This window comes from Ctenopharyngodon idella, chromosome 11 (assembly GCF_019924925.1).
Source record: "Ctenopharyngodon idella isolate HZGC_01 chromosome 11, HZGC01, whole genome shotgun sequence".
NCBI lineage: Eukaryota > Metazoa > Chordata > Actinopteri > Cypriniformes > Xenocyprididae > Ctenopharyngodon > Ctenopharyngodon idella.
The window spans coordinates 2,371,190-2,659,547 of record NC_067230.1 but is presented as its reverse complement, the minus strand read 5'-3'; the positions used below and the strand labels follow the sequence as shown (position 1 = coordinate 2,659,547).

Below are 288,358 nucleotides of genomic sequence, written 5' to 3'. Positions count from 1 at the left end.
GTCACGTGAACCATTGAAATTTAGTTTTACACTCTCTTTATGAACTTTTTGAAGCATCAAAGTGGTAGTTGTGTAGGCTGTCAATGAAGGAACAGAAAGCTCTCAGATTTTGAAGATGAACAAAAGTCTTAAAGGTTTGAAATTACATGAGGGTGAATTGAAATTTTGAAATTTCGAAACGTTTCGAAACAATGATTCAAAACAAAAGATTCGTAAAGCTTCATGATTTTACAATTTGTCAAATACTCTGTGCATCTATTGATATCGATATGAGTACAGGTGCTGGTCATATAATTAGAATATCATCAAAAAGTTGATTTATTTCGCTAATTCCATTCAAAAAGTGAAACTTGTATATTATATTCATTCATTACACACAGACTGATATATTTCAAATGTTTATTTCTTTTAATTTTGATGATTATAACTGACAACTAAGGAAGATCCCAAATTCAGTATCTCAGAAAATTAGAATATTACTTAAGACCAATACAAAGAAAGGATTTTTAGAAATCTTGGCCAACTGAAAACTATGAACATGAAAAGTATGAGCATGTACAGCACTCAATACTTAGTTGGGGCTCCTTTTGCCTGAATTACTGCAGCAATGCGGTGTGGCATGGAGTCGATCAGTCTGTGGCACTGCTCAGGTGTTATAAGAGCCCAGGTTGCTCTGATAGTGGCCTTCAGCTCTTCTGCATTGTTGGGTCTGGCATATCGCATCTTCCTCTTCACAATACCCCATAGATTTTCTATGGGGTTAAGGTCAGGCGAGTTTGCTGGCCAATTAAGAACAGGGATACTATGGTCCTTAAACCAGGTACTGGTAGCTTTGGCACTGTGTGCAGGTGCCAAGTCCTGTTGGAAAATGAAATCTGCATCTCCATAAAGTTGGTCAGCAGCAGGAAGCATGAAGTGCTCTAAAACCTCCTGGTATATGGCTGCGTTGACCTTGGACCTCAGAAAACACAGTGGACCAACACCAGCAGATGACATGGCACCCCAAACCATCACTGACTGTGGAAACTTTACACTGGACCTCAAGCAACGTGGATTGTGTGCCTCTCCTCTCTTTCTCCAGACTCTGGGACCCTGATTTCCAAAGGAAATGCAAAATTTACTTTCATCAGAGAACATAACTTTGGACCACTCAGCAGCAGTCCAGTCCTTTTTGTCTTTAGCCCAGGCGAGACGCTTCTGACGCTGTCTGTTGTTCAAGAGTGGCTTGACACAAGGAATGCGACAGCTGAAACCCATGTCTTGCATACATCTGTGCGTAGTGGCTCTTGAAGCACTGACTCCAGCTGCAGTCCACTCTTTGTGAATCTCACCCACATTTTTGAATGGGTTTTGTTTCACAATCCTCTCCAGGGTGCGGTTATCCCTATTGCTTGTACACTTTTTTTTTTCTACCACATCTTTTCCTTCCCTTCGCCTCTCTATTAATGTGCTTGGACACAGAGCTCTGTGAACAGCCAGCCTCTTTTGGAATGACCTTTTGTGTCTTTCCCTCCTTGTGCAAGGTGTCAATGGTCGTCTTTTGGACAACTGTCAAGTCAGCAGTCTTCCCCATCATTGTGTAGCCTACAGAACTAGACTGACAGACCATTTAAAGGCCTTTGCAGGTGTTTTGAGTTAATTAGCTGATTAGAGTGTGGCACCAGGTGTCTTCAATATTGAACCTTTTCACAATATTCTAATTTTCTGAGATACTGAATTCGGGATTTTCCTTGGTTGTCAGTTATAATCATCAAAATTAAAAGAAATATATCAGTCTGTGTGTAATGAATGAATATAATATACAAGTTTCACTTTTTGAATAGAATTAATGAAATAAATCAACTTTTTGATGATATTCTAATTACATGACCAGCACCTGTAGTTTGCTTACGACGCTGTAAAGATCCAGAGAGTGAAAGTCTCTCAATCTCAGTGTTCAAATTTAGGCGAGTGAAAATATCTGTGCTAAACATATTTGTAGTCTCTAACTCTATCACTGGTTATTGAAATCTAACAATTTTTACTAGCCAGTAGCTAATGATAGAGATTATTGAGACATTTAGTCCAAATGTTGTTACTAGTAAAACTTTTTTGTTTATTTCAGGAAAAAAGAGCGATGATCCACTACACCCTGACTATGTGCCAAGTTTATTCAGTTTCACCTCCACAACTGATCGAAGTCGCGCTGTCAGCAACCTGGAAAGATATCAACGATTTCAAGAAGTTTCTGTGAAAAGATTTGTCAGTGCCAGCACAAGTAAAGAGCTAGCTGCAACAGCTCTCATGAACCTGTATCAAAGTTCCGCATTAAAGAAAGAGGTACAGACGGTTGAAGTCCAAGGCACTGAGGTCCAGACGGATGAGACACACCGTGACATCTCCTCTTTACATGAACAGATTAAATCTTTAAACTCTGAATGTCAATCACTGAGAGAAAAAGTTCACGAATTGGAAAGCGAGTTGAAACTTCATATACTTGATCCCTCACAATTTGATGACAGCAAAATGAAATTTTTCACAGGACTGCCCAGTTTACAGACTTTCATGCTGTTGTTCAGCTCTGTGTCATCAGTTGTTCCTGTTACTGCAAAACAGTCGCTCAAGCCTACTCAGGAACTTCTTCTTACACTGATGAAGCTGCGCCTCAATCTGTCTGAGGAATTCTTAGGTCACCTTTTCAGGATTCATCAGTCAACGGTATCAAGAATTCTTCGACGCTGGATACATGTCCGTGGAGCCTTTAATTCCTTAAAGTAAAAATAAGGCCTTAATTAGCATTAAAATGTTTGGCTTTAAAATTGTTTCTAAGATCTTACAAATGCAACTGAACCAACACTGGTTTTCACTCACTGCTTTTTAAAATCATAAAACCTTGTCACTGTATTGCAACGACTCGCAGTAAATGCCATTTCACACAAACTGTGAGTTTGAGTCACATTTAAAACACATTGTGTGCCAGATTCATTTATTTATTTATATTTACATTAGCTTAATCTTAAACTTTTTTTAGTAGGCGGAAGTTGACCGCATTTCACCTGATTTTTAAAGAGATGTGAATTAAAAACTGTTGCCAACTAAATGGAGATCTTTGATTTTCCATCAAAATAAAAGCCCCCAAATCTAATGCATGAAAGGGAATTATGGCAGAATTATAATATTATTGTTATATTGCTATTTGTATCCCCAGATAAAAATGTATAATCATTTTTTTCAGTGCACTAGTAATATTACAAGATTTTTGTTTGTTTGTTTTTTTGTTTTTGTTTTCTTTAAAAATAAAAACTGTAAAAAAAAAAAAGTGTTATATTACCCTGGCATGAAAAAAAAAAAAAAAACTCCCTTTTAACCTCCCTGTAATGCTCTGACGAAGACTGAGACTAATATTTGTAAAGCAAGCTTGACAAATAAAAATGATACTCTGCATGATGTGGCCTGCTGAGATTCTTCTAGTAGTTTTGACTATTTCAGCAGTTTTTACACCAACAAAATTGGTTTATGTGCTAATAATTCAGAACTACGTTTCATGTAAACCATTTTCCCAGCAATTCTGGAAACACTCCATTCTTGGAAAAACTTCGATTTTGAGCATGCAAAATCTGAACAGACACTGCAACTGTCATGACATGACGTAACGCTCAGTGGCATCTTGTTTAAAAACATAATTCAACATAGAATACATCCAAAATCTAAAAATATCTACTCCACTTTATTGCAATACTGCAGATTTAAAGTTTGCATTCTTGTAATTAAGCTAAGATGTCGCACCAGGACATTGATCTTCTGGGTGGTCACGTCTTGTTTTTCCGGTGTGGTGAGAAATCGAGTCCCCCCAGGAATCTGGTCTCCTTACGACATTTTTACGATCCCATTGGTTCAACAGACTTTAAATGGGTAGTATTTTTAGCGCCTGATTATAATTCCGTTGTGATTTATATTGTTTAAAATGCGTTATTATAACCATGTCTTTTAAATTACATGGTTTATTTAACTTTCCAATATAGTTCCAAATTACATGTTTCAAATGAATGATGTTTGTGTGTACTTTGCATTTATTTATGATAATAATATTATATACCACATTGCTATTGCGTAAAATTAATACTAAATTACTTTTACAGAACAGTTTGTTGCAACAATCCTTATCCTTATAAAAAAAAAAAAAAAACATTTTTAGTCATGGTTTTGTTTCCAGTTTGTTTTATTATGCAATATAGGCATTCATTTTATATTTTAAGCATGTTGTTTGTGCACTTAATGTAATAAGTTATAAGTTATTATATACTGCTTTCACATCTGCATGGAAGTCAATGGAATGCAAAGTGTGACTGACTCTGGGGAATCAAACAATGAATTAATTGACTATCAATAACATTCTGTGTTCATTTTGTTATTGGTGTTTGTTTATTATAAATAAACACTTAATAAATGTGCATATAAAAGTCTGAGTCTCGCTGTATCGCTCAGGCTGCACTGCAGTGTCTATTCACAGGCGCGATCCCACTGCTGATCGGCACAGGGGCTTTGACCTGCTCCGTCTCCGACCTGGGCCGGTTCACCCCTCCTTAGACGACCTGGTGGTCCCGGGCTCCCCCAGGAGCACCATATCGACACCGAACTTAGTGCGGACACCCGATCGACATAGTCCACTGCAGCCCAGAACCCCTGAACTCAAGCGATCCTCCAGCCTCAGCCTCCCAGTAGCTTGGATTACAGGCGCGCGCCACTGCACCCGGCGAGAGCTGCGAGAATCAGCGTGCTACTGAATCTAGTGCGCTCACAGCGACCTCTAGTGTATGAAGACAGATGTTTAGGTTACAATTTAGGCAGGGTGAACGATAGCTTGTGTTGTGGAGGCAAATATTTTCCCAAGCTGTTCATTTTCAACACTGTTAGTATAATCTCCAAACAGGCGAATCAAAAAATCAGTTTTTCGGCAATTTTAAGCATACTGTCAGTTGACTAAGTGCAGTGGGTCTACACAAGCACACTTTTTCACCACACCTAAAAATTTCATTTAGACACTTTTCATTAAACGTATATTAAAAAAAGAGCTATATAGCACTAAAAGTGGTTCTTGGCTCGTAATCATAGGGGAACCACTTTTGGTGCTATGTAGCACCATATCTTTAAAGGCGCTCTACAGTACCTTTGTCAAATGGTGCTATGTAGAACCCATAAGGGCTGTCATATCGCATTTTATTTCTTCAACAAATATGGTGCTAAACAGCACCGACAGTGGTTCTTTGGCTCATAAAGGCTTAACAGGTTCTTTGTACGGTAGTGGTGCTATATAGCACCTTAACCACCCCAAAGAACCACTGAAGAACCATACAGGGGCTAACATCACAATGGTGGTAACATCACAATGAATGTTGCAATCACGCAGAATGGGGTCCTCCACCAGCATTTCAACTTAGGCCCTTACAACACGGCCCACATATTCACATTTTAAAAAGACTACACAAAATCGTCATAGCAGAACACCAAATTGATGCAGAGCAGATGAGATACATTGTCATATGGGACAATGTAAATTTCCACCTATCTGCTCTGGTCCAAAACTGGTTTCATTAGCGTCCACAATTTTCACTCCAATATCCCACCATACTGTCCCTTCCTTAAACCCATTGAGGAGGGTTTTTTTTTTTTTTTTTTTTGGCATGGAAGGTTTACAATCTCCAGGATATGCCTCATTCAAGCCATGGAGAAGGCCTGACCTACAGTAACTGATGCAGGGTCTGTGCAAGGATGGATTCACCATTCAAGAAGATTCTTCACTCGCTGTCTTGCGTGAGAGGACATCGCCTGTGATGTGGATGAAGTGCTATGGCCAGATCCAGCTAGGCCAAGAGATGATGCTTAGGTGTTTTTTCTATTTTTTTTTTTTCATTTAAAATCATGCTTTTGTTTTGTCTCCACAAATGTTTTTGTTTGTGTAATATATTGTATTTAGAATATGTTCTGATTTCCAGCGCAAAATGTAACCTTTGGAAAGCATGGATGTATTGAATGGTTTTACAATGTGGTGAGAAATAAATATTTTCATCAATGTGCAGTACTGATCTTGTGTGTGTGTGTGTGTGTGTGTGTGTGTGTGTGTGTGTTTTGTCAATATATTCATGTACTTTACTCTAACAATATCTCTGAAAAAATCAAACTCAGACTATATCATTAGAAAAGTATAAAAGTTACAAGTGTTTAAGATTGAGCACAGCAGTGTGTAAATGAATCAAACAGAATCAGAATGTATGAACCATGTGTGTTCCATACAGTGTCAAAGTTGGGTTTTGTTAAATGAATGTAAAGTTTTGAATGAAGTGTTTTATTTTGCAAAAGAACTGAGGTGTTCTGCTACTTGTGTGTGTGGATCTGTGAATTATATGTAGTGTTTTGACAAAATGAGCCTTGTTTATAAAATCGTGCTTAAGCAATTGTAAAAAAAACTGTAACACTATTTATGTCGTTTTCATACAAAATGCAGTCAATTAACACGTTTCTAAAATGCTTAAATTTTCTTTTCATACAATCTTACCCAAAACCAAAATCATGGATCTTTCTCATCTTATTTGCAAATGCTTAAACACAGCAAGTCAGAAATGAAGACCCAATGTTCCAAACTTTAAATATAGTATAAAACCTCTACTTTTGCAACAACAGCAGTTCAAACATATTGAAAAATATGTCAAACAAATACTGAAACAAGTCATTTAAATTAAAAATTGATTTCATTTTTAATTAGCAGATCACTGAAATATTGAGAAATAGCAGATTCCAATCTCAGTTGGAGGGCGTCAGGTGTTGAAGTTCTTTTCATTACATGGACACACAGTAAAATAGGACTCTTTGAATTGGTTTTGTTCAGTGTGGATGCAGAACAACACATGGAGAAGAGAGAAGAAAAATAATGTATGAGAAGAGGAGAGGAATAGATGAAGGAGAAGAGGAGTAGTTGGATCAGGACAAGAGAGAAGAAGAGGTATTCGAGAGGAGGAAGAATGTGTGCTGGATTGTGCATCTCTATGTTTTCTCTTACACACGTGGAACCTATGAAAGCTTATTTCTGCCATGAATAAAAATAAAAAATGTAACTGACTTTTTATCTCACAATTATGACTTTTTTCTCTCAATTCCTATAGTTTATATATCACAATTCTGAGAAAAAATTTGAACTGTGAGATAAAAAGTCACAATTACCTTTTATACTTTTTTATTTTGTGACAGAAAAAAAGCTTCCATAATAACCAAAGGCAATTTCATGTTTTCATTTCAGTAAAAGCTTCATGTAAAGCTTTTACTATATACAACAATTCCACTACCACTGTTCCACATATGCAGAATATGTGGTCTGTGTAGGGCACTAACTACCAAGGGGACACCATACCACCCTCTATGGGCACCATCAACACTCCACCCCACTCCACCCCCATAAAGCGATTTCAACCAAGGTGGCAACTGAAGTTCTACATAGGGGACTCATGTGACCAGTGGCTGCCCTGAGCAATTCTGTTACTTTCTTCTTCTTCTTTTCTACTGTACATTCTATAATGTAATGACTCATTTACTTTTAGACATGTTGCCAAGAATGCACACATTCAACACTCAACCAAAATTGTAGAATGGCTTACAGGTAAGCATACTTTTACTGCAGTAAAAGGAAACTGCATTTTCACAAGTTCGCATGCCAGTTCAGTCTGAATGGTTAATGGTAAAACAAACTTGGCTTGCTGTCCTGGAAGGAGGCTTGAACCCAAGGCTCGGCTTGAGCTCCGAGTTCTTGCTGTGGTATGAGTTTAGAAAAAGTACTTTACAGTTTTTTTTACAATCGCTAGGGCACATTTCTCAATACTTAGGTCACTTTTTCAAAACTCTTCACACAGTTCTCCTAACCAACTTTCATCTTGGCACAGAGGTTAACTTCACATTCAAAATAAACTAAATCTACCAAAACACTTCATACATGTCTCAAATCAACTCATTCTTCCAGAACACTAGCAAAGGTTTTCACTGAGCAAACACACTTTGTCACTCATAAAACATTGACCTAAAAACACTAACATCAGTTAGCATTATACAATGTTTTCTTTTTTAAAATTTCTTTACAAAACAAGAATGACACTCTCTACTGCTTATAATTCACTGCAGTTTATGCAGTTACATGGTCCATGTTTACATTACAGAACAAAATTATTCCTAAGTTTCCCCTTTTGAATTGATGGTAATGAAATTGAAAGAATAATGCTTGTGTAGGTGTTCAGTTTCATCTAATTGTTTTGATAGTATTTGATTTTTTAGATTCAGAATATATTTCATAACTATATTACTGTAGAAATGTAGCAAATTTCTGTCTTATTTAGTTTTGTATTATGTTATTGTTTTGAACTTAAGTTTAAAACAATATGTAAGCATGTGCAAATTGGCCTGTATGTACAAAGAGTTTTGGCAGTTGTTGTGTCTGAGTGAGAAAAGAATTCATGAAATTTGAGAGATGTAGTCATTGAATGCATTTTGTGCCAAAGCAATGATAATTGATCCTCAGTTTAGCCCACATAGACTTCTGTTGTGCTCACTGTGTGAAGAGTTTTGCAAAAGTGACCTAAGTATTGAGAAATGTGTCCTAGCGTCTGTAAAAAAAAAACTGTAAGTGTTGGTAAACGCTTGTTAGCAATTGTAAAAAAAAAAAAAAAAAAAAAAAAACTGTAAAAATGCTTATCAATTGTTTCAGTATTTGTTTGATATATATATATATATATATATTTTTTTTTTTTTTTTTTTTTTCCAATACTTTTGAGCTGCTGTTTTTGCAAAAGTAGAGGTTTTATATATTTAAAGATTGGAACTAGGTCTTCATTTCTGACTTGCTGTGTTTAAGCATTTGCAAATAAGACCAGAAAGATCCATGATTTGGCTATGGGGTAAGCGTGTGAAAAGAAAATGTAAGCCTTTTAGAAACGTGTTAATTGACTGCATTTTGTGTGAAATAATGAATTGTGTTAATGGTATGGTCACAACAGACAGATGTTGTGCTAATTGTGTTTAGAGTTTTGAAAATGTGACTACAGATTGGACAAAAGTATGTTAGCAATTGAAAAAAAAAAAAAAATGTAATTCATTGTAATACTCTGCTAAGATTTTATATTTAATATTCCTGCATAAATGCAGAGTTTGCCATCATACTGATTTGAATGTGCTTTTATCAGTTTTGAAAGCAGTTTGAAAAATGTGCTGCAAATATATAGTGTTTTGCAGATGAATAACAAAAGTGTTCATGGATTTTGAAAAAAGGGTCATTGAATGCATTTTGCGTGAAAACAATGAAAAATGATTCACAGTTTGGTCCATATAGACTTCTGTTTCCCTGAGCTTTAAAAATATGGCTTCAGAATTGACTGATGCTTGTTAGCAATTGGGAAAAAAAAAAAAAAAAAAAAACGTTTGTATTACATGTTTGTTTGTAAATTATCAACATGCGAATTACATGTGTGAAACAGGATAACAAAACATAATGAATTCCCCTTGCAACTGACATGATGTAGCCAAAACAACCAGTAAATATATGACCACTTAATTTACTACCAACAATGCTTTGTTTTATGTTTAGCTTATAAAGTTCACAGAACAACTGTGCACACAAAAGTCTGAGTCTCGCCGTATCGCTCAGGCTGCACTGCAGTGTCTATTCACAGGCGCGATCCCACTACTGATCGGCACGGGGGCTTTGACCTGCTCCGTCTCCGACCTGGGCCGGTTCACCCCTCCTTAGACGACCTGGTGGTCCCGGGCTCCCCCAGGAGCACCATATCGACACCGAACTTAGCGCGGACACCCGATCGACATAGTCCACTGCAGCCCAGAACCCCTGAACTCAAGCGATCCTCCAGCCTCAGCCTCCCAGTAGCTTGGATTACAGGCGCGCGCCACTGCACCCGGCGAGAGCTGCGAGAATCAGCGCTGCTACTGAATCTAGTGCTCTCACAGTGACCTCTAGTGTATGAAGACAGATGTTTAGGTTACAATTAGGCAGGGTGAACGATAGCTTGTGTTGTGGAGGCAAATATTTTCCCAAGCTGTTCATTTTCAACACTGTTAGTATAATCTCCAAACAGGCGAATCAAAAAATCAGTTTTTCGGCAATTTTAAGCATACTGTCAGTTGACTAAGTGCAGTGGGTCTACACAAGCACACTTTTTCACCACACCTAAAAATTTCATTTAGACACTTTTCATTAAACGTATATTAAAAAAAGAGCTATATAGCACTAAAAGTGGTTCTTGGCTCGTAATCATAGGGGAACCACTTTTGGTGCTATGTAGCACCATATCTTTAAAGGCGCTCTACAGTACCTTTGTCAAATGGTGCTATGTAGAACCCATAAGGGCTGTCATATCGCATTTTATTTCTTCAACAAATATGGTGCTAAACAGCACCAACAGTGGTTCTTTTGCTCATAAAGGCTTAACAGGTTCTTTGTACGGCAGTGGTGCTATATAGCACCTTAACCACCCCAAAGAACCACTGAAGAACCATACAGGGGCTAACATCACAATGGTGGTAACATCACAATGAATGTTGCAATCACGCAGAATGGGGTCCTCCACCAGCATTTCAACTTAGGCCCTTACAACACGGCCCACATATTCACATTTTAGAAAGACTACACAAAATCGTCATAGCAGAACACCAAATTGATGCAGAGCAGATGAGATACATTGTCATATGGGACAATGTAAATTTCCACCTATCTGCTCTGGTCCAAAACTGGTTTCATTAGCGTCCACAATTTTCACTCCAATATCCCACCATACTGTCCCTTCCTTAAACCCATTGAGGAGGGTTTTTTGTTTTTTTTTGGCATGGAAGGTTTACAATCTCCAGGATATGCCTCATTCAAGCCATGGAGAAGGCCTGACCTACAGTAACTGATGCAGGGTCTGTGCAAGGATGGATTCACCATTCAAGAAGATTCTTCACTCGCTGTCTTGCGTGAGAGGACATCGCCTGTGATGTGGATGAGGTGCTATGGCCAGATCCAGCTAGGCCAAGAGATGATGCTTAGGTGTTTTTTCTATTTATTTTATTTTTTTTCATTTAAAATCATGCTTTTGTTTTGTCTCCACAAATGTTTTTGTTTGTGTAATATATTGTATTTAGAATATGTTCTGATTTCCAGTGCAAAATGTAACCTTTGGAAAGCATGGATGTATTGAATGGTTTTACAATGTGGTGAAAAATAAATATTTCCATTAATGTGCAGTACTGATCTTGTGTGTGTGTGTGTGTGTGTGTGTTTTTTTTTTTTTTTTGTCAATATATTCATGTACTTTACTCTAACAATATCTCTGAAAAAATCAAACTCAGACTATATCATTAGAAAAGTATAAAAGTTACAAGTGTTTAAGATTGAGCACAGCAGTGTGTAAATGAATCAAACAGAATCAGAATGTATGAACCATGTGTGTTCCATACAGTGTCAAAGTTGGGTTTTGTTAAATGAATGTAAAGTTTTGAATGAAGTGTTTCATTTTGCAAAAGAACTGAGGTGTTCTGCTACTTGTGTGTGTGGATCTGTGAATTATATGTAGTGTTTTGACAAAATGAGCCTTGTTTTTAAAATCGTGCTTAAGCAATCGTAAAAAAAAACTGTAACACTATTTATGTCGTTTTCATACAAAATGCAGTCAATTAACACGTTTCTAAAATGCTTAAATTTTCTTTTCATACACTCTTACCCAAAACCAAAATCATGGACCTTTCTCATCTTATTTGCAAATGCTTAAACACAGCGAGTCAGAAATGAAGACCCAATGTTCCAAACTTTAAATATAGTATAAAACCTCTACTTTTGCAACAACAGCAGTTCAAACATATTGAAAAATATGTCAAACAAATACTGAAACAAGTCATTTAAATTAAAAATTGATTTCATTTTTAATTAGCAGATCACTGAAATATTGAGAAATAGCAGATTCCAATCTCAGTTGGAGGCCGTCAGGTGTTGAAGTTCTTTTCATTACATGGACACACAGTAAAATAGGACTCTTTGAATTGGTTTTGTTCAGTGTGGATGCAGAACAACACATGGAGAAGAGAGAAGAAAAATAATGTATGAGAAGAGGAGAGGAATAGATGAAGGAGAAGAGGAGTAGTTGGATCAGGACAAGAGAGAAGAAGAGGTATTCGAGAGGAGGAAGAATGTGTGCTGGATTGTGCATCTCTATGTTTTCTCTTACACACGTAGAACCTATGAAAGCTTATTTCTGCCATGAATAAAAATAAAAAATGTAACTGACTTTTTATCTCACAATTATGACTTTTTTCTCTCAATTCCTATAGTTTATATATCACAATTCTGAGAAAAAATTTGAACTGTGAGATAAAAAGTCACAATTACCTTTTATACTTTTTTTATTTTGTGACAGAAAAAAAGCTTCCATAATAACCAAAGGCAATTTCATGTTTTCATTTCAGTAAAAGCTTCATGTAAAGCTTTTACTATATACAACAATTCCACTACCACTGTTCCATATATGCAGAATATGTGGTCTGCGTAGGGCACTAACTACCAAGGGGACACCATACCACCCTCTATGGGCACCATCAACACTCCACCCCACTCCACCCCCATAAAGCGATTTCAACCAAGGTGGCAACTGAAGTTCTACATAGGGGACTCATGTGACCAGTGGCTGCCCTGAGCAATTCTGTTACTTTCTTCTTCTTTTTCTCTACTGTACATTCTATAATGTAATGACTCATTTACTTTTAGACATGTTGCCAAGAATGCACACATTCAACACTCAACCAAAATTGTAGAATGGCTTACAGGTAAGCATACTTTTACTGCAGTAAAAGGAAACTGCATTTTCACAAGTTCGCATGCCAGTTCAGTCTGAATGGTTAATGGTAAAACAAACTTGGCTTGCTGTCCTGGAAGGAGGCTTGAACCCAAGGCTCGGCTTGAGCTCCGAGTTCTTGCTGTGGTATGAGTTTAGAAAAAGTACTTTACAGTTTTTTACAATCGCTAGGACACATTTCTCAATACTTAGGTCACTTCTTCAAAACTCTTCACACAGTTCTCCTAACCAACTTTCATCTTGGCACAGAGGTTAACTTCACATTCAAAATGCACCAAATCTACCAAAACACTTCATACATGTCTCAAATCAACTCATTCTTCCAGAACACTAGCAAAGGTTTTCACTGAGCAAACACACTTTGTCACTCATAAAACATTGACCTAAAAACACTAACATCAGTTAGCATTATACAATGTTTTCTTTTTTAAATTTCTTTACAAAACAAGAATGACACTCTCTACTGCTTATAATTCACTGCGGTTTATGCAGTTACATGGTCCATGTTTACATTACAGAACAAAATTATTCCTAAGTTTCCCCTTTTGAATTGATGGTAATTAAATTGAAAGACTAATGCTTGTGTAGGTGTTCAGTTTCATCTAATTGTTTTGATAGTATTTGATTTTTTAGATTCAGAATATATTTCATAACTATATTACTGTAGAAATGTAGCAAATTTCTGTCTTATTTAGTTTTGTATTATGTTATTGTTTTGAACTTAAGTTTAAAACAATATGTAAGCATGTGCAAATTGGCCTGTATGTACAAAGAGTTTTGGCAGTTGTTGTGTCTGAGTGAGAAAAGAATTCATGAAATTTGAGAGATGTAGTCATTGAATGCATTTTGTGCCAAAGCAATGATAATTGATCCTCAGTTTAGCCCACATAGACTTCTGTTGTGCTCACTGTGTGAAGAGTTTTGCAAAAGTGACCTAAGTATTGAGAAATGTGTCCTAGCGTCTGTAAAAAAAAAAAACTGTAAGTGTTGGTAAACGCTTGTTAGCAATTGTAAAAAAAAACAAAAAACAAAAAAAAAACTGTAAAAATGCTTATCAATTGTTTCAGTATTTGTTTGATATATATATATATATATATATTTTTTTTTTTTTTTTTTTTTTTTTCAATACTTTTGAGCTGCTGTTTTTGCAAAGGTAGAGGTTTTATATATTTAAAGATTGGAACTAGGTCTTCATTTCTGACTTGCTGTGTTTAAGCATTTGCAAATAAGACCAGAAAGATCCATGATTTGGCTATGGGGTAAGCGTGTGAAAAGAAAATGTAAGCCTTTTAGAAACGTGTTAATTGACTGCATTTTGTGTGAAATAATGAATTGTGTTAATGGTATGGTCACAACAGACAGATGTTGTGCTAATTGTGTTTAGAGTTTTGAAAATGTGACTACAGATTGGACAAAAGTATGTTAGCAACTGAAAAAAAAAAATGTAATTTCATTGTAAATACTCTGCTAAGATTTTATATTTTAATATAATTCCTGCATAAATGCAGAGTTTGCCATCATACTGATTTGAATGTGCTTTTATCAGTTTTGAAAGCAGTTTGAAAAATGTGCTGCAAATATATAGTGTTTTGCAGATGAATAACAAAAGTGTTCATGGATTTTGAAAAAAGGGTCATTGAATGCATTTTGCGTGAAAGCAATGAAAAATGATTCACAGTTTGGTCCACATAGACTTCTGTTTCCCTGAGCTTTAAAAATATGGCTTCAGAATTGACTGATGCTTGTTAGCAATTGGGAAAAAAAAAAAAAACGTTTGTATTACATGTTTGTTTGTAAATTATCAACATGCGAATTACATGTGTGAAACAGGATAACAAAACATAATGAATTCCCCTTGCAACTGACATGATGTAGCCAAAACAACCAGTAAATATATGACCACTTAATTTACTACCAACAATGCTTTGTTTTATGTTTAGCTTATAAAGTTCACAGAACAACTGTGCACACAAAAGTCTGAGTCTCGCTGTATCGCTCAGGCTGCACTGCAGTGTCTATTCACAGGTGCGATCCCACTACTGATCGGCACGGGGGCTTTGACCTGCTCCGTCTCCGACCTGGGCCGGTTCACCCCTCCTTAGACGACCTGGTGGTCCCGGGCTCCCCCAGGAGCACCATATCGCCACCGAACTTAGTGCGGACACCCGATCGACATAGTCCACTGCAGCCCAGAACCCCTGAGCTCAAGTGATCCTCCAGCCTCAGCCTCCCAGTAGCTTGGATTACAGGCGCGCGCCACTGCACCCGGCGAGAGCTGCGAGAATCAGCGCTGCTACTGAATCTAGTGCGCTCACAGTGACCTCTAGTGTATGAAGACAGATGTTTAGGTTACAATTAGGCAGGGTGAACGATATCTTGTGTTGTGGAGGCAAATATTTTCCCAAGCTGTTCATTTTCAACACTGTTAGTATAATCTCCAAACAGGCGAATCAAAAAATCAGTTTTTCGACAATTTTAAGCATACTGTCAGTTGACTAAGTGCAGTGGGTCTACACAAGCACACTTTTTCACCACACCTAAAAATTTCATTTAGACACTTTTCATTAAACGTATACTAAAAAAAGAGCTATATAGCACTAAAAGTGGTTCTTGGCTCGTAATTATAGGGGAACCACTTTTGGTGCTATGTAGCACCATATCTTTAAAGGCGCTCTACAGTACCTTTGTCAAATGGTGCTATGTAGAACCCATAAGGGCTGTCATATCGCATTTTATTTCTTCAACAAATATGGTGCTAAACAGCACCGACAGTGGTTCTTTTGCTCATAAAGGCTTAACAGGTTCTTTGTACGGCAGTGGTGCTATATAGCACCTTAACCACCCCAAAGAACCACTGAAGAACCATACAGGGGCTAACATCACAATGGTGGTAACATCACAATGAATGTTGCAATCACACAGAATGGTGTCCTCCACCAGCATTTCAACTTAGGCCCTTACAACACGGCCCACATATTCACATTTTAGAAAGACTACACAAAATCGTCACAGCAGAAGACCAAATTGATGCAGAGCAGATAAGATACATTGTCATATGGGACAATGTAAATTTCCACCTATCTGCTCTGGTCCAAAACTGGTTTCATTAGCGTCCACAATTTTCACTCCAATATCCCACCATACTGTCCCTTCCTTAAACCCATTGAGGAGGGGTTTTTTTTTTTTTTTTTTTTTTTTGGCATGGAAGGTTTACAATCTCCAGGATATGCCTCATTCAAGCCATGGAGAAGGCCTGACCTACAGTAACTGATGCAGGGTCTGTGCAAGGATGGATTCACCATTCAAGAAGATTCTTCACTCGCTGTCTTGCGTGAGAGGACATCGCCTGTGATGTGGATGAGGTGCTATGGCCAGATCCAGCTAGGCCAAGAGATGATGCTTAGGTGTTTTTTCTATTTATTTTTTTTTTTTTTTCATTTAAAATCATGCTTTTGTTTTGTCTCCACAAATGTTTTTGTTTGTGTAATATATTGTATTTAGAATATGTTCTGATTTCCAGTGCAAAATGTAACCTTTGGAAAGCATGGATGTATTGAATGGTTTTACAATGTGGTGAAAAATAAATATTTCCATTAATGTGCAGTACTGATCTTGTGTGTGTGTGTGTGTGTGTGTGTGTGTGTGTGTGTGTGTTTTTTTTTTTTTTTTGTCAATATATTCATGTACTTTACTCTAACAATATCTCTGAAAAAATCAAACTCAGACTATATCATTAGAAAAGTATAAAAGTTACAAGTGTTTAAGATTGAGCACAGCAGTGTGTAAATGAATCAAACAGAATCAGAATGTATGAACCATGTGTGTTCCATACGGTGTCAAAGTTGGGTTTTGTTAAATGAATGTAAAGTTTTGAATGAAGTGTTTCATTTTGCAAAAGAACTGAGGTGTTCTGCTACGTGTGTGTGGATCTGTGAATTATATTTAGTGTTTTGACAAAATGAGCCTTGTTTTTAAAATCGTGCTTAAGCAATCGTAAAAAAAAAACTGTAACACTATTTATGTCGTTTTCATACAAAATGCAGTCAATTAACACGTTTCTAAAATGCTTAAATTTTCTTTTCATACACTCTTACCCAAAACCAAAATCATGGATCTTTCTCATCTTATTTGCAAATGCTTAAACACAGTCAGAAATGAAGACCCAATGTTCCAAACTTTAAATATAGTATAAAACCTCTACTTTTGCAACAACAGCAGTTCAAACATATTGAAAAATATGTCAAACAAATACTGAAACAAGTCATTTAAATTAAAAATTGATTTCATTTTTAATTAGCAGATCACTGAAATATTGAGAAATAGCAGATTCCAATCTCAGTTGGAGGCCGTCAGGTGTTGAAGTGCTTTTCATTACATGGACACACAGTAAAATAGGACTCTTTGAATTGGTTTTGTTCAGTGTGGATGCAGAACAACACATGGAGCAGAGAGAAGAAAAATAATGTATGAGAAAAGGAGAGGAATAGATGAAGGAGAAGAGGAGTAGTTGGATCAGGACAAGAGAGAAGAAGAGGTATTCGAGAGGAGGAAGAATGTGTGCTGGATTGTGCATCTCTATGTTTTCTCTTACACACGTGGAACCTATGAAAGCTTATTTCTGCCATGAATAAAAATAAAAAATGTAAAAAAAAAAAAAAAAAAAAAAAAAACGTTTGTGTTACATGTTTGTTTGTAAATTATCAACATGCGAATTACATGTGTGAAACAGGATAACAAAACATAATGAATTCCCCTTGCAACTGACATGATGTAGCCAAAACAACCAGTAAATATATGACCACTTAATTTACTACCAACAATGCTTTGTTTTATGTTTAGTTTATAAAGTTCACAGAACAACTGTGCACACAAAAGTCTGAGTCTCGCTGTATCGCTCAGGCTGCACTGCAGTGTCTATTCACAGGTGCGATCCCACTACTGATCGGCACGGGGGCTTTGACCTGCTCCGTCTCCGACCTGGGCCGGTTCACCCCTCCTTAGACGACCTGGTGGTCCCGGGCTCCCCCAGGAGCACCATATCGACACCGAACTTAGTGCGGACACCCGATCGACATAGTCCACTGCAGCCCAGAACCCCTGAGCTCAAGTGATCCTCCAGCCTCAGCCTCCCAGTAGCTTGGATTACAGGCGCGCGCCACTGCACCCGGCGAGAGCTGCGAGAATCAGCGCTGCTACTGAATCTAGTGCGCTCACAGCGACCTCTAGTGTGTGAAAACAGAATGCTACGCAACCTTTAGATGATTGGCAGGTAGTTTTCCTCCCTTCCGTTCCTCCTTATTTAAGTCACTCAAAGTTCACTAAGAAGGCCTATACAACGTATGATGTATCTAATGAATCTATTGTTTTTTCCCTTTCATGTTTGGTATCATTTTGAATGTCTCAGTGCGATGATTGGTAAAACGGTCTCAATTTCACAGCAGTCACTTGTATTATGAGAAAGACTGAAACCTTATGAGAATTCTGTTCTCCTTTTTGGGTGGTGTTTCTTCAAGATATCTGATAGTCCTCTCCTGTCCCCCGAAACCAGGTGTTGGTGTAGTAAATATTTACAACCCTTTTGTTCTGGTCTGGGTATTTAAGGGAAGGTGCAGAGCAGCCATTTGGGAAATTCTGTAGCCAGAAGACCCCCATGCAGTGCTGGGTAAAAAAACACACACACACCATTGTGTGTCCCGCTGTCAGGTATGCATTTCCTATATGAGCAATTGATGTTATGTACTATATTACTATATAATTGGCTTAATTGTGTCATCGGTATAATACATTTTTACCTGACAAATAAATTGTTCTTTTTGATTCATTCTGGACTCTCCTGAAATCATTATTTCTAGTACATTAAAGTGGAGTCTAAACCCTACATTATGAGGTCAAAATGTCCCCACAAAGATAGCAATATCCTAAATCCTTGTCCTTTTTGGAGGAAGACTACTTATAAATCATGAGTGATGTTTTTTTTTTTTTTTTTTTTTGAAAATGTAAAAAGCTTTCTGTGATGGGTAGGTTCAGGGGTAGGTACCTTTCACAACACACCTAATAGGCTAATTGTTTAATACATGTCTTTCATTTAAAATAATTGCCTTCCATAACGCAACCAACATAAAATGTGTTACAGTAATTTTTCGTCCAATACACATTGTTGATGTATTTCTTTTCTTTCATACTGTGCAATACTGTATTCACAACCACAAATGCTTACAGTAAAAAAATAAATGCTTACCGTGAATTTTTCAACATCTCTCTGCCAATTACGTTCAATCTTGTACAGAAATGTACACAGGAACTCATGAAAGAAGAGCTTTAGGTTTTGAATAACTGTATGTATATGATATCCAAAAATAGAATATTATGGTAAAGGTGTTTGCAACGTAAGACAAGTGTTTGCTTTTGAGATGTGTTTGTGATATTTTGAATGCAGTGCTTCATTTTGCAAGAGATGTGAGGCATTTTGCATTTTGTGTGTGCAGTTCTTGGATTTGTGTGTAAAGTTTTGAAAAACAGAGGCAAAGTTTTGAAAATGTGTGTAAGCAGTTGAAAAAAGCTGTATGTAATGCTCCCTGTTGTATAGTGTTTTTTAGGTCAGTGGGTTATGAATGCAATGTATGTTTTATGAATGTGAATTGTTTCCAGTGTTATGGTGGAACGAGATTATTTTGAGACATATATATATATATATATGAAGTGTTTTGTTGGTCTGAGTGAGTTTTGGAGGTGAGATTAACGGTTTGGTTTTGGTCATATTGGTAAATTTGCCTCCACAAGCTATTGTTCACCCTGCCTCACTGTGAACCTAAACATCTATTTTCACACACTAGAGGTCGCTGTGAACCCTCTAGATTCAGTAGCAGCGCTGATTCTCGCAGCTCTCGCCGGGTGCAGTGGCGCGCGCCTGTAATCCAAGCTACTGGGAGGCTGAGGCTGGAGGATCGCTTGAGTTCAGGGGTTCTGGGCTGCAGTGGACTATGTCGATCGGGTGTCCGCACTAAGTTCGGTATCGATATGGTGCTCCTGGGGGAGCCCGGGACCACCAGGTCGTCTAAGGAGGGATGAACCGGCCCAGGTCGGAGACGGAGCAGGTCAAAGCCCCCGTGCCGATCAGTAGTGGGATCGCGCCTGTGAATAGACACTACAGTGCAGCCTGAGCGATACAGCGAGACTCAGACTTTTGTACGCACATTATTCAGTGTGTATCTATTATAAACAAACAGCAACAAAAAATAACCTAAAATAAATTTATTCACAGTTATTCACTGTGGGCTTGTAATAAATGATAGAGAAAATTAATTATTTACGGCAACAAATTCAACTAAAGGATTGATATTAGGCTGTTATTTTGCGTTCCATCTTATATCTCACGTTTCGGTTTTTCACGTGTCAAAATTCAACATTAATACCACATCCTCATGGAAAATATAAGAATATAAATGTATGTCATATAGATCCATATTGCAAATAAATAAATAAATAAATAGCTAAGAATAAAACAAAACTGAAAATGAAGACACATTTTGTACAGGGTAAATAATTGTGGCATCGGGCCAATATAAACTGGAATGAAGTCAGATAAATTCCAACAGGGATTCATTATGTTTAACCATCCTGTTTCACACGTGTAAGACAATAGGGCTACATGTAATATTCAAACCAGTTTAAAACTCATGTAAATGATTCATTGATAAATCATTGAGATCATTGAGCTATTAAAATAAATAAGAATATATACAATTAACACATTTTATGTTGGTTGCGTTATGGAAGGCAATTATTTTAAATGAATGACATGTATAGATTAAACAATTAGCCTTTTAGGCGTGGTGTGAAAGGTACCTACCCCTGAACCTACATCACAGAAAGCTTTTTACATTTTCAAAAAAAAAAAAAAAAAACTAGCACTGGAAATCAGAACATATTCTAAATACAATATAGTACATGAACAAAAACATTTGTGGAGACAAAACAAAGCATGATTTTAAATGAAAAAATTAGAAAAAACACCTAAGCATCATCTCTTGGCCTAGCTGGATCTGGCCATAGCACTTCATCCACATCACAGGCGATGTCCTCTCACGCAAGACAGCGAGGGAAGAATCTTTTCGAATGGCGAATCCATCCTTGCACAGACCCTGCATCAGTTACTGTAGGTCAGGCCTTCTCCATGGTTCGAATGAGGCATATCCTGACATAGACCTTCCATGCCAAAACAACAACAACAAAAAAAACCCCTCCTCAATGGGTTTAAGGAAGGGGACAGTATGGTGGGAGGTATTGGAGTGAAAATTGTGGATGCTAATGAAACCAGTTTTGACCAGAGCAGATGGAAATTTACATTGTCCCAAATGACAGTGCATCTCATCTGCTCTGCATCCATTTGGTCTTCTGCTGTGACGATTTTGTGTAGTCTTTCTAAAATGTGAATATGTGGGCCGTGTTGTAAGGGCCTAAGTTGGCCTGGTGGAGGACCCCATTCTGCATTATTGCAACATACATTGTGATGTTACCACCACATTGGCCCAGGACATTCAAAATAGCAAAGATCAATTGGTTTATAGGGGTGGTATTTTGGAAAGCAGTGTCTTGAAATGGCAAAGAAGTGACATTATGTTAGATTTCTGTGTCTAACGTAGAGAAGTGTGTTTAGTGTTGTGCAAAACAATGTGTGTAGTGTTTTGCAAAAAGTGTGAGGCTGAGAATGTGCTTATAGTTCTGCAGATCTGAGCTAAGGTTTTGCTCCTTGAGTGTAGAGTTTCAGTAACTGTGTGTTATTTTTATTTTAGTGTGTAAGCAATCGTAAAAAACTAAGTCCCCGTAAGGAATCAAGCTTATACGTAAATCATACAGAATGATGTTTTCTGAAAATCTAAAATAGCAGAATGTTTTCTGTCATGGGTATCTAGTGGTAGGGTTAGTGTATGGGGGATAGAATATACGGTTTGTACAGTATAAAAACCATTACGCCTATGGAATGTCCCCATAAAACATGGAAACCCAACATGTGTGTGTTGTGTGTGTTTGTTGGTGGGCGAGATGGTTGGGTGTATCTAGGCTTCATCTCTCCTCCTGGTTGGGTCCGGACACAATACTTCATCCACGTCACATGCTATGTTCTCTCTTGCGTATCCAACCTTGGATGAAGGCAGTGTCAGTGTCTCCACATGCCTCCTCCATTGCCTGGAGAAGTGTTACGTTGACATAGGGACAACGATCATGCACTTTCCAGCACCATGTGGAGAAAAATTCCTCAATAGGGTTTAGAAATGATGAATATGGAAGCAAGTAAACAACAGAAAAGTTGTTCAAAACCTATAACTTGACCTTTGTCCTATTTATAGGCCTATTCTAAAGCCATGATTGGTTGGTGTTAAGTAAAGCAATGAATGTTTGCACATGTGAGGAGTTAGTGTGAGGCACTGATGAATTAGTGTGGCATTTTGATTGGTTGTGTTTGAAAAAGGAAATCAAGATACTTCCTGTTAGATTTTTGTGTGTGTTACATAGAGAATTGTGTTTTGCAAAAAGTGTTTCAGGAAATTGAAAACTGAGTCAAAGGCCGAGAATTAGTGTATGGGTTTGCAGAATTGGTGTGTGGTTCTGCTGTTTGAGTGTCAGGTTTCAGAAATTGTGTGACAAGTAAGGATTTTGTGTGTAAGCAGTTGAAAAAAAACTAAATGATGAACTTTGATCTTTGAAGTTTTTTCACATAAATCAGTATTTCATTTCACTGACTATATTCCAGCATAAAGAATGAATGAGAAATGCAGCAATTTGTTTTTTTTCTGTCTTTACATATAGTAATTTACTTGCAAAAAATAAAAAGTTGAAATAAAAAACAAAGCAAAAATTCCTGAAGCAATAATTACAAAAAACAAACAAAAAGCATTAACAACATGTATAGTAATGACGTAATGTGCCTTCTTCTTCTTCTTCTTCTTCTTCAATGTGCCTTCCTTGATCCATGTTTCCAAACAAAATCATTATGAAGATTTACTAAAAGATGACTGAAAAAAAAATTACTGTAAGAGAGACTAAAAATAAGGACACCTGGGTCAGCTTTCAGCTGAAATTGTAGCTGTGTTTGGAATAATTATTATTTACAATTTTTTACAATTGCTAACAAGCGTTTACCAATACTTAAAGTACTTTTTCTAAACTCTTAACACAGCAACACACCCACATCACACAATTAGCCAAATAGTTAATTTTCTGCACAAAACCATATTTTGTTAAATAAACACAAACTCTACATTTCAAAACGCTAAAAACCTTTTTCTACATAATATACTAATTCTGTCAAAACACAGCAAACCTGATTCACAATCGAGTCGTTCTGTCAAACACTAGCACTAGTTTTCTACCCAACATGAACATATAGTCAATCAAAGAGCAATGACTGTCAAAATACTAACAGTTGATGGCATATGAAAACTATTTGTCATGTTTCATTTCTACCTGTAGAAAATATGAAATCCATTGTTTTTATAATTCAGTTTACTTTTATTGTAGTAAATGCTTACATGTAAATGCTTACATGTAAGTCATTCTACATTTTTGGTTGAGTGTTGAATGTGTGCATTCTTGGCAACATACTATCTAAAAGTACATGAGTCATTACATTATAGAATGTACAGTAGAAAAAAAGAGGAAGAAAGTAACAGAATTGTTCAGGGCAACCACTGGTCACATGAGTCCCCTAGGCAGAACTTAATTTGCCCCCTTGGTTGAAATTGCTTTCGGGGGGTGGAGTGGGGTGGGTATGTGGTGTTGATGGTGCCCCCACAGAGATGGTGTCCCCTTGGTAGTTAGTGCTCTAAAAAAAAAAAAAAGTATAAAAGTTAATTTTGACTTTTTATCTCACAATTCTAATTTTTGTTTTCTTGCAATTGTGACTTTTTTTCTCAGAATTGTGAGATATAAACTAGGAATTGAGAGAAAAAAAGTCACAATTACCTTTTTTATTTTTATTCATGGCAGAAATAAGCTTTCATAGGTTCCACATGTGTTAGAGAAAAAACCAGATGCACAGTCCAGCACACATTCTTCCTCCTCTCCCATACCTCTTCTTCTCCCTTGTCCTGATCCAACTACTCCTCTGCTCCTTCATCTATTCCTCTCCCTCACCCAGACATTATTTTTTTACTCTCTGCTCCTCTGTGTTGTTCTACATCCACACTGAACAAAACCAATTCAAAGGGTCCATATTTTACTGTGTCCATGTAATGAAAAGAACTTCAACACCTGACGGCCTCCAACTGGAATCAGCTATTTCTCAATATATCTGTGATCTGCTAATTAAAAATAATTATCAGTTGTTTCAGTATTTGTTTGATATATATATATATTAATACTTTTGAGCTGCTGTTGTTGCAAAAGTAGAGGTTTTATACTATATTTAAAGTTTGGAACATTGGCTCTTCATTTCTGACTTGCTGTGTTTAAGCACTTGTAAGATGAGAAAGATCTATGATTTGGGTATGGGGTAAGATTGTATGAAAAGAAAATGAAAAGGCCGGAACACACCAAGCCGACGCCAACGAACCAGTGGTGACGAAAGCAGACTGCGGGGTTGGCTCACGTCAGCAGCGTCTGTGTCCAAAGTTGCCCTGACACACCAAACCGACGCTCGACACCCGACGGCCAAGTAGCACGTCCGTCCTGCGCAAGATGAAATGCCTTTCCGTACCAGCAGGTGGCAGTAGCTGAACAGCCAATCAGAATGATCAGATGGCCCGACGGACCAACGAGCGCCGACGCCGATTCAAAATTTCGAATCGGCTGGAAAAAAGCCAAGGAGGACCAACTTCAGCCGACGGTGCAGAACACACTGAGAAAACTTAGTCGGCCGACGAACAAAAACTGCCCGACGGCCAACCGTCGGCTTGGTGTGTTCTGGCCTTTAAGCCTTTTAGAAACGTGTTAATTGACTGCATTTTGTGTGAAAACGACATGAATTGTGTTAATGGTATGGTCACAACAGACGGATGTTGTACTAAATGTGTTTAGAGTTTTGAAAATGTGACTACAGATTGGACAAAAGTATGTTAGCAATTGAAAAAAAAACCCTGTAATTTCATTGTAAATATTCTGCTAAGATTTTATATTTTAATATCTGCATAAGTGCAGAGTTTGCCATCATACTGATTTGAATGTGCTTTTATCAGTTTTGAAAGCAGTTTGAAAAACGTGCTGCAAATATATAGTGTTTTGCAGATGAATAACAAAAGTGTTCATGGATTTTGAAAAAAGTGGTCATTGAATGCATTTTGCGTGAAAGCAATGAAAAGTGATTCACAGTTTGGTCCACGTAGACTTCTGTTTCGCTGAGCTTTAAAAATATGGCTTCAGAATTGACTGATGCTTGTTAGCATTTGAAAAAAAAAAAAAAAAAAACTAAACGTTTGTATTACATGTTTGTTTGTAAAGTATCAACATACGAATTACATGTGTGAAACAGGATAACAAAACATAGGCTAATTAATTCCCCTTGCAACTAACATGGTTTAGCCAAAACAACCAGTAAATATATGACCACTTAATGTACTACCGTACCAACAATGCTTTGTTTTATGTTTTTAGCTTATAAAGTTCACAGAACAGCATACAAAAGTCTGAGTCTCGTTGTATCGCTCAGGCTGCACTGCAGTGTCTATTCACAGGCGCGATCCCACTACTGATCGGCACGGGGGTTTTGACCTGCTCCGTCTCCGACCTGGGCCGGTTCACCCCTCTTTAGACGACCTGGTGGTCCCGGGCTCCCCCAGGAGCACCATATCGATACCGAACTTAGTGCGGACACCCGATCGACATAGTCCACTGCAGCCCAGAACCCCTGAGCTCAAGCGATCCTCCAGCCTCAGCCTCCCAGTAGCTTGGATTACAGGCACGCGCCACTGCACCCGGCGAGAGCTGCGAGAATCAGCGCTGCTACTGAATCTAGTGCGCTCACAGCGACCTCTAGTGTATGAAAATGGAATATTAAGAAATGATTACGTGTAGCAGGGCGAACATTCAATTGGCCTGTCTAAATGCCCACACTTGCTGTCTTTGCACTTGACTACTTGTCTACTTACGTAACATATTTCCTGTATGTCAGTGTCAGTGTGTGTAGAACGTTTAATAACTCATGAAACACACTATAGGGTTGCAAAAAAGCAAGTGTTTACAGAGCTTTTTTAATTTTTATTTTCAGTACTTTTCATTTTAAAATAAACTTCTAAATGTCTGTTCAGTAGTCCCTATAGCAAAGACACAGTTTAAAATTGTGGTGCTTCTAATTAGGCTAAGTGATAAAAAGCAGTTGCAAATGTTGTAGGCCTACAAAAAATACACTTATCTTTGCACCAATAAAATGTGCAACACTTTGTTTTACTACCAAATTATATGCAATATCTAGGCCTAATTAATTTAACTTACGTTGGAATGTTTTCCCCAACATATCGCGCTTTCGGGCCATGTGATTTCTGATCCTAATGCATGATGGGATATATTATACCTCTAAAACTGCTTCAGAGCAGTGGGTTTAGTGTGCATTCAGGGCACTGCACTTTGGTATTTTTAAGACATGGGACAGCCCAAGTATTTGGACAGGCCAAGTATTAATCGCTCCTCATTTAGGGCTCACACTCATACTCCTTCTGCTGAACACCTCAAATTTAACTCTTTTTTTTTAGTCAGTAAAATCATATATATATTTTTGTTCAATAATATTTTTTATTTAGCCTAATATTTTGAATTTTGAGGGTATATATATATATATATATCACATACCATAAAAATAAATAAGACAAAGGCAAATACATTTCTGTTGAGTCAGTCACTGTCTCATTTGGAAGAATATGAGACAGTGACTGACTCAACAAAAATGTATTTGCCTTTGTCTTATTTATTTTTATGGTATGTGATTGCAAGAGACATGCATCACCATTAACAGGTGAGTCAAACTCTTAATTGCATCTTACTCTCATTTAATTAATTCTTTTAATTAATTATTGCACGTAAAATTACACATGATTCTATTGAGATTACTTATAGACACTCCATTGCTTTGCGAGCCCTTTTCTAAAACAGCTAAATGAGTGAATAAGTCATTAAGTAGATAATTACTTGATTGTCAGGTTGGGCACACATTTACACCCATGTTCAAGGTATTTTCCTTGTCTGGTTCTTTCCGGGTATCTGAGTCTTAACACATCTGACTGGAAGAAAACAATGCTGGAAGCAAATAAATCCAAATAAGATGATGAAATAATGCAGCAGGGATTCCTCAATCTGAACATGCAAACAGTTTTGCAGTTTTCTTGTCTAACAGTTCCTTAGAGTACCTTTTTAGAGTACTTAGAAAACCTACAAACCCATGAGTTCATTCAGTATGTTAACATTCAGTAAGCTTCCCAAAATATTTGAAAAAAAAAAAAAAAAGTGTAACACTGAGACTACAAAGTTCTCAGTGGGTTCCTATGATTTCTTAGGGCATGCTTTCTCAGCATACTTCTACAATTAAACACACTGTTGGTGTTGACAGAAAAATGGAAAGAATAAAAAACAGAAAGAAAGAAGAAGAAGAAGGGTGTCTTATAGTAACAAATGTTTAAAACAGAAATAAGTTTCAGGGCGTTTCTGTACGTCATGAGAGAGATTTCGCAAACAGCTTCAGTTTGTTCTTTCATTGGTTGAAATGGGGCTTTTATTCTTTAAATATTTACATCTATGAATAAAGTGTTTACTTATTAGGATCAGGTTCTTTATCAAAAATCTAGGTTCTTATACTCCAAAAATCTAAGTTACCTGAAGAATCAAATGAAGAGAAATCCTTACCTGCTTTCCTGCCAATCCTGTTGTGGCTAAAAATTCCTCATGTTCATTTGCCTTTTTATAATTTTTATTCTGTGGTGTACATGTTTTCAAACATTCTTGTTTAATGCAATGTTTAATACACACACACACACACACACACTAGATGACAGATAGATAGATAGATAGATAGATAGATAGATAGATAGATAGATAGATAGATAGATAGATAGATATAGTGTGTGTGTGTGTGTGTGTGTGTGTGTGTGTGTGTGTGTGTGTGTGTGTGTGTGTGTGTGTGTGTAAAAAAATTAAATGACATGTGATATTACAATAAAATGTTTTTTAACTTGTCAATGACCTGATTTTTTTTTTTTTTTTTTTTTTTTTTTGCTTGATGATTTTAATGAATATCTTTTAATTGAATATCTTTGGTGAAATCACACATTTAAGCCTCATTTTCCATTGAGACTTTTTTGTTTTGGGTCCATAAGACCCCATTGAGGTATGTGTAAAAACAATAACAAGTAATTTCAAAATTAACTTCTCGTTTTATCTTCAAATTATTTTAATTGGTTTCTCTGACCTTACCATGAAGATTAAGCTTTGTTGTACTTAAGTCTGTATTTGTTGTGAATGCATTAGTCTGTTCAGTGACCTTTGAGTCACATGTATAAATGAAACTCCACCCGAACTATCTTCATAGAGTAAAATTTTTAAAATTACTCATAAGTGTCTGCTTTGTCCACTTTGGGCACCATCTTTTATTCAAACATAAATACACACACACACACACACACATGAATTCCTTTGCAGTTTCCTCATTAGGGTGGAAACTCAACTTTGGTCCTTGAGTACCAATACCACTGGTGCTGGCTGCAGGATCTGACACACACACACACACACACACACACACACCCATCGACAAAGCATAGAACCCGCCCTCGAGCTCCAACTATATAACAGGACAGAGCTTGGTTCAAAGGCACTATCTACTGCAGGACAACTCTAAAGACTTTTGCCTTCATCCCATCTCTGCATTTATCCACCATGTCATACTCGAAAACCTGCGCCGAGACTTGTCTGAAGACCTGCCCTGAAACCTGCTCCATCACCTGCCATGACACTTGTCTGAAGACCTGCCCTGAAACCTGCTCAATAAGCTGCCCAGAGACCTGCTCAGACACCTGCTCCAAGCCCTGCTCCTTCACCTTCCCCAAGACCTGCCCCGAGACCTGTCTGAAGACCTGCTCAGACACCTACTCCAAGCCCTGCTCCTTCACTTTCCCCGAGACCTATCTGAAGACCTGCCCCGAGTCCTGTCTGAAGACTTGCTCTGAGACCTGCTCAGACACCTGCTCCAATTCCTGCTCCTTCACCTTCCCCAAGACCTACCCCGAGACCTGTCTGAAAACTTGCTCTGAGACCTGCTCAGACACCTGCTCCCAGCCCTGCTCCTTCACCTTCCCCAAGACCTGCCCCGAGACCTGTCTGAAGACCTGCTCTGAGACCTGCTCAGACACCTACTCCAAGTCCTGCTCCTTCACCTTCCCCAAGACCTGCCCCGAGTCCTGTCTGAAAACTTGCTCTGAGACCTGCTCAGACACCTGCTCCAAGCCCTGCTCCTTCACTTTCCCTAAGACCTGCCCCGAGACCTCTCTGAAGACATGCTCTGAGACCTGCTCCATAGCTTGCCCTGAGACATGCTCTGAAACCTGCCCCAAGTCCTTCTCCAGTACCTTCTCCAAGACGTGTTCCATGACTTCAAAGTCAATAATCATTCCTCGTCATTGTGGTACAGCTGCACCCAAAGCCTACAGCGTGTATGGCTGTGGTTTTGGAGGAAGGACGCGCATCTCTTCCTGCTCTTTTCGTTCGAATACTTGCTCCCCATGTCCATCATACAGAATTGATGGAGCATACAGATGTCATGGTGGACTGCTCAGCGGAGGACATGGTGAAAGATTTGGTGCAAGAATCATGGCTGGAGGTTGCTATGGAAGGGATTATGACTACCTCCAGAAGACTGAGAAGGCCACCATGCAAAATCTGAATGACCGTCTGGCATCCTACCTAGATAAAGTGCACTCTCTGGAGGCTGCCAATGCCACACTGGAGAGGCAAATCCGGGAGTACTATGAGAAGAAGGGGCCAATCTGCCAGAGAGACTACAGTTGCTACTTGAACACCATTGATTGTCTTCAGGAAAAGGTAGATTAGAGACAATTAAGGGTGGAAATCTTCAAAATATATTACAAAAATTGTGTCTGATGTCTGAGATTCTAATAAAAATGGCACTGATTTCTGATCCATATTCAGATTCGTGTGTGCTGAAATATCTTTGCTTTGCATATAAAAACTGTTTGCAGAGAATCCTAGTAACATAATGTAAAGTGATAAGAAAATACTTTGTTTTAAACAAATACATAATGTTTGTTTCAAAGTTATAAATGAGCCAATGCTTTTCATTGCAGATTAAAGATGCTACTATCAACAACGGCAAAATCCTCCTGCGTATTGACAACTCTAAATTGGCTGCTGAAGACTTCAGGATAAAGTGAGTTTTATAAAAGCATTTTCACATCTAGTTCTTTTGGAGCATTTGATTCAAAACATTGTGGAAAACTAATGTTTATAAAAGATCTATTAATAGTAAGTTCTAATTTGTGTTCCTTTTTAGTCCAAACAGTAAGGGATATTACTTTTTTTTGAGGCAAATAAAAACAGAATAAAATGGAAATGCAAGTAAATGTACGTTCATACATACATATACAGCTGTTAATTTGAACAGATGTAATCCAGCTATAAATACAACATATACACAGTGATAGAGGAAACAATGAAAAATAATGGCTCACACTCTAATCTTTTAGATTTAACAAAAGTTATAGATGTGTTGCTATATAGCTTTTTGATTGTATATAGATAATTGTCATGTTTAGACATGATAATTTCACTCCCCTCCGACCTTTCCACCAATCAGGTATGAGAATGAGTTGTCGATACGGCAGTGTGTGAAGGCTGACATTGATAACCTGCGTCGCATACTTGATAAGACATGCCTGGCAAAGGCCGACTTGGAGATGCAGATCTGCGCTCTGCAGGAGGAGCTGGTATATTTGAAGAAAAATCACCAGGAGGTTTGTAGCAGTTTGCCTGTAGCAGAATAATCAAAAAACTACAAAAAGCACAATTTTGTAATTTTGTGTTTTTAATGAAGATAAATGGAAGCAATAACTTGAATTCACATCTTAAAGCCATAATGCTTGAGCCATATGTGGTTACAGGATGTGGCAGCAATAATGTGTCAGCTGACAAATGCAAAAGTGTGTGTGGAAGTGGATGCTGCTCCTCAGCAAGACCTGAAAAAAGTTTTGGATGACATCCGTTGTCATTATGAGACCATCATAAACAAACACTGCAGAGAACAGGAGTGCTGGTTCAAAGAGAAGGTGAGACTTCTAATTCCTCTACATTGTGAACACTAATTAGCCATCATACACTGTGGCAGACTAATGGTTTCAAATTGTAGGTTGGATTTGGTATTAATACAGTGAAACAATATAGTTCAGTGACTCATGAGTTAAATAGCTCACATGATGTGTATGTTTATGACTCTCTTTAAGACGGCAGATCTGTGTAAAGATGCTGCCACCAGCACAGAGTGCCTAGAAACCTCCATGTCACACATCTCAGAATTGCGACGTACTTTGCAGAGCCTGGAGATCGAGCTACAGTCTCAAATCAGCATGGTGAGTTGCAGGAAATACAGAATGTGACAGAGAAAAAGAAAGAAAGAGGAAAGGATTGTGAGAGGCAGTGGTAATAAATCATCTGAGGCATGAAAAAGGCTTAACTAAATGTTAAATGTTAAGTGATAACTAAAAGTATGTTAATCCATGACTCCCAAAACTAAACTGAAGCAAAGTGGACAGTGAAGCGGTATCTGTTCTTTACAATCCTAAAGTATGGCAAAAGTTTTCAGTCTTGTTCTTTAGATATAATCATTTTTTAGCTAATAGTTATCTAAGGTAAACCTGTCTTTGCTTTGTTCTATTCAATAACTGTATAGTTTATTGTCTTGGATTAATGGAAATTTGTCTTTATTCTTTCTGCCTCTTCTCATCACGCACACAGAAAGGAGCACTGGACTGCTCACTGTTAGAAACAGAGGCTAGGTACCGCGCTATGCTAGCAGGCTTCCAGCAACATATCAACACATTGGAGGCAGAGCTTTGTCAGGTGCGCTCTGGCATTGAGCAGCAGGGCAGAGACTATGCTGCACTGCTGGACATCAAGAGCCGTCTGGAGCAGGAGATCGCCACTTACAGGTGCCTCCTGGAAAATCAGGGCATTAGGTAAGTTCATATTTTTATGTCACAGATCATGTGTTTTATATTACATAATTTTTCCTGGCTTGACATGTATCTTTCCATCTTTCTTTTTTAGGTCCAAAAATTAAGGTATTTATAATCTCTCTCTTCCATGTATATACACAGCAAAATCTCCTAAATAGTGTTAAAGTATCACTGAAGCAGAGTTAACTTTGATGAGATAATTAAGTGATTAATTAAGTGATGATTGATCATTAGTGATGAACACCTGCTGTTAACAAAAATCACTGAAGAAAAGAGAAACACAAAAACTACAACTGACTTTAACTCTGTTTCAGTGGTACTTTAACACTATTTAGAGAGGGACCATATGTTCTCTAAGCAGAGTTGATTTAACTCTAGGGATTTTGTTGTGTATATACATGGATAGTAAATAAATGTTATTCTACTCTGCAGGTGGGCTGTAAACAGTGAATGCAGTGGATGGTCCTGGTTGATGTGCAGTTTTAAGTACCACCACTCTGTAATGACTTTCTTACCATTAACTGTATTGACCATTATGGGGTTGCTATACTGGGAAATGTATGGTGTGCATTCTTTATTAAAGTTCAGGCTCAATATTTTGGCTTTTTCATTTTTTTCATGTTTTCTTATTTTTTGTTTATATCACAACTTGAAAGGAAACACACATAGTCTTTGCCATACATTTCCACATTCACTACATTTTTCCATTTAGAGATCATATGTAAACAGTTTCATGTGTTAAATGCTGGCAAATGTACAGTAATATATTTGAATCTGAAACGGATGGAGCTCATGCACAGTAACAACTGAAATTTTACTATGCATCAATAAGTGTGCATTTTAATAATCTAAAAAAAAAAAAAAAAAAAAAACATTTTTTCCACTATAAAGAACAATGGAAAGATAATGGTTATTCGTGTTTGCAGGATATGGATAACTAATAATTTCTTACAGCTTACAGTTTTTCTAAATCGATTTGACACATTTCTCCAAAGTAATGTAATTGAACAGTTAACACAGTGATCTAAACACACTCTCACCTTAGCCAAACAATTCAATTTTACTGCAAAATAAAGCACTGCAATGTCTAAACTCCCTTTCTTTTTAAAATATTAGAGAAAGTTTTTTGTATAGAGCTTTTTTTAGATTCACATGGAGTTTTTGAAGAATGTCAGTTATGTTTTAAAACTCATAGCACACAAAAAAAGTTTTAAAAGTTTTTAATGATCTATTAATGGTCACAGACTCTGCCATTCTTATGCTTTTAGATCTGACAGCTACATTTGACCCCATTGATCATAATATCCTAATCATCGGTTGAAACATGTTTTTGGTATTAAATGTATTGCTTTGGAGTGGTTTAGGTCCTATATATCTGACAGGAATTTTTCTGTCCACTTTGGAGACTTTGTTTTCTTTGTCTGCACCCCTTCCATGTGTAATACCTCAAGGCTCTATTCTTGGCCCAATGCTGTTTTCACTGTACATGCTCCCATTAAGGGTCCATTCTTAGGAAGTATGGCATTTCATTTCATTGTTGTGCAGATGACACACAAATTTATTTGCCGCTGATACGAAAAGATGCCAGCTCTTTAAAACCATTGTTTGACTGCCTTGAGGACATTCAAGCTTGGATGGCTCTAAATTTCTTATATTTTAATGAGAGCAAGACTGAAATCATGATATTTGGTCCAAACAGTACTCATAAGGCCTCCAACAACATCTGCGCTCTCTACTTCCCTATACTAAACCCACTCTAAAAAATCTGGGTGAAATAATGGACATATACTTTAAAATTCTGTGGTAAAAATCAAGTTTTTATTAGTTAAGGCTTTTATCTAAAGTCATCTTTTTTGTCATTTAATGACAGGGTTACATGTCTTTATTTCATATCGTTTAGACTATTGTAATGCCCTCTATGTTGGTGTCAGCCAGGCCTCTTTCTCATGCTTGGAGTTTTAACAGGAACGCGCAAGCTCGAATACATTTCCCCCATATTGGCTTTCCTGCATTGGCTTCCAGTGCATGTTAGGTTTTAGTGTTTGCTTATAAATTCTTATGGTTATCTCCAGCCTACCTTTCTGACCTTATACAACTGCACACCCTAACAAGGTCTCTGAGGTCTGCCGACCACATGATTCTGGCTAGAGCAAGGTTGAAGCATGGGAGATTGTGCATTTGCAGTTGCTGCCCCTAAAATCTAGACTATCTGTCTGTGAGGCTGGCCCAGACACTGTCTGTCTTTAAATGTAGTCTTAAAACATATTTTTATTCTTTGGAATTTAATTCAGTTTGGAAGCTGTGATTTTTCTCTTTGTCTTTGTTGTTGTTTGTTTTATGACCCTATATGTACAGCCCTTTGGTGAACTCCTGTTGTTTTTAAATGTGAAATAAATTCAACTTGAAACTTATTGGGTCTAGGTCTATCCATCTCTAAAACACCATCTTTTACTCTGATTATTGGCAACTGTCCAGTTAGTATTTCCACCTAGGTGAAAAACCTTGGTGTTATATTTGATGATTTGCTGGTTCTTTTGGCTCTCATATTAATAATATTTCACTTAGGCCTATTGAATTTTTTCATTTACGTAATATAGACTCCGTTCCTCACTTTCTCAGCATTGTACTGAAGTCCTTATTAATGCTCTGGTAACATCATGGATTGATTACTGCAATTCTTTTTTATTTGGTATTCCTGAAAATCTACTTCACCGACTGCAGTTAATTCAGAACTCAGCTGCAAGGTTTGTTACCAGTACACATACTCCTGACCATATAACACCTATTCCTTTTTAACTACGCTGGCTTCCAGTTCATTATTGTGTCCATCACAAAATTTTGTTGCTCACTTACAAAGCTCTTCATAATTTGGCTCTCTTTATCTATCAGACCTTCTTCAGTCATACATTCCTTCAAGTTCTTCATCCTCTCCTCGGGTCATTTTGACCAAAAATTTATATTTTTAAAAAATTAAAAAATTGATTGTTCATCAGAGTGGTCCAAAACCTTCTGACTTTTGTCACACTTGAACTTGGAATACACAAAAAAAAATTACTGGATTCGAGGAGTTTATGTGGACCCGCTTAGGAATGAATGTCAAAAACTAAACTTTTAATTTGTCAAAAAATGTCCAGAAATCCAGAACAAACACACACACAAATGAAGGCATGAGACTATAGAACATCCCCAATGCAGACCACACTCACATACATACACACACACGTACACTACACACACGAATTCCCATTGAAATGAATGGGGGTCATATAACAGGGGCAATGTTTTTTTGTTTTTTTAAATAAATATCACAATCACAATGCAGACTGCACACAGATATGAAGTGGTTAGATTTGAACACATTTACAATGCAGAACAAACTTTTTTTTTCCACAAGAGGTCGGCAGAGACACCCAATGTGAGATATTTTGAGCTGAATTAAAAAGGATAAGTTCACTTTAAAATGAAAATTACTCCATGATTTACTCACCCTCAAGCCATCCTAGGTGTATATGACTTTCTTCTTTCTGATGAACACAATCGGAGAAATATTATTTAATCACCCTGATGCTCCTAAGCTTTATAATGGCAGTGAATTGAAACCACCTGTTTGAAATTCAAAAAAGTACAACCATCTATCATAAACGTACTCCACATGGCTCCGGGGGGTTAATAAAGGCCTTCTGAATTGAAGCGATGTGTTTGTGTAAAAAAAATATCCATATATAATACGTTACAAAGTAAAATAACTAGCTTCCGCCAGACTGCCTTTTGTATTCAACTTAAAAAGAAAGAACTGAGAACTGACATAATGTCAGTTACACTTGTTTCATAAGTTGAATATGGAAGGCGTAGAACATAGTGTAAGCGTTTTGAACTGCTAGAGGTGTCACACCTTCTTAGTTGAATAGCAACAACAAAATTAACACAAAATAAAGACCTTACTGGCCAAATTAAGTAATCCAGTCCAGTCTTTGTTTATAATAATAAAGTATATTATTCTTTATGGCTACTCTGTTTCTAAATTTACAACAATCCATTATTTTTTTATTATATGTATCACAAATGTAAGATATAATGTTTTACAAATATAATACACATTTAATGTTCAAACCAGCAGAAAATCTATAGGTATAACAGATGGTTCATTGGTTAAACTGAGATCAGTTTATTTATTTAAAATTAAATTAAATAAATAAATAAATAAATAAATAAATCAATCAATCAATCAATCAGATGTATTAAAATGAATGAGAATAGATTAAAATAAATAGGCTACTCTTATGGTAGATGGACAACTCAGGCTAGGGCCTACACGTGGTTAAACAGCTATTATTTGATTTTGTGTACTGTGCTAAACTAATTTAAAGCAATATAGCTAACAATATAGCTACCAAAGAGACTGTAAAATGAGACTGCAAAATGTAAAACGGTTTTCATACACTAGAGGTCGCTGTGAGCGCACTAGATTCAGTAGCAGCGCTGATTCTCGCAGCTCTCGCCGGGTGCAGTGGCGCGCGCCTGTAATCCAAGCTACTGGGAGGCTGAGGCTAGAGGATCGCTTGAACTCAGGGGTTCTGGGCTGCAGTGGACTATGTCGATCAGGTGTCCGCACTAAGTTCGGTATCGATATGGTGCTCCTGGGGGAGCCCGGGACCACCAGGTCGTCTAAGGAGGGGTGAACCGGCCCAGGTCGGAGACGAAGCAGGTCAAAACCCCCGTGCTGATCAGTAGTGGGATCGCGCCTGTGAATAGACACTGCAGTGCAGCTTGAGCGATACAGCGAGACTCAGACTTTTGCGTTTGTTCTCGTTCATTGGGATAGAAGTGAAAGAAGAAATGTTTATAGATGAATAATGTGACTACAGTAATTTTATGACTGTGCATTTACATTTTACTTGTTAACTCCAGATATTAGCCCCTCTCACTTTCAAATTTATAATCTTTTTTATTTGTTAAATCTTCAGTAATGGCAATTGCTGATTTGCACTACTGTACTGTACTGTATCATATTATTGGCACTATACCGCCTCTCTCTGGAAGAAATGTGATATGTCTATTAGAATTCATTGACTGCATTCTATGGCCGGATGGAGGCGCTGTTTCACACTTTATTACAGTTTTTTTCAATAGAGACAGAGCGACACGCGTCATAATCTGAAAACCACGCCCACCAGGGTGAAAAACAATCCAACCGTCTCCATTGATTTTGTATTGCGTGAGGCTGCCTCCTTGTCATTTCTGACTTACAGGTGCTGGTCATAAAATTATGTTATGTTATGTTATGTTATGTTATGTTATGTTATGATATTATTATATAATATCATCAAAAAGTTGATTCATTTCACTAATTCCATTCAAAAAGTGAAACTTGTATATTATATTCATTCATTACACACAGACTGATATATTTCAAATGTTTATTTCTTTTAATTTTGATGATTACAACTGACAACTAAGGAAAATCCCAAATTCAGTATCTCAGAAAATTAGAATATTGTGAAAAGGTTCAATATTGAAGACACCTGGTGCCACACTCTAATCAGCTAATTAACTCAAAACACCTGCAAAGGCCTTTAAATGGTCTCTCAGTCTAGTTCTGTAGGCTACACAATCATGGGGAAGACTGCTGACTTGACAGTTGTCCAAAAGACGACCATTGACACCTTGCACAAGAAAGGCAAGACACAAAAGGTCATTGCAAAAGAGGCTGGCTGTTCACAGAGCTCTGTGTCCAAGCACATTAATAGAGAGGCGAAGGGAAGGAAAAGATGTGGTAGAAAAAAGTATACAAGCAATAGGGATAACCGCACCCTGGAGAGGATTGTGAAACAAAACCCATTCAAAAATGTGGGGGAGATTCACAAAGAGTGGACTGCAGCTGGAGTCAGTGCTTCAAGAACCACTACGCACAGACGTATGCAAGACATGGGTTTCAGCTGTCGCATTCCTTGTGTCAAGCCACTCTTGAACAACAGACAGCGTCAGAAGCGTCTCGCCTGGGCTAAAGACAAAAAGGACTGGACTGCTGCTGAGTGGTCCAAAGTTATGTTCTCTGATGAAAGTAAATTTTGCATTTCCTTTGGAAATCAGGGTCCCAGAGTCTGGAGGAAGAGAGGAGAGGCACACAATCCACGTTGCTTGAGGTCCAGTGTAAAGTTTCCACAGTCAGTGATGGTTTGGGGTGCCATGTCATCTGCTGGTGTTGGTCCACTGTGTTTTCTGAGGTCCAAGGTCAACGCAGCCGTATACCAGGAAGTTTTAGAGCACTTCATGCTTCCTGCTGCTGACCAACTTTATGGAGATGCAGATTTCATTTTCCAACAGGACTTGGCACCTGCACACAGTGCCAAAGCTACCAGTACCTGGTTTAAGGACCATGGTATCCCTGTTCTTAATTGGCCAGCAAACTCGCCTGACCTTAACCCCATAGAAAATCTATGGGGTATTGTGAAGAGGAAGATGCAATATGCCAGACCCAACAATGCAGAAGAGCTGAAGGCCACTATCAGAGCAACCTGGGCTCTTATAACACCTGAGCAGTGCCACAGACTGATCGACTCCATGCCACGCCGCATTGCTGCAGTAATTCAGGCAAAAGGAGCCCCAACTAAGTATTGAGTGCTGTACATGCTCATACTTTTCATGTTCATACTTTTCAGTTGGCCAAGATTTCTAAAAATCCTTTCTTTGTATTGGTCTTAAGTAATATTCTAATTTTCTGAGATACTGAATTTGGGATTTTCCTTAGTTGTCAGTTATAATCATCAAAATTAAAAGAAATAAACATTTGAAATATATTAGTCTGTGTGTAATGAATGAATATAATATACAAGTTTCACTTTTTGAATGGAATTAGTGAAATAAATCAACTTTTTGATGATATTCTAATTATATGACCAGCACCTGTATAACAAAAAACAAAATAATGTCTAAAAGCTGCTATGTGACAAGGTGTACAGAAAACAAGCTAAAAAAAAAAAATCCCAGAAGTTTTTATAAGCTGTCAATCCAAAAAACGAGCGTTTAAGGACTAAAAAGTGGATACAGGCGATTGAGACAGAGCGTGACATGTCATATTACTATGAGAACTACGCCCACTGGAGGGTAACGTAATCAGCGACAGGAAATATAATATATAAAACTGACTTTTGGATATTTGACTTAACAGTAACAAAATGTTCACTGCACACATAGGCTTACTGAGGCATACTGAGTGTCAGGATCCCAAAATGTACCCATTCTTCCTGCTGATGCTTCACGTCTTATTACCTGTATCCATTTTTGTCTCCTTAAAGGCTGGCTTTTACGGTTCGGTAGCTTATAAAAACTTAGTTCTGGGTTTTTTAGGTTGTTTGCTGTACACCTTGTCACACAGCAGCTTTAAGGCATTGTTCTGTTTTTTGTTATAAGTCTGAAATGACAAGGAGGCAGCCTCACACAATACAAAGTCAATGGAGACGGTTGGATTGTTTTCCCCCGGTGTGGGCGTGGCCTAAATGCGCTCTGTCTCTACTACTAACAAGCATTGTTCAGGACTAAAGCCACATTTTCAAAACACACATTCAGCGAAATAGAAGTCTATGTGGACCAAACTGTGAATCATTTTTCATTGCTTTCACGCAAAATGCATTCAATGGCCACGTTTTTCAAAATCCATGAACACTTTTGTCATTCATACTTCACCATCTGCAAAACATTATATAATTGCAGCACATATTTTGAATAACTGCTTTCAAAACTGATAAAAGCACATTCAAATCAAAATGATGATAAACTCTGTGCATTTCTGCAGTAATTATATTGAAATATAAAATCTTAGCTAAATATTTACAATTAAATTAAATAATAATTATTCCAAACACAATTTATTGCAGTTTCATCTGAAAGCCGAACCAGGTGTCCTATTTTTAGTCTCTCTTACAGTAGTAGGCCTAGTATTTTTTATTTTTTTGTTATTGGCTTCAGAATGATTTGTTTGGAAACATGGATCAAGGAAGACACATTGGTGGGGAAAGAAGAGTGTCAGAGTCGGGTCGTGGGGAGGCTGGAGTCTCTCCCAGGGTCTTGGGTCATAGGAGGCACCCTAGATGACCAGTCCATCACAGGGACGACACACTCGCACACATTCATATTCACACAAACACCTACAGGCAAACTTACAGTCTCCAAATCACCTGTCCTGTATGTGTTTGGATTGTGGGGTGAACCCTCTGCAGAGGATACCATCGTCAACACGGAGAGAACATACAAACTCCACACAGAAAGACTCCTGGCACAGCTGGGACTCCAATACTGTACATACGTGATTATACTATACTTGCTTTTGATTATTTTTTTTCTTTGCTTGTTTGTTCGTTTTTTGTTGTTGTTGTTGTTGTTTTTTGTAATTATTACTTCAGGATTTTGTTATTGTTGTTGTTTCAACCTTATAATTTTTACACGTAAATTACTATAGCCTATGTAAAGATATAGAAAAAAATGAATTGCTGCATTTCTCATTCATTATTTATACTGTAATACAGTCAGTAGCATGAAAAGATCTTATTCTTATTCTATGAAATACTGATTTATGTGAAAAATCATTCAAACTTTAAAGATCAAAGTTCATAATTTATGTAATGCTCCCTGTTGTTAGTGTTTTTTAGGTCAGTGTGTTATGAATGTAATGTATGTTTTTTGAATGTGAATTGTTTCCAGTGTTATGGTCTGAGTGAGTTTTGGAGGTGAGATGAGCTGCTTGGCCAAGATTCATGTTGGTATCAGACTGTATGAAGAGTTTTGAAAATGTGGCTTCAGTATTGAACAATGCTTGTTAGCAATTGAAAAAACTGTAATAATCAACCCAGCTAAAATAATTAACTGATTAACCATTATTAATTCATTGTAGCTAATAAAATAGTCAGATAGGCTATATTAAAATGAATGAGAACAGATGAAAAATGAAAACTCTTATGCAATTGCATTATGAAAGACAGTTACTTTAAATGAAAAGTGTCTACATTAAACTTTTAGGTGTGGTGAAAAGTGTGCCCGTGTAGGCCCATTGTACTATAGTCAATTGACAGTATGCTTAAAATTGTAGAAAAACTGAATTTTTGATTAGCATATCTGTTTGGAGATTAGTACTACTGAAAATGAACAGCTTGTGAAAATATTAGCCTCCACAAGCTATCGTTCACCCTGCTAACATACTTTTGTCCAATCTGTAGTCACATTTTCAAAACTCTGAACAATTTAGCACAACATCCGTCTGTTGTGACCATACCATTAACACAATTCATGTCGTTTTCACACAAAATGCAGTCAATTAACACATTTATAAAATGTTTGCATTTTCTTTTCACACAAGCTTATACCTAAAATCATGGATCTTTCTGGTCTTATTTACAAATGCTTAAACACAAGTCAGAAATTTTTTTTACGATTGCTTACACGCTAAAATTAAAAATAACACAGTTACTGAAACTCTACACTCAAGGAGCATAACCTTAGTTCAGATCTGCGCAACTAAAGCACATTCTCAGCCTCACACTTTTTGCAAAACACTACACACATTGTTTTGCACAACACTAAACACACTTCTCTACATTAGACACAGAAATCTAACATAATGTCACTTCTTTGCCATTTCAAGACACTGCTTTCCAAAATACCACCCCTATAAACCAATTGATCAAACATGGCCATCAGGTGTTCAGACACTTAGGTGCTTAACTGTAAACTCAACAATCAGGTGCAAGTACTATAAAAAGGCAAAAGGTGAGTTTATGTGTCTTCACCAAAATGGAAGGCATTGTTGCAGTAAGAGGGAGAGGGAGAAACAACATTGGCCACAGAGCTGTTTTGAATGTCCCGGGACAACATGGTGGTAACATCACAATGAATGTTGCAAACATGCAGAATGGGGTCCTCCACCAGCATTTCAACTTAGGCCCTTACAACACGGCCCACATATTCACATTTTAGAAAGACTTCACAAAATCATCACAGCAGAACACCAAATGGATGCAGAGCAGATGAGATACATTGTCATATGGGACAATATAAATTTCCACCTATCTTCTCTGGTCCAAAACTGGTTTCATTAGCATCCATAATTTTCACCCCGATACCTCCCACCATATTGTTCCTTCCTTAAATCCATTGAGGAGGGTTTTTTTTTTTTGGCATGGAAGGTTTACCCGGCCCTATTTTAGGATATGCTTCATTCAAGCCATGGAGAAGGCCTGACCTACAGTAACTGATGCAGGGTCTGTCCAAGGATGGATTCGCCATTCAAGAAGATTCTTCCCTCGCTGTCTTGCGTGAGAGGACATCGCCTGTGATGTGGATGAAGTGCTATGGCCAGATCCACCTAGGCCGAGAGATGATGCTTAGGTGTTTTTTCTACTTTTTTTTTTTTTTTTTTTTCATTTAAAATCATGCTTTGTTTTGTCTCCACAAATGTTTTTGTTCATGTACTATATTGTATTTGCAAAATGTAACCTTTGGAAAGGCATGGATGTATTGAATGGTTTACAATGTGGTGAGAAATAAATATTTTCATCAATGTGCAGTACTGGTCTTGTGTTGTTGTTGTTTTTTTTGTTGTTGTTTTTGTCAGTATATTCATGTTCTTTACTCTAACAATATCTCTGAAAAAATCAAACCCAGACTATATCATTAGAAAAGTATAGAAGTTACAAGTGTTTAAGATTGAGCACAGCAGTGTGTAAATGAATCAAACAGAATCAGAATGTATGAACCATGTGTGTTCCATACAGTGTCAAAGTTGGGTTTTGTTAAATGAATGTAAAGTTTTGAATGAAGTGTTTCATTTTGCAAAAGAACTGAGGTGTTCTGCTACTTGTGTGTGTGGATCTGTGAATTGTATGTAGTGTTTTGACAAAATGAGCCTTGTTTTTAAAACTGTGCTTAAGCAATTGTAAAAAACTGTAAGACCTAATGTTCCAAACCTTAAATATAGTATAAGGCTTCTACTTCTGCAACAACAGCAGCTCAAAAGTAATGGAAAACTATATATTAAAAATATTGAAACAACTGCTGTTAGGTTAGATTTTTAGGTAAAGGACCACTGAAATATTGAGAAATAGCTGATTCCAGTCTCAGTCAGGTGTTGAATTTCTTTTCATTACTTGGACATACATACTTTTGTTCACTGTAGATGCTGAACAACTCAGAGAAGCAGAGAGAGAAAAAAATAATGTCTGGACGAGGGAGAGGAAGAATTGAAGGAGAAGAGTTGGAGAAGAAGAGGCATGGGAGAGGAGGAAGAATGTGTGCTGAACTGTGCATCTTTTGCATTTTCCCCCATGTGGAACCTATGAAAGCTTATTTATGCCATAGAATAGAAAGTAAAAAAGTAATTGTGACTTTTTATCTCACAATTCTGACTTTTCTCCTCTAAATCCCTAGTTTATCTCACAATTCAGAGGAAAAAAAGTCAGAATTGTGAGATGTAAACTCGCAATTGCAAGAAAAAAGTCACAATACCTTTAATACTTTTTTAAATTCTGTGGTGGAAAAAAGTTTCCACAGTAACCAAAAAGCATGTATGTTGGATTTGTTGTTTATCAATAGCAGCAATTTCATGTTTTCATTTCAGTAAAAGCTTCATGTAAAGCTTTTACTACAACAATTCCATATACAACTGTTCCATATATGCAGAATATGCAGTCTGTGTAGGGCACCAACTACCAAGGGGACGCCATTCTCCACCCCACCTCCAGAAAGCAATTTCAACCAAGGGGGTCAACTGAAGTTCATAGGGGACCCATTTGACCAGTGGCTGCCCTGAACAATTCTGTTACTTTCTTCTTCTACTGTACATTCTATAATGTAATGACTCATTCACTTTTAGATAGTATGTTGCCAAGAATGCACACATTCAACACTCAACCAAAAATGGAGAATGGCTTACATGTAAGCATACTTTTCCTGCAGTAAAAGGAAATTTAATTATAAAAACAATACATTTCATATTGTCCGCAGGTAGAACTGAAACATGAAAAGTAATGCAGTTTTCATAATGCCATCAACTGTTATTTTGACAGTCATTTCGCTTTGACTATATTTTCATGTTGGGTAGAAAACTAGTGCTAGTGTTTTGACAGAACGAGCAGAATCAGGTTTGCTGTGTTTTGATAGAGTTAGTATATGTAGAAAAGGGTTTTTAGCATTTTGAAATGTAGGCCTAGAGTATTTATTTAACAAAATATGGTTTTGGACAGAAAATTAACTATTTGGCTAATTGTGTGAAGTGGGTGTATTGCTGTGTTAAGAGTTTAGAAAAATTTAAGTATTGGTAAGCGCTTGTAGCAGTTGTAAAAGACTGTAATTGTAACCTAAACATCTGTTTTCATACACTAGAGGTCGCTGTGAGCGCACTAGATTCAGTAGCAGCGCTGATTCTCGCAGCTCTCGCCGGGTGCAGTGGCGCGCGCCTGTAATCCAAGCTACTGGGAGGCTGAGGCTGGAGGATCGCTTGAGCTCAGGGGTTCTGGGCTGCAGTGGACTATGTCGATCGGGTGTCCGCACTAAGTTCGGTATCGATATGGTGCTCCTGGGGGAGCCCGGGACCACCAGGTCGTCTAAGGAGGGGTGAACCGGCCCAGGTCGGAGACGGAGCAGGTCAAAGCCCTCGTGCCGATCAGTAGTGGGATCGCGCCTGTGAATAGACACTGCAGTGCAGCCTGAGCGATACAGCGAGACTCAGACTTTTGGGTTTGTTCTTGTTCATTGGGATAGAAGTGAAAGAAGAAGAAATGTATATAGATGAATAATGTGACTACAGAAATTCAATTTATAACCGTGCATTTCTATTTTACTTGTTAACTCCAGATATTAGCCCCTCTCACTTTCAAATTTGTAATTTTTTTAAATTGTTAAATCTTTTCAGTAATGGCAATTGCTGATTTGCACTACTGTACTGTACTGTATCATATTATTGGTAGGCCTACTATACCGCCTCTCTCTGGAAGAAATATATGTCTGTTAGTATTCACTGACTGATAAAAACAAAACTGATAAAAGCACATTCAAATCAAAATGATGGCAAACTCTGCATCCGTCTGTTGTGACCATACCATTAACACAATTCATGTCGTTTTCACACAAAATGCAGTTAATTAACACATTTATAAAATGCTTACATTTTCTTTTCATACAATCTTACCAATACAAAAATCATGGATCTTTCTCATCTTATTTACAAATGCTTAAACACAGCAAGTCAGAAATGAAGTCCCAATGTTCCAAACCTTAAATGTATACATTTTAAAACCTCTACTTTTGCAACAACAGCAGCTCAAAAGTATTGAAAAAAATATATATAAAACAAATACTGAAACAACTGATAATTATTTTTAATTTGCAGATCACTAAAATATAGAGAAATAGCAGATTCCAATCTCAGTTAGAGGCAGAGTCAGGTGTTGAAGTTCTTTTCATTACATGGACACACAGTAAAATAGGACTCTTTGAATTGGTTTTGTTCAGTGTGGATGCAGAACAACACTGGGTGGCTGGGGAGCCAGTAACAAAAATAAGAAAATAAAAAAAAAAAAAAACCTTGGAGAGAGAACCAGGGCAATCCAACCTCCCGTCCCAGAGTCAACACAAACACCAATTCAAATTAAGGTATTTTAATTGAAAGGATAAAGATTTATAAACAAAATATTCTCAAAGGATTAACAAATATGTAGGGAACAAAAACTTCAGGGGAGGGCTAGGCCAAAATAACAAACAAAACCAAACTAACTAACCCAAGAATATTTATAAATTACCAGACAAAGATAATCCACAAATAAAATACATACAACTTCCCTATCTCCCTACCTAGCCATAACCAGGAGAAAAAGAGAGAAGTACAAACAAAAATGGCACCCTCCCCCTGCATTCCTTAAAACAAAAAGAACATAAAATACTAACAAACATAGATAACATAAGACATAAACATAATTAAAAGATGTTAAACAACTTCAACTCTCTTTCTGTTAAAGAGCACAACAGAATACTGAGTTCACTTACTCATAAATAAATCACACAATCTAACAACAAATGAATCTGGTCAACAGGAGGAAGTATTTACCCTAGCGGAAGGAAGTCTCTCTCTCTTCTCCACAAATCCCCCACATCTTAAATTCCTACTCCTTCCCGTCATCATCCAATCACCCAAGACATCAAGACATCATAATGCAATCAACTGTTAGTATTTTGACAGTCATTGCTCTTTAATTGACTACATGTTCACGTTGGGTAGAAAACTAGTGCTAGAGTTTTGACAGAACGACTCGATTTTGAATCAGGTTTGCTGTGTTTTGATAGAGTTAGTATATTATGTAGAAAAGGTTTTTTTTAGCATTTTGAAATATATAGAGTTTGTATTTATTTAACAAAATATGGTTTTGGGCAGAAAATTAACTATTTGGCTAATTGTGTGATGTGGGTGTGTTGCTGTGTTAAGAGTTTAGAAAAAGTACTTTAAGTATTGGTAAACGCTTGTTAGCAATTGTAAAAAACTATAAATAATAATTATTCCAAACACAACTAATTACAATTTCAGCTGAAAGCTGACCCAGGTGTCTTATTTTTAGTCTCTCTCACAGTAGTATATTTTTTCAGTCATTTTTTAAATCTTCATAATGATTTTGTTTGGAAACATGGATCAAGGAAGACACACTGAAGAAGAAGAAGAAGAAGAAGAAGAAGAAGATGGCACATTACGTCATTACTATACAATGTTGATGCTTTTTGTTTGTTTGTTTGTTTTTGTAATTATTGCTTCAGGAATTTGTTTTGTTTTGTTTTTTATTTCAACTTTTATTTTTTTGCAAGTAAATTACTATATGTAAAGATATAGGGAAAAAAAACAAATTGCTGCATTTCTCATTTATTCTTTATGCTGTAATATAGTCAGTGAAATGAAAAGAGAATAGATGCAAAATGAAAACTCATGCAATTGCATTATGAAAGACAGTTACTTTAAATGAAAAGTGTCTAAATTAAACTTAGGTGTGGTGAAAAGTGAGCTCGTGTAGGCCCCGTTGCACTAGTCAATTGACAGTATGCTTAAAATTGTTGAAAAACTGAATTTTTGATTAGCCTATCTGTTTGGAGACTATAACAGTGTTGAAAATGAACAGCATGTGAAGAAGTTTGCCTCCACAAGCTATCGTTCACCCTGCCTAATTGTAATCTAAGCGCTTGTTAGCAGTTATAAAAGACTGTAATTGTAACCTAAACATCTGTTTTCATACACTAGAGGTCGCTGTGAGCGCACTAGATTCAGTAGCAGCGCTGATTCTCGCAGCTCTCGCCGGGTGCAGTGGCGCGCGCCTGTAATCCAAGCTACTGGGAGGCTGAGGCTGGAGGATCGCTTGAGCTCAGGAGTTCTGGGCTGCAGTGGACTATGTCGATCGGGTGTCCGCACTAAGTTCGGTATCGATATGGTGCTCCTGGGGGAGCCCGGGACCACCAGGTCGTCTAAGGAGGGGTGAACCGACCCAGGTCGGAGACGGAGCAGGTCAAAGCCCCCGTGCCGATCAGTAGTGGGATCGTGCCTGTGAATAGACACTGCAGTGCAGCCTGAGCGATACAGCGAGACTCAGTCTTTTGGGTTTGCTCTTGTTCATTGGGATAGAAGTGAAAGAAGAATGTTTATAGATGAATAATGTGACTACAGAAATTCAATTTATGTCCGTGCATTTGCATTTTATCTGTTAACTCCAGATATTATCTCCTCTCACTTTCAAATTTGTAATCTTTTTTATTTGTTAAATCTTCAGTAATGGCAATTGCTGATTTGCACTACTGTACTGTATCATATTATTGGTACTATACCGCCTCTCTCTGGAAGAAATGTGATATGTCTGTTAGTATTCATCGACTGCATTCTATGGCCGGATGGGGGCGCTGTTTCACACTTTAGTACAGTTTTTTCAATTACTAACAAGCAGTTCAGTACTAAAGCCACATTTTCAAAACTCTTCACACATTCAGTGAAACAGAAGTCTATGTGGACCAAACTGAGAAACAATTTTAATTGCTTTCACGCAAAATGCATTCAATGGCCACGTTTTTCAAAATCCATTAACACTTTTATCATTCATACTTCACCATCTGCAAAACTATATATTTCCAGCATTTTTCGAATAACTGCTTTTAGAACTGATAAAAGCACATTCAAATCAGATGTTGATAAACTCTGTGCATTTCTGCAGGAATTATATTGAAACATAAAATCTTAGCAGAATATTTACAATGAAATTAAATACTAATTATTCCAAACACAACTTATTGCAATTTCAGCTGAAAGCCGACCCACCCAGGTGTCCTATTTTTAGTCTCTCTTACAGTAGTAGGCCTAGAATTTATTTTATTTTATTTTATTTTATTTTATTATTTTATTTTATTTTTTTTTATTTATTTATTTTTTTTTTGCATCTTTTGGTAAATCGGGGGATTGGCTTCAGAATGTTTTTGTTTGGAAACATTGATCAAGGAAGACACATTGGTGGGGAAAGAAGAGTGGAAGAGAGAGTGAGGACTAGAACCCTCACAGTACTGTACATCCATCCATCCATTTTCCAAAGCACTTGTCCTATGTAGGGTCGGGGGGAGGCTGAAGTCTCTCCCAGCATCTCGGTTCATAGGCAGGAAAACACCATGGACAGATGGCTGGTCCATCACAGGGACGACACACTCGCAGACATTCATTTTCACACAAACACCTACGGTCAAACTTACAGTCTCCAAATCACCTGTCCTGTATGTGTTTGGATTGTGGGGTGAACCCTCTGCAGAGGAAACCAACATCAACACAGAGAGAACATACAAACTCCACACAGAAAGACTCCTGGCACAGCCGGGACTCCATTACTGTATACGTGATTATACTATACTTGCTTTTGATTATTTTTTTCTTTGCTTGTTTGTTTGGGTTTTTGTTTTTTTTTTGTTTTTTTGTAATTATTACTTCATAATTTTTTAGTTGTTGTTTCAACTTTATATTTTTCACAAGTAAATTACTATATGTAAAGATATAGGGAAAAAATGAATTGCTGCATTTCTCATTCATTATTTATGCTGTAATACAGTCAGTAGCATGAAAAGATCTTATTCTTATTCTATGAAATACTGATGTGAAAAATCATTCAAACTTCAAAGATCAAAGTTCATAATTTATGTAATGTTCCCTGTTGTTAGTGTTTTTTAGGTCAGTGTGTTATGAATGTAATGTATGTTTTTTGAATGTGAATTGTTTCCAGTGTTATGGTGGAACTAGCTTATTTTGAGACATATATGAAGTGTTTTGTTGGTCTGAGTGAGTTTTGGAGGTGAGATGAGCTGCTTGGCCAAGATTCATGTTGGTAAGACTGTATGAAGAGTTTTGAAAAATGTGGCTTCAGTATTGAACAATGCTTGTTAGCAATTGAAAAAAAAACTGTAATAATCAAACCAGCAAAAATAACGAATTGATTAACCATTATTAATTCTTTGTAGCTAATAAAATAGTCAGATAGGCTATATTAAAATGAATGAGAACTCTTATGTAATTGCATTATGAAAGACAGTTACTTTAAATGAAAAGTGTCTAAATTAAACTTTTAGGTGTGGTGAAAAGTGAGCTCGTGTAGGCCCATTGTACTATAGTCAATTGACAGTACGCTTAAAATTGTTGAAAAACTGAATTTTTGATTAGCCTATCTGTTTGGAGATTAGTACTAACAGTATTGAATATGTACCGTTTGTGAAAATATTAGTCTCCACAAGGCTATCGTTCACCCTGTAACCTAAACCTAAATTTGTTTTCATACACTAGAGGTCGCTGTGAGCGCACTAGATTCAGTAGCAGCGCTGATTCTCGCAGCTCTCGCCGGGTGCAGTGGCGCGCGCCTGTAATCCAAGCTGCTGGGAGGCTGAGGCTGGAGGATCGCTTGAGCTCAGGGGTTCTGGGCTGCAGTGGACTATGTCGATCGGGTGTCCGCACTAAGTTCGGTATCGATATGGTGCTCCTGGGGGAGCCCGGGACCACCAGGTCGTCTAAGGAGGGATGAACCGGCCCAGGTCGGAGACGGAGCAGGTCAAAGTCCCCGTGCCGATCAGTAGTGGGATCGCGCCTGTGAATAGACACTGCAGTGCAGCCTGAGCAATACAGCGAGACTCAGACTTTTGGGTTTGTTCTTGTTCATTGGGATAGAAGTGAAAGAAGAAGAAATGTTTATAGATGAATAATGTGACTACAGAAATTAAATTTATAACCGTGCATTTCCATTTTATCTGTTAACTCCAGATATTAGCTCCTCTCACTTTCAAATTTGTAGTCTTTTTTAATTGTTAAATCTTCAGTAATATCACTAATGTACTGTACTGTATCATATTATTGGTACTATACCGCTTCTCTCTGGAAGAAATGTGATATGTCTGTTACTATTCATTAAGTGCATTCCATGACCGAATGGAGGCGCTGTTTCACACTTTATTAATACCCTTCCCCAAAATGAGGCCAATCTGACTTTTCTGAAGAGCTGTGCTGAAAGGTATAAAAGCAGTCCTATGTACTCAGATGGATAATAAATAAAGATTTACAAAATGCTTTGTACAAAAGATATTTCGTGACTTGGGCAGGGCCAATATCTGCACATTAAATCATGAGTGAGTATGTGCCGAAGGAGTAATATTCAGGTTTCATTGACCCTTCGGATTATTAACTCTTTAAAGAAAAAAAACAGAAAGATCAAACTATTACAACTGAATACAACTGGATTTAAAGTTACTTTAAAAAACAACTCAAAGACTTGCCTAATCTGACTGTTTCCGAGCCACAACTTATAGCCTACTACACATATGTTTGGCCTACATCATAAGTCATAACACATATTTATGCCGAAAATATTCACAAAATATTGCTATTCCTATTTGATTACTTTAAAGCAGTATTCTCAGATTTATTTCAGTGATATCATCCTAAAGATAACTTAAAAATTAGCAAGAAGCATCTTCACATTTTTAACTATAATAGCAAAATTATTTTAATAATAGGCCTACAGACTATAGTTTTAAGAGTTGTGGACCTTGATTGATGTGGTACTTTAAAACTGTTGTAGAAAACAGCTGTGTTGATGAATGTTCAACAAGTGTCCTTTTGTGTTCCACAAAAAAATAACAAAACTTTAAGTAAACAATGATATATAGTGTAAAATCTAGTAAGATTCTAATCAAAGCCACTAAGGCTTGGGCCATGGCGCGCCCTCTACAGATTTAAATTCATATTGCACAGGTAGCTCAAAGCCTTTTTCCAGTCCAGATGTGTATATTTCTGTTCTGCTCAGTCCATCAGTGAGAATAGTGACAAGAAGTCTGATTCATTTCCGCGAATCGGTTCTTTTGAACAGTTCATTTAAAAGAAATGTTCAAAACCGATTAAGATAAATTTGCGTCATGATTTGGCATATTACATGCATATTAAATATTACATGTGTAGGCACACATTGCTTTTATTATGTTTTGCAGTGTGCAAGGTCAGTTTCTTGTAGGCCTAGTCAAATTTCTGCAGCTCATAAAAACAAAGTCATTTAGAACTTATAAGTATAATTTGTATTTACATTAAATTGTCTATAAAATTATCTATTGGCTGAAAAGGTTTTTGCCAGTTGTAATAACATTTTTATCATAACAACTGTCATCATTTTTAACATAGGCCTATTTATCAAAACATTTAATAATATATTTTAACAAAGTAATATAATTTATTTAAAAAAATATTTGTAACATTTCTGCTCTTTGAATATTAAAATATCCTGCTTTTTGCCGAATCAGTCAAATCCTCGATTTTCGGTGCGGTCACAGTTGTTTGGCAAATTTTCACATTCTAAAATCAAGTAATTTTAGTTCTTAGTTTAACTAAAATTAATTTTAGTGAGGGCAAAATATTCCTCCTCGGGTTCAAGTTCATCACGCAAATTCGACCAACAGAAAGCGGCTTGGTTTGAAAGTGACTTCTGTGTATAAGCTGTGCTTCAAATATTGCTACGTTATTTTGTTGGACAACTGACCTTTTCGTCCGTGAAATTTCGCCTAAATTTCGCTCATTCGAGCTTCAAATCCTCCAAATGCAACGAATCGGTTCTCGGCTGATGACGAATCGAAAATATCTTCGGTTCAATAAAACGGTAACCCGATTCAGTCCGATTCCTGAACGACTCGTTCATTTTAACCGATTCACTGAAAAGCTCCGACTCCAAAGAACGATTCGGACATCTCTAACCGAAGAGGGGGCGGGGCACAGCGAGGACCATCTCCAACGGTTTGTATGTTGTTTTTCATGAGTTGTCGGGTGTCTCTGTCAGTCATACGGCTAGCCCTACCCCGCAATCCGACTCTAATAGCGAAGCCCGTGTCTCTGACTCTCCGAGCAAGCAAACACCTAGTCCGTTTTAATTCGGTTTCCAGTGTATCGACATTATTCAGCATGCCCGAGCGGAGGCCCTTCGTGCGGTTGCCCACTGACGTCTACCCCGTCAACTACGGGCTGCGCCTCAAGCCCGACCTCGTCGACTTCACCTTCGAGGGCAAACTGGAGGCAGCCGTGGAGGTAATGTTGAACCTGATGCCATGCACCCCCTCTGCCCCCCTCTGGTCTGGGCCCTAATGTCATGCCATGTTCATGTTAAGTCTGTTTTTTCACTTTGCATTTTTATAACTGCTGATACTGTTGTTGCTGCTAATCTAACGAGCTACCTGCTAGTGAACCAGACAGCGGCTTTACACACCACGTCGTTCATTTTTACGAGTTCCAGTATGTTTGAATTGTATTATTTGTTATTGAATACTTAAACCTAGTGTCCTCTGATGTCTTGTTCTCACAATAAAGAGAATTAAGCAGTTAGTTTGTTGCCCCGCAAGCTAAAGCGCTAACTGGCGCCACACTGCTAACAGTTAACCATGTTAGCCTGCAGAGCTGCTGTCATAAAGCACGTAAATACACACATAAATGTCGTAATTTAACCTCCTTCCAGGTGATATTTTTCAAGTACATAGCTGAGACGATGAATCAGTCCTGTCTACAAGCTCCTGAGTCACTCTGAGCCTGTCTGACAGTTAACATGATACTTTATAGCTTACCATAATCACAGTGTAGCGCCCGAAGAAACACTCAGGTGAAGTATGGACTTTGTGGCTGGGGATAAAATACGTTTAAAATACATGTAAACTTCAAAATATGAGGTTCGTTAAAACTGATAAAGATCATGCATTATCTTAATTATTTGTTTTTTACGTCTTTCTGATCTATATTTCTAATATATGTGTATGTAATTGTGTGTGTGTGTATATATATATATATATATATATATATATATACACACACTGATTCAGAATATATATATATATATATATATATATATATATATGTGGCTGAATCAGTGGATTTTATCAGTAGAATCACAGCAGTTATTACTGGGTAAATTACTCTGGTTGATCCTGTAAACAGATAGAAAAGACGTTAGAGGTTAATGCAGGCCAGATGTGATGAAATTGAGGTCCGGCATCCAGAATTGCCCTTTGCGTAAGATTGTTTGTGGAGCCTTTTTATAGATCAACAGCTTCACATGTTAAGTCATGTTGTACCCCACTCTCATGCAGCTGTGTTGTGAAAGTCGCCTTCCAGTTGATCTTGTCTTGATGCCAAGACTTATTGGAGCATGAGATTAACTACATTCCCCACAATTCTTTACGCATTATGACTGTTGTTCCTGGAGAGATATGGCTCACGTTTATAAAACCTGTTAAAATAGTGTACTGCTAGTGGCAGCCTTTTGTCACATGGCCAGTGCACTCATTGCATCCAAGTCACATCCAGCTTCAACAAGCCACATGTGCTCTCTAAAGCTTTACCTTGGCAGGTTCAAGCCTCTAAACACAATGCGTATCTTTATGTAGGATCCAATTCACTGTAAATTAAGTGTGATAATAGTTAGGTTGAGGAATAATTAAAACAGTGCATTTACAGACTGGGATGTATTGTCTCTTTGTCTGTGAAAACCAGCTTATGGACATGAGAGCCTAAAAGCTATTGATCGTCCCGGGAAAGTTTCACTTCAGCATTATGCAATAAATGCAGTCTTAAAACAGCCTATTGCAACATAAGAGGCCATGTTGGTCTTTTTATTCATAATCTGATTATATATGCACACGTCAGAATTTCGTAGCAGCAGCAGCAGGAGATGGCCCTTGAGCCTCCGAAAAGCCGTGAGGATTCAGGCGGTTCTTTTTCCATGTGCTTCGTATTTGCTTGTACTCCTGGAGATTTCCTACAACAAAACAGGAAGAGGGAAATCGGATTCACTATGATATGAGCAAAGATAAAAACAGCTGAAGTAGATGATCCCAACACACAGTCACTCACAGTTTTTTCCTTTTTTTGTTTTTTGAAAGAAGTCTCACCATTTGTTTGATTAAAATTACAGTTAAAACAGTAATATTGTGAAATATTACTACAATTTAAAATAAGTGTTTTCTATTTTAATATATTTTAAAATGTACTTTATTCCTGTAATGGCAAAGCTGAATTTCTTCAGTGTCACATAATCCTTCAGAAATCATAATAATTATTCTAATATCCTGATTTGGAAGCATTTTATTTTTATTTTTATTATCATTGTTGAAAACAGTTGTGCTGCTTAATATTTTTGTGGGGTCTGTGACGCATTGTTCCAGGATACATTGATGAATAGAAAGTTCAAAAGAACAGCATTTATTTGAAACAGAAACCATTATAAATGCCACTTGATCAATTTAATGCATTCTTGTTGAATAAAAGTATTTGTTTAAAAACTGACCCCAAACTTATATACATCATTTTAAAATTTGTGGTTAGTTCCTCTTTCTGCGTCAGAGAAAGACCCTAGCTTAGTATTTACTAAACCAGGAAGAATTTTCCTGCAGTGATTGGCTGAATTGTATGTAGATGACGTGAGATTGTTTCATTTTTTTATGACTGTTATCTGATACAGTATGAAGCAAAGGAAGGTTCACAAAGCTTGCAAAAGGCAGTGAAGTGTTATTAGAAAAGCAACCACACACCAAATACTGAAAACGGAGGATCATAAAATGACTGGACCATATAAATGTTAAAACTGAACTGTATGTCATTGTTCTTGACAGGTTACACAAGGGACAAACCAGATTGTGATGAACTGTGCTGATATAGACATAATTACTGCTTCTTTTGTGCCTGAAGGGGGGGAAGGTGAGTGCGAAACTCAACTGTAATCCACATTTAGTGATGTATTTGCTCGACTTTTGCCTGATTGCTGGTTCGACCTGCATTAAATGCTTTATAGTCTGTTTTCTTTTTAGGATTAACTGTGCTCATTTTCTCCCCATCCATTTAGAAATTAACGCTACAGGATTTAACTATCAGAACGAGGATGAGAAGGTGACCCTATGTTTCCCCAGCACTCTGCAAAATGGTAAAGAACTCATAATGTGGCCTGGAAGAAGCCTTCTGCTGTCATGTCAACAATCTCTGTGTAATGAGTTGCTATAGTCAGTTTATTGACGCACGAAAGCTGCTTCAACAGCTTCCTGTTAAAAGATGAATGACCTTTCTTGCTTTGTGCTTCTGTTATATGTGCCTTTTGTTTTGTTTTTTTAACCATGGGCTTCTTGTTTTTCAGGGTCAGGATCATTGAAAATAGACTTTGTTGGAGAGCTGAATGACAAAATGAAAGGCTTCTATAGGAGTAAATACACGACTCCTTCGGGAGAAATCCGCTACGCTGCCGTCACACAGTTTGAGGTAAACTCACATCAGGGTACGCGGTTCATTCATTTGTTTGCTCGCTCACTTTCTCTGCCACTGTTTGCTTTAGCCTTATCATTTGTCATGTCCCCCTCACACTCTGCCTGCTCAATCATTCACTTTCCTCTGAGATCTTGACTGTCTTTCAATAAAGACAAATTCACAAAGTCATACAGCATACACTTTTGTCCGAAGCGACTTGCAAATGGGGAAAAACAAGCAATTTATTATATAGGAGCTGATAATGGAGTCAGGCAGAAGTAAAACTGTGAATAGTGGACAATCTTTTTCAGACCCCTGTTAGATAATGCATGTCTGGCCCATAATAACATGCTTATTGTTCTGTTTTAATGTATTTACTGGTTTTATTATGATGCTTGCGTAATAAATCCATTAAAATAGTCATTATTTACTAGCTTATTTCATTCATACTTTTTCATTCATACTGGATTTTAATGTGGGATGGACATTTAACTGAAAGTTTAGCCTCTTAACTTGAGCCTTGGTTGAAGTTAACTTAATCAGGGCTCAATTTTAAGGATGTCCCGCTGGCTCGGGGCCAGTGTGAGAGAGTTGATGGAAAAGTAATTTGCCTTTTCAGTTCTGATGCGTTGCTACTGAAAAATTTACATGCATTGATCTTGTGCATCTGTTTTTATGCCTTGCTGAGTTTAAGCATTTGGTTTTCGTTGATGTTAGCTACATTGTGTACATTTCACTGCAAGGCAGTGTTATCTAGTGTTATCAGTGTTAAGAGCCCATCCACATGGAGACTTGTTTAGCTTTATATGCAAAAATTTTGGATTTAGAGACATTTCATCCAGACAAATCCGCCGTTTTGGGAGCCTGAAACTGCTATTTTTTGAAACCGGGTCCCAGAGTGGATAAATCTGAAAACGACATCCTTGCATTTCCATGTGTACAGCCAATCCATATATTTTGTGAAACGATGATGTCATCACCCCACGTCTCGACCCTAGTCAGACACCGCTACGTCATGTAACAGCAACAGCAATTGCGGACTACATGCTTGTGTTCGTGCCGCAGAAGCTACCGAGCCTATTAGCTTTACTAAAATAATTACTTTATTTCTAAGCTTTACTAAAGTTTGTATACAGCGCGCAAGGTTTATACGCATACTTCAAGTCTTATTCTCTGTTTTTAGTGTATCTCTATGGCAGAATTACAGCGCCACATGCTGATCTGGCATGTATACTATATCGTTTTGAGTCTGTTTCACTGGTTTCATGTGTACGGAGATATTTCTTGAGACGAGGGGAAAAAAAGATCGGATAGGGAAAGCTCTGGCTTCGTGTGGATGTGGCCTAGCATTGAAGTGGTTTTGTCAAAATTGCAAAAAAATACTTATTATAGTCTTATTAAACTACAAACCGATCAGTAATGTTTTGTATCAGATGCCATAGTTTAAAAGCAAAAAGCATTATATTATATAGCAAGCATTACATTTTTACATTGCATATGTGTAATTTCCAGCTTGTTGCAAATTTCATTTTTTTAAAAATTAAAAAAAAATTGTGCCTTTAACAAAATATTTAATGGAAAATGTAATAAAAAATGTAAAAATGTTAGTAAAAGAAATAAAAATATAACATTCTTTTGTCACTAGGCTGGTGAAAATGTTAGCAGGGCAAGTGATCAGTAAAGTTTTGCATTGCAAGCCATCATTTTACAGCAAAAGTGTTTTATGTATGGAGTTACATTACAGCTTACATTACAATTTTCAGCTTATTTCCTTTCTTAAAAAATGAAAGAAAAAAAGTTAACCATTTCGTGAATTTAAAGGGGTGGTTCACTGTTTTTTTTCTAGGCCTGATTGTGTTTATGGAGCGCAGTATAACATGTCTTAATGCTTCGTTTTTTAAAAAAACACAGTATTTTTCATATATTTTTACCTTTGTTCCCGTGGGCTGGGTTTATGTTAATTGCAGGGTTTATGATGTCGCCAACCCGGGAAGAAGCTTGTTGTAGTCCAAACTGGTCGTAATTGTAGGCATGAAACTGCCATAACTTTAAAAGACAATATCTCCGTTTGCATTGAACTTTCAGCGCTGTAACTTTGCAGATATTGTTTATGCTCAAGCAGCAACATTACACACTAACTAAAGTTAAAGTGAAATTGCAATTGCAATGAACCACCCCTTTAAGAGAAAAAAATAATTTAAAAAAATTAAATAATTACAGCAAAAATACAAATACATTGCTAAAAATAAAAATGTATCATTCTTTTGTCACTTGGCCATTGAAAATATTGACAAAAGGGCAAATTACTTTTCCATCAACTCTCTCACACTGGCCCCAAGCCAGTGGGACATCCTTATCATTAAGCCCTGATTAAGTTAACTTCAACCAAAGCTCAAGTTAAGAGGCTAAACTTTCAGTTAAATGTCCATCTTACATTAAAATCCATCAAGTATAAATGTAATAATCATGAGTAGCTAAATTGGATTTATTGGCAAGTAAAAAATCAAAACTGCTGGCCCAACTGGGCAATTAGAGAAAAAAAAAAAAGAGAAAAGATCAGAATAGGGTGCATTTGTGCATCTACAGTTTTTGATGCCATGCAAATATCCCTGCTCGTGTTTGAATCACTGCAACCCAATCTAACCCAGAGTCCTCTCTTCCTTTCTCGCTGTCTCCATCTCTCGACGTCTCTCACCCGCTCCAGGCCACGGACGCACGTCGAGCTTTTCCTTGCTGGGATGAACCAGCTATCAAAGCCACTTTTGACATCACCCTCATCGTCCCAAAGGACAGAGTAGCCTTGTCGAATATGGTATGTGTCATTTTTTTTTTTTTTTTCCTAATCCTTCCCTCTGGAAGCAAACGTCCCTAAATGGCTTGATTCGCATTACTGTCAGATGTGTGCATTATCTAACCCAGGCCTAGAGGCATTGTGCCTCCCCTAGTAAGTCATGACACTTGGCACACATTAGGCTTGCTGCGGTAGTCGGTGTTACACGGTGTTTAACCGTACATCGATTACATTACTTGCCCACCGCGGCACTGTCCCCCAATGTTGTTTTGCTTTTCTATAGAAATAAAACCCATTTAGTTCAGTTGGACAACGGATGCTACAGTTAAAAACTGAAAGCGTCTGCTCTGCTCATGCTGACTTTATGATGATAGTTTAATGTGTGGTTCTGGGAGACTAGTTCCCATACTGAACACACTTATTTTAAGCGTGTTTCCCTTTCTGTGCAGAATGTTGTTGATCGAAAGCCATATCCAGAGGATCACAGTCTGGTGGAGGTGAAGTTTGCCACTACACCCATCATGTCCACCTACCTGGTGGCATTTGTCATCGGCGAGTATGACTTTGTGGAGAGTCAGTCGTCGGACGGTGTGACAGTCCGTGTGTACACCCCTGTCGGAAAGGCAGAGCAAGGGAAATTTGCACTGGAGGTATGCGAACTGCTTCCTTAGTCTGTGATGGTTTGCTTTTATTTTATTTTTATATATATATATATATATATATATATATATATAAACATTTTTGCATCTCAAATTCAAATCGGTTTGGTTTTTTGTAGTCTGAACAGCAAAAAATCCCCCACATGACATCTGTTTTTTTTTTTACAAACCTAATAATATTTTTAAAATCTATTTTTTAATGTTTTTTATTTCCAAACGTCTGATTAAATAAAATAAAAAAAACACTACTGTTCAAAAGTTTGGGGTCAGTATGTTATTTTCTTTTCTTTTTTTCTTTTTCTTTTTTTTTTGAGAGAGAGAAATTAATTATTTTATTCAGAAAGAATGCATTTGATCAAAAATGACAGTAAAGAGTTTTACACTGTTACAAATAATTAGTTAGTTTAAAATAAATTGTTATTTTGAACTTTCTATTAATCCAAGAATCCTGAAAAGAATCGCGATTTACACAAAAATATTAAGCACCACAACTGTTTTCAACATTGATAATAATAAGAAATGTTTCTTGAACACCAAGAGCATTTTAGAATTATTGCCGAAGTAATGGCTTCTGAAAATTCAATTTTGCCATCACAGGAATAAACTACATTTTAAAACATATTAAAATAGAAAACAGTTACTTTAAACTGTAATCATATTTCACTTTATTACGTTATTTTTGATCAAATAAATGCTGGTGAGAATAAGACACTTTTTTTAAAGAACAAAAAAAAATCTTACCAACCCCAAACTTTTGAATGATACTCTATATATTTACAATATGATTATTTTATTAATATTATTATTACCATTATTTTTATTATTATTATTATTATTATATCTATATGGTATACAGTGTCTATTTTTATTTATAACTGATAATAAGCTGATATTAAAATTGTATAGTACTTGATCTAAATAAAAAATAAAGCACTAAAAATAGTTTTAAATGCTGCAAGTGAATTTAAACATCACAACATTATATTGTACAGTTTGAGAAATAGATATTCATTTATTTCGTATATTATTTATTGCTAGCTGTAGTTGTAATAATACTTTGGTTTTGAACGTATTAACCTGTGAAAAACATTTTTGTTTCTTTTTTTTTCCCAGGTTGCTACAAAGACCCTTCCGTTCTACAAAGATTATTTCAATGTTCCTTATCCGTTGCCTAAAATTGATCTAATCGCTATTGCTGATTTTGCTGCTGGTTTGTATCATTTTCATTAAACATGAAACATCTGTCGTAATAGACTTTGTCTATTATGTTTAGTTTTAACTTTTGGTTCTCTTGTGTCCTGTAGGTGCTATGGAAAACTGGGGCCTTGTTACTTACAGGTGACTTTATGTTTTAAATGAAACAGTTCAATTACAAACCTGAGATTTCATAAAACATCATGAAAACACAGAACCTTGTGCTTTTTGAAAGCAGCTATTCAAGAGAGCTTCATTAATATTTCATCTTTCTTGGTAGCATTTTAATCCCCAGCATACCACAACAATATGAGCAGCATTATGCTGTGTTTCGTTCTGATGCATTTTTTATTTGTGGATTTTAAACTTTTGTGATTCTCCCCTTGCAGGGAGACAGCTCTGCTGATTGACCCAAAGAACTCGTGTGCGTCGTCCCGGCAGTGGGTCGCCCTGGTAGTCGGCCATGAACTGGCACATCAGTGGTTTGGAAACCTGGTTACCATGGTGAGTGTGTTCAAATGTTCAATGTTGTAGGTTCATGCTACATACTTTTTTAGTAGGTCACAATGGTATTTGAATATAACTGTTAGTTTATTCAGGGTGCTGAGAAAATGTCTGTTGCTGCAGGAATGGTGGACTCATTTGTGGCTTAATGAAGGCTTTGCATCTTGGATCGAGTACCTTTGTGTAGACCACTGTTTCCCTGAGTACGACATCTGGACCCAGTTTGTATCTGCGGACTACACCAGGGCTCTTGACCTGGATGCGTTAGATAACAGCCACCCTATTGAGGTCTGCAAGAGATGAGTGTATCTCCCCCATAACCCCAAGTTCTCCCAGTGTGTGTCTCTGGTGTTTGTTGCTTTTAAGTGTTTGTGTGGACAGCAGGAAGTTTTGATTTGCACTTTGTTTGTCAGTCGGTCTGTCTACTCTGCCATATCCCTTACAGCATTTAAATTCCAGACCCAGATTTAGCCTGATGAAATATTGATCTCTGTGTCATGTTTCAGTGCCTGTGTGTGTGTGTGTTTCTTTTGAATCGTAGGTTGATGTCGGACACCCTTCAGAAGTGGATGAAATATTCGATGCCATATCGTACAGCAAAGGGGCCTCTGTCATTCGCATGCTGCATAACTACATTGGTGATGAGGTGAGAGTCATGCTTTTGGCCAGCTGCAGAGAGACACTTGCAATGTAAATCTGTCAGACAGGTGGTCAATGTGGGTCCCCTAAGAGGATGTATGGAAATACATATTACTTATCTGTCTATTGTGCTGGTGTTTTAAGATCTTTAAGCATTTGTAATCTGACAGATGACTTTTGTTGGTTGTTGCAACCATAGTTCCAGCCATCATTAATTCTGACTGTTAAGGTGTGGTCACACTTGGCAGGTTTCGTTAGATTAAAATGTGCTATGTTATTGTGGTTGATGTGAATAGGTGGTTTGAGTGAAATATGAGCGCAACACTGACCAAAGACATTTAAAACTAAACAAAAACAGGACGTGATGTCACAAAATGCAACCCTAAAAAGGACTGAATGCTCAAGGATACCTGGTTCTTCTCGTCATAAGAGATATTTTGTCCATTACAGTTCGGTACAGGCGTCAGAACCGCAGTCTTCTTGAAGGAGATCTTCATTTCATCCCCTTGGAATTATAAGGTTCTATCTGACATTTTTGTCAAAATTGAGTTATATCAAAGAATATTCTTATTCTTTGACAACTTATTCACATTATGTGTTGTTGTTTTTTTCATGTTGTGTACATTTTGGGACTTTTTATTTAGAAAACAAAAAGGTTCTATCTACAAAGTCAAATGGAATGCAAGAACTTTGAAGCTCAATATCTCAAAACTGCTCAGAATGCAGAACCTTATAATTCCGAGGGGATGATTTGTATGTGTAACGGAGGAATTCCTGCTGCTGTTTGACTCATTTACACATTTTATAAGCTCTTTGTGTGTTCTCAGCTGGTAACAATACCATCATATGCCAAATAGAAGCTGCTTTTTGTTTTGTATCTTTAGGTTCGGTGTTAAAATGACCAGGGCTAAATTAATCATTTTCTTTTTTCTGGACCAAAAGAACTAAGTGAACTGAAATACAAGTCTGAACATGCCCTTAGATTTATTCAGTTTTTTTGTTTGTTTATTTGTTTTTGTTTTTTTGCAGTTATCTTTAGAGCTTTGGTTTTGAATAATATTTGATTGAATTTTCTTTTTCTAGGATTTTAGAAAGGGAATGAATGCTTACCTTTTGAAGTTTCAGCACAAAAATGCATCTACTGGTAAGTTAACTTGCCATAATCTTTGTGAAGATTAAGCTTTAACCTCTAATTTTATCTTGATGACTGGACAGCCTAATGTTCTTGTTAAACCCAAATCAGGATTCTTTATAGCAGTTTTTAGGCCTGTTATGAATATTACATAATCACCTGTTAATAACTGAAATTCAAATCATTTGAAATCCAAATTTAGTTCTAGAATTTTAAAGAAAAAAACTGGTCTTAAATATCTTTATAAATTGTAATAATAGTTGGGCTTTCATCATGAAAACTGCCAAAGAAGCTGGGATTGTGGTAAAAAAAAAAAAAACAGTCTTCATCATACTTTTTTTTTTTTTTTTTTTTTTCTCTTTGGATATTCCATTACACTCATATGCACGTAACAGTATGGAAGACAAGATCTGTCGCTACTTCTGTTTCATTGCGACTTTAAATATGAATAAATGACTTATATTGCTATGGGCTTGCACTGTATTTGACATTAACGCAGCTCAATTAAGTTGTAAATCACAGTTATTTGTTTGACGATTACTCATTAGCGTATATATTCATAATCATGACCTTTCTAGCAGTTTGATCTTGAACTGTGGAAGGCTTACAGTGTGTTATTGAGGGAGTGACCTGTGTATCAGGTCAGAGTTTCACTGCATAAAAATAGGATGATATTTCTAACATTTAGTTTGAGCTTAATTTTTGTCTGTACCTTATGATATTTTCAAACTTTATACATTTTAATACAGTATTACAAATTATATTTTTGTAAATAAATTAGCCATTCATTTTCACTTGTGCTCAGTGTATATAGGAAAGTGTATCCATAAGGAAGTGATTAAGCATTGCCCTGTGGCCCATGATCTGATCCAGCTGTCGTAATTACATAGTGTGTTACACTGTAATTCTGACAGAGCATAGTATTTGGCGGGAGTGTTGTGGGCGTGTGATCTGGCAGCAGTGTTGTTGTAATGCTTTGTAAATTGTTGTGTAGTCAGAAATAAAGTGTGTGACGTTCTCTCTTTCTCCATCCCAGAGGACTTATGGGAGTGTTTGGAGCAAGCAAGCGGGAAGCCTATTGCCGCAGTGATGAATTCCTGGACCAAACAAATGGGCTTCCCTATAATAGTAGTGCATCAAGAGCAGGTAACATTTACAGATCCATTCTCATCATCTTTGTTTTGTTTTTTGTTTTGTTTGGTTGTTTTATTTTGTTGTCATCCAGCACAGTGGGACTGTTTTTCTTTCGTATTTCTCTGGATGTTCTTTCCCCTAAAGTTTTCAACTATAATTTAAATAACCCTCGGGGTATTGAGAAGTCTTGCTGAGATGGACTATGAGCTTCTCAGGGAGCATCTGGTAATAACAACTGTTGTCTTGGCAATACAAGATTTAATCAGAGCTGAAATAATTGGTTTTGATTTTTTTTTTTTTCTCTCCAGCATGGAAGTGACCGCGTGCTGAAAATCTCTCAGAAGAAGTTCTGTGCTAGCGGACCACGTAATGGTACATGGCATGCAAAACAAAAGAGTGGTTAAACTATGCACTAAACCCGCTGTATTTAATCTGTCTTTTTCTGACTCTATTATATCTGTGGCCTAGATGAGGACTGCCCCAATTGGATGGTTCCCGTCAGTATCTGCACCAGTGAGGATCCAAGCTGCACTAAGATGAAGGTTCTGTTGGACCAGCCTGAAACCACAATTAACATCACCAACATTGCACCTGACCATTGGGTCAAGGTCAGATTGCTGTGTTTTATGTATTTTATAGAAAAGGCTATTTATAATTCAAATACCAATGATCTCTGAAAGATTGACACCCTATCTCATGAGCATGACTAGGCCTGGGCGATAAAACGGTATCGATATTTATCAACGGTACGTCTTAATCGATAACGATAGAAAAAATGTTCGATATAACCCTAGATATAGTTTCAGTTAAATGACGCGCTACGAGTGACAGCAAACAAGTTGCTGTGGAGTTCAGTTGCGCAATCGCCACGTGAAATCAGAACACACAAACACATGAAAATGAGTGCTGTACCTGCCGGCGACGAGGAGATTGTGAATAAAAAAGTACGTCAGCTCATTAGTGTGGCAGTTTCATGGTTTCCTTACGTCTTACAGTTGATCTACTTCAAAGTTCGTCTTGAGAGAGCAGTTGTCATGTCGGTATTAACAGCCGCACAAAACAGTGTTTTCAACCACACAGCATCTTTATTTCTGTGTTACAAATATTCAAATTATAACAGAAGTACTGAGATAAAAGTTTATAGTTCAGGTAAAACACTAATGTCTATGTTATCGATCAAAATAGAGCAAATCAGCTTCTGAAAGAAACTTGGCGCTGAAAATGACGCATTTATCGATTACATTGTTTCACCACCAGGTGGAGACAAGTGACTGTTAAAAAATGTATTTGACGTTGAATCTTCACTCAACAGATTCTTTCAAATACACTGATTCATCCAATAATGAAACAAGAGTATTTATGGGCGTGTCATTGAATCTTACATCCAAACAGATTTTTTTTTAAATAATTAATTCAAATATATTTAAAATTTTAAAATAGACTGCAGCAAGTAATATTTTGTCAGAACCTCTTGTAAATTATCTTATTTCGTTTAGTTGACATTCAGAATTGTGATCTTGGTTTGAAACAAACAAAAACGTTTCTCAATTTATCCAGAATTGTGCAGCTCTAAGTTTCTTTAACACTCATTTATTTATTCTTCATATAAAATATAAAAGATTTGTTTACATTTTATTTTGCTTTGTTTTAAACATTGTTTAATTGTAATTAAAAATGCATTGGTTAAATTCAAACATTTTTTTTCTACTAAATTTTTTTAATAATTATCGATACCGATCAATATGAAACATTATATCGTGATAATTTTTTTAGCTGTATCGCCCAGCCCTAAGCATGACAGTGGTGGAAAATGGTCATATGCACTGTGTTCCAAATTATTATGCACGTGACGTATCAGTGGGATTTCAGTACAATTAACATTCAGATTTTAGTTTTTCAAAAAGTGTTTTTCTCCATATCTTTTTAGATAACTGGTATCAATCTCAGACAGGTTTTGTAAATAGTTTGCCAGGTCTTTTTAGGTAAATGGAAACTTAAAGAGGTTGTTCCTCGTTATTAAGTCACAGCTTCAAATACCTGTTTGCTGCTCAAAAGTGGCTTTTTATACAATAATACAATTTTTTTTTTTTTTTTTTTTTTTTGACAGCAACTTTCCTTAATAAGCCTTTATCTGACTTTATAGTTATCTTGTGCTGTAAATTTCTCACAAATCTTGTGATAGTTCAAATGATAGTTCAATATTCTCCATTCAGTTTTCACACAATATTAGTTGTTTTCATCTTCAGAAAGACCTTTCTTCCTCCCATATTGCATGAGAACTGTGACTTGTTTAATAATGCGGAACAATCTATAACAACAAGTAGGGTTTCCATTTATCTAAGAAGACCTGGCAAACTATTTAACAAACCTGTCCGAGATTAATAACAGTTACCTAAAAAAAAAAATGTGAGAAATGAAGCAAACACTTTCTTTGAAAAACGAAAATCTGGATGTTTATTGTACTGAAATCCTACTGATATGTCAGTTGCATGATAATTTGGAACACATTGTAAAACTAAATTACAGCATGTATGCAATCTGTATGTTTAAACTGTGTTTGTTTTCTTCCATGTGCAGATTAATCCAGGTACTGTGGGATTTTACAGGATCCAGTACAGCTCAGACATGCTGGAGAGTCTGCTGCCTGGTATCCGAGACCTCACACTACTGCCTGTGGACCGCCTGGGTCTGCAAAACGACCTCTTCTCTCTGGTGAGACGCCACACAATGAGCCTGAATCATTGTTTTGCAAGTCAGAGTAGAGGCTCAGGTCTCCACTTTAGATCAAGAAGACTTGAGTGAAGTGTCAAGTTACACAGTCATATGGAAGTCAGGTTCTTTCAAGCCTCCAGATCTGACTAATATATGAATCAAATCGTGTGAGTTTTGTAACTTAAGCTCTAACAAAAAAAAAAGCCTTAGTAAAACTGTATGGATGCTGAGAAATATTAAGTTGGCTTTTTGCTGGAACAATAAAAGTGTAGAGAAAGTTGTTATCAGATACTGTACCATGCAAGTATTTTTAATATCCATTGGCTGATTTCTGTTGATTTTTATAATAATGAACTATTCATACAGCATCAAAAATCCAGTTAAATGTAATTTTTTTTCTTAACAATATATCTAATTATAAAGTTTATTATGTGCTTGTCTGTTTGAGTGCTTCATTGATTTATTATTGGTGTTTCACTGAGCTCTTTTATAGGCTACAGATCTTTTTTTCAATGTCGATATTGTGTTTAGTGTTGCTGAAAGGTTTCTTGGGAAAAGCAATTTCAGCAATATCATTAATCATTTCTGTCTCTCATCTCCGTCTGTGACTACCTTCTGTTTTTAATAGTGTTGTGCTATCTCTCTTGTCTGTCATGCCTTCAGGCTCGAGCAGGTATGATCAGTACTGTGGAGGTGTTGAAGGTGATGGAAGCATTTGTGAATGAGCCAAACTACACGGTGTGGAGTGACCTGAGCTGTAATCTGGGTGTTCTGTCCTCTCTGCTCTCACACACTGACTTCCACGAGGACATCCAGGAGTTCATCCGAGATCTCTTCACTCCTATCGGCATGAAGCTGGGATGGGACAGCAAAACCGGAGAGGGTGAGAGCCAGAACTCACAATTCATAAAAGTTCACCCAAAAATTAAAACTCTGTCATTATTTGCTGATCCTCATGTCGTTCCAACCCTGTATGATTTACTTTCTTCTATGGAACATAAAAAAAAGAAATATTAAAAATTTGGAGCCCATTTACTTTCATCAAATGGACAAAAACAGTCATGATTTAGTTTTATACAACCATTTTTTCATCCTCTTAGATTTAAGGCTATTTTTGAACTTTTTTTTATATCTTCTAAATGTTAATAATCTTGGCTGATATCTTTACATGTGCAATGAGTGATAACTTGCCTGCTAAGTTGCTAAATGCTGTATGTAGTTTTTGTATATTTAAATGTGGGCGAGCATATGTTAATGTTCTCATAGTTAGGATGTCATAACCATGGCAATTTTACAAGCCTTTTTTTAGCTTTTAATAAATGTTTTTAACCAATTAGAATACCAAAATTTCTTTGGTCAAATCCAGTACCAGTAAAATTGCACTTTGCATTTTCAATACAATACAATTTTGATACTAATGCAAAGACAAATTTTATCATTTAAGTTGAATTCATTTAAATTTCTATTAAATACTAATAAATAAATGTTAATATTAATATCAGTTCAATTAAATTTATTTATACTTTTAAAAAATGCCATGTAGCCTTCAAGTATTTCTTATTTTTAAAATATATAAATATTAGTGCAGTCAGTTGATTAAAAAATTAACTAATTAATGACACATTTTCTGTAATTAAGTGTGCCTAACATTACAATTTGTAATATATTTGTATATTGTAATACTTATTTTAACATTAAATCTCCAAATTAATGTAGAAACAACATAAAGATGATATATTTTTAAATTACACTGTGTTTCAAATTATTAGGCAAGTGACGTATCGGTGGAATTTCAGTACAATAAACATTTAGATTTTAGTTTTTCAAAGAAAGGGTTTTTTAAATAGTTTTTCTTGGGTAAATGGAAATTCTACTTAAAGGTTGTTCCACATTATTAAGCAAGTCACAGTTCTCATGAAATATGGGGAGGAAGAAAGATCTTTCTGAAGAAGAAAAGCATGAAATGGTGCAATGTTATGCAAAAGGCATGAAAACAACTAATACTGTGTGAAAACTGAATAGAGATTATCAAACTATCATAAGATGTGTGAGTAATTTACTGCACGAGAACTCGGTCAGATATTAAATGGATTTTTTCATCAATTTCTAGGCATGAGTTTATTTAGCACATATTATTTTTACAATAAGAAAATTACTAGTTAAAACATTTGGTATCAGTATTTTTATGTGAGATCTTTTATGTGAGAAAACATCAGTATAACAATTATTTACACTTATGCAATGGTCACATGTTCATCTAGCACGTTTACATTGAAAAACGATTTATAAAGCTACGGAGCTTACTGCAAACAGCTCCGACCGAGCTTTATGATTGGCCCAAAGCAGACTTCTTACATCAGCAATGTCCTGCCCTCGTACACGCTCACACCTGTAATCTTATGATTTGTTGATACATAGAATCATAACTGTAACATTAGCCAAAGGATGTGGGGATACATCAGCATATCGCTACTTCAGGAAGGGAAAAAAACATGTAAATTGTGTTAAATATTTTTCATACGTTAAAAAGAAAATATTAATTGCAGAAATTAACTTTTATTTTTGACAGCCTTTATAATTGTATAAATATAAAATAATAACTTGAAATTTGAAGCAATATTTATTTAATATTTCAGTCAGTAATTAAGAACAGTCAGTGTTTTTTATTTTTTATTTTTTTTATTTCTTTGTCTTTATTAAAAACAATATACAGCGGCAAGTCTTTTAGGCTACATTTACACTGTAATAGTTCACCCAAATAACTAATAATGTCTAGACTGTTTGTCACACAAACTTCCCTTAAACATAGTCTCTGGCATCCCCAGAATATGTCTGTAAAGTTTCAGCTTAAAATACCACACAGATCATTCATTATAGCTTGTCAAATTTTCCCCTATTTGGGTGTGAGCAAAAACACGCCATTTTTGTGTGTGTCCCTTTAAATGCAAATGAGCTGCTGCTCCCAACCCCCTTTCCAGAAGAGGGCGGAGCTTTAACAGCTTGCGCTTCGGTTGCTCAACAACAACAAAGCTGGGGAATCTCACGCAGCCAAAATGATGATTATCAGTAACGGTGTTCAGCCTTACATTGTTCAAACCGGAGTCGGACACTGATGGAGAGACTCAGGAAGAAGTTACAACTTTTAGAATGCAACTGGACATTTCTGAATGGTTAGTGGATAAATTTATGTAGTTGCTGTTGAGTTTTAACTCATCGACTAGCGTGTGGTGTCATGTTAATCTTTTGAGCAAATCCAGCATTGAATTGACCCTCGTTTGTGAAGCAGTCCAGCGTAAAATGACGGCATGGCAACAACACTCTACTACAACTACTCTACAACTCTACTCTACAACTCTTCCTCTTCTCTAAAGCAGCCCAACATGGCCTCACCCCCTTTGTTGCATGTTTTGCCATGGCGTTAGAACTGGTACACCGTTGTTGCTTGCGAAAACAAAATGGTGGCGCCATGGATCGAAACGTGCAGATTAAGGGGCGGTAATATTATAATAAGATCCCCTTTCTACGTCACTAGGGGACCGAAATCTGAACAGCTCCATTTTTCACATGCTTGCAGAGAAAGGCTTGCCAAAATAAAGTTACTGGGTTGTCCTTTTTCATGTTTTCTGAGTTGGTAGATGCACCGAAAACCCTGATTATAGCACTTAAACGTGGAAAAAGATTTTTATTATATGTCCCCTTTAGTGCTGTTTTATTTTAGCTCAGTGTTTTTTGTTTAATTAGTTGTCATTCATTTGTCATGAGACACTCAAATGAAGTGCACTTTTTGTTTGTTGCCTCTCTCCCCTGTCTCTTGTTCAGGGCATTTGGACGCCCTGCTGCGAGGTCTGGTGCTGGGGAAGCTGGGTAAAGCGGGGCATAAGGCCACTCTGGAGGAGGCCCGGCGGAGATTCAAAGAGCATGTGGAGGGTAAACAGATTCTGTCTGCAGACCTCAGGAGTCCAGTGAGTCCTCTAGCATTACCATTTATAAGACAGATACAATTTCATCAAGGTTCAATCAGCATCTATCAGCCTTTTATTTATTTATTTATTTATTTATTTTTGGTAAATGGTCTTGTATTGTTTTTATTTTGGATCAACATGTCCCTGTAAACATGTTTTTGTTTTTTTGTTTTTTTCCCCGTTTTTTTTTTTTTTTTTTTTTTTTTTTAGGTGTACCTGACAGTTCTGAAGCACGGAGACAGCACAACACTTGACACCATGCTCAAGGTGACAATTAAAACGTGTCTGAACATTAGTTATAGCGTTAAAGCTGCAAACAAATAAAATGACATCTTTCATTTTCTCTGCTCAGCTTCATAAGCAGGCAGACATGCAGGAGGAGAAGAACCGCATCGAGAGGGTGCTGGGAGCCATTCCCGCCCCTGACCTCATCCAGAGAGTGCTTAACTTTGCCCTGTCGGTACGCGAATACACACACACACACACACACACGCACTGTAGAAAATAGGTCAGACTGTGGAAAATTTTAAAGCACCAGAAACACACTTTGCAAGAGTGTGAAATGTTTGAACAGATAAAGGGAATGGCAGGAAACATTAGTCAAGTCTTTAGTCATGTCCTGTCAATAGAGGTGGGTGATATGACCAAAATCTTATATAGCAATACGAGAGATTATATTTCACGATGACGATATATGTCAAGATTATAGCTATTTTGTTATTTTATTTTAGCTATTAAAACTAAAGAAGCAAATAATACAACAAGAGGAAGAATACAATAGAACAAAGATACAAATTAAATAAACTTTCAGGTACAGTAGGCCTTTTTGGCAAGTAAGAAATACTACAGAAATTGAATAATCAAATGTAAAAATAAAAACTGAATAGTCTTCTCTGTATGAATTAAATATAAATTGATTCTTACTAAAGATACAAAAGTTATTCAGTCAAGAGCAGTGAGTGATTTTCTCTGTCTTTTGTTGTTTGATTGACATTAATGAATTGACATTAATTTCACTGGCCACAATTTGGCTGTTGGGAAATTACATTTTATACAATTAAAGTTGACTTTGGCATGGTAAATGACTTGATTTTGAGTCATTTTACTTGATTAGTTAGATTTAAAACCCTTTCAAATTTTCAAATGCAGATTGACCACCAAAATCAAGACTAGGCCTACATGGTATATCAGCTGGTATGTACGGGTGGGCAAGGGGTGGGTAATATGACCATAATATGATAAATTTTATAATTGTATAAGTTGTTTTTGTTAGGCTATATAAAAAGAACAAAGAAGCAAATTATCAAATTACAAATAAAACAGTAAATTAAATAGCCTAAACTCTTTTTTTCAGATACAGTAGGTTTATTTAACATTTATTTAACATCTTTTGTTGTTTGATTAACATTAATGACAGACAGGTATTTAATTGGGCTGCTGAATGCATGTATGTAGTATACTGACACATGTCCAGTTTTTACCCACCTGTTTATGTCCAACTTAAGCTATAACCAACTGTATCCACGCGAGACACTCCACACGATGGACATTTTGACATCTGTGTGTGCGTGTATGACTATTCAGGCGCAAGGAGATCTGATCGTGCTTGCGACAGAGAGAGAGCACACGCGAGAGAGCGCTTATGTTGTGTGTCATTCAGCGCGGTTCAGCCGATCCCGCCTTCACTATCTGCAAGTTAATCGATAACAAATTGTGATCTGATTGTAATTTTGTGCTACGACGAGCTTGGCTACCTTTGATTAGGCTGTAGGCTGAAATTAAATTCAACCTGCCAAAAGTGGCTAGTGGGAGTGGCTGTTTTACCCGCCACAGCTGAAACCTACCCTCATTTGGCGGGTTGGCGGGTGTTGGCGGGACATCAGTTTTTTGCGCAACTGTTTATGTTCAATTAAGACAAAACGACTGTGTTTAAGTGAGTACTCCACACAATGGCCATTTTGACATCATTGTGTGTGTACCATTTAAGCACAATAAGCCACTAAAGAGAACTGAATTCGGGAGCGCATGCTGTCTGAGAGTCAGTTCAGGTTGTGTGTCAGTCAGCGCAAGCGCCACATTGAGATCTTTTTTCATGACTTATTGCTCTTAAAGGGTTAGTTCACCCAAAAATGAAAATTCTGTCATTAATTACTCACCCTCGTGCCGTTTTACACCCGTAAGACCTTCGTTGATCTTCGGAACACAAATTAAGATATTTTTGTTTAAATCCGATGGCTCCGTGAGGCCTACATAGGGAGCAATGACATTTCCTCTCTCAAGATCCATAAAGGTACTAAAAACATATTTAAATCAGTTCATGTGAGTACAGTGGTTCAATATTAATATTATAAAGCGACAAGAATATTTTTTGTGCGCCAAAAAAAAACAAACAAAATAACAAAGCCATCGGATTTAAACAAAAATATCTCAATTTGCGTTCTGAAGATTAACAAAGGTCTTACGGTTGTGGAACGGCATGACGGTGAGTAATAAATGACAGAATTTTCATTTTTGGGTGAACTAACCCTTTAACAGCTCCTTTTAACATCATGCATGTCCTGTATTTCATCTGCTACTATGCAGATATATTTATATACCATGATATAAACACAACAACAAAATCTCAAACAATAGACACTTTATATCACCATATATATATATATAAGTCATACCGCCCAGCCCTACCTGTCAGTGATATCCTGCCATATTTTACCTCAAAAAAGAAAGAAAAAAAATTATATTTTATAAAATATTATAAATCTATTTTATATATTTTTATATGTCTTTAATATTGTTGTATTCAGTTATTTCATGTATTAAAGGACCAGTATTATTTCTGTCCCTTTGATTCATGTTTAAATATGCAATGCCTCAGTTTTCTCCAGGAGATCAATAAAGCACCATTTTCATCTCTCTCATCTTTGAATTAACATTCTCACAAGAAATCCAATCTGACACGCTCATTCTCTGAGCTCTAATCTGAGTCTGTAGGAATTAAACATCTCCAGTGACAGTGTGAACAGTGACACTGATTCTGGCTGTGGTATTTTTAGGAGGAGGTTCGTCCCCAGGACACTGTGTCTGTAATCGGGGGCGTAGCTGGAAGCAGCAAACAGGGGCGCAAAGCTGCATGGAAATTCGTTAAGGACAACTGGGAAGAACTTCATAACCGTTACCAGGGCGGCTTCCTCATATCAAGACTCATCAAGGTGAAACAAGTGCAATACACGAGTAGAGACGAAAACAGAGATAAAATAAACAACACAGTAAAGTAAATTAAAATAGGAAATACAGTACCAAATCCATTTTGATTCTGTATAATATATTGATGCATTGTTTTTGTTTCTTCATCGCAGCTGACAGTGGATGGGTTTGCAATAGATAAAATGGCTGCTGAAGTTAAGGTGAGCATTGTGTGCTTCTTTCTTATGTCATTTATAAAGCCATTTTTGCCTTTGACTAACAATGTTGTCCAAAGTGAATGGAAATTTACATAATACACATTTTTAGTTTTAGTATGTTCTGCTCTAAAATTTAATTTCATTGATAAGATATTGCTTAGAGTAAAATTTGCCTACAAACAATAAAAGCAAATTGTTCGTTTGAATTGATTGTTATCAGTGGAGACGGTTCACTAATCTCAATGATTAATTAGTAATAAAAGTCTTTATTAGAGATGCACCGATGTATCTGCCAGCAAACGGTATCGGCCGATAAAAGCTATTATTATCACTATCGGTCATCGGCCGATTGTTTAAAAACAGCTGATGATCAGGGTCGATTATATCCTGTCAATCAAAAGGGTGCGGAAAAACATGTTCAGACTGCAACTCATACATACTGTGTGTGAAGAAAATCTCTCGTGTTGAATTTAGTTAATGCGACAATAACACATTAATGGTTAAAAAATAGTGACGTTAAAGGGATAGTTCACTAAAAAATTAAAATTCTGTCATCATTCAAAAAAAACAAGACCTGGCAACCCTGGCTTTAATTATGGGTGATTCATAGGGTCAAATAGAGCCTGCTTTAAAGGGATTATTCACTCAAAAATGAAAATTCTGTCATCATTTACTCACCCTCCAATAGTTCCAAACCTGTATGAATTTCTTTGTTCTGCTGAACACGAAGGAAGATATTTGGAAGAATGTCTCATTGACTACCATAGTATTTATTTTTCCTACTATGGTCCTACATGGTAGTAAACTGGGGGGGGGGTTTGGTTACAAACATTCTTCCAAATATCTTCCTGTGTGTTCAGCAGAACAAAGATATTCATACAGGTTTGGAACTATTGGAGGGTGAGTAAATGATGACAGAATTTTCATTTTTGAGTGAATAATCCCTTTAAAGCAGGCTCTATTTGACCCTATGAATCACCCATAATTAAAGCCAGGGTTGCCAGGTCTTGTTTTTTTTGCCACATCAAACATTACTTTTAGCGTTTAATCCAAGATCCAATAATCACAAAGAGTTTTGTGCTTTCTTACTTCTGATAAAAAACAAAGTCTCAGTTTTGAAATTCTGACAATTTTATCATGAAATGTAAACAATAAATGGCATTTTGACGCTCTTAAATGTGGCGTGACCAACCGCTATAGCGCCTCAGTTAAAGTGAGTCTTTTCTTCCACATTAATACAAGTTTTATCTCGAAAACCATGCATGAACTTCAAAAGGTATGTTGAAAGATACAGTGCAACTTACTGGAATGTATCATGTCTCATGTAATTGCTTAATCAGTTTCAACCGTGGAAAGACAGCTTGTGGACAGTGTCACTTTACATCATGTTTACCTCAGGATTGCTTTCCAGTGTTCATGGTTCCTTAGTTAGCTTTAAAAAAAAAAAACACAAGAGGAGCTTATTTACTGATAATTATGTTTGAATAAATTTGCCATGAAGACAAGTGCTTATGAAAACTACCTTATGTGATACTGAGTTTTATACAAACATTTGAATTTTTATTTGAGTGTAATTATTATATCTGAAAATAAATATAGCAGCTGAATATAATTGCTCTGTTTGTTAATTGTAACCTCTAATGTTATAATACCAAATGAGAGGGTCCCTGTATAGTTTGCAGCATTATTTGGGAGAGATTTTTTTTTTCCTTAGAAAAATCAAACTATCGGTATCGGCAGAGAAATTTAGAAAAATCTCTAGTCTTTATACAGTTATCATAAATGACTGGAAAGATTATGGAAATTCATTATTCAAAAATGTATAAACCCTGTACAGGAGCACTTATCTGTTAATATAATGTATTCAAATAAGATTGAAAATTTATATATATAATCAAACAAAAAATATGCTTCAGTCTAACTTAATGTATGAATGCCACCCAATTATTTAAAATATGTAACAAAGTAGTATTTATTTACAAAATGAGTTTAAAAAGTCTCATGGTCTAAATCATGCCAAACCTGTCAATCAAACGTCCTGGTCATATTTTCCCCTAAAAATCAAAAAAGATATTATATATTTTTATATTTCCTTAGATATTTTGTTTTAAATTATTTCTTTAAGATAGATATATTTAAATGTCTTTATTTTCTTTATTGTCGTGTTCATTTATATTATATTCTGTTGATGCTTATTTTCTAGTTATGTTTCTGCTCTAAAATATTTCAGACTAGATATTGCACTTGAGTGGAGTAAAACTTGCTTGCAAAACCATAATGTTGTAAGCAAATCATTAATTTGAGTTCAGTTTTCCACACTGATAATAAGAAGAAATGTTTGAGCAGCAGATCAGCATGTTAGAATGATTTCTGAAGGATCATGTGATTGCTGAAAATTCTGCTTTGAAATTATAGGAATAAATTACATTTAAATTTTTTAATTGTTTTTTTTTTTCCCCCCTTCAGTTTTTATCAAATAAATGCAGCCTTGGTGGGCATAAGAGACTTCTTTCAAAAACATTTTTAAAAAAAAGTTTGAAGAAAAGAAAAATAAACTGTTTGAGTTTCACTTAAAATGTATAAATGTCACCCCATTATATAACAATATATATATTAAAAAGTTGGATCTATTTTCAAGAAATATAGGACAAGCAAACATTTCAAACAAAACTTGTCACAGAAAGATTGCTTGGTTTTTAAATGATGAAACAATAGATATCCTGTTAAAAATGAAGATCATTTGTATTGCCACACAAATGTATGAGTGTGAAAGAAACTGATAACCACTGCAGTTTGCTGTTGTTCACAGAAGTGTTGGTGGTTTTTCTGCTTTCAGAGTTTCTTTGAAAGTCATCACGCGCCAGCGGCCGAGCGCACGGTACAGCAGTGCTGCGAGAACATTCTCCTGAACGCTGCCTGGCTCAAGAGGGACGCAGATGACATCCACCAGTACCTGCTGCAGCGGAGAGCGCCCCCCGTCTGACCTCCGAACTCTGACCCCTCCCTGACCTGCTCACTCACTCCAAAATGAGCATCATCTGGCTATCTTCAGCGAAAACAGAAATGATTTCAAAACTGCAACTCCATCTTAAGAATTACCCAAGAGTCAATAAAGAGAAGTGAAACTAGGAAACAAGACTGTTGTTCACTCTTGAGTGTGACGTAGTTCCCCATTCTGCCAGTGGGAGGCGCAAGTGCACTCGAGCAGAGCTGTGACTGAAACGCAAGAGATTCTCCATGTTATTTTATAAGCTGGTATTGCATGTACACACATCGTTCCATCAGTATGGCACTCCTCTTATGCAGTGATATTATAACGCAATCATCTCTCTTTCCTCGCATTCACCGGTAGAAAAAAAAAACAAGCATGTTGTTGAAATACTCAATTTTAAGTTTGTTTGTTTGTGTTTTCTTTTGTTCTGTACAAATGACGATCTCCTCCTTCAGTTTTATTAGTAATGGCTATATACGCATTTTACCCAGAATCCTCTGCGGCGTGACTGGGCAGAATGGAGGTTAAAGGTTGGGGTGCACTGGTAACTGAACGGACTCTATGGTAACGGCTCTGAATCCCATCGTTAGTAACGGTTAGGACTGAAGACGCATAAGCATGGTACTGTGTGTATATTGTAAACTGCGAGCATTAGTTCTGAGACCTTCAATTAATCTGAAATGTGATTATATATACATACGTCTTTGCCCTTGTCTCCTGTACGTCACTATCACTTGTTCTTCAGCACTTCCTGTGGTTTATACCTCCAGAAACTGCGAGAGAAATCAACACAGTGGAAGAAATGTCATTAGCATCTGCCATGATAATACAAAGCTGTTAGAGATAACATTTTATAAGATTTATTTTACTGTTGTTGAAATCAAAAAAGCCCACAAAAAAATCATGATTTAATCTCGGAGGCCTTAAATTGGTTAACCGGATTGTTAGATGGCATGGTAGCCTTGTTGAACCGTAAAACCTACAGAGAATTTGTTATCTGATGTGGCGCCCAACACGGGGTTCACGATCACCAAATTCTGTCACTAAATCGTTCCCTGAAATGTGCTTTTGTTTCAAAATATAATTGATGTTCATTAAAGATGATGAAAAAAAAGATAAAAGATGGGCACAACTGTATTGTTGGAATGCTATACTGGATTTGTACATGTGCGGAATGACTCCTCATGCTCTTATGTTTGTGTGCATTTTGTAAACGATACACAAATGAACATGTATCCCTTAAATGTAGATTATGCCATTCACACAGTTCAAATGGGTGTTTCAAAACATATCACTTATGAATATAAATGTAAATAATGATTTCAGATCATGTGCAGCAGGTACAATGGGAGGAAAGACAGAGGACTTTGATGTTATCAGCATTATAAATGCTCAGTTTTTGGACACTGAAGCACAGATAAGATGATGAAGGTTCACTTATGTTTGCACAGATTTTGTGTTGGGAGCTTGTGTTCACTGTGCAACATGCAGACTGAAGTTTGCATATCTGACCGTATTTCAATAGCAGATTTCAAACATCAATGATAGTGTCATAGAGTCTGATTTCACAAGATTTTCGTTACGTTATTGCCGAAGACAGAAACTAGGCAATAAAGAAAATCACATCTGATGCAAGAGAGGAACCTTGTGCAATGGACTGCTTGCATTTATAAAAGTATTAAAAATTAATGAAGTGATTCATCTGTATTCCAGCTTTAACATTAGCTGGTAGCTTATCAAATGCAGTCATGAAAAAAACTGGAAAGATTTGAGTCATGGAAAATAAAGTCATGAAAAACAAAATCATACATTTCTTTAGTGAATATATGGTTTTTTAGATATGCTCAGCGATTAAATATTTTGTCGGCTGTAAAATACTTAATCTATATAAAATTATTCTTAAAAACCCTCATACAGCAATGACAAATAACTTTGAAGTGAACGAGGTCAGATACTGTAGCGCCTCTCCTTTCCACCGGAGGGCGCTAATGACAGATCCGCACATGTTCGCAATTTTTCAGTTACACGAGGGAGTCAGTGTTGGAAGAACATGGCGACATCCATTTGTAGGACGTTGAAATACTTTCAACCGATAACGTGTCAAAATATTAAGGTATGGAATTATTAAAATATTACAGGACATCTTTAGGATACACATTTGAATGTGCAATGCTGCTCGCATAACTTCAGTGAACATGCATCTGCATGGTAAAATGATATTCATTGAGTGTCAACAGACTTCAGTGAATGTTATAAATGTTTAAGTGATTTATTTCCTTGTTTTTTCTAAGGAAAATTAATTGTTTTTGTAAAAGAAAAAAAAAAAAAAAGCAAATATTCATTTAATTTATACTCATTTATGGCCAAAATCACTCCAGTATGCCGTGTCGTTGCTGGACGTGCGGCTGCCGCAGCCGGTGTTGGTTCCTATCCGCACAAAGAAGCGCTACTTCATTCCTCCAGCGGTGAATGTGAAAACACAAACCGAGCAGGAGGCTAAAGCCAGGGCTGCGGGTGTGGTGGTCCGACAGCAGTACATAGAGAGACCCATCAACATCTCCTGCACAGGTACGCATGTCAAACTACTGTCATTGCCTGCACATTTACTTGCAAACTCTTCCATTCCAATGTCTAAACACACCTACTCATTCTTTAGTGGGTAATAATAAATTGACTACCACTAATTATATGTTATTATAAGAAAGGTGTACATTGGTACAATTTATTCCAATGTCAGACGTAACCATAATAAGCCTTCCGATCAAAGCGTTTTTAAAGGGATAGTTCACCCAAAAAATGAAAAATTTGTCATTAATTACTCACCCTCATGTCGTTCCAAACCAGTAAGACTTTCGTTCTTCTTCGGATCACAAATGAAGATCTTTTTGGTGAAATCAGAGAGCTTGTTTCTGTCCTTCCATTGACAACTACGCAACTTAATCTTTGATGCTTCAAAAAGTTCATAAAGAGATTCTAAAACAAATCCATATGAATTGAGCGGTTTAGTCCAAAAATTTTCTAAAGAGAAACAATCGCTTTATATGATGAACAGCTTTTATTCGCATAAACATTCATCAACTCACCCGTCAGTTGTGGTAAACAGAAGCTCAAGCATGTTTGCTTGACGCGTGTGAGAACCAATGAGGTTCAGTCTCATGTGTTACACATGTTTGAGCTTCCGCAAGAGGTTTGTTCTCGCATGTCATGCAGTTTTTGTTGAGCTTCTGTTTATGTTCGCTGATCATTGTTTATATGTGAATAAAAGCCTAAATGAAATCTGTTCATCACATAAAGCGATCGAGTCTCTTCAGAAAATTTGTTCTAAACCGCTCAATTCATATGGATTAGTTTTACGATCTCTTTATGAACTTTTTGAAGCGTCAAGGTTTCAGTTGTGTAGCTGTCTATGGAGGGACAGAAAGCTTTCAGTTTTCATCAAAAATATCTTAATTTGTGATCCGAAGATGAACGAAAGTCTCACGGGTGTGAAACGACATGAGGGTGAATAATTAATGACAAAATTTTCTTTTTTGGGTGAACTTACCCTTTAAAATAGTCATCTGAAACATACACTACAGTTTGGGGCCAGTATGATTGTTGTTTTATGTGATGGTTTGAAAAAAAAATAATAAATTTATTTAGCAAGGATGGTAGGAAGGTACAGCACTCATTTTCATGTGTTTGTGTGTTCTGATTTCACGTGGCGATTGCACAACTGAACTCCACAGCAACTTGTTTGCTGTCACTCGTAGCGCGTCATTTAACTGAAACTATATCTAGGGTTATATCGAACATTTTTTTTTATCGTTATCGATTAAGACGTACCGTTGATAAATATCGATACCGTTTTATCGCCCAGGCCTAACTTTAATTGTAATGTCAAAAGAGTTCTATTTCAAATAAATTCTGTTCTTTCAAACTTTCTGTTCATCTAAGAATCCTGAAACAAAAAAAGTATCACTGTTTCCACAGAATTATTAAAAAGTTTTCAACTTTGTTAATAACAAGAAATGTTTCTTGAGCACCAAATCTGCATATTAGAATGATTTCTGAAGGTGACACTGAAGACTGGAGTAATGATGCTGAACATTCAGCTTTACATCACAGGAATAAATTACATTTTAAAATATATTAAAATAAAAAAAATATTTTAAATTTTAAATAACATTTCACAATGTTACAGTTTTTACTGTATTTTTGATCAAATAAATACAGCCTTGGTGAACATAAGAGACCAACCCCAAACATTTTAATGTTAGTGTACATTCAAGTGTGTTCAAACCTTTTACTGGTTCAATATTAGTGCATCGAGTTTTGTGATGTATGTTTTTTGTTCAGATTCATCTTCAAAACCTTTTAAATTTTAAGCATTGCTCTTTAGATGTTCAGATGATAAATTGGTAAATAAGTGATGTTAGATTTTCATATTATGGTTAGTTATCATATGTGATCGTTTTTTTTTTTTTCAGCTGGCATCTTTGATCCGTACGTTCCTCCTGAAGGAGATGCTCGCCTCTCCACTCTGTCCAAAGAAGGTCTGAAACAGCGCACAGAACAGCTGCGTCAGAGTGCAGCGTCACAGCTGTCGTAAGGCCCACCTCTGCCTCTGTGTTTCCCTGTAAACTTCATACTGCACGTTAAATCCAACAGAACTATGCTGGTATAATATTGGTATGGTTTTCTGTTTGACCAGGATTCGTAAAATAAAGGATCATGACCCCGATTTCTCCACTAAAGCGTTTCCAGAACTAGCTCAACAGATCTTCATAGATGCTCATGCAGCGCTCACACAGTAAGAAACAATAGTTACTGCTTCAGAGTTTACACTACCGTTCAAAGCTTTTGTAACATTGTAAATGTCTTTACTATCAATTTAATGCATCCTTGCTGAATAAAAGTAATAATTTCTTTAATCCCCCCCTAAAAAAAGTTTTTGCTGTATTTTGGATCAAATAAATGCAGCCTTGGTGAGCAGAGGAGACTTATTTTAAAAACATTAAAAAATCTTACAGAACCAAAAACCTTTGAATGGTAGTGTATGTGGTATTTCTGTGGAATCTTTTCCAATTTTTCCCCACTCATAACATCTATGTTAATCATTATGTATTTACATAAATGTCCTCTTTGCCCAGATTTAACAAAGAAAAGCTCCATTCTTTGGTGACAGAGAGGTGTTACCCTGTAAGTAAATCTCTATATGAATGAGTTAATTTAACTCATTCAACCTTTCTCATAATAAGAAGCAGTCTTGTTTTAGTGTCCAGTGTGTCCTTGTTCAACATTTCAGACTATCCAACCTGTGTGTGCATGTTTTGCAGGAAATGGTTCGGGGGAACCGTTATAAGACTCTGCGCTGGCGCTTCATTGAATCACTAGAGCCACCGCGGGTGGTTCATGCACGGTGTCCTGACATGATCAGCAAGGGCAACCTGTACGGCCAGGTGACTCTCCGCATGCATTCTAGACAGGTGAGTGAAGAAGAATAACAATTGTGTGTAGGAATGTGATTATATGGGAGTACCAAGTTTGGGCTTATCATATCATCAATTAATCTCTCAGACATTGGCAATCTATGACCGATTTGGCCGGTTGATGCTTGGGGATGAGGATGAACCAAGGGACGTCCTGGAATACCTTGTGTTGGAGAGGCATCTGGTCAACCCTTATGGGCGCTGGAGACTTCACGGCAAGATTGTTCCAGCATGGGCTCCCCCAAAAGATCCCATTATTAAGGTAAATGACTGCTATTTGTTTCTATAAAAGTGATCATTTACTTCATATGTTTTTTAAATGTGGTATTTTGGACTGGGTGTGTAAAGGAGCAAGACATGGAATATTTAAAAGTGAGAGATGTTACTTAATATCTGACATCTGGTTTCAACAGACTATCATGATTCCTGGTCCTAAGCTGAATCCCGAGGACGAGTTTGAGAATCTGAATTACCAGATACCAAAGCCGAAGGCAGTGCAGTGGTATAAGTAATTCTGAATGTGGTGCCTTACTCCACCCAACACAGGTCCTCTCTGTACAGACTGATCCCCAATAATCAAAATAAATATTCCTGTATTTATAAAACATTGGGTTGTTGCTTTTTTGCTCGTTTGTCTTTAGCAAAGTTAACTGAACTCAAGTAATTTGCAACACACGTACATATTGATTTGTTACATACAGTGATCAACATGCTGTTACTTCATTACGCATGGAACTTCGACACATTGCAGTTGAAAAGTTTATTTCAGAATGCTCAATTGACAGAGTTTCAAGAATATAAAAATAAAATGTTGCATTTTTTACATTGACAGAAGTTAGTGGAAACTTCTTTTGGCTACTGTTGAAAATTGTCTGTTGGTTCATACAAAAATCTTACTTTATACAAAAGCACAGTCTGTATGTTCCTGGTTTGAAAAGCTAACATTGCAAGTACATTCAAAATGACAGAATAAATCAAAAACAAACTTTAACTCTGGTAGGAATTATAAGTGCAATCTAATGGTCATTACCTGTGCTAATCACTAAATATTTTAAGAAGAAAGCAGCATGTAAATAGATTGAATTAAACATGTAGAAAAACATCTTTGTAAACCCTCATTTAGTTTCACATGCTCACACAATGGGACTTGAAATTGTATTCTACAAAACAACAATATGTAATTAATGTTAACACAAATCAAATTTAATCATATTTCAGTAATCATAAACCTTGTTTGCCCTTATATCACTTTGCACATTAAGTTTTGCTAATATTTAGTTGACTGACATTTTTGGAGGGTGGAGTTTTGGAGGAGAAAGTGTGTCGCTGAAATAAGCAAAACACCGGAAATCACACAATTACAACACTGTTGTAATTACGTTATGTTATATGGATATGTAGTAGCTGATACAGTAATGTAAAGTGTTACCTTTTTTATTAATAATTTGTGGATGGGACTCCTTATCAGAAAATACCATAGTGAGATTCTTAAATTGTTTGGCAATTATTTGAGAATTTGAAGTAAAACTTATAACATGTTTGTCTAAACCATTTGAATAGTGTGTAGACTAAAGATCTGTTTAAAATATGTAGTGATGAACAGTAGCAACATGGATGTATATATAAACACCATCCAGAACAACTTGTTTCTTCACTTACTTACTTGATGATATTAGTGCAATGTTTTTTGACTGAAAATGTGTGAAATTAAACTTTCTAAATGTTCCATCCAAGGTATGTTGGTGATACAGATTTTACTGACAATATAATCTAGATAGTCATACAAACACAAATACACACAAAACAATACCAAATTAAACAGGGGGTTTGTGTTAATGTAAGGCCAAAGGGAAATGTGCACAGGAAAGCAGTCTGTCTTGATATCAGTCAGTCTTCAATTTATTAAGCTGAGGAGGGAGAAGGTTGCCGTTCTTGGGTGAAATCCGTTCTTAAATAACAGTCAGTGAAATGTGCTGATGGAAGTGGAGGGACATTCTGCTTAAAGCTGAAATGTGTGACCAGTGGTCCATTTTGTAATAACGAGTCTTTCAAGGTATATAAAGCACAATGATACTGCCCTTGTGGGTCACAAGTCTGGAGGAAATATGAAGGCCTCTGCAGCAGTTTCTGCATCACCGTCATCTTCCTCTGGTATCGCCTCCTCCCAAGTGAAGACATCTGAATTATCATGCACTGTTATAGATTCTTGTCTGCCCCTTTCCATTTCCCAAGGGCACATTGCATCACGGCGAGCCAGAGGAGGGTTAACCCTCATTTCCTCTGCGGCCTGTGTGTCTTTGTCTGAAGGGTGTATGTCTTGGGCAGTTTGACTTTTGCTGCTTTCTATTGTTGCTGCTGTCATTCCCATGTCATTTTCCCATCGACAGACAGATTCTTCAGTGCTGTCTTGCCTTTTTGACGGGACAGCATGAGTGCAGTCTTGTGGCACAGATTGTTTGAGTGATGCTTTTGCCTCCCGTGGACAGATACCTGAATAGACCCTTTCTTGTTTTTGCAAGGTTTTCACTGGCTCACCTGTCTCCCATGGACAAACATCTGCAAGAACACTATCTTGTTTCTGCAAGGTCTTTGCGGGCTCTCCTGTCTCCCATGGACAAACATCTGCAAGAACACTATCTTGTTTCTGCAAGGTCTTTGCGGGCTCTCCTGTCTCCCATGGACAAACATCTGCATGGACACTTTCTTGTTTCTGCCAGGTATTTTTGGGCTCTTTTGTCTCCCATGGACAAACATCTGCAAGAACACTATCTTGTTTCTGCAAGGCCTTTGCAGCCCCTCCCGTCTCCCATGGACACACATCTGCACGGACACTTTCTTGTTTCTGCAAGGTCTTTGCAGCCTCTCCTGTCTCCCATGGACACACATCTGCACGGACACTTTCTTGTTTCTGCAAGGTCTTTGCAGGCTCTCCTGTCTCCCATGGACAAACATCTACATGGACACTATCTTGTTTCTGCAAGGTCTTTGTGGCCTCTTTTGTCTCCCATGGACAAATATCTGTATGGACACTTTCCTGATTCTGCAAGGCCTTTGCGCGGTCTTTTGTCTCCCAAGGACAAACATCTGCATGGACACTTTCTTGTTTCTGCAAAGTATTGACTGACTCTCCTGTCTCCCATGGACAGACATCTGTACGAACACTATCTTGTTTCTGCAAGATCTTTGTTGGGTCTCCTGTCTCCCATGGACAAACATCTGCATGAATACTTTCTTGTTTTTGCAAGGTTTTCGTTATCTCTCCTGTTTCCCATGGACAAACATTTTCAAGAACACTTTGCGGCTTCTGCAAGGTCTTGACAATTTCACTTGTCTCCCATGGACAGACATCTCCACAGACACTTTCTTCTTTCTCTATGGACTTCACAGACTCACTTGTTTCCCATGGACACACAATTATTTTAACAGTTTCTTGCTCTTGATCTACTTTCACTGACTCCTTGTTCGTAGCACCTTCCCTCTCTTCTAACTTCTCAGAATCCTCTACTTCCCATGGACAGACAGTTACTTTTTTAGGCATTGTCTCTTTTAAAGAGGGTCTTTTAGTGTCTTTTTTATTTGGCTCTGACTGCCAAGGACTTATGTCAGTTACAGGTGGGGGTGGTTCAGGAAAATCACGTTCTTCTTGTCTCAGTGTTTCACTTGTTTCTACTGAACACACATCTCTCTGGGCCGGTTCTTGTTGTACTGGACTTTGTCTAGCATTAACATAAATTACCCTTTCACCAGGTTTTAGTGTGTCACTATGAGTTTGGATTGATCCCCGTCTAACCTGAGAGATATTTGTGTCTATTACATAAGAAGGGCATGCTTCAGGCTTCACATTTACCTGCTTCTGGGTGTCTCCAGACGTAGGGACTTCAACAGTGGTATTACATAAATTGTCTTCGGTGATCCTTGATGGGTCACAGTCTGTTTCCCAGGGACAGACATCAGTATGTATGCTCTTAGTTTGCAATTGCTCTACTTCCACAACTTCCCAAGGACAGACTTCAGAAATGCTGGTTTGATGAAAAGGTTTTGGGACATCCCATGGACACACTTCTGGATTGGGAACAGACAATAAAGATTTTAGTTGGAGCTCAGTTGCTTTGAAGCCATCATTATTTACTGTCATAGAGAGTACTTGCTTGTCACTGTATTGTCTTTGTAAGACACCGTCATTCACATTCTGCTTCTTGACCTCCAAGATAACCTCCTCTGACTCCCATGGACAAATGTGAACTGGAGCAATATGTTTGGGGCTCTTTTCAGGAGAATCTGTAGATGGCAGCCGTATTGCTGTTTGCTTCACAAGGCTAGGTTTTGTGCCTATGGTAGTCATAGCCCGTCTGTGTGTCTGCGGGGTACGTTTGTCTGAAGTTGCACTGCCTGGGGACAATCTCATGGATGTGGACAGGGATTTTTGTAGTGTTCCCTCCTTAACATTACTTTCTTGTAGGCTTTTCTCTCTACTCATACTTCTTCCGAGTTCTCCAATGCCTTTTGCTGCAAGGAGACTGTGGGTAGCAGAGTGGAAAGAGAAAACCCGAAAATCCTTTGGCTTGCAGGAGACTGTATGTGGCGACCCTGGAGCGCTACAGGAGATTGGAGGCTTGGGTTTTGTGGAATCAACATCTGACTGTATACCATTGCCAGTTTCTGTTGCAGGGGGAGAAGGAGGTGGTAAGTATTCCCAAGGACAAACATATAATAGTGTTGGTGACGAGATAGCACCAGGTGATTTGGGTTCATCTTGATTTGAAAGAGAATATGTGACATGTTTTTGATTCTTGTTTGCAGGGAGCTCCTCTGGAACCTCCCATGGGCAGACCTCTGCCTTGTCAAATGACTCTGAGAGCAAGGCACTTGAAGTCTGCTTCTTTATGTCGACATCCACAGTTGGCTGGGGCTTTTCTGCTGGGGCAGCTTTGCTAGGAAGTGACACATTTTCAATGCTTCTACAAGGAGTCACAGAGCGGTGGTCATTTCGCTCTATAACGCTGAGTGACTTTTGAAACCTGGTAGGCTCAGGAAGTAGAAGGTTAGTGTCTAACGATAGATTGTGGGTACTGGCAGACTTGCAGACCAGCAATGTTGTATTGATGGATCCTGCATCAGAATGCTGGGAAGCCCTCTTGGCTGTTGTGCTCTTTATGGAGGAGCTTAATAGGGAGACCTCTCTTTCTGGAGTACAGTCATAGGCACTATGGGACTTCCGCAGCTTTGGAGAGGGCTGCATTAAAGTTTCATTCATCGTGTTAATGCTTGTGGTTTGATGACTTTTGTAATAAGATCCGGATCGGGATATAGTTCCTATTGCAGCACTGACATCCTTGTCTTCACGGCTACATTGCCTGCTTAAACTTTCTGGGATCTCAGTGATCCGTTTTATAAGGGATCGTCCAATACTGAGGCGAGAGCTGCGCTTCTTCGGAAGGTGGGGATTGCTGTTTGCCATCCTCTTGGTCTTGTGGACTTCCAACTGAGAGTATAGTTTCTTCAGCTCATCCTGGTGCAGAAGAGAAAAAGGGTTTCAGTTGAGGAAAGTCATTGGGAGCAAAACAGTAGGATAGTTTTTATGATGGTTTGTACTGTACAAAACATGATGTTCAAAAGGCACCAAGTTAGGGTAATATTTCAAAAGAGGACAAGTAAAGGCAGAGGAGGAGGAGAAGGCTAAGACAGGTAATAATGCTGTCATTTTTGTACAATGATTTTTAATAATAGAGATTCATGTTGGCTCATCGGGACCCAGGTTTGAGTCCGACCAGGGTCATGTCCCTATACCATTCCCTCTCTCTTACCCCTTGCTACACTCTCCTCATAAAATAAAGGCAAACAATTAAATTATATTTTAAAAATATGTGTGCGCCAGCATCCGCTTCTGATGACGAAAATTATGTCACACGGACAGTGCATGGACTGCCACGCAACGCGGACTGCCAAAGTATACATTGGGCTTTAGTGTAATGTTTATAAAAATTGAGAGTTTAGGCTTTGTTAATATTAGTTTGTTTACTAATTTACTGAAAAGGTCAAATGTATGCTTTTAATGTAATTCATAAGTAGACATTGTCATAAAGTGTTAGTGTGTGTGGTTTTCTTAAAATGGAAGCGTGAGCATGTGTGTTAGTAGGGCTGCGGCAGGGCAAGGTGTTTTACCCGAATGTCATCAGGGTCCAGGCTGTGGTCACTCAAACAGTTAGAGGTGAAACTACTGTTGAGGTAAGAACATGAGCGTCGCAATTCCACCTCATCCTCATATACCTCTGCAGCTATTTCCTCTTGGCCTGGCCGTGACATGTGAAGAAACTGCAACAGACACCAATGCTGATTTGTACTAGAGATATCTTAATGCCAATAAATTTGCCTACTGCAATCGGATGTCATTTAAAATTATTAATGGATAGGTTAAAATAACATTGCATAAATTATAAAAAAAAATTATACTTTCAACAGTACCTTAGGTACAAAAAGCAGGCCGAGTGTTACAGTAATTGTGACATGCGTGTGAGTGAAGAACAGCAAGAGCATCCAGTCAGGATGAATCGATGGTCTGGCAAATCTGAAAGTGACAAGAACAAAGAAGTCAACAGAACAACCTCTTATCATTATAAGTGTTAAAGCAAAACAACTTTATTCCCCCACCTGAGAAGATGAAACGCGGAGGAGAGCAGTAGCTCATTGTGAATAGCGATGCTCATGTAACGTGGTTCGTGAAATGCTGAAGGTACTGTCTTCACTGCACTGCACAGGAAACTGCCCCAGCACAGAAACAACAGCTCCGCTGAGAGTGAAAAACAATTTTTTTTTTAAGCTTCAACGGTTTTATTTTTCACATACACAAATGTACACAGCAGCAATAAGGAAGTCCTTTTTATGAGGAAAAAAATATTCATTTTTCATTTGTATTTATTTTTATAATTTATTCTTAGGGTTACTCCATTTGGTCTGAACTAATGTTACTTTTTCAAGGTCAAAATATCTAATATTTAATGTTTTCTTTGAAAAAAATAATTGGCACAATTGTGAATGTTTATAGAGCCTCTCTCTGTGATTTAATTTCCTGTTTTATGTTTTTCTTGTCACGTTACAATAGTTGTCACAATAGTTTTGATTTAGTACTTGCCAACCAACATAAGTTTTTCCCAAAAATGTTAGCCTTTAAATTACAATCTTAAGACAGTTACACCAACTATAATTTTAAACCCTATGGAAAATCAAAAAAAAAAAAATTAAAACTGCAGTCTGTAACTTTTTTTAGTTTTAAAATCTATTTTTGGTAAGTACATAACCAGCCAACTATTTCCTTACCTTAGCCCAATTCACAAACGTAAGCTTGTAATAATGTTTTCTAATTTGGGTGGTACTGGTGGGTTTCTACAGGAAATTCCAGCATGCAGCCATTCGTCTTTGCATCACATCACGTCTGTTTACATAAAGAAGGAGTCCAAGCTAGTAGGCTATATCATGTGAGGATGCTACTGGTAGCGGATCATTTATAGCCTTTTCTCACAGCAGCTGCAATAATTAAACATCATTTTGATGGCGGATTGTAATCCAGAAAGGTCCAAATGCCAACTGGAGATTCACCCGTAGTCAAAAACAAAAGACTTTGAATTGAAATCTACATATAATGCTAATACACACTAAATACGCATAGTCACGCATTGCTGATGTTGTTAACATTAACAATTTGAGAACAAAGTATAACAATAATAATAATTTGCATGGTTTGACATGATCTGAGCTAAGCGATCAGTACATTTAATTACCATTGGTAGCGTGATTTATTGCAATGCTTTTTTTTCTCAGTTGGTCAGAACAAACTTGGCAGACATGTTACTTACTTGTTGAGATTACATTTTCTGGTGAAAATTCTTATTTTGGTCATATTTCCAAGACGTAGAATCTGTGATTCCGAAGTACAGTATCCACACCGATGTGGTGACTGACAGCAAACATTACATTAATCCGCGCTAAGGAGCTGTGCCGATGCACAACCCACGTAAAGATGATCATTCCGCAAATAACTGCAATTGTAGGTTTCAAACAGAGATGGCGACAAAGAGGCAAAACTTACGGACTGCAGCTTTAACTTATAAATTGAAAATGTTAATCATGGAAGACATGTATTTGAGTTGTGTGAATTGCATTTGATGTATTTTTGAATAACTTGAATAACAAGTCCAGACTAAAATGGAAGAAAGCTATTTATGTACAACATATATAAGATTTAAAGATCAATAGAAATGATATGCAATTAAAACAAAATATACAGTACAGTGTTAAGAATTATAGGTTAGTGTAGCAGTATAAAAAATGCAAGGTTTGTTTTGTGTAAGCTGTCTTTGAATGTTCAAAGGAATTCTGAATGTGCCTGATTGTGAAAATGTATTTTATCTCCTGGTGTCATTTCAGTTCAGTCCTTCATTTACTTAGTCTAATTTATGACATTATAGCAGTAACATTATTATTATTTGTTGTGGTATTTTATTAGTATGGTAGGTAGTGGTTAATGCTGAATCATATCGAATGACAACAGTACTGCGTTCAAATCATCAACTAAATGCTTCAAAGAACATTAAATTATCCAGGACCATTCATCCTTTCATTTGTCTGATCTACTAATGTGCCCCAATTTCAATTAATCTCTCTGCCAGACACCCAAGAAAACCGATGGACTACTGCCACCAGTCAGAAATGACATAACTTACCCACAGCCATCATGTAGTCCCACCGGTCCAGGTCACACACATTGAAGCCTTGTCCTTCTGAGGTGGTGGAAATGATCAGCAATGGCACATTTCGGTCTCGATTCTGCAGGACACCCACCGTCCATGCACACAGGAACCAGCTGACAGTAAGCACTATAACTCCCAGCATCCTCAGCACACCCCTGGTAGTGATGTATGGCACTCTCTGGGCTGTACGCGACAGGAAAACCCTCAGAACCCTGGAAACACATGCCCACATATAGGCTGATTAATTTTGGGAGTTTAATTAGGTTCCTTTGAGATTTTTTTTAATATAGATCACAGAGTGTAGTCTTAAAGGTGCACTCAGTTATTTTCCCCAATTACATTTTTTTTTAAAAATGATGTGCACTCATCTGTAGCCTAATAAAAAATAATATTGTACCAGGAGCGGGTCAACTCATGGAGGCCAACATGTCGTCACGACCTTGTTATTGGACACGTATGTTAATTGATTTTAAATTCTACAATGGAGAAATTAAATGTATACATATCAATCAATATATACCTATACATCTTTACAATTCTACAATAAACCAGTACCACAAAAACTCAAATAAAATTACTGAGTGCATCTTTAAATGTCTTGAGAATAGCATCTTATTACACAACATTTCATCTGACAGATGTAGGTGAGACAGTTAGAAGGGAGGGTTGGGTTTGATAAATCTCAGATGACAGGACTGAAGTGCTACAGACCGGTACATCTTGAGCGTCACAGTTCCATAAACAATGGCAAAGCCAAGCAGACGGACCCAGCGGAGTAGAATACACCGGAAAGTGCTGGGTTTGAAGTATAGAATGAAGACCTGAAAACAAAGACAAGAACAGTCATAAAACGAAATGAAATTATTGGTGGAAGGTGCAAAAATGCTTACTTGTGACCCAGGACCACAAAACCAGTCGTGAGTCACACGGGTATATTTGTAGCAATAGCCAACAATACATTGTATGGGTCAAAATTATCGATTTTTCTTTTATGCCAAAAATCATTAGGATATTAAGTAAAGATCATGTTCCATGAAGATATTTTGTAAATGTCCTATTGTATATATATATATATATATATATATATATATGTGTGTGAGTGGTTATGCATTGCTAAGGACTTCATTTGGACAACTTTAAAGACGATTTTCTCAATATTTTGACTTTTTTGCATGCTAAGATTCCAGATTTTCAAATAGTTGTAATCTCGGACAAATATTGTCCTAACAAACCTTACATCAATGGAAAGCTTATTTTTTCAGCTTTCAGAATATGTATATATGTACAAAAAATTGACCCTTGTGACTGGTTTTGTGGTTCAGGGTCACATTTTACAATGCATATTAATGATGAAAAATCATAAAAGAATAAAAAATTGATTAAAAAAAAATATGTATATATATATATATATATTTACAAACTCATGTTTTTCTAACCCCATATGAAAATGGACAAACTCAGCAGTTGGGTTAAATGTTTGCCCAAACAGTTGGGTAGTTTTATTTAACTTAACTATTGTTTAAAAATTACTGTATTGCTTGCTTAAAATGAACTGAAAGTATGTTGGAAATTAACATTTATTAATTAACGAATTTATTAATAAGTTTAATGAATAATAATTCAACAATAAACATTAAATTGCTTATTAATAAATGTTCTCCTTTTGATTATTATTGTTGGCCTAGTAATTATCTGTCTGATTTTTTATTTCCACCCTTATTTTGGGTTCATTTTAAGCCAGCCATATAGTAATTTTAAACAATAGTTGGGTTAACTAAAACTGCCCAGCATTTTGGCCAAACATTTAACCCATCGGCTGGGTTAAAACAACCCAATTGCTGGGTTTGTCCATTTTCAACCCAACTTGGGGTGTTTTTAACGCAGCATTTTTTAGTGTGTACCATTCAAAAGTTTGGGGTCATTAAGAAGTCTTTTATGCTCACCAAGACTGCATTAATTTTATCAAAAATACAGTGAAAAGTAATATTATGAAATATTATTACAATCTAAATAACTGTTTTCTATTCAAATATATTTTAAAATTAAATATATTCCTGTGATGGCAAAGCTTTTTAGCACCCATTACTCCATTCTTCAGTGTTACATGATCATTCAGAAATCATTCTAATGTGCTGATTGTTCAGTAACTCTAACCTAGTAACCAGTAACTAGTAAATTGTGTAATTTCTTGATCTGCCTCTTAAGTGCCATCCAGCTATTATGATTCCAGCTGCAGTGCAGTAATCTGAAAAGAAGATTTGAATCCCACACTCACTGGGAAGTAAAGCAACAGAGAGCCACACAGGATCATCTCCAGCAGCAAAAGCCCTGACGATCGGATCCGCTGAGAGACAGAAAATGGAGAGAAGAACAGGTGAGAAGTGGAGAGGGGAAGCAGAGGTGAAATTATAGAGGCTGTCAAGCGTGCATCAAGTTTGTGCACATGTGGGACGTCTTTGACTGTATGAAATGAAGCTTCATAACACATGGGTTTGTAAGATATATTGTAAGATATATATATATATATATATATATATATATATATATATATGTTAAGATATGCAATATATCATATTAATCATGTGCTGAAATCTTACCTTGGTACTTCTGCACTGATATGCTACCAGCATGCTAATAAGCACAAGGATCATGAAGAGACCCTGCACAGCCAGGACGCCTGTTCTCAAGAGCCAGTCTTCCTGCACCCAACACGGGCCTCCATCTTCACACTCAGCACAGCCGGGCCAACAGGGCAGACACACAGGGACTTCTGGGTAACAAGCTTGGGTACTATTCACACGGATGTTCCCTGTAACACCATATATCATCATTTTTCTTTTTTAAATAAACCAATTTTTAATGAATTTAATTCATACTTTCACCTATAATAATCATAGATCATTATTAACAAAAATACAAATAAATAAGTTGTATTAATAATGCACTTGGTCTAAAGCCATGTCTGTTTGAATGGGAGTATCAAGGGCCTAAGATTAACACTCAGCAAGGGCCAAATGTGAGTAAAAATCGGTGTTGGTGAGTATATGAAACATTGTCAGTCAGCAGTTGGCCAGTAACATTTTTATGAATTCTATCAATGCAATGTTGTGAGAACATAAATGTGAAAAAACGTGAACAACGCTCGGGACAGTTGACGGGCCAGTGCTGCATCGTCACGAAAGTTTAAGCCTTGCTAATTTAAAGTGCAAGATGATGCGAAAGGGAACTCAATTCGTTACTTGCACATGGTGTGGGAAGTTTTCTGTGCGCAAACATCCAAAGAGCGCCCATAAATCCATGTCTCAGACAGCGTGCGAATACTGAATTGAGCTCTCTTTCACATCTTCTTGTGCTTGGACAGACATATTCAAACCAAATTATCAAAATGCCCGTCTTGGCAAGTATCCTTGTAAACTTAGTCAGTTATGTCTTACTCCAAATCTTTTTATTGGTTTTCAGTGATAGTACAGAATAGGACATCATAAAAAACATTAGAATGTAAGACATTGTCCATTGTCCTTACATGACCCCCCCCAATCCAATAACTCAAATGTCAAAAAAATTATGTATCATTGCCAGTTACAGGTGCGCAAGGTAAAACCTTAATGTAATTTAAGAAGGGGTCCCAGGTCTTATAAAAGAATTTAAGTCAACCAAAGAGTGAGCATCTTAACTTTTCAAGTCCAAAACAGTAAAAAATGTCCTGTATCCACCTGTCATGCATTGGAGGGAAAGCATGCTTCCACTTAAAGGATTGGTTCACTTTAAAATGAAAATTACCCCAAGCTTTACTCACCCTCAAGCCATCGTGTATATGACTTTCTTATAAATATCCTGACACATCCAGGCTTTATAATAGCAGTGAACGGGACCAACAAGTATGAGCTGAAGAAAGTGCATCCATCCATCATAAACGTACTCCACGCGGCTCCGAGGGGTTAATAAAGGCTTTCTGAAGCAAAACGATGCATTTGTGTAAAACAATATCCATATTTAACAAGTTATAAAATAAAATATCTAGCTTCCTCCAGACCGCCTTCCGTATACAACTTAGGAAGAAAGTGTAATGCCTCTCACATCCTACGCCTTCTGTATTCAACTTACAACAAAGTTGTGGAATATGGAAGGCGGTCCGGCAGATCGCTTTGCTTCAGAAGGCCTTTATTAAACCCCCAGAGCCATGTGGAGTACGTTTATGATGAATGAATGCACTTTCTTCAGCTTCATATTCATTGGTCCCGTTCACTGCCATTATAAAGTTTGGATGTGTCAGGATATTTATTAATATAACTCCGATTGTGTTCATCAGAAAGAATAAAGTCATATACACCTAGGATGGCTTGAGGGTGAGTAAAGCTTTGGATAATTTTCATTTTAAAGTGAACTAATCCTTTAAGAAGGATAGCCCGCCTGGCTAAGTTTGTAGTAAAAGCAATAACTTTACGATCTCGTGCCGCCAAATCAGGCCAAGGGTGGACCCAAAATACGCTATAAATAGGTCAGGGTCAGTATTAGTGTTGAGAGCTTTCTTAAGCGTCTCAAATACATTGGACCAAAAGGTTACCAGCTGCAGACATGTCCAAAACATATGCAGACGGTTAGCAGGTGAATGTTTGCAACTGTTGCAGGCAGCACTCATGTCTGGGAAAATTTTGGAATGTAAGAGGAGTGTACCAGGTTCAAGATGTTTTGCCATAGATCCTCTATAATACAGTCAGTTATGTCTTAAGTGAACTTAAACAGTTGAGAAAGAACATGCATGTTTATCAGTATTTTGGATCCGTGCATTAGCTCTTAAAGTGACAGCAGCCTAATATTCCTGCGGCTGTCTGTGTTTTGAATGTTAATCAAACAATAAAATACAAAGAAAATCACTCACTGCTCTAGACTGAATAACTTTTGTAACTTTAATAAGGATTAATCTATGTTTCATGGCTGGTAAAAAAATATTTATAGCCAGTAAACTTTCTTAGGTCACCAACCATTGGCTGGTATGGCAAAAATTTAGTTTTAGGCCCTTGGTGCATTGTTTTTGCCATATACACATAAAGAGAGGCAAAGCTCAACTGTTCCAAAGAAAACAGAAAAAAATAATGTACAAAAAATACATCAAAGCTAATGTTTTAATGCCTTTCTGCTATAACTTTGACCCTTGCCCAATCATTAATTGAGATACTTTTATATGGCTTCGTGTTAGCTATATATTATCTAATAAAATAAGTCTAAACCCACTGTAGACTATTTCTGTGTGAAACAGAAAGCCTCTTACTTTTGTTTTGTATGTCTGGAATTGGACTGTAATAGCCCTTTTTACATCGGCAGCAGTACTGACCCATCCGGAAGCCCTGTTGTGGGATGGGCTCACACTGGGGGGAAAAGAAAGAAAGAGAGATAAAGTCATTAGTTTGCTCATCTGTTTTACCTTCATCGGTAAGCAAATGTCTTGTTCCTAGAAAGGGGAAATCAACACTGATGTTTCTGCCAGCGATTGTGGATGATTGTGTTCTCTTTGCTTTCTGCCATTAATTGCATGTGCAGGCTCTCATCAGCTTTTTATCTGTGAGAGTCGGCTGACCCACACATCAGACTCACTCTGAGTTAATCTAAGCTAAATCCTAAATGGAGGGGTAATACCTCTATTGGCAGAGCTTTATCTTTTTATTCAGGGAAATCCAGCACTGTTCACATACATTTTTATGGTATTTTCACTTAGGAACAAGATTCTTATTTATAAGAGGATATTGTCCTCTTGAAAAGGAGCAATTAGGAATAAAAAAAATACTTTACACTCTATATGTGTTTCTATTCAGTCTCTATTCATAAAAATTATTTTGTTGATTCTTACAATGGAGTAATATTTTATTTTACAGATCTTTACAGTGTCAAATAATTCTTCAGTAAAACCAACACACGTTCTTGTAGAGTTATATATATATGTATATATATAGAGAGAGAGAGAGCGAGAGTTTGTACCCAACATCATATGTAACCTTTAAAATATAAATGGGAATATTTCATACATCATATCAATCTAATGTTTCATGCAATTAATGCAAAGTCATGACACAAAACTGTTCTATTAATACGTTGCTCCTTTCATTTATAGGCGGATCAAGTCAATTCTCATTAAATTCGTTCAGTGTGCCAAATCCTGCTGTTGCTTAACCTGCCAACACCTGTGAGCTTGTGCTCTGGTAGGTCAGGATGATGGGGGGGTCTGGGTCTTGTGGAAGGGGGTGGGGGGGTGGGGGTGGGGGGTATGGGCCTCTGCCTTCTGGAAGGGGGTCGGAGAGTGGTAGGTGAGTGGGGGGGTGGGGGGGTGGTATGTGAGCATCACAGGATTATCAACCTAATCCTTCAGATCATCCTGCACCCAGTGCTCACATCTTTAAATAGAAGGTCTGGATGAAACTGGGAGGATGATGATGGAAAACTGTGGGAACAGGAAATGGGAATGTATATAACAGACAAGCAATATCTTTAAAGTAAAGCAGATATTAATGTATTTCTTAATAATAACTTTTTTAATATATAGAGATGCCAGATCTGATGGCGTTATGAAACATTGTGCAGTATTTAAAGGTATAATTCACCTAAAAATCAACTTTTTTTCATCATTTACTCACCCTCATGTCACTCCAAACCTGTATGACTTTCTTAAAGGGTTAGTTCACCCAAAAATGAAAATTATGTAATTAATTACTCACCCTCATGTCGTTCCACACCCGTAAGACCTTTGTTCATCTTCGGAACACAAATTAAGATATTTTTGATGAAATCCGATGGCTCAGTGAGGCCTCCATTGACAGCAATAGATCCAGAAAGGTACTCAAAACATATTTAAAACAGTTCATGTGAGTACAGTGGTTCTACCTTAATATTATAAAGCGAGGAGAATACTTGTTGTGTGCCACAAAAACTAAATAATGACTTTTCAACAATATCTAGTGTTGGCCGATTTCAAAACACTGCTTCATGAAGCTTCGAAGCTTTACAAATCTTTTGTTTTGAATCAGTTGTTCAGAGCGCCAAAGCAGTTCAGCAGTTTGGCAGTTTAATACGCGAGAGTTTAATAAAACAAGAGATTCGTAAAGCTTCGAAGCAGTGTTTTGAAATCGGCCATCACTAGATATTGTTCAAAAGTCATTCTTTTGTTTTTTTGGAACACAAAAAGTATTCTCCTCGCTTAAGGTGTTTTAAATATGTTTTGAGTACCTTTCTGGATCTATTAATGGCAATAGAGGCCATCGGATTTCATCAAAAATATCTTAATTTGTGTTCTGAAGATGAACAAAGGTTTTACGGGTGTGGAACGACATGAGGGTGAGTAATTAATGACATTATTTTAATTTTTGGGTGAACTAAACTTTTAAAGGGATAGTTCACCCAAAAATGAAAATTCTGTCATCATTTACTCACCCTCAAGTTGTTCCACACCTGTATAAATTTCTTTGTTCTGTTTAACACAAAGGAAGATATTTTGAAGAATGTGGGAAACTGAACAGTTTTAGGGCACCATTGACTTCCATAGTAATTTTTTTTTTTTTCCTACTATGGAAGTCAATGGTGCCCCAAAGCGGCCTGCTTACAAACATTCTTCAAAATATCTTCTTTTGTGTTAAACAGAAAGTGAAACACAGAAAGAAAAAAATATATATTTTTGAAGAATGTTGGTAACTAAACAGTTTTAATTACAATTGACTTCCACTGTATGGACAAAAAAAAAAAAAAAAAAGAAAAAATGAAACATTTATCTCCCACAAAAGAAACAAAGTCATACAGGTTTGGAACGACATAAAGAGTAAGTTATGACAGTATTTACATTTTTATGTGAACTACCCTGTTAAGTAATTGCCCAAGTATACATATACTCTAAAATGTGTCAATTTGTAAGGAATGTCAATCTAAAATCCTAAACCTGTCAGATAATTTACAGGGGGAAAAAAATATTAGAGTAGAGCAGCTGATAACAAAATTCTAATGCTATCATAATAGCGACATTACCGTGGAGAATCAAACATGCTCACAGAGACATTTACAAAAATAAATCACTTCACCACAAATGTCCTCTTGACATTTAGTGACAGAGTGTTTAGAGTGGATCTCTGAATGTGTTCTGCCCCTGCTTGTCCCTGGTTAGTGAAATCCGCTCACGCAGATACAGCCTATAATATTTCATTCTGACCATCTGAAGAAGAGCTCTGAACCTACAATGTAGCAGCTTCTTGTATGACAATGAAAACAGATTTGATGACCTTTAAAGTAATTTTAAATACCCAGATGGTGCTTTGACCTGCTTTCTATTTTTATTAAAAAATTGTGGTGATACTTTACAATAAAGTTCTATTCATTAACTTTAGTTGATGCATTAGCTATAATGAGCTAACAATCTTACAATCTTTATTAATCTATATTAATTTCTAAATATGCTAAAACATTTTAATACTAATACAAAACAATGAGACATTCTTCAAAATATCTTCTTTTGTGTTCATACAGGTTTGGAACAACATGAGGTAGAGCAAATAATGACTAAATAATGACTGAAAATGATGGTGAACTATCCCTTTAACTAATAAATTAAACCTTACAGTAAAGTGTTGCCAAAATTTTAATGAAACATGATGACTGGCTTTGAGCCCAGTGAGGTGTCTGCAGTAGGTCCCATATGGCAGTATTGGTCAGTGACAGTGGTACACTCACCTCCATGCTGGTACGATTACATTGGTGTGTGTTTGCAAACCAGAAGTCTCCACTGGCACACTGATCCACATTGAATCCCTGGACATTGACGTCAACACGGATCACACCCCTACCACCAGAACGCATAAAGAGACGACTAAGATAAGGTAATGACAGCAAAATAACAATAATGACAGAAGACTTATAATGAAATTAATGGGATAGTTAACCCAAAAATGGACATTCTGTCATCATTTACTCACTCTTGTGTCATTCCAAATCTGATGACTTTCTTTCTTCGATGAAATACAAAAGAAGACATTTTGAAAAATGTCTCAGTGTTTTTTTGTCCAAACAATGGAAGTCAGTGGGGTTATGTTTTAGACCCTATTGACTTTCATTGTATGGACAAAAACAGAAACATTCTTCCAAAATGTCTTATTTTGAAAGTCAGTTTTCAAGATAAATAATAAATGTTGACAGAATGTCCATTTTTAGGGGGACTATCCCTTCCGCGAGATGATTGAAAGATGTTAAAATTTGAGTATACAAAAATGTATTCAAACAAGAAGTTGAAGAAAGTGCACTGACCTGAACTCTGGGCTGAGGTCTGGCTTCAACCCGTAAAATGGCATTGAGAGGCTGAGTAACCACCCTGGCAAAAAGCGGCCATCAACACACTCAAGGAAAGGGGCTTTGCCCCACTGAACCCCGCTGCTATTGATCACATAACTATCCCCACGTGCCCACTTGGGAGTATCTAGGGTGCTTAGGTCATTTAGAAGAACCCGTTTAGACAAGGCATGGAGGGGTGGAGAGCTAGACTTGAATGAATCAAACCAGCTTTGGTCAGGGGCAGGAGGACGGAAGCTGCTCCAGCCAGACGTCAAGTCCTGCAGGAGAATGTCCTGGGTTGTCCCTTTGGAGGCACGGAGCACCAGTTGGGGCTGTTGGATTGTGGGGTCTGCATCGAATGTTAGAAAAGCTCGTCTGACCAGCCCTGGCCTGTCCCCTTCGAGCATGGCCCGGACCAGTGCATGGTACCACTCGATATCCTCTCGTACACTCGTTTCTCTCAGCTCACTAGCTTGAAATATCAGGTTGAGAAAGTTGGCTGCATTGGTCAGAGACGCTATGGCTTGGTGCAAGAGAGGGAGAAGTTCTCTAGGCGGAGATCCCCGCTGGACAGGCAGCTGGAATGCTCGTGTGCAGGTGGAGGCAGCTAAAGAGGACAAATCGGCAGTATAGAGGTAGTTCCCCAAGGCAGACTGGTCCTCCTCCGTGCTTACTTTTACAGGAGCCGTACTGGTTGGTAGGGGGCTGGGTGACGAGCTCTTCCCTGCTAAGGTATTTGGGTTAGTAGGTGTTGGGGTGAACTCCAAACTGGACGTGTCCTCAACTTCAGACACAGTGCTGAGCTGAGCAGAAAGCAGGCTAGGCAGCAGCAGCAGTAGAGGTAGCACACAAGCACACAGGCCCATCCTTGTAGCAACTGCTCCTCCAATGCTTTTTGTGAAGGAAAAGATCAGCTTTGCGCTTTCTCACATCCTGAAAGATGCTTTCAAAGTGCAGGCCTCCATTTCTTCTCTTTCCCTGGCTTTGTTTCTTCTCTCCTTTTTTTGTTAACCGATTGACACAGGTGTCAGTGGTGATAGTTAGAGTGCAACCGCACTTTGCTGCCAACTCTGTCAAATAAGTGTGCATTCATACATGGACTGACATGCACTCCTCATTTTCGAAGCTGAAGATGAAGCTCAAAGGAGGAGGCAACATTTTTGCTCCATGTGTCCTGCAGTCAGTTGGTCAGGTCCTTCCTGGATGTGATTTTAAACTCCAGCCAGTGTGGAGTTAATGGGCCTGCAAGAAACTGGAGTGAGAAACAAAGATCAACAAGAAAAAGACAACATGTGGAATACCCCTGTTTCTCTCTCGCTTACCTCTTCACTTACTCTGCAGTCCTCCTGTAAATCTCTCCCACTCTCCCATCTCTCTCGCTCCCTCTCCCAATCTCCCAGTAGTGGTGAGTGCTGAGAGAGGCACATCTGTTAATGTTGGATTGTTATGATGAGTGTATGTGCATGAGGAAGGGCTGATGGATGAGAGGATGGGAGGGTAATCCTCTCGGTTGGGTATGCATCAGAATTTCGCCGCTTTGTGGATTAACCCAACACTCCCCGGCTGGGTCAGTCATGAGTGGTCTTTTATGGACTGTGTATGTGTGTGTGTGTGACATTGTGCATCTGTGAATATGTGCATGCAGCAGTTTACAAGTCTGCATCTGTTCGTTAGATGAAGTGCACCGAAATGTTAATCTCCGATAGACAAATTGCGTTTTGAACTGCAAATGTTTTGTACATCAATCAGGGAAATTAAAAAAAATAAAGAAGAAAACATGTTCCACATGTGTACTACATGAATGAACGTCTGTCAGAGATGTGTATGTGTGTGTGTGAGAGAGAAAGATGATTCAGACAAATCCAGTCATACTGGGTAATGCAGGCAAATCCTTGTTTTGGTGCCATGGCAACAGGGTTCTGAGATTCAACACTCATTCCTGTGGGGCCCCACCCCCACTCAGGACTGCAGAGGCTGTGACTGTGTGCCCCTATATATATATATATATATATATATATATATATATATATATATATGCACGCAATTCTCAAAACCTAAACTGTGTAAATGTTTTTTATGGATAGATTTGTGTGTGTTCTGCTATGTGTCACAGTATTGTGTGGAGAGGATGTTGTCAATGCATGTAATATTTCTCAGATAACGTACTGTGAAAACACATTTTCTTCTGGATATTTGCGTAAACCCATAACTGTAATAAACTCTTTGTGAACATGGCAGGTTTTAAAGGGCTCTATGGGCATGTGTAAATTGTTTGTGTACAGCGACATCATTCGGTCCATCAATGAAATTGCATTTCACAAACACCGCTCAAACGTAAAGTCTTGACCACAGAACAATGGCTGAATGTAAACAATAACTGTATTTTGTCTCAATAGGCCTTTAATTGGCATACACATCATGTGCAGTGATTTTACAATATTTGTAGGAGTAGATTATATTAAAATACTTTTGGAAAATGACTTGCTGTATTCCATGTAAAACTAACAGAATTATGCTACTTCTTTTCAAATGATTATTGCTGCAGCTTTTATTATAACATATTAATGAATTAAAATGCATTTTTCTACTAAAATGTGAAAATCATTTCCATATACATCCACAGCCTATGTTATGATGAATTATCATAAATTGTTGTTTAAATAAGTTATCATTTATACATGCTGCATATGTATAATTGCCATGTCCATCATCATGATATTCTTTTGGTTTTATTAATAGGCTTTGAGTTTGACATCATTCTTTATTATTCATTATTTATTTATTTTTTATTTTTTTGTAGGCTATATTTTAGGATGAGAGTCATTATTCAAATGATGATATCATGCAAGTCAATTGTCTTTGACTCATAATAAAACCGATTTGCAGGGAGAGTTTCATTTGTGTTGGGTTCGTGCGGTAAGGCGATGCCACAACAATTGATGCATCATAAACATCAGTTGGTAAGGCCATCTTCCAGACAACAGCGCGGTAAATGACACGAAAGCAACATTACAGCACGGTGCACGTCACTAAGGGGGACAGCACATAGCCTGCAGCCAAGTGGACAGCAATGGCACCGATAAGACCAAACACGAAACGCATCGAATTTGCGGAAGTGAGCGGGCGGGTGGGGCCTCAACAGTAATGTGACCACAGACGCCGTTAGGATTGCGTGAAACGAAGCGTTATGTATGACCCTACAAAGACCCGTGGAGATTTTTAAGGCCGGACGCGAAATGAGACGAGGACGTGCGCAATGTTGAAGGAGCGACTGAAATAGTGTTTATATGCACTAATTGTCTGGCGCTGAGTGAGAGGGCTAACTAACACCAAGAGGATTACCATCATCACACAACCGAGATCTCATGACTGGAGCAATGTGAAACGCTGATATCGCTCATTCCTTCAGTATATTGAGGAATAATAATGAACAACGCGCAAGATATGTCTCCCGATTTTGTCTTGATGCGCCTGGTCTCCGCGGCCGAGGATGACCGCTTGGACGAGGAGAATGGGAATCTGTCGTCGGGCACTGGACTGACGGTGGCTATCAAGGGGAACTTTGAATGCACGCAGAATCACGGCCACATCTCGGCGATGAACAAAGCTCCACAGGCCAGCGGAACGGAGGCACCTGACGCGGGAGTGATGGCGACTAGACCTGCGCTGTCTGTGCCGCCGCCTCCTCTTCATTCAACCGAGGCCCACGGGTACGATCTCACCCACCGAGGTGGAATGGGGCCTCAGCTGTTGGTATTTAGAAACATATCGAGAGACTCTGAAGGATTTGCCGAGAACAGCTCGGAGGATCAGCGCAGGGCTTTTGAGGACCAAGCGGTACTCGCTTCAGAGTCTGGCGCTGTGGACGCTCAGCATCCGCCTACATGGACGCTGCATCCACAGCTCAAACTGCCAGCGGTTGCTACGGATACGGAGGGAGCCGAACTGTGCCACCGGCATCGCTTGATTACAGACAAACAAGACTGGCCGCCGATGGTGGATCACAAAACGAGCTCGATGACAGAGTCGGGCTGGAGCTGTACGACGGCGCAGCGGCAGCTCCAGCTGCCCGACGGTCCTGTCCTGGAGCTAGCGAGGAAATTCGGCGAGCTGGGAGTCGCTCCGGTACCCGAATTTCTCCTCAAGGATGGTGAGCTGCAGCACTGCTCGTGTCAAAGCGTGCTCGGCTCGGCTGGAATCAGGCAGGGAGAGGACCCGACCGAGACCAGCGATGCTCTGCTGGTGCTGGAGGGCCTCGGGTCAGAAGAGGTGAACGGCCTGGGCATCAATGCCTGTCAGAAGACCGAGTCCCAAAACAATGAGCCGGGTGCGTTTGCGCTCAAGTGTTTCCCGTCGGTGCTGTCCGGACAAGCAATGGGGGTGTCCGGGGGACTTTGCTCACCGGCGTGTTGTTTGTTGCGAGACTCGGTAAACACCAGGCCTCAGGCTCCCACCACCGACAAACTGACTCCCGAGGTCTTATCCCAAGCCGTATCCAGGCAGGACACTCCGTGCTCTAGCCAGGCGTCCACACCGAAGGCCCGGCCGGACAGGAGCACGACACGGGCGCAACTTTCCGCTGCGAGCGGAGGAGAGAAGACTCTGAAAGTACCAGGGAAATCCAGGAAGGGCTCGCTTAAAATACGCCTGAGTAAACTTTTCAGAACTAAAAGCTGTAGTGGCTCTAACAACCTTTTGGACAAGAGACCTTCAGTCACGTTCTCCATATCCTCAGCGGGCAGTTTAGTTGACATGTCTGGAGCGTGCGGAGGGGAACAAGACACGGCCAGGTGAGTTCTTCTGCCCAAACGTGAATGAAATATTGAAGATTTTATTATTCTATTGTTGTATTCTTTTATTATTAATTTGTTCTATTAAATTCGACAACAAGATTTAGAATTTTCGAGCTCTCTCAGGAATTGTCTTTTTTGTTTTTAGAATGGGATCTTATGATTAGTTATTTTAGTTAAAAAAGATCTGGGGTAAACATAATTTGAAGAATATTTGTGGACTATTTGTGTTGTGTTTTTAAATATTGCTTTAAAAAAGCTGCTAACAACTTACCAAATAATGACTACAACTTTCATTAGAACGTGCGTTTTTGTGCAACCGTTGTAGTCTTGATTAGCAATCTTTGTACAGTTCCTTCAAATTTGTGTGCAATTTTATGGAGTTGTCAGAAAAAAAAATGTACAAGAATTTTATCTTTAGGGGTACAACAGCTTGTCACTGGGGCAGCACTTAAAGGGAATACCTAATATAGAGTAGTTATATGTACCCTTAATACTATGAACCTTAAAGGGGTAAATAAGGTTGTCCTCCATTGTTACAAGCTGTTGTATTCCTAAAGGTACAAATTTTAAACATTTTCTTAAGAGTGTAGAAAAACACAGACCTTAATGTACTATTAAATCATAAAGAGAAAACCCTAGTAAAAAAAGTAATATATTTAAAATACATTTATTTCATACTAAGTATACTTTAAATCTATATCTATAGTAAACATATTTACTGACATATCACTTGAGACTAAAAATTATAATTAAACTTAATTTCGAGTACTACTTGTGCACAATGCACATTTCTTAATATTAAGCTTAAAAAAAATGTATTTTAATGTTACTGATGTATGATCTTTGTATAAAATATGTATTCAAATGCAAGATATTTAAAGTGTACCTAAAGTATACATGTAATAGTTCCACTTTAGCGCAATCAAATATACTTTAGTATATCTTTAGTTGTACCTCAGCGCTACTTCTGCACAATTAGTGAATTAAGTACAAAATTAATTTAGCAGACTTTAAGTATACCAGTTTAGTATACCAAAAGTACAATTGCAAGGTATTTTTATTAAGTACATAATATGTAAATGTATTTGTAGTATACTTAACATGAAATAAATGTATTTCAAATACATTTTAGTATATTTATTTTTCACTAGGGAACCTATGGTGTATTAAAGCATTCAATGTTTACAGCATTATGGAACCAACTATGGTCTTTCACTTTTGGCTTTTCAGCATGTTGTGCAGCTTAAAATTTTATCCCAAAAATATTTAATATTTCAATCAATGATTTAGCCCCACCTCACACACAATAAAGATTGAAATTAACTAGGAAATTGGACACTTTTTGCACACTTCACATTCTCCATAAGTATATATATAAGAAATAAATTAATTTCATACAACACATTTCATTAAACCTGTTGTACTTTAAAAAATAATGATTTTTAATAGTTTTGAATGTGAGTCGCAAAATCATAATTGACCAAAGGATTACAGGTGAGTGCAGTTTATAATGTGATTATACGTGTACTTCTAATTCATTATAAAGTGTAGGTTAAAAAATGATAAATAATGCTATGAGATATAAAACAGAATTAATGTAAATGAATATGTGGTCTTTTTTCATTTTAGTAATTAAAATGATGATTGTCTTTCTGCAGCCAACCTGGACTAACAAGGGCACAAAGTGCCTTCTCTGCGGCCTCTTTTACTCCCGTTTTCACAGGTAAACGAAGATTCAGGGGAACTTAATGGGGTAGAAGCTATAGGAATCCTTGGAATACATTAAATGAAGGCACATTTTCAAGCCACTAATGAGCTTACACAGTGCATGGGAAATATAATGACTCAGGCACACGATTTGGATGAGATTAGTCTCATTTTAGGCCAATCTTTGGAATTAAGCTACGTTATTGTAACAAATGTTGTTAATGTCGTTCTTATGGCTCTTGTCATTAAGTTCTATTTGTACTATTGCTCTGGTTGCAGGAGAGACGGTGTCTTTGGTGGATGTGGACATCTCTCAGAGAGGGAGGAACTCCCCTCATCCTCCCACTCCTCCACCTCCCCCTCGGCGGAGCCTCAGTCTGCTAGGTGAGCTCCACTACAGATGTTCACACACCCCCTTTATCTCTTTCATTTCTGCTTTCCTTCATTCTTACCTTTCACATCTCCATCTGTTTCACACTTTTTAAATATTTCTCCAGTAACCTCCCCCATCCCTCTGGGTTCCTTCCCTTTATCCTTTGTACTGTCACCTCTATCTACGGTTACATTCAAAAGTTTGGGGTCAGTAAGATTTTTTTAAATTTTGAAAGAGGTCACTTATGCTCACCAAGGCTGCATTTATTTGATCAAAAACACATTAAAAACAGTAATATAAATCACAGTTCTTTATTAATGCGCTGCTTTTATTGAAGCAAACACACACGTCACTCGCACACAGAGATCATAGATTGCACTGCACACACAGAAACATTCAGGAGCACAGAAACTTGTTATCAAGGGTGCTCTGTGACTTTTATTAATAAAAGAGCTTCGCTACTGAATCGCTACGTTGTATTTCTCAGCAACGATGGGGTAAAGTCACTGTTTTTGAAGTAATTAAACTCACAGCTTCATTGATAGTAGAGAGAGACGCCACACAGATGCAGGTAATTCACACACGCATTTCTCATCTCTCTCTTTCTCTAGAATCTAGAATGCTAGATCTAACTTCAATTTCAATTCACATTTATTTGTATATAACGCTTTTCACAATGCATATCGTTTCAAAGCAGCTTTACAGAAAATGCATGTCAACGTTACAATTTAAAATGATTTGTTATCAGAGGTGACTCTGTGCAAGTTATGTAATTTCAGAAATGTACATATAAAAATCACGCAGTTAGCTAACAATCTATTAATTTAAACAATGTATTAATTTAAACACGAGCTGTAACTGATGAAAATAACCGTCACTTTAACTTTTCGGGTCAAATATTCGGGTCAAACCTCAATAACAGCTTTAACTTGTCAGTGCTGGTCACTGACCATGGTATAACCAGATATTCCACAGCTAGCGATTTGAATGCACTTCACGTCAGGTGGTTCTTTGCCTCCACGTCGTGCATTAAAGTTGTTTAATGCACAGCTAGCCATGGATTATCCCTTACATATTTTAAAATGTAATTTATTCATGTGATGGCAAAGCTGATTTTCAGCAGCTATTACTTCAGTCTTTAGTGCTCAAGAAACATTTCTTATTATTATCAGTGTTAAAAACAGCTTCTTGATGTTTTTGTGGAAACCGTGATACATTTTTTTTCAGGATATTTTGATGAATAGAAAGTTTAAAGGCACAATATGTAAGATTTTTGGATTAAAATATCCAAAAACCACTAGAACACTGTTATATATTTTGTTGACTTGTGTACTTACATTATACCAAATGTTTCCAAGAATGTTTAAATCCAGAGAAATAAGCAATTTTAACCAGGACACGGACCATGTCCATGCATTGCCTATCAATGACATCATACCCGCGTTTCCGGTTTTATTTTGTAGAAACCATGGAAACACCAAAGACGCTTTAATGTATTATGTGTTTTATTAGACAGGTGAGCAACTGTTATGATGGATACATTCATTGACAGAAAATTAATCATTAGCTCAACACAGCAAGTCTTATCATTTAAATTTCGTTTTCTTGATTTACAGTGAGTACCATGCCTAATATCCATCTTGCTGCGGCGTGCATTAAGCCGCCGCCGTTGAGCGAACGCACAGAGTAGCACTATAACAACTTTCAACACACAAATTTATCTAATATGATAAAACATCACTGCTATACCCCACATACGCATGACCGGAAGAAGCGGAAGCGGCGACTGCAGAATAATAAAAGTTTTGCTGCTTCCGAGACGTATCGCGCTCGTCTCTCATTAGCAATTGCTCCAGCGGCCACGTTTCTGCTCACAAAACACTCGGCCCTGCTCTGCTTCATTTTACAGTAACGTTAATAATCTTACCGATGAATATGATTTCTGTCTGAGTCCCGTCCTGATTCTTTTCCACCAACTGTGGACGTGAAGACAACACCTACCATGATCCTGTCATCAAGCTACGAGTAAGCGACCTCTAGTGGCGAAAATTAACATAGTGGGCTTTTTAAAGAACTACATTGATTTTAATTAAAAATCTTTTGTATGCTTATAAATGTCTTAACTGGCCCATTTAATCAATCTTGCTGAATACAAGTATTCATTTCTTTTAAAAAAAAATCTTACTGACCCCAAACTTATGAACGGTGGTGTAAATAAAAGGATAAATAAATAAATGGAATTAACATCCATTCTGTGTGATTCAATCACAAGTGGTGGACATTAAATACAAACATAAACATGAATATGGTTAACATATTTTGTGATTCTATCATTCAAACCACACTGAGAAGAAGTCCAAAACTAATTTGACCACATCACATTTGTGGTGTGAATGCTAATCCATCTCAGATAACATCAAAGGATTGCCTACTCAATTGTCAATCAAATATTTCTAAAATTTGCTGGTTATGATCTCATCTGATAATATAGGAGCTTGACTTTTTTTTTTTTACTTTTTTGACTTTTAAAGTAAGAGATCAAAGTCCCTCCCCTCAAAATCCGATCACAAGTATTCGAAAAAGACTCTATTAAGATTCATGTTTCTACCATCCAAACGATGATCAGTTTTATCTCAGTTCTGTGATCGAACCCAAGGCGGATGTTAAAGATGCCGTGTAGGACGTCAACCTACTTGCTTATTCTTTCACTTTGTCATTTCATTTCCCCTTTTTTATTCGACCTTCATTCTTTTCATTTCATGGTAACCGGTATCTCTGATTGCATTCTGCAAGCATAAAATTTGCAGAAGCGCCACTAAAAATGAGTTATTGTGTAGGTGTATGTGTGGTTAAACTTTACCAGTATTTGGCACACAGATGAGCAGTTCCTTTTCTAATAAAGTGAGGCTACTGCACATTTTCTTCCTGTTCATCAGCTCAGTGTGGTCTTTGGGATTGAAGTTTGAAATAATCTCAATACTGGAGAGATAGATAGTTAGATCTGAAGCAGTCTTTGTCATGAGTGAATTAAGATGATTAGGTATGAGGGATTTTTTTAGTCCTTGTGTTTGAAGTTGTAATTAGGTGAGCAATATGCACATTTCCAGTAGAGAGGTATATATGAATATTCTGGGTTCAATACAAGTTAAGCTCAATTTACAGCATTTGTGGCATAATGTTGATTAGCATAAAAACAAACCTGAATTGTTTATTTATAAAAGAAAACTGGAGGTTACAATGAGATACTTACAGTGAGTACACCCCTCACATTTTTGTCAATATTTTATTATATCTTTTCATGTGACAACACTGAAGAAATGACACTTTGCTACAATGTAAAGTAGTGAGTGTACAGCTTGTATAACAGTGTAAATTTGCTGCCCCCTCAAAATAACTCAACACACAGCCATTAATGTCTAAACCGCTGGCCACAAAAGTGAGTACACCCCTAATTGAAAATGTCCAAATTGGGCCCAAAGTGTCAATATTTTGTGTGGCCACCATTATTTTCCAGCACTGCCTTAACCCTCTTTGGCATGGAGTTCACCAGAGCTTCACAGGTTGCCACTGGAGTCCTCTTCCACTCCTCCATGACAACATCACGGAGCTGGTGGATGTTAGAGACCTTGCGCTCCTCCACCCTCCGTTTGAGGATGCCCCACAGATGCTCAATAGGGTTTAGGTCTGGAGACATTCTTTAGTAAGGCAGTGGTCATCTTGGAGGTGTGTTTGGGGTCGTTACCATGTTGGAATACTGCCCTGCGGCCCAGTCTCCGAAGGGAGGGGATCATGCTCTGCTTCAGTATGTCCCAGTACATGTTGGCATTCATGGTTCCCTCAATGAACTGTAGCTCCCCAGTGCCGGCAGCACTCATGCAGTCCCAGCCCATGACACCCCCACCACCATGCTTGACTGTAGGCAAGACACACTTGTCTTTGTACTCCTCACCTGGTTGCCGCCACACACGCTTGACACCATCTGAACCAAATAAGTTTACCTTGGTCTCATCAGACCACAGGACATGGTTCCTTAGTCTGCTTGTCTTCAGCAAACTGTTTGCGGGCTTTCTTGTGCATCATCTTTAGAAGAGGCTTCCTTCTGGGACGACAGCCATGCAGACCCAGTTGATGCAGTGTGCGGCGTATGGTCTGAGCACTGACAGGCTGACCACCTCACCCCTTCAACCTCTGCAGCAATGCTGGCAGCACTCATACGTCTATTTTCCAAACACAACCTCTGGATATGACGCTGAGCACGTGCACTCAACTTCTTTGGTCGACCATGGCAAGGCCTGTTCTGAATGGAACCTGTCCTATTAAACCGCTTGGCAATCTTCTTATAGCCTACGCCATCTTTATGTAGAGCAACAATTCTTTTTTTCAGATCCTCAGAGAGTTCTTTGCCATGAGGTGCCATGTTGAACTTCCAGTGACCAGTATGAGAGAGTGAGAGCGATAACACCAAATTTAACACACCTGCTCCCCATTCACACCTGAGACATTGTAACACTAACTAGTCACATGACACCGGGGAGAGAAAATGGCTAATTGGGCCCAATTTGGACATTTTCACTTAGGGGTGTACTCACTTTTGTGGCCAGCGGTTTAGACATTAATGGCTGTGTGCTGAGTTATTTTGAGGGGACAGGGGTGTACTCACTTCTGTAAGATACTGTATAATGAAAGTGAAGAGTATGGAAGCTTGTTTCTGCCACTGAATAAAAAGAAAAAAGGTAATTGCGACTTTTTATCTCAGAATTCAAGACTTTTTTTCTCAGAATTACGAGTTTACTTGCAATTCTGAGATATAAACTCACAACTGCGAGAAATACAGTCAGAATTGCAAGATGTAAAACTCACAATTGCAAGAAATAAAGTCAGAATTGCGAGTTATAAACTCAAAATTGTGGGATATAAACTTGCAATTGCGAGAAATAAAATCAGAATTGCGAGATATAAAACTCACAATTGCGAGAAATAAAGTCAGAATTGAGAGTTATAAACTCAAAATTGTGGGATATAAACTCGCAATTGAAAGAAATATAACTGCGAGTTTATATCTCACAATTCTGACTTTATAACTCACAATTGCGAGTTTATATCATGCAATTCTGAGAAAAAAAGTCAGAATTGTGAGATAAAAACTAGCAATTACCTTTTTTATTTTTTATTCAGTGGCAAGCATGCAGAAACAAGCTTCCATAGAATAGAGCCAATTTTTGAGTATTTAAAAGCAGTAATTTGAAGCTTATAATTTTAAAACAGTCATTTACATTAATTTCAATGTTAAAACCTATGTATTTTTTAACTGTGAAGCTAAAAAATAACATTTTTGTTTCTTGAAATAAAATAAAAATGAACTGAAATAAAATAAAATATTAAAAGACTTACTTATATTTTATTTCAGCTGGTTGGCAAGGCTCATTACATTTTCATTTAGTTGAACAAAGTTAGTAAAATTTTAACTAAAAGTAAAATGACAACAGAAAATATAAAAAGAAAATCGAATTCATTAAAACTATAATAGTATCTCAATGATACACTTTATTGAACCCGTATATTCCTTTAAAGTAAAAAAAATTGCTCCACATAATTTTTTCACAGCTGGGAAGAAATGCATTTTCCAGTGACGTGAGTGCGTGATGCAAATACCAGCGTGTGGATTTACTCATGTTGTTTTCCCATGTTTCAGTTCCCCATGTCATATGCTTCCTGTCATGGTGTCTTAGTCTTCAAGTGCTATAGGAGGATCAGATATTGTCACATAATTGGGGGATTTGTCTTGCTCCTTTATGGTTCAGACAGGCAAAACTGCGTTATTCATACATAAAGCACAGGTCATTGAATGTAATATTCACGTTAGTTCCGATACTGCAGTTTGCAGTCTTCTGAAATCTGGCTGCATTTTGATCTATTTTTTAGTAATATATGCAAGAATATTGTTGCTGTCCCTTTGCTCTGAAGCTGAATGGTGTTAGGGTTGATTTTAGTCATGTTCTGATTCCTCTTCATCACCTCAGGCTCCTGTCTCATTCTAACAGACTTTAACCTTCTCTACACTTCCATTGCTTTTTCTATGACATCTCCTTATTCTCCTGGCTCTGAACCCTCCCTCCTGCTCTCTTCCAGACGATATAGGTGGGCCGCAGCCTGGGCCTTTCCTAGTGAGTGTAATGGGGGCCTCCCTGCAGTCTCTCCCTCTGCCTCTTCCTCCTCCTCCCCCTCTCCACGCTACCATCCAGCATAGTCTCAGCCTCAATGGTAAGACTTGGGTGCAGTGGAGGGGGCGGTGTGTGTTTGAAGGTGTTTCAGGGCGCCTTTCTGGTTCTGAGCGCAGACTCCAACCTCCCCTTCCTTTTTTTGCGAACCGGGTCATTCTCTGCCCTCAGAAGCACCTTTATTCCATCGAACATAAAGGGAAATGGAATAAAGTGTGAATGTAACTGTGATGTTCTTGTGAAAAGCAAAGGCAAAGACAATACATGCCATCAGCCACATGTATCGTTTTGTCAAACAAAGGCTTTGGTTGACCGCGTGGTTTCGTTTCTCAGTTCCTTTCGCAGTTCGGAGAAAGAAGGCAGTGTGACTAATGTGCATTTATGAAGAGAGGAAGTGTGAGAGAGATAGTGTATTGTAGTTCTTTTGCTGAATAACTCGTATAACAATACAACTTTTGTATAAGATATAAAGGTTGATGGTAATATTAAAGATATGGTAACTTTATTATCTATAACATAGCATGTATACATATTTATTGGTAGTTGATATGACATTTTATCGCTAGCTGTTTCCATCCAAAACGTATGCGCAAAATTGGAATATCGCATAAAACATTTGCGAATAAAGCATGTGTTCAAGAGAACAACATTGTCACATCCTGGGAAATTGTTGCAAAATATCTGTAATAAAAATGGAAGTTGCTGCAATCGGGGAACCACTGTAGCTCTTTTTTTTACATTATAAATCGCTTGCGTCTCAGAACGCACAGGCGAAACGCAATAAATGCTGTCAAGATGCGTTCAGATGCCTGGTGTTTGGGAACACCATCATGTGAGACATTTCTGGGAGGGAATTATACCAAATCATTCTGATGAGACTTTGGCTCAGGCATTTCAGAATGATCAAACCAACATTTGAGATGCTGTGCAATGAAATTGGTTCACTGGTTAGTCCAGTTACCCAATCACATCCACTGTTGAGGCAAAGTCACGAGTGAGTTTTTTGTTGAGGGATTTATTCAGTAAATGTGTTTCCGTCATAGCTCATGCCTTATTATCGGATAAAAAATGTATCTGCCTCAATTGATCACATACTGTATGTTTTTTATGTGCTTATACGCATATTGGCATTTCCATACAGCGTTTTTTAATGCAATATCCCAAATTGCGCATAAAAATAGGTGGATGGAAACACAGCTAGTGAAAGATGTGTCCTGGAGTGTGATATGCTATAGGGGAGATGTTGTCACAAGATGTCACAGGAAGTTGTCATAAGGGAAGTTGTGTGTTAAACAACCAGTTCTGAATCGTATTAAATTAGAATCATTTTTGTAAATTCTGTTTCAAAACAACTTTATTTTGCTCTAGCTGTCTGGAGAGCACTACTGGGGCACGTTGTCACAAAAGATCAATGTGTTCAGTGAATTGTATTTTTTTCATGGGGAATAATGGTGAAAATGTTCAATTTTTGTAGCAAAGGTTTAAGGTTTGTTTATTATTAACGTTACTGTAAAATGGTTTAAGGTTTGTGTGGATACAGAAATTAACCTGCACTGATAAATAGTCACTGGTGTGAAAATTGTGACAACTAGACCTAGTCACATTCGAATTCATTTAGAAATATTTTAAATAACACATATTTTTTAAGTCTTGTCTAGTTTTTCTATACACCATTCTTAATAACCTTATATTATTAGCTTGGGACAACTGTACTTTAAACAATTTACAATTAAAATATAACACTTGTAGTCCTGTCATACTGCAGGACAAAATGGTGATCAATTACAGGACCTAAAATATACCTTCCCTTATATCAAACATTTTAAACTAAAATGATTTAAACTGTTATTTGTCAACATACATTAGCGTTCAAAAGTTTAGATCAAAAGTGACAGTAAAGACATTTATAATGTTACAAAAGATTTCTATTTATAATAATATATATATAATAAATTATGTTTTTTTGAACTTTATATTCATCAAAGATCTTGAACAAAAAAGTAACAAGGTTAAAACAAAAATATTACGTAGCATAAATGTTTTCTAACATTGATAATAATACAAAATGTTTCTTGAGAAGAAGAGATGAGCATTTTAGACGGATCATGTGACATTAAAGACAAACTTTTGTCTTTAGTATTTGTTATTTGTCAAGTTATAAACTTAAAAAGAAGGTAAAAGTAGTCATTTAGTTTTGATGGGATACTAGTCTTAGCTGATTACAACTCAATATTTGCTGGTGTATTCAAAAAATGCTCCATTTTTGTCTCAGATGCTTTCTTCCGGGCACTTCCTCATTCCGCCGCATCACCAATGGAGACTCCGGCCCCTGCCAGAGTGGCCCCACCCCCGATCATGTGTCCACTGAGAGGGGCCGATTCCAGCAGCTTCACTGCCAGCCTGAGAGAGTTGGAGCGGGTGAGAGACAAAAGCATTTGACGTGAATTCAAGAAACAACTGAAAATTTCCAGTCATATGATTGTAATATCATTGGGCATGTTTATCGACAGACCTTTTTAACTATGACACATCTCTGTGGCTTCCTGTGGTTGTCCATTTCATTTAGTTGGTTTTTGTGTGTTTTCTCTATAAGCAGCTTTTGCTCAACACTGTTGGTCATTGTGCGTTTATGTGTTTGCAGTGTGGCTGGTATTGGGGGCCGATGAACTGGGAGGATGCTGAAATGAAGCTAAGAGGAAAGCCAGATGGCTCGTTTTTGGTGCGGGACAGTTCAGACCCACGATACATCCTCAGCCTCAGTTTTCGCTCACAGGGAGTCACACACCACACGCGTATGGAGCACTACAGAGGTAAACACACACATACTGTATATGCATATCCATAAACACACACATACTCTTTTTTTGGCATATCAGACTCAAATGTGTAGCCAAAAACACATGAAATCCTGTGTTTACAAACCCAATCTAAACCACATCCTCAAAGTCCGATTAAAAGGTCAGTGTTGACTACACCACCTGAACAAACAGATTAGATTTCATCACTTGTAGAATGACAGTGCAGACAGTTAGTCCTAAAAATCGGATTTGAAAGTAGTCATTAAAGTTTTCACAACCACATTTAATTTCCTGCACAATTTTACTGAACAAAGTAAAATGACTGTATCATTTATTAAAGTACATTTTTATATTGGTCTAATTGAAAATACATTTAAAAGCAAATAACACTCCCCATAGAAAAAATTAAATGAAACCATTTTAAATAGTTTTTACTTTTGTGAGATACTGTTGATGCAAAAACTTGAGGCAATGAGGTAGAAGAGAAGAAGCAGAAGACGCAGAAGAGATGCGAGAAGCAAAAAAAGCAAAGAAAAAGCTAAACTGTCAAAGACCCAGTCAGTTTTAAACCATAAGCATAGGAAAACTTACATCCCACTCAAACTTATGTGAAAAGGTCAAAAAGATTTATCCATTATGTCATAGTTGGTGTAACGGCTAGGTCAGAGTGACTGGTCAAATGTCAAAGATAGATGAAAATAGATAAGGGAATTTTGCAGATCTTGCATTATCACATGTCTGAAGAAATGGAAACAGACATATTTTGATAAAAAGGTACATCAAGTTCAAATGAGCAACTAATTCTGAAAACATCATCGCTTCTGCAGTACTTGGCAGGCGTCCAATATCTAAACACAAATGTCAAGATGACCTGTCACATTGGAACACTTTGAAGAACAATTGAATATAGCAAGCATACATACTCTTAAAGATAAAAGAAGAATAACCATAAAGGAGTACAATAAAGAGTAAATACTTGAAAATAAGATGAGGATTAATATATAGAGTATGAGTGCATGAATATATGAAATCAAAGATAATGTTGAGAAATCATAAGCCATAAATGATAAAATGATTAACATGAAATATGAATAAAATGTATGAATATGAATACTGACCATTTTGGATCCACCACTGTATATACATGTGTGTGTGTGTGACCCTGGACCCTGGTCATAAGTCACACGGCTATATTTGTAGCAATAGCTAACAATACACTGTATGGGTCAAAATTAACTATTTTTCTTTTATGCCAAAAATCATTAGGATATTAAGTAAAGATCATGTTCCATGAAGAGATTTTGCAAATTTCCTACCATAAATATATCAAAAATGTATTTTTGTAAGTAATATGCATTGCTAAGGACTTCATTTGGACAACTTTCTCAGTATTTTGATTTTTTTGCACCCTCAGATTCCAGATTTTCAAATAGTGGTATCTCGGACAAATATTGTCCTATCCTAACAAACCATACATCAATGGAAAGCTTTTCAGCTTTGATGTATAAATCTCAATTTAAAAACAAATTGACCCTTATGACTGGTTTTGTGGTCCAGGGTCACATATATATTTATATATATATAGTGACCTACATACACACACAACACCTACATAACATTTTGGCTTATGTCTAATAAAAAATATATTGATATGGTCTTTGTAATAAATAATCTTTTTACTTTGTATGAATGTTTTTGTCTTTGGGAAAATAACCCCTTGTTTCATAGACAAGGCTTAAGCTAGTCCCAGACTAAAATGTATGTTTGAGCTGTTTTAACTGAAAGTAACTTGCACTGACATATCTTAAAATATGTCAGTGCCATTATTTTGTCTTAAGATGCACACCAGTAATGTTTTTTTCTAGGGTACATTTATAAAAGCTACTTAAATGTCCTAAATAAACTAAGGCTTAATCCTGGCTTAGGGTAAGCCCTGTCTGTGAAACCGGGCCTAAATACTTTTAATTAATAGTAAGTAAAAAGGTTTAAACCAACCATAAATATGATTTGAGAAATGCTAATAAATTTAGTAGTATTTTTTCTAGTGTTTTTATTTTCCTTAAAATTTGTCTTTAACTCTTCAGGAACTTTCAGTTTATGGTGCCACCCTAAATTTGAGGACCGCTGCCATTCTGTGGTTGAATTCATTGAGCGAGCCATCATGCACTCTAAAAATGGAAAATTCCTCTACTTCCTACGTTCACGTGTACCTGGTAAGGCTACAAATATCCTGCTTATATGACAAGACATTAGCAGACAGGATTCTTAGCCACTACTGTTGAATAAAAAGGATTTAATTGTTCGTTTACTGATGCAGGTGGGACAAATGGGGAGAAAAAAGTGCCTTAAGCCAGGGGTTCCCAAACACATTCCTGGAGCCTCCTCAGCACTGCACATTTTGTATCTCTCCTTTGTCTGACATACCCATTTCAGGTCTTGGAGTCTCGACTAATGAGCTGATGATCTGAATCAGGTGTGTTTGATTAAGGAGACATGGAAAACATACAGTGTTGGGGAGGATCCAGGAATGTGTTTGGGAAGCTATTTAGCTTTAATTTATTTATTTCAGTTTTATTAATTTTAGTACTTCAACTTTAACTGTTCATTTTCTATTCATCCTATATTTATATTTTATTTTATTTCAGCTTTATTTCAATTAAAGCGCCCCTATTATGCTTTTTCGAATATTACTTTTCATGCAGTGTGTAATATAGCTGTTTGTCAGGTCTGCAAAGTTTTATAGATCAAAGTGCACAACAAATAAAGTTATTGTCTCCTAAAAGAAAGAACCTATTCTGAACTGCTGAAAAAGTCGTCAGCAATTCCAGTCTCACTTCTGTAACATATCTATGTATGTTTGTAACAAATTTGCATAATGGCAGCCTATGGTCTTCATTGGCTGCCTGTGAACAACGTCTACGTAGTACTTTTAGCCACCCTCAAACAGGGTACCTGAGAAGCAACATGTTGTAGCAACAGGTCGTTTTGTCAAGAAGACGCTGTTTCCTGCGCTGCGAATCCACTTTGCATGCACAAAGATGAGGACTCTCGCTGGAATAGACCGCCCCCTTAGTTACTGTTGCTACATCCGACAAGCCATGGCGCTCTCACGCCACACATCATGTTCTCACACAGTGAACAGTACACCGCGGAGCAAAGAAGTTCAAGTCCACCGACATTAATCTACTAACTCTCCTGTCTGGTTTGTCAGACAAAATGGTGGATTTGGCATTATGATTGGTCAGATCGCCTGTCAATCAAACTCCCAGTAAAGGGTGAATTGACATGGTAAAACCAACGCCATTGTTACTGTTCATATCACTGTATACAAGTGCTGAGGAAGTCTCTGGAGCTGAAATTTAGATATGGTAATGGCCATTTCGTTTGCGACACATGCTGTAAGCAGTAGACCAATCACAACAGACCAATCAGAGCAGATTAGGAGGGGTTTAGAGAGACTGCATCCTTTATTGGACCATTTCAGACACTGTAAGAAAAGAGGTGATGCTGCAATGTATATTATGAGAAAATTTAAGTGTTTTTTAACCTTGGATGCATGCACAGTCATTCTATTGTAGGAGACCTACAAAACAAAATTTGGAATGTTTAAAATAACATAATAGGGGCACAAAAACGATTTAGAATAGTTTTAGTTAACAATAACAACCATGGTTTAGTCTGAAGTGTTTGTGGTAACAGTAAGTACAGAAGTAAGAGGCAGAGTTTACTTTGTTTGTAAAGACCAATAACAGGTTTGTGGGTGTGAGAGATGAAAGGTCAGTGTAATGAAGTGTCTGGTGTCTGTTTCAGGGTTGCCCCCGACCCCTGTGCAGCTGCTCTATCCAGTCTCACGCTTCAGTAATGTGAAATCTCTCCAGCATCTGTGCCGTTTCTGCATCCGACAACTCGTCCGCATAGACCACATCCAGGAGCTGCCCCTCCCCAAGTATGACTCAATTACACTTTACATTATTTTGCCGATTTAGATTTCTGATACACTATAATTCAAAAGTTTTAGGTCTGTAACATTTCAATATTTTTGAAAGAAGTCTCTTATGCTCACCAAAGCTGCATTTATTTGATTAAAATACAGTGAAAAACTGTAATATTGTGAAATATGATTACAGTTTTAAAAAACAGTTTTCTATTTTAATTTATTTCTGTGATGGCAAAGCTGAATTTTCAGCAGCCATTACTCCAGTCCTCAGTGTCACATGGTGTTTTAGATATCATTCCAAATCACTGGTGCTCGAGAAATATTTCTTAATCTATTAAGGTTGAAACTGCTTAATATTTTTGTGGAAACCTTGACACATTTTTTTCAGGATTCTTTGATGAATAGATAGTTTAAAAAAAAAAACAGCATTTATTTGAACTAGAATTCTTTTGTAACTATAAATCTCTTTACTGTTACTTTTGATCTATTTTAAGCCTTCTTGCATTAATTTCTTTCAAATAAAAAAAAACCCTAACCTTTGAACAATACATTAAATACTGATAACTGATGCTATGTTGCGGACTTTCTTTGTTCACCAATGTGAAGTTTCAGAGACCTTGTACATTAGACACATTTTAGGTCTCATTTTAATGTGTAAAACAGCAATAAATTAAGTCAAGAACACAGTTCAACTTATAAAGAATATGGGATGCAGTTGCTCTATTCAAAATATGTACTTTAAAATAAATTGTATTAATATAAACTAATAAAATTATGATTACAATATCAAGGGAAATCACCAGTTTTATCAAAAATCATCAATTTTTGTCATAATTGTTCATCCCTTAAACTTTTAGCTAGTAATTTTCAAGTGGTTATGGGTGTATCACATACTGTATGTTTACCCACTGCTATTAGGTTTTATTGAAATAAAATTGCTTATCAATTTATATGTAGGCAATAAACACTTTGCATACAAAGTATCTATAAAGACTAACTTTCATTTTTTCATCTTAGGCCGCTCATTGTCTACTTGAGGAAGTTCTATTATTATGATCCAGAGGAAGAGATGTATCTGTCAATCAAAGGCATGCGCCAGGCAGCAGGTGTTGAACAGGAAGCTGAGTCTGAAACATAGCCAGATCGCTCCTTTTCACTGTAAGTACTTGAAGCAATGACTGTTCCACATATATTATGTTATACTCAGTGCTCTGTAGCCAACTTATTTAATTAACGAAACAAAATTATTTTTAGGATTTCTGTGTGTGGGTAATAGATGGAACAGCGCATGGACACTTCCTGGTGCACAGCTCTGCTCCAACTCCCTGCCAGTCTTCCAGCAGAAGCCAATGAACGTCAGCTGACTGGCCCCTCCTCTTGACCAATACGTGGACAGAGGGAGTACAGAGGAGTGCTGGAATACTGTCTATGTTGAGCAGGCAAATAAATCCAGAGACTGACATGATAGACAAAAGACTTGAAAGGTCACTGGACAGTAAACAGTGGACTTAAAAAATAATAAGTTAAACAAAAAAACGAACAAGGACATTTGACTTGGGGTACTAGCAAAAGCCTTCATCTGTAGGTTATATTACACTGGAGTTTTTAAACTGGCCAGTTTGTGAATCCATCTCTGTTTGGTTCTTCTTTCTTTCCTCATCAGGCCCCTGCCCCTGGGTGGAGTGTGTGACCCCTTTATTTGTCCTTTCCCTGATTGTAACTCCTTCAGTCTGATCAGGCCACATGAACTGTATTTTGAGTAAAAGACAAAGTAAACTTGAAAATAAGTGGTGGTTGACTTTTTCACATTATTTATGATTTAGGATTATAATTGCTTGCTCGTATCTGGAGATCACTATATTAAGTTACCATGTGTTTGTTTGTTTGTTTGTTTTCGGGCACTTACTATCATGGTGATTCCAAGGTTTTCTTTAAATTAGCATGGTGTTCTGTATTAATAGCATGGTATATGACTATGATAATTTTTCAGTATCACGGTATTACTGTTTGCTATTCTCATTAATTAATGGTAACACCACAGTTCTTTTTTGTGAGGGAAGTTATCCTTAACTTTTAGCTGGGAATAAACACACGCGCACTGTTTTCTTAGCTATCTAAATGGGAAAATTGCAAAGCCTTCTATTGTTTATAAATGCAGCTGGTTATAAATACTATAACCAACCAGTTTTTTAAAATGAGGATTTAGCTCAATTTTGGGCACAAATTTGTTCCCAAAATATGTAAAAGTAGGCACCCACATATTTTCCATACTTCAGTTTTTATACTCAGCTAGGAATGCCACTAAATTTGGCTAATATTAGGGTCACAAAAAAATAGCTTTTACAAAAAGCAAAATGTCATGTTGGAGAATCAAAGCATTTTGTTGATGACAAAGCAGCTGGTTGTTGCATTAATGAAATGCAGCGTCCATCACCTGTAGTAGGTTGCTTAACTCGTTTCAGAAGACAACAACCATATATTCTGAGGGAGCACCTGCGTTTATTGCAATAGAAAACTAACACAGTCCACACAGGTTGATCGATCGAAATAGTTGTCAATTACTTTTGATTGATATGCTTTTTCCATTTCTAACAGGGCGAGCTAAACGTCAGTGAAATTTAAACCTGTGTATTATTGGTTCGGCTTATTATTTTGACTTCTTCACAACGCCCGCCTTTCTCCTGAAAACTCGACAACCTATTGGTCAAATATATATCATTCAACTGTCACAGAAATATTACCTTATCCCAATGGCCGGAACAAACGTCAATCAGACAAATGCTGTACTCTGACTGGTCAGGACGGCTAGCTTTCGCTGATTGACAAGTAACCAGATTGGCCAGAGGGCGCGGGTGGGGCGGTATCTCGTGTGGGCTCTTCAAGGCTTCACGGAGAGCGAATGTCGTCATGAGCGGTGGGTAGGAATTATAATGTTGGTGTTTATATTACTGTTACTTTCATAAACATTCTATTGAGCGAATGAACCGATACATATTTTACATCATAGCTTGCACACACGAGTTTTAAAAATTATGCGTAGCACGGCGATTCTGCCAAATTCACACTTCCGGAAACACGGTTCTTTTCCGCAGCGAAGAGTTTATCTGGCTAGTTAGCACCTTAGCATGCTAAGCAAGCAGTTTCCTCCTCCATCAGCGCACTCTTGAGTCACTCTTGAATAACTCTTTCATAGCGCTCTGCACGGTCGTAGAAAGACGTAAACATGTAGACGGCTGATTAAAACATGATATAAAGACATATTTTAACGCGCTCAATTATAATAGCTCAACCACTTGCAGGCATCTGACGTTTAGCCTGTTAGCGTTAGCCGCTGGCTTCAGCCTGCAGCATTAATCAAACTCTATTTTGCATTTATGTAGGCGTAAATACGTAATTTTCTTACCTCCAAACACGAATTTTGCTGTAAATAAACCCGCTTTGGTTATCAACGGGTGTGTCCTGATTTTCAGCCTGATTAGCTTGTTATGAGAGCAAGTTTCTCATGTAGTAAAGTTGCAAAAACGTTTAATTTTATAGCAAAAAGATCACTGTGGTGTAATTCTTTTAGAATTACTATGAAATGTACCGACTTCAAATAAAGTGTATAACCAGTTCGTTTTATATTATTTTATTTTTTATAACCAGTTTCATTTTTCTGACAGCCAGTTAGCAAGCGTCATAACATCAAGTGTTCATTTGGGTTGGGATGTGAGATCTTTGTACATGCTGGGTCAATGGGGTCAGTGCTGGGTTTTTACCAAAGATGTATATATAGCAGAGCAGTGGATCTCAGTTCTGGTTCTGGAGTAGCCCAGCACTTCAGGACCAGGACTGAGAACATCTTATGGTGTAAAGTGCTATTAGTGGATTGAGTTTTAAACCCTGCCCCGCTGAATCACTTCTCTCCAGGGTTTAGATTATTGCAGGTAACGCCTCCTTAGGTACACTGTCATAACACATAACTGAAAGTGCATGCCATTCATGTTTTGTTTATTTTGGACAATCAGTTTATTCAATTTGTCCCTGTTCTCTTTGCAAACATTGCTCATAATACTAACGTGTTTAAAAAATAAGGACATGCAAAGTCTAAGCACAGAATTATACTACTAAATGACTTTAGTAGTTCAAATAAGTCCTGCTTCCCTATTTCATTCTCAAATGGAAATCACATTTGGAGAGTTGTTTTTGTCCTTGGATAAAAATTCACCTCCTTCTTACAGATCAAAAGGACAGTATGGCCACCACTGTCGCAGTCAGCCCCAGTGAATATCTTCAGCCCTCCACCACTGCTTCTCAAGTAAGCTCCTACTAATTTATTTTTTTTTTTTTTTAAACATAAGCCTAATAATTATGTTCATATTATCACTGAAATCTAAATCTGTCATTTGAAATGCTTAAATGAAATTATCAGTACTGGTAATTCTCACATTATATGTTTTTCAAATAAAATGTCTCATAAATATTGAGAGAATTTTTTTTCTAGTATTATTATTATTATTTTTGCATCACATTGGTTTTGTTGTAGTTAATGTATAAAAAAATATGAAATCATTCTAATTTTTTAATGAATAAAAAGGGGGTTAATGTAAGCAATAACATGGTAATAGTCACCACTTTCATCAACCTGAATAGTGATTCACACTCAAAAATTACCATTTGTAACATTTGACAAAAAAATGTTTCTGCTCTCAGGCCATCTTCAGTATGTATGACAGTCAAAACCTTTAAATGTTTGTGTATTCACTCATGAATTAGAGGTTATTTATTAGATACAATGCAGTTTTAGTCTATAAAGATATGATTGTTTAATATACTTGTGCTCCCTGGACCTGAGAAAGGTGCAAATGGTGTCGGCAATTTTTTGATTGCATTAGGAAAGTTAAAAGTGCATTTAGGCATCATAACATTTGTAATGTACCAAATGAAAAATAGCTATTTAAATATATTTAAAATTATTACAAATATTTAAGAATTTTGTGAGTGTAGGAAGAGCGACTCAATTATGTCATTCACTGTGCTTCACAAGAGTGGGCGGAGCTAAAGAGATTGTTTGGCGCATTTTCATTGTGGTGGCTCTCTTGATTGGTGAAATTTTCTGTACAGCATCATGGGTAATGTAGTTTTTCACCACAAATTCCACTGTTAAAGACTATTATTTTAAGAATAAGTTGAAATAATGCAGGCTGATGACTTCAACAAAAGCAAATACCATGGATTAATCACCTTGTAGCTTACAGTATTTAAAGGTTTCCCTTCAAGATATTTCCCTATGGAGAAATTAATGGAGTTTTTACTTCCGGAAACCGACTGTTGCACACTATTATTATTATTACTCTGTTGCTGCATTCCACAGTCAAGTATTTTGGTATAATTACTGCTAAGCTGTATATTTGACAGCTGTCCAAAAAAAAATGTTTCTTACAAAACTGTGCCAGTTTAATGTCTTTGATCTCTTTCTCCACACATAATGAAATATTGTTCTTTTTTTTGTCATGCTTGCATTCTAATAAGTGTCAGTTAGCTCAAACTCTGATAAATCTTTATAAGTTTGCTACTGTTAATTGTGAATGGACACTCTCACATGTAGGATTCACAGCCTTCCCCACTGGCACTTCTGGCGGCTACCTGCAGTAAGATCGGGCCTCCTGCTGCCCAGGCCCCAGTCAGCACACCACCATCTCAGCCAACCACGCGGCGTCTGCACCCCATCAAGCCTGCCCCTATTGCTCCGGCTCCACCCAAAAACCTTGGGTTCCTCTCAGCGAAAGGGAATGTCATCCAGCTGCCTGCGGGACTTGGTTCGTCAGGGGCCAGTCCCATTGTTTTCACTATTCAGAGCCCTTCACGTCCAGCAGGCACATCCAATGCCAACATCCAGTACCAAGTGATTCCTCAGTTCCAGGGGTCTCAGACCATTCAAATGATGCCTCAGGGAGGACAGATCCAGATCATCCCCGGAACCAACCAGGCCATCATCACCTCACCTGTCACAGTTCAGGCTGCCACACCGGCCCCGCCGCCTCTGGCCCCGGCCCCGGTATCCCAGCAGAAGACGGTGGCGATCAAGCCATCCTCTCAAAAGCGGCGGCAGAATAATGCCAATGTAAATGCTAACGTTGTACGACTCCCTAGTGGACTCACGCTCCCTCTTAACGTTACTACTAGTGATGTGGGAGGAGCACAGATTGTAACAGAGACTGCTGCTGCTCCAGTGAAGGGCAAGAGGGGAAGGAAGAGACAGGTGGCTATAGCCCCGCCTCCTCCTGCCCCTCAACCGGCCTCACCGCCACCTGTAGCCGAGCAGGTTGAAGCGCTGCTAATAGAGACCACAGCCGACAACATTATTCAGGTATGTGCGTTTCTGTAATTCTGCTTTGGCTTTCTAAAAACCTTGAGTGCTTGAGTGGATGTCGTCTAATAGATTTATACATTAAAATGACCTTAAAGTGTTAGCTCAGTGTTAGCTAATTACTCACCCTCATGTCGTTCCAAACCCGTAAGACCTTCGTTCATCTTCGGGAACACAAATTAAGATATTTTTGAAAAAATCCGATGGCTCAGTGAGGCCTCCATTGACAGCAAGTTAATTTGCACTTTTAAACGCCCAGAAAGGTACTAAAGATATATTTAAAACAGTTCATGTGACTACAGTGGTTCAACTTTAATGTTATGAAGCAACGAGAATACTTTTTGTGCACCAGAAAAACAAAATAGAGACTTTATTCAACAATATCTAGTGATTTGCGATTTCAAAGCACTGCTTCATGAAGCTTCGAAGCTTTATGAATCTTTTGTTTCGAATCAGTGGTTTGGAGCGTGAAAGTCATGTGATTTCAGTAAACGAGGCTTCGTTACGTCATAAGTGTTTTGAAATTTCAATGGTTCGCGTGACTTTGGCAGTTTGATACGCACTCCGAACCACGAATAAAGCAGTGTTTTGAAGTAGTGTTTTTAAATCGCCCATCACTAGATATTGTTGAATAAAGTTATTTAGTTTTTTTGGTGCACAAAAAGTATTCTTGTTGCTTCATAACATTAAGGTTGAACCACTGTAGTCACATGAACTGTTTTAAATACATTTTTAGTAGCTTTCTGGGCGTTTGAAAATGTAAATTAACTTGCTCTCAATGCAGGCCTCACTGAGCCATCGGATTTTATCAAAAATATCTTAATTTGTGTTCCGAAGATGAACGAGGGTCTTACAGGTGTGGAACGACATGAGGGTGAGTAATTAATTACACAATTTTCATTTTTGGGTGAACTAATTGTTTACACTGTTCTGTGTTGGCATGCGTGTCAAGGGAAAATCATAAGCTTATCTGTCCTTTTCAGTGATGCTTATCAAAAAACAGTTATTTTGTTGTTGTTGTTGTTGTTGCACAACCTGTCCTATTTCACAATTAAAAGATATTGAGAAATTATATTGTGCTAAAATAAATATGCTATTTTTAAGATTGTGCCATAATGCAAAAAATTCATTCTCTACGTTACTGTAATGCAAAACAGAATATTTGATGCTACAAAGTATATTTACACCATATTTTTTAATGTTTTTATGCTGATTTTAAATAAGTTATTAATTTTGAATAATTAATAATCATTAATATTTAACAATAAATTAAAAATGACTTATTTTAGTATTATTTCTGTACTATTATATTTTTATTAATATTTTGATTTAGCTTTTATTTTTTTAATTTTTGGTTTTCATTTTTGTAAGTAATTTTGTTATGTGTTTTTGCTGCCTTTTTTTTTAATGTTACTATTTAGAGATTATTTATTTATTTCACTTTTAGTTTTAATTCAAGTGTATTTATTTATAGTTAATAATTTTAGTGGTAGATGCCAAGGCAGCATTTCTAATTTTCAAGTTAGATTTTCATTTTAATACATTTTATCCAATTTTATCCAATCCCATTTTAATTTATATTTTATTTTATTTCAGCTTTATGAAAAATACTGTTGAGTTTTAGTTAATAACCCTGATAACAATCATGAAAATGTAATGATGAGAATAATGGTAATAAAAATGGTGATTAAAAAAAGTCCAAAATTTGGCAGAAAATATTGTAAAATAATATATTTATAATAATGTCACAATGAAAGAAATGTTCCTGAAAATAAGCTTGATTTATTTTTTATTTTTGAGTGAAATATGGCCTGAATATGTTTTTATAAAATTCTCTCTTTAAGTAGGTAGGCAACTGTTTTTCTTGATTGCGTCTGTTTCTTGTAATGTCTTCCTGTAACAGGCAGGAAATAATCTCCTGATCGTGCAGAGTCCGGGGGGAAGTCAGCCTGCCGTGGTGCAGCAGGTGCAGTTGGTTCAGCAGAAATCCGATCAGCAGGTTGTCCAGATTCCCCCACAGGCTCTAAAAGTGGTACAGGCTGCCTCTGCCACACTTCCCCCGGTACCACAGAGACAGACAGTCACACCCAGTGTGCAGGTGTCCCCCCCAGAACACACACAGGTACGTCAAAAAAAACTGTATTATTATCTCTTTACAATAATAAAGTTTAAACAAGGGCAGTGAATCTAATGTGTTAATTTTACGTCCGTTTGCAAAAAATTTAAAGAAATCATTAGTGATCTAATGCATGTGCTCTGCTGTGCCAGGTGCTGATTAAAACAGCCTCAGGTGAATGGCAGGCTGTACAGCTACAGGAGACCACGGTTACCACACCAACAACACCCACCAGCACCCCCACACCTGCGGTGGTCACTAAAAAGGCTCAAACAGGGACACGGAAAGAAAGGACTCTGCCTAAAATTGCCCCGGCTGGGGGGGGTCTGATAACCCTGAATGCAGCCCAGCTAGCTTCTGCTGCTCAGGCTGTTCAGACCATCAATATTAATGGTGTCCAGGTGCAGGGTGTTCCTGTAACGATCACCAATGCTGGGGGTGAGTGAGTGCTGCGCTTTGACAAACAAATGCAAAAGGCCAAGTTTAATTATTATTGATTTGTGTCACTTAACTCTTTCAAAGACTTGGAGTGATGCATTCTGAATTATGTTAACATGAGCTGCATTTTGACTGATGCGTTTGTGTCTTTCAGGCCAGCAGCATCTCACGGTGCAGACGGTTCCAGGCGCAGGTCTGCAGTTGGGTGGTATGCAGACACAAACGCAGACCATGCAGGTGGAGCAGACACAGACGCTCGCACTGGAACTGCAGAGTCAGCCAGGAGAGAAAAAACGGCGTATGGCCTGCACCTGTCCAAACTGCAAAGACGCAGAAAAGAGGTAGCAAAGATTTTATTTATGAAGGCATTTTTTTTTAAAAATCTGTGCGACATGGGTAAAAATATTATCACAATATTTTTTTCCCATACCATTCGATATTTCAAATAATGAGGAATGAAATGCGTTCACATGTAAAAATGTAAATACATTTTTTATAGGCTATTTATCATATAGGCCTACTGGTAAAAAATAAACTTCTCAAAACTTTCATTTAAGCAGAATATCTCAATTGGAGATATTGGCTAAACTCCAGCTTAAGTGTTTGTTGGTGTTTTCAGATAATCCGCACTTCTTCCAAAGTGTAGAGAGAGCGCGTATATGTGGTTACCAAATTGCAAAGATTAAGTAAAACACCAGGTAGAAAACATGTTCTTTTAACAGAAAAGCTCTGATTGGGGGATTTAAATTATTGAAATATGGCAACCGCAAGCATGAAAGCTCATAGCGGCTTGCTAAAAACAGTCTGTAATTTTTTGTCTCCTCTTTTTTTCCCCAGACAAAAACGAGTGATTTTGGTCAAGTTTTAATTTTTTTAACTATAAAAGTTAAAAGTCTTTTTTGTCGATATTACACTTTGATATAGTCACATTTATCATTTAATGACATTGGTGTCGTCTCGCCTTAGTTATGGTTGTCATTTTACTTTTTTCATCATAGATTTCATGAATGAAATTAGCACTAGTTAATATTAGGGCTGGGGAAAAAAATTGATTTCTTTGCTCATTTTTATGAACTGATATCGGTTCTTAAATCTCAAGAATTAATCTTTTAGTCTAGGCTGTTTTTAGTTGATGAATGAACAAAACATAGTAGCTCACCTCTAGTGCTGGGCGGTATACCGGTTCATATGGTATACCGGTTTCAATTTCGAGACCGATATGTATTTTTCAAAAACCGCCATACCGGTTAGTAGCTGAAACAGCTGCCATCTCTATTTAATGGCCATGAAGAGCTATGTAGAGTGTATAGAGAGCGGACTTCTATTAACTGCATACCCTTCTTACACTAATGGAAGCAACTTTATAACACAACAATAAATAACTCACAAAACGATCTCTTTAATACTGCAGATACCATGTAGAGCCATATGATTTCCGCGATGCAGAAAACACGAATGAAATCACGGAATCCAGTCACAAATAGAACTTATTGTATAAAGCTGAACGTCACTGAATTTGGCAATTTTTGGATGAATAAATCAAAAGTCGTGCTGTACAATGAATCAGATTTCGATACGGACTAGTGTCTGTGAATATTAAAGCTAAAAAAGACGGCTATTGAAATTTGAAGTCTGTATGAATGAGCACCGCATTTTCGTCTACTACTACGCATACTGAAGCACGCATGACGCTCGCTATGATTTCACTGTCTGCTGTCTCACTCACTATACATGAACTTCATCTACAGAGCTGCTCTTAGAGTCACTTTATGAACATTTAACCGTTTAATTTGATAAAACTATCGACATTTGTCGTATCATATACACAGGAAGTCAAAGGTCTTCACGACCCTCTCAAAATAAAAGTTTGGTATAACTTAAAATAACAGAAATATACTATTGTACAATTGAGTATACTTTAATTAATAGAGATAATAATAATAATAAATAAATAATGTTTATTAAAACACAACTCAAATGTCTTCATTGAAATGACAGAAATTGCACTGTAAAAATGTAGCCTACTTAATAATATTATTAATTAAATAATTAAATTATTTGATTACATTTTAAACTTAATTGTTAGCTTTATGAACTGATTTTATTACAATTAATTTTTAATTGTCCTTACAATGTTTATATAATATATTCCCTGTACTCCTGACAGTAAAATATGCCAAAATAAAGGTCCAGTGCAAAAAAACGTGACATACTGTGAAACTGCCAGAATCTTAAAAAAAACCGTGATAGAGATTTTTGGTCAAACCGCCCAGCACTACTCACCTCCAATCCAATAGATCGCAATAAGCTTTGTTACTTTTTCCAAGCAAAGTCTCGGATTTCAAATTCTGTCCATTTTATTACGAAATTCAAACAATAAAAACATTTTTGGCACTCTAGACAGTTCGTTGTTGCTCAGATCAAGCCTAGTGGCAATTTGAAGCGCACTCATCATTCTCCTACTCATCATCGCTTCCGCTTTACTACAAGTTACAGCACAAAATAAACATGAATGAGCATCAGAAGCAATTTTGAAAAATACTGTATAACTTAACCATGGAAAGCCATGGAAAGATGTAAATAAAACGGCTTGTAAACAATATGTAATGTAATGTTATATTCACCTCAGAAACTCTGGTATATTTATTGACCATAACCTTGATATTCAACTAGAAAAATTAACTTTAGAGAGGAGCATTTTGCTAAACATATGCACCATATTACATATATATATATATATATATATATAATAAATAGTTTAATAAGTTAATAATAAAATAGTTAATAAATTAGTTTACTTAATAATTTAATAAGTTAATAATAAAGTTTTTATTTTATTATTTTAGTCAAGTTTTTATGACAAGCCACCATTTAATTGTTTATATTTCCAAAAATAACTTAATGTATAAAAACTTACTGAAGTGTTTGTGTACAAATCACATAATTTTAACCTTCAATATTATAGTAATGTAGCACCAACTGACTCCCTGTATAGTTTACAGCAATAGTTTTTAGATTTTTTTTCCCTGAGTAAATTTGCCACGTACTGTACCTGATATATATCCAAATTAATCGCTATTGAATCGGAATCTAATCAAATCTTGTGAATCAAAATCGAATTATGAAATTTGAATCAATATCCAGCCCTAGTAAACATAACTTAATTGACTCCACAGAGTAAGCTTCCTTTTAATTCAATGAAATTAATTTTATTTATTTTTTGTCCAAATTCTGTTGATTCTGTAATGTTTTCTGGATTCAGTATTTTATGACTTTTATGACATATTTATCATCAAAAATGAAATTAATTCAAAATCCATCTTAAAATGTAATCAAATTAAAATGTAACAATTAATTTACTACAATATGTTTTTGTCAAATAAGGTGCTGCACAACGTCTTGCTTGTATTATATTGCTTAAAATAGTAAAAATAATTGCTGGAGTGTTTGTAGTTGACAGAACTGTGCCATTCATTCACACAGAGTCTAGCAGAATATGCTGATTTACATGCAGACTTTGTACGGACGCACACTTGATAATCCAGATGTAAGCTAAATATAGAAAATGAATACATTTATTATCAATATCATCGATTTATTTTTTCAGATAAATATCCATATTGATTTATCGCTCAACCCTAGATTGCTTTTCTAATGAAATCTGAGCCTAAACAGTAAATCTGCTTAAATTCAAACAATGAAGCAGATTTGAAAATGGTTTTGCTTTTATTCCATGTAGGTTAATTACCATTTGGATATAACTGATGCAGATTTTAGATCAGATTTCACAATTATCAAGTTTCTCAATGGCACACTTCTGATTAACATTTTATAATGAATGCCGGTTATGAAAGGAAATACTCATTGTGGCAGTCCATATTTGGTTTTTATATGCAACAGGCCAGGAGAGGTGGGGAAAAGAAAACACATCTGCCACATAGCAGGCTGTGAAAAGACCTTTCGAAAGACTTCCCTGCTGCGGGCGCATGTCCGACTGCACACGGGAGAGAGACCTTTTGTGTGCAGCTGGGTCTTCTGTGGAAAACGCTTCACACGTAGTGACGAACTGCAGCGACACGCCAGAACACACACGGGTATGTAACCTCCAAGTATACACATGCATGCACAAAATACAAATGTGCCGCTTCAGTGTGTAAATTCTCTTCATTTATTTTTGTCTGCTTTCAGGAGACAAACGTTTCGAGTGCAATAAATGTCAGAAACGTTTCATGCGGAGTGACCACCTCACAAAGCATTACAAAACACACATCAACACAAAGAGCCTGTGAACATCGTCTTTCACAGGATTTCAAGAACTTTGGGAGGATAAAAAAGAAAAATGCCCTTCCCGGGCCTCTAAGGATGGAAGGAAACAAAGGTCAAACCCCTTCACGTGTACGACATGGCCCTGGAAAGTCACCTGTTTATACCAGCTGTTTCAGGGTAGACTACACTCCCGCTGTCCACTTTTTTTTACTCTCCCTCATTGTCAGAGGAAGGCTGGTAGGCCGTAAAGTGGGGTCCTCACCTTAGATTCACAAAGAACATGGATGCCAATTGTGTTTTGGGTGATTTCCTCTGTTATACGGAGCAAATAGGATGTCTGTCTCAGCACCAACAGACACTCCAGCCAAAAAAAAAAAAGAAGGAAAGAAGTTACTTTTTTTTTCTTTTTCCCCCTCAATTACAATTTTTCACATGTATGTTTTGGTTGTTTTAGCTATATCATGCCCCTCGCAATGAAGTGTAGCAGCTAATGGACAGTGTTTCCTGGATTTTATTGTGTAAATGTTTGTTTTCATACATACAAACATACATTTGTACATACTATAGCAAATTTGAATACAGAAGTGATGCTTTGGACAAAATCTTTGACCTAGTTAAATTATTTTCAGTTGTTACATGATTTTTTTAAAGTCTGCTTTAGAATTTTAAACGGAAGCTTGAAACTTTGTATAACTTTAGTTGATTGGTTTTAATATTATTGGAGGTTTTGGAAAAAAATATTTTGGCTTTTACATACTTGTTCATGGTTAGACAATCATGTCATGTGTATAAAGGAGCTAAACAGGAGGGTAAATATCTTGGGATTTGCTACACGTTTAAAGGTTGATCGTCATATAAAATAAGGAATAATTTATGTTAAAAAAAAACGTAAATGGAATCAAACGTATGCAGATTGTGTCTGTTAAAAGATTGCTAATTTGTCCATTCAAAAAATGTAGATATGAAGTTATGTTTATGTTCTGGTGTAAAGCAAGAAGAAATTTCTCACAAACCAGGATGCAATGTGATGAAAATGTGATTGTGGTTACATTATACCAATTTAAATGTTTTTATTTCATTCAAGGTACGTGTAAAGTGGCTACTGGATTTAATGGTTAGTTAAATTCAGTCATTCCATTTAAGATCATCTAAGTTTTTGTCCAAGCTCTCTAAAGGAGGCCTTAAGAGGGGAAACAAAATCTGTGCTCATGTATGTTTGTATAGTGTCTTGAGTTCATACTGCTCTATTTGGGTGTAAAATGTAGGATAATTGTTACATAAACATGTATTGGCTGTTGTTGCCAAACATGAAAGATGTGGACTGTGTACAGTGTAAATGAGAAGGAAAATACAACATTGTATAGTTTCATTCCTATAATATGTAAGACTAATAGATTACCCTTTTTATTGACTAAAAGTTGCCTTAGTCTGCAGCACCCCATATTTAAAGAGATTTGTCTTTTTCCAGGGAACTGCATTTGTAGACCTGCTTTATTATTTTTTTTATCTAACTTATGAAATGTTAAAAATGCCAATTTATGTGCACTGACCAAATTCAGGGTTTTCACTGAGTGGATAATTTAATTATTTGGTTTATGTACCTACATTTGATTTGAAAGAATAAAAAGTTCTTTATCTATCCTTGGTAAACCCACATTTAAGAGCCCTGGCTTTGAATATCGGTAGGTAAACTTGTGTTTGTATAACTTGTATTGAGGAGCTTAGACCAGAGAACTTGCTATCTTTTTCTACAGTCAGACCACCTCTCCCACTCACTCAATAAAGCATAACACACAACACTCAGTGTTTCTCTGTTTTTGAATGCAATAGTTCAGGCAAAAAAAAAAAAATCATTGACACCCTCATGTCAAAACCCTCATATGCCTTTTTGTCATGACTATGTGACTATATAAAAGTGACCTGATCAAGTTACCCCAGTTAAACCATGTGAGTAGCATGTTTTAACCCCTGTTAAATTTGCCAACGATAGGCTGGTACAAGTGCAGAGTAACTCAATTCATATAATAATGGTTCTGTAATTAGTCACCACATTGTACAACACATTGAGTACATAATAAATTTCTTGCTGCTGCAACAACCTGTTGGGATCAAACAAAAAGCACACGGAATTGACTGATTTCATTCAATAGAGGCCTTTGAGTTATATATACAAACAAAATTCATAATTAAGGAATATTAAAAAGAAATTCATTGTGTTATGAACTGAATTATTTTCAGTTACATTTATGAAGTTTGTTTTTTTTATTTTATAATTCCCATGATGTTTTTCCATGACATGTAGCACTGGTTACTGATGTAACCTTGTTTCGATGAATAGTGGAAGACCACCAGAAATGGTCGAACATAGTGGAAGGAGTCTTGACTTGGCGCGTCATATAGAGAATTCCGCATTGTTGTGTCACCCGTGACCCTGACCAGTGACGTGTCAGAAGCTATATAGATTCCACTCACATCACAGTCGGACTCTGAAGTCTTTCTCTCAGTCAGAGTGACCAGAGACTCTGGAGGTCTTCCACTTCTCATAAAACCAAGGTTACACCAGTAAACAGAGTTCTATTTTGCTGTTCCAGACTTCCAGAGATGGTTGAATGTAGTGGAAGAGGAATATAACCAAGTCACGAGAACTACACCAACCTAAATACTGTCCGACAGTACAGCAGAACTGACCAAAGGAATAAGGGCCACATTGAATCTGTAAAATCTTTTGAAGGTGATGTCCATGTGGCCGCAGCACATATCTCAGAGAGAGGTACATAGTACTGCTCAAGAAGTAGCCACCGCCCGAGTCAAATGGATGCTGGAACTGTCTGACCTGCCAAACCATATCCATGTACAATGGTACAAGTCTTTGTTTCGACAAGGGTGTGCCTTTCCGACAGGCACCAAACCAAACAACTGATCAGTGGTGCACCATGAAGCAGTTTTTAACACACACAATGCTCTCACTGGACACAGAGCTGCCTGGGAAGCCTCTTCATGATTGAGCGTCTTAAGCTGAATAGGTTGGTTTACACACCAATTAGACAACACTTTAGGTTGGAAAGCTGGACTCGGCCAAAGTGAAACCTGATTATACTGAGTTCCCCTTCTGAGACATTGTAGGCTCACAGAGAGCGCATGTAGCTCCACTACTTTTTTGGTTGATGTTATAGCCAAGAGAAAATTCAGTTAATCAACTCAATTAATGATAAGAGGTATATATGTGACTGTGTGTGTTGAATGGAATAATTCAGGCTGAGATCAGGTGGATGGTCACTCAAAGTTGCTTTACTGGGCCTGGGACAAGACACAACTGGGACAAACAGCACAAAATGACTGATTAGAATGCAGTGCATCAATGTTGCATGAGAAGTCAGTAGGATGAGCTATGAGACTCTGCTGATTACATTTTCTCAAAGTGATCGTGAACATATAGAGGACAAAATTCTAAATAAAAGCATACAGTAAAGAAAAGAAAATATAAAACACTAATACAAACAATTCACATTAATACAGAGAAACTATAAACATAAGTAACCATCATTTTACATATATTGTATAAATGAAATGAGGAGAGAAGAACGCAGCCCTAAAATGGCGCAGTTACACAGGACAGCACGTGCGAGCATACAGCATGTGTGCTAAAAGCTAACACTCAACTAGTATTATTTTTAACACAGAACATGACAAAACCAAATAAAACACATACCTGGGACAAACAGCACCAAAAGGCTGATTAGAATGCAGTGCATCGATGTTGCATGAGAAGTCTTAAATGAAATAAACACCATTAACACACTCTTCATCTTATCGTCACAAATAACACATTTGACTCGACTAACACAACTAGGAGCTGACAGACAAAATAAGTAGACTTTTGTGTAGTTTAAAGTTCAAACTTGGGCTTGAAAACGACCCAAACTTAGTTATTAAAGCCCTGGATACACTGCACGATTTTAGTAATCCTATAAGATCATTACTTTATCACACTGTGCGACATGCATGTAGACTGTACGATCATGACACCTATTGACTCGTAGGCTACGATGCAAGTTTCTATAGAAGAATAAAACGTCATCAGCATGCGCTACTGGTAAACAAAACACTATGTTGAATCACACTTTTGGCAGTTGTAGTTTTTATGTGTGCTGAAAATAAAAAGGAAGTGGTGAAAGAAGAAGGGAAAAGAGCTTGAGGTAAGCAGTTTTAAGTTTTAGCGCCATGTCGCGTTGATTTCATGTCGCATTTTCATTGGCTGGTCAGTATACGTAGGTCGTAGCAGCAAACACACTGCGTTGATCATGCTGAATTTCTGACACTGTCAGAAAACTATCGTAGGCTATCTTTGGTCGCAAGACCGGGAAAACAGACATCTTTGGACCTCTCTCACTGTACGACATAGGACCACCGATTAAGAGCCACGATCACAGAAATCGCCACGATTGTTTCACAATGGCAATCTTTCGTCTGGGACAGCCAAAAATCATGCAGTGTATCCCGGGCTTAAGACAGAGCAAATAATGATGCGACTTACCAGCAGGACGAGCTATGAGACTCTGCTGATTACATAGCTCCGCCCCGCAATATCACGTGCACAAACGCGAGCAACACAACAGCCAATGGCGAGTTTTTCCAATTTAAGCTGAATTTAACAACCATTATTTAAACTCTGTTACATATATACAGCAGACTTACCTCTGTTCGTTGACAGTTTGTCAGCATCCCTCCACCACCCAATCTCCTCACCTCTAGTTCTAACTATTCTTATCACAACCAGGGGGAGTACTCTGTGTTCGGGCCAAAATTCCGAGCTCAGAGCCCTCATCCCCCCAGACAGCACGCCAAATATGTCTAACCTTTACTCTAATTATATGTAAGTGTGAACTCGTGAAAGACTCTTAATATCTCCTTGTTCAAGTCGCTAATAAGGTGCTAAGTGTTAAGCACCACCTACAGATCCCACTGGGTATGCACTACACATACTGGTGGATTAAGACATACTGCTACCTTTAAAAAAGCCCCCACAAATCTATTCGCACCAACTTTGCAATAACAGGTCCCTCCGACCTGGCAATGGTTGCAGTGGACCAGTCACAACAGCAGATTAAACTTGCTGGCCAGCAGGGAGCCACTAAAATGAGTCTTTGGAGTTTCTCCTGCACATGCCTCAGGACAGGCCAAAGAAATAGAATGGGAGGGAAGGCATAGAGGAGGAGATCTGGCCAGTTGTGAGCCAGGGCATCCTGGCCTTATGATCCTTGCTCCTCCTGCACTGTGAACCACAGTGGACAATGCGTTGTCCCTCTGCTGGCAAAGAGGTCCACTGCTGCAGTCCCATAAATTCCCCAAATTGACTGAATGATTGCTCTGTGCAGACACTACTCCCCTGGCTTTGGACCTGAACGAGAGAGTGAATCTGCAATGCTGTTGCAGTGACCGGGAATGTGTGCCGCTCTGATAGACAGAAAGTGCTTGTTCGCCCACAACAGCAACACTTGTGAAAGTTGAAGGCAAGATAGCCCCTTGGCGGTTGATTAAGAACACCACCATGGTATTTTCTGTCCACACCAGAATGTGCCTCCCTGATTACTCCTGTCTGAAGTGTCTTACGGTGCCATAGGAAACTGAAATCAGGTAGCTTGCATTGATACTGGAACTTCACTATGGCTCCCCGTATAGCCTGCCTCCTGCATGCTGTGAGGGTGGCCCTCATTGCTTAAGAGTCAAGATGCAATCCCAGGAAGTGTATTGACTGGCACGTAGTAAGACAGCTTTTCTGTAGGTTTACCTTCAGTCCTAAGGCAGTGACATGCTCTAGTAGGCACTGTGTGTTGCTGGCAGCCTGTTGAGGTGACCTGGCACAAAGCAACCAGTCATCCAGGTACGGGAGAATCAACATGCCCTCCCACTGTAGAGGTTCTACTGCCACTTAAATACATTGTGTGAAAACACAGGTGTAGAGGGAGAGGCCAAATGGTAGAACTCGATATTGGTATGTCCTGCCCTGGAACTTAAACAGAAGAAATCTTCTGTGATGAGGTGCAATAGTGATGTGGAAATATGCATCCTTCAGATTCACAAAAGTAAACCACTTGCACGGTTTGATAGCTTTTGACAGCAAGACATCTATGACAGGCAGCATGCAGAAAGGAATGTGTTTGAGACTCCTGTTTAGGCATCTGAGGTCCAGGATGGGCCTGAAACTTCCATCTTTCTTGCAAACAAGTATTTTTTATGAAGTATTTTGAATGAAATCCCCCAGGATGGATTTGGGGGTTTACTAGCTCTATCACACCCTTCTCCAGTTGCTTCAAGACCTCCAAAGATATAGCGAGAGCTTGACGAACCACTGTGGGTCAAGTATGTGTGCATAATGGGGGTCTGTGGTGGAACTGAAGACAGTAGCTCATCTCAAGTGTGTCAATGAGCCACTTGTTGTTCGTAATCCCTCTCCAAAGCTGTAGTTTAGAGGTTGGAAAGTGACCCATCACAGACCCTGTACCATTAGTGACAACAGAGAGCGATTTCATTATCCTTAGGGGGTAGGTGGTCTAAAGCAAGCACAAGATGCCTGTGAGACTGTCCTTGCAGGTGTTGGAGTTGGGTTATGTGACAAACAGGCATTCGATGTGTGGATGGCCCGTAATAACTTACACTGTGCTTAAAGTGCTGGGAATGATCTGGACCGGGGCACGGAAGATCCTCTCTAAGAGATTCATCTGTCAATACCGCCAGGGAAGAAATGCACAGCTCCACTGGAGGCATGTTACCAAGGGCATGTTACCTCAGCCATTGCCAGGCCACATGATCCAGTCTGGATGAGAGCTGACCAAAATGCTTAAAAAACAACCTTTGTAAAGTCAGGACAGCTAGGCATTAATAAATCCTTTTGCTGAGAGACTTGGCGATGCAAGAGGTTTGAATGGCCCAACACAGGAGGAGGTGGGTCTAAATTCAATTTAGCAAACACCATCGTGAGGGTATCCTGCAGTGAAAATACCACTGAAGCAGCAGTACCCTTAAGGCTCGAACCATTATCACTATGGGAACATTGAGACTGGCAATGTGAAGATGCTTCATCCAAGTGTGTATAATAGTCCTGCTCATCCTTATCTAATGAGTCAGAAGCCGCAAGAGACAAGGTGTCTGGTTCATATCTAGAAAAACTAGATGCCAGCTCACACCTGGGCAAAGGAGAGGCCGACACACATGCCCTTGTCCTCTCGCTCAAATTCCAATGAGTAGGTGGCATTGATAATAAGACTTGAATGTCATGAACTGTGCTTGCCAGCTCAGCTACTTGATAGGCCAATGTAACCGAGGGGGTTTGCTTCCTCTTCGAAGGCTTTTCATCTCTACTGGCCAATTGCTTGCTACCCACTTGCATTGTCATCTTAGTTGGTGGAGCAGGAATTTGAAATTCAGGATCCAATTTAACGAGTCAATGCTGTCTCACCTCCAAGGACGGAACTACACTCAGAGCATGGATTAACTAAAGCCTCTCTGAGGTGATCAGTGCCTAACCAAGTGAGATATTGAATATGGGCATCTATAAGATCCTCTGGATCTTAAATTTGCCTTGATCTAAGAGGTCTTTGTACCATTAAAACATTCTGAAAATTTCATAACTTAAAATGTCCTCCTCATTATAAACAGCATTTTTTTGAAAAACAGTCCATTCTGATGTTGGGTGACCTGTGACATCACATGGGCAAATACATTTGCATATGCCTGCCTCTAGAGCAAGACATCGACAAACATTAGGCTTGTTTGACTTCATGCAGCACTGCACAGACCGATCAGGCAGCTGGCTTGAAGCAGTGCATGCCGGTAAGAAATTTTGTCCGACTTGAGACAGCGCTTCAAAGTATGGCTTCAAAGTACCGCAAGAGCGATTCGGCAGCGCTGAGTCAGCCAGCGCAGTTTCTCAAGAGCGGCTGCACAAGCTCTAATGACAACACAGCTGTTCCACGATTGGCCGAATTCACCGCATGACAACAATCACGTGTGTTTCGTGTTTATTCTGAAAACTTCAGTTCCACTAATGCTCAAAAATCTGTATTTTTATAACAGTTAAAGCTCTTTTCATGTAGTCATGATTTTATATTGTGTCATGTTTAGATAATAAAACTGATAAAAAAACGTAGACCCCACTACATTGATGTTTAAATATTATATGCTTATGTTGAACTTTATTCTTATAAAAACAGACGCTGTAAGCAGTACATAAAGTATTGAATTAAAATGTCTCTGAAATATCTGTGTATTAGTCAAATATTGCATTTATTTCACTTCAGCTGTGGTAAAGTATGCAAACGGAGCACGAGCGTCACTACGGGAAGCAGAAAGTGTCCGACTTCGCTTCTCCGTTTTCAGCTCCTCCCCACCTGCATGCGGCTCTCGCCGATCAGATGCATCTAGCTCAGTGTTGCCAATGGTTTTCCCGCAGAATTGGTCTACTTTTACACTGTTGCCTCAGGTTGTTTTTCATGTCTGCGGGTTGAAGCGACCCCAAATAACATGATATTTAGCCCCTGGAATGCAAATTTTACCAGGGGAACCCTGCCAAAAAAGCAGATTTTACCCCCTGGAACACAATCGAGCTAGTTTTGGGCTAGTTTTTAGTAGCAATTGGACGGGTTTTGTTGTGAAAACCTGGCAATCCTGATCCAACCATAGCCGATGTCGAACACACCTAGTTATACATCATCATCGCAACATAGGCCCCACCCACTGGCATTCTTTCACTTAACAGCTGACATTTGCCTTCAAATTCCAATCAGAAGTGAGCATCCCTATGCCCTACTCACTCTGAAGGGCAGTAAAAAGCATTCACATGCTTGTAGAACTTTTTCGTAGAACTTTTTGACTTTCTGAGAACTACTTGTACCACTGTACCACCTGACCACTGCAGATTTAAGGTGTGTTCAACTTGAAGCGGCGCTGTGCAGGCTTATCGGTGTATGACATCAATGTACCATGAGAGTGATTCAAAAGCAAAGAAAGAGCTGTATTTGTGGTAATTATGACATGGCGTGAATGTAGCATGCATCAGGAAGACTCGCCATTCAGGTCACATGACCATAAACGATAAAATTAATTCCTTGAAGTGACCATTGTATGTACCCTTTGCTAACTGACTTGTGGAAGGGCCCTCATGAAGGTATTCAGGTGTTCACTTTCATTTGGAACTCCCCTACAAATGGGTTCCCTTTTTCGAAGGGCCCTTCAAGGGTGTAAAAATGCAGTTTGCAATTCGCCCTTGATGAGAGCATTGTGTGGCATCAAAAGCAAAGCTTGCGATTATGGTAAGGAGCGTTACGTTTCCGACACAACGGAAGTGATGTCTCACACTCATTGAAGTATAAGCGCGAGACATCACTTCCGTCATCACAACGCGTTTTGAGACCTCACCTACCGGATGCGCAAGGCAGTTGAACATAGTGGTGTTTTAGAGGTGAAAAATGATATAAATACTGTTCGATTTCTCGCACAAACCGATCGTTTCGTGTCTTAGGACATCAATGTGTCGTCACGAGCCGCAGGGTTTAATTTGGATTTGTCTGTGCGTGTTTTTTTTTACTCTTATAGATGGAGTTACCATTGACAAGCATTATACGACTGAGAGACCGCAACGGTTGAGCAAGTAAAAGCTGTGGACCACTACCATGCAACATTAACCCATATGCTAGTTTTAAAAAAAAGTTGTCTTAATCTAAATGGCATGAGATTTGATGACTTTGTGGACACTTACTGACAATTAAATCTGTCAAATAAAATCACTAAATCAGCCACAACACAGAACATAAGAACACAAAAAAGAAGTGGCAACAATATAACCAATGCATAAAAGATGCAAATGGTGTGTGTGTGTGTACATTACATGGAGTACTTACAATTCATTAAAGGTAAACATGTACTAAGGATTCAACCATAAAAATAATTTTCCCAAAGCATTCATTTTCTCCTCCTCACATATTACACAGAGATAAGGTCACAATAAATCTGATCTAGTTCATATGTATTTGGTAAGGGCAAAATGACAAGCCCATATAAGTCATACTGATCAGTAGTAGAGTGTCCCATCACAAACAAACCTCTGAACGTATGCGTCTTGATTTTGTTCTGTATGCATTCCAGAATTCTATAGTAAGATATGTTGAGACAGTGGTAGCTCTTTCACATGCAGATTGTGTGTGTGTGTGTGTGTGTGTGTGTGTGTGTGTGTGTGTGTGTGTGTGTGTGTGAAGTGCTCAGAGCTTAAACCATTTATTTTATCTGGTAAGATAGTAGTTACATTGTGGAATCATGTAAATGCATAAGAGAAAACATTTACAAAGTGAAAGCATGTAGTTTTGAACAGGTTGTAATGGTCTGGGTGTACATTTCTTTAAGACCCATGTTTGGGGTTTCCCTGAGCCTTGCATTCGTGGGGAGACTGAAGGTTACAAGGTGAGTAACAACAGCAGCACTGTGGAGGTATTGTATGATGATGATGATGATGATGATAAGAATAACTACATGGAGATGTGACACCAGGTTTAGCAGTGTCCTGAGGAAGCCAACACCAAGACACAGCAGACAAGGACACAAGGGGTACAGGTGAGTGTGCATGTAAGTGATACAGGTGAGTGTTTGAGCGCAGGTTACTTGAATAGGAGATTGTGGAAGATCAGAGGAGTATCACAGGAGATCGCTGGAGCACAGGGAAGTATCAAAGTAGATCTCTGGAGCACAGGGAGGTATCAAAGTAGATTGCTGGAGCACAGGGAAGTATCAAAGGAGATCGCTGGAGCACAGGGAGGTATCAAAGTAGATCGCTGGAGCACAGGGAGGTATCAAAGGAGATCGCTGGAGCACAGGGAAGTATCAAAGGAGATCGCTGGAGCACAGGGAGGTATCAAAGTAGATCGCTGGAGCACAGGTAGGTATCAAAGTAGATCGCTGGAGCACAGGGAGGTATCAAAGTAGATCGCTGGAGCACAGGGAGGTATCAAAGTAGATCGCTGGAGCACAGGGAGGTATCAAAGTAGATCGCTGGAGCACAAGGAGGTATCAAAGGAGATCGCTGGAGCACAGGGAAGTATCAAAGTAGATCCCTGGAGCACAGGGAAGTATCAAAGGAGATCGCTGGAGCACAGGTAGGTATCAAAGTAGATCGCTGGAGCACAGGGAGGTATCAAAGGTGATCGCTAGAGCACAGGGAAGTATCAAAGTAGATCGCTGGAGCACAGGGAGGTATCAAAGTAGATTGCTGGAGCACAGGGAGGTATCAAAGTAGATTGCTGGAGCACAGGGAGGTATCAAAGTAGATCGCTGGAGCACAGGGAAGTATCAAAGAAGATCACTGGAGCACTAGGGAAGTAAAGTACATCACTGGAGCACAGGGAAGTATGTAACAAGTATTTAACAAGTATGTTTTCTATATGTAACAAAAACTGTAGTATTACTTCTAAAAAAAAAATGCAGTAATCTTTTGTAAGGGCTATTTTTGACAGCTTGCAGCCCCAGTTTTCATTTACTTTCATTGTATGGAAAAGAGCAGTTTTGACATTCTGCCTAACATTTACTTGCTTCTACAATTAATAAAGAAAGTCGGGTTTGGAATTACATTAAAATAAGTACTAATTAAAATTTTTGGATGTTATTCTTGGATAATACGACCCTGCTTGGGGACCTTTATTTTGAAGGCGAGTCACCCACTCGCAGTGTTTGGCTTCACGCTCTGCGCTGACGTGTGAGATGCCTGGAGAATAAAAACATTGCCGGTTGCTCACAGGTAGGAAGTAGAATTCATACAAATTTGATACTAAAGCACGTCCTACTTTGTATATGGTCACATAATTGGTTTCAACCAAGAAACTTAAATGCACTTCCCGTTGCTGAAACATATTGTATTCCTGATATGTCTGACAGAGTAATTAGAAGATATTCTGACTGAAATTATTAAAACGTGACATTGGCTTTGTCTTAAAACCTAGGGAGCTCCCTATCTGGGCAGCACCTATTTTGTCCAGACGTGCTGTCTGGGTAGGCTGCTCACTTTTGTTTGGTTAGGTAAGGAACTGTCAATGCACTTTGCCTGAACTTCTCATCCAAACCCTTTTGCCATAGGACCTTATTTCAGCCCTAAGAGGTCTTCATAGGACCATGGGGGGAAATACAGGTGTGTTTGGAGCAGCTGAGTTCATATCAGACCTCTGTCACACAAATGTAGACAGACCATTTCCTGTGTGGCAGAATGGCACCATCAGTCCCTGTGTCAACCAGCTTTTGTTGGGATCACTGTCACATGCTGTTATTGCCATCATCAGTGCCTGTTACATTAGTGTGCCCAGGTGAGTGTTTATTATATAAGGCTTATGCTGAAACAACCATTCAAAAATTTGGGGTTATTTTTATTTATTTTTATTACTTTTTTCAAAAGAAATTAATACTTTTATTCAGCAACGATGCATTACATTGATCATAAGTGACAGTAAAGACATTTATAATGTTACAAAACATTTTCAAACAAATGCTGTTCTTTTGAACTTTTATCAAATAAAACATGTTTTCAAAATTGTTTTCAACATTGATAGTAATAAGAAATATTTCTTGAGCAGCAAATCAGCATATTAGAATGACTTCTGAATGATCATGTGACACTGAAGACTGGAGTAATGATGCTGAAAATTCAACATTGCCATCACATGATTAAATTACATTTTTAAAATATAATTAAAATCAAAAACAGTTATTTGAAATTGTAGTAACTTCACAATATTACTATTTTACTGTATTTCTGATCAAATAAATGTGGCCTTCGTGGACATAAGAGATTTCTTTCAAAAACATTAAAAAATCTTACCAACCCCAAACTTTTGAATGGTATTGTATATGTGAAAATCTCAGATGAAAGTCAACATGTCATGAAATCAAAATGGACCCTGTTTACCTACATATAAAAACACAAAACAATCTTATTCTAAAGGGACAGTCATATTTACCATTTTCAATGAATTTCGCAACAGGTTCTAGATGTTCACGCAGAATCGCTGTGCTGACCAACAGAAAAATTCTTGTTTTGAAAGTGAGCCGCACTTCATCTACACTATCGGCAATAGACGATAGACCTTATTTGCCCTAAAATTTAGCCAAAATTTTGCAAATGTGACTGCAACTTTAGTCATGATCCAATCAATACAGGTTGTTAAAATAAAGTCCTGACCAAATTTTGCATTATATATTAATTTAATTGATGGCCAAATACTTTTCAAATTACTTTCAAATAAAATTTCAAATAATCTTTATATATAATATATATATACTGTATGTATATATGTATATGTATGTATATATGTATGTATGTATAATAATTCTTGTTTTATTCCCCACAGACTTACCCATATTGTATCCTCCCTTCCCATTGGCTGGGGCTTCAGGACCGCATCAACCATGCTGTTGGCTCTCTTGTTTATTGGAGACTTGGTCCTGGTTTTTAAGCTCCAGGCCTCAGACATTTATCTGGATGTCTTAGCCGATGGATGTGGCATACTGGCCTGGATGGTTCATTTTGGGGCCGTTTTGGCCTTACAAAGGACAGTGTACAGAAGGACTCGAGGTCCTGCTGTGCTTCCTGTGCTGCTTATTCTCTCCATCCCTAATCTAGCTTTTATCCTCACTGCCTACATCCAAGAAATCAATCGTCTTGGACCCTCAGAGCCTCTGCAGGTTGTCCGTCTTGCTCTAACAGTAACCAGGGCTGCTCTGGTTCTGGTCTACTTGCTTGGTTATATCTTTCCCTGTTACAGAACTCAAAGGGACCTTCTGTCTTGTAATGCAGAAGATGTAGCTCCTTTGATTGTCTCCTTTGAACCTGATGAAGGGGTGACTGTAGCTGAGGATGGCTGCAGCTGGCTGTCCAGGCTCCTCTACCTGTGGCTGAACCCTTTGCTGAAGCGAGGTAAACGTGGAGAGCTGGAGAGGCCATGTGACGTCTTTCAGCTGCCACACCGACTACGTACCAAAGCAGTCAATCTCCGGTTCTACCAGTGTTGGCAGAAATGTCTCCATTCAAGAGGTCAGGAAAAACCTGAGAGACTGGATAGACTTCCAAGAGGAAACCTGCAGGACAACTGTTGGAGTGAGGCTGAGCCAGAGAGGATATGTGAAGGTGGAACACAACACGATGTCAAACTTCTGCAAGTGTTGCACAAGGCCTTTGGTCTACGCTACTACCTGCTGGGTGTGTTGAAGTTAGTAGCTAGTATGCTAGCTTTTGCAGGACCCCTGCTTCTCGGTGAATTGGTGGGTTTCATGGAGACAGAGGGGGCACCACTGAGCAAGGGTGTGTGGTGTGCCGTGGGGCTGTTTGCTAGTACCTTTCTTGCTGCCCTGCTGAGAAACGTCTTTGTTTATGAAGTATCAAAGGTTGCATTAGAGGCTCGGGCTGCTGTGATTTCCACCATATACAGCAAAGCTCTAAAAGTCAGTGCGTCTGCTCTGGCTCCCTTCAACATGGGTGAGGTTGTCAACTTCATGAGCACAGACACGGACCGTGTGGTGAATTTCTTCAACAGCTTTCATGAGGTTTGGAGTCTTCCCTTCCAGTTTGTCCTTGCACTTTACCTGCTTTACCTACAGGTTGGCGTGGCCTTCTTGGGCGGAGTGGGCGTGGCTGTGCTGCTCGTGCCTTTGAATAAAGTCTTGGCCTCCCGAATTCTGGAAAACAATAAACATATGCTGCTACACAAGGATGGGAGAGTGAAGGTGGGACTGTTTTTGATATGTTAATCTAATAATCTGTAATATTTTTATTTGTTAATAAGTCTTTGAATTTGGCTTTAAGTAAATACACTACCATCAAAGTCCCTTTTAAGGAAAGTCTGTTCACTTGGTGGCCAGATTTTCAACACTTCTGGGCAGCTATTTTGGGCATCCAAGACCAAGTCCTATCTATTTGAATGTGGGAATCCTGAAATCTCAAAAACTGCTTGGCAAACTCACAATTAAAGGACATATTTCAAACCAGCAACAAAATCTGACATGAGCTGACCCATAAATGTTGTTTCTTGTGCTCAAATAGCATTTAAAAAGCTAATTTTTCAGGCTAGATGAGCCTGAAAATGTGCAGTCCTAAGCACGAGTCTCAGGTTTCTATTGGAACCGGAGCCTCTAATGGCAGCTGCTGTAACGCAATGACTTTATCAATCAGCGATTGGCTCTTTTACTTAGAAAACGGGACGTATTCTGCCATATTGCAATTTCTCCCATTCATAACTAATAGGAGTGAACAGTCTTTCTATATCTATAGTCTTTGCTACCATTCAAAAGTTTGGAGTCAGTAAGTGTTTTATTTTATTTATTTATTGTTTTTATACTTTTATTCAGCAAGGATGCATTAAATTAATCAAAAGTGACAGTAAAGACTTTCATAATGTTACAAACTATTTCTATTTCAAATAAATGCTGTTCTTTTGAACTTTCTATTCATCAAAGAATCCTGAGTTTACACAGTTAAGCAACATTGATGATAATGAAAATGTTTCTTGAGCACCACATCTGTTTTTTTAGAATGATTTCTAAAGGATCATGTGACATTAAAGACTGGAGTAATGTTGAAAATTTGGCTTTGCCATCACAGAAATACAGTAGATTTCAAAATATATGAAAATAGAAAACAGTTATTTTTTAAATTATATTTAAATTGTATTTTTAATCAAATAAGCCCCGGCAGCCTTGGTAAGCATAAGAGACTTCTTTCAAAAACGTAAAAATCTTACCAAACCCAAACACTACTTTTAACACTACTAGGGGCCCTCAGCAAACTTCCAAGGGGGCCTCAATATGACTTACAATAAGACATGCAAATTCCCCATGACTTTGTATTATATGATTGTGGACGATGGAGGACCTTGGAGTCAAAAAGGTTAAGAAACACTGGTGTAGTAGCTTCCAGTGGATAATCAAATATCTGATGTGTTTTGTCTCAAGCTAATGACAGAAATACTCTTTGGAATTCGGGTCCTGAAGTACTATAATTGGGAGGAGCACTTCACTCAAAAGATTGCGGAGGCCCGTAAAAAAGAGCTACATCACCTGAAAGTTCTGAAGTACCTGGATGCTGTATGTGTGTACACCTGGGCTGCTCTGCCCGTGGTCATCTCTATCCTCACCTTCATCACATACGTCATGCTGGGAAACAATCTCACTGCTGCAAAGGTGTGTAGGTCACACTTTAAAAGGAGCATAAGTGTATACCACAGCTTAGAATGTTTCTTGAAAAGGGAACAGAGTCTGCTCTGTGTTTAATTAATTAAAATATTTTTAAATGGCTATATATATATATAATGGCTATAATATTGTTCTACACCTTCCTTGCATTTTATATTTTTTTTGGCAGGTGTTTAGTACTCTGGCTCTTGTGGGAATGCTCATTCTTCCTCTCAATGCCTTTCCCTGGGTGCTGAATGGAACCCTGGAAGCTAAAGTGTCGTTAGACCGCATTCAGCGCTTCCTCACGCTACAGGATCAGGACCTCACTGTCTATTACACTCAAGGTACCTGACTTGTTTCTGGATGGTTAAAATAATCCATAGCACAACCCAAAAATGGCAGGGTGACATAATACAAATCCACATGTCTGTTGTTTTCGTATTACTTTCGACATTTAAACAGTTATGAAATTCACCTAAATGAAACTCTTTATGCATGGCAAATTAATATAATTAATAATATATATGAAACATTGATTAATACACTTAATTAGTGCATTTCTTATCATTATTTTTCTGCAGTGTGTCCTGAGGACCCTCTGTCAGCTGTTCAGATGGACCAGGCGAGTTTCTCCTGGAAGCAGTCAGAGGATCCAGATTCTGTCAGTGTACCTGATGACAAGACAGAGGATGGATCACCACCACGCAGCTTTTATCTGCATGCACTCAATCTCAGTGTTGAAAAGGTATGTGCTGCAGCAGGTTCGCATTGTGCTTTAGTTGGATCATCAGTAGCTCAATTGTTTCTCTTTGATCAGTATTGAGAGAGAAAAGTCTCCTTTCAAAATTTGTTTTGGTTGCTTCTTCAAATATTTTGTTGCAGGTTTGAATAATGAAAAAGTATGTTAGTGTGTAAATGTCTTTGCTTTCTGGCTCCAGGGCTCTCTGGTGGCTGTGGTGGGAAAAGTTGGTTGTGGGAAAAGTTCCCTGTTGGCCGCCATAACAGGAGAACTTACCAGGTACTAATTCATAATATAAAATACTAAAACAATATATTTATAAAATAACTCTTTTAGTTTAAAGGTGGCAGTTTAAAGGTGAAGTATATACACTACAGCTTACAAATTTGGAGTTTAAGATTTTTTTAATGTTTTTGAAAGTCTCTAAAGCTCACCAAGGCAGCATTTATTTGATCAAAATTACAGTAAAAACTGTTATATTGCAAAATATTATGACAATTTAAAATAACTGTTTTCTATTTGAATATTTTTTTTAAAGTGTAATTTATTCCTGTGATGTCAAAGCTGAATTTTCAGCATCATTACTCCAGTCTTCAGTGCCACATGATCTTTCAGAAACCATTTTAATATGCTGATTTCCTGCTCAAGAAACATTTCTTATTATTAATGTTGAAAACAGTTGTGCTGCTTAATATTTTTATGAAAATAGTGATATAGTATCTCACAGAAGTGAGTACACCCCTCACATTTTTGTAAATATTTAATTATATCTTTTCATGTGACAACAATGAAGAAATGACACTTTGCTACAATGTAAAGTAGTGAGTGTACAGATTGTATAATAGTGTAAATTTGCTGTCCCCTCAAAATAACTCAACACACAGCCATTAATGTCTAAACCGCTGGCCACAAAAGTGAGTACACCCCTAAGTGAAAATGTCCAAATTGGGCCCAATTAGCCATTTTCTCTCCCCGGTGTCATGTGACTCGTTAGTGTTACAAGGTCTCAGGTGTGAATGGGGAGCAGGTGTGTTAAATTTGGTGTTATCGCTCTCACTCTCTCATACTGGTCACTGGAAGTTCAACATGGCACCTCATGGCAAAGAACTCTCTGAGGATCTGAAAAAAAGAATTGTTGCTCTACATAAAGATGGCGTAGGCTATAAGAAGATTGCCAAGCGGTTTAACAGGACAGGTTCCACTCAGAACAGGCCTTGCCATGGTCGACCAAAGAAGTTGAGTGCACATGCTCAGCGTCATATCCAGAGGTTGTGTTTGGGAAATAGACATATGAGTGCTGCCAGCATTGCTGCAGAGGTTTAAGGGGTGGGGGGTCAGCCTGTCAGTGCTCAGACCATACGCCGCACACTGCATCAAATTGGTCTGCATGGCTGTCATCCCAGAAGGAAGCCTCTTCTAAAGATGATGCACAAGAAAGCCCGCAAACAGTTTGCTGAAGCCAAGCAGACTAAGGACATGGATTACTGGAACCATGTCCTGTGGTCTGATGAGACCAAGATAAACTTATTTGGTTCAGATGGTGTCAAGCGTGTGTGGTGGCAACCAGGTGAGGAGTACAAAGACAAGTGTGTCTTGCCTACAGTCAAGCATGCTGGTGGGAGTGTCATGGTCTGGGGCTGCATGAGTGTTGCCGGCACTGGGGAGCTACAGTTCATTGAGGGAACCATGAATGCCAACATATACTGTGACATACTGAAGCAGAGCATGATCCCCTCCCTTTGGAGACTGGGCCGCAGGGCAGTATTCCAACATGGTAACGACCCCAAACACACCTCCAAGACGACCACTGCCTTGCTAAAGAAGCTGAGGGTAAAGGTGATAGACTGGCCATGCATGTCTCCAGACCTAAACCCTATTGAGCATCTGTGGGGCATCCTCAAACAGAAGGTGGAGGAGCGCAAGGTCTCTAACATCCACCAGCTCCGTGATGTTGTCATGGAGGAATGGAAGAGGACTCCAGTGGCAACCTGTGAAGCTCTGGTGAACTCCATGCCCAAGAGGGTTAAGGCAGTGCTGGAAAATAATGGTGGCCACACAAAATATTGACACTTTGGGCCCAATTTGGACATTTTCACTTAGGGGTGTACTCACTTTTGTGGCCAGCGGTTTAGACATTAATGGCTGTGTGTTGAGTTATTTTGAGGGGACAGCAAATTTACACTGTTATACAAGCTGTACACTCACTACTTTACATTGTAGCAAAGTGCCATTTCTTCAGTGTTGTCACATGAAAAGATATAATAAAATATTTACAAAAATGTGAGGGGTGTACTCCTGTGAGATACGGTACTTTTTTCAGGATTATTTGATAGATTGAAAGTTCAAAAAACAGCATTTTCTTTTCAAATACTAATCTTTTGTTTCATAAATGTCTGTACTGTCTTTTTTTCCTTTACTGTCATTTTTGATCAGTTTAATACATCCATGTGGAATACATTTATATTTATATATTTATAAATATTGATATTTAAAACCCTCATTATTTTCACATTTATTATTTGCATTTATTTTTTGCATATTGATTTTGTGGTTTTGTCTTATATAGGTGTGGAGGGGAAGTATCTGTTCAGAGAAGAGAGCAGGGATTTGGATTGGCCGTCCAGGAGCCGTGGATCCAGCATGCAACTGTGCAAGACAACATTCTTTTTGGCAGGGACTTTGACAGCATGTTCTATCAAGCTGTGATTGAGGCCTGTGCTCTTGCTGATGACCTAAATGTGGGCGTATATCTAGCTAACTTTATTTTGCATGCAGTTTTTCCCCATGAATTGTTTGATTGAAATCTATGGAAAGTTGTAACTGACACTGAGCTGTGCTGTTTTGTTCAGATCTTGCCTGGTGGTGATCAGACAGAGGTGGGAGAGAACGGTGTGACTCTGAGCGGAGGACAGAAAAGCCGCCTCGCTTTGGCCCGGGCTGTTTATATGGTGCAAGGTTTTTTTGTTTTTTTTTTAATGTCAGATAAGATGTTTGTTTGATGCTCTAAAAGGCTCAAATAGAAAGTTTATACAGATTTGGGCAGAAATATGTGTGTATTTATAGTGCATTGCATATTTCAGGATAAAGAAATCTATTTGCTAGATGATCCTTTAGCAGCCGTGGATGCTGATGTTGCCCACCATCTCATGGAGAAGTGCATCTTGGGAATTCTCAAAAACAAGACAAGAATTCTTTGTACTCATCGGATAGAGTTTGTGGATAAGGCAGATGTGGTGGTGCTGATGGACAATGGGATGATTGTAAAAACAGGTACCAACAGTCACCAGGCATGCCCTCTTGGCTGTTTACTATGTCAAAAATCAGGAACTTTGTGAGTTTATTTATGCATTGACTAATGTATTTACTAATAAAACTGTCTGCTTTGTCTGTTTTTGTGGTTAAGGGACACCAAATGAAGTCCTTTCTCTGGTAAAAGCCCCTAAAGACAGCAAGAACGACAGCAATGCTAAGGAGAAAGGTACTGATGCTTTTTAAATGAGTGAGTGAACCATTTCCATTTTTTGTTAGTGCACTTCAACTGTGATTACGCAAACAAACCTTCTTTCCCAGATGCTATAGGCAGAGAGGAAGAGGAGGCTAATGAGCCAGAGCTAGAATCAGAGCTAAAGATGTTTGGGGAGGAGCAGAAGCAAATGGGCAAGCTGTCCTGGGCTGTGTACTGCTCCTATTGGAGAGCAGTGGGTGGATGCATGGCTGTAGCTGTTCTGCTCTCCCTTTTGCTAATGCAAGGTACTAACAACTGTATCAATATGAGCTGTATGTATTATAAAAGTATCACTGTAAGACTACTGTACAGTCAAAAATTTGATGTTGCTTTATACAGCCACCAAAAATGTGTCCGACTGGTGGCTCTCTCACTGGATTTCGCATATGAAGGACAATACGACTAAGCTGGTGTCACTGTCAGCTGATCCACTCTTAACTCTGACTTTCCTCTCTTCTGAGAGACTTATGTGAGTTAGACATTTCATTAAATATTTTTTTTTTCTATTATTTAAACTACCATTCAAAAGTTTGGGGCCAGTAAGATTTTTAATGTTTTTGAAAAAAGTCTCTTCTGCTCACCAAGGCTACATTTATTTAATCAAAAATACAGTAAAACAGTAATATTGTGAAATAATATTATAATTTAAAATAATTGTATTCTATTTGAATTTACTTTAAAATTTAATTTATTGCTGTGATGCAAAGCTGAATTTTCATCATGATCCTTCAGAAATCATTCCAATATGCTGATTTGGTTCTAAAAACATTTCTTATAATTGTCAATGTTGAAAACAGGTGTGCTGGTTAATATTTTGTGGAAACTGTGACACATTTTTTTTTTCTGGATTCTTTGATGAATAGAAAGTTCAAAAGAACAGCATTTATTTAAAACAAGTGTTAATTTATTTAAAAAAAATATTACAGACTATAAAGTATGAACAATAAAGTAAAGTGTAATAATGACTTAACCTTTTAAAAAGGCAGAACATTGTATAATTACATATTTTCCAATGCAATAGGACTTGTACTTATATTAAAATTTCATGATTTTTCCCCCAAATATTGTTTTATTTGACAATTTGCATCTGACATGAAAATAACATGTAAAATATAGGAATGTTTACTTGGAGTCTGGCTATCTCATTTAAATTAATGTCAAAAATCTTATTTTATTCTTATAATGTTCTCTTTTAGGTAGATAATTTACAGAAGTTTTGTTTCTGTTATGTGTCACAGTTGGAACTTATTTAACTTGTCTTGACTGAATTATCTCTGTTTACTCTAACTATCAGATTTCATGCACCTGACAGAGGTTCAGAGGCTTCTGGAAATATGAGCTCTGAGCTGAAGTTTTACATGACTGTGTATGGATCTCTGGCGGCAGCGAACACTGTATTTACAGCTGCCCGTGCGTTTCTCTTTGCCTATGGAGCAATCTGTGCTGCTACTGTCGTTCATAAGAGACTTCTGTCTAGTGTGCTTAAGGTAAAGATGTCTCTGCATCTCTGATTGTGAGCTATTACTAAGCCCAGTTGATTAAAAGTAATTGTGTGTTTGTTTGCAGATGTCACTTGGTTTAATATTTTGTACCTAAATACAATTTAAATATATAATCTAAAAAAATTTAATATAATAATAATAATTATAATAATATTTAAGTCATTGTAATTATTATAATATAATAATGTATAATGTTTTTTTTTTTTTTTAAATGTGTATATTTACATTATTCATATGCTTCTCCCATTCTAGGCCACTATGACGTTTTTTGACACTACACCCTTGGGTCGTATCCTGAATCGATTTTCCTCAGATATTTATAGTGTGGATGACTCTCTCCCCTTTGTCTTAAACATCCTCCTGGCAAATGTGTTTGGGCTGCTTGGGATGCTTGTTGTCATGACCTATGGGCTGCCTTGGGTGCTACTTCCTTTGGTTCCTCTGGGGGTTCTCTACTACCAAACTCAATGTTTTTATCGTCACTCGTCCCGTGAACTGAAACGCCTGTGTAGCCTCACTCTCTCTCCAGTTTATTCACACTTCTCAGAAACCCTCAGCGGCCTTTCCACAGTGCGGGCCAGTGGACACACTACCAGGTATGAAAACTAGCTGTACTTTTTTCTCAAATCATTTAAATTACCTTGAGAGTTTGGTTTAAAGGGAAATTTCTGGGAAATTAAAAAAAATTTCATTTTGCATAAAGAAAATAGCTCTTTTTCTGACCATTAATTATTATTATTTTTTTTATTTTATTTTAATTTATTTATTTATTTATTTATTTTGCATTGACATTTTCATGACTAAACTGAAATCAGTACAGCAAATGATACCATTTTACATTTAAATAATGTGTTGTTTTATATATATATATAATTTTTTTTGTGTGCGTGTGTGTGTGTGTTCACTCGTGTATTACAGTCATTTCTTCTGTATTTTTTTTTCATTTGACTTTGAGGTGAAATATGACCTGGACATTTTACTGACAGGGAGATTCACCCTTACAACAAATATTTTTCATTTATTGTCTTTTAATAAATATATACTGAAACAAACAAACATTGTTCAGAGTTATGAGTTCTTTCAATACTAATTACTGATTAAATGATCTACCTGATGAGATGAACATTGAATACAACCTCAGATTTGTTAATTGCCTAACAGTGATTGTAATCCTGAATAAAACTGTATTTTTATGTGTTTGAGAGCAGATTTGAGGAGGAGAATGAGAGGCGTCTAGAACAGAATCAGCGATGTCTCTTCAACAGTAATGCTGCCATGCAGTGGCTGGACATTCGGCTCCAGATGATTGGTGTTACCGTAGTAACTGGCATTGGCGTGATCGCTGTGATCCAGCATCAGCTCAAATCCATCGATCCAGGTTAACCTCTTTATGAGATAAGAGTATAAACTGACATTTTAGACATTTTACCAGAGTGAATTAAAACGGCTTTAGCTTCATGTCAGACTGCCATGGTCAACAGAGCATTCATAACATTCTCTAATGGGAAACATGTGCTACCTTTACAAACAAAAATAAGTTTACAAAATAGATCTGTTCCTGAAGATTGGCAGTTAAGTAATTGTTATTTCTTTACTATCTTTCAAAACAACATCAAATCTGAAATCATCTGAAAAGCCATGTCTATTACTGGCTTGTGCAGCAGACACAGACAGATTGACATGTACTTCAATGGTCTCTAATGGGACATTTAGGAAACTCCGCTCAACTTATACTCTCAACTGCACTATTGTCCAATTTCATAAGATCATTGTACGGTTTAACCATAAGGCATTTAAAATGGTTTTAAGAAATTGAACTCTTGACTCTTCTCTGTTCTGTCAGGTCTGGTAGGTCTGTCTCTGTCCTATGCACTATCCATCACCAACCTGCTGTCAGGACTGATTTTCAGCTTTGCGCAGACCGAGATGCAGTTGGTGACCATTGAACGTACCGAAGAGTATTCCACCAACATCCCGCAGGAGCCTCAACAAGCCAGCATTGAGGTTAGAGGAGTGATCTTTAGCCCAAAAACTGAATCGGGACCAGCTGTGATTTGTGATATTTTTTGTGATATTCACCCTTTTTGTTTCAAACCTTTTTGTTTGATTAGTATTAGTCTAACCTTTCAATAAATATACTGAGAAAAAAAAAAAAAATATATATATATATATATATAAGGGCTGCCCCCGACTAAAGATTTTTCTAGTTGACTATTAGTTGTTCAACTAATCGCACGTTTATATTACTTTAATGACTTAAATATACTGAGGAGAATACTAAACCATAATGAGCTTTTAATATATATAGCCGTAATATAGCCTATTCCGGCTCAAGCTCACGCATAAAGCTTGCCACAAAGCACCAGCAAAAGTAATGATTATGAATGTGTCTGGAAAAAAATAGCAAGGACACAATTTTATTATTTATTAATATTGTCGGCTGGAAAGATGAAGTTGACAATGCTGCCTCACCATCTCCGCGCCTAGAGAGAAATGAACATTTCATATGGATTACATAAGCAGAGAGTATTTATTTATTTGAATTGGTTCTTTAAAAGTAGACATTTCAAGCTTTCTATAGATATGTTTCTCATGTCTGTGAGGCAAGTAGCCTATACGCTGAGTTTCATTGGTTCATTTTAGTGACGCGCTCCAGTTCAGGGAGACCGAGATGGCAGAAAGTGCATCCTTCTTTGTTTTCTTTATTTTACAAAGGCACATTCTTGATGTTGTGAATTTACACAAATAAAATTAGACCCAGTTTCGAATGATATATTACTCTTATCTGTATGACAAAAAATGATGGAGTATTTTAAGTTATTTCCACTGTTATCATAAAAAATGCCATTTTTTTTTTCTGCGATTAACCGATTAATACAATTTTGGTCGACTAAGCCTCTTCTAGTCAAGTATTAGGGGGCAGCCATAATGTATGATCTATTTTTTTAATAATATGCAATATATATAATATGCAGTCAAACCAAAACTTATTCAGACACTAGATATAATTTTTTATATTTTTTTTACTAGTGGGTACAGGACACTATAGTTCATTTATGTAAGTGAGGATAGCAAAATAAAGTAAACTGTGACATATTATACCCAAAAATTCTTCATGCAGTGGACTACCAGTAAAATTGATAAAAATTTGGGACCAAAAATTATTCAGACACTTTGACCTGACCATGTTTTGCTTAAGTGTTATCTGACACAATTAAGATTAATTTTTCTGACACAGTTTAACTCTGAGATCTTGTCATATTTTATTACCATTTTTTAAACTATATTGAATAAACTGTAATAATGAATGAAATGTTCAAGGTGTCTGAATAAATTTTGGTTTGACTGTATATATAATGTATATCAAGAAGTTTTTGTACTCCTATCACAACCCCCTGGTTGGGAGACCCTATATAAAACATTGAAAAATGTCCTTAAATTGTAAAGCACAACCTTAGCCTGAAACTATACTATCTGCAGGTTCTAGACTCGTGGCCTGAAAAGGGCAGAGTTGAGTTTGTGGGTGCAGTGTTGGTGTACCGGCCAGGTTTGCCCAACGCTCTTGATGGGGTCAGCTTGGAAGTATTACCAGGTGAGAGGGTTGGCATAGTGGGGCGTACAGGCTCAGGGAAATCCTCGTTGTTCCTTGCCCTATTCCGTATGGTGGAACTAAACCAGGGTCAAATACTGTTGGATGGAGTTGACATCAGCTCGGTCAGGCTTAGTAACTTACGGTAAGTGTTACAGTCACTGTTTGTTTGACACCAGTGTACATTTCACAAATATTTGCAAGAAAAGAATTTCACATAGTCAAAAAATTTGTTTATTTGATAAATGATCTAGAAATAGTCTAGAAATGTACTTCACAAGTCTGTCTTAAGTCTTGTCTTTGTTTTATTTTTTTCAAAATCCTTAAACATATTCCAGAAAAAAGTTCCAGATTTAAAGTAGATTTTGAAACTCAGATTTTCAGTGTTTGTTCAAGGAAGTCTCAGTGCGGTCTCAGACTTTAAGTCTGCATTCAAGCAAGTATTTGTTTTGTTTGTTTCGCCCTATATAGATCAAAGCTGGCCATCATCCCTCAGGATCCCTTCCTCTTCTCTAGCTCAGTGCGAGAGAACCTTGATCCCCATGGCCATCATCCAGACTTCCGGTTGCTAGATGTTCTTGAGCAGTGCCACCTGGGAGATGTAGTACAGAGGATAGGTGAGAGTTGATCACCTTTGATTGCTGTGTTCAGCTTGTTCAATTCAAATCCATCTTCTCTGAAAGGATTTATCTATGGCATGAGAAAATGCTTTCAGTTTTTATACTGATTGAATTTTTATTTATTTTTGCTATGTCTGTCTATCCCATTACAGGTGGCCTGGATTCAGAGGTTGGAGAGAGGGGAAAGTCTCTGTCTGTGGGCCAAAGGCAGCTGCTGTGTCTTGCTCGTGCTCTGCTCACAGAAGCTAATGTATAAAACTAATGTATTAAGAAATTCACACAAAATGTTTATTCCCTCTTATCTTAACTGTGTGCTGTATTGTTCATTTATGGTCCAATAGATTTTATGCATTGATGAGGCCACAGCAAGTGTCGACCAGAAGACTGACATGCTTCTACAAAAAACTATCAGAGAAAAATTCAAGGATAAAACAGTTCTTACCATCGCCCACAGGTCACAAACTGCTTTTACACTTACATATGATTTATACTTAAGTGTTTGAATTTATTTTAACTTGATTTAAACTTGATACTGTTGTTTTATTGAATAAAAAAGAAGGGAATCCCTTTATTCAATGTTTCTTTAGTGATGCGGAACTGATTTTCAGTTAAAAAAATTGTAAACGCAGTCACACCCAAGCGTATAGCTTTGTGAGCCATTAATTAAATGAAACTAACAACAAAGATTGTCATGTTCACATTGTAAAAGTATATTTAACTCTTTTATGATAGTTAATACCATCAAGTTACCAGAATTGTCTCTGTTAACCTTTGTACTGAACAGCCACATTTATAACATACATTTATATTTAACAAGCATAGCAGACATTTTTAGGTAATGTCAACATACTAGTTAGTGCATGATTAAGTTTAAGTGAAGCTGCCACAGAAAATGATGAGTTCATCATTGCTTTAAGAAGTTGTTAAAGTCAGATTGAAGTTAATTTAGTTTTTAGGGTGTCTTGGTGGCTGATTGATAGCACTCAAAGAAACAAAACCTAGTGGAGACCCTTTTTTTTTTTTTTTACCTTTTTTTTTTTATCTACTTTTTGTATTAACATGTTTATTTGTCAAGAACATTTCTATTGCCATACAACCCAACCTAGTCTTTCTTATCCCACAGACTGAATACAATCATGGACTCTGACAGAGTACTGGTGATGCATGCTGGGAAGGTGGTGGAGTTTGACAGCCCTGCTGCTTTGTGCCAAAGAGAGGACTCTGTTTTTCAGAAACTCTCACGTGGAGGGGAAGAACAAGTTTAAAATACTGTATTTTCAGAAAAGAATGTTGTTGGAGTCTGATGAATGGCTATCGCATATGTGCAAATACCTGCAGTTTATTATCATGTTTTGCCATGTAGAACAATGTAAAACTCAGGGAAAATGGTTTGTTTTATAAATGGTCACATTTGTAAGGATGAAAATGTAAGTCTGTCTTAGAAGTAAATGTTTGGTGTTTTTTTTAAGTTATTTGTCTGTTTCAGGTTTTTATATATATATATATATATATATATATATATATATATATATATATATAATCTTTAATTCATTGGTTTTCAAGAGGATCTGCTTAAAGTAATTTTTTCCCTCTTTGAACAGGTAAAAAAAAAAATATTTTTTCCATTCTTGCAAACTTAGGTGTGAGAGTCTCACTGCGTTCTAATATTCAGTTCTGTGGTTTGAACACATTATCTCTTCTGAGAATTCACAATGCATAATTGGTTTCATTAAAGGTGTGAACGTTCGTAATAAGCCATCTCCACCCAGATAACATGAGTGAGATTGACTACACCTTGTACAGTTTCCCAACTCATGAGTCATATGGGAGTACATGTGTGCATAGTTAAAACTTTAACCCATTCCTTTTGATTTCCTCCCGTCAGTCTAGAATTAGGGAGAGGTTTGTTATTGTTATGTCACCCTGCCTCCAATACAGAACAGTCAGTGATGCTGAAGCTTTACAAGGTATGTGTTTGGCCAGATCTGTGAGCTTGAGGTTAAACCAGTTTTTCCACTCTTGAAGTGTATTACTTTCTGCAATGAGAATTCCATAAACAGTAGGAAGAGAACAGAGGTAAACACGGTCTCATCCTGTGGAAACTGTCTTCAGCATAGCACATTATCACTGCTGATACCGAACAAGGATTTAAAAGCTCATGGGATACAAGGTAAGGCTTTTCTTTGCTGTTAAAGTTTGCAGCGGTAATTTTGACCTTATTATTTTGTGTAAAAAGTCTGTATAGTACTGAAAGTAAAGTTTGAATGTGCATCTGTTTCTGTTATGAATGACTGACTATGCAGCGCTTGCACATGTTATGCTGATTTAATCATGTTTTTACTGTAGTTTATGAATGGTGAAATGTATTCATATTACAAATTGCATTTAAGTTGTATATTAAAATAAGTATTGCACAGGGATGGTTACAAGGCACAGTTATTTAAAGTTGTGACTGAGTAAAAAAATACTTTAACATTATTTCCTTGCTTTATCAACAAACTCCTACTGACTAGTACTGCATATTGAAAATAATGCTTCTGAAGCACATTTTTCAGATCCTGTACTTTTAATTTGTGATTACTGTAAATATAAAAGAAATGTTTTGTGCATATTAAATAGATCATATACTGTAGATTGTAGTTAGTAATTGGATTTTTTTTAGAGCCTGTTTCATTGAATTGAGACAATTAAATTATAGTTGAACAGGCTATCAAAATATGTGTCTTTGCAGATGATCATGGGAGCACCTGGTACCTCTGCGATTACGCATGTTTAAAACAGAGGGTGTGGTTAATAAGGTGAGGCCTGTTCACATTTTCCTTTGTCTGGCCTAACCTGTTCCTAATGCCCTCTTGTTACACTATCCCTGAACAATTCCTTGAATACCTCAGAGTTTCGTCTATCAGTTTATTTGCCAGTTGGATTAATGCAGACAATTTTATTAAACATTAGTCTTTCAGGATTAATTGTGCACCAAAATAAAAGTCCTTGTGTCAGTTGGTAAACTGTAATGTAAATTTAAATTAAGTTTGTATTGTTTGCTCAGTCTTGTTCTATTTTGAGGGGTGTGCTTCTTTTCATTTACTGATTGCCCCATATGTTCATAATTCATATGTTCTAGTCTGTCATTGCATTATGACCAGCCATTAACAATTACATGTGTGCCAAAAATAATTAGCACTGAAACTTGGGTGTCTTGTTGCTGCTGAATCATTTCTTTTGCATTAACAGGTTTGAGTTTTGGAGGCTTTTCTTCACTGTAAATATATACTTGTGAAATGGTATGTTATCGCTTTTTTTTTTATCCTATCCTTATCTAAACTATATTTTGTTTATGCATTTTGTGTGATCTATCAAATATATGTTTGAAATCTTGTCTAACTGTTATTAGGAATAAAAAAGTGAATTATTAATGAAAATGCTTGTAGTGTATTTGGCAGAGGTACATGTTTCATAACTCATGTTATTCTGGTTTTATGAAATTTTTTGGGGGGGAAATTCACCATGATAGTATATTGTAATTTGCAGGCTCTTCATCAAAGAAGCCTTTCTGACAGCCTGCTGCTTGAAGATGATAATGTCTCTGGAAAGAGATCGGAGTACACAGACCTGCACTTTCTTGAAGGTACAGATTTATGACTGTTTGATTATGATTTTGGTATATTTATTAAGCATCATTTTTTACAGAACACTTGTAATATGAATAAAATGGCTTTTGCCATGAACCTTGATATGGTGAAAATATAAGGATAAGTTTGATAATAGACTGCATTTCACATTACATTTGCATTTCAGATGATGAAATTGTGGGTGCCAGTGGTCAGTTTGATCTGAAGAGGAATAAACAAAAGAGAAATGAAGTGGACATTTTAAAGATGATTGATAATGACAAGAAGATGATGAAGCATGGTTTGAAATCCAGCAAGAGCTTGGAAAGTCTGGATGTCAAAGCTCCAAATGAGGTCTGTGCACATTGCATTCATTGTTTTGTAACCCTGAATCATAAACCCATAAACACATTGATTTGTTCTGATTATAATGTTTCAACAGGTGTGGAAAGATTCATATGACAAGCTCTTCGATACTAAAGTCAGGAAATTCATGAAAGGAAATAAAGCAGATAAGGAATACAGACCGGGGCCTGTGACAGCACAAACACTTGACCGCAAAAGCAAGATAAACGTTGCAGCTTTACTTGAGAATGCAGATCGGATGCGTCTCACTCCATATGAATCAGAACCTGATGAGAAAGCGGGGCCATTCAAGATCCATTATGATACCAATGATTCTACAGGTGAATACAACTCAGATATGTTACTACAAGGTTCTGACCTAAAGAGACCCAAAGCCAACATTGCAAGTGATGTTTCATCGCATCAGCCCAAAATTAACTTGACTGATGTTGGAAGTGAAATCAACCTACAGGGTCGAACATACACAAATCCAGACATAAATGTTGGTATTAGTACACCAGATTCAAATCTTACACTGCCAAATACCCAAGGAACTCCTGTGATGCACCTCACAAAAGGTCATTTTAAAGGCCCAAATGCAGTGCTTAATTCCTCTGATATGGATATGGATGTACCATCAATTCATGTCAAGAAGCCAAAATTTAAACTGCCAAAGTTTAACTTCTCTGGAAACAAGAAAACGGACATCAATTATGATGGAAATATGAAGGGGTCAAAAATATCGTTATCATCCCCTGAAGGAGCAGCAGGCCTTAATGGTTCTGGTATACAAATTGATGGACCAAAGGCTGATTTCAGTGGTCTGAAAACAAACCTTCCAGACATAGACATGCCATCTGGAAAACTGAAAACACCCACTTTCAGCATGCCGGATTTTGATCTGTCAGGACCCAAAATGAAGATGCCTGACTATGATCTGAAGACCCCTGAAATGGATCTGTCAGCTCCAAAGTTTAAGGCAGACTTTGATTCACCAGACATCAACATCAGAGGTCATAAGCCAGATATCACAGCCCCAGACATGGATTTTGATATTACTAAAGCCACATTTAAAGGACCAAATTTCAAGAAACCCAATCTTGACATGAATGCACCTGACCTTGACATAAATGCCCCTTCAGGTAAACTGAAGCTGCCAAAATTTGGCATCTCTGGAAGCAAGGCAGAAGGACCTGATCTTAAAATCAAATCTCCAGACCTGAACCTCAAAAGCCCTAAAATTAAGGGAGGAATAGATACCCAAGACATGGATCTGAATCTGCCTCAATCTGATTTGAAAGGCCCAAGCCTAGATATCAAATCACCTGATATTAATGGCCCTTCAGGTAAATTTAATATGCCAAAGCTAAAGATGCCCAGTTTTGGCCTGTCAGGTTTGAAAGGGCCCCATATGAATGTGGATGCTGACATTGATAAGCCTGATCTTAATCTGCAAGCATCAACTCCAACACTAAATGCAGGGATAAATGGTCCTGACATTGATATTCATGGACCTAATGCTGACCTCAAAGGTCCGAAAACAGACCTTACACTTCCTGACATGGACATGCCATCTGGAAAAATGAAAATGCCCACTTTCAAGATGCCTGATTTTGGTCTCTCAGGACCCAAAATAAAGACGCCTGACTATGATCTGAAGACCCCTGAAATGGATCTGTCAGCTCCAAAGATAAAGGCAGACTATGATTCCTCAGACATCAACATTAAAGGTCATAAGCCAGATATCACAGCACCTGACATGAATGTTAATTTCCCTAAAGGTAAAATTAAAGGACCAAATTTAAAGACACCCAATCTTGACATGAACACACATGACCTCGACATAAATGCCCCTTCAGGTAAACTGAAGCTGCCAAAATTTGGCATCTCTGGAAGCAAGCCAGAAGGACCTGATCTTAAAATCAAATCTCCAGACCTAAATCTCAAAAGCCCCAAAATTAAGGGAGGAATTGATACCCCAGACATGGATCTGACTCTGCCTCAGTCTAATTTGAAAGGCCCAAACCTAGATATCAAATCACCTGATATTGATGTTAATGGCCCATCAGGTAAATTTAATATGCCAAAGTTAAAGATGCCCAGTTTTGGCCTGTCAGGTTTAAAAGGGCCACATATGAATGTGGATGCTAACATTGGTCAGCCAGACCTCAATCTGAGTGCATCAACTCCCAAACTAAATGCAGGGATAAATGGTCCTGACATTGACATTCATGGACCTAATGCTGATCTCAAAAGTCCAAAAACAGGCCTTAAACTTCCTGACATGGACATAGCGTCTGGAAAAATGAAAACACCCACTTTCGAGATGCCTGATTTTGGTCTCTCAACACCCAAAATCAAGGCGCCAGACTATGATCTGAAGACTCCTGAAATGGATCTCTCAGCTCAAAAGTTTAAGGCAGACTTTGATTCCCCTGACTTCAACATTAAAGGCCATAAGCCAGATATCACAGCACCTGATATGAATGTTGAATTCCCTAAAGGTAAAATTAAAGGACCAAATTTCAAGAAACCCAATCTTGACATGAATGCACCTGACCTCAACATAAATGCCCCTTCAGGTAAACTGAAGTTTCCAAAATTTGGCTTCTCAAGTAGCAAGCCAAAGGGACCAGATCTTAAAATCAAATCTCCAGACCTAAATCTCACAAGTCCCAAAATTAAGGGAGGAATCGATACTCCAGACATGGATCTGACTCTGCCTCAAACTGATTTTAAAGGCCCAAACCTAGATGTCAAATCACCTGATATTGATGTTAATGGCCCATCAGGTAAATTTAATATGCCAAAGTTAAAGATGCCCAGTTTTGGCCTGTCAGGTTTAAAAGGGCCCCATATGAATGTGGATGCTGACATTGATAAGCCTGACCTTAGTCTGAAAGCATCAACTCCCACACTAAATGCAGGGATAAATGGTCCTGACATTGACATTCATGGACCTAATGCTGATCTGAAAAGTCCAAAAACAGTCCTTAAACTTCCTGACATGGACTTACCATCTGGAAAAATGAAAATGCCCACTTTCGAGATGCCTGATTTTGGTCTCTCAACACCCAAAATCAAGACGCCTGACTATGATCTGAAGACCCCTGAAATGGATCTGTCAGCTCCAAAGTTTAAGGCAGACTTTGATTCCCCTGATTTCAACATTAAAGGCCATAAGCCAGATATCACAGCACCTGATATGAATGTTGATTTCCCTAAAGGTAAAATTAAAGGACCAAATTTCAAGAAACCCAATCTTGACATGAATGCACCTGACCTCAACATAAATGCCCCTTCAGGCAAACTGAAGTTTCCAAAATTTGGCTTCTCAAGTAACAAGCCAAAGGGAACAGATCTTAAGATCAAGTCTCCAGACCTGAATCTCACAAGTCCCAAAATTAAGGGAGGAATCGATACACCAGACATGGATCTGACTCTGCCTCAAACTGATTTTAAAGGCCCAAACCTAGATATCAAATCACCTGATATTGATGTTAATGGCCCTTCAGGAAAATTTAATAAGCCAAAGCTAAAGATGCCCAGTTTTGGCCTGTCAGGTTTGAAAGGGCCACACATGAATGTGGATGCTGACATTGATCAGCCTGACCTTAATCTGAGTGCATCAACTCCCAAACTAAAAGCAGGAATAAATAGTCCTGATATTGATGTACATGGACCTAATGTAGATCTCAGAGGTCCAAATACAGATCTTACACTTCCAGACATTGACAAGCCTTCTGGAAAAATGAAAATGCCCACTTTAAAGATGCCTAAGTTTGGTATATCAGGACCAAAAATAAAGACGCCAGACTATGATTTGAAGACCCCTGAAATGGATTTGTCAGCTCCAAAGTTTAAGGCAGACTTTGATTCCCCAGATATCAACATTGGTGGTCATAAGCCAGATATCACAGCACCTGATATGAATGTTGATTTCCCTAAAGGTAAAATTAAAGGACCAAATTTCAAGAAACCCAATCTTGACATGAATGCACCTGACCTCAACATAAATGCCCCTTCAGGCAAACTGAAGTTTCCAAAATTTGGCTTCTCAAGTAGCAAGCCGAAAGGACCAGATCTTAAAATCAAATCTCCAGACCTGAATCTCAAAAGCCCCAAAATTAAGGGAGGAATCAATACCCCAGACATGGATCTGACTCTGCCTCAAACTGATTTAAATGGTCCAAACCTTGATATCCAATCACCTGATATTGATGTCAAAGGCCCTTCAGGTAAATTGCACATGCCAAAGATGCCCAGTTTTGGCCTGTCAGGTTTGAAAGGGCCACACATGAATGTGGATGCTGATATTGATCAGCCTGACCTTAATCTGAGTGCATCAACTCCCAAACTAAAAGCAGGAATAAATGGTCCTGATATTGATGTACATGGACCTAATGTAGATCTCAGAGGTCCAAATACAGATCTTACACTTCCAGACATTAACAAGCCTTCGGGAAAAATGAAAATGCCCACTTTAAAGATGCCCAAGTTTGGTGTATCAGGACCAAAAATAAAGACACCAGACTATGATTTGAAGACCCCTGAAATGGATTTGTCAACGCCAAAGTTTAAGGCAGACTTTGATTCCCCAGATATCAACATTGGTGGTCATAAGCCAGATATCACAGCACCTGATATGAATGTTGATTTCCCTAAAGGTAAAATTAAAGGACCAAATTTCAAGAAACCCAATCTTGACATGAATGCACCTGATCTCAAAATAAATTCCCCTTCAGGTAAACTGAAGTTTCCAAAATTTGGCTTCTCAAGTAGCAAGCCGAAAGGACCAGATCTTAAAATCAAATCTCCAGACCTGAATCTCAAAAGCCCCAAAATTAAGGGAGGATTCGATACCCCAGACATGGATCTGACTCTGCCTCAAACTGATTTAAATAGTCCAAACCTTGATATCCAGTCACCTGATATTGATGTCAAAGGCCCTTCAGGTAAATTCCACATGCCAAAGATGCCCAGTTTTGGCCTGTCAGGTTTGAAAGGGCCACACATGAATGTGGATGCTGACATTGATCAGCCTGACCTTAATCTAAATGCATCAACTCCCAAACTAAACGCAGGAATAAATGGTCCTGATATTGATGTACATGGACCTAATGTAGATCTCAGAGGTCCAAATACAGATTTTACACTTCCGGACGTTGACAAGCCTTCTGGAAAAATGAAAATGCCCACTTTAAAGATGCCTAAGTTTGGTGTATCAGGACCAAAAATAAAGACGCCAGACTATGATTTGAAGACCCCTGAAATGGATTTGTCAACTCCAAAGTTTAAGGCAGACTTTGATTCCCCAGACATCAACATTGGTGGTCATAAGCCAGATATCACAGCACCTGATATGAATGTTGATTTCCCTAAAGGTAAAATTAAAGGACCAAATTTCAAGAAACCCAATCTTGACATGAATGCACCTGACCTCAATATAAATGCCCCTTCAGGTAAACTGAAGTTTCCAAAATTTGGCTTCTCAAGTAGCAAGCCGAAAGGACCTGATCTTAAAATCAAATCTCCAGACCTGAATCTCAAAAGCCCCAAAATTAAGGGAGGAATCGATACCCCAGACATGGATCTGACTCTGCCTCAAACTGATTTAAATGGTCCGAACCTAGATGTCAAATCACCTGATATTGATGTTAATGGTCCTTCAGGTAAATTTAATATGCCAAAGCTAAAGATGCCTAGTTTTGGCCTGTCAGGTTTGAAAGGGCCACACATGAATGTGGATGCTGACATTGATCAGCCTGACCTTAATCTGAGTGCATCAACTCCCAAACTAAATGCAGGGATAGATGGTCCTGACATTGACATTCATGGACCTAATGCTGATCTCAAAGGTCCGAAAACAGACTTTACATTTCCTGACATGAACATGCCATCTGGAAAAATGAAGATGCCCACTTTAAAGATGCCCAAGTTTGGTGTCTCAGGACCAAACATAAAGACACCGGACTATGATCTGAAGACCCCTGAAATGGATCTGTCAGCTCCAAAGTTTAAGGCAGACTTTGATTCCCCTGACTTCAACATTAAAGGCCATAAGCCAGATATCACAGGCCCAGACATAAATGGTAAATTTAAAGGACCAAACTTGAAGACACCCAATCTTGACATGAATGCACCTGACCTCGACATCAGTGCCCCTTCAGGTAAACTGAAGCTTCCAAAAATTGGCTTCTCGGGTAGCAAACCAAAAGGGCCCAATTTTAATATCCAATCTCCAGACCTGAATCTTAAAAGCCCCAAAATTAAGGGAGGAATTGATACCCCAGACATGGATCTGACTCTGCCTCAAGCTGATTTAAAAGGCCCAAACCTAGGTCTCAAATCACCTGATATTGATGTTAATGGTCCTTCAGGTAAATTTAATATGCCAAAGCTAAAGATGCCCAGTGTTGGCCTGTCAGGTTTGAAAGGGCCACATATGAATATGGATGCTGACTTTGATCAGCCTGACCTTAATCTGAGTGCATCAACTCCCAAACTAAATGCAGGGTTAAATGGTCCTGATATTGATGTACATACACCTAAAGCTGATTTCAAGGGTCCAAACACCAACCTTTCATTTCCAGACATGAACATGCCATCTGGAAAAATGAAAATGCCCACTTTCAAGATGCCTGATGTTGGTTTCTCAGGACCCAAAATCAAGACACCAGACTATGATCTGGAGACCTCTAAAATGGATCTGTCAGCTCCAAAGTTTAAGGCAGACTATGATTCGCCAGATATTACAGCCCCAGACATGAATGTTGATTTCCCTAAGGGTAAAATGAATAGACCAAATTTCAAGAAACCCAATCTTGATTTGAACACTCCAGACTTTGACATTGATGCACCTTCAGGTAAACTGAAGCTGCCAAAGGTGGGCCTCTCAGGCAGCAAGCTAGAAGGACCTGATCTTAAAATCAAATCTCCAAAGTTGAATCTCAAAAGCCCCAAAATGAAGGGAAGATTTGATACCCCAGACATGCCTCAGTCTGATTTGAAAGGCCCAAACCTTGATATCAAATCACCTGATATTGATGTTAATGGCCCTTCAGGAAGATTTAATATGCCACAGTTAAAGATGCCAAGTTTTGGCCTGTCAGGTTTGAAAGGGCCACATATGAATGTGGAGGCTGACATTGATCAGCCTGACCTTAATCTGAAGAAATCAGCTCCCATACTAAAGGGTGGGATTAATCATCCTGATATTGACATTTATGGACCTAACGCTGATCTTAAAGGTCCAAGAACAGATCTTACACTTCCAGACATGCACATGCCATCTGGGAAAATGAAGATACCTGATATTGGTTTCTCAGGACCCAAAATAAAGACACCTGACTATGATCTAAAGAGCCCTAAAATGGATCTCTCAGCGCCAAAGATTAAGACTGATTTTGATTCCCCAGACTTCAATATCAGTGGTCATAAGCCAGATATCACAGCCCCAGATATGAGTGTTAATTTCCCTAAAGGTAAAATTAAAGGACCAAATGTTAAGAAACCCAATCTTGATGTGAATGCACCAGACTTTGACATTGACGCTCCTCCTGGGAAACTGAAACTCTCAGGAAACATGCCAGAAGGACCAGATCTTAAATTCAGCTCTCCAAATATGAATCTCAAAACCCCCCGAATTAAAGGAGGAATTGATAGCCCTGACTTTCAAGGCCTGGGATCTGATGTTGATTTTGGTGCCTATACACAAATACATACTAACAATTTTGCCGTCCCAAGAGGTAAAATAAAGGCAGCCAAAACAAATGATCTTGATGCTATTAGAATACCGACTCATCAGAAATATGGTGCCTCAGAACTTAACATGCAGGACCCCTATTTTGACTTGAACAGGGACATGAAATTTTCAGGAAAAGCCCAGTGGCCTACAATGCAAAAACATCTCTCCGGCTCACCTGATATTACAATGGCTTTACCCACCTCAAAGACCAGAATCTCTGGTGTACATCCAACATCATCAGATGTTTACTACAGTGATATGTCTGGGGCACTCAGGTCAAGAGATCATAAAATAAAAGCAAGTAACTTTGATATGGATGACAACTGGAACAATATATCAGTGCCTAGACTTCAAGTTTCAAGAAGTAGAGAGAATTTGGCTTTGAGAAATTCAAATATGGGAATGAGTACCATGCAAAGATCACCCCATATGGGAGGTAATGCAGGTTATTATAAGAAAAAACATATGGTTCCTGGACGTCATTACACTACTGATGACATATGCTACACTTACAAAGGGATGCCTAGAAAAGATGGATGGGGAAATGGGCAAGCTGACTCTAGTCGCAGACAGACATTGAGACGTCTGCAAATACATGCAATGGATTTGGAGGTTCCAGAAAGCACATTGAAAGGGTCAAAATTCAACGTTCTTAAACTAATATAGTAGGATAAATAAAAGGAAAAGACATGAGAGACAAGAATGAGCTTGTCCTTGGTAATCATGTTTACAGAGCTGTTAGTGGGCTGGTTAGTGGGCCTGTTTGTATAAAACACTTCAAGTAGATACTGTAAGTGGGGTTGAGCAAACTTAACACTGATGAACAAACCTTATAGAGATGTTATTTTGGAATACATAAACTTGCCCTTATCATAGATCATTAGACTCCATAAAAAAACGTTCCAAGTATAGTTTCTAAATCTTTTTTTTTTTTTTTTTTATGTATAATGACAATATTATGTGGAGCTTGCCTGATTGAATATTGTATTTATATATTTTGTAAATAATGTAAAATGCTACAGTAATGTATAAATACAATGTGGATGAGTTATACATTGAGCAAAAAGGTTTTGTCTGGAAAATAGTGTGTCTGGTGAATGTCTTGTTTCTTGCCATCTTTTTTTAGATACTCATCTATCTCATGTTTTTAGCATTGTTATGCTCAGTGATATATTAAGGACTGGGGGGATTTGTTTTGAAGGATGTACATAAATAATTTGTGAAATATTCATTCTAACATTGTTGCTACATCTTCTGTTGATATACAAAAGTTGTTGTTTTTTTTATTATAGAATACTTCAGATGTTATGTGATTGAAATAAACAAAATATATACCATTTGCTGAAGTGGTTATTTTGAAAAAGGATACTTAAATGTTACATTAAAAATATCTTGTTATATCAAACCTGTATAGCCGTTTTCTATTTACATTCTACATTATAAACATTCTAGTCTATGTATTCAAGAACTGACAAAAAAAAAAAAAAAAAAAAAAAAACCACAAAAGATTCTTTTTAGAGCTTGCAATTCTGGGAATTTTCAAAGCTGGAAACTTTCCATGGGAATTAACGGGAATATATGGGAATTAACAGGAATTAATGGGAATAAACAGGGAATTTGCAAAATTGCAGGTTAGCCTATAACAGGGTACTTAAATGTAGTTGAAAAAAAAAAACATCTTGCAGCATAACTTTGGTTAAAACAACCAGATTTAATGCAATTTCAGTTAAATTTTTACCCTGACATTCACACAGCACACTACTTACTGCAGGGCTATTGAGGCCACACCCCCTGCATGCACTGTGCATTCCCCCAGTCCATAACATACACATTTGATCAAAAATACAGAAAAAAAAAAAGTAATATTGTGAAATATAACCACAATTTAAAATAATAGTTTTCTATTTTAATAAACATTAAAATATAATTTATTTCTGTGATGCAAAGCTGAATTTTCAGCATCATTACTCCAGTCTTCAGTGTCACATGATCCTTCAGAAGTTATTCTAATATGCTAATTTGATACTCAATTATCAATGTTGGAAATAGTTGTGCTGCTTAATATTTTTTATAACCTGTGATAATTTTTTTAAGCATTCTTTGATGAATAAAATTTTTAATTTATTTAAAATAGAAATCTTTTGTAACAATATACTCTACGGGTCAAAATTTTGGGGTCAGTAATTTTTTTTTTTTTTTGAAAGAAATTAATACTTTTATTCAGCAAGGATGTGTGAAATTGATAAAAAGTGATATTAAAGTGATATTGTTAGAAAAAAATTCTATTTTGAATAAATGCTGTTCTTTTTAACTTTTTATTCATCAATGAATCCTGAAAAAAGTAATACAGGTTCAAAAAAAAAAAAAAAAAAATTAAGCAGCACAACTGTTTCCAACATTGACAATAACTGAGTATCAACTCAGCATATTAGAATGATTTCTGAAGGATCATGTGACACTGAAATAAACAACACATAACAATTGCTGCAATAAAAATATTTATTTTACATATTTACTAAATTAGAATTAATTGAATGCGAAAAAGAACTTTCATGTTTTGACCAAACAAAATGTTTATATTTATGTTTGTATATGATACATTTTATATAAATATTATACATTTATATAAATTTCCCAAAATTTTCAATTAATTCCCATAAATTCTCATAAATTCCCATAAATTCCTGTTAAGTTTCCAAATTGGAATATTCCCAAAATTCCCCAAGTTAAGTTCCCGTGGAAAGTTTCCGGAAATTTACTGGAAACTTTCCGCCCCTTTGCAACCCTACTTGCAATCAATGGTGTTCATTTATTAGATAAAAAATGCAATAATTTCTTTATTAGAAATGCTCTTTCTTCAACTCCAAGCACATTCTAAATGGAGTATCTGTTATCCAAACTCTGATTTAAATAACTTATGGACTTTTCCTCACAAACTTTTAAAATTAAAGAACTCCATTTCAAAATTGTATCTTCTTTATGTTCCTTTTGCAGTAGGCCCTACTGAAGAAGAATCAATTTTACATTTGTATTATCAGTGCCTGTTCTCTAAGTCCTTTTGGTCAGAAGTTACCACGTTAGTTTTCTGCTGCTGTAACAAACTGGTACAAATGACTAAATCTATCATTTTCTTGTCTGATTTTCATTCTAAGGATGTTACACTTGATTACGCTGTTTTACTGCTTTGTCTTCTGGGTGAATTTTATCTTCACAAAGCCAGAGCTATCCACTGTAATCCCAATTTTTGTATGTTTTCTTCTGATTTAAAGTCCCTTTTTACTTCCTTTAAGAAAATGTCAAAACCTTTAAAATCAAAGGTGTCGAAAACCTTTAACATCCTTGAATCTGTTGTAAAGAACCTTTCAATTTATTATTTTGTTTAGCTACATTGTCAAAATGTAATACTGTGTTGATTTAATTCTTATAACCTCTTGTTACTTCCGTATGCCCCCTATTTTACTTTATTGTATTTTTTTTTTCTTCTCATTGTTAATATTAGCCTATGTATCTATAATTTGCAATAGGCTAATAAATAAATAAATAAATAAAAACTATTTGGGTTTTGGCAGATTGCCATCGCAGTGTTACGCAAGGGAAAGAGGTTAGCCATGTAGTTACAGGTCTTGCTTTCCGGATGCATTCGGATTTTTTCGTCTTCTTGCCTCCATTTTGTACCGACTCCGGGATTTCCGGGATTTCGTAGAACTGGGTTCGCTGGAGCCCAGTGGTCCACCGTTGAACAATATCGCCCTCGATCATTGGGCAGAAATGTTAATAGCAACAAGCGATCCGGTTTCGTGAATTTTTGACTTTAGTGCTTTCATTTCACACTGTGAACTGTTTGGGATAAGTTTGCAGAGTTGGCATTCACCTTCATTATGACAGCGGACCACAGTCAACTCTCGCCCAACTAGTTATTATTAGTTACCAGTTTTTATTCGGTGGCCGATCAGACAGCGGATCATCGGCGAAAGAGCACCCGGTTACTGTTTAACATTAATGTTGTTTGGGACAAGATCTCACGTCGAGACCGACAGGTAAGCTTTGCCAACGTCTTTACAGCCGGAAGAGCTGTAAATGTATCAAGTTAACCTATTTGTTATAGTTCTTATGACATGTTTTAATGGATACACAAGTGACTTTGCGCTAAGTTTTCCGCACATATACTGTTTTACTGGTGTTGTTTTTATTAATCAACGAGTTGTTCAGACCGGTTTTGTGAACCAACCGATTCACTGAAATGATTCGTTTCAAAAGAAGCATTTGTTTACGAATCTCCATCGTGTTGTTCACAACATCGTAAGTTTTTGTTTTGCCCAATACATACATATAAGTGCTTAAATCTGTATCACATTTCACGACTGTTCAGGATCTTGTATGGTATGACAGGTATGGTCACTTCGGTCTGTGTGCACAGTTCAAATATTTGTTGACTCAAGATGATCATGTTAACCGACATTATACACAACACGTCATTTTCACAATCTGGTTTGACCTCTTCCATTATTCATTTCCTTCATTTTGCTCTAAAACGACTCTCAGCGATTTTAAATCTATAAAGAAATTGGTCTGACATGACAGCATTTTATGACACTGATCTTAAATTGTATACGCATCAAATATGGTATTTTTGTAGGCTATTACATGCTTTTAGAGACATCTTTCTGAGTGCCAAACTAAATGAAACCCGTAAAGCCTAACATTAAATAATAGTCAGAAAAAAATCTATTTTTTAAACGAACCTTTTGACAAAATATAAAACAAATATAAATAAAATTGAATGTGCGTTTTAGAGTATGTTTTGTTTCATATTTTATAACAAGAAGTTTTTATAGCCTATATAATATGATATGATGAGAATATGGAGCTCACAGTCGAGGAGGAAAAAACACCTCATTTTAAAATATATTCTTACATTTACATTGTAAAAATCATTAAAGATTTCACAGGAAAAAGACACGTGCACCACGATCTGAAGCAGGACATTTTTTCAGAATTATACTAAAAGGCATTTTACTTGCTATAAAAAGTATCAGAGGACAGAAGGCATGTAGATTGTGTGCAGCAAGTTTTTCATCAAAATTTTGATCATGTTTATCATTTATAGGCCTTAAAAAAGTCATGTATCAAATGTGATACTGTAGGTTTTTATAGTTAAACACCTAGTCGTGAGATTTACAGCTGCCTAGTAAAAATGTACCATTGAAGTCAAGTCTGCACTTTCTTTATAGTTTATAGTGAGTCTAGTAAAAAGAGTTATTGATGTATTTAACACAGTTGTCAGAGTCAAAAGTAAATTTTCTCACAAAATGTTACTGGTGGGAATAAATAAACAGCCTTATTTAACACCAGGCATTGTTTTTGTGGTATTAATCGTTGCTACTTTTATGCGTGTCATTAATCACAGACATATTCTTGCAACAACTTGGTGTAATAAACAAGGCCTCTGACAGATTTGGTATGGCTGATTAGAGCGAGAAACACGCCTGCCTGTTTTGGCCTGTTATGTGAAGAATGCCAGGTTATTTTTCTGGATTGACAATGTTTTGTGGTACATTTAATGCTTTTAAAAGTTTAATAGGATGTTTTTTTTTTTTAAGGTGAAACTCTTTTATGTTGTATTTACCACATTTTGGGTTTGCCTCTCTTTCTGTGGCATTTTAAAGTTAGTTGTATAGAGATACTGTGTATTTGTTTGCCTCTACAGGTCACCAGGTTTAAAAGTAGGTTAATAAGTTTGTGTAATAGAGGCTAGTTTATTTCTTTATTTTAGTAGTCAATGTGTTCACGATCACATGTATATTTCAGGAATCAAACCACATGCAATATTTGTTTTAGAGGTTTGTGTGCTACCTTTATAGTTTCTTTCATTAGACATGTTCATAGACAAAGCCACGGTTTAATAAAGCAGTAACATGTGTATTGATCAGTGTGTAACCGCTTGAATGTAAAGAAGGTGAGTAATTCAGGTGATCATAAGCGTACAGGTTTTATTCAGTTTTTGCCACAATCCTCGTGCTTCACTCATTTTTACACTCTCTCACTTCCATTAGTCGTTATGTGATAGATCCTGCTTAGCGACATTCCGGTTAGCCCTGCTAAAGTTTCATCTGTGGACGTGTACGAGCACTTCTGTCTGAACTGGGAGGAAAAGTTTCTCTTGTTCCATACTGGAAAGGAAGACCAGTGGGGGAAAAAGAGGAATTGTTTTTTTTATATATAACTTTTGAATATTTTTGAATCTCCATTACCTTTCTATTGTTTGCTGCCCACTGTTGAGTAGTTCCTTGAAGCGTCAGGTGGTTTGAGAGGTACTGTGACGCTACGTTGATGACGTTAACCAACACTAATGAATGTCACTGTGATGAGTCATGTTTTGAACTTTTAAAGGATTTTTTTTAGCTACAACCGTCTCTTGATTTGCTTGAAGTTGCACATGGAAGTCTGATGGCTGTAATTCTTTCACCTTGCAGAGTTTTTGTGCGGATACCAAGTGCAGAAGATTGAGGTGACTGTTGACTTGTCCATAATTCACCAGTATGCCGATTCCTCCTCCTCCCCCTCCGCCTGGACCTCCACCACCCCCCACCTTAAGCCAGGTCAGTGTAAAGCGAAAAAACAGGTAGCACATGTGTCCATTCTCACTGAGACAGCAGCAGTTTTTCTTCCTGACGTTTCTTTAATTCATGTTGCCTTTTTCAAACCCCCATTGCTTATTTTTTGTTACACGAATCTCTTTACTCTTGTACTCTTTGTATTCATGTAGGTTTCATCGTTTTGAAAACTTTATAAACCAATTCCAAGAAAAGTTTGTGTAATTTTTAACTTTTATCCTTTAATACCTGAGTGTAAAAATGTGAATTAGTAATTCAGAAATATCATTAGGTTTAATTCATAAATATCATTATGTTTTATATATTTAAGGCCATTATTTTGCAAAAAATAATAATAATAATTTATTTATAGATTTATAGATTATCATGACAGAATATGCTAATCAATGACTTTAAGATATCCCATATCAGCTACATAAATTAATCAACTAACCATTCAGAAACGTCCTGTTGCATTCTACATGTTGTCACTTCTTCTTGAGTCTCTCCATCATTGTCCGACTTCGGTTTAAACATAAAAGGCTGAACAGTTTCTGACATTTTCAGTGAGTCTGCTTGAAGTAAATCAGCGGTGCTAATACTATGTGCTAACATGAGCTCTTTAAACCCCTGCCCTCTGCTTAGGAGCAGCAGCTCATTTGCATTTAAAGGGACACACAAAAACGGAGCGTTTTTGCTCGCTCTCAAAAAGTGACAAATTTAACATGCTATAAAAAATTATCTGTGGAGTATTTTGAGCTAAAACTTCACATACACACTCTGGGGACATCAGAGACTTATTTTAAATGATATTTTAAGAGACTTTCTAATTTCACAGTCATTAGTATCTGCAGAGATCCTCTATATTATATTATTTCCAGTTTTATGATTTTTCTGTATGTAGCAGCCCTTCAGCGTTGAAGAAAAGTTTCTGCATGTTGGTCGATCACGTGACTTTTTTATTTGGTGGACAAGTTTTTTTTGTTTTTTTTAAATACTAATAAGAAGTGAAACATTGTTTTATTAATTAAAAAAAATAAAAATTATGTATTTTTTCATTATAACCCTTATTTTAATGAATTTTAATTCTGAAATTAACAAATTTTAGCATAGAAATTTAAGTCAATGAAGTCAATTTAAGTCGGTTTTAATATATTATTTAATAAATTAATAGATCTGTTTTGAAACATACAAATCTGTTTATGTTCAGGCGAACACCACACCTCCAAAACTCAGTCAAAATGAAGTGAAAGGAAGGGGAGCTCTGCTGTCAGACATCTGCAAAGGCACCAAACTAAAGAAGACCAGTGGGGTCAATGACAGAAGTGCCCCTATCATTGAAAGTAAGTCAGCTGTGTTTATTTATGCTGAAAATACAGATAATGTTTGACATGACCCACCTAACAATTTTTTTTTTTTTGGCAGAGCCTGGAGGTGGAGGTGGAGGTGGAGGTGGAGGTCGAGGTGGTGGCGGTGGTGGTGGCGGAGGAGGAGGTGGTGGAGGATTTGGAGGTGGTTCTGGGCCGATGGCTATGGGAGGGTTGTTCAGTGGAGGAGTGCCTAAACTACGACCAGTTGGAGGTAAGTTCCCCTTTTACACCAAGTACTTCAATGATGGGTTATCATCTCTAAAACTGTTTTTTAATGTATCTGCACAGACAGCTCTGTAGGACGGTCAGCGTTGCGGCCACCTGGCTCTCGCCCTGCAGTACCTCGTGTTGCGAGTCATTCTGAACTGGACGGCTCCAGTCGTGGTGATGGAGGTCGCTCCTCACCTCCTGAACAGACACGAAATCACCGTCCCTCTCTGCCAGATGTCTCCAAACCCACCAGCTCTGCAAAACCCACCAGCTCTGCTCCACCTCCACCTCCGCCATTCAATCGCGGTGGCAACCGCGGACCCTCTTCAGCCCAACAGAATTCTGGGGCACATAGTCGTGAGAAACCCCTTCCACCACCACCACCACCTGCAAGCAAGGGGCCTCCACCACCTCCATCTTCTGCTCGTGATGGGCATCCTAAACATCCCCCCCTTTCATCTCGCTCCTCTTCATCCTCCTCCTCTTCTTCAAACGCACCCCCACCCCCGCCTCCTTATCGTCAGCCACCTTCTGCAAATGGAGACCCTGCCCCTGAATTGCCGCAGAGGCGAAACTCGCTGAACAAGAGAAGCCATGCCAATGCTAATGTCCGTAGCCAGGCCCCTCCTCCTCCACCATCTTCCCAGCAGAACAGACGACCCCCACCACCAGTACGCGATCCAGTGGGCCGTAGCACAGGTAAAAAAATGTTTGAAGTGATTTTGATCACCTCAAGATGTAGTCTGACTATAGAGTGAAACAGTACCTGCCCAGTTTTCATAAGTATTTCCTGAAGTATTTTTCTTTTTTTTTTTATATAAAAAGCCTTTGTTAAAGAGTTGAACCATGAACCAAACCAACTAGCTATGGGTTAATCACAACAATACAAACTTAGATTTGAAGCAACAAAGTATTTGAAAATCAGACAAAAAGACAAGACTGTGTGGTTAACAGCTTTAATGAGGAAAAGCACTACAGCTCCCATGAAGCACTTCCAACGACATCATCGAAATAAAAACAATGTATAAATATAAAACTATTGATTTAAAGATGTTGATTATGTATATAGAAACAACATATTTTAAAATTATTGCAGTAGTTTGAGAGCGTTGAGAGATTGACTCGATTATGTCATTTGCAGTACACTAAATTGTTTCCTTTGGCATGATTTGTTTGTTTCTCTGCAGAATCATAGTTTTTCACCAGGAATTCATCTGTTAAACACAATTGTTTAAAAAATAGTTGAAATAATTCAGCTGATGAATTCAACAGAAACATATACCATCAATTAACAACTTTGTAGCTCATAGTATGTCTGTTTTTAAAGGTTTGTAAGTTACTGTTAAAAGCTTATTCCTCTATGGAGGAAATGAATGGGATTTTTACTTCCAGAATCTATATAGTTCCAAAATCCATTAAACACAAATGTGGAAATTGGGTGCAATGTTCACAATGCTTTTCCAATAAAATAAAAATAAGTCTCCAAATAATGGAGACATTGTCACTCTAAAAATGATTTTAAAAAAAAGCACCATCAAATCACCACAAATGTTTTACATTGGTCTTGTACGCTATATTCCAAGTCTTCTGAAATTTCACACAAAGCTTCGCATGGCTTCTGAAGACTTGGAATATAGCATACAAATCCTATGTAATGTATATTTTGCTGCTTTTAGAGCTTGACAGTAGTGATGCACCAAAATTTCAGTAACTGAAAAAAGAGCTGAAATGCAGGCATCTTTTAAAATGACTTGTTCATTCAGCTCCTCAGGTTCCGCCTCCTGCATCTCGTAATGGGGTTCGGGAAACGCCACCCCCTCCACCCCCTTACCGTGGCAGCCCACAAACATCTTCTGAACCCCCTAGTAGAGGAAAGCCCCCTCCTCTTTCCTCTACTGGACGTCAGTCTTCAGGACACACATCTTTTCCTCCTCCTCCTCCTCCACCTGTCCGGAATGGACATACATCATCTGCCACCAGGTCTTTTTCTGGTGAGTTCCATCAGTTTCATCAAACAGATGATGTAATCTTTTTTTGGAACTTAGTTGCTAATTTGTTTATTCGTGGGAAGTATCTGTAGATCTGAAATTTGAGATCAGGCTAGTTTGCCGTACTGTATCTGAAGTGTACTGTGCATCAGCACATGGAAAAGAAAAACCTGCAGTCAAATGACCTCTCAGTAATTCAAATGCGGCCCTCTTATTTCCTCATTACAGCCATCAACAAAGCCTTCACAGAACACAGAGATGTAATGTCAGATAAGTAGTCCTAAAAAATAAGGTCATCATTGTACATACAGTAACAGCCAGATGCTGATCAGTAATTTACAAAAAACATGCTTTTAATGTTTTCATACAGCCTTCCAGCAGACAGCTATAATAATAATAATAATTTGTTACATTTATATAGCGCTTTTCTGGGTACTCAAAGCGCTTTACATATGGAAGGGGGAATCTCCTCAACCACCACCAATGTGCAGCATCCTCCTGGATGATGAGACGGCAGCCATATTGTGCCAGAATGCCCACCACACACCAGCTTATTGGTGGAGAGGAGACAGAGTGATGAAGCCAATCAGTGTATGGGGATGATTAGAAGGCCATGATGGACAGAGGCCAATGGGCAAATTTGGCCAGAATGTATAATGCAAATGTAGGCCTAGAGCAGGGTTTCCCAAACAGGGGTTTCAAACTCTTGGGGATTCATGAAGGAATTGCAGGGATTTGTGAGTAGATGAAAATATAATAATTAATTAATTATTGTATATGTATATAATTAATCCTAAAAATGTTAAATTAAAATAAATAAATAGGGCTGCACAGTTAATGAAATTGAAATCACGATATGGCTTTAGTATGATTATCATTCAGTGACAGTAAATGTTGCTCCAAACTCCAAAATTAACATAGAAATGTGTTGTTCATTTACTGAAATATTAAAATGGTCCTACTAAGCTATTTTGAAGATTCATAATTTTGCTTTGTAGGTCTCCTACAATAGGTTTACATGCATCAAAAGTTCAAAAAACACTTTAAATTTCTCATAAAATACACTGCAGCATCACCTCTTTACTAAACGGTTGTCTAAACGGTTCAATAAAGGATCCGGTCTCTCTAAACGCCTCCTTTCCGAGGGCTTCCTCTGCTTTGATTGGTCAGATGGCCCACTCTGTTGTGATTGGTCTATCGCTTACAGCACATGTCGCAAACAAAACATCAAAACAAATTTTGATTTTGAAATGTTTTTTTGTTTTTTTTTGTCAAAAATTCCAATTCCCAATTCTGGCACAATTCCCAACACACACATGTACAAATGAAGGGATGAGACTATAGAATATCCCCAATGCAGCACACACACACACACACGCACACCACTCACAAATAGAAATACATAATAAAATATAAGATATATTTTCTTTCATGTCTAAATATATATCTGAATGCATAAAAAGCTAATTTAAGTTTCAAATTTAAGTTTTATTCACAGATTCCAGTTTATTTGTTCTTGAATCACCATAGAGCAGTGGTTCCCAAACTGGGGTACGTGAGGTGACAGAGGGGGTACGCGAACAAAATTTTGCCGTTCATTTAATTCTTCCCTACCTTAAAATAACATTAAAACCGATCATGTATTTTCTAACAGGCACAATGCCGTAACTACATGACATCCAATCAAAATACCACATCTTTTGCGGTCAAATCTGACAGCGTCCATTTCCACATAAGCAGCGCGCATATGGGAGCATATAGGTTGTGTGCAGAGTCTGACGTCTTAGCAAATCACGCTACATTACTGCCGTTCTAGACAATGTACCTTTAGATTTAGCACTTACTAGCATGAAGAACAAATAGCCTAGCACAAAAGGTGCATAAAGATCAATTTAAGATTCAAACTCTTGATACAAAACATAGCCTACATTTTGTGAGTTCTTGTTTTTAATGTTGATAATATTATATGAGCAAGAATGCAAATCCAAATACCCACACAACAGTTAAACAAACAAAAGGGTAATATTAAGTGATGTTCTTCACAGTATTGTCAGTATTTGCTCTATTTTGCAACGAAAGCAACAGCAGAATCGTTCGTGAAAGTCATGATTCACTGATTCATTCATAAATAAAGCCACTTGCTTCGTTGAACGAATGATTCGATGACTCACGCATTAAGACAGTGACTTACCGCCATCTACTGGCGGTTTTAGTATTTAAAATCACTTTTCACGTTTTTAGCATTGCATATTTCTCTTTTGATTTTTTTTTTTTTTTTTATTTAAAACATTACTAATGTTGTAAAGGTATTCATAAAGATTAAAAATGCACTAGAAAGTCAATTTAGGGGGCAAATATTGTCCCTTAATGGACAATTTACAATCTAAGTGGAAGAGAGGGGGTACGCAGAAGGATGGTAAATGCCTCAGGGGGTACTCCACTCTAAAAAGTTTGGGAACCACTGCCATAGAGAAACTATAGGCCCCTCTAGTGGAAATATTCATAAAAAGCAGATGAATGTCATTTTTTTTCCACTAGAGGTCAGCAGAGACACTCAATGACTGAATGCATGATATTGGGGACAATATTTAGGAGACAATATTTGCCCCCTAAATGGACTTTCTAGTGCATTTTTTTTTTTATCTTTATGAATACCTTTACAACATTAGTTCACTAGAATTGGACTGGTCTTTTTTGTGGAATAATGTACAAAAATATGCTTATTTTCAATAAAAAAAATTAAAGAATTTAGAGGTAAATAAAATAAAAATAACCAATATATATGTACCTTTTATCATAATAGACTGATATAAGATTTCTGGACAACAACAACAAAAAAAGTGTAATTTTTTGACCCGACACAGTAGAGGGGAGAAGTTTTGCACCCTGGGGAGGGAAGGAGTTAAACATCAGCATATGCCAAGCTACTTGTCCAATCCCCATGTGGTGACAGAATAGCTTTGTTATTGATTCCTAAAGGTTTTATATTTATAAAATATTTGATGTCTCTTCTCAGATGATTTTGAGTCCAGGTACGACTTCCACCCTATAGAGGACCTGCCCCCACCTGAAGAATACAGACATTTCCAGAAGACCTATCCCAGCCAAATCAACAAGGGTAAAGACCCGACTTAACTTTGACCAACAGTTTTTCCATAAAGAAACTTTTACAGAGGTTGTTCTACAAATTACCTCATGTCCTCTTTATCTTTCTCCCGCTTTAGTGAGAGGTGCCCCTCCACTGCCTCCTGTTTTAGGAAGATGAACGCCATTCAGGGAAGAGAAGGACCTAAAAAGATAACACAAACACACACAAATATGTACATGCTGTATACAGTACACACAAACATTAATTACACATAAAAATACATCTAATAATGTGACATCTTTCTTAGAGAAACGCTATTAATTCCTACATGCTCTCTGATTCAAACCACTCCAGAATGCTGTACCTCTAGACCTGAAAACACTGTGCAATATTCCTGTGCTGCCTAGAAAATGCACCTTCTGTTATTGTGTCTGATGACAGCGGCACAGTCAGAGTAGACAACTCCAGTTACCATGAAGCTAGATGTGTACATTCCACCTGTTTCTTATGACAACCAAAGATTTTTATTCAGTAAGAAAATGTGTAGCACTTGTAGATTACTGACGTCTATGCATATCAGACTCAAAGTCTGTATTTCTCTGGACAATCATTTTATTGTCATTTTTTATTCTTACTTTAATTATATTTTTTGCTTTACAAACCTATCAGGAATGAGGTCGTTTAAATACTAAAAGTGTTTGCTTACACTACAAAGGCCATGAAATAACCTTGTTTCTTGTTCAGTGCACAGTTATGTGTTTTCCTGGTCAGGCTACAGAATCAGAGCCAATATTGTCATATAGTTTTAAGAGGAGAACTGATTTTTAAAAATATTTTTATTTTTATCAGCTCTATGTTGAATCTAAACTACTTTATAACTGACCAAATATACACTAAGTGCCAGCGGATCTGTTTTTTTAAAACAGTGCCATCTTTTGGCTCGTCTGTACCCTTTTTCCTGCTGGGTACCAATGTTTTTGGGTTGTTTATACATTGCCTTTTTGTCATTTTTGTTTTAAACCTAAGCTGAATTTCAAGAAAATAAATTTCAGTAGATTTTGTATAAAACACTACAAGTTTTTCTAATTGGCAAATTTTAATTATGTTGCATTGTATTATATGATATAAAGTGACCAAGTGTGTTAATAATGTTCAGGCACTTCTGGCCGTTAAGTATAGAAGCTACTATTGGGATTTGGTGACCAATCATTCTGACTTGTAAATGTCATTTTATCTATTTCTGAATGTTAAAATTTGTCAACATAATTGTGAAATAAAAGGTGAGAAAGGGAATTATGATTTGATTGTGCTTCTTTACGATAAGGGCATAATATGAATGTCGATTTAATAGTTACTTTATAATTAGTCTTTTGCATACATTCACAATATTTCATATTTTATAAGATATTTTTTAATGCATATATTGTTGCTACATGTTTTGTGTTACACATATTCTGCAGCTTACTATAACAACAGAGAAAAGATACCGTTGGAATACATTTGCACCTTTTTTTTCTAGCATATGAATGATAAAACACTGATAGCCAATCAAAATCCTTCCTAAGTGAAGCAAGCATTAAAAATAAACAAGGCATTATTGTGTGTTTGGTGTCAATGCTTATGTATTTCTTATTCTTGGTATAAATGGGCCTTTATACAAACATGAAAAACATTAAAGAAACATGAAAGCTGCGCCACTCTGGGCGGCCTTTGAAACTTTGTGTTGTACGATGTAATGCCTTTGAATAAAAAGGTTGAGAACCACTGATCTAGGAACCAGGATGTCTATGACAAGAACCTCTGATGGGGTCTAAACAGGGAGTCTGTGTGTAGAAATATGCTAGCCAGCATGACTCAATTGTTTTCTTTTAATGCATGTTACCATGGTTGGGGAAAGTTACTTATAAATGTAGTGTGTTACAATATTGTGTTACTCCCTAAAAAAGTAACTAATTATGTTACTTTTAAAGGGAAAGTAATGTGTTATTTTAATTTTGCATTTTATATTTACTGAAGTTATATTTTTGCAATTGTTTAAAGGAACACTCCACTTTTTTTGAAAATAGGCTCATTTTCCAACTCCCCTAGAGTTAAACAGTTGAGTTTTACCATTTTCAAATCCATTCAGCCGTTCTCCGGGTCTGGCGGTACCACTTTTAGCATAGCTTAGCATAGTTCATTGAATCTGATTAGACTGTTAGCATCTCGCTCAAAAGTGAAAATCGCAACTTTTCATTTTCCGTCAGTCTTAGTACACAATGTAACTGCAGAAGAGTCAAGTTTTAAATAGGAAAAATATTGAAACTCTTTGGTCATTTTTGAGCGAGATGTTAACGGTCTAATCAGATTCAGTGAACTATGCTAAGCTATGCTAAAAGTGGTACTGCCAGACCCAGAGATCGGCTGAATGGATTCGAAAATGGTAAAACTCAACTGTTTAACTCTAGGGGAGTTGGAAAATGAGCCTATTTTCAAAAAAAGTGGAGTGTTCCTTAAACACAGTAATTAATTTGAAATCTTCATAATCTATATAACATACACCTTCATTTTCTTTTAAAAACAGATTTACGCTGCGTCCTAAATCACGTACTGTCTGAGGTACTACATTTGAATTTACTCTATATAGTATGAATATTGGTCGTATGAATGAAATACAGACATACTACATCCGCCATGCTGCTACTGTCACGTGACCTACCAGCGTCAGGTGAGTCACTTCACTTCCATTTATAAATCCTCTACAGCGGCCTCACGGGATAATAAAGCGTCCATCGAATGCACACTGTTTTTCAAATACTATGTATTCGGACGTACTACTTGTTTTGGCATACGGTTTTTCACATACTATATAGTAGGGAAGTATTTGATTTCGGATGCAGCATTAGAATATTATTATATTCTGACCTTTTATATGCCCAATAAAAGATCTCTTAACATTATGTGTTTATTAGCTACTGTACAACTCTTTTTATTGAAAGTAATATGTATAAATTTAGTTAATTTTGTACTTTGTGTCAGTTCCTGTGCACGCATGAGTTACTACATTATAGAGAAGTGAGAGAATTTTAGTAGTTCAGTAGTTTAAAAAATGTTCAAGCTGTAAGGGCCACCCAATCGGCCCAACGACAGTGTCCAATGTCCAATATTTTAAATGTTTAATGGCATCTTTTTACTAAGCACTATGAATGATGGCCAGTATCACCGATACCAATACTGATACTCTGATATGTCTCTTTTGGATCTAATGGATTTTTTTGCCATTAAGTATAGCCATTCAACATTACAGTATAATTAAAAGGCATCATTTTTAACATTTTAATAGGCTTTAAAAATATATAACTTTTAATTTAAGACATTAAAATAATCTTCACATAAACCCATTATAATAAATGTCACATTTAACTGCGCCTTCAGGATACTGAGCTGGCGTAATCTATAAACTTTTCTCCATACAGGTGTTTTATCTGGAATAATAAGCACATTCTGTATAAATCAAAGTTTTTATTTCTTAAAAATTGTTTTTGTAATGATATAGCTTTTGTAAACCATCTTTTTAACCATGAAGGACTTATGTTGACCTATTCTGAATTTCTTTCAAAATATAGTATTCGAGTCACTCCTAAAGATTATGCTGTGGTTATGGATGCTTTTCCCTCTGGTCTAAAAATGCTTCTTAAATACCTGTCCTCAACTCTCTCTACAGGTGCTGGTCATATAATTAGAATATCATGAAAAAGTTCATTTTTTTATTGTAATTTATTTTAAAAAATGAAACTTTCATATATTCTAGATTCCCTACATGTAAAGTAAAACATTTCAAAAGTTTTTTTTTTTTTTTTAATTTGTTGATTAGAGCGTACAGCTAATGAAAGTCCAAAATCCAGTATCTCAAAATATTAGGATATTTACATTTGAGTTTCATTAAATGACCATCCCTACAGTATAAATTCCGGGTATCTCTTGTTCTTTGAAACCACACTAATGGGGAAGACTGCTGAAGGCAATGGTCCAGGAGACAATCATTGACACCCTCCACAAAGAGAATAAGTCACAGAAGGTCATTACTGAATGGGGTGACTGTTTACAGAGTGAAATATCAAAGCATATTAAATGCAAAGTTGACTGGAAGGAAGAAATTGGGTAGGCAAAGGTGCACAAGCAACAGGGATGACCGCAAGCTTGAGAATACTGTCAAGTAAAGCCGATTCAAACACTTGGGAGAGCTTCACAATGAGTAGAATGAAGCCGGAGTCAGCGCATCAAGAGTCACCACACTCAGACATCTTCAGGAAAAGGACTACCAAGCCACTTCTGAAACAGAAACAATGTCAGAAGCATCTTACCTGGGCTAAGGAGAAAAAGAACTGGACAGTGAACAGTGGTCGAAAGTCCTCTTTTCAGATAAAAGTAAATTTTGCATTTCATGTTGAAATCATGGTCCCCGAGTCTGAAGGAAGACTGGAGAGGCACAGAATCCAAGCTGCTTGAAGTCTAGTGTGAAGTTTCTGAAGTCAGTAATGATTTGGGGGGGCCGTGATGTCTGCTGGTGTTGGTCCATTGTGTTTTATCAAGTGCAAAGTCAATGCAGCCATCTTCCAGGAGATTTTGGAGCACTTTATGCTTCCATCTGCTGACAAGCTTTATGGAGATGCTGATTTCCTTTTCCAGCAGGACTTTAGCACCTGCCCACAGTGCAAAAACCACTTCCAAGTGGTTTGCTGAGCATGATATTACTGTGCTTTATTGGCCAGCCAATATGCCTGACCTGAATCTATGGGATATTTTCAAGAGAAAGATGAGAAACAGTCGATCCAACAATATACAGATGATCTGAAGGCTCAATAGTGCCTCAGCAGTGCCACAGGCTGATCACTTCCAGGCCACACTTCACTGATGCAGTAATTTGTGCTAGGAGCAAGTCATTTGCTGTAATATGTGCTGCCGACCAAGTATTGAGTGCACAAATGAACATACTTTAAAGAACTTGAACTTTTCTGTTTAGCAAATCCATTTTTTGATTGATCTTAGGAAATATTCTAATATTTTGAGATACTGGATTTTGGACTTTCATGAGCTGTACGCTCTAATCATCAAAATTTAAAAAAAAAACTTTTGAAATGTTTTACTTTACATGTAGGGAATCTAGAATATATGAAAGTTTCATTTTTAAAAATAATTTACAATAAAAAAATGAACTTTTTCATGATATTCTAATTATATGACCAGCACCTGTATACTTGTTGTTGGATCCTGCTGATACTGAAGTTGGTCATATCTGTTTCTTTCTTTCCCCTACTAAGAATAATAATTGTTACATTTGGGCTTTGTTTCAAATCTATATTGTCTCTAGTCCTGCTATTGTATCATTTTGGAATGGTTGTGTTGATGGCTCTTTGTGGAGTAAAATCTGGTAACATCCTCATAAATATTTAATCACAAAAAAAAAAAAAAAAAAATATATATATATATATATATATATATATATTAAACTCATTTATAAAACTAACCTTGTAATTATTATCTTGATAATATAAATATAAAGATATTTAATTGTGATATTGATATATTTTGTATATTTTGTGGTTTACATGTTGAAACATTTTATCATTTATTTTGGAGTTGTCCTTATTTAGTTTGTTTTTGGTCAGATTTCTATTCTTTTATTAAGACTCACATCATGCCCAGCTTTCAACTGTCCTTTTTTCCTCCTATGACAAATCTTATCATAAGGAATATTATTTAATTAATCTGCTGCTTCTTTTAACTAAATTTAGTATTCATAATGTCAGTTTGGGGGAAATAAGCCTTTGTTTTTAATTCTAAAATCAGAAGCTAAACAATACCTAAATATAATGTTACAACCATCCCAGGAAAGATTTTATGGACATTTATCCGGTTGGAAACTAAAATATCCTAAAGGGAAAACAGTTCTTTACAAAAAAATGTTCATGACACTCAGACTTTATTTGTTATATATCATTCATATTAGAATGCTACATTTGAACAGCTTTGGTGTTTATTTATCTAGGTTCCCTAATAAAATAATTTGAAACGTCTAACATTTTAAGCTTTTTTAGATGTGTAAATTCGACAAAAAAATACAAAATAGCAAAATAACATAAAATAGTATAGTATATTACTGTGTATGTTAGAATTCAGAATATCGCATCATATACTTTTGAGTATGTGCGTTTATGAGACAGGCATCAAAAAATGAAAATTTGGTCCACAAAATTGGTTAAACAAATTTTAAGAGTGGAAAAAGGTGATGATGGAATACTTGCCTTCTCTTTATGCAGCATTTCAAAACTGCAATCTAAAACTGTCTTAATATTTCCCGGGAAATTCTTTCCGCCAAAATACCAACAAAGATTTTACCCGCCTTTACAGTCAAGCCAATGGGGGAAGGTACTAAGAACCCTATTGGTTCCTTAAAACAAGAGGACCTTGGGCAGCCAATGAAATGCGCTGTCATTGGTCTTCGTCACAGGCCAGCCTCTCAGCTGTTTAGAGGAGGAGTTCACAACACATTTGGCGCTAGTTTGACGGCGGGTCAGAGTGGTGAGGAGCATTGAGGCTTACGAGGTGTAATTTTTACAGCTATTGTGAATACAATTTCAACTTTAATCAGGTAAGACATTAAATATATTCATTCTTTAGTCTTCAAGAGATTGCTAGGCAGTATATTTTTTAAATAAACTGCTTTTATTTAGTGTTGTTCAGCGCGTGAACAAACAGCTTGGCGCCAAACGACCCACGATAGGAACTGTTCACATTTTTTTTTAACGTATTTGTAGGTCATCTACATGTGTTTTAATCTGCAACAACAACAAAAATTTGTAAATTGCTCTTATTTTTGCAGAGTGGTAGTGAATTAGAACGGACAGGAAGCATTGTGTGTTTAAAATAAGTAATCACAAAGCGCCTGTAGGGTGCCAAATGGAAGAAACACATTACTCATTTGTGGTCTTTGATCAGTGTGATACGGAACAAAAATCAATTAAATCTTTGGAAGACTTGATGGTATTATACTAAACACCCCCAACAGAGGTTTTTAGGTTCGTATGTATTTGTTAATGACACTCACCCCAGAGTCTACAGGACAAAATAACACTTGCTTGCTAAATTCCTCACGGTTTCTCCTCAAAGTACAGTTTTGATGCTACAGATGTACTTAAAGCGAATATGGAAAGCTGACACAGAATAAATTGCAGGTCACTGATTATTGATTTCTTATTAACTAAGTTATTTATCACTGTGCTTTTCTTTTCAGGTCTGTTTCCTGGTTTTAAACTAAAAATGCCCAGTACTCGCTCACAGAATCAGCCCACCCTTCAGTTCCCTAGAAGGAAGTCTTCCAGATTGGGTTCTCGACCTAAAAGCTCTTCTGAGAATGCCGCAGATGTCCAGGCCACCCCTCTGTCCCCTAGAAAGACAAATGTGGGGGATTCGCTTGCCGTCTGTCAGTCTCCCAGAAACTCTGTGTTGAAAAACACCTCTCTGTCTGAGAGGCTGCCCCTGAGCCCTCGTAAACGCACAGGTGTGTAAATCATCACCTTTTAAATAACTATAAAGGTTGCTGTACTTACAGTAATGTGGTGTGCTTTGTCTTTTATTTATGAAGCTCTTGGTTTTCCCATGTTTTTGTTTCAGGTGACGAAAACGGATGTAACCTCCCATCTTCTATGCTTGGCTCTCCGCCTAAGCAGCGCTGTGCTCCTCTGTGCTCCCCTCGTAAACTGTCCTTCAATGAGAACACACCGGTCTTCTCCTCACCTCCACGTCCCACCCCGTCCTCACCGAAAATTCCTCTGTCTCCTATTTCTTGTCCATCGCCAAAACGGCTGCATGAGACCCCCTGCACCAACACGATCCCCCGTACAGAGGGAAAAATCCCTGTTACACGACTGTTTCCTGAAAAAAGTAAGTTTTAATATTAAATGTTAAAATAATAACATTTTTGCACTTAATAATTGATCTCTATCTTTGTCCCTATAGATTCGGGTTATCAGAGCATAAAGCAGGCTCTTCACACTGCAGTACCTGAACGTCTTCTCTCTCGTGAGGCAGAGAGAGCTGCCATTGTCTCCTTCCTGGAGAACCATGTAGTGGCGGAAAAACCCTCCAGCCTCTATATCTCTGGCGCTCCTGGCACAGGCAAGACTGCCTGTCTAAACTGTGTCCTCCAGGAACAAAAAGTAAGCTCAAGACAAAATATGGGTGTCTGCAAATCAAACGGCATATATTGTAAAATAGACTACTATTCAAAGTTCAAACATATATATATATATATATATATATATATATATTTGAAGAGTCTTCTGACCTCTCTTCTGTTTCCAGGCTCTGTTGAAAGGAGTTCATACTGTGGTTATCAACTGTATGAATTTGCGCAGCTCTCATGCCATCTTTCCATTGCTGGGAGAGAGACTAGGGGTTCCCAAGGGCAACAGCGAGGCTCGGCTGGAGAAACTCCTGACCAGTTCTGGGCCCACTGTGTAAGTCGGCTCGCATTCAGGCAGTGCTTCGCTCGTGCTAATTTGCATGAACCATTTCAGGTTTTTAGCTCATTACTGTGACCGAGATCAGTTTTTGTAGGCCTTTTTCATGTGATTTAAATCTTATTGTGGTGTAATTTTGTGTGCAACAGGCTGTTGGTTCTTGATGAGATGGACCAGTTGGACAGCAAGTCTCAGGAGGTTCTCTACACCATCTTTGAGTGGCCTTACCTGCCCAAATCTCGTGTTTGTCTCATTGGTAAGATTGTCATAACAAATTTGTGGGCAAGGTGCTATAAGCGATTTCTGAGAAACAGTGTTGATATTTGAAATCAACCCAAACACACCCCTCCCTTCATTGCTCCACCCCCAAATTGCAAGAGTGGATGTCTTCCGGATCGTCCTGAATGTCTGCTGACCTGTGAACTTTGACCCCTTAGGTATTGCTAATGCATTGGACCTGACAGACCGTATTCTGCCCAGACTGCAGGCAAAACCACATTGCCGACCCAAACTGCTCAACTTTCCTCCCTACAGTCGTGAGGAGCTCAATGCAATCGTCCTAGACCGGCTCACACAAGTATGCCTACTTGCATATTTTCTGTTACTCGCACTTATCCAGTCTCACATTCTGAGCTAATAATACAATGGTGTGTTTGTGTGCATTTAGGTGTCAGGTGAAGGTGTTTTGGATGCAGCAGCAGTTCAGTTCTGCGCCAGGAAAGTCTCTGCAGTGTCAGGAGATGCCCGTAAAGCACTCGACATCTGCAGGTAAGAGAACAGGCTAAATTTAAAAACTACAAAATTTAAAACTGCTAAATTTCCAGCACATCAGTGTGATGGTTAGTTTTGTGAGGTTCTCACACATTTGTGTCTATCCTTCAGGAGGGCTGTGGAGATCGCGGAAGCAAGTGACAGGTCTAAAACGGCATCTGAACCTGCGGTCAGCCCTAAAGGTAGGAATTACTGTACAATATGACTGGAAAAAAAGTCACACCTTGACTATAAGCTGCGTTGTTGAGAGGAGGAAAAAAAAAGAATGGCAGATAAGTCGCATCTGTGTATAAGTAACATTTTATTATTATATTCAGAAAATATGTAAAACACCGGTAAATAAAACAAAAATAAACCATTTAAACATTTTTGTTCCCCTCACTCCACAACAAATCCTTCAACCTCAAATCCTTCAATTCACAACAAAACAGAATTCAGAGCAGGAATGAAAATAAAACCATAAAACAAACCAATTTTAGTTACATTCAATATACATTTGTTATAAATGCCAAGCGAAAACATTTATTTGAAGCAAAACTGAAACTATTGGCGTGTAGGAAATGCACTTTACAAAATAGACTTGAACGAAACCAAACATGCGCACTTTGCACATTTTGATTGACGTTAATTGCATTATGTAAGTCACTTTGAGATAAGTTACATCACTTTTCGGATAATAAAAGTAATTTATATTCTGGAAAATATAGTAAGTAGTGATGGGCGCTTTCAAAACACTGCTTCATTAATAAGCTTTTGAAACATTTGCAAATCATTTGTTTTGAACCAGTGATTCACAGTGTATATCAAACTTCCAAAGTTACGTGATTTCAGTAAACGAGGCTTCTTTACGTCAAATGTTTTAAAATTCCAATAGTTTGCTGCTAGAGGGCGAGGGTGATCTCTGTGAACCAGTGTCTATGAGTTTTGCCTGATTTTTGGATCAATTTCAAGAATTCGTAGATATTTTAATGATCCATTTCTATAGTAAAAAGAACAGTTGTGGTTAAGTCTCTCATTGGCCTTAAGCAAGCTTTCCATAAAACAAACAAAACAAACCCCATAATTTTTTAAAAACGCATTATAAAGACACTTCATATTTTTGTTTTAGATGTGTTTTTTTTTTTTGTTTTTTTGCATTTAATAGATTACTTTCAATTAAACATTTGCAATTGGTTTGTAAAAGGCATCTCAATGCATGTTTTGAGCTGAGTTTTTGATCGTTCTGACCAGCAGGGGTCACTAGCACATCTCATTTCAAACGTTTCAAAACAGTGAATCATTTTGTGAACCAATTTTTTCAATTTATTAGTTCAGGCTTCGTTTCTCCCATCACTAGTGATAACCATTTCAGCATTATTTAGAATGAAAATGAAATAATGAGGGATTTGTCTTGACTCTCTTGCAGCAGTGTCACGGGTGAGCGTTCCTCAAGTGGCACGGGTTTTGTCTGAGGTGTATGGCGACCGCATGGCTTCCAGCAGTGGGGACGGTGAGAGTTTCCCATTGCAGCAGAAACTTCTGGTCTGCTGTCTGCTTCTCATCATTCGTAACGGCAAGAGCAAAGAGGTCCAGTTGGGCAAGGTGAGTCCAAGTTTGATAAATTGTTTCCAAACCCCATAACTTAAGTGTAAACGTTCAGATTACATTGAGGAAGAAGTGTTGTTTTTTTTTTTATTCTGGGACTGATAACCCTCTTTCTGTTTCTCCAGCTGTGTGAAGTGTACAGTAAGCTTTGTAAGCAGAGGCAGGTCAGTGGAGTCGGACAAACGGAGTGTCTGTCTCTGTGCAGTCTGCTGGAGAGCAGAGGAATCCTCACACTCAAAAAGGCCAAAGAGGCTCGACTGACTAAAGTAAGAGCATTTATGAATAGTATGACTTTTGCATCATATTAATTGCATTCATTACAATTTAATGAGGGTTCTAAATTTCAATTTTGTTTTCTATCCTAGATCTCCCTGAAGATTGAAGAGCGAGACGTAGAGAACGCTTTGAAGGATCGAACTCTCCTTGGTAGCATATTAGCGGCTGGTCTGCCATAATCTACATGAAATTTTTTACTTTTTAATATTTTATTTTATATTGATGAGCTGTGAAAGTCTTGTTTAAAATGAGATTTGCTTTTTTTTTTTTCTTTTTCTTTTTTAAGAGGGATGATTTGATCCAAAAGGGTTAATGTTGTTTTATGTTTGTGTCAAACGTTTTTCCTGCCTTTTAAAGTGTAGGGTGGTTTTTTTTGTGTTATTAAATTGGAATAAATTCTCCTTTGATGCTTCAAAACAGAAGACATTGCCTTCTATTTTATTTTGTACATCAGCTTTGTAATGGTTTTTAGGGATACACTTTTAATAAAGCAGAATGTACATAAGTTTGATACTGAGTCACTTATTTAGTTCTCAAAACAATTTGAAGTATTGCACACTTAAACAGTGAAGAAAAACAACTGTTTCCATCCACTTCCTGTAGAATTCAACTTGCCGTTTACAGTACTTTTTATGTTGTCAGCCTTTGCATACTTGTGTATAGTTTGTGGATATTAAACCATTTCATACAATTCATAATTTTTTTTTTTTTTCCCACCTAAAATTTCACATGTCTGTGTCCAGCCTTCACTAAAGATGTGAAGCCAAAAGGCTGGTCAGCAAATCAAGATTAATTGTTTTTTTGTTTTGTTTTTTTAAACCAATTGCAGCAATATTTTTTTATCGATTGCTAACAGACAATCAATTCAGTTGGCACAAATTCCCAATCCATTCATTCAGTTCTCAAAACAGACATGTTTCACCTGTTTTCACACATTCCAATTTTCTTAGTGATTGCTGCAAAATTACACAAAAATGCCCTAATTTTATACAGTTTTGACCATGTTTCATTCATAAAACAAAAACAATGCAATTAACTCAAGCATCACAATGTGAACTCATAGCACACATTTATACGTCAGTAAACCTTTTTTATGCAAACAAGGAATGTGACGATATTTACATGTGACAAATATAAAAAAAAAACCAAAGGCAAACAAACATGACAAGTCTATTCTGATATAACTCCTGTCCTGTGTATATATGCAGTGTTGGGGGTAATGCATTACCCTCTTTCTGTTTCTCCAGCTGTGTGAAGTGTACAGTAAGCTTTGTAAGCAGAGGCAGGTCAGTGGAGTCGGACAAACGGAGTGTCTGTCTCTGTGCAGTCTGCTGGAGAGCAGAGGAATCCTCACACTCAAAAAGGACAAAGAGGCTCGACTGACTAAAGTAAGAGCATTTATGAATAGTGTGGCTTTTGTATCATATTAAAGGGTTAGTTCACCCAAAAAAGAAAATTCTTTAATTAATTACTCACCTTCTTGTCGTTCCAAACCCGTAAGACCTTTGTTCATCTTCGGAACACAAATTAAGATATTTTTGATAAAATCTGATGGCTCAGTGAGGCCTCCATTGCCAGCAAGATTATTAACACTTTCAGATGCCCAGAAAGCTACTAAAAACATATTTAAAACAGTTCATGTAACGTTAGTGGTTCAACCTTAATGTTATCAAGCGACGAGAATACTTGCATGCCAAAAAACAAAATAACGACTTTAAAGTAATTCATACTTCAATTAAATTTCAATTTTGTTTTCTCTTTCCTAGATCTCCCTGAAGATTGAAGAGCGAGACGTGGAGAACGCTTTGAAGGTTCGAACTCTTCTTGGTAGCATATTAGCAGCTGGTCTGCTATAATCTACACAAGATTTTTAACTTTTTAATATTTAAATGTTTTTTAAAAAATTACTTTATATTAATATTACTTTTATAATTTTTAAAAAGTTTTAAATATTAAGTAATATAAAGTAACTCCTGTCCTGTGTATATATGCAGTGTTGGAGGTAATTCATTACTAATCAGATTACTTTTTACAAGTAACTAGTACAGTAACACATTACTTTTAAATTTACAACAAAATAACTGAGTTACTTTTTCAAATAAGTAACGCAAGTTACTTTGTTTTCCAATTTATTGACTGACAGCTCTCCTGTCCCCATGTTGAGAGAAAGTCGTTGTGTGCGCTGTGTAAAACATGGTTATTCTAGACTAGTTCTAAAGAGTACATTCTTCTTCTGCGTTCTGTTCTTCTGTATTCCAGAATGGCAGCGCAGCTGAAAGGCTTGTTTGTTTGAACTGCGCCCTCTACTGTACAGGCCTGAATTTGCATTTCCTTAAGCCTGAGGCTTATTCATTTCACTTTTGGTGCGAAAGGGCCTTTACATTTGCCAAAAATATAACTTTTTTGTTGTCATAAAAACAAACAAACAAACAGCCCAGCTCAGATGAGAAAAAGTAACCCAAAAGTAATGTAGCACATTACTTTCCACAAAAAGTAATTAGCAATTAGTTACTTTTTAAAAATGCAATTAGTTACTTTTTTTAGAGAGTAATGCAATATTGTAATGTACTACTTTAAAAAGTAACTTTACCCAACACTGTATATTATGTGTTTGTGTGTGTATCCAGGAGGGGGGGTTGAAGCATATACAGGTGCTGGTCATATAATTAGAATATCGTGAAAAAGTTAATTTTTTTATTGTAAATTATTTTAAAAAATGAAACTTTCATATATTCTAGATTCCCTACATGTAAAGTAAAACATTTCAAAAGGTTTTTTTTGTAAATTTGTTGATTAGAGCGTACAGCTAATGAAAGTCCAAAATCCAGTATCTCAAAATATTAGAATATTTACATTTGAGTTTCATTAAATGACCATCCCTACAGTATAAAATCCGGGTATCTTTTGTTTTTTTGAAACCACACTAATGGGGAAGACTGCTGACTTGGCAATGGTCCAGGAGACAATCATTGACACCCTCCACAAAGAGAGTAAGTCACAGAAGGTCATTACTGAATGGGGTGGCTGTTTACAGAGTGATGTATCAAAGCATATTAAATGCAAAGTTGACTGGAAGGAAGAAATTGGGTAGGCAAAGGTGCACAAGCAACAGGGATGACCGCAAGCTTGAGAATACCGTCAAGTAAAGCCGATTCAAACACTTGGGAGAGCTTCACAATGAGTAGAATGAAGCCGGAATCAGCGCATCAAGAGTCACCACACTCAGACATCTTCAGGAAAAGGACTACCAAGCCACTTCTGAACCAGAGACAACGTCAGAAGCATCTTACCTGGGCTAAGGAGAAAAAGAACTGGACAGTGAACAGTGGTCGAAAGTCCTCTTTTCAGATAAAAGTAAATTTTGCATTTCATGTTGAAATCATGGTCCCAGAGTCTGAAGGAAGACTGGAGAGGCACAGAATCCAAGCTGCTTGAAGTCTAGTGTGAAGTTTCTGAAGTCAATAATGATTTGGGGGGGCCGTGACGTCTGCTGGTGTTGGTCCATTGTGTTTTATCAAGTGCAAAGTCAATGCAGCCATCTTCCAGGAGATTTTGGAGCACTTTATGCTTCCATCTGCTGACAAGCTTTATGGAGATGCTGATTTCCTTTTCCAGCAGGACTTTAGCATCTGCCCACAGTGCAAAAACCACTTCCAAGTGGTTTGCTGACCATGATATTACTGTGCTTTATTGGCCAGCCAATATGCCTGACCTGAATCTATGGGATATTTTCAAGAGAAAGATGAGAAACAGTCGATCCAACAATATACAGATGATCTGAAGGCTCAATAGTGCCTCAGCAGTGCCACAGGCTGATCACTCCCATGCCACACTTCACTGATGCAGTAATTTGTGCTAGGAGCAAGTCATTTGCTGTAATATGTCCTGCCGATCAAGTATTGAGTGCACAAAAGAACATACTTTAAAGAACTTGAACTTTTCTGTTTTGCAAATCCATTTTTTGATTGATTTTAGGAAATATTCTAATATTTTGAAATACTGGATTTTGGACTTTCATGAGCTGTACGCTCTAATCATCAAAATTTAAAAAAAAAACTTTTGAAATGTTTTACTTTACATGTAGGGAATCTAGAATATATGAAAGTTTCATTTTTAAAAATAATTTATAATAAAAAAATGAACTTTTTGATGATATTCTAATTATATGACCAGCACCTGTAAAGGAATGAAAACCTAGAGAAATGAATACATTTTCATCAAGGATAATAGGGGTTGGAGGATGAAGATGAGAGCAAATAATAATAATAATAAATTATCTAAGGCTGCCTCTGATCCCTCTGTGGTCATGGCATAAGTTGGTCCCCTGCCCATGTCATGCCACAATGGGACGTTAGGGAGAGATGCAACGGGGCACAGGGTCAAAAACCCATCTCCCTACCCCAGGCCACCACACACGTCACACTTTACCTTTTTTTATTATATATATATATATATATATATATATATATATATATATATATAAAATACCTTCATTAAGCTTTTTCTAGATGTGTATGTGTCTCAACTAGTGTGTGACGCATTAAAAAAAGCAAGGCATGGAATGCAAAACCAGCCCAAGGCAAGAAATCCAAGGTGAAAAAACGAGGAGATGGCAGGAAGGCCACCCACACCGCACCCACCCATAACTAATCCACACCACACCTGAATCTTTAAATGTTTTTAACTAGGTTCAGTATTGATCAGCGGTGTTGCCTCTTCCTATCCCTAGATGGAGGTGTATAGTTGTGGTTAGTTTCCAGGCAAAGAAGGTCTGTGGATTCACGAAAGTAATGAGAGATGACCAAGAGTGGTGTAAGCCTAGTGTATTGTTTGGATGGACATGGACAGGTTTTCCATGGAGATGCAATCTATTAGTAAGCTTTTCCAAGATGCAATATGAATGGTGTTCCTTAATTTCCAGTTCATCGCTAGCACCACAAGGAGTAGTTGACTGTTTGAGTTGAATAAATACACAAACATTAAACATTAAGTAGCAAAACTTATGATTTTGACATGTACTGTATTTTTGCAGAACTGATAAATGGCTGCCTAAGGGAGGTGGAGAAATTTTGTCAGAAGACCAAGAAACTGCTATAGTTCACTATACTGTAATGAAATTTGGTTGAAGGTTCCTGAATTTATTTTTACTGTACTGTAATTGACAGTATATTGTGTTGCATACAAATTCTTTGGCATTTTAACTTTTTTTCTTCAGTGCTTTTCATCTACATTACAATAGTGTAATAATTAATTTATCCTAAATCTCATTGTTTTATTGTATGGGATCTGCACTCTTTTATTTATGTTGTATACTGTAATAGACATTGAATTGCAAAATCATTTCTGAATCCCAACAAGAGGTTTTGTTACAGTGTTATAAAGTGATCTCACTAGGTGTTCACTGGCCAGGAAAGCGGTCTGTGTATTTGTTAGGTTTTGTGTGTCATCTGAGGCCAAGGTTTGATTCTGACAAAAGAGAATGTTTTTGATGGAACTATTTGATTTTGACGTGACAGATTGAGGTTCGTACAAGTTGGTGTATAGTTCTGAGATTGTTTATAGTTGTGAGAAAATGGTGAATTGTGTTAGCAATCGAGAAAAACTCTATTCAGAAATCCTTTAAACACAATTTCAACATCCCAGTCACAAAGCATTAGATAACATGGTTTTATTTCTTTTTTTGGACAAAGTGTGAAGTAAAAATGCTACAAAGAATCCCTTTGTCAGTTAATATTTGAACAAATGTGGAGCTAGTTTTGATAACTCAAGGTTTACTTGTTTAGTTAATCATTAGTCCCTTTTAATCAGCACAGCATTTATTCATCACGTAAATAATAAAAAAAAAAAAATGTAAAAAAAAAAATCTCCATCCACATTGCATTGCAAGACAAACAAAATCAGTATTTTCTTGTCTATACATTAAGACAGTTTCAGCAAAACAAATATATGGAGTGAAAAAAACAAGTAGGAAAAGGTCTCATGTAAGAACTCCAGTATTTGACAGTCTCAGTAAGGGAGTAAATATGTTGATGCACTCTACTCAAAACTAAGCGCTGTAGAAAATCAACATGCCAGACATTTCCACTCACTAACGCTGATTTCTGATCAGCTCTGATCACCCGTCTGACTAAAACCACAGTGAACGAAGCTATAAAGCTGTTATTGTGACATCGCAAGTCTAAATCATTGATCGCATTTTCCAAACTCTTAAAACTATAAAAAGCAACGTGATTATCATTATAAAATATTTTAATAAAATCTCTTTGGCATAGTTAACCAGTCCTCTTACCAACAATGTATTAATGCACCCATAAGAAACACTAAAATATAACATTTTCTACAAAAAGACATGTAAAATGCAACAAGCTGTCATCCTTGTATAAAGGCAGGGTAAAGTTGCTCGATTCTGCCTATCCCAGCACAGTGAGAATTGCATATATTACAGCAGTGTCAGTGTGTGTTTACTGAGAAATCGACCACAGGCACCCAGCGATGGGGGGGCAAAAAAAAAAAAAAAAAACCTCTGCTGGGAGTTTCTGTCTCGTGTATTTTTCATAATCCTCTTTCAGTGGAACGCAACTCATCATCAGGCTGTGAAATAAATAGAACACACTCAATTTAATGCAGACTTCAGCAGGTAAGTTCAATCTTATTTGAGTATTTGAATGACAACTAGTGTATTTGAGTAGTACTAACCTGTTAGTAGTTATCATGGTAGCTTCTGGCCATGGAGTTGAAACCCATGGGAACCCCAAAATCATCTTGCATTTCTTGATGCATGCCATCTAGAGGTATGCCATCCATTTGCATGCCATCATTGTATACTTGATATCCTGCAGGGCCGTAGCCATCGATGTCTGTATGACACAAGGCACAACACTGCAAAAGGTTAGCCATCTGCACAATGTTTCTGCAGAACCAGCATGAGTTTCAAATCTTTAGAGATGTAACTGACAGTCATGGAGATAATTAGCTGGCAAATCATGGTGAGATGATATACTAACCGTCCTCCGGCATTCCATGCTCTATCATGTTGTTGTGTGCCTAAAATGTAACAAGTACAGTGTTAAAAACCTACATCTTATGTACATATTTTTAATAAATGATCTTATTTGTTGTGATTTACATCATCATATTGTCATATACGGACCGTTTGGCTTTAATGTCAGCTTTAAAGTCAACATGAAATTACAAAAATGACTTTTTTTTATTTTATGGCATATGTATAATAGACATCTGATATACATTTGCAGAAAGCACATACTTTGCGCTAAAATGTAAAATATTAAAATACTGTAATAAAATAAAATGCAAAATAATAAGCCAAATTAGAGATAGTAAAGATCCATTTACAAAAGCACAAACATAAATTAACATTTGAAAAGTTTGTAATTACTGTATAGGACATATTCATTAAATACAACGGTTACAAATTTTGTTAAATACAGTTTTATTTACTATATGTTCTTATAATTATTTATTTTTTTATTTTTGTAATGTGCAATTTTTCATAATTATGTTATACTATAATACTGTTTTGATCTGTTTGCTATTTGCAATGGTTACTATTTATTATTTTTCATAAATTAAGTTTTGGTGAATTGTATTGAAACCAGTTGGGGTCAGTTTGACCTGCAAATAACATAATTATTAATTATTAAAATAGTATACTGAATACAAAACAACTGAAAACAAAAACGTATTGCCCCTATTGTTTTAATTCATAGATAATAACAAGTGAGATCTCAATGATAATTTGACCACTGAAAATGTCTCTGGTTTTCATTTCAGAAGTCTGGTCACTACTATAAAGATAACTTTTCAGAAACAAATATGATAAAATAAGGTCAATATTTGAATATCCTGTTTAACTCTGAAATTTGTCATATTACAGAAGAAAAATGTTAAAATTTGCTATGAAACCTCCACACCACCAGGGGGCAAACTCACCATCTCCCAAGCAGCAGGGTCGTGTTTGAAGAGCGAGTGTGTGAGCTCCACTGATACTCGTTTCTTATAGTCAGGGTTCTTGTCCTCAGAAATTCGGAAGAGAACAGCAGCGGCATAGGTGGCTGAAAGAAAAAACATGCTTTGTTACACGCTTAACCCGAAAGTATTCTTCTGTTTTGATGCAAACTCTCAGTGTGTACGTACGGCCGAACACATACACTTTCAAAGTATACTCTATTTGATAGCATGCGCAAAAACAGGCCCTTGAAACTTGCACACTAAAAAAGTTTCATACTTGTCCAGTGTCTGCAATATTTCTCTAGAAGTTATGAGTGATAAAAATGTCTTCGTACTCATTTAAACTAGAGATGCGTGATTCTCTTTACCCCTTAAAAAAAAGAGTTAGTCAACGATGGTATCTGTTGTTAAAGTCTTGAGTAGTATTGTTTGTTCCATCTCCTTAGTTTCTTTTTTGACTGTGAAACAATAGGTCAGGCAAGAATGCTTCGGTTATGCTAACCGTTATGTTATTTGCTTGTTTCTCTGATGTTTCTCTCTCACTCACCAATTCCTTCATTACTGGAATGGAGGAGCTCCATGAGAGGCGCACAGGCTCCTTCCGAATCAATGATCTCAGCCGACTGTTTATCAAGAGCCAGTTCACACAGAACACCAGCTGCCACACGCTTGACGTTATCCAATGGAGAATACAACAGCTGCAGGGACAGAAAACAGATGTCTATTATACACTGAGCATGTAAGACTGAGGGCAAAGGCTCCGTAACAACGCGCTCTCATACACACGCATAAAAACCGCCACAACATGGTATATTGGTGGGAAGGTGTAAGATTTACCTGAACAAACAGAGGAATGGTGTCCATGCTGGCAATGGTGGCTTTGTTCATAGGATCTCTGGCTAGGATATGCAGAGCACCAGTGCTGCCCTCCACAATCTCTTCCATTCTCACCCCATCCTGAGAGAGAGAGAGAGGGTCATTTGATTAACTGAGTGACAAAACAGTAGTCTGTATGTTGTTGTATGCTGTGTGTAAGGATGAGAATTGTAAAGAATTCTGGTTTTGATTCTTCTCAATTATTTCAATTTGGTTACACTGAAATTGAAACTGGTTACACTGTTTTTTTTTTGTTTTTTTTATTCACCAAAATATAACCGGCTCATTAGGGACATTCATTTGGATATTGAACTATACTAATTGTGCTACATGTTTTTGATACACTAAAAAGCACAGACTCTGTCATTTGTTTGGGAATTGGAATACTCTGGTTGTTGCGCTACATGTTTTTGAATAAATAAAAAGATCTGGCACATAAGAGTCATATATTTGGGGGAGTCATTTGTTTGTCACACAATTACAGCGAAAGGTGGGGAATTCATACCTGGTATGTTTGTTGAGCAGATGAACCATGTTTCTGTGCATCCTGATGAGCTTTTGAAAGCAAAGTAACCAGTTTGGGAATGGCTTCAGCATCTCTCAAAGGAGCCTGATTGGCTTGACACAGTGCCAGGTTACGGATCAGACCAACCACAGCCTGTGACAAAAAAAACATGAGATCAGCAAAATATGGTTTATACTGCACAATAGAAGAGCCAATAAGGCCCTCTATGATATAAATTACTCATTGAGAGTGAGACCACCCATAAAATATTATCCCAGGGCCTGTGAATTTAATCAATAGCCCTGTCACACAATTAATAAACATAGAAATTAAAAGCTTTTACATTCTGCGGGTTATTAAAAGTTGTTTTACTCTACATACGGCCCTTCACGGTGGTCTCAAAAAAAAAAAAAAGTTAATTTTATTTAATTTAACTTGTTAACCTGCCTATTTTGGATACTTTCAGCTGTGGAATAAATGAATCAAGGGTGACAAAAGCTCTTGTGAATGGGGTATTCCTACAGTGGCATTTGGTTTTGCGCAAAGCTTCATCCACACCAATAGGTGTCAGTATATAGCCCAAAACCACTGTATTGTAACATAAGAACAAAATAATAAAAACAAAAATATATTATCACACCTTTAATTAATTTGATCAATAATATGTTTCCTGAAAACTTCTAGGAATAAAAAAAAAAAAAAAAAAAAAGGTTCTTAAAAAAGATTTTCAGCATGTGATTTTGCAAAGCAATCGATCGATAGCCGAGGTGCTAATTTGTCCGTTTTCTCAGTTTTTCTCTCACTTACCTTAATGACTGGCCAGTAGTAGGGCTGATTGAGCAATCTGACAATAGCGGGGATGCCGTAATGGATTCGTACGGCATTCTGTGCGGCCTCAGCCTCCGGGTGCCGGCTGGTGAGGTGGCGCAGGGCACAGACAGCTGGCTCGATCACGTCCTGTTTTGAACCGGCCCTAAGGATGGTGTGAATCAGTGCCTCCACGCCGTTACTCTGGGTCACTTGTGTTTTGTTGCGTGTGTTGTTGCAGGTGAGGTTGGACAGGATGCCTGTAGCACAGGTCAACATGTTGATGTCGTCAGATGACAGCAGGCCAACCAGCACTTGGAGCAGATTTTCCATTCCGTCCTGCAGGGGGTGAGAGAGAGCATGTGTTGACACCAATTAGTATTTTCCTGATAAGCGATCAAGTTCAGTTAAAGCAGCAAGGCTTTGACATTTTATTTCAGAGCACAATTTATATAGAACAGTGGTTCTCAATCTTTTTGACTTATTGGCCCTCACTGTCCAACACAATATTCAAAGGCCTCACCATATAGGCTATGTATACATATTTCCATTATAATGAAAAATGCTGCTAGTTTTTTTTATTAATAGAATAAAAAAGTCGATACATTACATTAATTAACCACAATTCATCAAACCATTCGCTAACTTCATGATTCTAGAAGTTTTGAGAACATGTTTTCCACACAAACAAGTTGGTTATTGTAAAAAAAACAATTTTATGTTTTTTAGCATGTTAATTTAGATTGGAGTTAGATTATTTAATATATTAATAAAAATGTATTAATTTAAATAATTTGAAGTCATCCTGAGGCCTCCTTGGTTAGAACTACTGGTATAGCGGTAGTTTGTCTCTTTATGTGTGTGTAAACCATACGTTACGGGGACAAAATGTCCCCACAAAGATGGCAATATCCGAAGTGATGTTTTCTGAACATGTAAAAATGTAGAAGGTTTTCTGTGATGGGTAGGTTTAGGGTTAGGGGATAGAATATACAGTTTGGAAAGTCCCCATAAAACATGGAAACCTAACATGTGTTTGTGTGTGTGTGATAGATAGATAGATGGTGTTAGATGAATAAATTGACCTGTTTGGTTGCAGCGTCTGACAAGTTTCTCAAGGTCCACAGGCAGTTTTGCATCAGACGTTGACTAGAGCCGGACAGATGCTTACCAAGAGCTTGCATTCCACCTGAGAGAGAAAATGTTAGATACATTTAAAAATAGTACTGTTACTACAGTTAACTACAACTAAAACCATAAAAACATCTTCGTTCCTTGACATAAAAAAATAAACGTTAACTGAAATAAAAAATATTGAAAAACCTCAATTTATTTCAGCTTGTTGAATTCAAAATACTAAAAAAAAAAAAAAAACAATAATTGTATCTCAAAGATACTAAAATGACAATTGTGAATACTGTTTTTATTGTCCACCAGGCAACCACAATTTTGATAAAAAGCCACAATAAAAATTTCAACTATCATTCATGTCCATAGTGAATTGGTACAATTAACAGAAAGTATGATGGTTGCTTTAGCAAGCACAACTAATTAAAAACACTAATTACTATATTTAGAAGTGCGGTTCAGCTTTCCAGTTTGACTTACCAGCATCTACAATAGCAGGCTTGTTACTAGGGCAGACAGAGAGCACTTTGAGCACACGGCTAGTGGTCCAGAGCAGCTTCTCATAGTTGTAGGTTCTCATGATGTTCACTAGACCCTCAGGACCACCGTTAGCCAGAATAATCAGCTGTAAGACAATCAAACAATCACATTTTAATGAAACTCTACGTACTTTAAGAACAAGAACACAAGAAACAGAACATCAACAACTAATTTTACATTTATATTCATTTGTATTATTTTGTGCGCTAATAATTTAGAATACATTTCATTAATAAATTAAAATAATAAAAATAATTCATCATTTTTAAATAAAATTATATATATATATATATATATATAAATTATATATATACACACACACACACATTTCTAACCTGCATATACATTAACTATATTTACCTACATATACATAACAATTTTAAAATATATTATTTATATACAGTAGGCTATTTATAATATATATAATATACCTTGCTCTCCTGGTTGCCATAGGAAAGCAGCTGTAGGCAGTCTGTGGTGATGGCCAGGAACTTGGGGTTGCTTTTCTTCAGCAGGGGAACCATCCTCTGCAGACCGTCAGCCAGACGCACCGCCATCTTGGCTCCCTCTTGGTGCAGAAGCAGGTTGTGCAGGGTGGTGATGGCATAGAAAAGAACAGAATCCATCGGAGAACTGAAAAAGAAGTTGGTTGGATGGTTCAAATCAAGTGCTGGTGTAATTTCCTAATAATTGCAGATATCCACATTCCTAATAATGTAAATAAAAAAAAACTGAATCACACATTTGCAAAAAACAAACAAAAAAAAAGTTTAGGCTTATAAATCAAGTTTTTAATTTTCATTTCTAAAGTAGTAGTTTACCCCATTAATGAACATTTTGTCATTAATATGTCTTTCCAACTAAGATCTCCTTTTTATTTCATACAGCTTTTTGAGGTATAAATCATCATCCACTTTCAAATCAAGTGCTGGAATAATTTCCTCATGATTAGAAATATCTACGTTCCAAATAATGTAAATAAAACACTAAATCAAAAATTTGCAATGAAATGCGTGCAGTGAAATGAGAGAAATCTTCAGAGAAAGCTTTATAAATCAATAGATTTCAATAGTTAGTCAAAAATTAACATGACTTTATAATTTACTTACCATTATGTTTATCATATTCACCAATAAATGCATGAACTAGATCAAAATATCCAACCTTGGAATTAAAGAATTTAGAACACACTCATTTTTTAAGACTTTAACTTTTCGCTTTTTGAAGTATGAACCATCATGCACTTTCATTGTATGGAAAACCGAGGCTTGGACATTTTGCCTAAAGTCTCATTTGTGTTTTACAAAATAAAGGGTTTGAAATGACATTAGAGTGAATAAATTATGAAACAAATCTAATTTTTAGGCAAACTAGTCCTTTACTTTAGTATTACAGACTTTCTCACCTCAGCATGCGCACCAGAGCTGGAATGCCCCCTGATTTGAAGATGGCGAGCAGCCCCTCGCGCTGGTGTGAGAGGTTGTGCAGGATGCTGGCCGTGGCGCGGGTCGTCTCCATGTCGGACGTGTTCTGCATGGCTCTCACTACAGCGGCCACCATCTGCGGGGACTGCATCAGAGCCCGGCGGGACGCCTCCTTGCGGGTCAGCTGGTTCACGATCATAGCTGCCTTATTCACCACAACCTGAAGTCGAGAGAGAGTCAAAAGTGAAGCTTCTGTGCTTAATAATGTAAGATACATTTTTGTGATATAGAAATAGAGAAAGAGCAGAGAGTGAGTGTTATGTCATCATCAGATGTTTAATACGAGCAGCGAGGTACCTGGTCGTCATCGTTGAGGAGTTTGGTGAGCTCTGGAATGGCGCGTGTAGCGAGTTCGGCATCATCCTGGTAGTTGATGAGGTGAATGATGGCGGCTTTGAGTTGCTGAGATGGTTCGGCCAGCTTCTGTACATTGGTCTGCTGGGACGAATCGATCTGTGTGGAAAGGATGGACGTCCCCTCCATCACCGTCTCAGGAAACATGGCCGCCCTCACGCGCTGGGCACGGGTCATATTGTATTGAGACTCCACCTCTATAGGAGAGAATTATACATAAAGAATTATAAACTAAACTCAACAGTTTGTTTTTGCATTTTCTCTGCTTATTTTGGAGGGAAATATTATGAAATAAATTGCATAGTGGCAAAGGCAATTTGTAAACTGATACGGAAAAATTGCAACATAATAATATAATTTTGATATACAGCATGTGACGTTTTTTACCTGCAGGGTTCTCTGTGATTGTGGTAGTGTAGGTGAATTTCTTGGTGCTGTACTCTGTTCCCTCTTCATCTGAGCGAACCGTAGTGGCTCCTGATTGGATGCCTGAATCTGTCCCATAATACGACTGCTGCCACTCTGTGACCTTCACCGCTCCTGGGGCCTCTGCCACTGATACACACACATAAACACAACATGATTTGAATTGATCTATTACCTCTGTTTCGGCAAAACCATAAAAAACACCCTCGGAAGTTACTCCCATAATCATGCAAAGCATCATGGAACATAGGAAAAAGGGGGATATATGACCCTTAAAACTAATAAACGTGGATTATAATGCACAAAACTTTAATGTTAATTTCATTTTAACCCATTAACTGACACCGCCCACTAGGGGGAGGAGCCCGCTAAAAGCAATCCCCGTAGCAGGACGCTTGGTGCTCTTTTTATTATTGTTTTTTTTTTGTCCTATCACATATTTTATTAATCATCATAAATTGGAAATTGTTCAAAAGCTTACACCCTCAATATTCATCCTGTGAAAACCATTTTGAAATCGGACATTGCGTTACCATTGAAATGGTGCTTAAAGGGATAGTTCACCCAAAAATTCTGTCATCATTTACCCACCCCCAAGTTGTTCCAAACCTGTATAAATTTCTTTGTTCTGCTGAACATAAAGGAAAATATTCTGAAGAAAGTTTGTAGCAGGCTGCTTTGAGGCACCATTGACTTCCATAGTAGGGAAAAAAAATAAAATAAAAAATACTATGGAAGTCAATGGTGCCCCAGAACTGTTCAGTTTCCCACATTCTTCAAAATATCTTCCTTTTTGTTCAACAGAACAAATAAATTTATACAGGTTTGGAACAACCTGAGGGGGAGTAAATGATGACAGAATTTTCATTTTTGGGTGAACTATCCCTTTAAATTCCTTTTAGCAGGCTCCTCCCCCTAGTGGGTGGTTGTCATGTTTTATATTACAAAATATGAAAATGATCAAAACTTTTTCTAATCTTGACAAAAAAACATTATCATTGGAAAGGTCTGAGACTCAATATTCCATATTTGGTGACAGATGTGATATTGTGAGAGAAATTTATTCATTTGTGACAGGAGAACGGATCAAAAAATTCAATGGAATGTGGGTTCAATGATGATTCAGTTCAGTCCTTTTCATTGTTGCAAAATTTTTCAATTATGAAATAGTAGTAATATAAGTCAAATCAGCTGTGAAGCAGTTCTGCAGAAAGCAGTGGTGTCATCACTGTTTTCATCCAATAGTGTCAGTGCAGTCAAATCAATAATATTACTGAATATTAAGTGTCTTTAAACCCTAGTCATGTTATTATCAATTATAACATTAAAATAATAATTGAATCATGTGGTGTGTTAATATTGTAATAATTACATGTACTTACAGTGCATTTCCATTTTGGCCTCCCGGACTCAAACCAAACAGTCCAAAAGTAAAACCTGTAAAACAAAAAACAATAATGGATTAAACAATATTAAAACTGATTTGTGGCAAAAATGTAATTAAGTCATCCTGCAATCTGTTCTCTGTTGCTCAGCAAGACAAAACACCATTAGAAACTGAAGTCCAAATAAACACAAGCAATCGAAACTGGTGATCATGGGAGAAGTGGAGAAGCAGAGAGGGAGGGGGGGCGACAGTGACGGTGAATTCCAGCGGTAGGTTTTGACCCTTCTCAAACAAGGCGTGTGAGCTAATGCTCGACCGCAAGGACAACAACCTCACAAAACCGGCTCTGCATGTTTCGACATTTACAGTACACACCCCTATACACCAAAGCCCTCCCCTTTCTCATACTCTTACACTTTTAAACACATCTACAACATCCATTTTAGGTGAAAGCACAATATGTGAGCAGTATTGTTTCTTAAAATCCATTCATAACTTAAAACAAGGCAACAATAAAACCTTATTCTCAAAATAAGCAGGAACACACAAAACTGATTTGCCTGCCATGACTTTTTTCCTTTTAGTTTTATTTTACTGTCTCCCTCCTGGCTTTATTTGAACTCTTCCTCATACGTCATCAATTATTTCTCTCCTACCCTCCTTCAGGTACTCTACAGTACATTCTCCAATTCTCATGCTCTCTTTTATAGCACATTCTGACTCTATCTAACCAAAACCTTTAAACTCCAGAGGAGAAGAAGAGCATTTATCAGACAGCTGGACTGCTATCCAATTGGGTATAAACAGTACATTTACACTTGGCCACATAAATGTGTCTCCATAAAACAGACATAAATGAAATGATCTACTACTGTGTTATATGCAAATAAAACACTTTACACTTGGTCAAGTCACGACTTGTATATCTCAAATAAACAATCTAATGAGGTAGTCAGACTGATTGGATTGCCATCCATCTCAAATGCATCTTTAAAGGCATTTACACTTGTTTTTTTTCATGACCAGATAGCTATAAATGCATAAAAAGACCATGTGTAAATATCCCCAGAGAAAAGACAGATCAAAACACTGACAGATCATAGCAACCAATTATGTTACAAGTCTATTAATCCCACATAAATTATTAGCAATAAATATTACAGAGACAGACAGACAGATATACAAGATTTTTATATATTAATTTATTATATGTAATAAATAAAGTGTATTATTTTACAATTAACTGGATAAAAAAGACACATTTTATGTTCAGGATTTAAAAATAATAGAAATTAAAAATAAAAGAAAGTTTCAAATATAAAGGTTAAAGTACAGATAAATAAAACTAATAAAACTATTCATAGTTTCAAAGCACAAGAGCAGATTCAATTCAAAAGAATTACTAACAACAACAACAACAAAGCAAACACACTATATTTTTATTGCCAATAAGCGAATAAGATCTGACCTGAGCATCCCAGCACCCATGACAGCTGTTCTATTCTGGTTATATTCCTAAAAGAGGTGGGACTGATCAGGGATAGGCCTCAGGGAATAAGAACCTGATCGGTTTATTAGAGCAACCAATGAGGACTAACAAAGCCTTGCAACAGATGAATTCTGTATAAAACATTAGTATGTATTATTAGCCAAGCACCTAAATGCACAGTTAAGTGGTTTGATAGATTCAATCCTATTAACTTTTGAAAATACACATAATCAGAGGGTTGACATTCCCCAACCGGCTGGAAAGCCTGGCCACAGCCCTACAACCAAAAAGAAATAAAAGATAGTAGATGGACTCTGTAAAAAGATCACATGATCAACAAGCCTGTTTCGTGTACATGTGCCGCACTTTATAGAACATCATGAGAACAGATTGAACACATATTTTGAATGCCTTACATGTCTGCACTTGAAGAGTGGCTGTGGTGTCACAAAGAAGGCAAACTTTTTCTCTAAACAGCACAAACAACTATACTAAGCAGATGTTTGTTGGTTTGCAACTGCTGTGAGCATTTACTCATGCCAAAATATGCCTGCTGCTGACACAAATAGTCTTTTGTGTGCTACTACACTACACTGAAATGGTTCTTTAGAGTTTAGAATTGATTTATTCGACTAGTTCAGGGTCATAATTGCAAAGAGGTTTTGCATATAAAGAAGTACCTCCATTCACTATGGCAATGGCGTCAGGACACACCTAGATGGGTGTAGCCAAGTCAAAAACTTGTCAAAACACGTAAAAAACGCAACAAGCAGCAACTCCTGCCAGGCCTGCAGGTGAACGATAGCAAGTGCCTGTGTGAACACTGGGTGTGGGTGTTTTCTCAAGAATCACATTTACACACCCACTTTGGTATGTCCATACACTATACTGTCATTTGCCAAAAAAAAAAAGGCAATAAAACATAGCAGATTACGACAGATTAGTTTAAGATCAGCTCTACACCTTTCTGATTTTGGTCATGGACCAAACGATTACAGTTAGTAAGTCTTACTAGTGCATACTTGCATGCCGACACAAGGTCTGTTTTGAAGGGCGAGGTCAATCACACAACTACAGGTGACACACCCAAAAATAAATGAAAAATCCTGCAGATTTACACTAAAGGAAGAACCTGAGGCATATCTAGAATCCATGGGCTTTTTTTGACTTAGGTAGTAAGCAGCCACCCACAATATCTACATCTAGTGTGCTATCTGCTATGAGGGGGAAATGATTTACGAACCATTGGTTCACTGCTGTTTCTGAGCTCATATGAGGCATGTACTGTTGTCTCTACTTTGGACTTCACACACAGTTGGGATGATGATTAGTTAATGAGTAAAAGTTTATTACTGTACATTCAGTTTTGTACTGAGAAACCTGAGCAACATATCACACGCCCTTCAGAATCATCACCCACCCCCACCTGACCTGCTCCACCTACATATTCCTTAACGGACCAAGGGCCTCGAACAACTTAGCTGTCTCCAAAATGAGGCTGAGATGTGTTTGAGTCAGAATGAGCTGTAGATATGACACATCCCAGAGCTGAATCCCAAAACTCTAATCCTGGTGTGACATTCCACACCAGTCCCATGGTGCGCTACCTCTCCCACCCACTTTCTCTTATACACACCCTGTCAATGACTTTCTGTCATGTAATGGCATATATTTACAAAATCGTGCACACACACACAACAGTAGACGTAAAAACTTGGTTATTTTCCCCATTCGTTTTCTCTGTAAGCATTTTTTAAACTCAATAAAATTCAGTGAACCAAGCCAACCAGCTCTGAAATTAATTACAAAATGTCAAACTTGGATTCAAAACAAATCCAAATAAAAAACTGTGGTCTTAATTTTAATTTTATGTTGGAATGAAATCATTTCTTGAAGCACTGCAAATGACAATCATATCAGAAACTAGGTATGCAGCAATATTAAAATTATGGGTGACTACCGATGATTATTTTCATGTCATGGGTGAAAACCAAATGATATGGAAGCTTGTTTTCGCCACAGACAAAAAAAAATGAATTGCGACTTTTTATCTCGCAATTGTAATATAAATTGCGAGTTATAAAGTCAAAATTGCGGTATATAAAATCACAACTGTGAAATATAATGTCAGAATTGTGAGATATAAACTAAAAATTCTGAATTTTCCTCGCAATTGTGAGTTTATATCTTGCAATTCTGACTTTCTTTTTTCAGAATTGAGATATAAATTCGCAATTCTGACTTTATAACTTGCAATTGCGAGTTAATATCACAATTCTGAGAAAACAAAAGTCAGAATTGCAAGATAGAGTCACAATTAACTTTTTTTTCAGTGGCGTAAACAAGATTCCATAAAATGGTGATAAACCAATTTAATGATATTAAAATTATTGGATATTAAAAATAAAACACAAAATAAATAAAATAAATAGTTAAGAATCACAACACTACATTATACAGTATGAAAAAACAATATAATTTTGATTATATTGCTAAAGATTACATAACATTAGTGTAAATTATTAGTGTTTTTAAAGATTAACATCAAGTGAGCATTGGATGATGACAAATTAATCTTAATAGTAATTGTAATTGAGCATGCACAATTAAATATCCAATATCGACCAATACTGATAATCTGATTATACAACAGTTAATTCCGCTCTTCTAATTGGCCAATAAACTATTCCACTCTGTCAGTTGCTTGGACTATTCCAGTTTGTCTGTCTGTTTAGTAAATGGCTAAATTTAAACTCGTTACTTTTTGTTTACAGAACCCTACTGTATCCTTTTAAGGTTATGTACACAAAATCGTTTTTTGTTTGTCTCAATCACTCAAATTTTCCTGTGTCTCACACTCACATGACCTGACGGGACGGCTAAAAATGTCAAAATCAGATGTGCTGATGGTGCTCATTCACACAACAATACTGAGTACTGACAATGCAGCCAGTCACCATAATCTCTTTCACACTGCCCTGCCCTCAGGACAGAAGGGAGTGGCACTGATAACACTCAGGTTTGTGTGGTCTTTTGCTCTGAGTCAAACTCTTTTAACATCTCTCATGATATTTGAAGATTTCTTTTTCCTATTAATCTATTAATTTATTCACAAATACTTTAAAATGAAATTTATACATGTAATTATTTGAATACATATAGATAAGCATGTTTTTAAATTTCTGAGTTCAAATCTAAATATCAACATGATCTTGTTACAAAACGGAAAAGAATGGAATTCCTTAAAAGAAAAAATATATTTAAAAAATTGCTTCACTACTTATTAACATTTGAAAAGGTTTTGTCCACCAAATCAAAAAAAAAAAAAAAAAAATATATATATATATATTATATATATATTATATATATATATATATATATCACATGGTGCAATCAACATGCAGAAAAAAAAACTATAGAAATGACTTCATAGAAAAGTCTACTAGTCAATAAGTGCCAAATGTCATGTAGTGTGACATATTTATTAATTAATAATTCATGATATTAATGTGTAAAGAAAATATAGAACTTTTTACTTTATGGTTACACCACATGACAATTTTAGAGTCATTAAATAAAACCCTTGTAAAAAATGGTGTAAAAGTTTTTCAAAATCATATGAAACCAACATTAATACAAACAACTTTCTAACAGTTATGTTCCTAATTGATAAAAATCAGGTTTTATTTAGCTTACTTTTTTGAAAATTAAAAAGTTTTCCTTATTTTTTGCATTACAATAAAGACAAACATCTTCTATAAATATAACATTTATCATAATATGACAGTATACTCAGGCTGTGGCCAGTCTTTAATTTTTACAGTGACCATAATGAGCTATTACCATATTTACATCTGAATTACTGCCAAAAAGCAGCCATTTTAGTTTCAGAGTCAGTCTTCAGAGATTATACAGCTGCTATGCCTCATCGCTTTAATTCAGTAGTATGACATCCAAAGCCACCCACACAGTAGAACACACACACACACACACACACACACACACACACATTAATGACTTTGTGACCTGGCAGCCCAGACTGCTAAGAGCCTGCTGTGTCTGAGATCTCCCCTGACGCTCAGCTTGTTTCCGCTGGAGATAGCAAGTGGGCGAGCAGGTGGTCTGCACTGGCTCAGGCCTGTGGGTTTCTTTAACCCCAGACGAAATGCACACACAGGTCTCTCAACATGTAGATCCATCAACCAGCACATCCAATTACACAGTTATCATAGGAGGTCAAATGAACACAGCAAATTATAATGTACATTTCTGACTACCGCTGCATACCCCCAGAATGATAGATAGCTATTACAGAAGACTACCATTAAGGCCTATTATGAACAAAGACTTTGAAACCAAAAATGTGTCCAATGTCAGAAGTTTCTGTTCATCCTACTACAGAAATTCACAGCATAATAAGACATCGCTAATGTGATGTATCACAAAATATATATAAAATAAATGGCTTTTAAATTACATATCACATTATATAACTGAAGCTAAAACTGGTCAAATTAAACATTTCCCGTTTATTGTTTTCAGTTAACCTTTGGTTAGCATGCTAACATCTTTGCTTACTAGCTTAGCATAGATCTAACTTGTTGTGTATTTCTTAAAGGAATAGTTCACCCCAAAATGAAAATTTTGTCATCACTTACTTACCCTCATGTTGTTCCAAACCTGTGTGAGTTTCTTTCTTCTGTTGAAGGAAAAAGAAGATATTTTAAAGAATGTTGGTAACCAGACAGTTGACGGTAGCTATTGTCTTCCATAGTAGGAAAAAAGTACTATGGAAATCAATGGCTACCATCAACTGTCTGGTTACCAACATTTTTTAAAATATCTTCTTTTGTGTTCAGCAGAAGAAAGAAACTCACACAGGTTTGGAACAACATGAGGGTGAGTAAGTGATGACAAAATTTTCATTTTGGGGTGAACTTTCCCTTTAACTAGAAATGTGCGTTGTTTTATCAAAAGTACCACAGTAAATTATTTTCGTTCAACCTAACAAATATTCGTTTTGATTTCAGTGTGAATAATATTTCATTTGCTGATTCATCTCACTTTTGTTTAGCTCTAGACCTTTGAATGTCTACAGTGATATAGTGATAGAACGGACCACTGCAGATTGTTCTTCCTCAAAAAATGTATTAAAATTGCCTCTGCACCCATTTATCTAACTTTAAATCTTTCCCCGCCATTGAAAAGACGTTTCAATATTTGTGACACAACGCTTCCCTGCAATTGACCAGTTTTTCCAGCTTTTTTATGTTTTCACTGTTATATGGAAGGGAGCACTGTTACTCTTCTTCTGAAAGAGTATAGCATCTCCGGATCTAAATACAAGCGAAGAAAAATATCTGCGTATTCCAGAAGGAGCGGCTAAAAGATTGCTTAAGCACAGTTAAGCTAATGTGATCATCAAACATTAAACAGCATATAAATCAAAACTGCCTAACATTACCAAATGAAATGTTGAAATGTTTGAAATGTTTGGGGGTGTTGATGGACACGATCTAGATTTTGATCATCATTCTGAACCCAATCTAGACGAAGTCTTTGATGAAAATACAATTTTCTCAGCTTTTTGTTCGAAACATTTTCCCAAGTTACCAAAGTGTTGATAAAAAAAAAAAAAAAAAAAGAGTGAAGCTAGAATAAACTGTTTTTGTTGTTGTTGTTTAAAAGCAAAGTGTCTGTTCTTTTGCTGATTTGCAACTTTTTTAAAGAACACGGGGAAAGAGTTAAATATTCAATATGCAAAAGTTCACTTGGATTGTACAATCACTTGCTTCAATGAACTTGTTCTTCTTGTGGCCAATCAAAAAAAACTATGCATATTCTGCTCATGTTGCACAGCTTTGTCACTGCAAAGTAGAATGCTCATATTGGAAAGTAATTATGAGATAAATGCATTAGCACGATTAATACGCAGTAGTAGGTAAACTCCTTTGGAAGCAGTTGATGTGTAACTCCACAGTGAGGTATTCAGGCATGTACGAACAGGCTGTTATTTCAGCCTCAAGCTAAACCATTAGCACAATTAAATGACATGCATGTCTAGGAGGGGGAAAAATGAATGTTCACGATTGATAACAACATATACAGATATGAGAATTATGTAAAACTGCACATTTTCAAAGCGACTTGTCAATGAATTGGTCTTAAGGACCAAACGCATTTTTAGGGGGTGTTACATAAGCATTCTTGCCATAAAAAAAACCCACATACACAGAGTGTATGGTGGACGAGAGAGCTCAACGCACTGCAACTGCAGAAAACATGCAAATAGAAAAAACACCAGCAAATTAAGAAACCATCTTCATCAGTTTGACAACACATGTGCTGCAAATACTCCCAATGCAACCAAATACAGAAAGAGCTGCAAATACTCACAGTGCAAATACGATCAGGATGTTAAACAAAAAACTCTACTTTCAGGTTATCGACAACACCACTGGCGAGTAGACATTGAATAATAAGCGGTCCCAGACAGATTTGTCACTTGTTGTGGTCGCCTTGAAACACTTCCATTGTGGTCTGTGCTATTTGCAGCGCGTTTCTGTATTTGGTTGTGTTGTGAGTATTTGCATGACGTGTTGTCAAACTGATGAAGATGTTTTCTTAATTTGCTGGTGTTTTCTTCAAATGCAGCGCATTGAGCTCTCTCGGCCACAGTAGTAAAGGAATAAAAACAAAATGCAATGATCTTAAGGCAAGTATTTAAAAGGTGTTCACACAAAGAACGATAACAATAACTATTTCAGCGTCCACACTAATGCACAATAATGTTCTATTTATTTTAAGCATGTGCTGCAATTTTGTCAGCTGCCCCTTTAAATGCTTAAACTCTTTAAAGTTTGAAGGTGGATTCTGATTGGCTGTCAATGTTTTTATTGTTTTAAAGGGTTAGTTCACACAAAAAAACGATTTTATTCAACAAATCTAGTGATGGGCGATTTAAAAACACTGCTTCATGAAGCTTTGAAGCTTAACAAATCTTTTGTTTCGAATCAGTGGTTCAGAGCATGTATCAAACTGCCAAAGTCACATGAACCATTGAAATTTCGAAACACTTATGACACAATAAAGCCTTGTTTACTGAAATCAAGTGACTTTGGCGCTCCGAACCACTGATTCAACACAAAAGATTCGTAAAGCTTCGAAGCTTCATGAAGCAGTGTTTTGAAATCGCCCATCACTAGATATTATTGAATAAAGTCATTATTTTGTTTTTAAATATAACTTAGCACCTTTCTGGGCCTTTGAAAGTGTAAATTAACTTGCTTTCAATGGAGGCCTCACTGAGCCATCGGATTTTATCAAAAATATCTTAATTTGTGTTCTAAAGATGAACGATGGTCTTACAGGTGTGAAACGACATGAGGGTGAGTAATTAATGACAGAATTGACATTTTTGGGTGAACTAACCCTTTAATAGTTCTGAAAGTGATCCCAATCGTTCCTCTATGTCATTACTGAAATAGTTGTGGATTTCCTTATTTTCATAGAATTGTGATGACTATTAAAATTTTATAGTTAACATCTGTGGTGTGAATGGGCATTAGAAGTTGTTTGTAAAAGACAATATTATAAGATGACTTGCCACCTTAAAAATTAAGATGCATTTTTCCATACAAACAGGTAAAGCACACAGTTAGCATGCTAATCAAAGTATTGTGGCTTAAAATTAAAAATGTATTAAAGAACTAACTAATTGACTGATTTGTTGGATGCAATCCATCTGTAATGCATATAAATGCAACAATGTATAAAGCCACTTCAAGGACGGTTTGAGCATTTAAACAGTCCAGTTTTAGCAAAGATAATCAGTGAATCAGTGTTACTGACATAATGCTGCCCATGATCCCACTTATATGCTTTAAAAGCTAAACGATGGGCATTTGGTCACGGGTGTCACTTGCAGTAAGTGCTTAGATTAACACAGACCGGATGAGACAGGGCATTAGCAAACCCTGTCTGTCTGCTCGCTGCATCCTTGTGTCTCCTTTCAGTTCAATGCAATAGATTGAGAGATATGTGATAGGAGAGACTCTGAACAGTGGGCAAGTTACAGTATCATGTAAATATTCAGACGTCGTCAACTATCCCATAATCCCTCTTCTGTTTTAGGCCAGTTGAGATGAAAGGTCATTCCATCTGAATGGAGCACTTGACTAAATGTGGGCAGCTGTGTGACTGCCTGTGGCTTGATGGACTATCACTAACAATTCATGTTATTGTAAGACGTTTCTCGACTGAGTCATTAGCAAAGGCACTTAACGGTAAGTGGCACGTTATCTGAGACAGAGTCAGAGTTTACCAGCATTCTGAAGAATAAGTTTCAACATTCGCCCCTCCTGGTTTTTGTAATGCATCATTTCATATAAAAGTAAGCAGGTTCATCATCATTTTAGCCCATTGAGCCATTTCTTCCGCAGAAAGGTGGAAAGCTGCTTCATCATAGGTATGCTTGAGTTTGTAAAGCACAACTGAGCCAATGTGACAGTTGTTGAATATTTAATTGGTCTGAGATGTCCTGAAGGAAACCTTGCTGGTACTGCATAAATCTGAAGATTTAAAAGAATACTATACTATTCTAGAGCAAGTTTAACTCAGGAAGACAACCTGGTTAAAGTTTGACAGGAGAAGAGACTGAATTAGGCTACTGGTTTATGAGGAGTCAGACTTGCACTAGACAAGAAACAGAACTAGATGTATAGAGAGATGCAAGATATATCTGTACCATTTTGGTTACTGGCGGAAATTAGAGATTTTGTAAATTTATCCAACATCTAACAATTATCCAAATGCAAAAATTTCACAATTAAATATCACACATCAGCTGATTTATAAAGCGACAAAAAGGTTTTTTTTGTACAACACTGAAAATGTTATCTTTAATAAATCTCAAAATGAATATCCATTTTTCATACTGTACATTATAAGATGCAAATTTCACTTGCAGCATTTAAAAAGATTGATTATAGTTTGAAGCATTTTATTTAGACAAATAAGTATATAAAAATACATTTTAATGTCAGCCATTTTTTAGTTACTGGCCTTAACACGAAACTAAAAAGTACAGTACAGTGCTGTTATCTTCTAATCTCAAGAGAGAACAAACATGTGGTTTTGGCTTTGAAAAAAGTTGTAGTAGCTTTCATACAGGTTGTTTCAACTCATAGGGGTCAACTGAGAACAAATACACTACTACAAAGGACTATGAGAATGTTTTTCGCTACCAAGTAGAATTAAATGGAGTCTTCTTTAGAATGATTATTTATTACCCTGAGATTGTGTCTCTAGTGTGCGAAAATTCCCTGAACAGCCCCTTTCTCCACCTCTCCCTGGTTACTCTACACCTCCCATGCCCTGAATTAAGGAGTGGAGATGTTCTGTCTTGATGATACATGCCCGGAACCTCCCACAACTTTTGACTCATGTTGAGCAAAGCTGCTTCTTCACAGAAAAAGTGGTCTTGATACAGAAACGTATAACACAGATCATTATTTTTGATATCACACCCAGAACATAACCCAAATGCTTGTTAAACTGATCAAATCACACTCAATTTTCAAGTTCAGAACTTAATTTAGGGTTTGCAACTTCCCTCTACTTGATACTATCACAGAAATTATTCATGTTATGCAGTGTTAACCTCACTTTTCTTACTGTCTGTCAAGACATGACGGTCTGAGGTTAGTTTCATATTGAGCGGAATTTGTCTCCTCAAATTCCACTCAATGAAAAAAAACAAGGGGGAGGGGGTAAAGGAGGCTATGTTCCTTTGTGACTGCTCAGTGTTGATTCAGTAGGTCTGTGCTGGTGTTGGAGTGTTTACGGACATTTGAGGAGAGCTTTGTTAATATTTCATGAGCACTGAGCTGACCGCACAAAGTACGGAAAGATATCAGTGTGCAAAAAGATCCTAAAGAGGTAATTAAGTGTAAATCACACTTAAGTTATACTGATGCTACACATTTTTTCAGTCGGAATATTAAAGCCTGTTCACAACAAGAATTCTAACTATAAAATAACATATAACATTAAATTCTTAGTTCAGTCCACAGTCTGATAGGTCCTTTACATGCAATCTTCAATCACATAATTTACTTAATGGCACAAGCTGATTCTGCAGCCAAATGGCACTATTTAAATAGTCTAATTTGGTGTTCACTGTAAGCTGGTCCTGCAGAGCGCTATCAGAGTTCATCTGAAACCCTCCACCTCCTCCAGCTCCACCTGTCTAGATCTGCTATGGGAAATATTTATGCTTATTCAGCATATCTTACACACTCACAGAATCATGTCTGTTAATCTATTGGCAGTAGCAAATCCATACTTGCTTTGTAGCAGCAGCAGTAGAATATAGAAGTATAGAATATACATTAACATTGTCATATCCATTAACATGCTAAAACTATTCTGAGAGTTGCTATGATTGTACTACATTTACATCCACACCAGCGGATGATAATGTTCTGATTATTATAACCGTGGGCTGCAATTATGTAGCATGCTGTTTTAAATGCCCAAGCTCCTCAAACTTTGGTGGATTCTGATTGGCTGTGAATTTTTTTCTTCTTCAAAACATCATTTTAAAAGTGATTCCAATCATGTTCCTCCATGTTGTTATCATTATAGTTGTGATGTGGACTTCCCTATTCTCATAGAATTAAAACCGTTTAGTTATCGTTAACTTCCTTGGTGTAAAACAGGCCTTTACAGAGAGTTTCAGGTTTATAAAACAATTAACCTCGAAAAGTCCTAAAGAGCAATTGGCTTGGCCCTGTACAGATTATGAAGCTATCAGACAATCTTATCCATCTCAGCCAGCTGGTCATTCACCAAAGATTTCATATGGCTACGGATCTCACTCCACGTTCATTAAAGATACATGGCACATTAGGGATTATAGATATGGAGAGAGTGTGTAAAGGAACACTCTGTGACTCATATGCTGGGGCTATAGCCATAAAACGCAGCAGACATGAATTATACAGAAAGGTAGAGAGATAGAAAGAGAGAAGTAAAGATAAAGATGCTAATTGGTCTAACAAAACTGTAAAATACAAGCAAACAGATATCCTAAACGAATGCTGCTCATGGGTAATCTCCTTTGCCCCCTCTGAAAGTGTATTTATGAAGAGGGGATCACGCTGCCCCTTGCTGTCCTAATGTAGGACAATATCAGGGATTTGTGCCTGTAGGGGGATTAACGGCTATGTGTGAGCCCAAATGCTGTAAATCTCATCCTAAAACCAATGCTAGTCAGTCGGTAAAGCAACCAGCTGGCCCCTGACTGCACTACTAATGTGTACAACTCAGGAACTTGCACAAAGAACAAATGCCACATCCTGTCTGTGTTAAGAGCTACTACAACTGACCCATATAAATATATAAATAGACTGTCATATGGTCTTTCATCTGTCCATATTTATTTCATATTTTGTGAAGAAAAAAAAAATAAAGAAAAAAATCCTTGTCTTGCAATCATCCTCTTTCTGCGTGCCAGTAGGGCTTGTTGATGCCATCCAAAATCCAACTGGAATTCAATTGGCCCAAAACTGGACTTGGTAATGCTGGCTAAATCCATGTCATTAAATTTTGCAGAATTTAGTTGCTTCTTTAAGAGATAAACCACTCACAGAGGACACGACTTTTTGCTTCCTTGCTAACCAGACAAACAGGAAAGGGTGTATCATAAGGAACGTTATTTCCTCCGAGGCAGATTAAACACATTATTTCTTTTACACTTAGTAAACACTCAAAACAACTTAAGTAGAACCTTAATTATGATAAAACTTTGATTGTATCGTATTTTTTTGGACTGAAAGAACTAAAGATAAGTCAGCTTTTCAGCTGTGCTCACAGTTGGGAAGTAAATAAAACATGGTACAGCCCCACCCAGACACATGCACTAACATAAGACCCAGGGTAACAATGTAAAAGAAAGAGGCATAAATAACTTATGAATTAGACATGTTAAATTAACGTGGTTTTTTTTTTTTTATTTCTTTACATTAGACCAGGCTCGATAACACAATCCCTGATTCACCGAACACCCTGCAATGTGTTACAGGTGTGGCAACAGACCAGCATTCAAAAACATGCTGGTTTTGTCAAAACCAGTGGTTATATGTCAACAGTACACAAACAATTCCAAACAAAAGCAATACATTGTACATCCCAAAATAATTAAATACAAAATCCAAATCAGAGAGAGTTGAATAATCCAGTGATAGTTCTTCCAAAAACATCTCTCATAATATATATCCTTCAAAAAGTAGAAGAAAAGATGTAGCCCTATACTTTGAATTTTCTACAATTTTTCAGTAAACACAAAAGTTTAAACACTCGCGAACAGAAATAGTCTTTGCATGAGAAGAAAACCATAACAACAGCTGCTCTATCCCAGTCTGTATCGGACAGTGTCATTATTTATCAATTTATCAAAGATTTACACATCAAAAATCGTTGGTATTTTTTAAAATGTATTTAAAATAGTTGACGTTTAGCTAATATGCGCTAGAGGCGCCAAAAGACAAATTGTGTTGCGCAAAACGAAGCGATTGAAAACAGAAATTACTTGAGGAAATTATTTTAAAAAGTTGACCTTTCACTGCTGACAGCCTCAGTCGCTAGAAGTACTTTTTATTGAATTTTTCCCCACATTAAATGACTAGTAACTGAGATTGTCATCTCCCTTTGTGTCCACAAAAGAACGAAACTCCTACAGGTTTTGAACAGGGGTGAGTAAATAATGACAGAATTGTCACCATTAGATGAACTATTCATTTAAATCTATCGTACAGTACTTTAATTTTTAATTTATTATTAATTTTAACACTGTGAGTAGGCCTATCATTAGGCTATTACGTATGTTTAATGTCAACAGTTGACATTTCGAAAGTAGGGGGGATGGCTTGTGTTTCTTTGTTGGGAGAAACACATCCGCCGAAGTTATATACAGCTGAATGTTTATATAAATGCTGTGTACGATTATAAAGCAAGTATTGAGCGACACGCATTTAAAGTTTGGATCAGCTGTAACCCGACACACGGAAGTAGGAGCGAATAGCGTACAGGTAGGTAAACCAACACCGACAACCCAGATCACCACAATAAGCCACTTTCCCAAGAGATCTATCCACGAATTAATGGCTGCTTTATAGAATCAATGTTATAGACTGGATAAAAAACAGATGAAGTTTAACTATAACACCAAAGGCACAAAATCACAGTAAAACAACCCTCTTTCTTATTAAATATACAAATTTTAGTTTACCTTTAAACGCTTGTCTCCAAACACTGCTGCTGACAGCGATCCAAGAGTCTTTTAGTTTTCCCCACCGCACAGACTTCCAGGGAGTGCGACACTTTCTCTTGCATTCAGATGAGGGTGAACAATGTGCGTCGGGGAGAGGGCAAAGTCTCCTCCAGAGCTCCGCCCCCGATACTATACGAGTCCAGCACCACACCCAAACCCACACCTCCACACTATTACCGACACACGAACAGTTTCTGAACACTTTCACTGTAAATATCAGTGATTGTTTTAGCTGCTCATCACTGGAATATTATTAAAATGCAACACATACGAGGTTTAAAACATGTATAATATATCAACGCCAAAGTATTTTATTGGTTTCGGTACTATTTAGGCCTACAATATTGTGAAAACATCAGTAGGCTATACACTCAGTAAAAGCATTTGCTGGGAAAGGGTGTCTGTAATGTTAATAAAACGTATTAATTGTAATATAGGCTACAATAAAAGTAGAATAAATGTATATAGGCTATGAATATAGCCTAGACTATATTATAAATATATTTTGAATATTGAAGCAGTGGCAGGAAGGTGTATTTGTTTGTGTCTGGTCTGTGATCATTGCTAAGTATTCATCTCTGCTTACATATACTGTCATAAAGTGCTTTTCAAAAGCAGGGAGATCTTCTACCTTTAGGGCATATTCCCACATCAACGGCCACACCTTGGCATTACGACATACAGGGTGCTGCGTCATGACTCATGTCATTCTCAGACAATGCAATGTGATGACCTGTCTGTCTAATCACCTCTTAAATACACTCGTCCAATCAATTTAAATAGCTTTTATTCTGTAATTACACTTGTCAGGCTTCGACCAATTCCACAGGTTACACAGTCTCCAAAAGTGAAACCATACACTTTTTAATATCATACTTATTTATATTCTTATTGTTTATCTCCATTTTGTTTGTTTGTTATCTACTTGTCAGAGCTATTAGGAATCAACAATATTGTGTACCATCAGCAAACATCTTAAAGATCTTCTGAAAGACTAAACAGTCCTGAATTAACATTAGATTTTACATAATATTGTATTTTTTTGACTATATAGAGACAATGAGCACTCAGTTCTTAACAGCTAGTTCAACAAATCTGTCACGCTTGAGAAGGTTCTCAAAAAATGCTTGTGTCGGCTTTGAAGAGTGATGCGTTTGGCAATGATTTAATTGCTGTGGAGTGAGTGATTCAGATTACTGTTTACCAATGTGCAAAACATAGTTCAGAGGAAAAGGAGGGAGAGTGAAAAGCAAGAAAGGGGTGGAGGAGAGAGAGGGGTGTGGCTGAGACACTCCTTTGTGCTGAAAGCATGACAGCTGTAACAATAATCGAAGATGTCAAAATCAATTGGTCAAAAATTTAGGAAGTTTGGCAAAGGAGAAGAACAAAATGTGAGATTAATGTAAACTGCTTTGGATTTAAAATCTGCTTCTTCTTTTGACACATAACAAGGAACAAAGACTTGCAAACAAAGAGCTCAAAGGGCTGGTTTAATTCCAGCAATCAATACCACTGATGCTTGGGATCTGTTCATGATGATTCTAAAATGGACAGTGCCAAATGGATATTTAGAAACAATTATCTTAGAACATCTTAGTGAAGTCAAGCCAAGTCACCTTTATTTATATAGTGCTTTATACAATAGCACTTTGAACGATTGTTTCAAAGCAGCTTTATAGGGATAAACAGGAAAATAATGATTCAATTATGAAAACAGAGTTTGATTGTACTGTAAAGCAGCTCTAAATATAAAACAGAGTCATTGTTCAGCTGAGGCCAGTTGTGTAAAGATTATCAAATATGAAATGAGTTCAATTCAGCAATAAAAGCAACTATGTAGAAAACAGTGATGTTATCGTCCAGCTCAATTTAGATCTCATCCAATAGTGTCAGTGCAGCCAAATAATTAACATTGCTGAATATTATGTCCCCAACATATATATATATATATATATATATATATACACACACACACACACACACTCTGGTTTGTGACAGGCAGTGTTATTTTAGTTTCATTGAGAGTTTTTATTAAAGGGGTGGTTGATTATGATTTCATTTTTTAACTTTAGTTAGTGTGTAATGTTGCTGTTTGAGCATAAACAACATCTGCAAAGTTAAAACGCTCAAAGTTCAATGCAAAGGGATATATTTTCTTTTAAAGAATTCTCTGTTTAAGGACAAAACTGGTACAAACTGGTAGGGACTACAACAAGCTTCTTCCCGGGTTAGTGACATCACTGAACCTAAAATTTACATAAACCCTGCCCCCGAGAACATGCAACAAAGGGGGGCTTTAGAGAAGAGGAAGAGTTGTTGTAGTAGAGTGTTGTTGCCATGCTGTCATTTTATGCTGGACTGCTTAACAAACAAATGCTGGATTTGCATAAAAGATTAACATGACGGCACATGCTAGTCGATGAGTTAAATCAACTCCACTGCAACTACATAAATTTATCCACTAACCGTTCAGAAATGTCCAGATGCATTCTAAAAGTTGTAACTTCTTCCTGAGTCTTTCCATTAGTGTCCGACAGTTTGAACAATGTAAGGCTGAACAGCATTACTGAGCATTGACATTTTGGCTGTGTGAGATTCTCCAGCTTTGTTGTTGTTGAGCAACCAAAGCATGAGCTGTTAAAGCACCTTAAAATAAAGTGTAACCTCAGTTTTATTTAACTATAATAACCCTGGTTTGTGGTCAATATTTCAGAAAAGCCTCATAGTCTGAATGGAGGTCAGAGGTCAGCATTCCCAAGCTGCCTTTCATGCTTAGCTCAGGAAGCCAAAATAGCTCAACATGTGCAGCAGACACACACATGTTTCCGCATCCACTGCTCCACTGAACTGAACTCAGTATTCTTTAGAGGCGATCACTGAGAGAGACATTGTATAATAAACAGCCTCATTGTTTTAAAGAGAAAGAAGACATATGGACATGCTGCTTGGAGGAACACGCTCATCCAAACCAGTGTATTTAACGCAAATGAAAGCAAGCAGTATTGTAATTATAGGCCATCTTTGTTGTTTGATTAAGTGGTAAAGGTTTGTTTTATAGGAGACTCATAAAGCTGTGGAGCCAAATGCAGAGGACTTGGAAGAGTGGAAAAAAAGTACACTTTTTGAAATCAAATAATCATAAATACCCTCGTCACTTTCTTTCAAATGTGAATTATGATGTTAGAAAGAGTAATTTGTGGTCTTCAACGACCACAGAAATGCAGTGCAATCCAGACTAACTTTATTTATTTACTAACTTTATTTAAATGTCTAAATGTCTCTCAACGTAAGAAGTTATTGCTACCGAATTGACAGCTACGCAACTGAAACTTTGACATAGAGAGAAGATTAAAGATTATTTTCACAATCATAAAGAGATCGTGAAACTAATCCATATGAATTGAGCGGTTTAGAACAAATTTTCTTAAGAGACTTGACCACTTTTTATGAGGAACAGATTTAATTTAGGCTTTTACTCACATACACATTGATCAGCGAACATAAACAGAAGTTTAGCCGAACCTGAATGCGCGTGAGAACAAACCTCTTGTGGAAGCTCAAAGAATTTTATTTTGTAACAGTGAAAAAGCCTTTACTTTCACTGCTGATCAATTTAATGTATCCTTAAATAAAAATTATTTTATTATTTTATTTTAAAAAAGTATTAAGATCATACTGACCCTAAACATTTGAATGGTAGCGTAAAAGCATAATAAAACAACAACAAAAACTACTAGATAAAACAGAAACAACAACAATTAAAAAAAGTTTTAGAATTCTTATTGTAGTACTACAATGACCTGAAATACAATTTTAATTCAATAAAATGAATAATATTATTGAAGCCCAAACAGTAGAACATAGCAACGCCAAGGTCATGGGCTTGATTCCCAGGAAATACACAAACTGATAAAATGTATGCCTACTTTAAATGTAGCTTAGGATAAAAGCTTTGAATAAAACAGTCTGCCAAATGCATAAATATGAAGATTTACTCTATAGTATAGGGTGAATTCAGGTAGGGAGATCAGGGAGTGTTGTAACACAGGGTTAGTTGTCGGTTTGACAAGTCAGAAAAAAATCTGTGGTGACGTCATCAATATCATATCCTCCCATCTCCTTTTTTGAGCTCACAGAAGTGGCATGTAACTGTCAGCATCATTGTAGATTTTATGAACAAAAAACTGATTTTCAGGAAAGTAAAATTTCGATGAAGATTATTTAGCAATTGTCTAGCAATCATTGTATCGTAGAGACCATTATTTAACTTACATAACCTAAAGTAGCCATTTCTCTAGATTCTAAACCCACATGCTAAAACACACTCTAAAAAAAAGATGGTTCTTTAAAAGTTCTTCACACGTAGTAACAGTTCTATTTAGAACCATATCATCTTGTAGAACTCTTGCTGAAGTGGTTCTTTGTGTTAGAGTTTAAGGTTCTTTTTCCCCGCCTTTTTGTTTTTCAAATCTGTAACTGTCAAAGCCATCTCATTACTGATTTTCTGGAGCTCGGCAGCCATCCAATTACACAGACTGCCAACACCCTCTTAACAAGTAAATTATTTCTTTCTTAAAATATAAATTTTAACATTCAAGTTGGTTTCCTACCAGTCATGTCTTTTTCTCTTGTTTAACAGAACATGTAGGTATGAGCAGCTTCAGTTAAGGATACTTATCTTCTCTTCTAAGTAAGAGAGAGATTGAATTTATGATCCATATATTGTTATATTTTTTTAAATTATATATCACTTTTTCCTTTTAACATTGTAAAGGGCTCACATACTGCCAATTTTTGCTAATTTTGGCCTTAATAAACATCATTTTATTTTATTTTTTTACATAAATAGAAGAGACACACTGTAACTGTAAAGATAATAATATAAACTATAATAAAAAGGTTATTTATAACACCACTGATGCCATATGGCACTTTCAAAGCATGGTTCTTTATGGAAACCTATAAAAATGGTTCTGTTTAGTACCAAAAAGGGTTCTGCTATTGTTACAAGCTAAATAACCCTAATTTGGTACTGTCTAGAACCATTTTTCTTGGGGTGTGGATAGTTGTAACAGTTCATTAAAAAAGTTACAATCAACCCCTTATGATGATTCCAGTGAGTCCATTATCTATCATATCCTCTGTTAGGGCAAAGTCACATGAGCTTTTGTTACGCATCAATGGATTTATTTGGTAAATGCATTTCCATCTTAGTTTATGTGCATTTTATCTTATCGGATAAAAAAAATCCACCTCAATTGAGCACATAGGCCTAAGTTTTTTTTGTACAATTTTTTTTAAATTTATGTGCATCCTGATGTTTCCATCCAGCCTTTTTTTTTTAGTAATATCCCAAAATTCACATAAAAATAAGTGGATAGAAACATATGACTGAACCCTTATGTGAAAGGAATACAGTACACACACAACACACACGGCACTTGTTTTGTGCTGAATGTAAAGTCCTAAAAAATACAATATAATGTTTTATTTGTCACTTTATAAAATTGATAGTTCCTGTCCTTGATTCTGATTGGTCAATAGCTGTGTTTTATTCACGATAAAACAAGGCTATGACCGCTTCACCCAACGGTTCTGTGTATCACTACACAACACCCTTAGCAACCACTCTTAGCAACGTAAATTGTATGTTCTCAATTAATATTGTTCATTGGGGGCTTTGTGTCATGCCTAACAACGCCCTTCAGCCGTAATTTAGGCCTATTTACGATACAGCACAGCCTCTCGTACCTTATTGCTTACTTAAATTGCCCACTTTATTAAAAAAAATATATATATTATTTTTTGTTCTTCAATAAAGTTCTTGGATAAATTATATAGTGTGGATTTTATTTCAGCAAATTATCTCAGTCTTACATCTATCCCCAGCTAGTGTTACAGCTCACCCATGTAGTGAGGTAGATTGTAACAACGGAACTCTTTGTATTTGACATTAACTCACATAATCTGTGATTGTGTAGTACACGTCCAAGTGAGTTTTAAATAGGCCATAGTAGGCAAATGTGGCTACTACTGTGTATCAAAGATGAAGAGATCTTGCACAAACAACCACTAAGTTACTGATACTCACAGAAAAAGTGTTACTTCCATCCCCGGTGTCCCTAAATTAGGTCTCTTTATGTCATTGAGATGAATGGTAAAAATGGTCTACTTTTAACTGATTTTTTTTTTTTTTATACCCTTTAACGCAGAAACCCACGTAAAGATTTCAATCCACTTAAATGGATCTCCTGACAGCACATCTGATGCACTGTTTTTAGATGAACAGCTGAGCATTCCTCAGTGATGGAGCGACCTCTGATGGAGCTCGAGCTCACAGCGCGCTCACAGTCACAGCGGATCTGCCCAGAGGCTCTTGACAGCCCGAGGCGCTTCCGACAGACTTCACCCTGGGCCAAAAACATGAGCGATACATGGACAAAGGAGGACAAACAAGATAAAGTAAGTTTCGCGCATTTATAAATTAACTGTCAACAGAATGAACTACTTGGCTGCTGATTCGTGAAACGAGTAAGTTGGACAGAGAGGAGACTGTTCTCGTTTGGCAGGGTGGGACTTTTCATCTCTACTCATGCATTTGATTACAAATATCTAACACTACAGTTCACTTGATTGTGTTGTTGTTTATAACGGTTAGCAGGATTCAACGTGCCTTTGCAGTTAATGCAGTATAAGTTATGTGATTTTTTCCACTCTTTAAAAAAACTCTTCTCCCCGTCTTCTGAACTTCCTCATTACAAAAGTTTTTGTTAAGTTATGGACTAGAAAAAGTGTTTTCTGTTTCCTCAGTGCGCTTTTTAATTGAGTAAACTTGTAATGAATTGACACATAAAGCATTTCTGACCGGTGCCATCCACAATGGCAGCTTGCAGTTGTGAATATGTGCCAGTGTCCACGTTCCCCTTTAGCCCGGTTCTGAGCCCCTACAAAAAAATTAAGAGTAAGGTAGAAATGTTGCTTACAATGACGTCATTTTGAAGGTGGGACTAAGAGTACTGTAGTTATGTATTGTTTATACAGCTACACGAAGGTTAAGGGAACATTTCATTTTATTATCTTGCAAAAAAAATGAGGGGATCGTTACTTTTGAGTATTCTCTGAACATTCAGAAACAAGTAACATTTAAGTATGTTAGATGGTCATCCAACTAAACCGTTTCAGAAAAAAAAATGTCCCATGAATGATGTATTAATAATGTTTGGTAACATTATTAAAACCCAGATTACTTTGAAAGACCTTGAATGATGTTTTTTCATAACTTTGAGAGAACCTTGCCAGAATGTTAGTCAAAGTTCTGAGAATGTTTCCAGTTTGCTGGGAAGACATTAAAGTAATGTATTTGCTCTGTGAATCTCATTATTAATCAACTGGAATAAAATATGTGGAAATTATGAACATGAATGTGGGTGGAATATTTTTTCACCTGACATATATTTCTAGGCTAATGGTTTTTTGATCCCTTTACACAGTGTGCTTTGTTTGAAATGGACTTTACCCTGAGTTTAGGACTGGCTTTTCCCACTGAAATGACACACAGCAACCGATAGATGTAGACACACCCTGAACAGATTCATTGACTGGCTTTACATGCACAAAAGTATTCATGAGAATTTGGGTCATATTCTTATTATGTTTGCATAATGTAAAACACCTTATTTTTTTTCTAGTTTTATATTTTCTGGAAATCTGAATAAGACACCTGGCATATGCCTGTCGGTCACCGTGATTTTGCCAAGTAAAACATGTTCCTGGATCAACATATTTTGTTGATCCTGGAACAACATTCCAGTCTGAAAATTTAGTCTTAACCCTATTCCTACCCCTAAACCTAATCCTACCCATAAATTATCCCTAAAATCAGAGGGGAATGATAGGTGAATAACATTGATGTAGAAGCACCTAACCCTGGTTGCAAGCCTAAACTTGACATAAACGGTAAACTTGTCCCTAAAATCTGATTGGTTGCTTGGAATGTTGTTCCAGGATCAACAAAGATGTTGATCCAGGAACATGTCTTACTTGGCAAAATCACGGTGACCTATGCCTGTCATAATCAAATTTTTTCCCCATGTAAACACCTTTTTCAGAATATCAACTCTAATATCACACATACAAATGAAAGTATCATAAATCAGGCATGCAAATTGAACTGGAATATAGTTGTAACCAGAATGTGGACTTTAATTAAAAAATGTGCTTGTAAACATGGCCATTGTTCTCTGAATGGCCCCTGAATGGATTCATTTAAATGCAGCATGAGATTTATCATCAGCTCTCCAAGCCTGTCTGCACCTGTTCTCTGATTTGCTGTGTGTGGTCAGTCCTGCTCAACTAAATAAAGCCTTTGCCATCAAATGCAAAACAGAGAACTCTGTAGTTTGTGTTTGTGCTCCTATTGTTGTGGACTAAAAGGAACAGGGACATAGACAGTATTTCCAGGATGATGTTAAAATAAGTGGTGACTCAGAGGGTAGAGTCCAATTCTGGATTCATGGAAAACATTATAATGAGGAGAAATATGAACTGTACTCCTATTTTGAGTAGCTAGTAGTTGTTATTTTGAAAATCATATCCTGAGCTGTCCTGATATCATGTGAACAATACAAAATTACTCAAAATATTTGTTCTTAACTTATCAATGTCCAGTAACTTTCTTTGAACATTTTTTCTCGCTCCTGTCTGTGTTCCAGTCAGCTGTTGTAGCGAAACACTTTATTTTTTAATTCAGTATTTTGGCTCTGAATTAAACAATTTATGAATGGAATTAGTAATAGATTTCATGAACGTAAGTGTGGTAGTGTTTCAACTATTGGCATTTCTGGCAGACACTTTTTTTAAAAAAATGTTCAAAACTTCTAAACTTTTGTCAATGTCATCACAAATCACAAACATATGTTATATTGATTTATATCAAAATTCATTTTGAGTTAAAAGTGCCATTTTAAACATTTAAAAAAAAAAAGACTTTTTCATAGGTAGTATTTTATGTATTCTAAATACACACAATAAAAATATTCTCATGTTGACATTAAAGGATTAGTTCAATTCAGAATTCAAATTTCCTGATAATTTACTCACCCCCCATGTCATCCAAGATGTTAATGTTTTTCTTTCTTCAGTCAAAAATAAATTAAAGTTTTTGAGGAAAACATTCCAGGACTTCATCGGCTACCAGCGGGTTAAAGATCAAAAATTCTGATTTAAATGCAGCTTCAAAGGGCTCTACACAATCCCAGACGAGGAAAAAGGGTCTTATCTAGCGAAACAATCAGTCATTTTCTAAAAAAAAAAATTATAAACTTTTTAACCTCAAATGCTCATCTTGCACTAGCTTGCATTACATTATCATGTTGGAAAGGTCACGTATAGGCGGAAGAACCAAGGGAGTGTTCTACAAAGTGAACGTGCAAAGACTAAGTCAAAGGCCTTTACAAAAAAAAGGTAAAACAACGATGTTGGATGATTTTGAAGTTGGAGGAGAAAATGAGATGGAGTTTTTTGCCGTACCGCGGTACTTCCGCCTACGTCACGTGTGACCTTTCCGATGTAATGTGTGGCGTATCACAGAGCTAGTGCAATATGTGCATTTGTGGTTAAAAAGTATATACTTTTTTTTTTTTTTTGGAAAATGACAGATTGTTTCATTAGATAAGACCCTTATTACTCGTCTGGGGTCATGTAGGATCCTTCAAAGCTGCACTGAAACTGACATTTGGACCTTCAACCCGTTGGTAGCTGTTGAAGTCCGCTATATGGAGAAAAATCCTGGAATGTTTTCCTCAAAAACCATAATTTCTGTTGGACTGAAGAAAGAAAGACATCAACATCTTGGATGACATGGGGGTCAGTAAATTACCAGGAAATTTTAATTCTTAAATGAACTAATCCTTTAATTCTAATAATCAGTCATGCTTTTACTGTCACTGTCTTCTTGACACCACAAAACACAAAACAATATATTTAATGCATAGTTTAATGCGAGTATGGTTACTGCGATTATAAGCTTAATCACATTAGTTTGATCAAAGTATTGCGATTACATGAGGTAAAGTTTAATCGCAATATTGCCAAAATCCCATCATAATCACATTATGAGGGTGCGTGTAAACACACTCAGTATCAGTGATTATAATGGGTTCTAACCTATTTGCTTTTGACGTGGTATAGGCAAGTGTCAGCCGTTAAAGGCATAGTTCACCCAAAAATGAAACTTCTGTCATCATTTACTCACCCTCAAGTTGTTCCAAACCTATATACATTTCTTTGTTCTGCTGTACATAAAGGAAGATATTTGGAAGAATGTTTGTAACCAAGTAGATCTCGCCCCCCATTTACTACTATAGTAGGAAATAAAATACTATGATAGTCAATGGGGGGGTGAGATTTGCTTGGTTACTGACATTATAATATCTTCCTTTGTGTACAGCAAAACAAAGAAACAACTTGAGGGTGAGTAAAGGATGACAGAATTTTCATTTTGGGTGAACTATCCCTTTAAGTGACTGAACGCCAAATGGCGGGGTCTATGGTGAGATGATGTAAAATTGTTCGATGATATCTTGTTCTGGAAGCAGTCAAATGCAAATGTATTTACCCGTGTGATGTCACATATCCCACAATATCCAAATGAGTCGTTTTGATTAAATGTTTTGTTTATAACGTTTTCACTGTAAAACATTTTCAGCTGGTTAAACTTAAAAATGAAAGTTCACCTGCTGCCTTAAAAATGTGAGTTAACTCAACTTGAAGATAACCTTTGTTTCAACTCAAAAATAGTCAAGACAACACATTACTCTAAGTTAAAATTTAAACTTAATGCATTGTCTTGACTATTTGTGAGTTGAAACAAAGGTTATCTTCAAGTTGAGTTAACTTATGTTTAGTTGAGTTAACTCACATTTTTGAACTTTCATTTCTAAGTTTAACCAGCTGAAAATGTTTTACAGAAAATTGCAGGATGTTTTAATGGTACAAAGACCTCTTATATGTCATAAGATCAAGGCCAATTTGATTTCTCATGTCATGACCCCTTTAAGTTTAAATAAATAACAACCCCTGGAACATAAAACTGATAGAAGTTAAAGATTCTATGTTATGAAAGTGTCACATTGTGCCACATATAGCCGTATCATGATACTTGTCATTATTGGAAATCACTGACACATATAAATGAGTGATTCAGTCATCAGTGAGTAATATGATCAAATTAATGAAGCATTTCAATTTAATAATCGATTTAACAACAATCAAAGGTGTCCACAAATCATTCATGAGTGTAAATGATTAGGTTAAATTAATCAGCAAATCTGTTGGTTCCATGAATTGATTAAATTGATCTGGCAGTGGTGAAACTGCTTTTAGCTGTATGAGCTGCAGAGTGCCGGCTCACAGATTGCCTCTCTTTATTCTCTCTCTCTTTTGCTCCCACCCACTCCTCTTACTCCACCCTCCCTATCGCCCCGTTCAGAAAGTGTTCTCAGTGCCCGGGCCAGTCGATAGAGTGAGCAGAACAAGACAGGGCAACCTTGAGCAGGTGTAAAGGACAATTTCAAGAAAGACACAGGCTCCAGTGTGTGACCGATCGTCTGTCACCCCCAGAGAGTCGGCTCTGCTTTCACCCAATGCAGAGATCATCTATCAGTTGCTGTAAGTAGCTCTAGACTTCTTTTATGTGTCTGATTCTCAGTTGTAGCTCTCAGCTGTCCTTATATCCTATTACGGGACCCTCAGTTGTGCTTCAGCCTGCTGCTGTGTTACTGTAGATGTTTATGGGATATGACACAGGTGGACATGACATCTTAGGTGCAGTTTGTTTTGGTTTCCAACCATTGTTCCAACCTAAATTAAAAAGAGACAGGAAGTGAGTGTGTTGTCATCTGGTGTTTAACAGTGCTGCAGTGAAATGTGATATAAAGACATACAATACATATAATTACAAATATGTATTTAAGGACTTCTAAATACCATATAACATAATATATAATATATAGCTAAGGGATTTGCACATTATTATGTCACAACATAGCTAATTGTGTAATAAGGGAGGGTTAGCATAACATATATTTCGGACTCTGATCCAAAGATACTTCAAGAATGGGGCTTAGATGTGTAGTCTTATTTCTAGGCCTAGTTCCCCCAAAATCTGTCATAACCTCATGTTGGTCCAAACCTCTATGACTCTTTTTTCTTCTGCAATACACAAAAAGAAGACTACTGGTAACCAAACAGTATTGGTGCTCATTGATTTCCCTTGTATGAATGAAAAAAACACTTCTCAAAATATATTCTTGTATGTTCTACAGAAGAAATAAAAAGTCATACAGTTTTGAAATGACATTAGGGTGAGTAAATGATGACAGAATTTTCTTTCTTTTTTTCTTTTTTTGATGAACCTATCCCTTTAACTCTTGCTTATTCTGATTTAGATGTATAAATCTTTTTAATCATGTAAATTCTTATTTTACAAACTTGCTGTTTTTTCAGTGCTTTAATGAGAGGCTGTGCCAGTGGGTTATGAATAATTGTGTCTTCACAAAGAATATAAGGGCTGGAGAGACTGACAATCTCTGTCAGCTTTCCTATGACCTCCAACTAAAATGACTGGATATTTGGACAAATTTGGACTCAAAGGGCCTAAAAGTAGTAATTTACTACAGTGTGTCAAAATGTGCATACATTGCTATCAATATAGTTTTATATACGCTTTATGCAGTGTACTGACGTTTATGTTTGCTCTATCTATGTTTGCACTTTGTTTGTGTCATATAGAAAATGTTTTACAAAAAGTTGGATACTTGAATGAGTACAGAGTACCAAGGGCCTTTGTTCAATGTGACAAGTGGTATCTTGTGATTACATTACTGCCCAAAGGTTTGGAGTCAGCAGGAGTAGATTTTGAAATTAATACCTTTTTTCAGCAAGGATGCAAAAGTGGCAGTAAAGACTTTTGCATTGTTATTTTTTTTTAACAAATGCTGTTCTTTTGAACCTTCTCTTTATCAAAGAATCTGTTTTCAACATTGATAATAACAAGAAATAATTCTTGAGCACCAAATCAGCTTATATTTGATTTCTGAAGGATCATGTGACACTGAAGACTGGAGTAATGATGCTGAAGATTTAGCTTTGCAATCACAGGAATAAATTACATTTTAAAATATATTAAAATAGAAAATTGTTATTTTAAATATTTCACAATATTACTGTTTCTATTGTATTTCTGATCAAATAAATGGAGCCATGGTGAGCATAAGAGACTTCTTTCAAAAACATTAAAAATTCTTACCCTAATCATTTGAACAGTAGTATATGATTTAGTCAGGTTAAAGAAGATTTCTTATTTGATGAAGAAGTGAAATATAGCAGTAGAAGTTATCCAGTATAGCTAGCTTGGTTTATCTGAATGCACTGAAAGCAGATGTTATTATATTTATTTATCTTTTGTTTTTGCTTGTAGGAAACAGTAAGAGACATCGTAGTGATCAGCTGATCACCTTTATATGCACTGATGTCATTTGAATGAGCATAACCTAGACCTCTTAATCTTAGATCCCTGCCCAGTTTACTGGCACACATCACATTTTCTTCTTTGTGCTACTAAAAAAAAACGTTTCAAGGAAGAACTTTAATTACCCATAATTTACACGTTTTATTTGCAGAGTTCAGAAAAGTTCATCAGTTCAAACAGTTAGGAAGTTTTTTATTATTCATGTCCTCAGGTTAATGTGTAACTCACGCCCAGTCCACTCTTTGTTTGGTGTGATTTACATTGAGGTAAAAACCTGAACAAACCACCTGTCAGAGAGAAAGGGAGGGGCTGGATAGATAGAGATGATGTCATATTTATGATTTATGAGCCATTTAGTCTTTAGTTGGAGTTCATAGTCAGTGTGGAGAGTCAGTATTCGGTTTCAAGCAAATAAACTTAACTGTGATTGTCGGTTCTCTTTTTTGGATTAACATTGTCTTTGTACATATTTAACTTATTGTTGTCCTAAAGTGTCATATGGCCTTGAATATATATTACAACTGTTTCCATTGAACCCTTAATTGAGCCTTAAAGGAACAGTTTACAGGAAAAACTATGTCATTATTTACTCGTCCTCTTATCTTTCCAAACCTATATTCTCCAGTGTTGGGGGTGCGACAATAAATCGATGCTTCTCAATTCTTGGATCGATTCTGAGCTTTTCTGAATGCATCGCGATTCTCTCTTGAATCCATTCTGAGCTTAGTTTTTAACAACAAATGGTGCTCTAGGCTACTTTTTAACTGCATGCTCAAATACTCATGAAGAAGAGCATTTGTGCATTCGGCTGAGTCTGAGAATGTACTTAAACCCCAGAATGCTTTTTGACGTGAGATTAATGTAAACAGCCCACTGCAAACAACCTTGTAATTCGCTTCAACCTTTTCAGACTTTATGAATGATTATTTTAAAAGAAGTTGAAGTGGTGTGTGTAAGGAATTGGAAGGAAGCAAGAGTACAGCTGTTTCTAAAGCATGCAGTGCCATCTGCTGTTAAAAACTAAGCTCAGATTCGATTTTTGAAAGATAATCGCATTTGGAAAATATCAGAATCGATACAGAATCATTTCGTGATGCATCGCGTAACTAGTAAATAATGCAAGTAACTAGTAAAGTAATGCATTAGTTTTAATGTTGTGTGCGCTGTGTGAACATGACGGTTATTGAAGTTCTAGACTAAAAGTGAGCAGGCGTTACTCATCTCACTTGCACAAAAACATTCAGTATCCCTCAAAATTAATAAAGTATAGAATATTACGCAAACCTGCAATAAATTAATGTTAAATTACACAAATGTACTTTATGTATTTAATCTCACTTTGTTAATCAATGTCTTTGCTGCTGACCTTCAATGATCCGATTCAACCATAGTAATTAACAAAGGCAAATTTAGATAAACATCACATTTGTGTTTCATATTTTGTTTTTATTGCTAAAGTAAGAGTGTTGAACCTTCTTCTCCTGCATCCAGCTGAAAGTTTTGTTTGAGCCGCTCCTTCTAAAGTACAGACATGAATTTGCATTTGGTTTGAAACAACAGAAGGTATCAGAATTTTCATATTTTTGACCCTACCAAAATACAACAATACTGCAAAACAGGTTTCCACAATAGTGCTTATTGCATCAGAGTTGCATTTACTGTAGATTGAGCTCATAATCTTATTCATTCAGATCAGAATAACAGGTTGTTTGTACCTTTATGATTTATTTGCTCTTTTAAGTCAGAGAGAGTGTGTGCAGGACTACTCGTAGGCAATGGGGATTGTTTGTAGTCGGCAAACATAATCAGATACATCAGTGATACGAGGAACTTATCTATCACCTGTTGGTCAGAGACAGAGTTTTGAGCCTGATCTTGCTGTTGAGAGCCGACATCATGGCTACATGACTTCAGACTGTACAGACGTGTTTGAAAAATGAAATTGGCTGTTCTTATTTAAAGATTTTGGATCATCAGGCAGAAGGTAATGGATGATTCCTCATGCATTTTCAATGTTCTGCATCTCTGCATGATGAAAGAGGGCTGAAGCATAGTTCTTGAAGGAGATATCTTCAAAAATCATTATTTAATCTGATTTTGATTATGCAGTCTGCCTTATTGTTCTCATTTATAGCTGTATCCAACCACACCTTTGTTGGTCTGAAATGTCATGGTTTATTGCCAGCAATCAACCTACTTAATCTGACTAGAGAAAAAAGATTCTTGTAACTGACAGTATTTTACAGAAATTGAGCTTATGCTTCCTTGTTTTTCTTGATGTGTTTTCTTGGTACTGATTGTTTGTTATAGAGATATGGATCTTTCTGATAGACTGATATATGAGCCAGGCTAGTTGATATATGTAGATAATTTGTGGATATTTGACTATTTTGAGATGTTTGGCGTTGATTCTCATGCCTCAGTATATTTCAAAGAGTTAGTTAGTTCTCCCTTATGTCACTTCCAAAATATCAATAGCCTTTTCAATGCATAAATCACGTGCAGTTTTCAAATATTTTCATCTGCTTTTAGCAGCTGTTGCCATCTGATATATTACCAGATTAGTTTTTCTCTTTTCTCATGTAATTGTTGTATAGCTGTATAATTTTAAAGAGAATTTTTGAGAAATTATTCCAAAATACACTAAAACATTATTGTCAAGGCACTTATAATAATGGCACAAGGTACCCAGAGAAGATATAAATGTTATTATTAAAGGGTTAGTACACCCAAAAATTAAATTTCTGTCATTAAGTACTCACCCTTGTGTCGTTCCAAACCCATAAGACCTTCGTTCATCTTCAGAACACAAATTAAGATCTTTTTGATGAAATCCGAGAGGTTTTTTTATCCTATAGAAAGCAACGTAATTTCTGTCATTCAAGGTCCAAAAAGGTATTAAAGACATTGTTAAAATTGTCAACGTTGACTACAGTAGTTCAACCTTTAAAGGGTTAGTTCACCCAAAAATGAAAATAATGTCATTTATTACTCACCCTCATGCCGTTCCACACCCGTAAGACCTTCATTCACCTTCGGAACACAAATTAAGATATTTTTTGTTGAAATCCGATGGCTCAGTGAGGCCTGCATAGCCAGCAATGACATTTCCTCTCTCAAGATCCATTAATGTACTAAAAACATATTTAAATCAGTTCATGTGCGTTCATGTGGTTCAATATTAATATTATAAAGCGACAAGAATATTTTTGGTGCACCAAAAAAACAAAATAACGACTTATATAGTGATGGCTGATTTCAAAACACTGCTTCAGGAAGCTTCGGAGCGTTATGAATCAGCGTGTCGAATCATGATTCGGATCGCATGTCAAACCGCCAAACTGCTGAAATCACGTGACTTTGGCGCTCCTAACTGCTGATTCAACACGCTGATTCATAATGCTCCGAAGCTTCAGGAAGCAGTGTTTTGAAATCAGCCATCACTATATAAGTCGTTATTTTGTTTTTTGTGGCTCACCAAAAAGTATTCTCGTCGCTTTATAATATTAATATTGAACCACTGTACTCACATGAACTGGTTTAAATATGTTTTTAGTACATTAATGGATCTTGAGAGAGGAAATGTCATTGCTGGCTATGAAGGCTTCACTGAGCCATTGGATTTCAACAAAAATATCTTAATTTGTGTTCCGAAGATGAATGAAGGTCTTACGGGTGTGGAACGGCATGAGGATGAGTAATAAACGACAGAATTTTCATTTTTGTGTGAGCTATCCCTTTGTGTTCCAGAGATGAACAAAGGTCTTACGGGTTTGTAACTAATGTAATTAGTAATTAATGACATCAATTTAATTTTGGGGTCAACTAACCCTTTAATTATATTTTTATTATATTTTTTATTGTTTTTAAAGTTGTCTATGCCTCATTTTCTATCATTAAGTTGCATTATATTAATTCTGGCATTATATTGAGTGTCTGCCACCTCAAGATATTTTGGCATCGACCATTTAAAAACTCATATTGGTCAACTAATATTTTATCAAGGTGAGAGAGAATAGGACAATTGCATTAACCTTGACAGTGTTTATCAGGAAAAACTGTACAAATGATAATTTTCTCTTTGAACTGCACGTATATTCCCCAAATGGCTGATTCTCACTGAGCAGATTGTAGGAAAGTTGTTTGATTTTAGCATAGCACTTATTTTGAGGGAAAGAAATGTTTTGTTAGTTACTATTAAAGTATATCCTGCAGAGTGAGCAAAAAACAAAGAAAAGTGGATTGAGCTTAATGTCAAATAGTGATTATCCTTGTAATAACTGTTTATCTCAGGACTAATTCGAATGAGTGATAATGTGTTCTTTGTGTGGGTTACAATGTGATTTATAATTACTAGATTAGTAAGAGTGAACATGGATATTGTAGGGACTCATGGAAGCAAACTTTGGCAATGTTGTAAACTTTTAAAAACTTAATCATTGGTATTCAGTGGAACAGAAACAGAAATACATGCATATAGACGTCCGTGTGTACGTGTTTGCATGAGCCCTTAATTGCCCATAAAAGCCCTCTGACAGATGCATCATGTGACCAAGCTGCACGTTTACAGTCCTCAGGTCTCCTAGGAGACAGCCGGTTCAGAGTGCATGCTGCTTTTAGCCAAACACATGCTTTTTGAACATTGAACTTGCCCCTCCCCCTAACTTAAGCTGTAATTCAAGTGTGTCCGTTCTGATAGGCTGAAAAAAGACTTTCTTTGTTCCTCCTGTCTTTCTCTCCCACTTTCTCTTGTTTTATCACTCTCTCTCTCTCTTTTGGCCTCCCTCTTTCTCTGAGAAGAGGAGAGCCCTAGAGGCTATGTGAAAGGACACACGTAGGCACCTCCAGCACGAGTTTGGTTGGCAGTGAGTCCAGTATTGTGTACAGTCACCTTGAGTTTGTCCGTAATCTCTGGCTAAAAGTGGGAGTGACTTAAGATCTCGGTCAATATTTAAAAATCAACAACAAATATAGTGTTCAAATTTATTTTGGAATGCAAAGTTTGTATACAGCATGGTTCCCTACACTGGCTTTTGAATTATTGCAGAAAATAAGCTCCATGACCAACAAAAGTTTATGATTCTTACATGTTTTGTTCATAATGATGAGCTTCATAAATTAACACAACTTTTTTTTAAATTTTGAAGTCTTAATACAATTGCCAAAAGTAAAAAGCTAAACTGTGAACGTGAACTATATGAGTATATGAGCTGACCATTTTGGCTGGTGACGTTTAATGTCCCAGACAATCTGTAGTCCCATTAAGCCACATGCTAGCAACAGGCGTTTTAAAGTAAAAGCTTTAAAAAATCCACAAGAGGGTATTACTGATGTATTTTGTGTCGTAGAATAAAACATGAAAATATCTTGAGTTTGTGTTAACCACAGACCTTTTTTTAGGCATTCAAAAACGCATTTAAAAAACCCATTGACTTCAGGATGATGGAACAGGAAGTGCTAAAATGCTAAATGGTTTCCAGTCTATGGAGGATCTGTGTGTTTGGACAGTTTTATGGACAATTTACAGAAATTATACAAAAATACTGCAAAATGGGGCATTTGTAATAATGAAACAATGTACCTATAAAGCTTAAAAGCAGTATTATAATTCTTGTTGTTTCAGATCTCTAATAAATATTATTGGATACATTTCTTCAGCAAGGAGCCATTAAATTGATCAAAAGTGACAGTAAAGCCATTTATAATGTTACAAAACATTTCTATTTCAAATAAATGCTGTTCTTTTGAACTTTCTATATATTAAAGAATTGTGGAAAAAGAAAATTAAGCAGCACAAAATTTTTCAACATTGATAATATAATAAGAAATGTTTCTTGAGCAATAGATCAGCATATTAGATTGAATTCTGAAGGATCATGTGACACCAAAGGCTGGAGTAATCGAGTAAAAACTCTTTTTTACTGTATTTTAGATCAAATAATGCTGCCTTGGTAAGCATATTCAGTTTTGTATCAAATACCTTTACTTTCGGGAGTCAAATCAAAAAATGAGCCTAGAATGAGATGTCAAAAACCTTTCCGGTTTATTTGTTGCTCTTGTTGCTTTGTGGGAAACAGTATTGTATAGAACGTGCCACAGTTTTCCAATTGTAATCTAGGTCATTTGGGTTCCCTATGCATATATAAAATTTGCTTATTCTGTATAGTATATAACACAGGGTGACCAGATGTCCCGTTTTTCAGCTCTATTTTTAGTGTCCCGACTTATTAAGAAAAATCATGTTTTGTCCCGTATTTCATCTTTCCTAAAATTTCGTTACAACTGGGTGATCATAGAACGAGTAGTAGTAGTGTTCTGTCACGCAAAAACAGTCCAATCAATTCGTCATAAAACAAAATTACCATCCAATCACAATTCATTATTGATTAGTGAAGGCGGGATATGCAGAATCGCGCTGAATGACACAGACCAGAAGCGCTCTCTCTCTCTTGCGCTCTCTCTTTCCTTGCGCGCGATCCCAGTTCTCTCAGACAGCGCTCAATCAGTTCTCCTTGCGCCTGAATTGTCAAATGCACACATAGTTGTCAAAATGTCCATTGTGTGCAGTATCGCACACAAATATAGTCGGTTATGGCTTAAGTGGACGTAGGTGGGTGAAAACAGGATATGTGTCAGTATATTACATCCATGCATTCGGTCTTAAAGGGCCAGTAGCCTAATTAAATATTTGTCATTAATGTTAATAAAACAACAAAATATTTTATTTTATTTATTAATAAATGTATACATGGTAAATAAGCCTACTGTATCTGAAAAACAAGTTTATTTCATTTGTATCTCTTTCGTATTTTTTGTAATTTGTTTGTAAATCTCTCTCTCTCTCTCTCTCTATATATATATATATATATATATATAAGAAATTTTTATCATGGTCATATTGCCCACCCCTTGCTCACCCGTCCTGTATTCCACCATGAGAAATCTGGTCACCCTAATACAACATATATACTAAAAGCATGTGTACACTGGTAGTATGTTAGAATGCTATACTGATTCAGTTATAAGCACTTTTAAATGAGGCTTCTCTGTTTTCATTAACTGTGTTTGTCCAGATCTGATTCATAATTTCTTTTTAGTGCAGTTTTTCTTTTATGTCAAGTTTTTGTGTTATTTAACAATTTCTTTGCAGAAAAGTGGCAGATAAAAATGCTTGGCAATTTGACAACTTATTGCACAATTAATTGTATTAATGTACATTTTGCAAAACATTTGTTCACTGTTCACAAATATCTCCAATTCATTCCTACATTCCTTTTGGATGTTCTGTAAAACTTGTCTGATAAAACAGTAAAAACAATAACCAACTGCCAACCAGCTTTACTCTGCTGGAGTATTGTTATTGGTTCAATCATATTTTAGCATAATAATACATTATATTGTCATAACACATCCTTTACCAAAATTTCTGATTAAGCGTGTGATATATTCTCACCACAAGGTCTTTGCTTTAGAACGTCATGACTCGAAAAAAGTCACAAATGATTTTATATGCCACCAGCTGAATTATTTAAAAGTGTGTCATGTAATTTGATATTGGATCTGATAGACATTTTCACTGTGAGACATCAAGCTGAAAGTAACACTGCTGTAGTTACGTGAGGGCCTATCCAGTTTCACATCAATACAATCAATGGCCTGCTTTCAGTGAACATGATCTGTGCTCTAAGCATCAATGTTTTCATATGCCTTTTCATTTAACTAGATACTGATAGGGGAGTCTTTAATACGCAAAAAAAGCTCTTTTCTTATAATCAGTTTGTTAATATCAGTGTACATCTTTCTCTTTTTGTCTGTCTCCATCAGGTCACATGAGGACGTGTGTCTGTCACCCATTCTCTGATCCAGTAGAGGCAGCACATCAGTCTGTTGAAGGCCTCAAGCACCCATCACCCTGAACCCCAGCAGGCCAGTCACACTGTCTCACTCCCTCGATTCTGCCTCTTCTCCTCCTGCACACCCCCCTCAGCCCTCCCTGGAGCCCCCAGGAGAGCGGGGAGAGGGATGCAGGACCCTCGCCCAGGAGATTTGCCTCACTCCTGGGAACCTGAGGGAGGATCCTCTGCCAGCGCAAGGCTTCCATGATGTCTCAACTCTCACAGGTACAGGAAGAGGTTTTGTTGGTCTGCAATTGTTCCCAGGTTGCATGTGTTAGCTGTAGGGCCATCTATTATGCTAATGTACTATTAGCAGATACACTACCGTTCAAATGTTTGGGGAACATGAATACCTTTATTCAGCAAGGACCCATTAAATTGATCCAAAGTGACAGTAAAGCCATTTGTAATGTTACAAAACATTTCTATTTCAAATAAATGCTGTTCTTTTGAATTTTCTATACATTAAAGAATCATGGAAAAAAGAAAATTAAGCAGCACAATGTTTTTCAATGTTGATAATGATAAGAAATGTTTCTTGAGCAATTAATCGACATATTAGAACGATTTCTGAAGGATCATGTGACACTAAAGACTAGGGTAATGATGCTGAAAATTCAGCTTTGACATCACAGGAATAAATTACATTTTTAAAAATATTGAAATAGAAATGTTATTTTAAAGCTGCAGTCAGTAACTTTTTTTGGTTAAATCAATTTTTGAGCAAGTACATAACTAGCCAGTGTTCAAAACTATCTCCTTACCTTAGCCTAATTCACAACGGTAAACTTAATAATTTTTTCTAACTCGGTTGGTACTGGTGGGTAGGGCTGGGCGATACAGCTAAAAAAATGATCACAATATAATGTTTCATATTGATCGGTATCGATAATTATTGAAAAAATTTTAGAAGAAAAAAAAATGTTTGAATTTAACCAATGCATTTTTAATTAAGGCAAACAACAAATAATTTTTAAAACAAAGGAAAATAAAATGTAAAAAAACTTTCTTATATTTTATATGAAGATTAAATAAATAAGTGTTAAAGACACTTAGAGCTGCACAATTCTGGATAAATTGAGAAACTTTTGTTTCAAACTGAGATCACAATTATGAATGACAACTAAACGCAATAACATAATTTAGAGGTTCTGACAAAATATTAAGTGCTGCAGTCTATTTTAAAATTTTAAATATATTTGAATTAATTATTTTAAAAAAAAATCTGTTTGGATGTATGATTCATTGACACGCCCATAAATACTCTTGTTTCATTACTGGATGAATGGATCAATGTATTTGAAAGAATCTGTTGAATGAAGATTCAACGTCAAATACATTTTTTAACACTCACTTGTCGCCACCTGGTGGTGAAACAATGTAATCGATAAATGCGTCATTTTCAGTGCGTTCAAGGTTCTTTCAGAAGCTGACTTGCTCTATTTTGATCGATAACAGACATTAGTGTTTCATCTGAACTATAAACTTTTATCTCAGTTCTTCTGTGATAACCTGAATATTTGTAACACAGAAATAAAGATACTGTGTGATTGAAAGAACTGTTTGTGCGGCTGTTAATACCGACATGACAACTGTTCATTTATAGCCTTTTCTCACAGCAGCTGGAATAATTAAACTTTATCAATTTGATGGCGGATTGTAATCCAGAAAGATCCAAATGACAATCATCAGTGACAACTGGAGATTAACCCATAGTCAAAAACAAAAGACTTCAGACTGCGGAGTGGCTACAGAATAGCAATTTACAATAACAATTTTAGAACAAAGTATAACAATAATAATAATTTACACAGGTTGACGTGATCCAAGCTAAGCATTTAATCACCATTGGCCGTGCGATTTATTGTGTTTTTTTCTCAGTCGGTCAGAACAAAAGTGGCAGACATGTTGTAACTGCAATTGCAGGTTTCAAACAGAGATGGCGACAAAGAAGCAAAACTTACGGACTGCAGCTTTAAATTATAATATTTCAGAATATTACTGTTTTTACTGTATTTTAGGACAAACAATGCAACCTTGGTAAGCATAAGAGACTTTCTTTAAAACATTTAAAAATCTTACCGACCCCAAACTTTTGAGCAGTCGTGGTGTAGGCCTATATTCATTTAACATGTAACATTTGAGTTTTTCTCATCAGGGACCAAAAAAATTCTTGTAACTCATCTTGCATACAGTTTTTTGTCTAATCAATTGCTACAATCAGCAAGTCAAACAGTTTGCATTATGCAGCAATAAACGTTTAAAAAAAATTACCCTAACCCTTCCTTATGCTATATTGTTGTTACAACCTTGTTGTATTGAATGTGACATTGAGTTATCACCTTGCGAAAAATGTTGCATTTTTAAATTTAGTATCAAATATCTTAGCTTTTGGGAGTCAAATAAAAAAAATGAGCTAAGAACGAGATGTCAAAAACATCTCTTGTTCATTTGTCACACCATTTGCATTGTGGAATACAGTATAATTTAGAATGTGCAATGTGCACGTCTTAATGCTAATGTTTTTTTTTTTTCCAAAACATCAATTGGTTGCAAAAGAAATCAGCCTAAATGTGCTAAGTGAGTTAGTACTACATTGTTCGCATGCTGCCTACAATTTACTGATATGAGTTTGTTACCTCCACAACAGAACAGAATGCAGACAAAGGCAGGAAAGGTGGTACAAACCATAGTGACTAAGGAAGTACATATATGTGTGCTGCTTTCTAATTATGGGCTATTCTAAAAGTTCAAAAGTGTGTGCTGTAGCTTTGTTAATAGCTTTTGAACTCAAATAGGATTTTTAAATGATCTTCTTGATTGAAACATCTCAGCCATACTAATAACATACTATAACATATAATTCTTGCTCCTTTTTTTTTACTTAAAAAAGACAGCACATTATGCTAGAGTTGTTTTGGCCTCTGTTGCAGATGTTTTCATGTCCACACTGTGTGATTTTAATTTGGGACAGTTGTGGCCTAATGGTTAAAGCAGGGGTGTCCAAACTTGGTCTTGGAGGGCCACTGTCCTGCAGAGTTTAGCTCCAACTTACCACAACACACCTGCCTGGAAGTTTCCTGTATGCCTAAAAACCTTGATTAGCTGATTCAGGTGCGTTTAACTGGGGTTGGAGCTAAACTCTGCAGGACAGTGGCCCTCCAGGAGCAGGATTGGACACGCCTGAGTTAGAGAGTCGGACTTAAAACTCAAAGGTCGCAGGATCGAGCCTTAGTACCGGCAGGAGATGTAGGTGGGGGGAGTGAATGAGCAGCGCTCTCTTCCACTCTCATTACTCACAACTGAGGTGCCCTCGAGCAAGGCACCAAACCCCCAATCACTCCCTGGATGCTGCAGCAAAATGGCTGCCTACTGCTCCGGGTATGTGCACTTGGATGGGTGAAATGCAGAACAGAAATTCTGAGTATGGGACCCCATACTTGTCTACACGTCACAAAAAGGAATGTTCATTTACCTTATATAACTAATTACATATTTTCAGATAAACTAATTAAATGAACATTTAGAGCTGTGAAAGTAATTGATTGTCTTTCTGTTCATCACACAGATCTGTGCTCCAGTGTGGATCTGCCAGAGGTGGAAATCGTCAGCTTGCTTACAGAAGAATTGCCCAAATACACTCTGCGGGCAGACCATGTGTATGGGTACGAGCATGACGACTGGCTGCACACACCTCTTCTGCCACCAGAGGCCGCTCTTGGACTTACACAGGAGCAGATCGACGAGACACTCAAGTACTTCTGTGAGTCCACACCTTTCTCCTTTAATATAGCCTACTGCTTTTCCATTTCTGGTAAATCCAACCATTTCTAAACTTTTTCAGAAAGCTTAGGGGTGAAAAGAAACAGTTAATTAAAGGTAATTTTTATATTAAAAAGAGATCAAATAAAATAAAATTTCATCATTAGTCACCTCATCACAATTGATGAATTCAGTCTTTTATTTAGTCTGTAGTACAATGACAAATAAAAGATAGCTATGTAATTTGGGAAACAACATGTCTTTATACTATCTTATACAATGATGTATTAAATGTATGCCAGTACGTCAGCTCACTCACGGTACCAGTTACAGGCTCTAGTGCCACTGTTGACCCTGCCAGAGAGCAATACTGTAATCCCAGCCAATTCCCATCCTCTTGGAGCACAGATGCAAATGCCATCAAGAGGATTAGCTCTTTACTGCTTAAGGATAATGAGACATTCTGCTGTTCTCAGTGGCTTCTCTCTACGGCCTGGCAAACATTCAACCGCTCTGATGTTACACCAGCACTGCAGTATCTGTCTGCTGCTCAGATTGGCTAAACTTAGGTCACTGCAGTTTTGGTTTCATAGACAGGTGTTGAAAAAAAAACAAAAAAAAACATTAGAGTTTGTTTCATGGCTGTGATATAGTACATTCATTAAATTCATTTTGTGGCATCGTAAAACTGTGATTGACCACAAATACCTGCTGGACTCAGATATGCACTACCGTTTGGCGTCATTTTTTTTATTTATGAAATTAATACTTTAAATAGAAATGAATATTTAGCAAGGACACATTCAGCTGATCAAAAGTGACAGTAAAGACATTACAAAAGAAACAATATGTAGGCCCATTGTGAAAGGTGCTACACATATGAACTTGAATTGAATCGAAAAGATTTCTATTTCAAATAATTGCTCTTCTTTTGAACTTTCTATTCATCCAAGAATCCTGAAAAAAATGTCACAGTTTCCAAAATTAAATCAAGCATCACAACTGTTTTCAATACTGATAATAAGAAATGTTTCTTGAGCACCAAATCTGCATATTAGAATGATTTCTGAAGCATCATGTGATACTGAAGACTGGAGTAATGATGCTGAAAATTCAGCTTTACATCACACAAATAAATTATATTTTAAAACATATTCAAATAGAAAACACTTATTTTAAATAGTAATAATATTTAACAATATTAATGTATTTCCTGTATTTTTGAACAAATAAATGCAGCCTTGGTGAGCAAAAGAGTCTTCTTTCATTTAAAAAATCGCCAAACTTTTGAACAGTCGTGTAATCAGCCAGTGTTTATTTTACAGTATTAAAATGATGGAAAAGGAAACAGATTGCTCTGTGACTGCTCTGATGGACTTACAATGGTGCTAATTTAGTTCTAATCCGTTTGGCATGGAAACTTGTTCTCATACCTGCACTGATCTCTTTACATGGGCTGTAGCCCAAACACAGCTGTTATTTCTAGCCTAAATATCTAAACACATACACTTCTATTTGTACACAGCCTGTATTCTATTAGAGATTTAAATTTTGTTATTTGTTTCACTGTATTTGTCATTTTGCTATGGTTACCATTTCACTGAAGGCAGATTAGGGATATTTGTGGTACTGTAAATGATTGGCTTGGCATGTATGAGTAACCTTAGGTAATTGTGCATCATTCTGAGCTAGAAAGCCATCTAGCCTCAGACAAATGTCTAGTAAAATTTGAAAATTTATCGTTGTGTTATCAAGTGTGTTTCAATAACATCTGATAAGATGACAGTATTATTTCTTTTTCATATTTCTTATTTCTTATTTCTGCCATCATCACCCTAAGCACACTTGATTAGGTTATAGGCCTGTTACTTAAATTAGAATCTGTTTGTTTTTGTCCAGTGGAAACTGTTGCGTGTTTAGTTGCACCAGGTTTATTAATTATAAATGAACTTGTGGTAGATATAGGATGATTTGGAAATGGGTTTTTCTCTCTATAATGGTGGTCTTGGTGAAGTTTCCTCACAATGTGTTGTATTTTTAAGCTCTCACTGGAAGGTGCAGTGTTTTGTAGGTCAGATTTTAAGCACATCATGCCACTGCATGTGATGACGTGACCACAAATGAAAAATTGACATGGGTGTAGTTTAATATTTGATAGAGCGCTTCAGAATTTGGCTAGAAAGCAATTGGCCCAGATTCTTTTAGCATGTCTGAAGGAGAAAGAGTAAAGGATGAGGCTGGCGAATGACATACAGTGTTTAATTTGATACCATGTTTTCACATTACCACTGTCATTGCTTAATGGATTGCTTTGGACTGTTGGCCAGTTTAATAAAACAAAAAATATATTGACTTCTAAAATATTAATTTATCGAATTAATTCAACAGCTTATGTTATTAAAGGCACAATTTTGGCTTAAAATATCTAAAAAACTAATAGAACAGTGTTATATGTTTTGTTGACTTGTGTGCTGACATTATCCCAAATGTTTCCAAGAATGTTTAAATCCAGAGAAATAAGCAATTTTTTAACCTGGACATGGACTGTGTCCGTGCATCACCTATCAGTGACATTCTGCGCTCAAACTCGCCATCATCAAGCTATGCCTTTGTTTTGAATAGGTGACCTCTAGTGGCGAAAATCCACATAGTGTGCCTTTAATTCAAAGAAAAGTTTGAACTGATTCACAGCTCTATTTAAATTAAAATGTGTTTTAACATTGTCCAAAACATAACAATCCAAAATGTTGTGTGGTCGTTTTTTACACACAATCTACATATATTCTATCATTCACTCTCTGATGCTTTTATTGTTAATAAATAGGTTAATTTAGACAAAAACATTATTATTTTATATTCAGAAAAATGTCATCAAAACAATGTTTTTACTCAAACATAGGCTGCATCTGAAATTGCATATTTCTCAACTATATAGTAGGTGAAAAACAGTATGTGACAAAAGGAGAATGTCCGAATTCACAGAAAAGAATAGGCAAAAAGTGCCCGGATGACCTTCTACTTCCGGCGGGATTCAGAAGTGTGCATATGTGAAGTGACACTTTATTATCCCAAGAGGCCACAGAAGAGGATGTGTGAATGGCAGTGAAGCGACGCAACTGACGCTGGTACTTTTACTTCGCCTTTCCACCCTTTTTGGGGTGTAGGCTGTCAACCAGGGCTCTCCAGGCATCTCTATCTTGGGCTTTCCTCTCGATCTTACTCCAGGTGTAACCCATCTTTTTGCAATCCACCTCAAGTACACTGCACCAGGTGTTGCTTGGCCTTCCTCTTTTCCTTTTTCCTTGAGGATTCCAGGTCAGGGCTTGCCTAGTAATGCCGAGCAGGGAAATATATTTTTTCATCTCTGGTATAAGTTGGGCAGTCCTGCCTGTCTCGAACATGGTCCTCACGTTCCATGTCCCAATAGTGATGGTCTTGGTTAAGAGCAGGGTAGTCGGCCTTGTGGCTTACTGCTTATACCACAAGGCGCAGATGGTGGAGATCCCTCCTCTTCCAAGGCTTAGATATCTTTTGATCTTTTGGTTGACATTTCTGTAGCTGTGCCTCTTTTACATGGTATAGGTTGCTGGCCCTACACAAAACCCTCCTCCTTTCTCAGACGGGCTTGGGACTGGCCATGACAGAGTTAAAGGGTTAGTTCACCCAAAAATGAAAATTCTGTAATTTATTACTCACCCTCATGCCGTTCCACACCCGTAAGACCTTCATTCATCTTCGGAACACAAATTAAGATATTTTTGTTGAAATCTGATGGCTCAGTGAGGCCTGCATAGCCAGCAATGACATTTCCATTAATGTACTAAAAACATATTTAAATCAGTTCATGTGAGTACAGTGGTTCAATATTAATATTATAAAGCGATGAGAATATTTTTGGTGCGCCAAAAAAAAACAAATAACGACTTATATAGTGAAGGCCGATTTCAAAACACTGCTTCAGGAAGCTTTGGAGCATAATGAATCAGCGTGTCGAATCAGCGGTTCAGAGCGCCAAAGTCATGTGATTTCAGCAGTTTGGCGGTTTGACACACGATCCGTCGTTATTTTGTTTTTTTTTGGCGCACCAAAAATATTCTCGTCGCTTTATAATATTAATATTGAACCACTGTACTCATGAACTGATTTAAATATGTTTTTAGTACATTAATGGATCTTGAGAGGGGAAATGTCATTGCTGGCTATGGAGGCCTCACTGAGTCATCGGATTTCAACAAAAATATCTTAATTTGTGTTCCGAAGATTAACGAAGGTCTTACGGGTGTGGAACGGCATGAGGGTGAGTAATTAATGACATTATTTTCATTTTTGGGTGAACTAACCCTTTAACTGACACTGGTAGGTCACATGATAATGACAACATGGCGAATGTACTACGTCCGGATTACATTCATACTACACATATTCATACTACAAACCCGATTCCAAAAAAGTTGGGACACTGTACAAATTGTGAATAAAAAAGGAATGCAATAATTTACAAATCTCCTAAACTTATATTTTATTCACAATAGAATATAGATAACATATCAAATGTTGAAAGTGAGACATTTTGAAATGTCATGCCAAATATTGGCTCATTTTGGATTTCATGAGAGCTACACATTCCAAAAAAGTTGGGACAGGTATCAATAAGAGGCTGGAAAAGTTAAATGTACATGTAAGGAACAGCTGGAGGACCAATTTGCAACTTATTAGGTCAATTGGCAACATGATTGGGTATAAAAAGAGCCTCTCAGAGTGGCAGTGTCTCTCAGAAGTCAAGATGGGCAGAGGACCACCAATTCCCCCAATGTTATGGCGAAAAATAGTGGAGCAATATCAGAAAGGAGTTTCTCAGAGAAAAATTGCAAAGAGTTTGAAGTTATCATCATCTTCAGTGCATAATATCATCCAAAGATTCAGAGAATCTGCAACAATCTCTGTGCGTAAGGGTCAAGGCCGGAAAACCATACTGGATGCCCGTGATCTTCGGGCCCTTAGACAGCACTGCATCACATACAGGAATGCTACAATAATGGAAATCACAACATGGGCTCAGGAATACTTCCAGAAAACATTGTCGGTGAACACAATCCACCGTGCCATTCGCCGTTGCCGACTAAAACTCTATAGGTCAAAAAAGAAGCCATATCTAAACATGATCCAGAAGCACAGGCGTTTTCTCTGGGCCAAGGCTCATTTAAAATGGACTGTGGCAAAGTGGAAATCTGTTCTGTGGTCAGACGAATCAAAATTTGAAGTTCTTTTTGGAAAACTGGGATGCCATGTCATCCGGACTAAAGAGGACAAGGACAACCCATGTTGTTATCAGCGCTCAGTTCAGAAGCCTGCATCTCTGATGGTATGGGGTTGCATGAGTGCGTGTGGCATGGGCAGCTTACACATCTGGAAAGGCACCATCAATGCTGAAAGGTATATCCAAGTTCTAGAACAACATATGCTCCCATCCAGATGTCGTCTCTTTCAGGGAAGACCTTGCATTTTCCAATGCCAGACCACATACTGCATCAATTACAACATCATGGCTGCGTAGAAGAAGGATTCGGGTACTGAAATGGCCAGCCTGCAGTCCAGATCTTTCACCCATAGAAAACATTTGGCGCATCATAAAGAGGAAGATGCGACAAAGAAGACCTAAGACAGTTGAGCAACTAGAAGCCTGTGTTAGACAAGAATGGGACAACATTCCTATTCCTAAACTTGAGCAACTTGTCTCCTCAGTCCCCAGACGTTTGCAGACTGTTATAAAAAGAATAGGGGATGCCACACAGTGGTAAACATGGCCTTGTCCCAACTTTTTTGAGATGTGTTGATGCCATGAAATTTAAAATCAACTTATTTTTCCCTTAAAATGATACATTTTCTCAGTTTAAACATTTGATATGTCATCTATGTTGTATTCTGAATAAAATATTGAAATTTGAAACTTCCACATCATTACATTCCTTTTTTATTCACAATTTGTACAGTGTACCAACTTTTTTGGAATCGGGTTTGTATATAGAATGCAACTTTTTAGCAGTCACAAAGTAATTACTTGTACCTATAAGTACCTACTCAAGAGAGTATGTGATTTCAGACGCAGCCATAGACTAAAAACATTTGACACTAAGATTCAGATGGCTGTAGTTTTGGCTGCTTACACACACTCCTCCTGGTATTATTTTAGTATTATTTATATAGCCTATTATTAAAGTATTTATAAATATTTCAAATTTTTATATTTCAAATTTTTATATTTAAAACTTTTATTTTTATATTTTCAATTTTCATTTTTTATGTGCTTTTGCCATTTTTATTTATTTCTTTTTTACACAATTTTTTTCTACATAGCTTAAATGTATTTTTATTTATTTTTCTTTTAGTAATTTTAACAACTTCAACTTAAAGGGCCACTGAAGTGCCTTGGAACAAGCAGCTTTATTCACAGTGTTGACATAATTTCCAATGAAACAGGAAGACAGGGCGGGATATATCAGGAAGCTCCTCCCCTTCTTTCAAAATAGCCAATAGTGTTTCGCCTAGATCACAGCTCGGCCAGAGCCGTTGAGCTCGTAAAACCCATTTTTTTCCACATAATCTCTAACAGTTAGTCGACTTGCACATATGATCCACTATGTGCTCTCGTGTCTCTAGACCAGAGCAGACTGTGCTCGCGCTGCGGCGGTTCACATGACTAATGTGAAAACGTTAGTCAAAAAGACTTCTTTCGCGTCAATGGAAAGCACATTTACACTGTCTGAATCAATCCCTATCCTCTATATAGTGAACTATGTGTCATTCACCATATAGAAACTAGTAAATGTATGAACAAATAACCAATTTCAGCCACAGCTTCAGCGTCTGTTTATAGTGTAGGAGGGGCGGGACTTCAGATTCTAGGGAGCATTTGATTGGACAAAAGATATGATGAGAAGCTGAAGTCCGCGGTAATGTCATGAAAATCTGTGATCCATTTTAGCAGAAATGAGAGACTGTAAGTTTTGAATGGTTATATCTCCTAAATGCGCATTTTGTCATTGTTTTGGAACACACCAGCTTATTCATAACATTAAGGCTAACATATTCATTCTAAAAGCTAAAAACCTAAAATTTTGATTTCAGGGGGACTTTAAACCTATTTATCTCCTTTATTGTGAAGGCAATATATCTAATTTTTGTTTAAGGTTTTTTTTTAATCTAATATTTAGGCCTATATTTTATTTTATTTCAGCTTTATTTCAATTACTGAAAATAGTATATAGTTTTGGAATAGTTTTGGTTTCAGTTAACAATAACAGCACTGATGTGTCCTGTGAGTGTGGGTGTGTCCGTCTGTTGTGCTGCAGCAGTATTAGGACATTAATCTGGAAGGTACCATATTGTCTTTGAACAGGGGGGTGTGCCATCTGTACAATAACACAAGCTGTTTCAAATCAAATCCGCAAAATTCTCTTATAAATAAACACGATCCAATACTCCAAGACTCCAAATGACTGCAAAAAAATACACAAATCCTCTGGTCTTTCATGTACCCCTCTAAGTTTCCTTCAGCTGTCCTCCCCTCCTCTCAGAGTTGATGTCCTCCTGTGGCTCAGTGCAGCCAGGTGAGTCTGAGCTGCCATCAGGCACGACGTGCAGTGACACACACTCTCAGCAGATTCAGTAACAACATCCGCATGCTTACAGGTGCATTAGTGAGCAGAAAGCCTAGGGGACAGACGTGTTGACTGGCAGTAAACACAGACGGATCGCTTAATGTGTTATAAATCAGCCTGCCACAGACTGTGGAGAGAAAGAGAGACAGAGAGTGACTCGAGACAGACCGCATTGCAGAGCAGACAGAGATCATAGCAGAGCATGAGTGCAGAAATGGAGGTGTGGAGCAGTTCGGGAATGGATGAGAGCGAGAGAGACAGCGGCACAAGCCATGATGAAGATGATGAAGAACCAGAGGACGAAGAGGAACCCGACACTGAGGGACTGTGCAGGGAGCTGGTACAAGGTAACAGAAAGATAAGGAGACAATTAGTGTGAGAGAGCAGTTATTCATACAGGAAAGCTAAAAGAATCACATGCTGTGAGGCAGGAGGAGAGAAAGTGACTCACCATGTGAATTGTCAAGGTCTTTATTTGCTGAAGAGGGTATTGAACAACATGCACAGCATGTCAATAAATCCTCATTATCGTCTGCATAAGTTGTCAGTGTTGTTTCACCTCAAAGATGTGGTTACTGTGTCTTTGTCCTTGTGTGATATTGTCCTGTTTTTCATAATGATGGAAATACAAGGTTCTGGATTTTTGACCTTGTTGATATGCATCTCTAAAATATGCAGAGTAGTTAGATAAATTGCAGATAAATTGTGATTTTTTTTTTTTTTTTTTTTTTTTTTTTTTTAATGTGTGCTGGATTAACCAATATTTTTATTTACATCATGCAGCTTACACTTTAAAATATATGTGGGTCAATGATGTGACGGGTCATTTTTTTGTCCAAAGGCCTTAATAATAATAAAAAACAAAGATATGACATCCAAAGTATGTAAGGTAGTACAACTAGATCTCTTTTATTGAATCTAAAAGGTTTCAATTATATTTTGCTACATATAAAGGTATTTTAAAGATTTTGAAATGTTAAAAGGTCATTCGGTTTAACCGTCCAAAAGCCAATACAGCCATTTTATTTGTTATTAAAATATCTTAAAATGTAAAAAAAAATATATATATTTTATTCTGGCATGATTTAATAACATTATATATTAACATAGTACAAAATGGTATTAAAATTATGTGTAGAAGTCGTTGCTTTATTATGAGAAAGAATGTCCGGAAAAATTAATTTCATTGATGTCATTCGGAGTAACCAATATAAAGGGAACATTCTGGATCAAGGCATGCGGTCAATATCATGTGACAGGATGTGACGTCACTCAGACACCTGCAAAGGACCACATGCTCGTAAAGCAAATTAACTAACTCTCTCTAAATATTTGAATATTCATGTTTTCACTTGTTCATACGCATGTCCCAAAACATCAGGTCATTCGGAACAACCGCTATAAAACATGGAAAATTTTGTAATATTTTAAAAATATAAAATGTTTGTTTTTCCTTTTGCTAGCTAGCTAGATATCAGCCTGTTAGCATTGTTTGAAAATATCGTCATTCAGTATAACCAAAAGTGTCATTCGGCAAAACTGAAATTTTGGTTAAACCGAATGACTTTTTTGGTGACAAATTTGGTCAATCTTGTAAAAAATGACAAAAGCAGTGTTAATTGATTATAAAAACCACATTATCTCATTGTTTTTTTTTTTTTTTTTTTTACACTTTTAAAAAACTTATTTGTCAATGACCCATGTGCTTCATTTTTTAGGTCTCTGAATATTTTTTTTATATATTTTCTTTCATTTTAATGTCAAGGTCATTTATTCCTTGAAAAATGAACACTGATTTCTGTATCTAAATCTGTGTTTTAATCATAGCAAAACATTTAATCACAATTTCCTGCTTTATACTATGAAGGATGTAGGGCTCATTTCACAAGGGCTAAATCACTTTAATCTGTCCAGTCACTTTATCCTGCCCACAGAAGCTCAGTCCAGTTTCACGTAGTACAGACTACTGTCTTACTGTCCTTAATGTCCTTAATTCTGTCAGTGACGTAAATCACAGCAGAATTGAACTCCTTTCAGGCCAGGTGAGCAGATTTAGCAGCGGCTCCGTCACTGGCCAGAGCATGTGGAGGACTGAATGAAAGGACACATGCTGACACTAATCATTATGTAGCCTCTACCACTAAACTGCTTTTGCTTCAGATTTTACGTCAGACATCAAGTGTTCAACAAAACAGTACGAAAATTGATCATCGCATGACAAAGTAAACAAAAATTGTTAGTTTCAATTACTAAATGCCTTGAATTCCAGTGGTTTCATGCTCTTGACATTCAAAACACATTATGGTTTGCACAAATTGCACAAATGTCATTCCAAGTTAGCACGTATTAAATTAAGTCAGGGTTGTTTTTTCATTTATATTATATATTTCCCTTTTGTAACATTGTTCATTGTTTTTGAAACACTGTAGACTTTCACTGGACAGATAGACAACAGCAAGAAAGGTTAATAGGTCTATTTGATTTGCTATCCAAACTGTGTGTACAATGATATGGTCAGTTGCATTTAATTATCCGCATTTAGCTTTATTTTCCCTGTTGTCTGCAATGCTATCAGCTGCGACTCAGCAGTTGAAACAACTGCTCTATGAGGTCCAAGGACCCTCAGAGAAGTCCATAGAGCAGATTTTTATTATTTGACTTGCTATCACCCCATTTTCTGCAGTGCATTTCACTGTCCCTAGTGTAGAATGTTAAAGCTTTATTAATGTGGACTCTGCTAAGCCAAGTCATCATTTGCAGAGCTGGGAACCACTGCCAAGCTCTTATTTTAGCAAAGTCAAACACGCCTCATTCCAGTTGAAATTTGACTATGCCTCAGGGAAAGACAAGAACCAACTAAGTGAAAAAACCTGTCTTGAACGAAAGCAGCGTAATATATTGGACTTGTGGTAGTGCTTTGAACAGATCAGATGCCTAGTTTTTTAGGAAGGAAATCATGTGAGACCAATATTGCGTTTCGTCTGTGCACTCTGAGACGCAAGCTATGATGTAGAAAAAAAGAGCCACAGTGGCTTCCCTGATTACAGAAACCTCCATTTTTTTACTGATATTTTGCGCCAGTTTCACAGAAAGTGACAGTTTTGTTTTCTTGAACACATAGGATGGAAAACGATGCTTTATTCGCAAATGTTTTATGTTTATGTATTTATAATTCATATTATATTTTAATATTTCATAAAGTAATGTGTTTTACAATAAAAATATTCTATAATATTCTAAATCTGTAAGGTATTTTAATATTTATATTGTAATTTATATTTCATTTATATGTATATATCTATTCATATTTGATTAATTATATTATATTTTATAGTGTTAGTTCACCCAAAAATGAAAATTGACATTAATTACTCACCCTTACTTGTTCCTAACCCGTAAGACCTTCGTTCATCTTCAGAACACAAATTAAGATATTTTTTGTTGAAATCTGAGCGCTTCTGACCCCCATAGACTGCAATATAATTACCACTTTAAAGGCCCAGAAAGGTAGTAAAGACATTGTTAAAATAGTCCATGTGACTACAGTGGTTCAACCTTAATATTATGAAGCGACGAGAATACTTTTTGTGCGAAAAAAAACTACAAAAAAACAACTTTATTCAACAATTTCTTCTCTTTTATGTCAGTCTCCTACGCTGATCACATAGTAAACACAGTGCAACGTTTCCGGGTTCATAACGCTGGTTCAGTATTGTCCGGCTCCTGCGTCAGCATCACACGCATGTGTCATGGTGCTCACATGAACAGCGTCAGAAGCTGACACAGAAGAGAAGAAATTGTTGAATAAAGTCATTATTTTTTATTTTATTTTTTTTTGCACACAGAAAGTATTCTTGTCACATTAAGATTGAAACGCTGTAGTCACATGGACTATTTTAACGATGTCTTTACTACCTTTCTGGGCCTTGAAATTGGTAATTGTGTTGCTTTCATTGGGGGGTTCAGAAAGCTCTCGAATTTCATCAAAAATACCTTAATTTGTGCTCCGAAGATGAACGAAGGTCTTACTGGTTTAAAATGATATGAAGCGTAATTAATGACAGAATTTTCATTTTTGGGTGAACTAACCCTTTAGTATTTTGTAAAAGAAAATGTACGCCCTGGAAAAGTATGCCTATTTGGGGACCTCTGGTCTAGAAGATGTTTGTAAACGCAGGCCTGATCAGTATTTATGAGTAGGGATGAAAATGAGAGACTTAACCCTTAATGAGGATCAGGCTAAGAGGCTCTTGTTCTTGACTGCATAGACGTCTCTGTTACCTGTCTCGTCGAGGTTGGGTCACATTGACTCTACAGATCCACACAGATCACACTTTTATAAGCAGTGTTTGATCCATTTGAACATCAGAGGTCTTTTTACGCATATACTGTAGTGACATAATTCTGAAATCTATCATTTTTGTTACATTGTTTCTGATTCCTTATCATGAGCCCATCAGCCAACCCTATGTCTCTTTCTCACATTCTCATTCTCTCAATATCTTTTTTTCCTCTGCAGTGCTGTGCTCAGAGAGAGTTGGTCAAATCACAAAGACGTATCATGACATTGAGGCAGTTACACATCTGCTTGAGGAGGTGAGAGACACAACATGATTTGCATTACAGTCACAGACATACTGGTTGGCATTAATTATGCCGCTATGTAGTACTTCAGTGATGACATAATAAAAGTCCCACACATGCTTGTCTTCCTCCGCAGAAAGAGCGGGATCTGGAATTGGCAGCCCGGATTGGCCAATCGCTGCTCAAGCAGAATAAAGCCCTGACTGAACGCAACAAACTACTGGACGAACAGCTGGAAATTGCCCAGGAAGAGGTCATAATTGTTAAAAGAAAAATAATTTCACTTGTTTTAAAAAGAGAATTGCACACAAAAAATTTAAATCCCTCATTATTTACCCACGTCCTCCCAAATACGTAAGCTGATGGTATATGTGGAACAAAAGTGCAATTTTTTTTGAAGAATTTTTATGCATCTCTTTCCATACATATGTGTGCCAACAGTATATATCTATATCTGTATACATCTATCTAAAAAAGTTTAAAAGTAGAGTTTAAAAACAGTGTAATTCTTAATGATACAATAGATGTTAATGTTCTGTTTGTGTTATATGGAATTTAACACTGATTCTGGGTCTGTTCTTACAGATTTCCCAGCTGCGTCATGAGCTTTCCATGAGAGATGATCTCCTGCACTTTTATGCCAGCACTGAAGATATAGAGCATGCCTCAGAAACACTGTGAGTCACACACACACACACACACACACACACACACACACACAAAAAGTGATCAATGACTTCATTCTGTCTTACTGATAAATGTTTCCTCCTCCTTCAGGCTTATACGGAATGATTCGACCTCATCTCTCAGCAACTACATCAATTATGACTTTCTGCAACAGAAACTCAAGGGTTTGGAAGAGGAGAACTTCAAATTGCGCACAGAGGTATATTTGAACACGTATATAAATGTACAAAAAAAATTGTGCTACAATTAGGTAAAAAAAAATTTCACACCCATCACTCTTTTTTAGGCTAATGAGTTAACATTTGAGACCAACAATTATGAGGAACAAGAGCAACGGCTTATGATGGTGTGTGTGGACGAACTCTGTGAGTAAATTACCCACAATGGCCAGCTCATCATTCGGTATCTCAAATAAGGTAACAGACTAAAGTTTCCTCTTCTTCTCTCTCCCACCAGCGATGGCGAATAAGCGGGCTGTATCTCTGTCAGAGGAGTTGGCCCGGAAGGTGGAAGATTCGCTAAGACAACAAGAGGAGATTAGTGCCCTCCTGGGACAGATTGTCGACCTAGAGCAGCGCTGCAAAGGGGTTAGACACAAACACACACATACACACTCTATTTCATCCTTTATACTATTTAGAGAATACGTTTATGTAAATTAATACATCAAATTTGCTTTCAAATTCAGCTCACTGCTGAGAATGAGGAGTTAACGCAACATCTGAATGCCTCCCGGGAATCCCAGGCGCAGCTGAAAACAGAGGTACAGTCCTCATAATATCAATATCACAATATTCACACATCATTCTGCTGTTATTTGTTTCAATAAGTAGCTTTTGCACCTCAAGTATCAATTTATTATGTTCTGTCTCCCTCTGGTGGCAGCTGAAGGAACTGCAGGAGAGGTACTCCGAATGTGAGGACATGCTCCATGAAGCTAGAGAGGACATTAAAAACCTGCGCAACAAGAGTATGCCCAACAGCACTGTGCAGCGTTATAGCACCCTGGCAGCGGTCTTCCCAATGGATTCACTTGCTGCTGAGATTGAAGGAACCTTCCGGAAAGGCCTAGACAGCCCAGCGCCCACTGAGTACAAGTTAGTCACCTGAGTACATGTAGCAGCTTTATTAAAATTAATAAAATATTAAGTGTGTAAGATTTTCAGAAGAATATGCAGTTGTTTTTTACTAAAATTTCATTCAATAAGGTTTTTAATTGAATTGAATTCACATTTATTTGTATAGCGCTTTTCACAATACCTATCGTTTCTGCTTTACAGAAAGTGCATGTCAACATTACACTTTAATGTATATAATGTATAAAAATAATCATGGATTGCAACATGATGTGATTCCCTTGAATTTGCTGTGCAGGAATCATCCATTGCGGGTGTTTGAGACAGTGAAAGTGGCCAATCAGGTGGCTCGGCTACGTTCTCAGAATCCCTCTCCCCAGGTTCCAGGTTCTAGCCCCTCATCATTGCGCTCTAGTCGAATTAGTACACCACGGACCAGTTATTATGAATCAGACAATGTTAGCGTTAACCTGGAGGATAAGCACTCGCCTCCGACGCACACACAGGATCATGGGTCAGTGTCTGCTAAAATTCTCTTAAATTTTTCACAAAAATTTCTTTTAAGAATAAATAAATGAGCAATGAATTATAACATATTTCCTACATAGGTTGCTGGAGTCAAAGCGTCTGGGCCAGCCAGGTACGCCAGGTGGGCAGGATTTAGAGGAAGCGCTCCGGTCTCTCTCAGAGCGTCAGGAGAGCCACACATCAGAGCGTCCGTTTTTTGAGGTGGAGCGAGAAAGGAAACTGCGCGCCCTGCAGAGTGGAAGCAGCGGCAGTGGCGGCGGCTCCAGTGGCTTCCTGACTCCCAATGGCAGTGTTGCATCCACAGGAACTAACTACTCTGGCACCTCCACGCATTCCTCAGGCACAGGCTCCTCCCGCTCGTACCTGCCTGAACGGCTGCAGATAGTAAAGCCACTGGAGGGTCAGTAGATACGCACACATGGAGCTTAAATAGTCATGAAAGAGAAACATTTAGATCAAAAATAAACTAATAATAAATAAAAACATAAAAGTAAAATTATGAGTAAAGCTTGGGGTAATTTTCATTTGAAAGTGAACTAATCCTTTAATAAGCAGTGAAACTAATAAGCATCTTTATTAAAATACAGAGTTCCTACACAGTTCAGAAAAGTATGGGATTTGATTTGAGTAATTTCCAGGTCTGGATAAGTATGGAAACGAAAAAAGAAAATAGAGTATGGAAAAATATTTGTGTTTCCAGGCTATTGCCCCTATTCAGTTTTTCTTAAATATAAAATTAAGAATTTCTAAAAGTAAATGTATCATACAAGCAAAGTGTTTAGTGATAGTTAGTGATAGTTTAGTGATTGTCGAACACAACTGAATGAATTCAAGGAGCACATTTTCATTATGTCAAACTGTTTGTCTTTACTATAAACGAGTCTCTTTTAAACAAATGTGTGTGTGCACTCAAAACAGCAACAGATAAAAGAGCAAACCACATTTACAGTATCAAACCAATGTGTCAGAGCTGTATAAATGCAGGTTTTAAAGCGTTTAAGGTTTTGTGTCATTTAAGCATATTTTATCACTTTGAGAAAACCAATGAAAAGAAGAGATGACTGTATTATATACTATATATAATGCTGAAAATAATGCTGTAAGAACCATTTTAAACATGATCTGAAAAATCTACAGAGAGGTTTGGAAATTTGAGTCTGGAAAAGTATGGAATTTTGAAATAGAAAATGTGTAGGAACTAGGTGTTTCGCGATATACCGGTTTCATATTTAAAAATTAAATATTGTTATCATGTTAGGGGTGTCGCAATATATTGCAATAACCATAAACAATAAAATGAAAGTGTTAAAACATTTTTTTTTTTCAAGATTTCTATAGATATCACAATATATCGTTATTGTGAATTATTTTGGCCACGATGATACTGAAAAATCTGATATCGTGACAGCTTTTGAACCCTGAAAATAAGAAATAATAAAAAATAATAATACAAGATGTTTACTATTTAATAAGGTTTTCCTTTTCAAGGATTTCATTTTTATAAGGAGCATTATGATACCAGAACAGCTGTACCACCCTATCAAAATGATATATTTTCTGGACAAAACTGAACATTTCATTGACCCATTTACTTCATCTTGCCACTGTCCACAGGCTCAGTGACTCTGCACCAATGGCAGCAGCTGGCCAAGCCCAATCTTGGGGGCATCCTGCATCCACGGCCAGGTGTCCTCACCAAAGACTTTAGAGAGCTGGACGTGGATTTTCAGCATGTCTACAGCCTCAACGACCTTGAGGAGGATGAGCCTGATCTGTCCAAATTCCCCAACCTCCTGCACGGCACTGTGGGTAAGAACCCAGTCACCTTCAGCAACACATTTTCTTTTTAATTCTTTTGTTTGTTTGATTTTTGAAGTACATTTCAGATCCAATAAGGTGTTAGATTTCAGTATATATTTATTTCTAAATTACTATTTTTCCCATTTTTCCCATGCTTCATAGCAATTATCATGGTTTTATTCCACCCTGTCTTTACTGTAGTGCTGTAGGTAACTGTCATGCATAGCTGAGATTTAGTCAAGTCAAGTCACCTTTATTTATATAGCGCTTTTTTACAATGCAGATTGTGTCAAAACAGCTTTACAGTGATAACTGGTATATAATTTTTGGCTGCACAGCAGCTCTTAAAGAAAATGGTGTCATTGTCCAGCTTAAGTAAATTCAGTATTGATTCATTCCATTGTAAGGATCAATAGTTATTAATTTAGTTAATTTATCTATATTAGCACTGGAGTAAACAGCGATGTCATCATCCAGCTCAGTTCAGTTCGCATACAATGGTGTCGATGCAGGCAGATCAAAACATTGTTGAATATCAAATGTCATTTAGCGTGTGTTTGTGTTTCCTCGAATAAACTTGCAGTTACTTCATCCAGACCTAACATCCCTCAGACCTCCCCCACACTCCCGACCACTAGCTGTCAGATCCTCCATCCCTCAGTCCTCCTCTCCTCCTTCTCCACCAGGTAAGACATGATTCACACAGTGCTTATTATAGGACTGTCACTCATCCATCAAAATTCTCTTGCTTTTAATGGACATTTGCACAAAACTAGATAATGGGTTTAATTCTTACATTTAAAAACAAAATTAGGCACTTGGCGGAATATTAGAAATGTCTATGTCAGATTTCACAATATTTAGTACTTTCTTTTAGTATTCTTGCTTATTTTCCCTCCTTTCCTCTGTAACAGGAAACGCTGGAACCGGCTCTTTGTACAGTTATAATACCATCCCCCATAAAGTAAGACATGTCAGGCATGATCTTTTTGATCCCTATACTAGGATCATCCGTGCAATTGCGAAATCCATTCACTAACTTTCTTTCTCTCTAACCTTAGGTTTCAGTCATGAGCTAAACAAACATCGTAGCATAACAGCATCAAGACGTTTTGTTATTAATTCCATCTTCTCTCCTGTTCAAATATAGGTTTAGGTATGATGAGTGCTGTTATGTCTCATGCATCGCACATCTGTTTTAACATAACACTTGTATGCTAAGATTATGTTTGATTGGGGAAAATAAATGTACTAAGGTCATTCTCAAAAAACGTTTAAGTTATGAATTCAGTTAAATTCTCCCATAAAAGTGATATTAACATCTTGACATTACTAATCTGGACTATTTTATTTTATGGTAACACTTCACAATAAGATTTAATTTAACTTTAACATTAGTTAACTATATTAGTTGACCTGAATAAACAATGAACAATACTTCTACAGCATTTAGTATTCTTAGTTAATATTAATCTCAACATTTACTAGTACATTTTTAAGATCAAGGACCAGAATTACTAAACAGGGCAAATTAGCATGAGAGTGCAATTCCACAAATGCACCAATGGGAGCGGCAAGTTTTGCGTGTGATCTACTGCTGACGCGCAAATTAAAGAACACAGACGCAGTCAAATCATTTACATAATGACCAACGCAATCTACCAAGAGAAGCGCAAATTAGCATTGGGTCGCAAATAAGCAGAGCTGATGCTCATCAGGTGCGGGTCGACACAGGCGCTACTTGTTACAAGTAATATACGGATAACGTCTTCCTCTGGCTTTCCAAAGAAATTTAATATGAGTGGAAAATATTTTCTCCCTTGTACCACGCGCTCTCTGCGCTGTCTCCTCCTAGCAGCAACAATTGCAGCCATGTCGCAAAATGGGTTAAGACATGCTTTTTTGGGCCGTTAAATAATGGCGCAAATACCAGTAAATTGACTAGCGCAAACATTAGTAAATCGCGTTGCGTGATTCATTTAAATACTCTCCTCCCATAAATTTTCCATCTGAAAGGGAAACTCCTACAAATGCATTTGCAATAAGGTCATCTGCAAAAACAACTCAGTCTATGCCTTTTCAGCACTAATTTTGCACTGTGTGTCTTAGTAAACCCAACAGTAGTTTTTTAACGGCAAAAGAGGGTTTGCGCTGGCGCAAACTCTTAGTAAATCTGGCCCCAAATGTTGTATCTGTTAACATTTGTTAATGCATGGTGAACATTTTTATTAACATTAACAAATGTTAATAAATTCTGAAAACTGTTAACAAATGAAGGTAATTATACAAATTTGAATTAATTATTCCCTTAAATCATTTTTTTTTTTTTTTTTTTTTTTAATATAATAAGAGTCCTTTTACCTAAAGGGACATGCTGAGGAAAAAAAAAAAATATTTCAACATTTTTGCATTAACTTGCTAAAGTTAAAGAAAGGCAAACATCTCAGGGGAACACAAAAGCATTGACAAGTAATTTTTCTTCCAATCTCCTATTTTTTTCCTTCACCATGTCCCTTTAGGGGTTCCATAGAACAATGTTCTTTCTCTGAACTTTGACTTCGAAAGTACTTATTCAAACAGGTTTGTACCTTCAAAATACTAGTTTTTAACATTGACGTAAAAATGGACAATTTTTTTTTTTTTTTTAATTGTTTGTATCATTAATTACTTTGTTTTGCTTTCTGTAAACTGTCACTAATGCTTCACCTGGAGAAAAAAAAAAAATCTTTATTTAATTAAATAGGTAGCTAGCTAGCTGTAAATTTCATTTAATGAAATTTAATGAAACATCATACCGAAGAGGACAAGGGATTTCTCAGGCACCTGGCAAATAACCATTTTATATTATCATTGTTATAGGTTATAGAATGAAAACCCCCTTTTTATATGGGGTTTCTTGAATATTTTAAATCTTTATCATGACTGAAATGTCATATTTTGAGAATGACTTACTACTGTAATACTAGACTGTGCATGTTACATTCAAGTCCTTTAAATGCTGTTGAAACTGTTAACCAACTTGTGCAAGTCTCATCTTCACATCCATTTATTCATAAGCATGATCACATATCTACCCGGAAAGGCTTTCACTAACACTTGTGTTCTTCCCTCTTTGTTTCTGCTGTGGTTTGGTGTATCTAAAGCTTCCCTTTGAGCATCTGACATTGTTCTTCTTTGTTCTCTCCCCAGCCTTCGGCCCCGCAGTGCGTCCGCTTGTGGGAGCTGTGAGCATGTGAGGATGTCATCAGGCCTCCAGTGCATCTCTGGGTCCACATCACACCTCCACCCGACCTCCTCCCTCGGTCTGCTACAACTTGTATCAGAGCGTGGAATCTCAGCCGCAACCCATCCCAGCTCTCCTCTCATTCGCACCCTCACCGCATCCTCAGAGGAAAGACAATGGGGCTTTGATGGAAGGGAACAAGGAAAAAGAGAAAAGGAACGGCAAAGAAACATTTTCAGCGTCAATCTTGTAGAAAAGCTCAGAAGCCTGGGCCTGTACAAAGTGGTTGCAAGAGGCGTGATCGATTTTGGTCGAAAAGAAAAACCAGACCCGAATAACAGTCCCCCATGAAACGCACAGAGCTGTTCACCATTAAAGGTGCCATTTCGTGCATCACGCTCATTTTGGCATGCAGCTAAACTTTCCCCATTTGTGATGGGGCGTTCTGGAAGCCATATCAGTTGAATGACATATCAAGTTTGCGTTTCTGTGATGACTTCCTATTTAACGTATGTGTCACTGGGAATTTTAAGTATGGACTGCACCTCAATAGATTTCATGATGAAGTCAAACCCATCTTTTTTGTATCATTGTTGTCGTAGGGTTTTTTAAACATTCTTCAGAAGAGAACATTTGTTGACTTTTTAACGTCTTCTTCGGTTGAGACTTTGTCTGTCACCATCAGTCTTGAAATCACTGTTTTATTGTTATGAAACTATACAGCACTACAGAAAAATGCACTATGTGGCCTCAATTTTTGCTTGCTGACAACCAAGCATCAATGTCAGTAGTGCGTTCTGCTTTCTGAGAAATACATTTGTTCATAATAGCACTTTTCAGGGCATTCAGACCCCTTTTTCTAGGGAATGCAGGATACATTATGTGAGGTTATGTACTGTACCTGCAGTCTACACTGTAAAAATGAGAAGCTATATTTATGAGGACTGTTGGTAGTCAATTTAGGGAACATTATACTTGTTGAGCGAATAGAAGTGATCTTGTGCTTTATTTTCATTGTGCTTTAATGCAAGAACACCTTATGTGATGGTTCACCATGCACACACATGTATGTACTGTATGTAATGCAACTTTAATGTCACAGACACATTTTCATCTGATTGTAAAGTTTGTAATGCATATGATTGTGTTTTGCCAGAATCAGGGATGCAGAAATAAAGTCAATGGTGCAGTTTCAGCTTGAATTAAATGCTTTAGAGCCATAAATAGTTAGTGCACAATCGGTTAAATATAGTATAGAGTTGTCTTGGGAATTTATATCACTGGATACAAGATCTATTGGGTGCATTGTTCATTTAATACAGCTTTTATTTTGCCCTCAACAACCCGTCTTCTCCATCAACGTCTTTCATTGTGTCAACTAGAGTCTGTCAACCAAATGAAAAGAAACATGGTAATGTATCTGTGTATGGAAAGCCTTCTATGAATTGGAGATTTTCAGAGGGACATGATGAAGTGTAGTATTTACTGATCTAGAGTCTCAGACATAATGGTTATTTAAAAAGTAATATATATATAAAAATGTATACTTGAAATACCACTCTGTACAAAACACAATGCCTGGTCACAATTTTGTAGAATATGTATAGAGTTGTTTAAAAAAAGAAAGGATAATATCAAAAAAAATTAAGAATTATGTAAAGAATTATTCATTTAAACAAGAATAAAAGGTTAAAGGTTGAGTAATGGTTGTATTTTTACATTAGAACAATGTTTAGACACTGTTTAGTCTCACAATAAATTGAAGCCCCTGAGTACACTGTATCTAAAGTAACTTTATCAGGCACTGATATTGTGTTACACGGCAATAAAGATTTCAGTGTATTTTGACCTCTCTGCTTGTTTATATGTTTATATATTTATGTGTGAACTGACCTGTTTTTCTTTTATGCTAGTTTCAAATTCATAAATTGAAATAACCTACATTTTAATATAGTAAAGATTTTGTATGTCTCTCCTATCTGGCACACTGTGTCTGAAAGCTTAGGCAGCTGACTTGTTGCCTTGCTGCTCTATCAAGCTTTTTAAGCTTTCGGACACAACCACTCAGTTCAGTTCAGTTCAGTTCAGTTTACGGATCTCTCTCCTAATGAGCTGATGATCTGAATCGGGTGTGTTAAATAAGGGAGGCAGGTGTGTCCGAAAAAAAAAAAAAAAGACCTTTGGAGGATGCATTCCAAGGTAGGAAGGCATCAAGGCACGTCCAAATCAAATGTTAATTTCAATGACTCTATTTTCTCTTAGAGCCGCTGTACATATGATTGTGTTTTGCCAGAATCAGATGCAGAAATAAAGTTAATGGAGCAGTTTCTTCTTGAATTAAGTGCTCTCTCTCTCTCTCTCTCTCTCTCTCTCTCTCTCTCTCTCTCTCTCTCTCTTGCCTCTGGGAAAGGGTTAATTATCAACTGTCGGGATTCCACATTTAAAGAGAAAGATGAAAGGAGTAAGATTTAATTGTGGAAAACAGGTGGGGTGAATCGTACAAAAAATAAATTTGCATGGTCAATGCCAAACAGCAGATAAGAAAAAAAGTATAAGAACAGTCCTGCAGGCATCCTGGCTTTGTTGTGTTGTCCAAAAAAGTCTTATTTTGACTTCTGGAACTCTGCCTCCTGAGCTTCATTTGCATGAAAGAGAACTTTTCTCCACAACACCCACTGCGTAAAGCCTTGTTTATACTTTCACCTGGTTCCGCACACGAGCCTCCGCTGACTGCGTGCTAAGGCTTGCATGGTGGTGGATCCAAAATGGTCAATATTCATATTCATGCATTTTATTCATATTTCATGTTAATCATTTTATCATTTATGGCTTATGATTTCTCAACATTATCTTTGATTTCATATATTCATGCACTCATACTCCATATATTAATCCTAATCATATTTTCAAGTATTTACTCTTTATTGTACTCCTTTATGGTTATTCTTCTTTTATCTTTAAGAGTATGTATGCTTGCTATATTCAATTGTTCTTCAAAGTGTTCCAATGTAACAGGTCATGTTGACACTTTGTGGTTAGATATTGGACGCCTGCCAAGTACTGCAGAAGCGATGTTTTCGGAATTAGTTGCTCATTTGAACTTGATGTACCTTTATATCAAAATATATCTGTTTTTATTTCTGCAGACGTGATAATGCAAGATCTGCAAAATTCCCTTAAGGGTGTCAAAACAACACCTTTTGTATCTACAGGTGCTGGTCATATAATTAGAATATATATAATTAGAATACATTTATTTCACTAATTCCATTCAAAAAGTGAAACTTGTATATTATATTCATTCATTACACATAGACTGATATATTTCAAATGTTTATTTCTTTTAATTTTGATGATTATAACTGACAACTAAGGAAAATCCCAAATTCAGTATCTCAGAAAATTAGAATATTACTTAAGACCAATACAAAGAAAGGATTTTTAGAAATCTTGGCCAACTGAAAAGTATGAACATGAAAAGTATGAGCATGTACAGCACTCTATACTTAGTTGGGGCTCCTTTTGCCTGAATTACTGCAGCAATGCGGCGTGGCATGGAGTCGATCAGTCTGTGGCACTGCTCAGGTGTTATAAGAGCCCAGGTTGCTCTGATAGTGGCCTTCAGCTCTTCTGCATTGTTGGGTCTGGCATATCGCATCTTCCTCTTCACAATACCCCATAGATTTTCTATGGGGTTAAGGTCAGGCGAGTTTGCTGGCCAATTAAGAACAGGGATACCATGGTCCTTAAACCAGGTACTGGTAGCTTTGGCACTGTGTGTAGGTGTCAAGTCCTGTTGGAAAATGAAATCTGCATCTCCATAAAGTTGGTCAGCAGCAGGAAGCATGAAGTGCTCTAAAACTTCCTGGTATACGGCTGCGTTGACCTTGGACCTCAGAAAACACAGTGGACCAACACCAGCAGATGGCATGGCACCCCAAACCATCACTGACTGTGGAAACTTTACACTGGACCTCAAGCAACGTGGATTGTGTGCCTCTCCTCTCTTCCTCCAGACTCTGGGACCCTGATTTCCAAAGGAAATGCAAAATTTACTTTCATCAGAGAACATAACTTTGGACCACTCAGCAGCAGTCCAGTCCTTTTTGTCTTTAGCCCAGGCGAGATGCTTCTGACGCTGTCTGTTGTTCAAGAGTGGCTTGACACAAGGAATGCGACAGCTGAAACCCATGTCTTGCATACGTCTGTGCGTAGTGGTTCTTGAAGCACTGACTCCAGCTGCAGTCCACTCTTTGTGAATCTCCCCCACATTTTTGAATGGGTTTTGTTTCACAATCCTCTCCAGGGTGCGGTTATCCCTATTGCTTGTACACTTTTTTCTACCATATCTTTTCCTTCCCTTCGCCTCTCTATTAATGTGCTTGGACACAGAGCTCTGTGAACAGCCAGCCTCTTTTGCAATGACCTTTTGTGTCTTGCCCTCCTTGTGCAAGGTGTCAGTAGTCGTCTTTTGGACAACTGTCAAGTCAGCAGTCTTCCCCATGATTGTGTAGCCTACAGAACTAGACTGACAGACCATTTAAAGGCCTTTGCAGGTGTTTTGAGTTAATTAGCTGATTAGAGTGTGGCACCAGGTGTCTTCAATATTGAACCTTTTCACAATATTCTAATTTTCTGAGATACTGAATTTGGGATTTTCCTTAGTTGTCAGTTATAATCATCAAAATTAAAAGAAATACACATTTGAAATATATCAGTCTGTGTGTAATAAATGAATATAATATATAAGTTTCACTTTTTGAATGGAATTAGTGAAATAAATCAACTTTTTGATGATATTCTAATTATATGACCAGCACCTGTATTTTCATCTATCTTTGATATTTGACCAGTCACTCTAACCTAGCCGTTACACCAACTATGACATAATGGATAAATCTGTTTGACCTTTTCTTATTAGACCAAAACATGAGTTTGAGTGGGATGTAAGTTTTCCTGCGCTTATGGTATAAAATGGCTGGGTCTTTGATAGTTTAGCTTTTCTTTGCATTTTCCTTGGCTCTTTCTGCTTCTTGCATCTCTTCTGCGTGCTTTTGCTTCTTCTCTTCTACCTCTCATTTTATTCTGCAAATGTCTTAATTTTGTTCCTTCTTTCTCCGATCTTCATCTTCATCTTCATCTGTTAGATACAATACTCTAGATTTTATTATTAACTATTAATTACTTAATTAATTTGTTTGTCTCTATAATTTTTAATTCATACATTTGTTATTCCTTATTCAAATTTGATCTCTGACATAATCATTTCTGGACTGCCTGGATCTCATTGCCTCAAGTTTTTGCATCACATGGACTAGTCGAGTAGTCGAGAGATCGACTACTTCAACCACTAGTCGGCGCTGTCGGAACAATCGACTACTCGAGCGTGCATTAACCATAAAAGAATTCAAAATGCGAACGTCACCAACAGACACCATGCATCAGATGTGTGGAAGTATTTCATCAAGGATGACAAAAATTTCGTAATTTGCCAACTCTGTAAGACTACTTTAAAACACAACAGCAGTAGCCTACAAAAGCTATGCACAACCACCTTCGATTGAAACATCCAACAACAAAGCCAAATGTTAGTGTGACGCACACCATGAAGCAAACGAGCATTGGTGAATTCTGTAAACAAATACGACTCTCTAAAAGCGGGCATTGCGTCTGAAATGAAAGGCAAGAACGTCTCCCTCACTACTGATCTCTCGATGCGCTTGTATTTCTAAATGCAAACCAGCGATCCATGAGCTCGACCAAAGACTGCGTGTGGCGAGAGGATGATAGCGGCGATGACTTGTGTTAGTCTATAAACTTTCAAGCCGGTTGAAGTAAGATTCTATTCGTTCTTGTTATTACTGCTGAAAACTTGTTAAATATTAAAGTTATTATTATAAGTTATTATTAAATTATTACTGTGTGCATGCAGCCATGCAGATGTAGTTTGCATATACGACGCGAATGTAAGGATTACAATGTTGCGTGCGGCTATTTATTTGGCTTTACTCTGTTACATGAAAATTAAAATATGTAATGTCATAATTTTAATATTTTGAGTTTATTTATGTAGCTAATTGTTGCATTAGGCTATGAATTAATAAACATTTATTGATAAGAACTATGTCTTTTAATTTACAGTAGCATGAACCACGAGTAGTCGAGTAACTCGAGTATTGTTTTGATAAGAAATCGACTAGCAGAAATCAGTCGTGCAACCCCTACTGCGCATGCACCTCCCTAAACGGATGAGGCATTTATACTTGACGCGTTCGCCATTGTAGTATTCTTTGAAACGACAGGGGTGACTCGGAGTAGCCTAACTGTACTCTTAAACCATCAGGAAGCAACGGTGGGAAGGGGAAGAAGTAAGGTACACACATGACAATGTTTGTTTTTATTTTCACTTACCAAACCATACTACAAAAGAACCAAAGAATCGTGTAAAAAGTTTGCAAGCAGACCACCCTGTTTCAGTGGCGTACTGGTGTTGGAAGTGGCCATATTGCAAGCAGAGATTCATTCTCTCCTAGCAAAACAGGCAATAGAAGTAATGCCAGAGCACAGGGAAAGCGGTCTATACAGTTGATTTTTTCTAGTTCCCAAGAAGGATGGTGGTCTTAGCCCCATTTTGGATCTGAGAATGCTTAATCACTTGCTGGCAAAGTGCCCATTCAAAATGATTACTGTGAAACAGATCCTTATTCATAACCTGGGGACTGGTTAGTGCCAGTGGATGCGAGCGTGCCTGTCGCAGGACTCTAACACCTTTGGTACATTTTACATTTTACAACCTTGAGCAGGGCTGCCAGGACTGCAAAACAAAACCCAACCAATTGCTAATCAAAACGAGCCCAATCACGGCCAAGACTAGCCCAATCACATTCTCAGGCTCTGTGTGGCACAGAGGCCAGATGTACATCTTAGTGACTCGTGGCTGTATGGGCACCTTGGCTTGATAGGACCATGTACGAGCAGGAGGTCCCAATAGCCAGGGCGGTCAGGAGGAAGGTTGTAGCTACAGATGCGTTGTTGATGTGCTAGGGAGGCCTTTGCGATGGCAGGCCGGTTTGTGGCACATGGACAAGTGTGCAGTCACAAAATAGCAGATAAACTGCCTAGATCTGAAGGCAGTGTCTTCAGCTTTGCAGAACTTTCTTCCGTTTGTGAAGGACCACCATGTCCTGGTTCGGACAGACAACACGACGGTCTTTTCATACATCAATCACCAAGGGGGTATTCCTTCTCGCCCACTTCAAGGGCTGGCGGAACATGCTGCTGCTTCCACAAAACTCGCCCAACCAGCCACGGTTTCCAGAACTGGTGGAACTTCTGGTGGCTCCCCTGTGGCCGACTCCATTACAGAGGAACCTGCTGTGTGTGGGCACTATATGGCACTTCAGGCCAGGGCTATGGGACCTGCATGCCTGGCAGGTCAATGCGAGGGGCAGGCATTGAATGTGACGTAAAGGGTCTTAGATACGATTGCAGAAGTAAGAGCCCCGTCGACCAGATGCCTGTACGCTTTGAAATGGAAAGTCTTCGTATCCTGGTAAAAGGCAAAAAATGAGGACCCAGTGACCTGTGTTGTGTCTATCATTTTGTCATTTCTACAGGACTGTTTGGATAACAGGCACACACCATCCACTCTTAAGGTGGATGTAGGTGAGCACAGTTTAGTAGCGGAGGTTCTGAGAGGAGCGAGATGGCTGCATCGATTTCGTACTAACCTGGTACCTGTCTGGGATTTGTCTTTGGTGCTTAGCTCACTTTCTGGGCCACCTTTTAAACCGCTGCATGCTACGGAGCTGAAAGTGCTCTCATTTAAGACGCCACTTTTACTTGCTCTGACGTGTTAGAAGAGAGTGGGTGATTTACATACTCTGTCTACTGACACGGCTTGTTTGGTAAAGATGACTGTGGTCAGGTCCCAGATGTGGATATGTGTCTAAAGTGTTGTCTACACCGTTTAGAGCACAGGTTATAATGCTGCAAGAGTTTGCTCCTCAGGAGACCACGTCTGCACAACATCATTTATGCCCTGTTTGCACTTTGCGTGCATATGTGGACAGGTCTAATCATTTTAGACTGTCAAAGCAGTGGTTTGTCTGTTTCGGAGGTTGCAGTAAAGTTCTGCCACTTTTGAAATAACTCTTGTCTCATTGGATTATGGAAGCTACAGCGTTAGCGTATATACTTTAAAAATAGAGGCTTGTCCCATTGGAGTTTGTGCTCATGGCTTCTTCGTGGGCTTGGAATAAAGGGATGTTGTTTCAAGACAATTGTTTGGCAGCAGGTTGATCTTCTCTTAAAGGGTTAGTTCACCCAAAAATGAAAATAATGTCATTTATTACTCACACTAATGCCGTTCCACACCCGTAAGACCTTCGTTAATCTTTGAAATGCAAATTAAGATATTTTTGTTGAAATCCGATGGCTCAGTGAGGCCTGCATAGCCAGCAATGACATTTCCTCTCTCAAGATCCATTAATGTACTAAAAACATATTTAAATCAGTTCATGTGAGTACAGTGATTCAATATTAATATTATAAAACGAGAATATTTTTGGTGCGCCAAAAAAACAAAATAATGACTTATATAGTGATGGCCGATTTCAAAACACTGCTTCATTAAGCTTCGGAGCGTTATGAATTTTTTATGTCGAATCATGATTCGGATCGCGTGTCAAACCGCCAAACTGCTGAAATCACGGGACTTTGGCGCTCTGAACGGCTGATTCGACACAAAAGATTCACAACGCTCTGAAGCTTCAGGAAGCAGTGTTTTGAAATCGGCCATCACTATATAAGTCATTATTTTGTTTTTTTGGCGCACCAAAAGCACTGTACTCACATGAACTGATTTAAGTATGTTTTTAGTACATTAATGGATCTTGAGAGAGGAAATGTAATTGCTGGCTATGCAGGCCTCACTGAGCCATTGGATTTCAACAAAAATATCTTAATTTGCGTTCCGAAGATTAACGAAGGTCTTACGGGTGTGGAACGGCATGAGGGTGAGTAATAAATGACATTATTTTCATTTTTGGGTGAACTAACCCTTTAACACCTTTGGTACATTTTACAACCTTGAGCAGGGTTGCCAGGACTGCACAACAAAACCCACCCAATTGCTAATCAAAACGAGCCCAATCACAGCCAAAACTAGCCAATCACATTCCAGTGTGATCCCCTGGTAAAAATCTCCTTTCAAGAGGGGTAAAAATCGCATTTTGGGGGGTGTGGGGTTTGTCGCTTCAATCCTCGAACTACAAAAACTAGCAAGGTCATTGCCTGATAAGGTAGCAAGGCAACAAGTCATCTGCCTAAGCTTTCGATAGTGTGTCAGATAGGAGAGACATCCCCAGGACCAGGATTGAAAACCACTGTTTTATTCAACAACATAAAATAAATCAATTATAGTCACAGGACTGTGGTCTAGTTCTTTTATAGCCTACTTTGAACTTTTTACTTCTGGCAATTGTATTTAGGCTTGTAAATTCATAAAAGTTGTTCATTTGTGAAGATTATCATGATGAACAAAACATGAAAGAACAAACACATATAGTTGCAAATATATTTATTGACAGATCACAGAGTTTTTACTACTTTTTTTTACAACTCAGTCTGCACTCCGGCGCCCAAAATCTACCCAGCCTTGGTAGTCTGTAATGCAGTCCTCCCGTTGAATGATTTCTGCCCAAAACACGGAGAACAGCAAGTAAGAGCGATGATTCATTTCTTCTCATGTTTTTAACTTCAGAGACACGCACCTGATAGTGCCTGTAAGAGCTGCCGGGACATGAGCTCGCGCTGATCCTCTGATAACTGCATGGAACGCCTCACAAGGGCCTGCAGTCTCTCATGTATCTCAGGTGGTCTCTCTGGAAGCCCTGCTATCGCATTTGTGTTTGCAGGTGTGTCTTTGGACAGAGGAGAAGCCACACACGCCACTGCCAGCATCACTATAGCGATCAATACAATGCACTTGGCCATCATTTCTGTGAAGAATAATTTCAAGTATTTAAAAACAGAACTAAACAAACAAAAAAAGACCCATTCTTGCTGGAAATCCATTTTAAGATGTTGGTATGAAACAAATTTTGAACATGGTAGATGGTTTCTAGCTGGTTCAGACTGGTTATTAGCTGGTCCACCAGTCACCATGTTCCAAAAACCAACTGAAATGACCACCTTGTAGCTTGTTTGTTGCTAATCCAAGATGGTCTGCCAGCAAATGACCAGCTTATTCCAGCTAATCACAAGCTAGAAACCACATATCATATTCTAAACACAGATACTATCTTAAGATGGTTTATTCAGCAAGGAAATATAAAAGATATTAAAAGAAAAAACAGATTTACAGTACCTGAAGTGCTGAGCCAGAAACGTTTTAACAGAGTGTAAGAATAAAACCTTGTAATCCTAAATACCCGGTCAGTCCCTTTATATTTAATTTTCAGGTAAAGTAAACAAAAGTGTTAACCAATGGATTTAGATCATTATTGTTCAGGAGGAGGAGCATGTTTAAACTGAACACGTCAGACATGACAGTAAATCGAACATGGCATAGGAAATTCAATAGCTTTTATGAGAATTTAACATAGCAAACAATACAAAACCATATGATCAGGAAAGTCATGGCACTTAACTAATGGGAAACAACATTAACATGTACGTGACCTGTAAAAAAGTATTAGCACTGGATTTTTTATTCATATCAGCACCCGAGTTCTCATCTAATCAATTGTTCTAAAGTAATATTATATGATGTGCCATCAATAAGTGACATTTTTTTAAAACTATCATATTGATTAAAATGAACTAATGGAGAAAGGCTGTGACGCAGTGCTTGTAATTTTATTGCCGGAGAGGAGTCTGTTGCTTCCTCTCAGGACCATTAGATTTATGTACCTAAAGATTTTACCCAAGATCACAATCCTCTGCTATCATGAGAGTCTGAGGTGAACAAATAATTGCCAATCTACCTTTGAAAGCATAGCCTATATTGAGTATATGACATCAGATTGTGCTCATTTTGATGTGTTGCATCCTCCTTTATTACTACTTTTCCACATCTTCAGTATTAGTGATGACATAATGGGACAAAGATGTGACAATCACATTTGTCCTGCAGTATCTATAAATTCATTCGTAACACATTTAAAATGCAATTCATACATAGAATGAGTTAAATACACCCATGATGAGCGTGTTTTTAATTTCTGATTTAAATTTCATTTTGATTTTTTGGGGGGACATAAAATAAAAATTCTGTCAGGCCGATACAACTATTCTGATATCATAATGAAGAAAACAGCCTCATAACAAGAATGAAACTCTTGAAAGAAAAACCATAAAAGGAATAGTAAAAATGACAAATCTGTCATCATTTACATAAGCAATAAGGTACGAGAGGCTGTCGTGCTTTGCGTCGTTACAAACACTAAAGCCAATACAAATATTAAAGCCAAAAATATGTATCAATGCAACTTTCATGAAGTAAACTTTCAATAAAAACCTTCCTTCCACCAGTAAAAATAGCCCCTAACTGTGAACAGCAACAGAAGTTACATTATTACGCCATTAGATGGCGGCAAAGACTGTCTTTATGAGTGTGTCGGTCAGTAGCGAAGACTTTTACATTGAAAAGACTGAACTGTTGTGAACACGGAACAAGACGCAACTGACAAATGCTTTGACTGTCAGTCACGGGAAAACCCTTAACTGTTAAAGGGACAAGATAATACATCAGACATTTAAACAGATTTTTTATTATGAACATAGGACTGACCTGAAGGAAAATGCTAAATCTGAATGCAGGTAATAAACTTGCTCAGTCTCTTTCTCACAATACACAGCAAAACATCCAGTGTTAAATTAACACTTCCAGTGTCATTCGGTGTTTATATAATCTGGTGTGGGTTATATAAACACTGACAATGTTAATTTAACACAAACAGTGTTCATTTAACACTGGAGGTTTTACTGTGTACTCTTCTACATAATACAGTAAGCTTCAATGAACAATATTAATTGAGAACATACAGTTTTCAGGTGTTGTGTAGTGATACACAGCACAGAACCGTTGGGTGAAGCGGTCATAACCTTGTTTTATCTATTGACCAATCACAATCAAGGACTGGAACTAACCGTTTTATAATCATCTTTATATCATTCCAAACTTGTATGACTAAAAAAGTTTTTGAAATTACACAGACAAATTGATTAAATATCTGAAAGCAAAGATGCATTTTAGTGTAAGACTACCAAAAAAGGAAATCTACCAAAAGGCAATACATGTAGGTGCATTGCGTGTAAAAACCCATTGAGTGAAATATTTTCTTCAGAATGGGCTGAGCCTTATGAATTTGCATGTTCTGACAATCAGAATAGCCTGACAAACATGATTGATTTCTTATGAATGTTCCTGTTCATTCACTTCAAAATGTCAACATGTTTATCCTTTAATGTCAACCGCACCAGCAAAACCGTTTTATCAGGGGTTACGACTACATTTTAAGAGATGATCTGACGGTGATCCGGCCTTAGGCCACTGATGGAGAAAACTGTACTGAAGAGATGTGTTTTTACTACATTCTGACACATGAATCCATTCTTCATGATTGATGGTTATTGTTCAGGTGCATTACATGCGAGTCCAAGCTTGAGAAAGAACAATGTTTGTCATAATATGTAAATGGAAAAGCAAACCTGATGAATGTTGTGGCGAATACACAAAGTAAACAAACATCTGAGAAATTAGCTTAGTTATTTTTTAATACTGTCACATATATGTGTATAATTAATGGTTGCATTTAAAAGAATAAAAAGTTATAGCTTTTATAAAAACTACTGTTAATACTTATAATTGGCACATGGCCAATACAAACAATCAGTTTATACAGCAGTAAAATAGTTAAAGATTTAATCTCTTTAAGCTAGAAATCATTTTACGTGTTTTTGAAGGTCAAGGGTGTGATAGCAGGTTTTTAAAGTGAATGGTTTTAATCTGCATCCTGGCACAGGCGGGTCTCTTTTCACATTCCATCTATTCAGTGGAACTGGAAATCTGAAACCATGTGGGATGCAACAGGACTATATATATAAGACAATCTTTAGTGGTAATTAGTTTAGATGTTTAGTTTCGACATTGAAAGACATCCTTCCATCCTTCTCACGAAGCCATGTCGGTCCGTCGCAGTAGTAAGACGTTCACCACTCGGAGTGTGTTCGGGTCAGCTGGCCTCAGTTCTTCTGGTGGATTGGTCATGAATGGATTGAGGAGTTCAGGGGTCTCTTTGTCTTTTGGTGGACAAAACTATGGCAGGTCTGGGAACTATGGTGCCCGCATCTCCAGATCTTTGTCCACTTCATCCTTGACAGCGGCTGTTAATGAGGTCACATTGTCTGCCAACGAAAAGCAGACAATGCAGAACCTCAATGACCGACTGGCATCTTACCTGGAGCGGGTAACACCTTCTATTGGTTAACTTGAAAATGTAACAGAAACTACATGAAAACAATCGAATCTTATCTTCTAATGAATCCTGATGAATGTTTTATAAAAAAGGTAATACTATTTTGATGGTCCCTTTTGAACATTCTGTTGACTACACTGTAAAAAAAAAAAATTGTTGGTTTAACTTAGAAGAGTAAGTTACCTGGTTGCCTTAAAATTTTGAGTTCACTGAAATTAAAAATTTGAGTTAATACAATGAAAGCGATTGATTTAATCGACAGAAACTGAAGATATTATGTTATCTGAACCACATTAAGTTGATTTGACAGAAGAAAAAATGTGATAACTCATGAAATTTTTTTTTACAGTGTATAAGTAACTTTGCAACTACATGTTACAACTTATTTTAACCCTAATCTTACCAGTCTACTAATACTCTACTAACACTCTAATGAGAGTTAGTAGACGTATAGGTGCAACGTTAGTTATAGTCAACAGAATGTTAAAGGGACCATCAAAATAAAATGAAACCTAAAAAGCATATTTGTAAAAAAAAAAAGAAGAAAAAACACTAGTCATTGACGAATTTTAACATTATCTAAGGTTGTTTATATATTAATTAATAACTGTTTTACTTAATAAATGTTATCTTGTTAAAGTTTGATCAGAATCTCTAAAATCATAAATATTTTTTTACATTTTATAACATTATATATTCACATTTTATATAAAATGACATAACAGGCACATTATATTAATATGCATTAAAAGTAATAATTATAAATGATATTCTTTTTTGTCATTTCATTGCATTCTTCTGGGTGATTTTATCAACAAAAAAAATTATTTTTTTTTTTTAGAAAAAATGAAAAATGTGTTGTTAATTTAACCATTTAACACTGGAATACACTGTATGTAGATGAAGATTGTTTTATTTTCATAAAATCAGTTATAATGGTTTTACTCTAAATATTTAGGCCTAATTAAAATTTTTTTAAATAAAATAAAACTTTATTTCTCTAATTCTAAATCAATTCTAAATATTTTGGTAATTCCTAAAATCAAAAGATTAAGAACATTACAAACTGCAATATTTAGCCTTGAGAGAATGTTTTTCTGATTTGGACTTCTGTCTAATCTTGTCTTTATTTCCTGAGAAGATCTGCCCATGTTTTGTGTTTTAGGTGCGCTCTTTAGAGCAAGCCAACAAGAAACTTGAGCTGCAAATTAAGGAGTTTTATGCCAACAAGAGCCCACTGCAGAGCAAAGACTTGAGTGCTTACTTCAAAACCATTTCAGAGCTCCGCACACAGGTAGAGATGCTATCACTCATCAGAAGGATCACACCCCTGAAATAACTGAAATGTCATGAGATGAACGCTGCCTCACCTAATGCCATTATGCCATGTTTTGTGTTTTAAATATCACAAATACAACAGGGCAATCCTGTTTAGCACTGTTTAGCATCATTGTTTAGCTGTTAACAAGAATCTGGTTTCAGCTAGAGTCATTTTTTTCTCTTTTTAATGTATCCAGATAATTAGTTATTATGCTCAATGAAAGATTAACAAAGATCAACCACACATTCCCATTTGTCCTTGAAAGATTCACAGCCGTTTTGTGGAGAACACAGAGCTCCGTCTGAAGCTGGACAACACCAAGCTGGCCGCTGAAGATTTCCATTTGAAGTATGTGATTTGTAAAGCAATACTATTAATTGCATTTAGTGTTGAATTTTGAGTAGAATAACAGTATATTCAATTTTCACAGTTGGTCGCTTCATCTTTTCCTCTTTTCCCTTCTTGGCTGTGGCAGGTACGAGACTGAAAGGAATATGCGCGCAGTTGTGGAAGCAGATTCGGCTCGACTGCGAGGGGTTGTGGGTGAGATCAAACTGTCCATTGGTGACCTGGAGAACCAGCTTGCTGGACTGAAAGAGGAGCTGCTGTACCTCAAGAAGAACCATGAAGAGGTCACTTTACCATTTCACTGCAATTGTTTTGTCTAAAATATCTATTATCTAAGTTATTTCACAAGAAGTATCATATGTGATTTTTGGAAGAGTAACTGCTCTTTTCCCTCCTCTTCTTTTTCCATAGGATCTTCATTTGTTGCGAGAGAAGCAAAGCGGCTCTGTTAATGTGGAGATGGACTGTGCAGCTCGGTCAGATCTTGACAAGGAGCTTCAGGAGATGAGAGCTCAATATGAGATGCTTATTGAGAAAAACCGCAGCGAGGCTGAAAGATGGTTCCAGAGTAAGGTGAGCCAGTAAGACAAGTCTTCCCCAGCAAGAAAACAATATGCTAGACCTAGCAGAGGCGGGTGAACTTTCTGAAATTCCAGAGGAGTTTAAGGTATAAAAAGAGTGGAATGTAATTCATTGTCTCAATGATTTTTAAAGTAAATCCAAATAATGATTGAAATGCCAGGTGCCTGATGGTATGCTTTAGAACAATTGACTGTATTATCAGAAGGAATGTGACTGCGAGAGTCAAGTAATCATTAAAGTCTTTCAGCTGTCGAAACTGTCAATATTTTTGTCTGGCTTAGACAATTGTAGGGGCAGGAACTGCAAAAGCAAAAGTATTTTAATTCAGTTTTTTTAGATGTCCCAGGATTATTCAACATGCATTCAAATGTTTTTGTACAATGTGCTTACACACGCCTGAGGGTTAGGGATGGACCTTCATGCTTATATTTTCTAAAAATCTTACATTTTTGAATGACTCAGATTGTGCGAATTCATACAAATTTGCTACCAATTCGCTAAAATGTAAAATAGCTAAATGATCTCATTGGGTCATCAGTTCAATCTGCAGTAATACAACAGCGATGAACTCAAATGTAGCCACACACATCAGGCAATATTTAGAATATACAGCTTACAGATTCTGACTGACCAGACCTGCCATTTTTTTACTGTCATGTATTCCTCATTACTTATAACTTTTTAATATTTTTAGGCGGAGGTGCTGCAGACTCAAGTGACCACCAGCTTTACTGAAATCAAGACATCTCAGACTGAGCTCACTGATCTGAAGAGAACTTTCCAGAGCCTGGAGATAGAACTACAGGGGGTTCTCACAATGGTATACTCTTGCTCTTTCTGAAGCTGTACCTTCCTCTGGCAGGAGATATATATACGAAGATCTCTGCTTATTTTTCATGATACAACAGTTAGTTCTGGTCCTCGAATGTGATTGGCTGAACAGTGTTCCCTAAGCCCTGATATACAGTAACAATCCAGCAGCACTGTGACTTTTCACTATTTGTATCACTCCACTTGTCCGTGTTTGTGCGCTCCGGGCAGAAATGAAGCAGAAATGCGTGGTCACATTTAAGGGGTTAGTTCAGCCAAAAATGTCTCACCCTCATGTTGTTCCACACCCGTAAGACCTTCGTTCATCTTCGGAACACAAATTAAGATCTTTTTGATAAAATCCGATGGCTCAGTGAGGCCTGCATTGCCAGTAAGATAATTAACACTTTTAATGTCCAGAAAGCTACTAAACACATATTTAAAACAGTTCATGTGACTACAGTGGTTCAACCTTAATGTTACGAAGCGAAGAGAATACTTTTTGTGCGGCAAAAAAAACAAAATAACGACTTTATTTAACAATATCTAATGATGGCTGGTTTCTAAAGACTGCTTCATGAAGCTTCGAAGCTTTGCGTACCTTTTGTTTCGAATCAGTGGTTCAGAGCGTGTATCAAACTGCCAAAGTCACACCCCCCAGTGGTGAACCATTGAAATTTCAAAACACTTATGACGTAACGAAGCCTTGTTTACTGAAATCACGTGACTTTCGCAGTTTGATACGCGCTTAATTTTATTTATTTTTTTTTGGTGCACAAAAAGTATTCTCGTCGCTTCATAATATTAAGGTTGAACCACTGTAGTCACATGGACTGTCTTTAGTAGCTTTCTGGGCATCTGAAAGTGTTAATTATCTTGCTGGCAAAGGAGGCCTCACTGAGCCATCAGATTTTATCAAAAATATCTTAATTTGTGTTCTGAAGATGAATGAAGGTCTTACGTATGTGGAACGACATGAGAGTGAGTAATTAATGACAGAATTGTCGTTTTTGGGTGAACGAACCCTTTAAAGTGCTGGTGACAACACTTTGGTGACAACATTCTTTCATGAGGTGTAAAGATTACCCGAAAACCATACTTGAGTAAAAGTACAGGTACCTT

At 37.1% G+C, this 288,358-nt stretch overlaps 13 protein-coding genes and 5 long non-coding RNA genes across 30 annotated transcripts in view; 14 read left to right on the top strand and 4 right to left on the bottom strand.

Moving 5' to 3' along the window:
* LOC127522197 (uncharacterized) overlaps nucleotides 1-3,423 on the top strand; it is a 5,473-nt gene extending 2,050 nt beyond the window's left edge. Inside the window, exon 2 of the long non-coding RNA XR_007932533.1 lies at nucleotides 2,105-3,423. This is a non-coding gene — a long non-coding RNA (uncharacterized LOC127522197). The remainder of the gene's footprint in view (nucleotides 1-2,104) is intronic.
* An 11,352-nt stretch (nucleotides 3,424-14,775) lies between these two features.
* LOC127522199 (uncharacterized) lies at nucleotides 14,776-25,751 on the bottom strand. The gene is made up of 2 exons (XR_007932535.1): nucleotides 25,602-25,751; nucleotides 14,776-14,958 (listed from the first exon to the last, which is right to left on the bottom strand). It is a non-coding gene; the product is annotated as an uncharacterized LOC127522199 (long non-coding RNA).
* Nucleotides 19,753-47,619, top strand: LOC127522200 (uncharacterized). The gene is made up of 3 exons (XR_007932536.1): nucleotides 19,753-19,900; nucleotides 44,597-44,641; nucleotides 47,535-47,619. It is a non-coding gene; the product is annotated as an uncharacterized LOC127522200 (long non-coding RNA).
* Nucleotides 29,619-32,142, top strand: LOC127522195 (keratin, type I cytoskeletal 19). Its single transcript, XM_051911849.1, has 6 exons — nucleotides 29,619-29,864; nucleotides 30,128-30,210; nucleotides 30,637-30,793; nucleotides 30,941-31,105; nucleotides 31,280-31,405; nucleotides 31,791-32,142. The coding sequence occupies exons 1-6, from the start codon at nucleotides 29,634-29,636 to the stop codon at nucleotides 32,013-32,015; spliced, it is 987 nt and encodes a 328-aa protein (XP_051767809.1). The 5' UTR covers nucleotides 29,619-29,633; the 3' UTR covers nucleotides 32,016-32,142.
* A 4,662-nt stretch (nucleotides 47,620-52,281) lies between the features above and the next one.
* npepps (aminopeptidase puromycin sensitive) lies at nucleotides 52,282-78,724 on the top strand. Its single transcript, XM_051911817.1, has 23 exons — nucleotides 52,282-52,604; nucleotides 55,175-55,259; nucleotides 55,405-55,482; nucleotides 55,690-55,811; nucleotides 58,501-58,608; nucleotides 59,037-59,237; nucleotides 60,360-60,456; nucleotides 60,551-60,584; nucleotides 60,830-60,944; nucleotides 61,068-61,232; nucleotides 61,486-61,590; nucleotides 62,667-62,727; nucleotides 63,752-63,861; nucleotides 64,158-64,221; nucleotides 64,318-64,457; nucleotides 66,427-66,561; nucleotides 67,225-67,444; nucleotides 70,381-70,523; nucleotides 70,734-70,790; nucleotides 70,876-70,983; nucleotides 73,577-73,732; nucleotides 73,880-73,927; nucleotides 76,761-78,724. The coding sequence occupies exons 1-23, from the start codon at nucleotides 52,323-52,325 to the stop codon at nucleotides 76,905-76,907; spliced, it is 2,781 nt and encodes a 926-aa protein (XP_051767777.1). The 5' UTR covers nucleotides 52,282-52,322; the 3' UTR covers nucleotides 76,908-78,724.
* Nucleotides 78,725-78,874: 150 nt separating this feature from the next.
* mrpl45 (mitochondrial ribosomal protein L45) lies at nucleotides 78,875-82,992 on the top strand. The gene is made up of 8 exons (XM_051911848.1): nucleotides 78,875-79,029; nucleotides 79,295-79,484; nucleotides 81,386-81,503; nucleotides 81,610-81,708; nucleotides 82,049-82,097; nucleotides 82,235-82,384; nucleotides 82,476-82,649; nucleotides 82,801-82,992. The coding sequence occupies exons 1-8, from the start codon at nucleotides 78,967-78,969 to the stop codon at nucleotides 82,897-82,899; spliced, it is 942 nt and encodes a 313-aa protein (XP_051767808.1). The 5' UTR covers nucleotides 78,875-78,966; the 3' UTR covers nucleotides 82,900-82,992.
* Nucleotides 82,993-83,137: 145 nt separating this feature from the next.
* On the bottom strand, nucleotides 83,138-102,228 carry gpr179 (G protein-coupled receptor 179). Its single transcript, XM_051911814.1, has 12 exons — nucleotides 101,751-102,228; nucleotides 100,405-101,670; nucleotides 99,835-99,943; nucleotides 96,401-96,497; nucleotides 93,729-93,940; nucleotides 93,407-93,475; nucleotides 91,843-91,952; nucleotides 91,105-91,343; nucleotides 89,036-89,174; nucleotides 88,850-88,952; nucleotides 88,550-88,699; nucleotides 83,138-87,896 (listed from the first exon to the last, which is right to left on the bottom strand). Exons 2-12 carry the CDS (start codon nucleotides 101,292-101,294, stop codon nucleotides 84,474-84,476), a joined length of 5,541 nt encoding a protein of 1,846 aa, XP_051767774.1. The 5' UTR covers nucleotides 101,295-101,670; nucleotides 101,751-102,228; the 3' UTR covers nucleotides 83,138-84,473.
* A 1,132-nt stretch (nucleotides 102,229-103,360) lies between these two features.
* Nucleotides 103,361-122,046, top strand: socs7 (suppressor of cytokine signaling 7). Of its 2 annotated transcripts, XM_051911818.1 has the most exons (10): nucleotides 103,361-105,218; nucleotides 106,880-106,944; nucleotides 107,208-107,312; nucleotides 113,431-113,562; nucleotides 115,792-115,937; nucleotides 116,161-116,329; nucleotides 118,402-118,530; nucleotides 120,128-120,263; nucleotides 121,272-121,412; nucleotides 121,509-122,046. In XM_051911818.1, exons 1-9 carry the CDS (start codon nucleotides 103,855-103,857, stop codon nucleotides 121,390-121,392), a joined length of 2,367 nt encoding a protein of 788 aa, XP_051767778.1. In that variant the 5' UTR covers nucleotides 103,361-103,854; the 3' UTR covers nucleotides 121,393-121,412; nucleotides 121,509-122,046. The 2 variants fall into 2 exon arrangements, with proteins under 2 accessions (XP_051767778.1, XP_051767779.1); XM_051911819.1 differs by lacking the exon at nucleotides 113,431-113,562 and having other exon boundaries at nucleotides 103,368-105,218.
* A 1,036-nt stretch (nucleotides 122,047-123,082) lies between these two features.
* sp2 (sp2 transcription factor) lies at nucleotides 123,083-135,222 on the top strand. Of its 3 annotated transcripts, none has more exons than XM_051911829.1 (8): nucleotides 123,083-123,168; nucleotides 124,475-124,551; nucleotides 125,842-126,603; nucleotides 128,507-128,725; nucleotides 128,872-129,157; nucleotides 129,312-129,498; nucleotides 133,058-133,251; nucleotides 133,346-135,222. In XM_051911829.1, the coding sequence occupies exons 1-8, from the start codon at nucleotides 123,162-123,164 to the stop codon at nucleotides 133,444-133,446; spliced, it is 1,833 nt and encodes a 610-aa protein (XP_051767789.1). In that variant the 5' UTR covers nucleotides 123,083-123,161; the 3' UTR covers nucleotides 133,447-135,222. The 3 variants fall into 3 exon arrangements, with proteins under 3 accessions (XP_051767789.1, XP_051767791.1, XP_051767790.1); XM_051911831.1 differs by having other exon boundaries at nucleotides 123,166-123,186; XM_051911830.1 differs by lacking the exon at nucleotides 123,083-123,168 and adding an exon at nucleotides 123,193-124,180.
* LOC127522203 (uncharacterized) lies at nucleotides 135,003-143,223 on the bottom strand. Its single transcript, XR_007932540.1, has 2 exons — nucleotides 137,133-143,223; nucleotides 135,003-136,736 (listed from the first exon to the last, which is right to left on the bottom strand). It is a non-coding gene; the product is annotated as an uncharacterized LOC127522203 (long non-coding RNA).
* Nucleotides 143,224-143,723: 500 nt separating this feature from the next.
* On the top strand, nucleotides 143,724-161,993 carry abcc10 (ATP-binding cassette, sub-family C (CFTR/MRP), member 10). 2 transcript variants are annotated; one of them, XM_051911815.1, is made up of 23 exons: nucleotides 143,731-144,444; nucleotides 144,569-145,202; nucleotides 145,538-145,761; nucleotides 146,803-148,174; nucleotides 149,399-149,626; nucleotides 149,808-149,964; nucleotides 150,202-150,365; nucleotides 150,559-150,638; nucleotides 152,926-153,097; nucleotides 153,209-153,307; nucleotides 153,440-153,629; nucleotides 153,763-153,837; nucleotides 153,930-154,109; nucleotides 154,204-154,333; nucleotides 155,159-155,351; nucleotides 155,619-155,962; nucleotides 156,575-156,744; nucleotides 157,210-157,370; nucleotides 158,847-159,100; nucleotides 159,427-159,572; nucleotides 159,728-159,825; nucleotides 159,917-160,029; nucleotides 160,699-161,993. In XM_051911815.1, the coding sequence occupies exons 3-23, from the start codon at nucleotides 145,574-145,576 to the stop codon at nucleotides 160,838-160,840; spliced, it is 4,656 nt and encodes a 1,551-aa protein (XP_051767775.1). In that variant the 5' UTR covers nucleotides 143,731-144,444; nucleotides 144,569-145,202; nucleotides 145,538-145,573; the 3' UTR covers nucleotides 160,841-161,993. The 2 variants fall into 2 exon arrangements, 1 of the variants encoding a protein (XP_051767775.1); XR_007932531.1 differs by lacking the exons at nucleotides 159,427-159,572; nucleotides 159,728-159,825; nucleotides 159,917-160,029; nucleotides 160,699-161,993 and having other exon boundaries at nucleotides 143,724-144,444; nucleotides 157,287-157,370; nucleotides 158,847-159,095.
* On the top strand, nucleotides 160,853-172,612 carry si:ch211-69b7.6 (neuroblast differentiation-associated protein AHNAK). 5 transcript variants are annotated; one of them, XM_051911813.1, is made up of 7 exons: nucleotides 160,853-161,745; nucleotides 162,307-162,373; nucleotides 162,807-162,856; nucleotides 163,104-163,200; nucleotides 163,371-163,537; nucleotides 163,626-166,110; nucleotides 168,274-172,612. In XM_051911813.1, exons 3-7 carry the CDS (start codon nucleotides 162,854-162,856, stop codon nucleotides 171,939-171,941), a joined length of 6,420 nt encoding a protein of 2,139 aa, XP_051767773.1. In that variant the 5' UTR covers nucleotides 160,853-161,745; nucleotides 162,307-162,373; nucleotides 162,807-162,853; the 3' UTR covers nucleotides 171,942-172,612. The 5 variants fall into 5 exon arrangements, with proteins under 5 accessions (XP_051767773.1, XP_051767772.1, XP_051767769.1 ...); XM_051911812.1 differs by having other exon boundaries at nucleotides 163,626-167,766; nucleotides 168,484-172,612; XM_051911809.1 differs by having other exon boundaries at nucleotides 163,626-172,612.
* A 2,286-nt stretch (nucleotides 172,613-174,898) lies between these two features.
* wipf2a (WAS/WASL interacting protein family, member 2a) lies at nucleotides 174,899-185,817 on the top strand. Its single transcript, XM_051911840.1, has 8 exons — nucleotides 174,899-175,312; nucleotides 177,749-177,874; nucleotides 179,079-179,211; nucleotides 179,294-179,449; nucleotides 179,527-180,147; nucleotides 181,212-181,439; nucleotides 184,453-184,554; nucleotides 184,661-185,817. Exons 2-8 carry the CDS (start codon nucleotides 177,815-177,817, stop codon nucleotides 184,699-184,701), a joined length of 1,341 nt encoding a protein of 446 aa, XP_051767800.1. The 5' UTR covers nucleotides 174,899-175,312; nucleotides 177,749-177,814; the 3' UTR covers nucleotides 184,702-185,817.
* Nucleotides 185,818-190,987: 5,170 nt separating this feature from the next.
* Nucleotides 190,988-197,101, top strand: cdc6 (cell division cycle 6 homolog (S. cerevisiae)). 2 transcript variants are annotated; one of them, XM_051911832.1, is made up of 12 exons: nucleotides 190,988-191,155; nucleotides 191,798-192,064; nucleotides 192,178-192,447; nucleotides 192,523-192,722; nucleotides 192,868-193,022; nucleotides 193,175-193,281; nucleotides 193,463-193,602; nucleotides 193,693-193,793; nucleotides 193,908-193,978; nucleotides 195,202-195,377; nucleotides 195,506-195,646; nucleotides 195,746-196,167. In XM_051911832.1, the coding sequence occupies exons 2-12, from the start codon at nucleotides 191,824-191,826 to the stop codon at nucleotides 195,833-195,835; spliced, it is 1,692 nt and encodes a 563-aa protein (XP_051767792.1). In that variant the 5' UTR covers nucleotides 190,988-191,155; nucleotides 191,798-191,823; the 3' UTR covers nucleotides 195,836-196,167. The 2 variants fall into 2 exon arrangements, with proteins under 2 accessions (XP_051767792.1, XP_051767793.1); XM_051911833.1 differs by lacking the exons at nucleotides 195,506-195,646; nucleotides 195,746-196,167 and adding an exon at nucleotides 196,904-197,101.
* A 4,208-nt stretch (nucleotides 197,102-201,309) lies between these two features.
* On the bottom strand, nucleotides 201,310-226,080 carry jupa (junction plakoglobin a). Its single transcript, XM_051911827.1, has 16 exons — nucleotides 225,912-226,080; nucleotides 211,127-211,181; nucleotides 209,706-209,873; nucleotides 209,262-209,515; nucleotides 208,886-209,124; nucleotides 207,912-208,113; nucleotides 207,421-207,565; nucleotides 206,898-207,001; nucleotides 205,813-206,151; nucleotides 205,006-205,158; nucleotides 204,462-204,581; nucleotides 204,172-204,322; nucleotides 203,607-203,728; nucleotides 202,661-202,700; nucleotides 202,353-202,513; nucleotides 201,310-202,247 (listed from the first exon to the last, which is right to left on the bottom strand). The coding sequence occupies exons 2-15, from the start codon at nucleotides 211,137-211,139 to the stop codon at nucleotides 202,356-202,358; spliced, it is 2,208 nt and encodes a 735-aa protein (XP_051767787.1). The 5' UTR covers nucleotides 211,140-211,181; nucleotides 225,912-226,080; the 3' UTR covers nucleotides 201,310-202,247; nucleotides 202,353-202,355.
* Nucleotides 226,081-232,135: 6,055 nt separating this feature from the next.
* Nucleotides 232,136-247,574, top strand: LOC127522198 (uncharacterized). The gene is made up of 3 exons (XR_007932534.1): nucleotides 232,136-232,415; nucleotides 237,442-237,620; nucleotides 247,306-247,574. It is a non-coding gene; the product is annotated as an uncharacterized LOC127522198 (long non-coding RNA).
* An 11,170-nt stretch (nucleotides 247,575-258,744) lies between these two features.
* Nucleotides 258,745-272,536, top strand: hap1 (huntingtin associated protein 1). 4 transcript variants are annotated; one of them, XR_007932532.1, is made up of 16 exons: nucleotides 258,745-259,143; nucleotides 263,316-263,392; nucleotides 263,517-263,633; nucleotides 263,966-264,057; nucleotides 264,158-264,266; nucleotides 264,354-264,432; nucleotides 264,524-264,654; nucleotides 264,756-264,830; nucleotides 264,953-265,164; nucleotides 265,442-265,657; nucleotides 265,752-266,071; nucleotides 267,286-267,480; nucleotides 268,055-268,157; nucleotides 268,386-268,435; nucleotides 269,991-270,051; nucleotides 270,661-270,857. XR_007932532.1 is itself a non-coding variant. In XM_051911821.1 (15 exons), exons 1-14 carry the CDS (start codon nucleotides 258,999-259,001, stop codon nucleotides 268,417-268,419), a joined length of 1,905 nt encoding a protein of 634 aa, XP_051767781.1. In that variant the 5' UTR covers nucleotides 258,745-258,998; the 3' UTR covers nucleotides 268,420-268,435; nucleotides 270,661-270,892. The 4 variants fall into 4 exon arrangements, 3 of the variants coding, with proteins under 3 accessions (XP_051767781.1, XP_051767782.1, XP_051767780.1); XM_051911821.1 differs by lacking the exon at nucleotides 269,991-270,051 and having other exon boundaries at nucleotides 270,661-270,892; XM_051911822.1 differs by lacking the exons at nucleotides 269,991-270,051; nucleotides 270,661-270,857 and adding an exon at nucleotides 268,533-269,984.
* An 11,088-nt stretch (nucleotides 272,537-283,624) lies between these two features.
* The window catches only part of krt99 (keratin 99), a 13,603-nt gene continuing 8,869 nt past the window's right edge, over nucleotides 283,625-288,358 (top strand). Inside the window, exons 1-6 of the mRNA XM_051911838.1 lie at nucleotides 283,625-284,166; nucleotides 285,341-285,469; nucleotides 285,762-285,844; nucleotides 285,972-286,128; nucleotides 286,256-286,417; nucleotides 287,121-287,246. Of these exons, the coding sequence (XP_051767798.1) occupies nucleotides 283,882-284,166; nucleotides 285,341-285,469; nucleotides 285,762-285,844; nucleotides 285,972-286,128; nucleotides 286,256-286,417; nucleotides 287,121-287,246 (942 nt within the window). The 5' untranslated portion in view covers nucleotides 283,625-283,881. The remainder of the gene's footprint in view (nucleotides 284,167-285,340; nucleotides 285,470-285,761; nucleotides 285,845-285,971; nucleotides 286,129-286,255; nucleotides 286,418-287,120; nucleotides 287,247-288,358) is intronic.

What these genes read in the sequence shown, in the direction of transcription:
- socs7 (XM_051911818.1), top strand. Translation starts at nt 103,855, where the DNA reads ATGAACAACGCGCAAGATATGTCTCCCGATTTTGTCTTGATGCGCCTG. An exon ending in GGGGAACAAGACACGGCCAG is followed by an intron (nt 105,219 to 106,879) that starts GTGAGTTCTTCT and finishes GTCTTTCTGCAG; the next exon opens with CCAACCTGGACTAACAAGGG. An exon ending in GCATAGTCTCAGCCTCAATG is followed by an intron (nt 113,563 to 115,791) that starts GTAAGACTTGGG and finishes TTTTTGTCTCAG; the next exon opens with ATGCTTTCTTCCGGGCACTT.
- npepps (XM_051911817.1), top strand. Translation starts at nt 52,323, where the DNA reads ATGTTGTTTTTCATGAGTTGTCGGGTGTCTCTGTCAGTCATACGGCTA. An exon ending in CTGCCGTCACACAGTTTGAG is followed by an intron (nt 55,812 to 58,500) that starts GTAAACTCACAT and finishes CACCCGCTCCAG; the next exon opens with GCCACGGACGCACGTCGAGC. An exon ending in GCACAAAAATGCATCTACTG is followed by an intron (nt 62,728 to 63,751) that starts GTAAGTTAACTT and finishes TCTCCATCCCAG; the next exon opens with AGGACTTATGGGAGTGTTTG.
- wipf2a (XM_051911840.1), top strand. Translation starts at nt 177,815, where the DNA reads ATGCCGATTCCTCCTCCTCCCCCTCCGCCTGGACCTCCACCACCCCCC. An exon ending in TGCCACCAGGTCTTTTTCTG is followed by an intron (nt 181,440 to 184,452) that starts GTGAGTTCCATC and finishes GTCTCTTCTCAG; the next exon opens with ATGATTTTGAGTCCAGGTAC. An exon ending in TCCCAGCCAAATCAACAAGG is followed by an intron (nt 184,555 to 184,660) that starts GTAAAGACCCGA and finishes CTCCCGCTTTAG; the next exon opens with TGAGAGGTGCCCCTCCACTG.
- mrpl45 (XM_051911848.1), top strand. Translation starts at nt 78,967, where the DNA reads ATGGCGACATCCATTTGTAGGACGTTGAAATACTTTCAACCGATAACG. An exon ending in TAACGTGTCAAAATATTAAG is followed by an intron (nt 79,030 to 79,294) that starts GTATGGAATTAT and finishes AAATCACTCCAG; the next exon opens with TATGCCGTGTCGTTGCTGGA. An exon ending in CAAAAGATCCCATTATTAAG is followed by an intron (nt 82,650 to 82,800) that starts GTAAATGACTGC and finishes TGGTTTCAACAG; the next exon opens with ACTATCATGATTCCTGGTCC.
- gpr179 (XM_051911814.1), bottom strand. Translation starts at nt 101,294, where the DNA reads ATGGGCCTGTGTGCTTGTGTGCTACCTCTACTGCTGCTGCTGCCTAGC. An exon ending in GACCTCAGCCCAGAGTTCAG is followed by an intron (nt 99,944 to 100,404) that starts GTCAGTGCACTT and finishes TTCTGGTGGTAG; the next exon opens with GGGTGTGATCCGTGTTGACG. An exon ending in GTAATCGTACCAGCATGGAG is followed by an intron (nt 96,498 to 99,834) that starts GTGAGTGTACCA and finishes TTTTCCCCCCAG; the next exon opens with TGTGAGCCCATCCCACAACA.
- abcc10 (XM_051911815.1), top strand. Translation starts at nt 145,574, where the DNA reads ATGGGGGGAAATACAGGTGTGTTTGGAGCAGCTGAGTTCATATCAGAC. An exon ending in CACTGTCTATTACACTCAAG is followed by an intron (nt 149,965 to 150,201) that starts GTACCTGACTTG and finishes ATTTTTCTGCAG; the next exon opens with TGTGTCCTGAGGACCCTCTG. An exon ending in CTCTTGCTGATGACCTAAAT is followed by an intron (nt 153,098 to 153,208) that starts GTGGGCGTATAT and finishes TGTTTTGTTCAG; the next exon opens with ATCTTGCCTGGTGGTGATCA.
- LOC127522195 (XM_051911849.1), top strand. Translation starts at nt 29,634, where the DNA reads ATGGCTGGAGGTTGCTATGGAAGGGATTATGACTACCTCCAGAAGACT. An exon ending in TTGATTGTCTTCAGGAAAAG is followed by an intron (nt 29,865 to 30,127) that starts GTAGATTAGAGA and finishes TTTTCATTGCAG; the next exon opens with ATTAAAGATGCTACTATCAA. An exon ending in TGAAGAAAAATCACCAGGAG is followed by an intron (nt 30,794 to 30,940) that starts GTTTGTAGCAGT and finishes ATGTGGTTACAG; the next exon opens with GATGTGGCAGCAATAATGTG.
- cdc6 (XM_051911832.1), top strand. Translation starts at nt 191,824, where the DNA reads ATGCCCAGTACTCGCTCACAGAATCAGCCCACCCTTCAGTTCCCTAGA. An exon ending in ACGACTGTTTCCTGAAAAAA is followed by an intron (nt 192,448 to 192,522) that starts GTAAGTTTTAAT and finishes TTGTCCCTATAG; the next exon opens with ATTCGGGTTATCAGAGCATA. An exon ending in AAAGCACTCGACATCTGCAG is followed by an intron (nt 193,794 to 193,907) that starts GTAAGAGAACAG and finishes TCTATCCTTCAG; the next exon opens with GAGGGCTGTGGAGATCGCGG.
- jupa (XM_051911827.1), bottom strand. An exon ending in CTGCTCAACAAACATACCAG is followed by an intron (nt 204,582 to 205,005) that starts GTATGAATTCCC and finishes TCTCTCTCTCAG; the next exon opens with GATGGGGTGAGAATGGAAGA. An exon ending in TTCCAGTAATGAAGGAATTG is followed by an intron (nt 203,729 to 204,171) that starts GTGAGTGAGAGA and finishes TTTTTCTTTCAG; the next exon opens with CCACCTATGCCGCTGCTGTT.
- hap1 (XM_051911820.1), top strand. Translation starts at nt 258,999, where the DNA reads ATGAGTGCAGAAATGGAGGTGTGGAGCAGTTCGGGAATGGATGAGAGC. An exon ending in GTGCAGGGAGCTGGTACAAG is followed by an intron (nt 259,144 to 263,315) that starts GTAACAGAAAGA and finishes TTTCCTCTGCAG; the next exon opens with TGCTGTGCTCAGAGAGAGTT. An exon ending in TGGAAATTGCCCAGGAAGAG is followed by an intron (nt 263,634 to 263,965) that starts GTCATAATTGTT and finishes CTGTTCTTACAG; the next exon opens with ATTTCCCAGCTGCGTCATGA.
- si:ch211-69b7.6 (XM_051911811.1), top strand. An exon ending in AGACCTGCACTTTCTTGAAG is followed by an intron (nt 163,201 to 163,370) that starts GTACAGATTTAT and finishes TTTGCATTTCAG; the next exon opens with ATGATGAAATTGTGGGTGCC. An exon ending in ATGTCAAAGCTCCAAATGAG is followed by an intron (nt 163,538 to 163,625) that starts GTCTGTGCACAT and finishes ATGTTTCAACAG; the next exon opens with GTGTGGAAAGATTCATATGA.
- sp2 (XM_051911829.1), top strand. An exon ending in AACGATCACCAATGCTGGGG is followed by an intron (nt 129,158 to 129,311) that starts GTGAGTGAGTGC and finishes TGTGTCTTTCAG; the next exon opens with GCCAGCAGCATCTCACGGTG. An exon ending in ACACGCCAGAACACACACGG is followed by an intron (nt 133,252 to 133,345) that starts GTATGTAACCTC and finishes GTCTGCTTTCAG; the next exon opens with GAGACAAACGTTTCGAGTGC.